At 40.6% G+C, this 267,184-nt stretch overlaps 8 protein-coding genes, 1 long non-coding RNA gene and 1 pseudogene across 20 annotated transcripts in view; 7 read left to right on the top strand and 3 right to left on the bottom strand.

Moving 5' to 3' along the window:
* The window catches only part of LOC145441289 (uncharacterized), a 10,402-nt gene extending 7,002 nt beyond the window's left edge, over nucleotides 1-3,400 (bottom strand). Inside the window, exon 1 of the long non-coding RNA XR_013915790.1 lies at nucleotides 1,476-3,400. This is a non-coding gene — a long non-coding RNA (uncharacterized LOC145441289). The remainder of the gene's footprint in view (nucleotides 1-1,475) is intronic.
* Nucleotides 3,401-6,900: 3,500 nt separating this feature from the next.
* On the top strand, nucleotides 6,901-100,022 carry LOC145441285 (uncharacterized). Of its 4 annotated transcripts, none has more exons than XM_080319105.1 (24): nucleotides 6,901-7,072; nucleotides 14,945-15,058; nucleotides 15,177-15,290; nucleotides 17,560-17,589; nucleotides 17,648-17,765; nucleotides 23,258-23,369; nucleotides 28,412-28,629; nucleotides 28,898-29,079; nucleotides 32,614-32,718; nucleotides 37,358-37,453; nucleotides 39,350-39,457; nucleotides 40,982-41,089; nucleotides 42,847-42,951; nucleotides 43,909-44,028; nucleotides 44,092-44,124; nucleotides 44,187-44,298; nucleotides 44,416-44,524; nucleotides 46,687-46,931; nucleotides 47,611-47,786; nucleotides 48,603-48,741; nucleotides 49,265-49,488; nucleotides 49,784-49,874; nucleotides 99,583-99,857; nucleotides 99,900-100,022. In XM_080319105.1, exons 1-24 carry the CDS (start codon nucleotides 6,997-6,999, stop codon nucleotides 100,001-100,003), a joined length of 3,114 nt encoding a protein of 1,037 aa, XP_080175231.1. In that variant the 5' UTR covers nucleotides 6,901-6,996; the 3' UTR covers nucleotides 100,004-100,022. The 4 variants fall into 4 exon arrangements, with proteins under 4 accessions (XP_080175231.1, XP_080175230.1, XP_080175229.1 ...); XM_080319104.1 differs by lacking the exons at nucleotides 99,583-99,857; nucleotides 99,900-100,022 and adding exons at nucleotides 50,999-51,273; nucleotides 51,316-51,645 and having other exon boundaries at nucleotides 6,903-7,072; XM_080319103.1 differs by lacking the exons at nucleotides 99,583-99,857; nucleotides 99,900-100,022 and adding an exon at nucleotides 50,999-51,645 and having other exon boundaries at nucleotides 6,903-7,072.
* On the bottom strand, nucleotides 73,916-130,531 carry LOC145441286 (ammonium transporter Rh type B-like). 4 transcript variants are annotated; one of them, XM_080319108.1, is made up of 10 exons: nucleotides 130,382-130,434; nucleotides 76,380-76,534; nucleotides 76,131-76,323; nucleotides 75,411-75,561; nucleotides 75,195-75,339; nucleotides 74,971-75,134; nucleotides 74,768-74,905; nucleotides 74,572-74,705; nucleotides 74,316-74,505; nucleotides 73,916-74,240 (listed from the first exon to the last, which is right to left on the bottom strand). In XM_080319108.1, exons 1-10 carry the CDS (start codon nucleotides 130,417-130,419, stop codon nucleotides 74,151-74,153), a joined length of 1,398 nt encoding a protein of 465 aa, XP_080175234.1. In that variant the 5' UTR covers nucleotides 130,420-130,434; the 3' UTR covers nucleotides 73,916-74,150. The 4 variants fall into 4 exon arrangements, with proteins under 4 accessions (XP_080175234.1, XP_080175236.1, XP_080175233.1 ...); XM_080319110.1 differs by lacking the exon at nucleotides 130,382-130,434 and adding an exon at nucleotides 78,363-78,493; XM_080319107.1 differs by lacking the exons at nucleotides 73,916-74,240; nucleotides 74,316-74,505; nucleotides 74,572-74,705; ... (4 more) ...; nucleotides 76,131-76,323; nucleotides 76,380-76,534 and adding exons at nucleotides 110,104-110,411; nucleotides 110,495-110,684; nucleotides 110,751-110,884; ... (4 more) ...; nucleotides 113,396-113,588; nucleotides 113,646-113,800 and having other exon boundaries at nucleotides 130,382-130,531.
* Nucleotides 130,532-130,634: 103 nt separating this feature from the next.
* LOC145441288 (ammonium transporter Rh type B-like) lies at nucleotides 130,635-171,555 on the top strand. Of its 2 annotated transcripts, XR_013915789.1 has the most exons (10): nucleotides 130,635-130,860; nucleotides 132,443-132,623; nucleotides 134,908-135,058; nucleotides 135,118-135,262; nucleotides 135,328-135,497; nucleotides 135,561-135,698; nucleotides 138,609-138,745; nucleotides 138,846-139,038; nucleotides 148,068-148,216; nucleotides 171,439-171,555. XR_013915789.1 is itself a non-coding variant. In XM_080319111.1 (9 exons), exons 1-9 carry the CDS (start codon nucleotides 130,704-130,706, stop codon nucleotides 148,164-148,166), a joined length of 1,371 nt encoding a protein of 456 aa, XP_080175237.1. In that variant the 5' UTR covers nucleotides 130,635-130,703; the 3' UTR covers nucleotides 148,167-148,333. The 2 variants fall into 2 exon arrangements, 1 of the variants encoding a protein (XP_080175237.1); XM_080319111.1 differs by lacking the exon at nucleotides 171,439-171,555 and having other exon boundaries at nucleotides 148,068-148,333.
* LOC145440152 (ammonium transporter Rh type B-like) lies at nucleotides 160,087-171,555 on the top strand (annotated as a pseudogene). Its single transcript, XR_013915443.1, has 7 exons — nucleotides 160,087-160,233; nucleotides 160,293-160,437; nucleotides 160,503-160,672; nucleotides 160,739-160,874; nucleotides 163,591-163,734; nucleotides 163,855-164,037; nucleotides 171,290-171,555. The product of XR_013915443.1 is annotated as an ammonium transporter Rh type B-like (transcript).
* A 2,398-nt stretch (nucleotides 171,556-173,953) lies between these two features.
* On the top strand, nucleotides 173,954-183,993 carry LOC145441291 (uncharacterized). The gene is made up of 11 exons (XM_080319114.1): nucleotides 173,954-174,243; nucleotides 176,481-176,592; nucleotides 177,298-177,434; nucleotides 177,610-177,705; nucleotides 178,131-178,292; nucleotides 179,320-179,367; nucleotides 179,468-179,602; nucleotides 180,222-180,370; nucleotides 182,262-182,305; nucleotides 183,285-183,346; nucleotides 183,427-183,993. The coding sequence occupies exons 1-11, from the start codon at nucleotides 174,072-174,074 to the stop codon at nucleotides 183,678-183,680; spliced, it is 1,371 nt and encodes a 456-aa protein (XP_080175240.1). The 5' UTR covers nucleotides 173,954-174,071; the 3' UTR covers nucleotides 183,681-183,993.
* An 11,429-nt stretch (nucleotides 183,994-195,422) lies between these two features.
* LOC145441292 (alpha-N-acetylglucosaminidase-like) lies at nucleotides 195,423-207,340 on the top strand. The gene is made up of 15 exons (XM_080319115.1): nucleotides 195,423-195,930; nucleotides 196,338-196,429; nucleotides 196,487-196,642; nucleotides 196,706-196,861; nucleotides 197,131-197,302; nucleotides 197,368-197,456; nucleotides 198,470-198,646; nucleotides 198,706-198,934; nucleotides 204,314-204,480; nucleotides 204,534-204,701; nucleotides 204,759-204,897; nucleotides 204,953-205,105; nucleotides 205,164-205,279; nucleotides 205,354-205,502; nucleotides 206,893-207,340. Exons 1-15 carry the CDS (start codon nucleotides 195,703-195,705, stop codon nucleotides 206,967-206,969), a joined length of 2,268 nt encoding a protein of 755 aa, XP_080175241.1. The 5' UTR covers nucleotides 195,423-195,702; the 3' UTR covers nucleotides 206,970-207,340.
* Nucleotides 207,341-217,777: 10,437 nt separating this feature from the next.
* LOC145440154 (uncharacterized) lies at nucleotides 217,778-218,572 on the top strand. Its single transcript, XM_080317736.1, has one exon. The coding sequence runs from the start codon at nucleotides 217,778-217,780 to the stop codon at nucleotides 218,570-218,572; it is 795 nt and encodes a 264-aa protein (XP_080173862.1).
* A 3,726-nt stretch (nucleotides 218,573-222,298) lies between these two features.
* On the top strand, nucleotides 222,299-225,705 carry LOC145441294 (uncharacterized). Of its 3 annotated transcripts, none has more exons than XM_080319118.1 (3): nucleotides 222,299-224,568; nucleotides 225,142-225,206; nucleotides 225,274-225,705. In XM_080319118.1, the coding sequence occupies exon 1, from the start codon at nucleotides 222,670-222,672 to the stop codon at nucleotides 224,149-224,151; it is 1,482 nt and encodes a 493-aa protein (XP_080175244.1). In that variant the 5' UTR covers nucleotides 222,299-222,669; the 3' UTR covers nucleotides 224,152-224,568; nucleotides 225,142-225,206; nucleotides 225,274-225,705. The 3 variants fall into 3 exon arrangements, with proteins under 3 accessions (XP_080175244.1, XP_080175243.1, XP_080175242.1); XM_080319117.1 differs by having other exon boundaries at nucleotides 222,299-224,167; nucleotides 224,435-224,568; nucleotides 225,142-225,705; XM_080319116.1 differs by having other exon boundaries at nucleotides 225,142-225,705.
* Nucleotides 225,706-225,903: 198 nt separating this feature from the next.
* LOC145441295 (protein SPMIP7-like) lies at nucleotides 225,904-229,336 on the bottom strand. 2 transcript variants are annotated; one of them, XM_080319119.1, is made up of 10 exons: nucleotides 229,076-229,334; nucleotides 228,845-229,011; nucleotides 228,635-228,788; nucleotides 228,396-228,568; nucleotides 227,805-227,949; nucleotides 227,449-227,516; nucleotides 227,350-227,391; nucleotides 227,135-227,242; nucleotides 226,487-226,594; nucleotides 225,904-226,427 (listed from the first exon to the last, which is right to left on the bottom strand). In XM_080319119.1, the coding sequence occupies exons 1-10, from the start codon at nucleotides 229,244-229,246 to the stop codon at nucleotides 226,307-226,309; spliced, it is 1,257 nt and encodes a 418-aa protein (XP_080175245.1). In that variant the 5' UTR covers nucleotides 229,247-229,334; the 3' UTR covers nucleotides 225,904-226,306. The 2 variants fall into 2 exon arrangements, with proteins under 2 accessions (XP_080175245.1, XP_080175246.1); XM_080319120.1 differs by lacking the exon at nucleotides 225,904-226,427 and having other exon boundaries at nucleotides 226,525-227,051; nucleotides 227,095-227,242; nucleotides 229,076-229,336.
* Nucleotides 229,337-267,184: the final 37,848 nt, after the last annotated feature.

The following is a 267,184-nucleotide window of genomic DNA, read 5'->3' on the forward strand; positions in this document are numbered from 1 at the left end:
AAATCAAATTTTTCTGCCAACCCCATGAAATTGTTGAGCTGTCTTCAAAGACGTTGCAAAACAAATTTGAGTCAATTCCGACCAGTAGAAGCGGAGTTATGTGAGTTTTTCGAAGATAATCCGCGGATTATCCTTGATCGGTTGATAATCCGCGATTTATCAACGACAAACTCACATAACTCCGCTTCTACTGGTCGGAATTGATTCAAATTTGTTTTGCAACGTCTTTGAAGACAGCTCAACAATTTCATGGGGTTGGCAGAAAAATTTGAATTTTTTTCTTAATTCTCCATACTAAATCAAAAATCTTAATTTGATCTGCGGAGTCCTATACTTGTTAGAATTGAACCAAATTTGGTGTGCAGCGTTTTTTAGGGTAACCTGACAATTTAATCAGTGAATAGCCGGAATCCGAAAAAAGTTATCTTTGAACAGCCCTGTACAGGCACAGTACAGTACAGGCACAGATAAACGTGCTACTGCCGAGAGTCGTTTACAGTCTTTTGTGCCGAAGGCCGTAGGTTTAACCGACCACGCCAACACTAATAATATTATTGTCTTTGACAATATCGCGAGAGAATATGTGTTTCGGGTTAGAACCAAGCACCTTGTCGTGCTACCTTGCTCATTGCCCACTGCCACCAGTCGCAGGCTACTCTGGCAACTGCGAATACAATGCGTGCCGCAGGAAAATACCTTACAGCAGCTATACCGGCCATACGCAAATCCGGGCAGAAAAATGACTTCGTCATCCCACCCCCAAAACATTGGTCTTGGGCCCCCTCAGGGCGATAAGCCAAACTTCCGGGGGCTGTGCCCCCAGACCCTACAGTTAGGTAGATGTTTTCACCTGTACTTGTGAGCACATTAATTCTACTCAGTGTAAGCAGAGAGTTTATCTAGCTTAATCGCGCCAATAGCGAAAATTTTCGATCATTCATGACTGAATCGGTTTACTCGCTGCCGGATATTTGACACAACTTTCAGAGTTCCATGTTAGCCCAGGCGTCATTATGTGTTGGTACGTCGTAGCGCGGTAATGGCTGACGCCGTAATGCCTATTTCTATAAATCATGCGTATTTCTCGGAGAAGGGCACCTATAAGCGAGGCAGTTAGTGACACTAAATCGCGCAAAGCGCGAAAAGAAATTGAAAAATGCTGGGATCAGTTTCAAAAAAATGTACTATGATTTAGGTTCATTAGCCAAATAATTTTGGGCCCTTTTCAAGCTCGGCCCCTCTCCAATTGGGTGGTTTAGGGTGCACCAGTTACGGTCCAGCACAAAATGAATGAATCGAAAACGAATGATCGCGCAAACTGCGCTGTTTAGCGATGAGTCAGCTCGTATCTGTTCTGTACTTATCGCCTTCAAAATTGCATCTTGAAATTAAGGTATGAAATTGTGATATACCTGGCGGACCGGCAGGAATGTCATCGCGGACCGGCACCGGTCCGCGGACCGGCGGTTGAGAACCACTGGTATATATGTAATCGAAATACGGCCGTGAATTGCAAACAAGGTTGAACGACTCCGCATTAGGTTTACTATACGGAATCTTTGTCAAGGGTGTACGAGTTTTGAGTATAGATGTTAAAAGAGTGTACCAGGTTGAAGTACACTGTTTTTGACCATTACGTTTTCTTCTTCTCTGGGACAAATATACGGGCCTCACAGATGCAGTGGGTTGATCGCTATACTGCACAGATATGTTATTTCCAATAACGTAGCTCTGAGTAGCTTATTGCATGGTGTCGTATGCTGCGACATGACCAATCGAGGTTTACTGCCACCCGCGATCGAAAACAGTAACAAAACTATGTTTCTCAATATTAGTTGCAAAGAGCGTACAATGTCAGTACTCGAAATACTCGATTCAGATTAGAGTACTCGAATTATTGTGCTCAGCCCGCACTGATGTACATATGCAAGACTCACTTGCAGGGTCAAGTTACACACCAGAGTATAGAACACAATATAATTGACATTAGGCCTATGCAATGCCAGGATTACCACTAACTGACAAAGAGACAGATAACACATTTAGTGTCCACTTCAACGTGTGACAAGATATCTTGCAAGATTTGGGGTTGACTTTTGTATTCTACGCGAGTACAAACATGGTGCAAATTAATTCATGATTTGTTTAAAAATATTATTGACTAGCTAGTTAAGTGGGATATTCCGATTTCACAAGACTGTCTCAGATGTGATAATTTGAAAATGTTAAATTTAAAAAATGTTCACTTAGAGTAAAATAGCCTATACATTTATCTGTTTCTATATATATTGTGAGAAATCATTGAGATGATCAGTGTTTCAACAAAGATAAATATTTATTACTATTACAAAAATACAAATTAACATATCTAGGTAAAGGTATTGAGCAAATTAACTATTTCTGGCAATCCATTTATGCGTGTATCAAACTGGTAGCCTTCGCATTAAACAGTACGCAGGAAGTAGGGGAGATGTGGTACCGATGGATCAAAAATTGGAAAATGTTCGCTGGCCCCAAAATGTTCAGCCGAAAACAGCAGATCTTTTGCTGGCTCAGCACTTTGATACAAGCTCTACCTATCGCGCACATATACATGAATATCCGTCTTTTCAAAAAATATTTATGGACGTTTAAAATTTGTTGCTCGCACGTGTCATCGGTCCCCACCCGGTGGGTCCAATGACACACGACCCGGGGACCTATGACACATATACCCTAAAATACTCAGATGTGACAACTTTTCTTGCTCAGTATTATAATCTAATCTACAGCAAGCCAAAGAAGAATTTTCGGTCGCAATCGTCAAAAAATAGATTAAATATTGACTCAAATGTTGTCATAAAATCACGTTTCGATTTAGGCTCGGGCTTATAAATTTGAGGGTACATACATATTACCCGAAAATCGACAGTGTGACGTCCAAAGACCTCGTTATAGCGACAAAACATCATATTCAATTATTACATAAAGATTTTCTGTACGTAGTCATGTTTCATTTGTTTCATGATTAGTATGCTTGATTATTTTGCTTGATTTGGCTATTGTATCATCGGTCCCCACCCTACTAATTTTGTACATGAATCGAAAAAAATTCCACTCAAGGAAAGAACTGAAAAAAATAATAGGTTCCATTATATAGCCTGATACAAGCCCTAGACTTCACAATAAAAATGATTGCTGGTTTGTTCGTGTTGAAGGTTACGAAGAAAAATGTATATGTCGATCTAAATTTAGTTTACACCCCCCAAAACAAAAAACATCTGTGAGAGACCCAATAGTTCGCGCACGTCGAATTTTTTTGTATGTGAGGAAAGATGTTACCAGCATGCAATTGTAGAAAAGTTCACGGAGTGTAATCATGGAATTATCATAGAGAATTTTCAAAGTATTTTCGGTCCCAGTGATCCACCGGTACCACATCTCCCCTAGCTCTTGGTTTCATAAAGGTTGCTGACTCATGTTCTAGCGCATTTTAATTACGCGATGGAAATCATTCTGATGAGACAACAAACATGCTAGTTCCTTTTTGAAAAACAGTCACAATATAAGAGCTATGCTTTCGATGTATTATATTTTCGCAACCTTCTTTTCAAACGCGTTTTCTCCCCATTTTGAACGGTTTATCACGGGACCCTAAACACGTGCACGTGCATTGTACTGTGCACCTCGTGACTGCATGGGTCACAGAGACAAATTCCTTCGTGCATCACTTTCGGTTACTTATATGGGTGACGCCCTAAGGATTTCATATGAACAGCCCTAATGTGCATTCGATGTTATACGAGTATATGGAAATGTGGGACTACTGCATCAGCTCTATGTCGAGGATCGTGAGTCCAAGTAGTCCAGTACTAGCTAAGCAGAACCATAGATTTACAACATATAATTGATAGGTGAATGACTAAGAAGACTTATTGCAAGAGGGCAAGTAATGAGGTAGTCATGGTGTTTACAAACTGAAATATATACTCTATTTCTACACTAACGTGATTCCCAATATATGTTCATTTAGAACGTTGAATATCTTGATTTCGTATGATCTTACGCGCATTGAGTCATTTACAGATGCTACGCGGCACGGAAACGGCATCGCAGAGACTAAAAACATCCGACGCAGACCAAATAGCGCATTAAATTGGTCTGTAATCAACTAAAATAAGTCGGCTTGCATGTAATGACGATCAATAGATCGTGATTGGTACATACATACTTAATACTTGGGAATGTGATTTGAAATATTATCGCTTCGATTTCATCGCGGGCCTATATGTTGGTGGCTACATCTTTCTCAGCTTACTTGTTCACTTCAGGTGGGTTCATTTTAATAAGAATTTTCAATTCCAAACACCACAAGACTGCGATGCAATGAAAAGATAAGAAGGCGTCGAAACGACTTGGGTAGCCTTTGAGATCAGACACCCACCCGAGCCTAGGCGATGTAACGAGGCTTGCTTGTAGCACGGCTTAATCGCGCTCTACTGTCCAGTGTCCAGTGTCCAGGCAGCTCGATTGACGGCTTAGCGCAGATAGAAAGTCATAAGACTCAAGCGGGGATGCTATAGATAGAATGGTCCTCAGTCCTCAGTCGTCACTCGTACTCGAAGCGCACATCGGCGTTTCAGCGGCGAAATATTCACTACATGACTTGAGACGTTATACGACGGTAATTCTTGCGAAACCGTTACGTTAGGGTGAATTTTAAACACAATCTAAACGCCTTGTTACGGTAGACGTAAGCCTGCTGTAAGCGAGCTACCGGAGATTCGATAAGGCATCATAAACAATGGGGATTTATAGGGGATAACGTTTCACCCAGCGCTGAAGCGAATCATTTGTTAACGGTGTTTCAATCTCTCCCGCCGCTATAGTTTGTAGCGGTTATTTCGTACAGCATGAAACTATGCGTGCTTACTGCTGGTACTTGCCAAAACACCGTAACTTGCATGTATTCAGGTGTGAAGGTATCTTTTGACAGATATAGTATACAGTAAGAAATATGAGATTTTTATCAATACATATATAAAGCCGCAGCTATAGAAATTTGCAGGAAGATTTACATAAATCATAGGCATATATGGCATCTCGAACTTCCCGACAGCTGGTTCCAGTCGCGTTCGTGCGTTACTTATAGGTAGGACATATCCCAGGATAGCCTGCATAGCCGGAGAAGGGCGCGAGTAACGAGTAGCAATGAAAAAAACATTTTCTCTTTATCGTTTCTGAATGGTAACATTACATATGCATACAATTATGTAAGGTAATTAGTTGGATTATATATTGGAATGCGCAAATTATATTCAGAGAGATTGTGATCAAGCAGTACCTCACTATCGTTGTCGCTTAAACTCCAATCCAATGTACTCATCCAAGTCAGATTGATTAGTGGAGTTATCACGCGAAGACACACACACCCATAAGAACTGACCAATTTCCGGTACACCCGTACAGGGCTGTTCGAAAATAACTTTTTTCCCGGATTCCAGCCATTCACTGATTAAATTGTCAGGTTACCTTAAAAAACGCTGCACACTAAATTTGGTTCAATTCTAACAAGTATAGGACTCCGCAGATCCAATTAAAATTTTTAATTTATTATGGAAAATAAAAAAAAATCAAATTTTTCTGCCAACCCCATGAAATTGTTGAGCTGTCTTCAAAGACGTTGCAAAACAAATTTGAGTCAATTCCGACCAGTAGAAGCGGAGTTATGTGAGTTTTTCGAAGATAATCCGCGGATTATCCTTGATCGGTTGATAATCCGCGATTTATCAACGACAAACTCACATAACTCCGCTTCTACTGGTCGGAATTGATTCAAATTTGTTTTGCAACGTCTTTGAAGACAGCTCAACAATTTCATGGGGTTGGCAGAAAAATTTGAATTTTTTTCTTAATTCTCCATACTAAATCAAAAATCTTAATTTGATCTGCGGAGTCCTATACTTGTTAGAATTGAACCAAATTTGGTGTGCAGCGTTTTTTAGGGTAACCTGACAATTTAATCAGTGAATAGCCGGAATCCTAAAAAAGTTATCTTTGAACAGCCCTGTACAGGCACAGTACCATACACTTTATAGGCTACGAGTTGCTGTTATAAAGATATTTATGGTGTTTGTAGAGATGTCGGCTACCATGGTCATTTACACCAGGTCAATTTTCCTAATTTTTATTCCGTAGCTGCCGACTTGTAGCACGGCTCACTTCTAGGCTTTTATAAGACACCGCTTACACGGATGATATGGCGTGGAGCCCGGATAGACGTCCTACACTTGAGTAAATATTCTGGAGTCGACCTCGGTCTGACTCGTACCCAAAACCCATTGGTGTTGCAGCTGTCTCACCACACATCCATTAAGAATTAACGAATCCCTAATACCCATGTACTGTAAACTTCAGGCTACGAGTACAGATACACTACAGGTAGCCTACCGTGCAGTGTAGTGTAGGCACTAGGCAGGCATACATGAACCTTGCACAAACGTCAAACGTCGAACTGGAACTGAACTGGCTCAACTGACGGCGTAACAGCGACTATAGTGAAAAGGGTTGGTACCGGGAATAAGCTTCAAAATGCAAATATGCCAGGCTGGATGTCGTCCGTTGATCGCCAGTACCGTACAGCTACTTGCCATTACTATACCGCCGTGGTTCGTATCATTCCGTGATCGACTGACAATGACAACTATCTAAAATTACTTCTCCGCTTCGATCGCGTCTATAAAGTGCAACAGTCAGGTAATTCGTGCCAGGAATTTCGTAACGGGTTGGAGGTAAAGAATGGAACGGAACCTTTCGTGAAAATCTTTTAGCTGCAGTTCGAATACAATGGCTTTCCGAGGAAAATGGATGCTGTCTGTCCGTAACCGAATTCAGAACGTCAGCTAGTATGCACGTTAGTTTTGATTGCTGATCGCTCGCTTACTTTAAACTTCAGTCATATCTATATATAGCTCAATTATCTAATACAGACCAATAGAGCGAACTTACGACGGTATCATGAAGTTGTTAATCTTCTTCGCAAGCGTACTCCTCAGCGTGGCACCGATGATCAACGCGCAAGACGCCCTTGAAAGTAAGTAGCACTGTAAGCCAGTAGCATCCTTACTTTTCGCGCAACGGGCCTCACTCTTCAAAAATCTTCAAACTTTTAGGACACGTAATTATATGCGAACATCTTGATTCTTGAGGCATATTTATGGCGCACGGTCAACAATGTTCATCAGTTTCTCGTGGGTTAGCTTAGGGCGGGTCCATGGTTATTAATTTCTTTATTGCAACATGTTGGTATTTCGTGATCTCCAGTAAGGATTGTCGCTACTCAAAAAATATTTGAATCGCTCCCACGTATTAGACCAAACTGGAAGAAAACTACTTCGGTGAGACGCATTAGAAACCCAGTTCGAATTTCTTCATGGGGTGCAACAGTTCCTCTATTAGTTGCATAATCAGCACGAGATTCAGATTGCAAGGACGGGACTATATCCGGCGCCAGTTATTTCGGCGTCTGAACAAATAAATATCGACGTTTTTGGCCATGGGCCATGACTCGGTCATCTTGATGCCGTCAATGCTTCTGGAAGTGCACGCCGCGGAGTCGCATGTTGGCTGAAACAATTTATGAATTGGCAAGGAAATCACTGGCGCCGGAATTCCAGGATGCCGGGATGGGAGTACCTAGTAACACTAAATCGCGAAAATCCCGAAGCACAACTTCAGGTTAAATACGTCTGCTATTCTACTTAATGTTAAATTACAAAACATTTGGGGAAGTCCATGGCGTCCATATGGCCCCTGGCTATAAGCTTATGTTGAGAATCACTGCTATGTGGTAGGTTACCTAATATGGACATCAACTAATAGACAAAGAAGTCCAGTAATGCATGTAAATTTCTCATAATATTAAAATGATGACATGTAAATTCAAAATACTGTGCCAATTATCCTGTGTCGCAGGCCTCGGGTTGGATAATGGACAGAGACCCCTGCTATAAGCCCTGTTGTAAGTTGTAATCTTATAATGGCAAAATCCATTTTTAGACTTATATGGAGAATCAAGTTAAATTCACAAGATGTTAATTTGTTAGTTATCCCGAATCTTGATATGCCGCGCCTTCTGATTATTGCGGGTATACGGTATACCCGCAATTTCGATCGTTTAGCTATTGGGCAGGGCGTGGACAATATGGATATTGAATAATGGACATTTATCAGCATAACCTTGCTTGCCACATCGTGCGGTTTGAATAATCACTATCTATTTCGCATAGCGAACTGATACCGGCAAAGTAACGACGCACTACATGTGTACAATTGTACAGTACATGTATTGTGACGCATTGTATATCATTCTTCAGTAATCAGTCTAGGGCAGTGGTTCCCGACCTTTTTCGGTGTCAGGGCCAAATTTAGAATTTCAGAGTACGGTTGGGGCCGCACGAATACCAGGGCACGAATACCAGGGCAATGAAACGGACCCCAAATAGTCATCAAAATATGAAAACTGGCATTGTTCTGATCAACCGCTTGACGCCCTTGGCCATTGACAATGTCATTGTGTGGCTGCGCTCCCATTGTTCAGAACAATCGACCTTTGGTGGCTATTTTGGAGTAGTTTTATTGCCCTGGCAAGATTTCAATTTGTATTTTTGGAATCAGTGCGAAACTAGCTTTCGATAAAGACCAGACCTATCAAATTATGCGGACGCTTCGGTCGTGAGCTTTAGGACTACCAACTATGCTGCTTTCGGGGCGATTTAGTGAGTCAGGTTTTATCGCCTGGACGCGTGAAGCGCGAAAATTTTCAGTAATTCATGACTGAATCGGTCAATATGATCGAGAATTGCATACATATTGTCAACAATTTTTATCCTCTCACTGCTCGCGTAATCAGTTTTACAGGTAGAGCCGAGGGAGGTGTGTCTGAAAAGGTAGGGCCCCTCAATAATAATTAAACATCTTCGGGCTCATACCCGTCGACAGGAACGAAACAGCACTTCTTCAGCCCCCCCCCCAATAAAATAATAATAAACTTAGGTCTTGGGCTCCCATAGGCTGATAAACCTACTCCTATCACCTTTTTCGCTTTTGCCCCGAAACTAGCGGTACTGTTAAGTGAGCCAGCGCGAAGCGCGAAAATTTCCGATAATTCATGATAAAATCGGTCAATATGATCGGGAATTGTATATATATTGCTATCAATTTCTTGTCCTTGCTGCTCAGGTAATCAGCTACCGGTAGAGCTGAGTGAGGTGTCTTGGAAACTGTAGGGCCCATTATTATGATTCCGTAACATGTTATTTCGCGACCTCCTGTCTGGGCGATTCTATATTTTTTGATATAGCAAACGTAGGCTTCTAAACTAAGAGACGCATACGATTTCAAATTGACATTTCTTCACTCGAATATATAATTTATCTTGGCAAGCCAAGCAAGTGTATTTTATAAATATAAATTTTATTTTTGTCATAACTCGATTTCCTAATATTTTTATGGGCCGCAAGAAGGCTAGCTGGGAGCCGCGGTTGGGAATCACTGGCCTATAGGGCAAGTTTTTGTTGCACTCAAATCGCGAAAGAGTTGCACTTGATTTTGACAAAAGTTGCAATAAAAAGTTGCACTGATAAATATTTTTTGTTGAACTAGTAGGGTATGAGAAACTCGGAAGAAAAATATTTTTTCCCCAAAAAGCCAAACAGCACAGCAATTACCCTCGCTCCCTGAAACAAGTCAAATAACACACCCCAAACCTTCTAGATCTGCAACTGGACCCGATAACAGTGAGATGCCACTAACCCATCATATAGCTCTTTGTTATGCAAATAAATGAGAATAGAATCATACTAGGAATAGTTTATAGAATGTTCTCAAATCACTCCTTTACATTTTCACGTGATATTTGATCAAAGTTGCAGTAAAAATTGGTATGAAAAATAGAAGAATTTGCATAAAGTTCCTCCAAACAGCTTAAAACATCATAGTACATAGATTCTGAGTATCTACTATCGAGAGGTGGTCAAAGTAGTCAAGAAAGCTACTCAAGTAGAAGTAGAAGTAGCGACGCAAAAAATCTACTCAAGTACGAGTAGAAGTACTTCTTCCAAAAGTAACCTGAAACTACTTGAAGTAGAAGTAGAATTGACCGACTTTAAATCTACTCAAGTAAATAAGTAGTTGTGAAAACGATCGTAATTCGTTCACATGGATTATCAAAAGGTGCAAATTGAACTATGCGAAAGGTGCCGTGCTCGATTCATATTGATGTATACCAGTAGGTATCCAATTTTCGACAGCATAAGCATTCGTCCGCATCATGGGATGAAAATGAGAGTATCGATATGGAAATGCGATACTAATCCTCTGTTTTCTCGAACAGCACATTTTAGAAAATATCATGGTATGGCGCCCTCCCTCATATTATAAGACCCGTAGTTTAGTCGTAGAGCAATACGGAGAAGTTGTACTGTGTAAACACGTTGCACGATTGTGTAGCTTCAATTCCGGAAATTAACGGCATTACTACACTTGCTTTTATACTTCAACATGTATGTTATCCCCAAAAAAAGAACTGATATTAATTAGAACTCAGGGTGTATGATACTGGGAATTGAAAGTGAAATATAAATACTACTTCTAAAAGCGGAACATGTATTTCATGTTCTTTGTCCAGAAAGTTCAAAAGGTGGTCATGTGGTATGGTGAAACAGCTCTAATAATAAAAAAAAGTCAGAGTCCACTTTTCCACGCCATGGACATGCTGGATGACGATATGATAAGTAAATGCGAGTTTGCGAAACATCAGTTTCAAACGTTGTGATGAGCCATTATATACTGTGATGAAATATTTCATATGGGTGAAGGGTGACAATGTGGTGTGAACGGAGCCACGCCAACCCGCTACCCAAATTGTATTCAACGATAGCTTCGTGTAATCATACTGATTTCACCGTATGCACTGCGCGCGAATAGCGACGAAAATTCTGAGCTTTACTCAACTTTTATGAAAATTTAATGTTTATACTCCATGAAAACAGCACCGGAAATCCTCGGGCTATATTCCTGAATGGATGATTGAACTACTGCTACTTGACAAAATGAAAATAGCGAAAAGTAAGTAAGAAGATCACAAAATATTATCAAGTAGAAGTAGAAGTAGCGAAAATTAGATCTACCTGAGTGAGTACCAGAAGTAGAGGGAAACTACTTAAGTACTTCGAAAAAGTAGAAGTAGTTCGTTACTGACCACCTCTGCTACTATCTAGGAAGCTGTCGGAAGCTGTAAAAAAATTGACAAAGTTGTAAAAACTTGCCCTAGTAATCACTAATCAGTCACTCGGGGCCCCGAGTCACTAAACATACGATGCGACATGAAAGGGAAAAAAACGCAGCTTCAGTAAGACTTCGATAGGCTCGCTCTGAGAATCACCATCCCCTCTTTCAAACAAATACACCTTCTCCAAATTATATTGTATTTGCACCCAACGCTTCTTAGTCGTCTTTCCGCGATTTACTACAATTCGCTAGCGATTTTCGCGATAGTCTCCGGAGTGTGCATATCTGCGAACTGGAATAATGATTTGCAAACGTCTATCGGGAATGCAGCATTGCAGCCCAAAAAGTCGTTTATAATCAACAAGCAATTGCCGCGATGACAGCAACTCAATGTGATGATAGAGATAGAACCCATTGTACTTACAAACTTGATTAGATGCGCGCTTTCTCGAATCATCTAAGACCGGGCAAGATCAAGTATCCGGATGATTCGATTCAGGTTCAAGCATTAAGTTTCGAGTGACACATATCATGATGTCATAAGAGTAACAATGACTCGAAGGTCTCAAGGTGAATGTTCCCGGATATGTATTACATAGGCTTACCATATTTTGGAAATGTAAAAAGAGGACACTTTTTCAGAAATTTCAGACATGCAAAACTGGAGAAGAATTCTCAAAAACCGGTAAAAAAAAAGGTCATCACTTCCGCTCACAGCTCGTTTTTCTCTCCACATTGCCAGGTGGATGACTCAAAAAAAAAAAAAAAAAAGGTCTTCTTTTCGCTCAGAGCTAAAATCACCGCTTTTCCCTCCGAAATACCCGCCGGATCGTCACTTCTCGGCTAATTTGCGGCATATCGCTCGCAATTTGATCTAAATCTGACCTAAATTCTAAATTTTCAAAAAAGAGGACAAAATCTCAAAAAAGAGGACAAAATCTCAAAAAAGAGGACACTTTCAAAAAAGTCAAAAAAGAGGACAAATCCTCTTAAAAGAGGACGTATGGTAAGCCTAGTATTACATAAGTCATTCGATATGATTTTGTATTTATGGACGACGATTATTTCGCTGAACTTTATCGCCATGGTGAGGGTCGATAACTACTTGAATAGGCTTTTTGAAGCACAGAACTTCAATATTTCAGCAAATAATACGTTCATATTGTTAAATTTATTCCACTGGAAGCTTTTCGACTTGCTCTCTTCAGCAGTGAACGCCAGTAAATGAGGTTAACCAAGTTCGAAATATGGAAATAATTTTGTTGTTGTGACGTAATAATGACAAGTACACAAGTCGCGAACAGCAGTAAACAGCGCACGGTTACGGTACAGCGTAGTGGCGTACAGCACACACAAAATCAGCTGTAAAACAGCCGAATGAAAAAAAAACACTAATGGAAGATTCCCAGCGTGTAGAGATGTTCCTTCTGGCGGCAGAGGATCGGCTTTTGCAGCTTTATAATGGTTGATTCAAGGACCTTTAAATGAAAAAGAGAACGACCACGAGCAACTATGGAAAACTGATTGATATTTTAATGATTTGCACACTCTGGGTGTTTCAATAGGTGCTGTCCGATGGCAGTATTACATGCTGTTACTTGTTCATAATCATGCATGGTAACTAGGGACTGTGATGATGAAGCAGACATGTCATCACCCTGCGAATTCCTAATTTGACGCGTGGGACGTGTTAACGAATTCTTTGTTGTAAGCGTTGAGATGTGCGACCCACCTACCGACTGTCACATCGGCACGTATATTGGTAAATTATGTTACTCTGATCAATCGCAGGAAGCACATCCTTACGTGTTGCTGGTAGTAAAGATTTCGTAGTAAATATGACACAGGGTTCCACTTGTGGGAAACAATGACTCACGGAGGACTTAATCTGTTTTTCAAACCTGTTGCAAGCTGTGCCTATCCACGGGAGATGCAAATAAACTGGGCATCTTCTCGGTCCAAACGGCTTATCTCTGTGGAAATCTTGTATTTTACGTTCAATAGTTACTTTGACAATGTGCTCAGGATAGCCATTAACAAGGAAAATGGATTTGATAGTATTTATTTCACAATCCAGTTTGTCATTACTGCAAATCATCAGGGCGTTCACTCCTGAAGAGAGCCAGTCGAAAAGCTTCCAGTGGAATAAATTTAACAATATGAACGAAATGTTTGCTGCGATAACTACTTGACAGATGTGTCGTTGCCCTGGGCAACATGTTGTTCGCTGCTGAGCTACGGCTAGCTCAGGTTTTGAGGCTCCAACGGTGGTAATATATTATTGTAACTATATTTTTCGTTGATTAAATATTACTCTTGACGTGAAAGCGTATATAATTTTGTTACTCAAAATATAGGCTTGATTCAAATCATTACAATTAAAAATAGACTCAGATTCGCTTAATGTTACTGCGAGGAATTTGATCTCTTTTACAGTCCGCTACTTTTTATGTCGTTCGGTAAAACAACTATTTAATGAATAACTTTCATATTAAGTTAACGTCTGGAGTAGGGACAGAGTCATATAACCATGCCATAAAGGCAAAACTTTATGAGAAGTTCTATTAACTATCAAAACCAGCATGACGAAATTAAAATGATGAGATTTCAATTTTAGATAGACTAACATTAATCCACTATTGATTTGTCACAACAAATAATGAATAAATCAACAGCATTATCAAAATAATATAATTAACAGCAAGGTACAGTATGACCTTCGAGCCTATCATCCAGGGTTGTAATGACTCGAGTCACGATTTTCTGATGACTGGACTTGACTCGAGTCATTTTCTCAAAATAGGGAAGTGACTCGACTTGAACTCGAGTCATTGCACATGACTCAGACAGCCAAGACTGGCATTACATTGCAATTTCCAAGAATAGGGAAGTAACCACACTATTGGGATTATGTCTATTGGTACTGGCACTCGAAACGGCGACCAGAAACTGCTAAAAGTGGTGAAAATTAGTATAATATAAATACGAACGAATCGATGTCACCAAACAGAGTTATAAAAAGTGGGTTTAACAAGACCTTAACTGGAAACTGAGCAGTCAACACAATGGCTTGGACTCGGACTCAAGTCATAATACCATGACTCGAACTCGACCCTCTGCTCGCTGACTTGGACTCGGACTTGACTCGGTGGTGAATTGAAAATGACTCGACTTGACTCGAGTCAAAACTGTAAAAGTGAGATTGACTTGCGACTTTGTTACAACGCTGTATCATCCAGACTTGGACAACTAGATAATTCTAGTTGTGTAATTTCACTATATTAGAGCGAAATGCTAGTAATCTAATTCTAATCTAATTTGTAAAATGTTTCTACGGTCTAATTCTAATTCTAGTTTAATTTGTGAAATGTTGTTATGCTCTAGTTTTAATTCTAATATAGCCTAACAAAGGGAAGCAATTTTGAACGAAAAATTTGTTGACTTTGATTTTGCACTTTTTGCTCCACGCCATATGTCCAAAATATGCAAATTTTCAGGAATTTAGAACTTTTCGATACCATATAAAAATCCATAATTTTACCACATAATAAGCTATATAGCCAAGGGATCAATTGAATAATCAAGAAAAAGGGTACTGGTATCGACCTAGGCCGAAGCTTTCAACCATTTTTGGTTAGGATGCCCAGCCACACACTAACGCTAATTTTATTTGCAGACCAGTGCACATATCTAGCATGTAACAATGGTACATGCACGAATATAGAAGGAATTGAATTTTGCAACTGCACTGGCACAGATCACACTGGCCTGACATGCGAAATTCCGCTAGGTAAGTAACCTAGTATTGTCTATGTATAGTATATATACAGTACAGTGTGAGTGGATAAGAATTGATACCTATCTACAAAATTTTTAATTGCCCTGAATATATCATGTTTGTTCACTAGGTACCTGTCATAGCGGTTGGTGTGAGAATGGAGGTAGTTGCTTTAATTACAACGGAGCTTTAACCTGTGCATGTTTACCTGGTTTCAGTGGACCAAATTGCAGAATACCAGCTAGTAAGTAATGAATGCATGTGAATTTAAACTTTTACTATTTTTTTTTCAATGTCCAGGGCCTAAAACAGTTACGAACCTCTGATCTACAGTAAAACCAACTCGTGGGCCTCTCAGCAAATTGATTTGTTAACCTATTATGACTGATTATGTGTTTGAGCAGTCATATTTGTGGACCTGTGTTCAAGTTTCGGTATGAAATTAAGAAAAGCTGTCACGGACAATTGTTCAATTCAGTTTATTATTCACAATTTTTATCCGATCAATACTCCAGGTTAACGATACAATGAAAAGATAGGAAAGTGTCAAAACGAAGGTGCCCTCCTCCCCTTCATCGCTGTCCTTTCAGCATTTCCCCAGTCCTAGTCAATGAGGTACACAAAGAAAAGGAATGAAAAAGACACTGTTACATCGGGCATTAAGACTAGGTGGATGCTACATTAAAGAGACCATATCTTCTGCTTTCATCATCCGAGTATGTTCATTACATTGTATTGGACATTGTATGTCTTGACCGGAATAAAATAATTGTTACATGTCAACGGCAACCCTCTTTCCCTCATTTTCTCGCTGCATTCCTGGGCATTCGATCAAAACCCGGTTGAGAACCACAGGGATAGTGTATCATATGAGCATTTACAACCCTAACCCATCCCTGACCCTAGCATTGATGGCGTCAAGTGTAACTTTGAACACTTCATAAGTGTTTGCATTGCCATACTGGTGGTCAGTGTCGGGCGCTGGTCAGAATTTGGCCTGCGGGCGGTAAAATGCCCAGGTCTGTTGTGGATCATAGTCAAAGGTTGTCAAAGTAGACAAGAAGGCTACTCAGGTAGAAGTAGAAGTAGCGACGCAAAAAATCTACTCGGGCACGAGTAGAAGTAGTACATTTAAAAGCAGCCTAAAATTACTTGAAGTAGAAGTAGAATTTGCTTACTTTTAGATCTACTCATGTGAGTAAGTAGTTGTGAAAACCGCCATAATACATTCGCATGGACTTTCAAAAGCTGCAAATTGAGCTATGCGGAATGTGCAGAGAGCTTTATTCATATTGATGCATCACAGGAGGTATCAATGTTCGACAGCATAAGCATTCGTCAGCATCATTCGACGCAAATGATAGTATTGCTATCGAAATACGACACTAGTTAATCTCAAACACCCCGTTTTAAAAAATGTCATGGCATGACATGAGCCAACTTTTTCCAGGTTAGGACACACAGTGGACTGTTACATTACGATAATATGTAAATGATAGATTGTAGAACTGTATTTTCAGCGTTATGATGGCCATATTTACTGGGATGAAATATTTCATACCGGCGACAATGCGATGTGAGCGGAGCCATGCATCCCGATACCTAAATTATATTCACCGATACTTTCATGAAAACATTTTTGTTACTCCATATCTACTTTGCGAGAAGCGCTATGAAAATTCTGGGCTTTACGTAACTTCTATGAAAATTAAATGTTGGTACTGTGAGAAAACAGCCCCGAAATTCCTCAATCTTACTTTCCAATTGGAGGATTAAACTACTTTTACTTGACAAACTGAAAATAATGAAAAGTAAGTCAGTAGATCACAAATTATTTTGAAGTAGAATTGGAAGTAGTGGAAAATTAGATTTACTTGAGTAAGTACCACAAGTAGTGGAAAACTGCTTTGAGTCCTTCGAATAAGTAGAAGTACTTCGTTACTGACCACCTCTGATCTTAGTATTCTCCTTTTCTCGCTCTGGAGTCAAACTACAAAATAAAAAACTTGCGTGCTCCCATATGTTGGCACGAATTACAAGAAACAACATTTTTCCGTCAAGCATGACGGACAGTGACTGGAAGCTGGAACAGCATTTCGACGGCAATCCGACAGTTGGCCATACCAATACAAATTGTTTTTATTTAATGAATACTAGTCAGCGCTCAAGATTGCTGGACGATGAACTGGCATATCAACTCCACCATTGACACCTGCCACTATATATTCATTGTACTTTCCCTTTTAATGTTATGTTCTATTACTTTTAATTCAATGCGCGAATTGTGCATGGCTCCTAGTCACACGTCCCAGACTGATTGTCCGATTTTAACGCTACTTATAAGTAGTTTCGTCTGCTTCCTATTTTTTCATGTAAACTCATTCACATGGATATTTGGAATGATGTAATGATCAATAAAATACACAGTGATACTGACCTTGGTAATGTCTTAGGATGCAGTACATTGTGTATACCAGGTTCTGGAAATTCAATAAATTTGCTTGGCTTTACAGACACAACATGCGCTGAATCTGAGGAAGGAGGTAAGTTGGACTTGTTGTTTTAGCATTTTGCTAAATGTCCTACTCAATCTGATCACAGATAAGAACTTTTTTCCGGAGTGCACATTGAAGGAAACACTAACAATGGTCTCGGAATGCATCAACAAAAATTTGCCGTACATTGAAAATGTTACACATCCGGAATTCAAAACTTGCAGGTAACTTGCGTACATGCAATGCCAGTGCTGTATAGGCTGAGCTATATCCGAGACCTTTGTTCGAAGCATACTAGATATACCTTAGCTTTACAGAGTACCAGAGATTGCTCAAAGTTATTCTGCTATAAAACATTTGTGCATCAGTGCAATATGTTGTGCCAGAACTGAGCGCAGAGAAAGTTTGCATGTTTATCATTTGAAGAAACTCAACTTCTGGAAACTAGTCGGGGGTGTTTCTGTTTCGTCTAATGTTGACCACTTCAGAGGGAAAAAATTCATTCATGGAGATTTAGCAACTAATTCTTAGAGGCCTAGTCATTATATATGTTGGCGTAAGCCTAAATGAGATTTGCACAGTCACATAATATGAACATAGGTTTTCACGATGATCACGTGATCACAATCCTTATCTAATACTGGTATATACAATATACATACATATATAGCTACAAATAAAATCACTGGTGTTTGTAAAACTAGTGATCTTATCATAGGTTGAATTATTATCATCGCAATGCTGTTCCATCATCTCACAGCAGTGTTTGAATGACGCATGTTTTATGAACGCCTTGACTCGACTGAAGTCACTGTTCTAAAAGATGTGACTTGATTTGGACTCGTCATATAAGAAATGTGAAATTACGTGTGCCTTACAGACTACAAACTACTGGATTTTCAAAAAGTGCAAGTAGAACTAGAACTAGAACTAGAACTACTCAATTGTTAAAACTCGCAACTATAACTAGAACTACCCGATTTTCAAAATCCGCAGCTACAACTAGAACTAGAACTGGTCAATTTTCAAAATCCGCAACTACGACTATAACTACAACTACTCAATTTTCAAAATCAGCAACTAGAACTAGAACTACTCAAAAAACCGTTAGTTAGTTGACCATTAACCAACTAAATGGGTAGTTTGTATAAGTTTGCCTGAGTAGCTTTCCTGGTAGTCCTACAGATTGCAACACGAATGGTATGCGCACATGTGGTAGACTTTTGTTTTGTGACTCACTGAAAATTAGGGGTTCCCGAAGGCTTGTAGATTAGCATAGGGAAGACCTGGGCATTTTACGGCCCACGGGCCAAATATGGACTATGCGTGGGAAGTGCGGGGAAAATTTTGAAGAAAAATAAAATCTGTCTCAAACAAGGCTGTGGAGTCGGAGTCGGAGTCTGGGTAATTTTCGCTTGATGGAGTCGGAGTCGTGAAAACTATAATAGCTGGAGTCGGAGTCGGTGGGAAAATACTGACTGGAGTCGGAGTCGGAGTTTGTGAGAATGACCCTGACTTCGACTCCGACTTCTCTATCATGAAAACATTTGCTTTCAAAGAATTTTCTTCAGAATTTGAATGTACCACCAATCACTGTTATTAATAACCATACAGATCAGGTGCGGCCAGCCCGTATCACGCAGGCCTAATTTGGCACACGAGAAGGTTAGGTGTGGCCTGCGAGATAATTCTCGAAATTATTTATGACATCAGGTACAATTGCAAGGCCAACCAAAATTTGATTAGCATGACCGCGAAATTTGATGATGACTAAAACAACAGTTCTGGCGCATTGACGTATCCAGGGGCCAGCCACATTTATCCCAGATCTTCGCATATGACCATAAAGTAGAATATTTCATAGCAGATTTATTTGACTTGAAATTTTTCTCGGTACTTCGCATAATTCATTGTCACTAGATTTCTTGCATTCAGTATTTGAGCCCCCTTCCGAAAATTATAAATACATATTATTCACAGAATTGAGTCTAACTATATTTGCAATTAGGAGATAACGTGTCGACAACACGCGACTTCGCTTGTGCACTCGCAACGAGATCGTCGACAAAACATTTTCACAAAATGATAGAGGCATGTTCACTGATACCGTCGATTTTACTATGTCTAAACATCGAATAATCCTGTCCTTGCCAAATGAGCGCAGTGGTATACAGATGCGACCCCCAATGTATGTTAGCAACATATTTATTGATATAATTCAGTCATTAACTTGCAAAAAAATTTCGCACTTCGCGCGACCGGGGCCTGCTTGCGCACTGCACAGTTGCATGATGTATTGTTATCAATTTTAGAGCGTATTAATATAAGTATTGTTTGCAATGTTACCTAATTCGGTTTGGTCCTATCGGACGACTAAAAAAAGATTATCGACATTCCAGTTGCCTGCGCAATGGTTCGTAAATATCATGTGTCCTTTGGCCGAAAAAGTTGCCCACCCCTGATATAGATAAAACTAGACATTACTTGCAAATTACAACTCAGTTTCACAAGAAAATCGCAATATGCGTTTTCGCGATGCAGTCAAAATTGATGCAATTTTTGGAATTATGCCATGATACTGTGACAGAGCAAATGCATCGGCTGGTTTTTTAAATTGTAAAAATGATGTAAATATGACCAAACGATGCTTCCCGCTTGACAAAATTAAAAATATTTGTAGTGTAGCTCAGTGTTGGGATCAAGTCACTACCTTCGAGTCACGAGTCATCTCGAGTCATTGCAGATTTTGACTCGAGTCAAGTCAAGTCAATCGATTTTCGAAGGTGACTCGAGTCAAGTCAAGTCACTCGATTTTTGGAGGTGACTCGAGTCAAGTCAAGTCACGAGTCAAGTCACAATTCAAGTCAAATTGAATTTCGAAGTAAGAGTGATGATTCAAAGTCATAACATTTGCCAGCTGTGAGAAAGACGATTAATTAGCCATTTATCTTGAATAAAATGACGAATATAAAGTTAAATATACATGCAAAATTGCATTGTATCGCACACGCACACGTAGAACAACTAATAAAATACGTGAGTAACTGCATAGTTACATGCTACAGTATGTTATTAATGTTATTATCAGCCAAAATAGAGATTCGAATACGAAGCCTCGAGAAATTCAAACAAATTGATGTGGTGCAATACACTACTCAGCTATACATCTGTGAGAATATAAATGCATGAACTATATTCATTCTATTTAAATCATACAAGATGGTTGGTAAAGGTGACCACTGCGCAATGTAAGCACTGAGCCGTTTAAGAAACAGAGATACGTTGCTATTAATCTACTTATACTACTATACAGCAACGTAAGCTGTGATCATTTCGTTTGCGGCCAATATATTTGTGATGTAACAATGGAGGACCAGTGAAACGTACAATAATTGATGGACTGGCTGCTCTCACAAGTGCCACCGGCGTATCGGTAATAATCTGAATATACACATGATACAGGGATTTGGTCGAGACCGTTTACTTATTGATGACTTGAAATTGACTCGTAAATTTTGCTCCGAGTCACGAGTCAATCCGCATTTCTGAAGCGCCGAGTCAAGCCAAGTCAAGTCATTTTTGCAAAGTGACTCGAGTCAAGTCAAGTCATACGAAAAAGTTGACTCGAGTCTGACTCGAGTCAAGTCATGACTCGAGTCATCCCAACACTGGTGTAGCTTAGCTGTTTGGGTCGAACAAATGATTAAGAAAGACTGCAAGTCCCAATCCTTGAATACTTGATTAAGTACATGTAGACTAGACATAGGCTATGGTCTTTGACTACTTAACTAAATTCCATTTATGACCAATGTCTATTAGTAGTTAGAGTGTGTGTGCTTGTAATCAGGATAGTGTGCAATGACAAAATTAGTAAGTTCAATCTCTTTATTAGTTGCTACCTCATACACAAGAGCTACACTTGGATTTTTATCTACATTTTTATCATACGGGATTGGATATCTGCCATATTTGAATGATTCATACATTTCAGGAAATTAGAGAGTCCATGTTAAAAAAACTTGAAAAAAGGAAGGATATTTAGCAAATCTTTCTTTCATGTTAATTACATAGTGGATAATTCGAGCTGTTCCACAATGAAACAATTTAGCATGCCACCGTTAATCATATGTTTGCATATGTTTAATGGTTGTATGATAGTCATTCAACCGACAATGTGGCATATTATTTTCGAAGTAAATTGGTAATAATGCTGGAGTCGGAGTCGGTACGTTTAAAGACCCAGGAGTCGGAGTCGGTATATTGAAAATGTGTGGAGTCGGAGCCGGAGTCGGTGATAAAATTTACCGACTCCACAGCCCTGGTCTCAAAAGATCCTACTTCATGTTGATTTATGAAATAATTTGGATTTAATTTCGAGATTTTTCCATGTTGAAAACGTTTGTTTCTCTTTTTGCAAGAAAAATGATTATAATAATGCACATCTAATCGAATCATTCAGCGTGCCATGAAAAATCATCTTGCGCGCCACTTTTGGCACGCGTGCCAGGGGTAGCCGATCCCAGGCGTATTCTATATTCATAATAAAGTCGGTATGACATGGGTTAATTTATGTCGGGATTATGACATGAGCACGCATTAATACGGCTGAAGCGGCGAGAAGTCGAATTCGAAAAACCTGCCAGTGAAATTATCAAATCAACAGTACGATTTTATCAATAAGCTACACACCGCTCTGGATATTGACCAAGCTGTAACATCCCATACATTTTGTTGTCTTTTAGAAAGACGTGTCTACGGGTTGGTGTGATTAAAAGGAGTTAAAATGTTTCTTGTTTACCATTGTTTTGAATAATTACGTGGGATAAATATTATATTTGTACTTTGACTCTAAAATTTCAATTCCCTTATATAGTAACACATCCACCCAGAAGCCTGTGTTAACCACGTAATTCATTGCTTTCAATTTATAAATTATTAGAAATACAAACACCGCCGAATATAGTGCAAACTTTTGACTTAGCTAGCCAATCTATTTTCTGCCTGTCATTATCAGAAAATAGTTGCTTATCTGTGACGTAGGGGTTCCCAAGTCATTAAAGGTTTAGAACCGTATAGAACTGGATTTCATTCTTCTAGTCAACACATTAATTATTATTTTATCGGGAATATCAGACATTGAATCGGCATTTCAAAACAACGGAGTTTCGAGTTTGAAATGGGAGAGATTCCGGCCCCAAAAAGTCACCCGCTGGCAACGCCACTATTGGCGGTGATGGCTCAGAGCGAGCAATGGCTGCACAGCGGCATGTCTATTCGCCCAAAACCACGACACGTGTTTTCTAGTTGTTCAGCAACTAATCTTTTTTCAAAATCTGCAACTATAACTAGAACTAGAACTACTCAATTTTCCAAATCCGCAACCACAACTAGAACTACAATTACCCAGGAAATCGTTAGTTACTTAACCATCAACTTACTAAATGTTTAGTTTGTACAAGTCTGCTTACAGACAAATTTTCGAGTCAATGTTAAAGTCGCTGAAATGCCGCACCAGCAGGTTGCACGACACACCCCTATTAGAATAAAGCACCCTAACGGCCTCAGTTGATTCTAGTAATCTATCGTTCTTGTGTAATTATTTGAGAGGATGCACTTGGGAATGACTGACGTGATTTAAGGCTCATTTTTCTAAGGCTATACGTACTTATCGGGCTACACATACCAGTCCATCCATTCAATTCGCTTTCTCATTCAGCTCAAAAGTTGTGCGCACTGTGAACTGTATCTATGATGTCCTAAACTCATGCTCGGATCTTCTTTGTCCTTTCGAGAGCATGTATTGGTATGGAGGCCTCGAAATATACCAGGTGAGTGAGGTAGTGATATGATTTTAATAGGCGTGTTCGAAATTGCTATGTTGACATATTTACTGAGAAACATTGTGGCTTTCCCAAGGATCTGACAGCCTAAAGCTATTGTTGTGCTTTTGCTGCTAGGCAATTGTCATACGAATGAGCGAAGCTGGTCAAATAAGTTTATTGGTTACGTCCAGCATTCGTAACAAGATAATTTTCCGTCAGCGCTGACTAGAAGTAACTCGTGTTGCAATCCTCCAGTAACTTGACCTACATCAATTGTAAAGCAATTGTAAAAAGTTTATGGTCATTGAATAACGGCACTAGTGCCTCCATTGCGTTTATCGTCTCTGATTTGGCTGGGGGCTTAAGAGGGACAATAGTTCTCGTGAATAAACAATACAAGGGTGATAAAAATTCTCAATTTCACATTTTAAATTTTGAATTTAAATTAATTGATATAACATCTAATATATGAAATAGATACACCAATTTAGTTAGACCTACATTTCTGAAAGCAATACTATAAACCTTTTGATGTTCTTATACACACTAGCAACGGGTTCTTGTACCAACCAAAGAAGTTCTGGCTCACTTATAAAGCCATAGATGCAACCGCGAACTGAATTTCGATCAATAATATAGCTGCAATTGAGGATACAGACTACCGACTGACCGGTGCTGGAGCCTGAGCAACGGTATCAATGAGCGCTGGAGCAATTTAACATTTGCCTCTGCTCCAAAGCGCTGGTAGCAACGCTTACAACTTTGACCACCTCTGATTACAACCCGCTAATGGCTCAGCAGAACATTATTACAAAAACATGACATATATGCTGCCTAGCTGTCTTTTCATAAAGCTGTTACTGCAGGGGTCGGCAAACCCCGACAAGCGTGCCATTTGTGGCACGCAAGATGATTTTTCACGGCACGCCAAATGATTTGACGCAAACTATTTATAACCACGTTTTTGCAAAAAAAATGAAACAGAAGTATTCAAAATGTACAAAGCTCGTAGGCCAGTGTTTCTCAATAGGGAGTCCGCGAAGCATTTTCAGGAGGTCCGCGAAACCTCTAAATTTACAAAATGATTGATTATTACAAGGCAGTTTCGCTTCAATACTGCTACAACTTCATGACTCACATCAACAGAATGGCCGTCTGAGATGAAATATCCTACTGTGCAAACTCATTTAAATTGCCAAACTGCCAATAGCCTACTGATAATAAAACATATTGCCATTTAGAGATGTTTTGTTGGGGTTTGTGGTAAAAATAAAAAAGTTGGAATAATAAGGTCTAGCACAGTGGTTCTCAACCTTTTGGGCTTCGCGGACCCCTTTTGGCCGTCACGGACCCTCGCGGACCCCCTCAAGTTTTAGTTCAAATTTAGCTCAATTATGGTGCAACCGTCATCTGTTTGTTTGTTTGTTTTGTGGTATTCCTGGTGTTTGTCGACTACTGTGGTAACTTACATCAGGCCGATATTCTTCATTTTCATTCCGTAACTGCTGACTTATAGCACGGCCCACTTCTAGGCTATAGTAAGTCACCGCTTACGCGGATGAGGTGGCGAGGGGGAGCCTAGACCGTCATCTGTCTTGTGCCAATGTGAATTGTATTGGCTTTTTGTGATAAACAGCAACAAAATGACTTTTCCAGAAAATTACATCATACTATTTATGTAGAAATTGGTCAACCAGTAGTATTTCAAATCTGCAGCTGTATTTCTTGATGTAGGCTACGTAGACCGTGCGTTCGATTTGATATGAACGATGAGTGCCGAAAATCCATTTCCACAAAGATAGATGGAGGCTAATGCAATATTAACGCGCAACGCTTCGCTTCCGACGATACTTTTGGTGTGATCGCAACATTTATGGCACCCAAATGAAGAAACGTGTTAGTAATGAACATATCACGTCCAGCCTAGCCATTTTTGTGTAGCATCTCAATTTGAAGTGATTCTGGAATAGTGGTATGTATATCACAGGATAAAATGGATTTCGTAGCGAGGTTTCAATCCATTCATTGGGGCAAATTAGAGAAAATACTTCAGAAATTTTTATTTCAAACGACTGTTAGCTAATTTGATGAGACCTACTACTTCAAATCGAGAAGATTCACAAACATTACGGAGTCATCCTGATTGACCTTACTATCTCCATATATATATTTTTCCACAAGCCCCAACAAAACGTCTCTAAACCGCAATATGTTTGTTTCAGACGGTTATTGGCAATTAAAATGAATTTGCACAGTAGGATATTTCATGTCTGACGATTATTATAATGATGCGAGTCATGAGGTCTTAGCAGTTGCGTTGCGAAACTGCCTCATGCTTTCTCGAATAAAAAGAAAATTAAAATCAGGTCATCAACCATTTTGAAAATTTTGAGGTCTCGCGGACCCCCTGAAATTGCTTCGCGGACCCCTAGGGGTCCGCGGACCCCCGGTTGAGAACCACTGGTCTAGCAGCCTGACTTCAAATTTTTGCATATTTCCAGTTTTCCGGTGACATACACAACCACTATCCAGAACAACTTCAAGATGAGCTGCTGTGACTAGGATGACTAGGATGGAAGTTATATGTTCAATGAAAAATTTTGGTGATATATGTTGCGATCATGCTCAAAGAGGTCGTTGGTGCCCGTTATTATACCATTCGCCACCACCTATATTTGTAGAAATAAATTTTCGGCACTCGTTGATATCAAATCGAAGAGGCGAATTGTCAAGACACGACCACGTATTTCAGCAGCTACAGAATTCGCTACTGTCTACCCAATTTCCACATAAATAGTGTGATGTTAATTTGTTTCTATTTGGCACTATCAGCCTGCAATTTATATTCGCAAAACACAGATGATGGTTGCACGATAATTGAGCTTGTTTGAGGTATTCATGGTCTTTGTCGACTACTATGGTCATTCAGACCAGGCCAATCTTCTTCATTTTTATTCCGTAGCTGCCGACTTATAGCATGGCTCACTTCCACGCTTTTATAAGGCACCTCTTACATGGATGAGATGGCGAGGAGGATCTTAGATAAACCTTCAACACATGGTTAGGTATTCTATTTTGAAGTCGACCTCGGTCGGCCTCGAACGGGCAATCCAGTGGTGTTGCAGCTGTGGATTATACCACTACGCTATCTCGCTAAATTAAGCTAAATTAGAACTGAAGCTTAGGGGTCCGCAAAGACAAAAAGGTTGAGAACCACTGTCTTAGGCGATCCAAAATAATATCGTAAATCAACAGAAAATATACTCTTTTAGAGCAGATTTTATTTATCTTGAAATTATTTTCCGCGCTTAGCGCGATTTATTGGACCTGCTGCCTTGATTATAATGTGGGAACTTCCAATAAATAAATATATATGTATGTAGAAAATGATTGTAAAAGCTAAGCATACTGTGCAGAAATGCTGAGTCAACCGTATTATCAGTTATGACGGAACGTTACCTAATATCGTAAAACCATTTGGATGCTTTAGTTTATGAGTGTTCACTGTGTTCACTGTGCAGCCTAACGGACCGCAACTTATCGACCGGCATTCCGGCGCTGGGGATTTTCATGCGACAACATGCGACCATACGACACCTGTGCGGTGTATGCGTTGCCAAAATGGTTGGCGGCGATAAAACCTTGAAACCAAATAACCGCCACATGCTGGCCAAAACGTTAGACATTGATTAGTCCACTGTCCAGGCGCCGCCGAAATGATCAGCGCCGAATAGTCCAGTGGCCGCAGCTCGAGCCGCATGTATGAAATTAGACCTGCCAATGAAAATAACGAGCCCGCGTCGAAATTCGGAATCATATTCGTCTCTCAGAAGGAGATATTCCTTCAGTTTCGACTAGTGGCAAGCGATTACAATATATCTGGAGCAACGACAATCTTTACCTAAGGTTACCATATTTTGGGAATCTGAAAAAAAGGACACTTTTCAAAAATTTCCAGACGTAAAATTTACAATACCGGAGTAAAATCAGGAAAAAATGGTAAATTTGTTGCGACTTTGTAATTGCTTGACTAAAAAAAGTCAACTTTCTGGCTCAACTACCGAAACTCCCACCGGACCGTTACTTGAATGCTGATTTCCTATATCTCAGTTGAATTTTAACATACATTTAACTAATATTTTCTAAAAAGAGGACGAATTCTCAAATTGAGAACACTTTTAAAAATGTCAAAAAAGAGGAAAAATCCTCTTAAAAGAAGACGTATTAAAACCCTACTATACCGTGACCTTTGCAGACAAATCCAGCGTCACACCAACCTTAATGTGACACCAAACCGAGTGGGGCACATTTTTCATCATCATAAGACCATAACATTGTGACAACACTGATTGGCCGGCCACTTGTTGGATATGGTACCGAACACAGTGGACTTGGAAACGACCAAATCAACCACAGAAGATCTATGATTGCGCGATTGAAAATAAATTATGAAAATGATACGTATCTGTAAGTGATAGGTCGGGTGCGGTAGCGACCAAAATTTATATCTTTCGCGACCAATAATTCAAGAATCACTGTTGCAACGGATGCCGTTGCCAGCTGCAGAAAAACGGTTGATAGTATTCCTTGCTTGAAACGTAAAATATTAACAAATGACATATTTTGACAGTTTGGCACGCTGCACGCAAAAGGTTACCGGCCCCTGTGTTATTGTATACTACTTGGCTATTCTACACAAACGACACTGTCACGACACCAATGGTTGTTGGTTCGAGTCTCGACTCTGCCATGCTTCTATGTGTCGGAGGTTTATCTGCGCTCCTCATCGCTAACCTCGCTGCCTTAGCAGTGTTTTGAATAGCCGAGAGTGATGGCGAGCCGAGCCAACAAATCGGCAGTAAAAGACCAGGTTGCGGGTGCATAAAAATCGAGAGGGATGGTGTAATATGACGGAAAGACCGTAAACGAAATCTGACATTACTGAAATTAATGTACTGGGCGTAAATGACCTCATAGGCGATGAGCGCCAATGTTGTGTGAATAATAGAAAGCAAAAACAAAAGCTCAGTCTGTAACAATTTTAACAGGCCATCACTGCGCAATTGTACGACTACGACTCACCTTTTATGCACGAGATTTTCGAAATGCTATGTACCAGTCCGATCTTCATCAACGGCACTTTGTGGAAGGATCCGCCTTTTAACATTGGATCGCCTGTGTGCAGCAACGATGTTATAGACAACCTCTATTATGCTTTGTCGAGGTTTGGTGTCAATTCACTTCAAGAAGGATTTAAGACATGCAGGTGAACACTCTCTTTGATCAGTATCGAAGAAATTGTACATTTTGTGCTACGATAGGGTTTGACCCTTGCACTACTTCAGTGGTTCTCAATTAGGGGCGACGATATTTCGGTTTCTGTTGGAGTGCCAAGGATGGCTACTTCGATCACTTCTGGTCCTATGCGAACATTTCAAAAGCACCACTTTTGCTATTGGCAGCATTAACTTGATCCTAGAGTTCTTTCTGGTGCACTAATTTAATCTGAGAAGTTTGATTGAAATTTACTTTAGCGGTCTCGATTCGCTGAGGCAGGAGATTTACGAAGTCGTCAACAAAAGTTGTGATTGGAGAAATTTCACTCAGACCAAATTGTTCAACGCCCGCGGATCTTCAGCACAGTATTGGCAAGAAGTTTTCAGCATCGCCCACCAATTCTTCCTGGAATGGAGAGCTCCCGGTTGTGAGAATACAGGTGTGATATCATTCTCGGTTTGTTGTTACTAGAATTAGTGATGTTGTTAATAGATGGGAATATTCTACAGCAGGGCTACTGAACATTATTGTGCAAAGGCCCAGTTACAAGGGTTAAAAATTGCTTAGTTCTGTTATAATTCTCATGAAATATTTTACTGTGTTACAAAGTTGCGGTGATACATTGTAGGCCAAATGTTTGGAACTTTTTCTTACAACTTCCTGGAGCCTTTCTACATACTCAGAAGTTATGTTGCATGGTATTTTGAGATGTTTGGAGGAATCTTATATTGCAACTTTTGTTCATTTTTTCATGTAACTTTTTGCAACTCTTTTCGATTTTTCATGCATTGTTTTTGATTTTTATGCAAATAACTTTTAGTGGAAATATTTGGCACTGTATGTAAATGGATCGCTTGATTACTTCACTATCATTTAAATTTGGGGTACTTTCTGATTTGACGTATATTCAGGCTAGACCACGGAAAATTATATTTTCACTGGGTCAATTTTTCCAGGCTATTGATTTTGTTAAGTCGATAACATTAGTTTTACTACAGCGCCTTGGATACGGAACTATTCGAGTATCTCATATCCTAATAATCAGTGTTGGGGTGACTCGAGTCAAGTCACTGATTTTTCGTATGACTTGACTTGACTCGAGTCACTTTGCTAAAATGACTTGACTTGACTTGACTCGGCGTATCAGAAATGTGGATTGACTCGTGACTTGGAGCAAAATTCATGAGTCAATTTCGAGTCATCAAATAATCGGTGTCGGTAAAAATTACTGTATCTTCCATATGTTCGGATTGTTCGTGAAAGGCGGGTGTTACCCGTGAGAGCGACCAATGATCGTGTGTTTTACTGATCTTCCATTGTTCTCTCGCAAATAAATTGTCCGCAAACGAAGTGAATGAAGCTTACAGCTTACAGCTTACGTTATCGTAAACTGCCAGTAAAGTAATTTAGTAAGCAAAATATCCATTTCTGTTCTCTGTTCTTACCTTAGCCAAACCTCTTGTTTTATTGAAATTGAATTCGAATATAGTTTGTATACTCCTCAACCATTGGCGCGGGCTCGAATTGTATCATATCAATATATAAATGGGTAATGTATTGCATTTTATCAATTAGTTTCTCTATTTTTGCTGGTAACTATAAACTGAGGCTATGCATTTACTTACGTAGTTAAACAGTTCTACGTATATGTGATCGATACAGCGTCTTCTTACGTGTATATTTAACTCTATATTCGTTCATCGCTTCGGAATCAATGTCAGCTCGATCAGTATTTCAGACGGCTAGCAAGATGCAATGACGTAACCATGCCTCATACTTCAAAAAGGCAACTTGACTTGAATAGTGACTTGACTCGTGACTTGACTTGACTTGACTCGACTTGACTCGAGTCATCTCCAAAAATTGAGTGACTTGATTCGACTCGGGTCACCTTCGAAAATCGATTGACTTGACTTGACTCGAGTCAAAATGTGCAATGACTCGAAATGACTCGTGACTCGAAGGTAGTGACTTGATCCCAACACTGGTAATAATTTCAATGAACTTGTCTATAAATGCATCTTTTAGTGCAACTTCTGTGAAAATTAAATGCAACTTTTTACTGCAACTTTTGTTAAAAATAAGTGCATGTTTCCATGGATTTGACTGCAGCAAAAACTCGCCCTAGTTATAATGATACACACAATCCAGGGAAGCGGTAAGCCAAAGCAGTAAGCGAAATCTATTTATTGTTTTGTTACTCAAATCAACGAGAATGGATTTTTTCCTGTTCAAGTTCAAGTAAATAGTGAGACGGATAGGGTTCTAGAAGTCGCCAGGTTTATGTATCAGTTCCACTGCGGTCGTTGTACCGAATATTTCAATGACTTTTTTCCATCGGAATCAAAAGCGCACAAGTACAACACACGCGCATTCACGTCGTCCAAATATCATATGATCGACCGAAAAGATCATCGCTCTATCAAATTTGCCGGACCTGATGTGTGGAACAGTATCCCGCCGGCCATCCGACAGGCAACGAGCATGTCCACATTCAAATCGAAATACAAGCAGTTACTACTAAATAAATACAGTCCGTCCTCAAGATTACCGGACCACGACTGACCTATCGATCTCGCTTCCCATGACATGTCGCCCTATTTCTTGTCGCTTTCTTTTTCTGTACTATCTTCTTTACTTTTATTCAGTGTGCATTCCTCCTCTTTACATCGCCTAGGGCTAGGCCTAGATGGGTGTCTCATTCCATAGACTACTTCAAGTCGCTTCGACATCTTCCTGTCTTTTCATTGTATCGCATTTTTGTGGTGTGTTGAACCGATAAAAATTGCTGATAAACCAATGATGATGATGATGATGATGATTTACCTCTAAAAACGTCAGAGTTCGAACCGTGGTCCGTCAGTTGAGTAGCCCTGATTTACAGGTTTTTGGTTTCATTCTCATATCCAAGTGAGGGTATCTAATTGCTTGCTTTCGCCTTGGGAGCATGAACGATAACAACTGTCGTATTCACGTAATGATAATTAAACTTGTACATTCCGTTCTAATCCTACACAAGTCACTCTTCAGTGGTAGTAGGGTAATAGCAATTGATGTAATTATCTGAAATGTGTCTATTTTAATCCGACGAACTTTGCTCTAGCTAGAACAGGGGTTAACAACGTTGGCGATATCACCCTCCATTGGGCATAGTGATTCAATTCCGAATTGACTATTAGGCTTCAGGCTGAGTATTCGATGACCACTCATGATGTCCTAACATTGCAACGGACAGTGCGTTTGTATTGAGAATTTTTTGACTGTAAGCCAGGGTTCTTACAGTATATGGGTCTCGACCCGAACATGATTCACAAAGGGTCGAAATTTGGTTGGCGACCGCGCCAGAGCAGTCATTGAATATGTATATGATGTTTGCTGAAAATAATGCAACAGCATGTTTTTTTAAAGCCATGATGTCACAAATGAATATTCGTGACGTCATGGCTTTAAAAAACAATAAAAAACATGTTTTAAATTAGGGCCTTGTTTCAAACATGTTTGTTTTAAATTGATTTTTGTTTTAAAAGCAAACCTAGATGAAGCAAAGGAAAGACACTTTAGAAAAAGCGAGTTGGCGCAGTTAGTTAATGCCACGGTTAACGTAACGAGAGACTATATGGGTTCTAGTCTGGGCAGTACTGTGTTTTGAAGTGGTTATCTGGATTGACATTGACAATTGAAAATATAGGGTAGAAATAGCTCCTTTGACGAAATATATGTACTATTGCTGCTGAACCGACTATTTTGTGGGTTGCAACCATCCCATATCGATATACGTCGGCTATATCGGGTGGTAATTGTCTGTAGGCTCATACAACATGTTTTTGTAAAGTATTTACACAATTATGGCATAATTTGACCACTTAAAAAAAACACATTTTTTTTAAAAGGCCTTTTGTTTTAAACAAAGTATTTTAAAACACCGTTTGTTTTAAATGCATCCCTAGCTTCATCCCTTTTCGATGCAATTCAGGATTATCATGCGAGGCAGGAGGTTGTGGGTATGGTGGAAGCTGCATCAATGGTATTTGTCACTGTCATTCGGGACACACTGGGCAATTTTGTCAATATTTCAATGGTGAGTATTTGCGCCATATGCTGCATGCATTTTAATGAGAATATATATTTCTTGCATATCAATTCAATTCAATTTTTTGCTGCAATTATCATCATTTCAATACACCACAAGACTGCGATACAATGAAAGATAGGAAGGTGCCGAAACGACTTAGAGTAGTCTTCGAAATCAGACACCCACCTGGTCTAGGTCATGTAAAAAAGGAGGCATGCACTCTGGATGAAAAGTAAAAGAAGATTATATATAAGGGCAGGTGACCCTAGCATGTGTCGGATCGATCTGTCAGGTCGTGCTCCGGTAAACTGGAGGATTATCTAGAATTTATTCAGCACAGATTATTTGTATTTCGACTTGAATGTGGACTGGACATGCTCGATGACTGTCGGATAGCCGGCGAAATACTGTTCCATAAATCAGGTCCGGCATATTTGATGGAGCGGTGACCGTCCTCTGTCTGCCATATGGTAGTTCGACGACGTGGACGCGCGTGTGTCGTACTTATGCACTTTTGATACCGAGGTAAAGAAGTTATCGAAGCTATTTGGGGCAGTAGTCGCAGTGGAACTGATACATAAACTTGGCAATTTCTAGTTTCCATATATCATTTATGTTTAGGATGAATCGCCATATTACTGAGACAATCAAAAAGCTTTCAGTGAATAATATTATTTTGAAAATATACTTATATCTGGGTTGTAACCAAGTCACAAAGTTCCGGGTCACAAGTCAATCTTACGTTTGAGGTTTTGACTCGATTCAAGTCAAGTCACGGTCAAGTCGCCACCGAGCAAAGTTCGAGTCCAAGTCATGCAGCAAAGGGTCAAGTCCGAGTCATAGTGTTCAGACTCGAATCCGAGTCTAAATAATAGTGTTCACTGTTCATTATCGAGTTCAAGTCAGATTCAACTCACTATTTTAAAACTCTTGTGTGATATTGAAGTCTTCGTATTCAGAAAATACTCATTTTCTCTTAACGTGCATATTCTCACAAATAAAAGACTCTTTCTAACTATAGTTCCTGATACAGCAGACTCGAATCAAGTCATTCAGAATGTGTTGAACATATGTTTATATGTTCAAATTTACTTATGTTTATATGCGGTATTGGAGTTGTATTTCCGAAAGTGTCTCGGTTAATTCGTAATTGTTATTTTTCACTGTCTTTGTGGAAATTTCAATTACACTGTATGTACACCAGAGTTGGATCAATTACATTAAATCAGTTCAATTACAATTACAATTACTCCCTTACATGTTTCAATTACATCACAATTACTCAATACTAAAAATATCAAATTACAATTACTGTTAAACATGTAATTAACTACAATTACAATTACTGTTAAACATGTAATTGATTCGATAGAGAGGTGTTCTTTGACAAACGTAGCGACGTAATTAGCAACCATCTCAAGCTATTCATGTTTCCTTCATGATGCGTAGAATACCCTTTAATTAAAAAAAAACTCGAACGTATTCGAACTATTCCTGATCATCATCATGAGTACTGAAAACTACAAACACAGAAATATGTTTCAAGCGACTGTTAACAACCAGAAGTAGAGCTGAGTGAGGATAATGAAATGTAATTGGCAAGGCGTCAGCGATAAGGATCGTACTGATAAGATGTGTAAAATTAAAATAAATGCAGAAGGAAAGAACCTCCTGATAACTACGAATTACAACATTTTGGTTCGCATTTACGTTTTCACTTGCTCGAAAACTGTTAGATTGCATTTATGAACATTGGGGTGCGAAAATTTCTGGCCCCAGTAAATTTGGCCAAGATTGGAGGTAAGATTGGGATAACATCTCAACAAATGCGTGATCAAGTTTGATGAAGCCTTGGTTGGAAACTTGAATTTCTTTTTGCAATTGTTGCAGCAAGCCTCGGTACTGGTCAGAGATTTAAAATTAAAACTCTGACCGTTGTGTAGGAAATGGTTCAGCACAGGTTTCAGAAGAGTTTATTTACTGTATTATGAAATATGTAATATTTCGTGCCCCCCTTATCATCATATCACACAATGAAGCCAGAATGTTGGCAATCCTTTCAGATAGTTTGATGGTATGGAAGGTTATGACTGTTGATGAGAGAATTCTCCAATATGAAATTCGGACGATACACAGAGCAATAACTATGAAATGGAGGTGAATCGTGCCAAGCGCGGAAAAAATTCAGTTTACCGGAGGGTCGCCCTCTCTTCAGATGCTTTCACGCCACCCAAGGGGTGCACGCCCCCCCCCAGTTTGAGAACTATATTGTAATTCACAAAGTTTTCTGTTGCTACTGAAGTATGGAAAACAGTTTAGCATGGGTGAATTATCTAGTTATAACGCGGCACGCATAGAACACCGATGTAAATAGACTATTACAGGTGACGACTCTACCAAGGCCTTTAGGCAGGGGTGGGCAAACTTTTCAGCTCGCGGGCCGCATTCAACATCTGAGTCCAGTCGCAGGCCGCACTATAGTAAAATCGTAATTATAAGCGGAAACGTAAGCTTTTATCAGATTATATGAAGCAGGGATATCTAGAAATTAGTTATCCCTGATATGAAGTAACCGAAGACTCGGAGATAATACCTACAGTTGCGTAGCCTGAAATAATTGACGGAGGCAAAATATTTTTGAGTTAACAGAACACTCTCCTAAAAGATGGAGTAATACATGATAAAAATCTATGGTATGGCACCTATCGGGAGATTGAAAAAACTTATGGGGGGGATCCTTGTGCAATTGTTCATAAATTTCACCCACAGAAATAATGCTATGCTATGATATTGATGGCGTGAATATCCAGTAGGTAATTAGTGAATTTGGTCAACAATAGTGTTACCTGCATATAGCATATATGATTTACGTTATCATTGTTACAGTTACCCGTATAGAGCTGATGAACCGGTGTATTCAAACATTTAGGACACGTATTTATTATTCTTGAGCTATATTGAGCCAATTGTTATTACTTACTTTGTTGAATCATACTGTTATTTTGTGACCTCGGTTATAAATTTTCGTCATTTAAAATTTATTGTTATCGCTCACACGTATCCCTACAAACTAAAAAAATCATTGATGAGACACGTATGATTTCCAATTAATAGTTTTCACGGAGCGCAATATTTTCCTCTGCTGGTCGCATTTATACCGCGGGACTCAAATTCCAACAGCATGATCTACCGGGGCGAGTTATTTCGGCGACTTGACAATGGACATATATATCGAAGGTTTTGCCGAACATGCCATGTGATCTTCGGTCAAGGTTCTATGCCCGTCAATCTTCCTGGTATCAAACTTCGTGTTGGCTAAGATAAAACTTTATCTGCCTCAGTGTGTCTTCTAGGCGCCGAAATGCTGGTGTCTAACGGTCACAACTTCAGGCCGCACTCATGAATACAGTCATATTCAAACCGTTACATTATGCTTATTGTAATTTAGGTAGATTTTATCATTTCTCAGGAGGGGTTACCACTATTACAATAATGAACCTATTGACAGTCTAAATTACTCTACTTTATGTCGACTTACGAAAGTTTTCGAACAATTTTTTGACGGTATGGCCCGTTTTCCTCCCCCCGGCTATGACTATAAATATTTATGTATATTGTTGATTTGATGATAACGCAAATGTGTAAGAAACATTATCAAGATTTTATTAGCTGGCCATCCTCAATCAATTGGTCAAAATTAGGGATGAAAGTAGGCTGTGCTGATTCTCAGGATAGGATGGAAATTTAAGTATGTGAGCAACGATCGACTTATAGATATGTTGATTCTGATTTTGATCAAACTTCACAACACACAATGCTGACAGCTGAAGGAATCAACATAATTCACTGTTGTGTCAAACATTTAACACAGAAATTTCTAATCTAAAATCACAATTTCGATCCGAACCAAGGAATTTCCGTTCTGATATTCTTTGATGTTTAACAACCGAAGCATTTCAAAATGCGTAGGCGACGAGGTCGGTCTATTGTGCTAACAATAAAATCATAAAACGCTATATTAAGATTATAAATTAATACCATAACTCAAGATCATGATAAAATATATTTAGAAAATGTTTGATCAAATCGCTCTAATAAAGAAAATTTTTACCGCGCATTTTTATCAATATTTTCATTATGCTTCTCCATGCCTTTGCGGGCCGCACAAAATGCTGTCAATGCCGCATGCGGCCCGCGGGCCGTAGTTTGCCCACCCCTGCCTTAAGGCCTTGTAGCCCCTCGTCGTCATCTTGGTCCGCACCGGATTTTCACTGGTTTGACGAGTAAATGATTGATTATTTGATTGATTATTTTATGTTGTGATTGTAAGGTTTCCATAACAACGTAATTGAAATTGTAATTGAGCAACATTTTTATCAAATTACAATTACAATTACACAAAATAGAAATGGTTCAATTACAATTACAATTACATGAAAAAATGTAATTAATTACATTCAGCTCAATTACAAATTACAATTGATCCAACTCTGATTGTACAATATATTCAATTTGACATCCAAATGAATTGCCCCGTTTTATGTCTGAGTTAACTGACGAAAGGGTAGGTAGTTTGCTCTCGCTCAGTATTTGTAGTTTTGTATGTCATGAATTTCTTCTATCATTATTGTTTGATGTTATTTAGGATCATCATGCCTTTGTCAGAATGAGGGAACTTGCTACATGGGAAAATGTTATTGCCAACATGGATATTCTGGACAATATTGCGAGATGTACATCGGTAGGTATTACGCCCGTTGCATGCATTTTAATCAGGCTGCCTCTATTGATTTTTGGAACATGGTCCATTGGTCATATTTGCACGCACAATCGGACATCCAAGAGCTGACGTATGTATAGTATTATTCATTGGTTCTCAACCTTTCTATCTTGTGGACCGGTAAGACTTTTAAAATAAATTTGGTAAACTGGTGAGATCTTTTAAAAAGCAAAATCTACCCGAACTGCATCTGCGACAAAAGTATGCAACTCGACAGTGGAGATTGGAAACTTCCATTTTAATAAGAAATTTGCTATAATCTTTTTTATATAGACATGTCATAAGTAGTTTTATCGAGGTTTCTGCAAGGTGAATTTGCTATTTTGGCAATCGGGTTCATTTAGAAAGAACAACATCGTACTTTGCTGTCTTCTCAACTCCATTATACTGTCGAATGGCGCTAAATCATACTGACTAATTTCATTGTATTCTACTTGGAAAGTTTTCTTTGCTTTCACATGGTATGATCTTAAGTGAGCTCTAGACTACTTTTAAACACTTTGGTAGACTACAATACTTGCTGCAATGTAAGTCGTAAGTCCAAAGTAGACTACAAACTTCGTGGTTTGTCACGATGCTGCAAATTAACCTCTCAATTCTAAATCAGTGGAAAATTGGATGTTTTATTCCTCTATGGCTTAACTTATGATATATATTTGAAATAGGTTGCGCTGACCGGTATTAAAGTTGACGCAGGCCGGTATCAGTCTGCGAACCGGTGGTTGAGCAGATGAGCACCACTGCTGTACGTCATGCTAGAACGAACCTGTCTGACTATTCAGCGGTCGATTGCAGCCAACATGGTTAATTGGAGGAGTCCTTGAATTTCACTAGTGCCAACAATGCTTTCCTTTTGAGTTCTGATAAACTCAAATTCGAGTACTTTTGAGTCCTGTACAGACCAGTCTTGCAACTCAGTATACCTACAATCTGGCCCGTGGCTTGACATATCAGTGTGACCCGTAAGCATGCCGACTCATGGGCATGGTGTATGAGCATTGAGCAAGACGACACATTTGAAGCATGCGTCACTTGAGAAGTGGAGTTTACAAATCCGGCGTTTCTACTGTCTACCAAGCTACTATCAACTATAACTCGATAAAATGTGGCCCTACTATTCATTGTTTACAGATGTTCAGTTCAAATGGTTATGTCCTAGTAAAAAGTGATCGTTCCGCAAGAAATCGATTAGATATGTGAAATAACCCATCTTGATTACGATTACTTTGTGATTTAGTGGTATAATCCACAGCTGCAACACCAATTGGTTGCGGGTTCGAGTCCGACTGTGGTCGACTCCAGATTCCTACCTAAGTGTTGGAGGTTTATCTAGGCTCCTCCTCCTCCTCGCCACCCTGTCCGTATCAGCGGTGTTTTATAAAATTGATAACATTTATGAAAATTGGTCTGGTATAAATGACGATAGTAGTCGACAAACACCAGGAATACAACAACAACCAACCATCTTCGTCATTTTTTAATGTTATGGATTGTGACTATGATTACTTGAAAATGCTGTTATCATCATGATCAATTACAATTGCGAAATGCGAATGATCACTCCTTGTTTATAGTTACGACCATATATAGCTTTCCGTACTTTCGGTGTGATGGCACACAGGGCCAAATTTATGGAAGGCTGTCAGTTAGTCGTGGTCGTGCTTGTATGACCTTCGCAAAAATATTTCACTGCTATAACCATCGCACAATTTGATCTAACGATCTAAAGTTGAAATGCGTCGCTTCCTTTTTATGAACGAAATGGTTACTTCGTCATTTTAATCGCCCATGATCAGTAATTGTAGTTTACTTAGGTCATGCTTTCCATTTAATTCATTGTTGTTTAATGCCACTTAGGATCTTCGTGTGATTCTGTCTACTGCGGGGCTGGTGGAAGTTGCTACGGCGGTGTTTGTTATTGCTTTGCCGACTACACTGGACAGTTTTGCGAGCATTACATTGGTGGTGGGTATATGCAATCGTTTTGTCAAGTACATTTTGAACAAATTCTGTTGAATCTCGTGAATTTTGCTTTTTTTTTGCGCAGTAACAACGAAAGTTGTCATTTAGCGTGCGAAATATCAAGTGTGCCAAGTTATTTCACGATATGATAAACTCAATATTATGTCTATATCATTTTCATCTGACATATAGCTTATTTCAATAACTTTGTGAGCTGGTATTGATGATAGGACCTTTCATAAAGTAATACAGTGACGTAGGGATCAGATGATCTTTTGACGGCATATGATGACATATTGCATTAATCCATTTAATGTTCATCATTACCACCTCATTATTCGACAGCCACAGTAGCTTGGTGATGACTGTATGCCGCCGTTCTTGCAGACCGGAAGTTGTTAGTTATATTGCCGGTGGTTTTCCTCGCGTGTCGTTCGCAAGTCTGTTTAAATCGGCCGGGTTACGGCATCCGGCTTGCAACTTTTGCCAAATAATGATGCGGATCACTGATCACCAATCCGAAGTCGTGCCGACCGTCCCCCCGCGACCCCCATGCCGGAGAAGCGCAAGAATTTTCTCATCCACTCATCGTTTCGTATTACAATGAGAATCATGTTTTAGGAATGGTAATCAGTAGGGCAAGTTTTTGTTGCACTAAAATCGCGAAAAATTTGCATTTATTTTTAACAAAAATTGCAGTAAAATGTTGCATTTGTGTTGAATTATTACGGTATGAGTTAGTCGAAAGGTTCCGTTGTATAACCTAGTTCCTGCAGAGCTGTCAAATTTGTTACTTTATTGCCATTTAATGCACGGTCTGGCGAAACCGCCAAAAATTACATTTTTACCGGCACATAGCGAGAAAATTAAGCAATGCGGGAATATTTTTCCCCTAAAAGCCAAACAGCATAGCTATTACCCCCTCCCCCTAAAATAAGTCAAATACCACACCACAAATCCCCTAGGTCTGCAAACTTGACCCAAGGCGTTGCAGAGAAACTCACTCTTGGCGACTTTAACAAAATCTATAGCCTGAATAAGGTGACCCAGCGAAAATGTAATTTTCGGCGGTCCCGCCTGGGCGGTCGTGAAATGGGAAACTACCTCAAATTTAGACGACAGCATCAATAAAGCGATCTATTCACATATTGTTCGAACACGGTCGTACGGGGTAGTTGAACTTTTTGCTTGCAAGCCATTGTGTCATAGATAACACAGTGAGATGTAGCTAACCCATCATATAACTTCTTGTTATGCAAATCAAAGAGAATAGAACCATACTAGAAATAGTTTATAGCAAGTTTTTAAATCACTCCTTTACATCTTGACGCAATATTTGATAAAAGTTGCAGTAAAAATCATGAAAAATAGAGAAAAGTTGCAAAAAGTTATTATGTAAAATCTCTCCAAACAGCTTAAAACATCAAAGTACAGATATTCTGAGTATCTACGAAGCTGTAGGAAGCTGTAAAAAAAGTTGCAAAAACTTGTCCTAGTAATCAGCTGTGGACTTCAAATTTTTATCAGGTTCGTCGTGTGGCACTCATGACGACTGTCAACATAATGGAAGTTGCTACGGTGGTACTTGCTATTGTCCTTATGAATATACGGGACCCAACTGCGAACATTCTTTGAGTGAGTATTTACCAGCAAACACCATCGCGGTGCTTTCGGTATTATAGCCATAAGTAATAATTAGTTGATACTGTAGCTCACAAAAAGGCTATCTGGAGCAATCTGCGAGTTAATCAAACAAAACAGCTCGCAACGCTAGTATTAGGCTTTTCCGGGTCTTTGTTTGGTGTAATTAGTTTCTTATTCTGGTCATAATGTAGATAGGTAGTGATCAGAGGTGGTCAAAGTAGTCAAGAAAGCTACTCAAGTAGAAGTAGAAGTAGCGACGAAAAAATCTACTCAAGTACGAGTAGAAGTACTTCTTCCATAAGCCGCCTAAAACTACTTGAAGTAGAAGTAGAATTGACCGACTTTAAATCTACTCAAGTAAGTAAATAGTTTTGAAAACAGTCTTTCGTTCGCGTGGACTGTAAGAATCTGCAAATTGAGCCATGCCGAAGGTGCAGAGAGCTTGATTCGTATTGATGCATCCCAGGAGATATCAATTTTCGACAGAATAAGCATTCTTTCGTATCATGGGATGCAAATTATAGTATTGATATGAAAATGCGATACTAACCCTTTGTTTACTAGAACAACTCGTGTTAGAGAATATCATGGCATGGCGCCCTACCCCATATGATAAGTCCCCGAGTTTAGGCGAAGAGCAATACGGAAAACTTGTATTGGATACGGTTTCAACACTTTGCGCGATTAATATACGTTAATAAAAAATATCGTGGATCATAAAAATTATATTTAATGTAGTTTTATTTTCGGAAAATAGAGGCATTACTACACTTGTTTTTATGCTTCAACATGTATGTTCTGCAGACAGAAGAACTGAAAGTAATTCGAACTCAATGTATGATACTCGGAATTAAAAGTGAAATACAAATACCACTTCTAAAAAGCGGAAAATATATTTCACGTCTTTTTTCCATAAAGCTTCAAAGGTGATCTGTTAAAACAGGTGTAACGTTCAAAAAATCCCGGTTTTCCAGATTAGCAGGACACGTCATGGGCTGCTAGATTACGAAATGATAGGTAATTGCTAGATTGCGAAACGGTATTTTCCAGCGTTATGGTGGGCCATATTTACTGTGATGAAATATTTGATATGGGCGACAATACGACGTGAGCGGAACAAAGCAATCCAGTACCTAAATTATATTCACTGAGACTTTCATGAAAACATATTTGTCACTCCAGAACTACTGTGCGCGAAGCGCTACAAAATTTCTGGGCTTTACTTGATTTTTATGGATATTAAATGTTGGTACTAGGTGAAAACAGCCCCGAAATTCCTCAGGCTCGGGCTATATTGGGGGATTAAACTACTTCTACTTGACAAACTGAAAATAGCGAAAAGTAAGTAAGTAGATCACAAAATATTACGAAGTAGAAAGTAGAGAAAATCAGATCTACTTCAGTAAGTACCAGAAGTAGAGGAAAACTACTTGAGTACTTCAAAAAAGTAGAAGTACTTCGTTACTGACCACCTCTGGTAGTGATGAGTATCTCGGCCATGACAATGACTATAAACCTTACTTAAAACAGAAATTATCTGTATGACCAAGTAAATTTGTCCTATAAACTTGTTGCTAGTGCCTCTTGTTTATTACTAACCAGTAACCTTGCACATCAGTTGGCCAAACGAAGTAAAATAGCTACATGACACGTTGGGTTGGAACCGAAAATAAAATAAAGCAACCCGGTTACTGAGATATACACTAAAACATATTGCTGTGGCGCGGACATAGTTCATTGTGTTTCAGACGTGACGTGTGACTATATGTACTGCGGTAGTGGTGGTAGTTGCTACCAGGGTGTTTGCCATTGCTATCCAGATTACACAGGAGAATACTGTCAACATCACATAGGTGAGTTTTCTCAATTCTCAACAAATGAGATTGCATGCGGACTGCGAAGCTGTCGCTGTAAATGGTATTTTGATAAATTTAATTGTCTCGTGCCATTTGGATAAGTATTGTGGCTACAGTACGAATACCAGCTGTCAGTCTAGCTGAATCTATTGAATATTGAATTGATCACGTCAAGATGCGTCTGCAATTGTTGAATATCGGCCACCGTAACCAATTCTATTCATATATCCATGGCATTAACAATGGAGGTGTCAATTATTTGGAACCGTCGTGGTGTTGGTAAATGTACCGGATTATACCTTTGCGATGGACGATTTTAAAATAATCTCCATGGGTTCAATAAATACTTGGATAGGCTACACATAGTAATCTTGTTATAAACTGAGTGTCGGTAGGAGTGATTAATTGCGACTATATTGTCATGGCTACTGGTATTCAAGGTCATAATTCTCAAAGTGCTTCCCAACCAGAGCGATATGAATGACGGATATGTAGAGACCTGCGCAGGCAAGCAGCAATAGCTGTTTTCCTTTTTCTAACTTCATGCTTGCATGCAGGACGTTCCATTATAACTATGGTTCAAATAAAACTAAGTATGTGAGAACCAACTTTGGTCGGATGAAGTTATTTACATTGACGTTGACGACCAAAATTTCAATAGGGCACCACGGCAATAAGCTCTAACTTTGTACATTATGCTTCTGCGATGAGATACCTTTTGGTTTTTCGCCCCATTATTATAATGCTCAATCAACTAATTCTTCATTTCCATTACTTGAGTCAGCGAATACTTTTGCCAATGGAAAATCAGTCAGCAGACTAGAATGGTTGTGAAACACTGCATGTCCTTATCTGCTATTGTTGAAATACCGTTTATGAGTCTAGCCAGGCTTGTGAGCCTGTGAAGTGTTGGTAGTCATGGAAGAGCATTAAGATTGGAACCTGTCTCTTCAGGCTCTCAGTGCCCTGAAAACTATTGTATGAATGGCGGCTATTGCAGCGTAATCTTTACCGGTACTTACTACTGCACATGTCCTGAAATGAGAAGCGGAGACAGATGCCAAATGTACAATGGTTAGTGAAAATATATTTAAACCTATATTCCATCCTAGGTAATAAACCTTCCCGTTGTTTTAGCATCGGCAGTGTGTCCGCGACCTGGTGATGATGGTAAGTTTCGTGCATTTGACTGCCATTCCGTAGGTTGATATTTTCATCGGCACGTCTTGCAGATATCGAGTTATTCCCTGCGTGTACTTTGAGGACCACGTTTGACCAAACGATGCACTGTTTGGGCACTTTGAATATGAAGATTTTCGGACAAGCAGATCAGTACACTTGCAGGTGAATAAGTTTTGCTATGTTTCTTCTGATAATCTAAAAAGTATTAGTTTCGGGAGGCCCACTCCATTTTCATAAATGATGATACAGTTTTGACTAATGTTATTATTTTGTCTGCAGCGGAGCGATATCCGCAGCCTTGGAATGTCTCGGCGACATGGTGTCCAGATGCTCCGGCCGTTTGTGCACTAGCATATATGACATACCGGGTACTTCCGATATTGTCCAGGTACAGTCCACGTTTTTGTCCCGGCAAATTATTTGTTCAATGATCCTCGTCAATTTCAATTTGAGCTTTCAGACCTTCTGATATGTGTGCCGGACAAGTAAATTTGTGGGAAAATGTCCACTCGAAATCCATGGCCATTCCAATCCAAATATTGAGCTTAATCATTTTTATATGTACTTTCACAAGATGCGTAGCCTACGTCTTATAATTAGGGCAATGCAAAATCTTGCGTCTCGTTGATTTCGAGTATTCGTTCATTAAAGCATCATTCATTTTGATGACATACATACTTACACAGTGCACACTTGCACAGTAAGAAAGGATATCAAAGTTTAAATACTGGTTGGTACCTTTTACTTAACCGCAACGACAATAGCACGGTACCGTAATTTGCCGGGGAAAAGCCTGCACCCATGTGTTGCACGCACCCTGCATTCGCAGTACATGAATAGTTATGTTTTAGTATTCGATGTCATTCGTTTTGCGGTGTCGCTGTTGAACAAGTCATAACTAGGACAAGTTTTTGCAACTTTTGCAACTTTTTTTTACAGCTTCCGGCAGCTTCCTAAATACTCGTAAGATAAGTAGAATGCTGTTTTAAGCTGTTTGAAGGAATCTTATAGTGCAACTTTTTGCAACTTTAGTCCTTATTTTTCATGCAACTTTTTGCAACTTTTTCGATTTGTCATAGAAGTATTTTTGAATTTGTTGAAATACACGGCCAAATTGGACTGAAACACCGTAAATCAGCATCGAAGTAACGCTTTTACGGGTATTTCGGGAGCTGAGCCGGAAAATTGACCTTCTTTTTAGTCAACCGAGCAAAATGTGGTCAAAATGCAACTTCTGCAACTTTTTTCGAAAATAAATGAATAAATGCAACTTTCCACTGATTTAACTGCAACAAATACTTGCCCTAGTCATAACATAACCATCACTAATCATTTACACTTAGCGGCATTGTCTCTAAACGATAGTTAGATACTAGATAGCAGCTAAAGCCTGCGAGGCCCACGGCGCGATAGTTAAGGCCAGCGACGCCTTGCGCACGAGGTCTATTACAGACGATTGCTCAGGCCATCGATTATGTCATGCGCATCAGGCCTGTTGGAGATGCGACTGTAGCGTTTAGGCCAGCGATTACATCTTGCGCACGTTGCGTGTTGTATCTGCGATTGTTCTGGCCTGTCGTTGACGCGATAAATTAGTGAGGATTGCTGCGCGCGCAGCAACCAATGACCTAATTTCGCTCGCGTCCAAACGGCAAACTAACTCAGCGGGAGATCGCTTGCGGGTATGCAGCGCAGACGACTTTCGCTAATTGGCAACACGCATCAGCGCATAACACTGATAATTCGAATTACCAGGCACCATGGCTGAATGTGATGCGTGATTAAAACAAACATGAAAAAAGGTCTGATTTAAACTTTTATTTCGAGAGAGATTTTTCAAGGCTTGTTGTACCCACCCATGCATAATACGCACCTCCCGATTTAGGACAAAAAATCGGTAAAATTTTGCGCATTATACATGTAAAATTACGGTAATTCAAGTCATTCATGTGATGTAGAGTAATGTTTTGTTTCTTATCCGCAATGTGTCATTGTGACAAACCGCCCGTGCCATAAGTTGAAGGTTGCATATCAATTTATATAGTAAGGTTGTCTGTCGTGAACAGCTGTATTTTTCGTTAAAAGGATGGTGTACATAACGAGACTGAAGATGATGGTATATTAGTGTCACTCAAGTATCCCTGCTATCTTATGCCTGTTACATTTTTGCTATCAATTTTCCGTTGCCAAGAAAAATTATGCAATTCAAATCTTTGTTCTTTCACTGGATCAAATCTCTGAAATGGTTGCCGCCTTCTCTATCGTCCATTCGCATCGATTGACTCTGTTTAGTGGAGTTAATAAGCTCAAAATATGAGTCGGATGATGTGTCTGCAAGAACCTGATTATCGTCTCTAGATGAGCGATCGAATCTCAGTCTTTGTAGCAGAAATCGAAGTAATCCCCTCATAAAGTGTGTGGGATAAGACCTTGTCATTATACATCAGGCAGTCCCCTTGTAAATGCTCATGCTCATCCACGCCATCTCTTTTACGGAGAAAAGGCAGGTGCGTATTTTAAAGATCTAATCTAATCCATCAATCCTTCCAGAACGCATTCGCGTTGGTAGCAGATCCAAATGTATTCGAAACTGTCGCGGCGTTCATGTGTACTGCCGATGGTCTGACGCATCTGCATCAATACCTCCAAACCGCGGTGGCAGAAGCTAACGTCACCATGTTGGACGTCGGATTGGGACTGATTTGCCCCGGATTCTCTTTGCGGGACCTCCCGCAAACCCTGGGGCAAGTTATCACGTCGCTCGCGCAGTCTACGGACCTTCAACAGACCTGCAGGTCAGAAGTAGTATCAATTTCGGAGACATATCAAAACTGATTCAAATACTACAAAATAATGATATTAGTAGTACAAAATGTAGATCTAATAAAAATTGGATTTGACCAAGGGGTGCATACTTTCAGCAGTTTATCAGAGCCAATTTGACTTCTTCAAAATTATAGCGGATGCATCTTTGAGAGAGACTCAATATGACAAACGACACTAGAAGTAGGTGCAATTTTCGAAATATATTCAGGTACCGTGATACAGGGGCTGTTTCGTCTGGTTATCGTGAAAATTGTGTCATAAAAGTGATGCAAGCTTATCCCGAAGCTACTTTCTACTTTACAAGTTGGAAAAACCTACTTTAGCGCTCTGAAAAAGTAGAAGTACTTCGTTACTGACCACATCTGGTTTAATTGTACCAAACTATTCCCATCCACACTTGGCTGTTATCAAATTACTTCACAATAGTTTCGTATAACAGTTCAGTAATTTTATCAAGTCGATTCAGTTAAATTGGCATATCGTATGTTTTAGATAAGGTAGTGTATCTCAGCGTAATGAAGGAAATACTGGATGCTACGACTGCAGTATTGATGATATCTGTATGTGGTTGAGCAATGTCTGTAATGTTGCTTCCTTATGTCGCATTGTTTCCTAGTATATGTTTTAAAACTTTCTCTGCTATTTCAGTATCATCCGCGATACAAAGAGCCAGGCGTACCAAGCCATAACTTCGACATGCAACCTTGGACTCTTGGATGGATTGAGCTACGTTCCGGGCTTGTCGGAAATTGTTCCCTACGTAAGAAAAGGAGCTCATGTCGTGATCTCGATACTCAGTAACTACACGGTGCCATTCTGCCGAGGTGAATATGGCTGAGAATAATCAGTATTAGAAAAAATGTTAAAACACCAATCGACGCTATAATGTGATGGTTTTGATAATAAATTAACATCGGTTATAAATATTTCAATTGTAGATATATGCCCTCTTTATATTTGTAGCTCGTCGATTGATAGTGGTGGCCAGGAAAGGTGTACGGTACTAAACTTTTTCGTACTTTGAGTACTGCTACTTTATAGGTTACGAATTTAGGCAGCTTACATTTTTTACATCTTAGGATTTCTCAAGCAGAAAGTAAATGGTTAGTTTTGCATCACATTCGTGAGTGAGATTACTAAGGCAACTGGCTGATGCAGACTCGCTGTATGGCATTAACAGACATGATACTTTTGACAAGTGCGCCTATTTCAATCGCCATTAGTCATTGTATTTTACTGGCGATGTTGAAAACTGGGTCTCTTGCAACGCCACATTCTAATCTACTTATTAAAATTAATTGAATACATCTAGTACCTTTTGTTTTCTACCTTTTATTCAAGTCATTTTGATAGGCTTTAAAAGTTGCTTACTTCACTTATAATTGAGTAGAAATTCATTCCATTAGCAATAATGATCACTGTGACCGCCTCTGTCGTTTGATAATATCACATAGGACATTTAGATCATGTTACCCCAGGTCTTTTAGAGTAGAGAAGCACATATTAGGCTTGGCACGAAATTTTAATACCGTTGACAACCGCCGGCCAGATGGACTCAGCAATGGCTACGTGTCGCATTGGAGACTAGACATACTGCCGTATATTTTATCTGAAGCTTTGTTCATTTTTTTATTATGAAGGTGTTGAGCCGGTAGACTATGGTTGCCCACTGGTCTCCACCGTCAGTAGCCCGTCTGAGATGTTGGATGCGTACAGATGTTCCTTGTTCATGTACAACAAAGCCGTATCAACATGGCTGGAAGATTTGATCAAATGGGGGTGAGATGTTTGCCGCGCACTGAGTTTACGGTGAAGGCTTTTTGCCGGTTTGATATCACATGTAATTGTGCAATGTCGCCTTGAATGCTATTGTTTCGAGTTACAGCCTTTATCACGCCAGACTGTTTAATATGATCAATTCATCCTAATGTAGTGGATTTGGTAATGTTTTTACACTATACTTCCACTTCTACAGACAAAAGTACTTGCTACTTACAAATCCACAAGTATATTACATTGAGTTTTATCATTATTATCAAGCGAATCAACTCATTTTTTATTTAAAAAAATGTGCTCGCACAAAGAAATTAGATTTGCGAACGAATGACTTCTGTAGTATCAATGTCACTTTTAGTAACGTTTGATAACATTTTAACATGCTCCGACTCCAGCCATTGTGTTTCCTCAACTCCAAAGAACATTGCAAAATTTCTGTGACTCCTAGTCCGTCAAGAAATATATAACGAAACTCCAATTCTATAGCACAGATTTAATCGGTTCTAACATTTCGACACATTCACAGGAGCGGATTCTCGCAATTCGCGGAGCGCGATTGGCACGATTTCGCGGTGACGATGGGCTGGCAGCCCAGCTACGGTTCGCGATACGGGGAGCAGGCTTTCTTGGATATGCTCCGCGCCAATTTGATGTGCAGCCAGACGTCAAGCGGGCATTGCTACATGGGAATGGAATTCGTCGACGTGCTGGGATGCATGCATTGTTACCGGCGTGGGGCAGGAATCGGAAGTGAGTCTGGTTTTGAAATTGCGGGATGTTGCGCTATGCTTTATGCTATATTTTCCATTTGCTATTCGGATAGAGTTGGTAGATTCTTAAAATTAGTGAAATGGAAACTACGCTCTAAATATGATGTTTCACTGCTACACCGTGAAATGTCATTTGCAATTGTGAATAGCTACTGCACAGTGAATGTATCATAATTTACACAAGTATTGATATAAACGTGTGTCTGTTGCGAGACGCTTCGCATCAGAGGCATAGTCTCGTAATTTTTCATTTATCCATGCCGTTTTCTCCATAGGCAACGAAATGAGGATGATGCAATGGGCGCAACTTCACCATCAACACATGTTGTTCAGCAAACTGTACGCAACTCTTGCGAAAGAGATCGGGTATGTATCTCGATTAAAGGATTTTTGAGAGATATGTGGACAGTGGAGCGATATTGATTTGGACTTTGATGCGAGCCTATGATTGTGTTGTGTGAACCGGAATTTTTGTTGGTATTGACAACAACACGAGCCCGTGACATGCAGCTGCTAACTGGAAATACCTTGTACTCGGAGTCGGTAAAAGCAGTAATTGAGTCAAATGGAGTGGAAGTAGTTTTGTAGCGTTCCGTTTGTCGGCCCGGGCGGGGCCCCGGTGACTCAGCCGGGCGTTCGAACATGCCGGGTCGGTGCAATTTCAGATTCACTGTGGTGTTAAGTGGGGTCGCATAGGTATTAGGTGTAACATGATCTTCTTGTTGGAAAACAACAGTGACTATTGTGTTTAGACCTGTACGATCTACTGATTTAGTTAGTTGACGGTCAACTGATTAACGTTTTTTTGAGTAGTTTTAGTTCCGGTAGCAAATTTTGAAAAGTGAGTAGCTCTAGTTTCAGTTCTAGTTTCAGAAAGGGAGTAGTTCTAGTATTAGTTCTACTTGCGGATTTTGAAAATTTGGTAGTTCTAGTTCTAGTAATAGCTGCTAGTTTTAAAAATTGAGTAGTTGCAGTTATAGTTGCGCTTTTTGAAAACCGAGTAGTTTGTACAAATCTGATTGCGTCAGTCGGTACGCATGTCTGATGATATTTGGCGACATCGTTGCAGCCAGCGAATTTGAGTTTCTGTCAAATGACATTTCATGGTTTCTAATAGAGGTGGTCCATAACGAAGTACTTCTACTTTTTCGGAGTACTCAAATAAGATTTCCCCACTTGCACTATATTTACTAAAACGGTTATGATTTTACAATACATTTACTTCTACTTAACAGTGTCCACTTTTTTTGGCAAAACAAATAATTTCGTTTTTACTTAGTTGAAAATCTCTACTTGTACTTGTGTGAAAATTTACAACGACGTTACTTTTACTTCTTGAGTACCAACCATGACTACTGTCACGACCTCTTTTTACTAAGTACTTTGATATTGATATTTGATGTTATACAGCAATTAATTTTCTTTGGAATAAGATGATCAAATTCAAACCAGGCAAGGATTAAACGGTTTTTTACTGGCATATTTTTCAGCTCGGACGGATCCGGCTACATGCCAACATCTCCACCTTTCACCGATTTCACCACGGGATATACAAGCCCGCTCTACAGCACAACCCCGAATGCCTACACCAGAAGACCAACGACCCCATTCGGTGAATCCCCGACTACTGCAAGACCTCAGCCCCCTAGCGGTACCACCGCTGTCAACCCACCTAAAATGACCCATCCAGACGTCACCACTGCTATCAATCCACCTAAAATGACGCATCCAGACCGACCAGACGTCACCACTGCTGTCAACCCACCTAAAATGACCCATTCAGACGTCACGACTGCTATCAACCCACCGAAAATGACCCATCCAGATACCACCACCACTCCAACTACCACCATTACTAACCCGCCAACAACTGCGCGTGCAGGACCTCCAACCCCTGTTCCTGGCAAATAATACAATTCCTTACTACCCACTTGCAACCTCATCTAACGCAGATCTGACACTACCATGATATGATAGTCTGCAATGTTTTAAGTCAGGGAACGGTGGATTATTAGTCGATATAATTGTTCAGAGCAATTCGAGAGTACTTTACATAATTTTGTTTACTGCGTCCCAAGTAGCACCATGTATTTGATAATAATAATAATAATAATCCCAATATAATTGATTCCTACTATGGCATATTTTTCCTTGCGTTTGTCGCGGGTCAGCGACAGAAAGCTATATACTCGTTGTAGGTAGGATCAGAAGTGAACTATGCTTTTCTTAGTTTGAGGGGATCAAAAGTCGTTGGTTGTCATTGTAGGCTTTCTTCTTTGCGCTCCAGATTCTCTTTGAGCGTTGAGCAACGAGGCTCGCAGTGATTTGAGCCCAGTCGCTTCGTTCTGGAAGGGTTAGGAATTGCTACGCAGGCAGTAGTGGTCAGAGGGTACAGTTCGAAAGCTGGAGCCAGTTGTTTGAAAAATAGCTCCCACCCTGATGTATTTCACAAGATGCTATGCTTCGTTGAATTCAGAAGATTTCACAGCAACCCGTTCGTCCTTGAACCACGTTTTTTTTTCGTGATGGAGCCGTAGCATTGGTATTTATGAGCGCTGTAGACGGAGGAAATTTATGAGAGCACTGCAGAAATTTCATGTGTACGCCTCCTCCAAAGACCTGATGGCAAGTTGCATTGAACCGGGGTTGGCAACCCCTGGCATGTGGCACGCGAGGTGTTATTTTCATGGCACGCCAAATGATTTCACGCAAACGGCATATTGAGACCATGCTTTTGCAAAAACAGAAGTTTTCAAAATGTACAAAGCGATTCAAAATTATTTCGTAATTCAACATAAAATATAAGTAGTGAAGGTTGAATCGATCGGTACCGTCCAATCCCAGAAGGCCACGTCGCCTTAATTGCCACGCCTACATTGCCACATCATCCACCCATTGCCGCACCTATAGGACGCCCCTTGCCACATCATCCACCCATTGCCGCACCTATAGCACACCTATTGCGACATCATCCAGCCATTGCTGCACCTATAGCACACCTATTGCCACCATCATCATGAATATGCGTACTGAGCTGTTTTTGAGAATATGAATTCTCGTGTAATACACTAAACTTTGAACTAATTTCATAACGTCATCACAGAGGAATCAGCCAACTATCTTGATCTAGGTTGTAGGTTCGAACCCTGTAGTCACCGCATTTCATACGACCCTTTTCATGTCTCCTAACTTTTACTCGGTCTCATTGAAATAGAATTGTATAGTGTACGATTTTATTTCGAAAAAAGAGCATATCAATGATATCGTTGATCGTTATTGCGCCGATTCGCGTGCTGAAATCCTCCAGATCGCTTGGTGTTTTCAGCTGGATTCAGAGGTTGATCATGCTCGATCCCATCGCGAGTATACGTAACGACCATGGATCACTAAACTATAGGCAGTTATATTACTCTATTGGTCAGAGATAACTCATCCGTCCATATTTTTAAACTTGATTTTATGTATACAAGTTACGGTCTCTGCAGCCTCCACATTTTACGACTTATTTTCATTAGACGCGGGCAAGCGATTCTCAAGTTCGGAGCTACGGAAACAAATCACTAGCATGTGCGCGTTCCGGATAGTCTTGTATAATTTTCTAAAGTCGTAACAGCTTAGTAGCATATACGCGAATCCCAAGCGAAAATAATCGAACGAACTATAGCCGCAGGCGTGCGATTCGCAGGACTTTAATTATAGAAACACTTCCGATGCCTGTACGCGAAACCCAGCGTTATAACGATTAGGTCTAATTAGCGCGTTCTGAAGCCGTAAATTTAGTCAACATCATTGGGATAGCCATGATGTAAAGATGGTGATAGAGTGTGACAATAGCACTCGCCAAGGTTAGACAAACATAACCTTAAACTACTCTATACTTCATAAAATATAAAGTTATAAAAGTAAGCAAATTTCTATGAAAACCCGTTAAATAGAAGTAAAATTAACCTTAAAACATAACTACTTACTGAAAAATCGTTACGTAGAAGTGGAGTTAGTCTACGAACATAACCACTTACTTACTTTGAAATCTTTACTTGTACTTGTATTCGAGCAGAATTGCAACCGATGCATTATTGACTTTAATACTATGTACTTTAAATTATCCACACCTATGGGTCGAAATGTTGTTAAGTTACTCATGCTTTAATTTCATGCTGGAACAACTTTAAAACTAACGCAGTTCTATAGCAACTTTTGCCTAAATCTGTTTTCGGTAGCGTGTTCATATACATAGTCTGCTTTAATAACAGAATTACCATGCTAATATGTGACTCCTCACCTTGAAGCTTGGTACGTAGTTGTAGGACATTGTGATTATGCAGCATACCAAATTTCCTCGCGCATTTCATAATGAAGCAACTTTAAAACTAACGCCGCTCTACATCGACTTTTTATATACCTATACATAGTCAATTTTAATAACAGATTTACCGTGTTAAACATTGAATTCCCACCTTTAAAGCTGGTACGTGGTTATAGGACATACCAAATCCAAATCCACCATACCACACCCCATCACACATTTCATGATGGAACAACTTTAAAACGAACGCGGCTCTACATCGACTTTTTGCGTACAACTGTTTTGCGGGAGCGTATAGAACGTACCTATACATAGTCAACTTTAATAACGGAATTACCATGCTTAACATTGAATCCCAACTCTAAACTTGATACGTAGTTGTAGGACATTATGGCAATGCACCATGCTAAATTTCATCACACATCTAATGATGGAACGCCTTTGAAACTATCGCAGTCGAATATCGACTTTTACGCATATCTGTTTTTCGTGAACATAGCATATACCGATACATAGTCAATTTTAGTAACAGAATTAGCATGTTAAACATTAAATTCTCACCTTGAACGTTGGTACGCAGTTGTAGGACATAATAACAATGCACCATAAACAACATGAATTCAGTCTTCACACCACAGAAACACAGCCGCTTGGTTAACATCACAAAACCGCAATTGAACTCAAGATTGCCATACACGGAATCGCTGTTAACGATGTCTGACTGCGGCGTTTCGACGAGTAACGAATTCTCGTATTTAGTATTGATTGTGACACATAGTCAAAACAGCAACAGTTTTCACAACCCGGTACATACATTGAACCAAGTGATGTAAGGTGAAACACTACGTTCGCAGCAAAAAAAAAAAATTTGCAGGGCATGACCACCACCAACATATAGAGTAGTGAGTGAGTAATTAAACTACATACCCCGATTTTACTATATTCCGAGATCCGGATCACGATTCAAGTCTACCTGAGAATCCGAACTACCCTGTGAAGTTGATATATCAAGTTGTGAACCGTGAAAGGGTTGTAATCTCGGTGAAATAGTGTGCGACACATTTTTCCACAAGTCGAATGCATGTAGGCTCATACTAAGACCATTAGGAATTTGCACAATGACAGGTTATTGAAACCGATGCCAAAACTCAGTATAATAGATTGATATTGACCGCGTGTATGTTTGACATATATGCAGCATCTTGGATCGGCGCTGGAGCACTGAATGGCACTGCAGAAGTCATCTACTCTCCTAAGCTTGGACTGATCTGGGCTATTGCGCCACTGTGTTACGGGTTTAGTGTTCAAGTACTTTATCTTTACACGACGTTTTTTGTAAAATGAATACTAATTTTATTGAAAAAATAAAAAATAAAAAAGAGCGAAAAATTACATTATATCCCGGAACGCAACAAGAAAAATCGTATGAATTTGTAAACTACTTGTTCATGACATTATAATAATTCTACTTGTACACTTTTTCACATTTTATAACACTTTAATTAATACTTAACAGTTTCAGTTTTAAATAAAATACGGAATATAAACTAATCGAAAAATTCGGTAACCAATTTCGCGTAGGCTATGCATGCATACAAATGAGGAAAGTTACATCAACGCGTGTTAAAGTAGCTGTATCGAGTTATCGAATGATTTTCTCCTTACATCAAAACAACTAGAATGTATAACTAAATTAAAAAACGTATCTAAATGAGCTCCAGGGCATTGTGATTATGCTGCATACCAAATTTCATCACACATTTCATGATGGAACAACTTTAAAACTAACGCAGTTCTATAGCAACTTTTGCCTAAATCTGTTTTCGGTAGCGTGTACATATACATAGTCAGATTTAATAACAGAATTATCATGCTAATATGTGACTCCTCACCTTGAAACTTGGTACGTAGTTGTAGGACATTGTGATTATGCAGCATACCAAATTTCCTCACGCATTTCATAATGGAACAACTTTAAAACTAACGCGGTTCTACATCGACTTTTTGCGTACATCTGTTTTGCGTGGGGGGCGTATAGCACGTACCTATACATAGTCAACTTTAACAACGGAATTACCATGCTTAACATTGAATCCCAACTCTAAACTTGATTCGTAGTTGTAGGACATTGTGGCAATGCACCATGCTAAATTTCATCGCACATCTAATGATGGATCACCTTTAAAACTAACGCAGTCGAATACCGACTTTTAAGCATATCTGTTTTGCGTGAACATAGCATATACCTATGCATAGTCAATTTTAATAGCAGAATTACCGTGTTAAACATTGAAATAAATAGAAGCCCTATGCAAAAGTCGATATTGCTTTGTGATGATTTTGATGTTGTTCCATACCGATTGGGAAGATAGCACACCTAATTTCGTAACTAACTACAAAATCTCTAGTAACGTAGTAAGACGCATAATGGAATTTACGCAAAATCGGTATTGCTATGCGATAATTTTGATCACTATGTTTTGATAATGACTTGCTTCCGAGAAATAAATAACATTCATTATACGTTAGATGATACTTTTCCTTGATATTCTATCATGTGTATTTAGGACTAATGCGACATCACTATGTTTACGACAGGTCTGATTTGAACACACACTAATTTTGCGCATCACACCACAAACTGCGCAAGCCTTCAAAGTTGATAAGTAAACAAGTATTTGCACTCCATCAGAATACGAAAGTAGCTTTTCGCGTATATGTACCTAATACTAATGTGTTTATGATTTCAGATTGCTTCAACTTCATGAAATTTTCAGTATTAAACAGAAATATAGACCTAGATTACTAACTTTTATTCGTAAATAGCTACTTCTACCTTAATTTAATGGATTTATCTGAGATCATTGCTTTACTTAATCTCTCCAAGATGTGCATTATACATGTACGTCACCATCGAGACCCTCTGGCTATAACTATCTGGCAGTATAATTGCAGCAAATACTCGGGCACTAATTTTAAAGTAGCGTAGGTATCTAAATGAGCTCTGAGTCGCTGTTATTTTGAATCTGACCATGGAGTCAACACCACTATTACCTTCGCTCACTGATGAAAAAGATGAAAGTTATTAAAGAAAGCAGATTTGTATGAAAACTCGTTAAATAGAAGTAAAGGTAGCCTAGAAACATAACAACTTACTGAAAAATCGTTACGTAGAAGTGGGGTTAGTCTACGAACATTACCACTTACTCACTTTGAAATCTCAACTTGTACTTGTATTCGTACTTTACCTTTACACGTCGTCTTTGTATAATAAATACTAATTATATTAAAAATAAATAAAAAGCGCGAAAAATTACATTTTATCCCGGAACGTAGCAAAAAAAAAATCGTATAAACTTTGTAAAGTAGATAGAAAACTACACCATTCCGATGCAGTGAAGACTCTTACACTCAGGATTTTGTGCAGTACATACTAATTTTACATTGCGGAGTATTCCATAAACGTTAATCCAGTGATCCTCCTTCTATTTTCAATCACGATCCGTTTATTATTCTAGGCTTCGAACCCCGTACCCAGTACGTTTTATGGGGATTAATATTTTTAGATTAAATATAGCGTATCGAGACTTCGTGAAACTTACTTGGAAATAGTTATTCCTACCCTAATTTAATAGATTTTTCAGACATCGTAGCAACGGAACTGGGTTGAGCGAGCGGGTAAGGCGTTGGACTTAAGTTTCAATGAACAAGTGTTCTAAGGGACTCATGTTTTAAGATAACCTAAACGCAAAGTGCACGAATTTCCATATTGATCAAATACCACAAACTTTGCTTGCTTTCAGAGTTAGTAACCAAGCGCGTAACAGAATTTACCTAAAAAAGTCAGTACTCCGGAAATTTTGTAAAGTCTAGCTTTTTGGCGTTGGACTTAAGTTCCAATGAACAAGTGTTCACGTAGGTTCGAATCCCACACCCACTACGTGTTACGAGAATTAATAGTTTTAGATTCAAATTTAGCGTATAGAGTACTTTTTCTGCCGTTTCAGCGCATTAGAGACGTTTACACTATGGATTTCGCGAGCTTTACTTTAGTTTTATAAATTAACGTAAAAGTAGTCATTTCCGAGTAAGTAAAGCGTTCGTATTGTAGGTTCAATTCTGCTTAATACTATAATTATCATGGAGTTGAAGCAGTCCAATATCAAAAACACTCGAAAGTATTTGTTGCATATAGCTAAAAACCTAATTGAGTACTCTGAAGAAGTACAAGTAGCACAGTTTGTGGTATTCGTATGACATCGAAATTTAGCTAACCAGAACGTATACTTGAATACTCCGAAATGTACAAGTACTTTACCTTTACACGACGTTTCTGTAAAATGAATACTAATTTTATTAAAAAATAAAAAAGCACGGAAAATTACATTTTATCCCAAACCACCAGAATACTAAAGTAGCTTATCGCGTTTATGTACCTAATACTAAAGTGTTTATGATTTCAGTTCGCTTCAACTTCATGACATTTACAGTATTAAACAGAAGTATAGACTTAGAATGCTAACTTTCTTCGTTAATAGCTACTTCTAGCTTAATTTAAGGGATTTATCTTAGATCATTGCTTTACTTAATCTCTCCAAAATGTGCATTATACACGTACGTCACCATCGAATCCCTCTGGCTATAACTATATGGCAGTATAATTGCGGCAAATACTCGAGAACTAATTTTAAAGTAGCTTTGGTATCTAAATGAGCTCTAGGACATTGTGAATATGCAGCATACAAAATTTAATCACACATTTCATGATGGAACAACTTTAAAACTAACGCAGTCGAATACCGACTTTTACGCATATCTGTTTCGCCTGAAAAGCATATACTTATGCATAGTCAAATTTTATAGCAGAATTACCATGCTAAACATTGAATTCCCACCTTGAAAGTCGGTAGGCGGTTACAGGACATTATACCAATGCACCATACCAAATTCCGTCACACATTTCATGATGGAACAACTTTAAAACTAACGCGGCTCTACATCGACTTTTTGCGTACATCTGTTTTGCGGGAGCGTATAGCACGTACCCATACATAGTCAACTTTACTAACGAAATTACCATGCTTAACATTGAATCCCAACTCGTAACTTGATGCGTAGTTGTAGGACATTATGGCAATGCTCCAGGCTAAATTTCATCACACATCTAATCATGGAACACCTTTAAAATTAACGCGGTGGAATACCGACTTTTACGCATATCTGTTTTGCGTGAACATAGCATAGACCTATACATAGTCAATTTTAATAACAGAATTAGCATGCTAAACATTGAATTCCCACCTTGAAAGTTGGTAGGCGGTTACAGGACATTATACCAATGCACCATACCAAATTCCGTCACACATTTCATGATGGAACAACTTTAAAACTAACGCGGCTCTACATTGACTTTTTGCGTACATCTGTTTTGCGGGAGCGTATAGCACGTACCCATACATAGTCAACTTTACTAGCGAAATTACCATGCTTAACATTGAATCCTAACTCGAAACTTGATACGTAGTTGTAGGACATTATGGCAATGCACCAGGCTAAATTTCATCACACATCTAATCATGGAACACCTTTAAAATTAACGCGGTGGAATACCGACTTTTACGCATATCTGTTTTGCGTGAACATAGCATAGACCTATACATAGTCAATTTTAATAACAGAATTAGCATGCTAAACATTAAATTCTCACCTTGAACGTTGGTACACAGTTGTAGGATATTATAACAATGCGCCATACCGAATTCCATCACACATTTCAGGATGTAACACCTTCAAAACGAACGCAGTTCTTTGTAGACTTTTGCGTACCTATACATATTAGGCTTTAATAACGGAAGTACCATGCTAATAATCAAATCCCCACCCTGAAACTTGTCACGCAGTTGTATGACATTGTGAAAATACACCATACCAAATTTCGTCAGACATTTCATGATGTAACACCTTTAAAACCAACGCAGTTCTATACCGACTTTTGGCCAAATCTGTTTTTCCGTAGCGTAGCACGTACCTATACATAGTCAACTTTAATAACGGGATTACCATGTTAATAATCGACTCCCCAACTTGAAACTCGGTACGCAGTTGTAAGACATTATGAAAAGGCACCTTGTCAAATTTTGTTACGCATTTCATGATTGATCTTTACAAGATTCAGTCTAGAAGTTTAGTGAAAGTGTAAGAGTTTAGCAAAAGCAGTTTTTGATGATAGCACTTGCCAAGGTGATACAAACGTAACTTCAAACTACTTTAAAATATAAAGTCCTAAAAGTAGGTAGTTTCTCCTGAAAAACCGGTAAGTAGAAGTGTAAATCTACAAACATAACCACCTATATTACTTTTTAATCCCTAATTGTACTTGTATTCCAGCAAAATTACGAAGCGTTGAGTATCGAGCGACAGCCTCTATCATACTTGCGGAAAATAGGGATTTAGTACTTGAGTATCAAATTACAGTAAATTGAGTAAACTTGAGAGGTTAGTAGTGATTCTGCTGGAGTTTATATGAAGGGAAGTCCTGATAAAACCTTGATTATTTCAGAAAAGAATAGAGGGCTTCTTTTGATATTTTGATAGTCTCCGTCGTACTGTCGGATGTCATGAAATTGTATACATGCCATCTAGTACTACGTAAAATGTCAAGGCTGGTACTCAATGGTTCTGTTAGTAATTACATGTAATGTGTGGGAATCGAATTGGAGCGTGAAGTATGCTCCTATGGCATAGAGCCCCTCGAAATGAGTCCGCATACCTCGTAAAATTCCACTCCAAGCGCTGCAGCTTAGCTCAAGCGAACAAATATTTCGTACTTTAGGAGTCAAATCATATTTCTGATGATAAATTACCATAGGGAGAATTAATCAGAAAATTTTGTAGAGTAGCCTACCGTAGGCATCGATACATTAAGTGAAATGGGTTTCCTTATCTCAAATTGAAACGGCCAGAATAAATCGAAACAATTTGCATAAACCCGTAGGCTTCTAGACATAGCTCAGGCTGAGATCACAGCCTAATAACGAGGGCTTCGAGTGGGACGTTATAGGAAGCAAGACGAATCATTGTAAAAGTGTTGAAACCTAATTACATCTGTAATTCCGTCATTGAAGTTGACTACGCACACGTACGTGCTACGCTCCTGCAACCAGATTCACGTGGAAGTTGGTATAGAACTGCGTTAGTTTTAAAGGTGTTCCATCATGAAATGTGTGAAGAAATTTGATACGTTCCATTGTCATAATGTACTACACCCGTGAACCTATTTTCAAGTTGCGCATTCAATGTTTAGCATGGTAATTCCGTTATTAAAATTGACTATGCATAGGTACGTGCTACGCTCCCGCAAAAGTCGGTATAGAACTGCGTTAGTTTTGATGTTGTTCAATCATGAAATGCGTAACAAAATTTGACAAGGTGCCTTTTCATAATGTCTTACAACTGCGTACCGAGTTTCAAGTTGGGGAGTCGATTATTAACATGGTAATCCCGTTATTAAAGTTGACTATGTATAGGTACGTGCTACGCTACGGAAAAACAGATTTGGCCAAAAGTCGGTATAGAACTGCGTTGGTTTTAAAGGTGTTACATCATGAAATGTCTGACGAAATTTGGTATGGTGTATTTTCACAATGTCATACAACTGCGTGACAAGTTTCAGGGTGGGGATTTGATTATTAGCATGGTACTTCCGTTATTAAAGCCTAATATGTATAGGTACGTGCTACGCTACCGAACAACAAATTTACGCAAAAGTCTACAAAGAACTGCGTTCGTTTTGAAGGTGTTACATCCTGAAATGTGTGATGGAATTCGGTATGGCGCATTGTTATAATATCCTACAACTGTGTACCAACGTTCAAGGTGAGAATTTAATGTTTAGCATGCTAATTCTGTTATTAAAATTGACTATGTATAGGTCTATGCTATGTTCACGCAAAACAGATATGCGTAAAAGTCGGTATTCCACCGCGTTAATTTTAAAGGTGTTCCATGATTAGATGTGTGATGAAATTTAGCCTGGTGCATTGCCATAATGTCCTACAACTACGTATCAAGTTTCGAGTTAGGATTCAATGTTAAGCATGGTAATTTCGCTAGTAAAGTTGACTATGTATGGGTACGTGCTATACGCTCCCGCAAAACAGATGTACGCAAAAAGTCGATGTAGAGCCGCGTTAGTTTTAAAGTTGTTCCATCATGAAATGTGTGACGGAATTTGGTATGGTGCATTGGTATAATGTCCTGTAACCGCCTACCAACTTTCAAGGTGGGAATTCAATGTTTAGCATGCTAATTCTGTTATTAAAATTGACTATGTATAGGTCTATGCTATGTTCACGCAAAACAGATATGCGTAAAAGTCGGTATTCCACCGCGTTAATTTTAAAGGTGTTCCATGATTAGATGTGTGATGAAATTTAGCCTGGAGCATTGCCATAATGTCCTACAACTACGCATCAAGTTACGAGTTGGGATTCAATGTTAAGCATGGTAATTTCGTTAGTAAAGTTGACTATGTATGGGTACGTGCTATACGCTCCCGCAAAACAGATGTACGCAAAAAGTCGATGTAGAGCCGCGTTAGTTTTAAAGTTGTTCCATCATGAAATGTGTGACGGAATTTGGTATGGTGCATTGGTATAATGTCCTGTAACCGCCTACCGACTTTCAAGGTGGGAATTCAATGTTTAGCATGGTAATTCTGCTATAAAATTTGACTATGCATAAGTATATGCTTTTCAGGCGAAACAGATATGCGTAAAAGTCGGTATTCGACTGCGTTAGTTTTAAAGTTGTTCCATCATGAAATGTGTGATTAAATTTTGTATGCTGCATATTCACAATGTCCTAGAGCTCATTTAGATACCAAAGCTACTTTAAAATTAGTTCTCGAGTATTTGCCGCAATTATACTGCCATATAGTTATAGCCAGAGGGATTCGATGGTGACGTACGTGTATAATGCACATTTTGGAGAGATTAAGTAAAGCAATGATCTAAGATAAATCCCTTAAATTAAGCTAGAAGTAGCTATTAACGAAGAAAGTTAGCATTCTAAGTCTATACTTCTGTTTAATACTGTAAATGTCATGAAGTTGAAACGAACTGAAATCATAAACACTTTAGTATTAGGTACATAAACGCGATAAGCTACTTTAGTATTCTGGTGGTTTGGGATAAAATGTAATTTTCCGTGCTTTTTTATTTTTTAATAAAATTAGTATTCATTTTACAGAAACGTCGTGTAAAGGTAAAGTACTTGTACATTTCGGAGTATTCAAGTATACGTTCTGGTTAGCTAAATTTCGATGTCATACGAATACCACAAACTGTGCTACTTGTACTTCTTCAGAGTACTCAATTAGGTTTTTAGCTATATGCAACAAATACTTTCGAGTGTTTTTGATATTGGACTGCTTCAACTCCATGATAATTATAGTATTAAGCAGAATTGAACCTACAATACGAACGCTTTACTTACTCGGAAATGACTACTTTTACGTTAATTTATAAAACTAAAGTAAAGCTCGCGAAATCCATAGTGTAAACGTCTCTAATGCGCTGAAACGGCAGAAAAAGTACTCTATACGCTAAATTTGAATCTAAAACTATTAATTCTCGTAACACGTAGTGGGTGTGGGATTCGAACCTACGTGAACACTTGTTCATTGGAACTTAAGTCCAACGCCAAAAAGCTAGACTTTACAAAATTTTCGGAGTACTGACTTTTTTAGGTAAATTCTGTTACGCGCTTGGTTACTAACTCTGAAAGCAAGCAAAGTTTGTGGTATTTGATCAATATGGAAATTCGTGCACTTTGCGTTTAGGTTATCTTAAAACATGAGTCCCTTAGAACACTTGTTCATTGAAACTTAAGTCCAACGCCTTACCCGCTCGCTCAACCCAGTTCCGTTGCTACGATGTCTGAAAAATCTATTAAATTAGGGTAGGAATAACTATTTCCAAGTAAGTTTCACGAAGTCTCGATACGCTATATTTAATCTAAAAATATTAATCCCCATAAAACGTACTGGGTACGGGGTTCAAAGCCTAGAATAATAAACGGATCGTGATTGAAAATAGAAGGAGGATCACTGGATTAACGTTTATGGAATACTCCGCAATGTAAAATTAGTATGTACTGCACAAAATCCTGAGTGTAAGAGTCTTCACTGCATCGGAATGGTGTAGTTTTCTATCTACTTTACAAAGTTTATACGATTTTTTTTTTGCTACGTTCCGGGATAAAATGTAATTTTTCGCGCTTTTTATTTATTTTTAATATAATTAGTATTTATTATACAAAGACGACGTGTAAAGGTAAAGTACGAATACAAGTACAAGTTGAGATTTCAAAGTGAGTAAGTGGTAATGTTCGTAGACTAACCCCACTTCTACGTAACGATTTTTCAGTAAGTTGTTATGTTTCTAGGCTACCTTTACTTCTATTTAACGAGTTTTCATACAAATCTGCTTTCTTTAATAACTTTCATCTTTTTCATCAGTGAGCGAAGGTAATAGTGGTGTTGACTCCATGGTCAGATTCAAAATAACAGCGACTCAGAGCTCATTTAGATACCTACGCTACTTTAAAATTAGTGCCCGAGTATTTGCTGCAATTATACTGCCAGATAGTTATAGCCAGAGGGTCTCGATGGTGACGTACATGTATAATGCACATCTTGGAGAGATTAAGTAAAGCAATGATCTCAGATAAATCCATTAAATTAAGGTAGAAGTAGCTATTTACGAATAAAAGTTAGTAATCTAGGTCTATATTTCTGTTTAATACTGAAAATTTCATGAAGTTGAAGCAATCTGAAATCATAAACACATTAGTATTAGGTACATATACGCGAAAAGCTACTTTCGTATTCTGATGGAGTGCAAATACTTGTTTACTTATCAACTTTGAAGGCTTGCGCAGTTTGTGGTGTGATGCGCAAAATTAGTGTGTGTTCAAATCAGACCTGTCGTAAACATAGTGATGTCGCATTAGTCCTAAATACACATGATAGAATATCAAGGAAAAGTATCATCTAACGTATAATGAATGTTATTTATTTCTCGGAAGCAAGTCATTATCAAAACATAGTGATCAAAATTATCGCATAGCAATACCGGTTTTGCGTAAATTCCATTATGCGTCTTACTACGTTACTAGAGATTTTGTAGTTAGTTACGAAATTAGGTGTGCTATCTTCCCAATCGGTATGGAACAACATCAAAATCATCACAAAGCAATATCGACTTTTGCATAGGGCTTCTATTTTTTCTTGCAGGGCAACTTTTTTGTAGCCGAAAGCGGTATTATCTAGCAACAAGGTTTAAATGACTCGCCTCCGGCGTTAATTGACCGTATTAGCCGTATTCTCGTCATGCCAAAATTATGCATGTATTAGTACGAAGCTCAGATGCAGCAAAGTGTGTGAGACTGCCTGTAAAATGGTGCAGCGACTCTAATTTCCCGGCTTATAGCAAACAACGACGCTGAAATTTTACTTCAGACGCAGCAAAGTGTGTGAGACCGCCTGTAAAATTGCGCGAACGCAGCGATGGATGCCAGCAAAGCGGTGTACCTCGAAACATCAACCGATCTGGAGGATTTCAGCACGCGAATCAACGCAATAACGATCAGCGATATCATTGATATGCTCTTTTTCCGATATAAAATGAACTCGTATACTATACAATGCTATTTCAATGAGACTGAGTAAAGTGTTAGGAGATATGAAAAAGCGCTGAATCGTATGAAATGCGGTGACTACAGGGATCGAACCTACAACCTAGAGCAAGATAGTTGACTGATTCCTCTGGGATGACGTTATCAAATCTAGTTCAACGTTTAGTGTATTACGCGAGAATTCATATTTTAAAAAACAGCTCAGTACGCATAATCATAATGATGTAGCAATCTGATGCGGCAAGTGACGTGGCAATGGGTGTCCTATAGGTGCGGCAATGGGCGGATGATGTGGCAATGTAGGCGTGGCAATTAAGGCGACGTGGCCTTCTGTGATTGGACGGTACCGATCGATTCAACCTTCACTACTAATATAGTCTTTTAAAGCAGATTTTACTTATCTTATGGACCCATGACTGTAGCTATCACAATGAGTAGGCAAGTTTATGCTTCAGAACATGTTGACCGGATGTGCAATACGGTACAATGTTCATATCAGCTGTACGCACCTTATAGATTACATTCCTTTTATGATGTCATAGGCAAATGCTTCTCATTATGAAAACGTTGGTAACACTGGTCAACACTATTTTTGTTGACTTTGATCAGACAATTGATTTTGACTAACTTTTGGGCGCTGAATTCAAAAATGACTTCCGTTTTTCTCTATCACGTCAATTTTTTGGGTTAGGCACCAATGTTCCCTCTAATTTCTCACGAGTCTGCGCACACACGACAACTCTCTGCGCAGGCCCTTGGGCGACAGTGCGCAACCAGGTCCCCATAGGCTGATAAAACGAACTTATGGGGGGCTTCGCCCCCCAGACCCCCCTCGGTCACTGCGTTTTTTATCGGTTCTTATCGTTTACATTGGCTGACCGTATGGACGCTGTGTGGCCTAAACGCGCGAAGCGCGAAAAATTTATATTATTCATGATTGAATCGGTCAATATGAACGGGAATTGCATATATATTGCCATCAATTTTTATCCTCTCTCTGCTCACATAATCAGATTTACCGGTAGAGCTGATCGAGTGAGGGGTGTTGGAAAAGGTAGGTCCTCTAAATAATGGTGTCCGGTCAATACCGAGAAAACCATTACCGAGAATGCCATTACCGAGAATGGACACCACCGAGAATGGACATTACCGAGAATGGACACCACCGAGAATGCAATATATGCAATGCAGGCATGTTATGCATATGAACAGGTCGTATGGGTGCATCACGGCGTTGCCACATTCGATATCGATGCTCAGGTAAAAATTTCTTGGCAGCGTCAGTCCCAGTAAGCTATATTCTTGACATTGGCCATTCTCGGTAATGTCCATTCTCGGTGGTGACCATTCTCGGTAATGACCATTCTCGGTAATGTCCATTCTCGGTAATAGCATTTTCGGTAATGTCCATTCTCGGTAATAGTATAGAACCCTAAATAATAATAAAACATCGTCAGGCGTACCCGTCAGTAAAATGACCTCGTTACATGATGCTATTTCGTGAAGATATTGAAATCGCCCAAACGAATACTCAACTAGAAGACGTAGCCTACACGATTTCAGATTGGTATTTTTCTTTACTGGCATTTGTCTTGTTGTGGAACTCGGATCGCCAGGACAGGAACATTCGGCGCCAGCCATTTAGGCGCCTATGGACAAATAAACATATATGTATAATTGTAGGCCTATATGTATCGAAGTTTTCGGTCAGCACAGGGGCAGTCCTTTTCCGCCAAGGTTTTCTCGCTGCTGATCGTTCTGGCGCACTTCTCACAGTCGCATGTTACATGACCTATAACTTTATATGTCTTGGTTCGCCGTGGCGCGGTAATGGCCGACGCCCAAGTGGCAATTTTTATAAATCATGCGTGTTTTTTGTTGGGGAAAGGGTACCCAATAATTAATATAATTGACAAAATTGAAACGCGGCTTGCGCGAAATTTTTTTTTTTTTCAATTCCAAAATAATACACCATGATTTATGTTAATTCACGAAATAATTTTGGGTCCCCTTCGAGCTCGGCCCCTCCCATTGGGGGTTTGTGGAGCGTCAGTTACGGTCCTGAGTAAATCTTACGCAATGTTCATGCCACGCGGAGAAGACTATTCATTAGTTTCTCGCAGATTAACTTCGAGCTAGTCCATTGTTATTTATAACTTTGTTACATCAAGTTATTTCGCCATTTCCAGAAAATGATGGGCTATTGAAATGATATCAGTATCGGCCCAGGGCCGTAACAGCACTTCGTCAGGCCCCCCCCAAAACTTTGGTCTTGGGCCTTCCATAGGGTTATAGACCTAACTTCTGGGGGGCTTCGCCCCCCAGACCCCCCCCTTCCGGCGATACACTGTTTACCACTATATATCATATTCATTGGGAGTATGTTTAGTGAATCAGCTTTTGCCGCCTGAGCGCGCGAAGCGCGGAAAATTTCTAGAATTCATGATTTCATCGGTCAGTATGATCGGGAATTGCATATATTGGTATCAATTTTTATCTTCTCTCTGCTCACGTAACCAGATTTGCCGGTAGAGCTGATTGAGGTGTGTTTGAAAAGGTAGGACCACTCAATAATAATTAAACATCTTCGGGCGTATACCCGTTGGCAGGAACGAAACAGCACCTCGTCAGGCCCCCAAAAACGTGGGTCTTGGGCTCTCATAGGGTGATAAAACGACCCCCCCTCCCCCATCACGTTGTTCGCGTTTGTCACGAAATTATCTGTACTGCATTGTGAGCCAGCGCGAAGCGCGAAAATTTTCGATAATTTATGATAAAATCGGTCAATCAGATCGGCGATTGCATATATATTATGCTATCAATTTATTGTCCTCTCTACTCACGTAATTAGATTTACCGGTAGAGCTGAGTGAAGTGTCTTGAAAACGGGAGGGCCCGTAAATAATGATTAAATATCTTCGGCGGACGGACTCGTTGATATGACTTCGTTACATGATGTATTTCGTGACTTCCAGTCTGCTATATCAAAAAATATAGAATCGCCCAAACGTAGGCTTCTAAACTAAGAGACGCACACGATTTCAAATTGGTATTTCTTCACTGGAATAAAATTTTTCCCAGCGGGATGGTATTTGTCTTGTGAGGTTCAGATTGCAAAGACAGGAACATTCGGTGCCAGTCATTTAGGCGCCTATGGACAATTAAACCTATATGCATTTTGTATAGCCTATATAACGAAGTCTTCGGTCTGCATAAGGGCATAGACCTTTTCGGCCAAGCTTTTCTCGCTGCCGATCGTTCTGGCACACTTCTTGGAGTCGCATGTTATATGGCCTAAAACTTGATTGTATGTCATGGTTGGTCGTGGCGCGGTAATGGCCCAATACCCTACAATATAGAGAAACGGCTACATGAAATCGCGCGCAGCGCGAAAAATTTTGAAAAAATTGCATAAATTTTCAAAAAATACTCTATGATTTATGCTAATTCACGAAATAATTTTGGGCCCCCTTCGAGCTCGGCCCCCCCCCCAATTGGGGGGTTTGGGGTGCGGCAGTTACGGTGCTGAGTATCGCTCACGCGTACGAGACCATACTAAAAGAAAAATATCTTTCGTGAGGCGCACGTAATTGCAAATTCTCATTTCTTCACGGAGCGCAGTATTTACCTATGCGGGCCGCACGTGTGCCTCGGTTTCAGACTTCAGTGGTAAGACTATTCGCCTCTGGTAATGTTTCCTCTAATTTTCCATGAGTCTGCGTGCCTGCTTGGTCCCTTGGACAACAGTGCGCAACGATTAAAAACACATCACTTCGGATTTTTTGTGCGCAGCTCGGATTTTCTGTGCGCAGAGACTGTTTCAGCACTGCGCATTTGCGCACGTGCGCAGCTTAGATGGAACATTGTTAGGCACCCCCACATTGTATCAGAACCCACATAATAGCATTATTTTTCATATTTTGTGTTTATTGTATAAAACGTTTCAAAAACCACAAGCAGTCGAAAGTAAATCAATAGACTTCAAATAAACATTAGCACTGCTTTATTTGGTTGATATACGCTAATAATATCTAATTATGTAGGTTGCCTAGTTTGATATTCGAGCAACAGTCAGCTAACATATGTAAGCTCCTATCTACTCTGGTATCATTTCCCCATCATCTTCAGATGTTGGGGGACATTTTCTCCTTGTCCATCTCTGACTATGTCAAGGTTTTTAGGGAAATTATTTAGATATTATAGCTTTTTTGAATGTCTGCTGTGGGACATAAAGATATGGCAGTGACACATGTGTATCAGGGTTACATGTGCATCCTCATTGTCTAACTACTAGAAAACACAATATCTCAAATCTGACACACATGATCCAATCGTGCTCGTGATATTGCAACAATTCAATGTTTCTGTATTATTCACGAAGACTAACTGAGTGTGCAATTGTTACTGCACCTAGGACGTTGCCATTTTGGAGAATGGCACACTTTAGGATCCGTTTTGAGCTATCTATATACATTTGGCATTCACTTCACTTGAAAATCGGGTTACCCAACTCCTCCGGTAATCCATCGTAACGGTATCATGCCAATGCCAGCATCACGGCAATACACAAAGCAACCGAAAGTAGGCATACGAAAAAAGGCTGTCTCTCCTGATCGAAAGTGAGATACCTTCTCTACCTTGCCAAGTAATCTTTTCTCACTTCATAAGGGATATTAAAAGTTCCGAAGATTTCTATTCCAAGTCCCAAAGCTTATGTCACATCAATAACTCGTGTTGATGGACTACTCTACGTTCTGAATCAACTTCGATTTCAAAATTATCATCATTTGGCCTGCTATCCCTAAGATCTTAATCTCGATCCAAATTATCGAGCGTATAGGAGTTTCAGGTTACACTGGATAAGCTGAATGTGGCATTGGACCTATAGCTGATAGTAAATGTAATGTTTATTTTTCTTCCCATATCCTGCATTTTTGCATCAAATATGTGTGTGGAATATCCTCGGATAATTGCATCCTCTAACCAAAAATGGGTGAAAACATCGGCCTAGATCGATACCTGTACCTTTTCCTTATATAATTCAATCGAGCCCTTGACTATAAAACGTATTATATGGGAAAAGTGTGGATTTTTAGATGATATGGAAAAGTAGGCTACTATGGCTAAATTCGTGAAAATTTGCATATTTTGGGCCTATGGCGCAGAGCAAAAAGCTGACGTCATAGTAGAAAACCAGTGGCATTTTTGGAATCAGCGCCCCAAAATTAGCCTACATCAAGTGCCAAATCAAAGACAACAAATTTTTCGTTCAAAATTGTTGGCCAGTGTAATAGACTTACTGGTTGAACCCAAGCAGTTTGAATGGTACTTCCTGTGAGATGCTTATAAATAGCGCAGTGTTCATAATTGCAAGAGCCGAGCCATGCAGCGGGCCGAGTTCAAGAACCACTGCATTAAATGGTGGTCCGGTAACCTCAAGCACTGGTTATAGTATTTAGCATTCCCAATGCGTTACATCCTGCGCATCCTTATTTCAAAAGGCCAGAGGTGGCCAACCTGAAAATGTACGGTCGCATGCAGCCGTTAAAACAATAGTTATGCGGCCCTCTACACATCCATAAATTACCGTGTAATTTAAAATAACGAATTGGTGCCCAAATCTTTGAGAGATTGTAATTCAACTTGAAAATTTTATTCACGCTAGCCCCGATTCAGGGTGACTTGGGTTTTTCGTTTTTAATATAACGGTGTAATCTGAGCTCCACCGTACAAATGCGTACCGCAGATGATAATGATCCATGCAACTCATAAAGAAATACCAAGTCGAAATCGTGTGCGTCTCGCGCATAAAGGTTTTTTCTGGTACGTTTGGGGGATTCCAATATATATATTTCGATTATGGCTTCAATGCTGATGGGAGTTCAAAAAACAACAACATGCAACAAAGTGATTAATAAAAACCGGTAGATGCATCATCATTAATTTTGTGCCCGAAAATTTCGAAGACCCCCTCCATCCGCTCTACCGGTTAATTCGATCACGTGAGCTAAGAATGCATAAATATTTGACAGTAATATATGAAGCGGTATATTTTCAACTCGGAAATTTTCTCGTGACCATAAAAAGTTTGGTACCATTGCATTCTAGATATCTACATTGATGGTTTCGAAAATAAATCCGCGGTATGAGGATGATATATCACCAAGATATTAGTGATCATGAAAATAACCTGTGGGATTTACAAGGTCACAGTTAATCTGTAAGTACCTAAAATCGACATATGAGAAATTTGAAATGACTTGATCGTGACCCGTGAGTCGAAGTCATGTTTTCGAGACAGTGCTTCACTAAACTCTCTCAGCTCCGCTAAGAAATGACTAGCTATGGCCTGTCTTTACCGGATTCCATTTCTCGTTCTCGATCAAACATTCTATGAATTCGGAGTTACCCACAGCTAGGATTGCATTTTTAAACAAAAAAGGGGTTTTAAAATACTATTGTTTAAGACATGTTTTAAACAGTGTTTTTAAAACAATGCCCTTTTCAAACAATTTTTTTCAAAAGTTGTATAATAATTATGTCATAATTGTGTGAATGTGAATATTTTCGACAAAACATGTAGTCAACGTAGGCCTATACATAATCGAATGGTTAGAACCCTCGAAATCGTCGTCGATTATTGGTACGGAATGGATAACATAACATCGTAGGGTTATATATTTCATCTGAACAAGTCACACACAATGCACAATGCGATAAGACACAGTACGATATCATGAACAGATAGGAGGTTATCGAACGACACGCAGCAGTGGCGATCCTTTACTCTAGCATCCACCTCGGCCTAGAGTGCCCGATGTCACAGTTCTTTTGGATGTTGATCTTTTTTTTTAGCCGTGGCCCTTTCTACTAGTTCTTTCCATTCCTTATGAATGCTTTCGTCGTCGGGTCTTTTTCTGGGATTTTTTGTCGCCGTAGGAACGGCAACGGCAGGGGAAGAGGAGCCAGATAAACCTCCGACGGGAATCGAACCCGGTCCGTCTGCTTGGTGGGCGCTCATCGTAACCACTACACTATCTCTCACTATCTTCCTCTTCTGATAATGACCACCGACCGTAAAATGCTGCATAACCAATTAACCATGTAGTCCTGGTTAAAGATATTCATTGTCCATTACAGTGGTCGGAAGCCTTTTTCGTCAAAGGAGCCTTGTTTCAAACATGTTTGTTTTAAATACTGTGGTGCAGTTTTGTGAACGTATAAAGCTACAGAAGCGTTGTCGTAGAGATACAGCTAGGACTAGGGAAATTAGCCGACAATATAATACAGGCAAATGTTCATTATAATATCGGCACAAGCTTGCCGGATCTGACAATGGTATCTTCCTCGTATCAATCTTCGTCGCAAGTTAGCTTTCAAGAAACCAAAAGTATACCAACATCACTGTTACATCCAAGCGAGCTACGTAAATCTTTTAGCGTACATATGTAATTGATAGGCCGTGGAGTGCATCCATGGCTAGGCTATATGGATAATGTTTCGCGACCGCAACATTTTTCCTCTTGACCCGACTGCATTCAAGGTCGCGACCCACAGTTTGAGAAGCCCTGAACTGGATGACCTTTTGACAGAATGCGTGGCGTAAACGTACACGTGGAATCCAGATTTTGTGGAATCGCCCAAATTCACAAAGGTGTCAAGTTTTAAGTTCGAGTTTTATTCATAAAATTTCATCATTTCAAAAATCACAAGACTGCGATACAATGAAAGATCGGAAGGTGCCGAAACGACTTGGAGTAGTCTTTGAGATCAGACACCAACCTGGGCCTAGGCGATGTAAATAGGAGGCATGCACAATTGTACAGTACACTGAATGAAAGTAAAAGAAGATAATATAAAATCATAGGCGACAAAATCAGGTGGCATGTGACGGAACGTGAGATCGATATGTCAGGTCGGTAAATGTTGAGAGCTGACTAAGATTCATTCAGAAGAAATTGCTTGTATTTCGACTTGAATGTGGACACTGGACATGTTCGAAGACTGTCGGATAGCTGGCGAGATACTGTTCCACGCTTCAGGTCCGTAGATCTTCGCGATTCTCTATAGATGCGTCTTGCTGCAACACCGATCGACTTTGTATATAACCTGTGACTGTGTAACCCTATATTCCTTTCTATCGAGGACACTCTCACCATCTTGCAATCGGCTATTGCTTTCAATATGATTTCATTCAATGCCAGATTAAAACGATTAAGTTTTGCAAGAAAATATAAATACTGTTTTTCTGTAGTATTTGACACTCAATTCCATCTTAGCGAACGGATAAACGGGTGAAACATCTTGCGCAATGACGTGACGTCACGGATCGATCACGATGCCAAAGTTTTTTTGAGGTAAGCACATCTTTGCCCCTGGATATATTTTCGCGATAACAATGATATACCAGTATGACAATTTATTGCGTCCATGTGTTGCTGATATCAAACACTTTGAATCCTAACCGCACCTGCGGTTTATCATTTTCCACGAAGGGCAGTGTATTTCGCTCACAATGCAACCCAGGGTGGATATATTTGTACCGGCATAGGGACTATTTAGTCTCGTAGGCATCACGTGCCTCAACTATAATGGTTAAGGCAAAGTATTAAATATAAAATGAAGTGCAGTGCTCAATTTTATGACATTTCCAAAGCTTCTCTCTCCTTTCCGATGACATTTACCGACGGTCCGGGAGATGATGACGCAGACGATTGCTCTTCGACGGCCTGCAATATAATACGATGAATCTTACTTCGATTCAGTCAAATATGATTGATCTGTTCACGCCTAGAAAGACTTACATCCCAAAATACAGAATCGTCGTAGTAGCTCGACTCGTCGAGGCTATCAAAGATTCCGGGAAGGCACTTCAGCATGAGACCCGTTAGCACTCCGCTGACAATCGCTATCACGAGAGATATTACCATCGCCGAAATCTGGTAACCCGCCTGTTGCTGAGGCGTGCGGTCAGGCAGGAAAAGGACGTCGTAACTGTTCAGAGATGTAAAATGTCAAAACTCGAAATGCGGCAGGCTATAGGTCCATCGCAGTACATACCTTCCCTTGTAGACTTCTCGGGATGCTACCGCGCAGGCAATCGCACTCACGACAGCGCCCAATATCCCGGGCATACCGTGGAGGTTGTGGACGCCACACGTATCGTGAAGCTTGATACTTTTCTGCAGACATGGCTGCGTACAAGGAAGTTACGCGTTATATTAATTTTCGCTTCTTTTATCCCGAATCAACCTACCTGTAGGTATCTGTAACCGAGTGTTGATACGGTTCCGGCAACAACGCCTCCTAGCATTGCCCCGAATGGGTGTAGCATAAGGTTAGCGCTGGCGCCCATAATTACTCCGCCAGCGAGCGTGGCGTTTTGTACGTGTACCTAATACATATACACATGTCGCGATAAGGCTTCTGCATTCCAATACGATAATCCCCGTTTGTTACCATATCGAGTTTATTTTCCTTGTTGACGATTGAAGACAGCGCGAAAGTGGTAACGGTGCTGGCTGACAGGCTCAGAATGGTGTTGATCACCGCACGGTGTCGCTCGTTTTCAAGGGCAGGCCCGGCATTGAAACTAGGCCAATACAGCCACAAAAACACAGTGCCTGCAACAATTACGTTTAGTTTGGCGCTTAGTTAATGAGATGCTCTCTGTCTGCGTATACCTATCATCGCGAATACATCTGAATGATAGACAGAAGTTTCTTTCGGGCTCTGCGTCTGCGATTTTTTGTAGATCATTCTCGACACCGTCAGTCCGAAATAAGCGCCAAACATGTGAATGAAAATGGCTCCGCCCACGTCAATAGCCTGTGATGATTTCGATAGTAATGACAGCTGTGATTTTCATTATACTATATGGCATAGCGTCTATGCATTACCTTGAATATTCCTACCCCGACGTAAATGCTGATGTTGTAGAACACGATCTCCAAAGTCGCCATGATAATGAGTTGCACGGGACTAGTCTTCCCGAGTACAGCTCCGAATGAAATTAGCACAGTCGCAACAGCGAAATCAGCTTCCATGAAACTGCAAATTATTTGCTGATGTAAATATTTCTTCAGACAACAAGAAGCACACGAGCTTGAGTGTAAGCCGCATGAAAGTATTGCGGCACCATGAGTCATTACCGCGAAATAGATTTATGTAAATGCCAAAATATCGCGGTTATGTTACTGAGGTAGCCTACGCTATCCATGTTAATAACGTGTAACCAGCCAGTTTGTCTAGGGGTGCCAGTAACGAAATCCTTCTACTTTTTAGACTATACGTAAGTACTGGTTTTGCCTATACTTCCCTTACTTATTCAATATGTTATTTTTGAGACTGCTTGAACTACACTTACATTTTTTACTTTGGATTTTGTAAATTGGAAAGTAGTTATGGGATATATTTCAATCACTTTCTTGATTGTTATTCTCATAACCACCGGGAGAAATAGCCCCCAATCACGGTACCGCCTTACATAATTCGCATATCGATGCTTCTACTTCTAATCGTAGTTGAGGCGAAATTTACTGCGTCACTTCAACCTCTATTTGAGAAACAACGATGGCTACTTTGACCACCCCTGGTAGTGATATATAGTTGTAGCCTACCTGAAGATATCCAGTCGAATCGTGCTTTCCGATGAACCTATCAACTTGAACCAACCATTCACCAAGGTCGCCCATTCAATGACGTAGCAAGTGAGCAGGAAATTGAATCCGACCGAGCCAAAGCCGTTGTACGCCAGGAAAGTCATCAGAAAGCCGAAACCAACCAGCATCATAACGTGGATGTCCTGGAACACTAATCAAATCGAATAAAGAATCCGAATAATACCGCTAACAAGTTTAGGTTCTTACTTGGATAATACAATTCCAGTTCCGAATGGTGTTCTCCGGTGTCATTTTCAGGTTTCGGGCCCGCCGTTTCCGCATAGTCGACGAATAGCCCGTAGAGTACCAAGAACAGCACTTGAGCGAATATTAAAATAGCGGTTGCCTTGCCTCTTGTATTCCTGCAAAACATGATACACTAAATTGCGCGATTGCCTTGAATGCAATTTAGGGACAGCATGAACTTCGCCAAGAATAAGTGCAGCGAACATTCCCGTTTCGTTGCACAAGTTTAGTGCCGCAAACAGCGTGACAACATTCCCGCAACACGACACCTAAAAGCCTTTTCATACTAGCCAATGCGCTGCTTGAGTTGGATTACGCAACTTTTTGAGATAAATCAACCTTGATGAACTTGTCAACCGCGTTTGACACGCAAGTCAACTCTTCGTAAAACTGAGGTCGTGTTTCCACGTTCGCACACACGCTTCATAGTTTTTCGAGGAAAAGTAAGGCCGCGCCATTTCCGACCGTATACATTGCCGAGCACTTTCGGGTAATTGTAATTTCATCTATATAACATCATTTTGCGACTACTCCACAATTATTTCGTCCTTCACATATGCTCTATATGCAAATGCACGATCAGATGGCCTCGAATTTTAAATGTATTGTTTATACATTCGATGTAAGGTGATTGGAATGCGATGTGGATCGGTTGAGATAAAGGACGCCAGGACGCAAGGACCGTGGGATTTTTCTCCCCGTTTGGATATTTTAAGTTCATGAAATCATATAAAGATACCTAAAAAGCCGATAAGGACTTCTTTATATTAGTTGTAATATGGCAAATAATAGGGTGCAAGTCATTGCGGCGGTTTAAGACATAAGTTAGTGAAGCGAGTGGCGCAGTGTGCTAAGCGACACAGTCACGACACCAATCGTTGCTGGTTCGAGCCCAGACTCTGCCTAGTATCTACGTGTCGGGGGTTTATCTGGGCTCCTCATCGCCGACCTCACTGCATATGCGGTGTCGTACGAAAAGCCCAAATAGATTAAGTGAAATCGAGGCTTCGAAGATCGACAGCACTGACGAGAACACGTGGAAGAGAGAGAGAGTGAGGATCCTATATCGGGGCTCAAATGACCGAATATGAGATAAGTACCAAAAACTGTCCAATAAAGACACAAACAAACAAGACATAAGTTAGGCCTACAGCCTACAGCCTACGGGCCAACATCCTAACTTATGAGGTATTTGATTATAAACGTCGCTTCGATTTGACGTCTCATTAGTAGGGCGACTCTTTTGACCTAACAAATCAACATTTTGACATTTTTCGACCTTAAAAATCCTAATTTTGACATGACGTATGCAAATTAGGCGTTTCCCACATAATGTTAGAATTGTACTACTTATCTTCATTTCTGGTTGTAATTGTCTGCCCTTAGTACGTAGTTTGGCCTGAAAAAAAAAATTTTTTGCTTTAAAAACTGACAATTTATTACATGAACAAACGCGGTCCTGCTTCAGTCGGGATATTGCGGTACGTTGAGCATAACACCATGTCAATCTATTTGTTTCATTTAAATGTTTATGATTCACAATGAGCTGTCAATGAATGAGCCGTCTACAACGGTAGGCCTAAAAAGTATAGGCTACAAGCTGTGTAAAATGTCAAATGATAAGTTCGCCGACAGTGCAATATCGACGATACAAACGAAATGCAGGTTGCAAAAAAGTTTCAACTTTGTAAAGAAATTTGACATTTTTTGACCTAACGCTACAATTTTGACCTAATTTTGACTTTTTTGAGATGTAAAAAAAATCGCCCTACTCATTAGACATTACTGTATTTTCATAATGTCGGTGTCGCGGAAATTATAAAAATTGATTTTGAAATTGATGCACAATCGCAGTGACGCAGTTGATTCGAACACGCTGACAGTATCATATTATTATCGCTATATTTACCGCTGAAACAATATGCAGAGATAAAGCATACTTATGCAGACATTATTTCTCTTTTGGAATTGAACTTGACAGAAACGTAACGTCGCTACCGCCACTTGTCCGTGACTGATTATGCGCTACTAAGGACGAGGTTTGCCTTTTCAATTGCAAAAATGAGAGAAAAAAGAATCGAATTTTTTGATGTTTCGGGAATTTTAGAAAAAGGGCTCATCGAACCGCCCTTTCCTACATTATCGAGGATGAAACACGTTATCCATATTTTCGCTGAAAAAGCTAGGACCCAAGTAAAAATGTGTCACGCAACAAATTGCCGTTCAACTCGAATGAAGATTGCATTATATAGAAACCGTGGTGCCCTAAAAATAGTCACGTTCAACAGCGCCAGTTAATTTATTGCCGAATGTCACGCTATATATTCCTTTGACAAATTTGCAAAGCTGGATATATGCTTGACATGCCAAATAGGTCAATGCAAAAATTGTCAGTTCTCGTTCTTGCTGGTTCAACGTTTTGATTGGTAGGGTTACCAAAAAACGTGGTGCGCCAAGTTGGATTCCTGTCAGTAATAATCATTTGGGGAAATACTAAAATTTACGGTGGCAAATCTCGTCACTTCGCCATGACCAAACATCGTTTTCCAGGCATGCCTGCAGGAAGAGTGATGCTTTTTCACGCGTTTGCGTCGTGAGAAAGGCCTTTGGTAGTGTTTGGATAAATATCTTAATTAATGAAAAGAAATCTGACGATAATTACCTGAAAATTACTCAATTTCATTGAAATGGCCTCGTTAAAACAATGGTGCTATAATTCGCAAATAATATACATTCCACGCTGAATTCGGCGATCATGGCTACTTTTACAGGATAGTGAACTTTATACGACATCGTTGTATTTGCTGATGCAGTAAAACGACTGAACTGTACAGACCTGTGTCTCTCAACTAACTAAGGTATAGTAGCCCCTTATATCAATTTCATGTCGCATTCGTTTTTGACATGCACAATTCGTTCGATGATCGCAAGCTGGCTATGCACCGTATAGCAACGGTAGGCTAACTGTTAACTAAATACGTAGCCTGAATTTCACACTTTCACAGGAAGGAGCCGATTCCGTAAACATAGGAGCATATGGCTCTTAGAGAACCGACTCCAAACTTTACCAAGAGTGATAGAATCCACCGGTCGTTTGGCAAATAGCTTTTCCCATTGAAGAGATTTGCAATAATACTTACAAAAAATGCATACTGTCGCGCATATTCGATTGGTGAATTAGTATAGCTAATTATAACCAAGTGTTTCCTGTGCAGTACACTGACAAATCAAAGTGACGTGACGTGTGCGAATATACTTGAATTTACTCAAGTACGAGACCAGACGCGTACGAATCAACAATTCAACATCGTATTCTCTTGTCGAGCACGATGCTGAAGAATGCGATGCAACCGACCCATAAACGCAGAGGCAGCTGGGCGTGGTGATATAGCCCAGATAACGAAATAAAAACAGCCGCGTTTTTGGATGCCGAGATCTTGGCGTATTCGTGTCACATTACAACTTCTCTCCACTTGCTCGCGAAGCGTGTTCTGGAGAAAGAGGTCGACGGGTTTGTTTGTTACTGTTCGCTGGTTCCTTTACGTGAGAGAGAGAGTTATCCATCATCAATTTAGATTACATATAGTAATCGACCGTTTCGCAACGGGCAGGCGTTGTCCGATGCCTGCTATTTCATTGGAAGCTCGGAACCTACAAAGCGAAAATCTGAAACGAAGCAGGAACCGAATAACTTTTTCGTTTTCGTAGAATTCGCTGTGTCTGTGTCCTTCGTTAAATTTGTACGCTAATTTCGATGGATCGCGATTTAAATTCCCACTCCACAAGCGGATCCATTACGCTCATGTTGACCTAATTAATCCAACTATGATCGCCTCGTAAAGCTGTAATTCGAGGCTTAGCGGGAAAACAATGTCGAATTAAGTCGGAGATATTGAGACTTCACACCATGTGTTCGATATATCCAAATTCAAGTTACAATCGTAATGATAAGTGGGCGTGATTCATTCAACAGTGTTTTTGTAATTATAACACGACTGATATGACTCTCATCAAAAAGAATGCCCAGGTGGAACGTAAACAAAAACTATATCCGATATGGACGTCGTTACGCCACCTGCCACGGTTTGAATGTTTCATCGGAACATCTATACTATATGTATACTTGACGAATCAAACTCTATTCCGTCAAAGGGCAGACGCCAATAAAATTTATATTCTAGTCCTGAGCATATATATATTGATTATATTTGCATTGGAACATCTATATCGGTTGTATTCCAACATAAAGAAATAGAATTAATTTTAGTCGAATATGAAGTATAAAACGAAAATATTTTGGCTCTCCTTTAGGCGAATGATGAGCAATAGCATATTATTGGTGAGGAATATGTTTGAATCAGGAATTCCGATAAAAAGAAATTCACTAGAAAATTTTGACCAAGGCTTGGTGCAATTGACGTATCAGAACAGCAAGTTTGCTGGATGAAATGCATGAAATGAAGTATGCTTATTAGCAACCAGTTTATTGGCCTTTATTCCAAACTACTGTTCGATTTCGCATTCCAGCCGTGCAAATACTGCATCGGGGACATGCATGCGTAGTTGCTTCATTGCTCTAGGTCTGCACCTTGGCCCCAGCAGCATTCTTGTACAGCGTGACGAATATATGGCTTGTCGCGATTGGGTAAATAACTGTGCGCGTGCGCTATATCCTGCTAATGGACCGCAAAGGGCCCCAGTACTTCGTGAGCTGGAGATACAGGAAACCTAGTGCCAGACCTCTTCACCGATGCGCATCAAGAATTCCGGATACCAGATCAGTTTTATCAACAGGTCTGATGTCAAGAAAACGTTTACATCGCGTAGTTTTAAGTCAGGCCTTGAACGTGCAGTAATCACGAACGATTGGAAACAAATATTTATGAAAACCTATATGCTTTAAAATATATTTCAAACCTTTCAGCAAATAATTTTAGCAAATACGTCACTATGGGTATGTGACGCCATTGTAGCAAAATCCCGCCCCATCAAATTCTCTTTCCGGCTACGCCTATTCTGCATGTAAAAATAGCCATCCATAACGAGAATCATCCATATTCTACAGCAGGGGTCTCAAACTCAAATGGGCTCGCGGGCCAATTTCCTGTTTTTTGATAGCGCCGCAGGACGCAGCACCGATAACATAACATAACATCGATAGGTTATATTTTTCATCTAAACAAGTCACACACAATGTACAATGCGATGTCATGAACAGATAGGAGGATGTCGAACGACACGCATCAGTAATAGGGATATTCAATGTATTTCCAAGTAGGCTTTGTTTGGCGGGACCTTACAGACTGTCATTACACACGCATCGTAGAAATGTGATTTAATATATTATGAATTCATGCCTGGCACGAGAAAAATCACATTTTTAAATAATTGAATGAAGTTGTTGTTGTATACTTGTCATAGCATTTTCAAAATAGTTATTTATAGACACCATGCGAGCGCACAAATGCACCATGACATCGTAAAAGCCGTCGTCTTATAGTTTTTCAGCTAGCGGACATCTTACGTCCCACAATTGCAGGTAGCATATCTTCGAATATAACGAAGATTGATCCGCTAGCAGAGCATTGGAGCATCACAGCCTAATCTGGATTTCGGGCATACTACTGATGTTAACTAGGCTACTGATCATTTCATTACTAAAATCAGTTAGATTTGCCTTCGAACATATCAATAACAACTTGAATATAATGACCAGCGACACCTTGCGCACGAGGTCTATTACAGAAGATTGCTCAGGCCAACGATTATGCCATGCGCAGGGCCTGTTGGAGATGTGACTGTAGCGTTTAGGCCAGCGATTACATCTTGTGCACGTGGCGTGTTGTATCTGCGATTGTTCAATGTTCAGGCCAGTCGTTGACGCGATAAATTAGTGAGGATTGCCGCGTGCGCAGCAATCAATGACCTAATTTCACTCGCGTACAAACGGCAAACTAACTCAGCAGGAGATCGCTTGTTGTTGTGCAGCGCAGACGACTCTCGCTAATTGGCAACACGCATCAGCGCATAACACTGATAATACGAATTACCGGGCACGACGGCTGAATGTGATGCGTGATTAAAACAAACATGAAAAAAGGTGTGATTTAAACTTTTATTTCGAGGGAGATTTTTTCAAGGCTTGTTGTACCCACCCATGCATTATACGCACCCCCCGATTTAGGACAAAAAATCGGTAAAGTTTTGCGCATTATACGTGGAAAATTACGGTAATTCAAGTCATTCATGTGATGTAGAGTAACATTGTGTTTCTTATCCGCAATGTGTCATTGCGACAAACCGCCCGCGCCATAAGTTGAAGGTTGCATATCAATTTATATAGTAAGGTTGTCTGTCGTGAACAGCTGTATTTTTCGTTAAAAGGATGGTGTTCATTACGAGACTGAAGATGATGGTAGGTAGTATCGCTCAAGTATCCCTGCTATCTTATGCCTGGTACATTTTTGCTATAAATTTTCCATTGCCAAGAAAAATTATGCAATTCAAATCCTGACAAAAAATATCGGATGCATCCCTCGCCACATTCACCGTACTTGATCTCCATTACTCGATCCAAATAAACAGATAATATCAAGTTATCTACCCCGCATTTATGTGCTTTCAAATACCGATCACGCTGTTATTCTTTGTGATGTTGTGTTGTCATTGTCACCCTCTTGGCCTAAGTGACTTTTTGCCTGCGTTATTTTAATGCAACGGTGAGGCAGTGTTGGGATCAAGTCACTACCTTCGAGTCACGAGTCATTTCGAGTCATTGCACATTTTGACTCGAGTCAAGTCAAGTCAATCGATTTTCAAAGGTGACTCGAGTCAAGTCAAGTCACTCGATTTTTGGAGGTGACTCGAGTCAAGTCAAGTCAAGTCAAATCACGAGTCAAGTCACACTTCAAGTCAAGTTGCCCTTTCGAAGTACGTATGAGGCATGAATACGTCATTGCAATTTGCTAGCTGTCTGAAATACAGTTCGAGTGGTCATTGATTCCGAACCGATGAACGAATATAGAGTTAAATATAAGCGCAAGAAGGTGCTGTATCGGTCACATATGGGTAGAACTGGTAAACTACGTAATTGCAATGCATAGTCTCAGTTTAGGGTTACCAGCCAAAATAGAGAATAGAGAATCGGAATGATAATGATGCAATACATTGTAGCCTACCCAGTTACAAATAGATACGATACTATTGGAGCCTGCGACAATGGTCGAGGACTACATAAACTATATTCGACTTGAATTTCAATAAAACAAGAGGTTTGGTTATGGTAAGAACAGATAACAGAAAGATACATTTTGCTATTCTATTACTTTACTGCTTGAGTTACGACAACATATACTGTAAGCTTCTATCACTTCGTTTGCGGTCAATTTATTTGTGAGAGAACAATCGAGGCTCAGTGAAACGCACGGTCATTAAATGATTGGTCGCTTTCGTGGGTTACACAAGCGTTTCGCGAACAATCCGAACATATGCAAGATACTGTGATTTATATCGACACCGATTACTTGATGACTTGAAATTGACTCGTGAAATTTGCTCCGAGTCACAAGTCAATCCACATTTCTGATACGCCGAGTCAAGTCAAGTCATTTTAGCAAAGTGACTCGAGTCAAGTCAAGTCATGCGAAAAAGGTGACTCGAGTCAAGTCATGACTCGAGTCATCCCAACACTGCGGTGAGGACAATGTGGCGGTATATTTCTTTCTTCTTTCACGAGATCACATCTCTGAAATGGTTGCTGCCTTCTCTATCGACCATTCGCATCGATTTACTCTGTTTAGTGGAGTCCATAAGCTCAAAATATGAGTCTGATAATGTGTCTGCAAAAGCCTGATTATCGCCTATAGATAAGCGATCGAATTTCAGTATTTGTTGCAGAAATCGAAGTAATCCCCTCATAAAGTGTGTGGGATAAGACCTTGTCATTATATATCAGGCAGTCCCTTGGTAAATACTCATCCCCGCCATCTCTTTTACGGAGAAAAGGGAGGTGTATATTTTAAAGATCCAATCTAATCCATCAATCCTTTTAGAACGCATTCGCGTTGGTAGCAGATCCAAATGTTTTCGAAACTGTCGCGGCGTTCATGTGTTCTGCTGACGGCCCGGCGCAGTTGCGCCAATACACCTTCACACCGTGGTGGCAGACGCTAACGTCACCACGTTGGACGTCGGATTGGGAATGATTTGCCCCGGATTCTCTTTGCGGGACCTCCCGCAAACCCTGGGGCAAGTTATCACGTCGCTCGCTAAGTCTACGGGACCTTCAACAGACCTGCAGGTCAGAACTTCGGAGACATATCAAAACTGATTCAAATACTACAAAATAATGATATTAGTTGTACAAAATGGAGATCTAATAAAAACAGGATTTGACCAAGGGGTGCATATTTTCAGCAGTTTATCAGAGCCAGTTTTACTACATCAAAATTATAGCAGATGCATCTTTGAGAGAAACTCAAAATGACTAACGGCACTAGAAGAGGTGCAATTTTCGAAATATATTCAGGTACCGTGATACAGGGGCTGTTTCGTCTAGTTATCGTGAAAATTGTGGTCATAAAAGTGATGCAAACATATCCCAAAACTACTTTCTACTTAACAAGTTGGAAAAACCTATTTTAGTGCTCTGAAAAGTAGAAATACTTCGTTACTGACCACCTCTGGTTTCATTGTACCAGACTATTCCCAACCACACTTGGCTGTGATCAATTACTTCACCATAGTTTTATATAACAGTCGAGTAATTTTATCAGGTCGATTCAGTTGAATTGACATATCGTATGTTTTAGATACGGTAGTGTATCTCCGCGTAATGAAGGCAATACTGGATGCTACGACTGCAGTATTGATGATATCTGTATGTGGTTGAACAATGTCTGTAATGTTGCTTCCTTATGTCGCATTGTTTTCTATAGTATATGTTTTAAAACTTTCTGTGCTATTTCAGTATCATCCGCGATACGAAAAGCCAGGCGTACCAAGCCATAACTTCGACATGCAACCTTGGACTCTTGGATGGATTGAGCTACGTTCCGGGCTTGTCGGAAATTGTTCCCTACGTAAGAAAAGGAGCTCACGTCGTGATCTCGATACTCAGTAACTACACGGTGCCATTCTGCCGAGGTGAATATGGCTGAGAATAATCATTAGTAGAATAAATGTAAAAACAACAATCGATGCTATCATGTGATGGTCTTGATAATAAATTAACATCGGTTACAAATATTTCAATGATACACATAAGCCCTCTTTATATTTTAGGCAAAGATGACTCATATTCATTCAGTGTAGCTCGTCAATTGATAGTGGTGGTCAGGACTAAGGAAAGGTGTACCGTACTAACCTTATTCGTACTTTGAATACTGCTACTTTATCGGTTACGAATTTTGGCAGCTCACACTTTTTACATCTTAGGATTTCTCAAGCAGAAAGTAAATGGTTAGTTTTGCAGCACATTCGTGAGTGAAATTGCTCAGGCAACTGGCCAAGGTATGACATAAGGAGACATAATAATTTTGACAAGTGCGCCTATATTTCTATCGTCATTAGTCATTGTCTTTTACTGGCAATTTTGAAAACTGTGTCTCTTACAACGCCCCATATACTAATCTACTTATCAATATAAATTGGATACATCTATAGGACCTTTTGTTTTCTACTTTTTCTTTAAATCATTTTCATAAGCTTTAGAAGTTGCTTACTTTATTTATTAGGGATGGTGTGAACCTCTGAAAGGTTCAGGTTCGTGTGAACGCGAACCTTGAAAGGTTCTGTGTGAACGCGAACGTGAACCTCATGACGTCACGTGACGTCATATCGCTAATTCCAAGCCTATCTTTCAATGTAGGGATAGCCTATATTAATGTACACGATACCTAGCGACGACTCCGGCCACATAATGCCACAATGCTGAAGTACATATTGACGTTTTAAACGTCGCTAAATGTATCAACTGAGGCAATCAAATGATATAATGCTCCCATAGAATGAATATCATCCGTCGCTTTGCCAACAATTTCGACGAGGACTTGCCAGGGAATATAAGCTTACGCCCTAACGGTCTTGGCCTGACCGGACAATGTAGTCGGCGTCTGAGTATTGCTTCTTTGATATTGAGCAGAGTTTAAAACAGGTTTTTGTACTTGATACCGATATTAGGCTACCCCACAAGTTATACAGCAGTAGCGAACACCTTGCTCACACGGATTTCGTTTTAATGATATACATTAAACATATGAAGTCAAGATTGACCCTGTACGCCTGCTAGATTTGTTACATCAAAAAACGATATCAATTTCATTGATTGGTTGAATAAGCATCATTCGCTAACTACATGTATAGGGTATGTCGCTCGTGATGTTGTGTGATTGTGGGCCAAGCTCACAGCAGAGAGTCACTAAACAATAAACATTCACGAACGGAAAGCTAGTAAAATCTTTGAGATTGTCAAGGTGCATGCTCGTTTTGTGTTGATTACTTATGCTGCCAGCCCCATGCATAAACTGGCCCGCAGTTGAAATGCAATAAATTCGAACCAAAGATGTCATAATGAAGTGAAAATTCTAATATATTAAAAAGGTTCACAGTGCAGAACCTACCAAGGTTCTGTTGTGAACGCGAAGCTCTAAATTTCCGAGGTTGACACACAGAACGCGAACGTGAACCTCACGTTCACACCATCCCTATTATTTATAATTGAGTAGAAATTTATTCCATTACCAATAATGATCACTGTGACCACCTCTGTCGTTTGATAATATCATGTAGGACACTTAGATCATTATATCCCAAGTCTTTTACAGTAGAGAAGCACATATTAGGCTTGGCACGAAATTTTAATACTGTTGAAAACCGCCGGTCAGATGGACTCAGCAATGGCGTGTCGCAATTCCACTGCGTGTCGCATTGGACTCTGGACATACTGCCGTATATTTTATCTGATGCTTTGATCATTTTTATTTATTGTGAAGGTGTTGAGCCGATAGACTATGGTTGCCCGCTGGTCTCCACCGCCAGTAGCCCGTCTGAGATGGTGGATGCGTACAGATGTTCTTTGTTCATGTAGGACAAAGCCGTATCAACGTGGCTGGAACATTTGATCAAATGGGGGTGAGATGTTTGCCGTGCACCGAATTTACGGTGAAGGCTTTTTTGCCAGTTTGAAGTTACATGTAATTGTGCAGTGTCCCATTGAATGGTGTTGCTTTGAGCTACAGCTTTCATCACGCCAGACTGTTTAATGTGGTCAATTCATCCTCATGTAGTGGATGGCTGTTTCCAATGACATTGTGTGATATCTGTGAAGGTCGCAATTGGGTGCGAAGTATACAGTGTGTAGGCTACAATATACATGTTGTAATGAGCGTCATTCATTCTGCTACTTGGCAATATAGATGGATGAATGCCAGAGGTAGTCAGTAACGAAGTACTTGAACTTAGCCTCCTTTTACAACTTATTCAAGTGGTAATGTCTTTATACTACTTCCTCTTCTACAGACAAAACTAATTGCTACTTACAAGTCCACACGTATATTACATTTTAGTTTTATAATTATCATCAAGCGAGTCAACTTATATTTTATTTAGAAAAATTATGCTCGCACAAGAAAATTAAGTTTGCAAACGAATAACTTCTGTAATTTCGATGTCAGCTAGGTAACGTTTGATAACAATTAGTTCGATTTTAAAGTAGTCGGAGTCCGAACATTTTAACTAACTCCGGTTCCCGCCATTGTGTTTCCTCAGCTCCAAAGAACATTGCGAAATTTCTGCGACTCCAAATCCGTCTAGAAATATATACAAAACTCCAATTCTATAGCCCACATTTAACCTATTCCAACATCTCGACACATTGACAGGAGCGGATTCTCGCAGCTCGCGGATCGCGATTGGCACGATTTCGCGGTGACGATGGGCTGGCAGCCCGGCTACGGCCCGCGGCACGGCGAGCAGGCTTTCCTGGATATGCTCCGCGCCAATTTGATGTGCAGCCAGACGTCAAGCGGGCATTGCTACATGGGAATGGAATTCGTCGACGTGCTGGGATGCATGGATTGCTACCGGCGTGGGGCAGGAATCGGAAGTGAGTCAGGTTTTGAAATTGCGGGATGTTGCGCCGTGCTGTATGCTGTGACTTGAATGGAAACTACGCTCTAAATATGATGTTTCGCTGCTGTCACGTAGAAATATCATTTACAATTGTGAATAGCTACTGCACAGTGAAGGTGTCAGAATTTACTTGAGTATTGATATGAACGTGTGTCAGCTGCGAGATGCTTCGCATCAGACGCATTAGTCTCGTAATTTTTCATTTATGCATGCCGTTCTCTCCATAGGCAACGAAATGAGGATGATGCAATGGGCGCGACATCACCATCAACATATGTTGCTCAGCAAACTGTACGCAACTCTTGCGAAAGAAATCGGGTGTGTATCTCGATCAAAGGATTTTTGAGATATATGTGGACAGTGGAGCGATAATTATTTGGACTTGGATGCGAGGCTATGATTGTGTTGTGTGAACCGGAATTTTTTTGGTATTGACAACAATACGAGCCTGTGACATGCAGTTGGTAATAGGGTCCACCAAACACTAGGTGTCGCCAGACTTTGGGTGTTAACCGCCTTTGTTCCGAAGTTTTATTTCATCCTTTAACGGGGTCACTGTCCAAGTAGAGCACGCTGTAGCGCGTTATTTTCAGTCTGGAAAGCAGGCTACAGGTTTCTGACAACGGTATCGCGTACGTAACAACTGCGGTTACCACGCAAAGTCAGGCGACACCTAGTGGTTTGAGGGAAATACCTCGTACTCGGAGTCGGTAAAAGCAGTAATTGAGTCAAATGGAGTGGAAATAGTCCTGTAGCATTCCGTTTATCGGCCAGGGGCTGTGCCGGGCGTTCGAACATGCCAGGTCGGTGCGATTTCAGACTCACTGTGGTGTCAAGTGGGGTCGCATAGCAGTGTTGGGATGACTCGAGTCATGACTTGACTCGAGTCAGACTTGAGTCACCTTTTTCGTATGACTTGACTTGACTCGAGTCACTTTGCTAAAATGACTTGACTTGACTTGACTCGGCGTATCAGAAATGTGGATTGACTCGTGACTCGGAGCAAAATTCACGAGTCAATTTCAAGTCATCAAGTAAAAATCACCTTATCTTGCATCTTGTTCGTCAAACTTTTGTGTAACCCATGAGAGCGACCGACCATTAAATGATCGTGCGTTTTACTGAGCCCCCAATATTCTCCCACAAAGATATTGACCACAAACGAAGTGATCGAAGCTACAGCTTACGTTGTCGTAAACTAGAAGTAAAGTAATTTCATAGCAAAATATATATTTCTGTTCTCTCTGTTCTTACCTTAACCGAACCTCTTGTTTTATTGAAATTGTAATCGAATATAGTTTATATACTCCTCAACCATCGGCGCAGACTCGAATTGTATCATATCAATATGTATAAATGGGTACTGTGCTGCATCTTTTCAATTCGTTTCTCGATTCTATATCTTGGCTGGTAACTATAAAATGAGGCTATGCAATTACTTACGTTGTTCAACAGTTCTATGTTTATGTGAGCGATACAGCCCTTTATTGCATGTATATTCAACTCTATGTTCGTTCATCGGTTCAGAATCAATGACCAATCAATCTGTTATTCAGAGACTTAGCGAAATGCAATGACGTAATCATGCTTCATATTTCTAAAAGGCAACTTGACTTGAATTTTGACTTGACTCGTGACTTGACTTGACTTGACTCGACTTGACTCGAGTCACCTCCAAAAATCGACTGACTTGACTTTACTCGAGTCACCTTCGAAAATCGATTGACTTGACTTGACTCGAGTCAAAATGTGCAATGACTCGAAATGACTCGTGACTCGAAGGTAGTGACTTGATCCCAACACTGTCGCATAGGTGTGATCTTTTTGTTGAAAAACAACAGTGACTATTGTGTTCAGACTTGTACAAACTACTGATTTAGTTAGTCGACGGTCAACTGACTAACGTTGTTTTTTTTTAGTAGTTTTAGTTCCAGTAGCAAATTTTGAAAATTGAGTAGTTCTAGTTCTGGTTCTAGTTGCAGATTTTGAAAAGTGAGTTAGTCTAGTTCAGTGGTGTGGTGTATCAGTCCTTTTTGACCACTAGTGGGTGTTTATCCTGATTGCTCCTGATTACCTTCACGTCGGGGCTATTCCTTTCATTCGTACTAGTTGGGTGTGGCGTCGCTTCTGTTAGTTGTACCTACGTTAACTCTGTATTATTGCCATGTTGTATTCAGATACACTAGCTTACTTTTATGTTAATAAAAGCCTAGGAACCGATCGTATTGAGTTCTATCGAAGGGTACAACAATTTTATTAACATAAATGGTCATCTCAACATGGCGTTCTCTCAAGAAAAGTACATACGTGTGCCAGTTTTGGAAGTGATGCCAAGCTCGGCTGACTCGCAGAAGATATTCAATCATTGGGAGAAGATGTTGGGGAAATTCTTAGTTGCCGCGCAGGCCTCCGCTTCAAACTCAACGGCTCCCAATCGATCCTCTTCTGACCCTCCAGCTGAAGTGAATATTGATAAATTGGCTATTCTATACGGATATATATCGCCGGACGTGTTCGCTCTTGTAGAGCACTTCGCTACGTATGAATCCGCTCTTGAGGCGCTATGCAAGCTCTACAAGAAAAAGAATAACTTGATCTACTCCAGACACCTCTTGGCAACCTCTCGTCAGGATCAAGGAGAAAGCGTCACTGATTTTTCGCTAAAATTGCTAACTCTCGCTAAAGATTGCATGTTCGCTGCTGTAAATTCCGACGAGCATCAGAAGGAAGCAGTTCGCGACGCCTTGATTGCTGGCTTACGCTCGCCTACTATTCGTCTTAGATTATTGGAGCACGATGATATGACATTAGACAAAGCGGTTCAGATAGCCGAATCTCTCGAGCGGGCTCAGCAATTTTCGTCTTCCTACGAACCAATATCGATGCCTGTCCCTGCCGCCGTGAGCGCTGTGGGATCTGAACAGACGACTAAAAGTGATCAAGTCAAAATAACGCCGGAGGGAACCGGCGAAGTTGCACTCGTCACGAAAGCGTACAAGAATTGCCAATATTGCGGAAGTCAACATTACCCTCTGCGCAAGGTCTGTCCCGCGAAAAACGCCGATTGCTATAGATGTGGATATAAAGGCCATTTCGGTAAGGTATGCAAAAGTGGCACTCAAAATAGGAAGATCGTTGCGCCAGCGTATGATTCTGATGAAGCCTCTCATTTGGCTTGTCTAGCCGCCGGTGGAACTGGTGCCGTAACGTTTAATTCCGCTGAAGTGGCGGACCTCGCTTCCCTGTTGATTGGAGTACCGAAATCACTCAGATACTCGGCTATCATTATCAATATAGCAGGATTGACTATAGAGGCGCTGGTCGACTCGGGGGCCTACGAATGCTTTATGAGACGGTCGTTTGCTAATTCGCTTGCACTCCCTCTGCACGGACCGGAATCCACTATTACTCTGGCATCGAAGGACTCCACCTCTAAAGTATTGGGGCACGTTACTTCGTCATTCACAATACAGGATCATAAATACAACGAAACACGTTTCGGAGTCGTACACAACTTGTGCGCGGATGTGATCTTAGGATTGGAGTTCCTGAAAACTCACAAGAACGTCATTTTTAAGTTCAACGGGCCTCGAAGCGACTTGATCATCGGTGATCCTCACTGTTCCGTCGCTGCCGCTAAGATTACAGAGATGCCAAAGATATTCCACTTCGTTGATAAAAATGTCGATCCCATCGCTGTGAAATCAAGAAATTATTGCACTGACGACGCCCAATTCATCAAAGAAGAGGTGTCCAGATTACTGCAAGAAGATGTGATAGAAAAGTCCGTCTCTCCGTGGCGGGCTCAGGTTCTGGTGACGAAAGATGAACGCCATAAAAAGCGGTTAGTTATCGACTATTCTCGAACTATTAATAGATATACGCCCCTGGATGCGTATCCGCTCCCTAGAATCGAGCATATTGTTAATGAAGTCGCTAAAGGAACGGTATATAGCACCATCGATCTGAAATCCGCGTATCATCAGGTGCCTCTTTGCCCTTCCGACCGTCCTTTAACAGCTTTCGAAGCTGACGGTAATTTATACCAATTTCGTCGATTGCCTTTTGGGATAACAAACGGCGTCGCAGCTTTCCAGCGATTCATAGACAATTTTATCCGAAATCATAACCTGCAAGGTACTATTGCTTACCTGGACAATGTTACTATTTATGGCAAAAATAGAAAAGAACACGATAAGAGGTTGGAACGTTTTATGACTTCAGCCAAGGCTGACGGGCTGACTCTGAATGAAAAGAAATGTGCGTTCTCAGTTGAAAAGTTATCGCTCCTGGGGTACCTTATTTCCCATAACAAAATTCAGCCTGACCCTTGCCATTTGAAACCTTTGATGGATATGCCCATCCCTAACAATGCAAAAAGTTTAAAGCGCTGCTTGGGTATGTTTGCCTATTATTCGAAATGGATACCTTCGTTTTCGGAGAAAGTGAAACCATTGACTCGAAACAATGAATTTCCGTTGAAAACCGATGCACTCCAGGCTATCAAATCGTTGAAAAATAGCCTGATAGGTGCTTGCCTAAGTTGTATATATGACGACGAACCTTTCGAGGTTGCCTGTGATGCTTCAGACGTGGCTATCGCAGCCATACTAAGTCAAAGAGGCAGACCTGTAGCGTTTATGTCGCATACTCTTTCCAATTGCGAGTCAAAATACAATATTGTTGAAAAAGAGGCCCTCGCTATTATTGAGGCCATACGAAAATGGGGATACTTGCTTCACCGCAATAAGTTCCGCCTCGTTACCGATCAAAAAGCGTTGTCGTTCATATTCAGCAAAACTCACGCTCGTAAAATCAAAAATGCTAAGTTGTCGGTGTGGAAACTCGAATTGAGCGCCTTCAAGTATGAAATAATTCATCGCCCGGGTACTGAGAATGTTGTTCCGGATACATTTTCTCGTGTCTGCTGCTCGTTGCCAAATTCTGGCTTGTCTCTCCATCAGGTACACGAAGCTCTTGCTCATCCCGGAGTACGACGGTTGAACCATTTTATTAGAGCGAAAAACTTGCCTTTCTCTGTAGATGAAGTCAGAAAGATCTGCGCTAACTGCAAAATATGCTCAGAAATCAAACCGCGATTCTATAAATCCAATGTCCATCACCGTCTCATCAAATCGACTAGACCGTGGGAGAGAATAAGTATTGATTTCAAAGGCCCTGTTGAAGGACCTCGAAAGTATCTGCTCGTAATTATTGACGAATACAGCAGATTTCCATTTGCGTATCCATGCCGAGACATGACTTCAGCTACCGTTGTTAATTGTCTCACTGATTTGTTTTCCTTGTTCGGACTGCCCGAATATGTTCACAGCGATCGTTCAAACTCGTTCTTATCGAAGGAAGTAACGACGTTTCTTACCCGTAAAGGCATAGCAACGAGCAAAACTACTCCGTACCATCCCACTGGAAACTCTCAATGTGAGCGTTTGAATCAAACGCTCTGGAGATCAGTAAAAATGCTCTTAGCCTCACGAAAATTGCCTGAAAGTTCATGGGAAGCTGTGTTGCCTGATGCCCTTCACTCTATCCGTTCGCTTCTGTGCACTACTACTAATTCGTGTCCGCACGACAGATTTTTCAATTTCAGTAGGAGAAGTATGATGGGGGAATCGGTTCCAGATTGGATACTCCAAGGAGGCTCCGTGTTGCTGAGGAACTTCGCAAGGAGAAGCAAAAGTGATCCGCTCGGAATCGAAGTCGATTTGCTCGAGGCTAACTCCAAATATGCCTTGATCCGGCATCCATCTGGAGTGGAATCGACCGTCTCAGTCAAGGACCTCGCACCTTATCCGCCTACTACTGAGCCCTACCCAGTCGATGATGGGGCTGCCGAACCGGACCGTGCAGTGGCCGACGATTCGTCTCTGGTCGAACCTACGGTTGACGTTAGCAACAAAGAAGATTCTTCCGAAACTTTGCAAGAAGTTGTCGCTGATCCTCCGCCCTTGAGAAGATCAACTAGAATCAAACGCGCGCCTGAACGATATGGACAATCGTCTAAATAATTACTTTGCTTTTGTTAGTGGGGGAGATTGTGGTGTATCAGTCCCTTTTGACCACTAGTGGGTGTTTATCCTGATTGCTCCTGATTACCTTCACGTCGGGGCTATTCCTTTCATTCGTACTAGTTGGGTGTGGCGTCGCTTCTGTTAGTTGTACCTACGTTAACTCTGTATTATTGCCATGTTGTATTCAGATACACTAGCTTACTTTTATGTTAATAAAAGCCTAGGAACCGATCGTATTGAGTTCTATCGAAGGGTACAACAAGTGGTTCCCAACCTTTTTCGACTCATCGCCCCCTTTTCAAACTCCACACCGATCATCGCCCCCCAAATATTGGGAACTGAAAAATGGGCATACAGACTGAAATCGCCGGCGAGTTGACTAGGAAAACAGGTCAACTTTTCGGCTCGACTTAGAAATTACACTTTCCCAGCTAAATTTGGTTGAGTTGACTAACAAAAAAGTTGATTTCTCCGACTTGATTCCAAAAAAGACCGTAACAGCACTTTGTCAGACCCTCCCTATACGTGGGTCTTGACCCCCTCCATAGGGCAATAAGAAAAACTTCTGAACCCCTCAGACCCAACTCCCCCGATACCTCTTTACCGTTATTTCTCAGAACAAATTGTTGGACTCTTTAGTTAGACGGCTTAATTCGCGCGAAGTGCGAAAAAATTCTATCATTCATGATTGAATCGGTCAATATGATCAGGAATTGCATATATATTGCTGTCAATTTCTTATTCTCTCTCTGCTCATGTAGGCCTATTCAGATTTCCGGTAAAGCTGAGTCAGGTGTCTTGGAAAATGCAGGGCCCATAGGTAATAATTGAACATATTCGGGCGAACCCGTGGGCAATATATACTCGAACCTGCGCAGTGCTGACACGTTCTCTGCGCAAAGATAATCAAGCTGCACACAAGCAAATCCGAAGTGATGACCTTTTTAGTCGTTACGCACTGTTGTACAAGGGTCTACGCAGTGAGTTAGTGAGTGTGCGCAGACTCGTCAAAATTTGGAGGGAACATTGCCCGTGGGTATAATGACTTCGCTACGTAATGACATTTCGTGGCCTATCTGCGATGTCAAAAGATATTCAAATCGCCCATGCGTACTAAACTAAAAGACGCCCACGATGGTATTTCTGCACTGGCAATTAATTTTTCTTTGCGAAATGGCATTTTTTGTGGGGTTCTGATTGCCAGGACAGGAACATCTGGCGCCAGCCATTTAGGCGCCTATGGACAATAAAATATATATGTATATCGTATATATATCGAAGTCGGTCAACATAAAGGCAGTCCTTTTCTGCCAAGGTTTTCTCGTTCTAGCACACTTCTCGGAGTTGCATGTTACATGGCCTGAAACTCCATATGTCTTGGTGCGTCATGGTGTGATACTGGCTGACGCCGAGATGCCCATTTCTATAACTCATGCGCATTATTTCTTGGAGGAAGGGTATCCAAGGGTATCCAAGCTAGAAACACGTGACCACGAAATGGCGCGCAGGGCGAAAATTTTCCGAATTTATACTCTATAATTAATGTTAATTCACGAAAAAATTGTGGGCCCCCTTCGAGCTCGGACCCCCATCCTAATTGGGGGTTTGGGTGTGGCAGCTACAGTCATGGACGCCATCACACCCATTTCAACGCGCCATCGCCCCCCTATTGCCCTCTTCTTCCGTTTTCACCCCCTATCGCCCCCTTGGCTATTTTCGCCCCCCTGGACCGACAAATCGCCCCCTGGGGGGGCGATATCGCCCACGTTAGGAATCACTGGTCTAGTTCTAGTTTGACATTTGAAAAAAATATTAGTTGCCGAACAACTAGAAAGCTCGTGTCATCGTTTGCGTGAATCGATATACCTGTGTTCTGTTGAAATATGTCTGTTTAGCCCAGGGCTGGCCAACCTTTTCAGCCAAAGGGCCACATTCGATTGACGAATTTTTGCGCGGGCCACTATCCGCGCGAAGCGCGAAAATTTTTTGAAGTTCATAGGTCAATAATATTGTCACTTGATTATATTGCGGGCCTGCTGTATATCGCTGGGCCAAGTTTGCGAGGACTGGGCTAGTCGGCTCATGGAGATATCGATATCGAAAGCTGCGACCAACATGCGTCAATCATTTCGTGCCTAGGTTTCATAGTCGACGGTCTTACTGCCAGTGCAAACGCAAGGTCGCATATGTTGAACGACACTTTGTCACGTAATCGCTAATTTAGTTAGACTCAATCTGATACATTGTAGTTTCTTCAATTTTCACAAAAGGGCAACAATATTAAGAACAAGAAGTCGAGTGACAACATATTGCGCTATGCTTGTAGAAAATTTTTACCTTTGATAAATCTATCGCAAATTATTCTGCTTTATTGTAGTGTACGAAGATATACCAATATATGAATGGTTGATGGATCTGTCAATGAGTCGAAACTGATATTTTAGTCATCACATCTCAAGTGTTGCGGCCAGACTAATCAAATTTTTGGTTGGCCTTGCAAGTTCACAATCTGTGCAATCCATTTTTGATGATATTAGAAATTTCGGAAATTACCTCGCGGGCCACTCAAAACCTTCTCGCGGGCCACATGTGGCCCGCGGGCCACGGGTTGGCCGGCCCTGGTTTAGCCCTTATATTAGCTCACTGTCACTACTAACAGTGGCATAGCCATTTCAAACTCGAAACCCCTTCCTTTTGAAATTTCGATTTTATGGCTGATATTTCCGATAACATGAAAATTTATGTGTTGCCTAGGACAATAAAACCGAGTTCTGTGAGGTGGGCAATTATTTTACTGGGAATGAAAAGAAGGAAATACCTTGGCGGGCTAAGTCAAAATTTTGCGCTATATTCTGCGGTGTGTTAGTTTTTAAATGTTGTTAGTTCTAGGTTTGGTTCTAGTTGCGAGTTTTAAAAAGTGAGTAGTTCTAGTATTAGTTCTACTTGCGGATTTCAAAAACTTGGTAGTTATAGTTACAGTTGCGAGTCTTCAAAATCCAGTAGTTCTAGTCCTAGTTTCAGTTGCCCATTATGAAAACATGCTAGTACAGTTCTAGTTATAGCTGCTAGTTTTAAAAATGGAGTAGTTGTAGTTCTAATTGCACTTTTTGAAAACTGAGTAGTTTGTACAAATCTGACTGTCAGTTGGTACGCATATGTGATGAAATTCGGCGACATCGTTGCAGCCAGCGAATTTGAGTTTCTGTCAAATGAAATTTCATTGTTTCTAATAGAGGTGGTACATAACGAATTACTTCTACTTTTTCGGAGTACTTAAATAGGATCTCCCCACTTGCACTACATTTACTAAAGCGGTTATGATTTTACACTACATTTACTTCGACTTAACAGTCTCCGCTTTTTAGGCAAAACAAATAATTTCGTTTTTGCTTCTTTGAAAATCTCTACTTGTACTTGTGTGGAAATTTACAACGACGTTACTTTTACTTTTCGAGTACCAAGCATGACTACTGTCACGACATCTTTTTACTAGGTACTTTGATATTGATATTGATGTTTGATGTTATACAGCAATTAACTTTCTTTGGAATAAGATGATCCAATTCAATGGTTCCCAACCTTTTTGTCTTCATTCCCCACTTCAGATTTATTCAAAGCCTTCATTCCCCACCAGGACCGTAACAGCTCTTTGTCAGCCACGCCAAAAAAACATTGGTCTTGGGCCCCCAGGACCCCGTCAGCCGCGATGAACTTATACGCTTTTCCCTGCAACTTATCAGCTGCATTGGGTGTACTGTTCAGTACGTCGCCTTACTACGACTAAACGCGCGAGGCGCGAAAAATTTATCTAATTCGTGTTTGAATCGGACAATCTGATCGGGAATTTCGTATATTTAGCTATCAATTTTTCATCCCTCAGCTCACCTAATCAGATTTACCGGTAGAGCTGAGGGAGGTGTGTTGAAAAAGGCAGGACCCCTAAATAAGATTTGAGCATCTTCAGGCGGACCCGTTGGTATATTGACTTCGTTACATTATGCTATTTCGTGACCTCCTATATCTGTTATCTCAAAAGATATGGAATCGCTAAAACTAAAAGGGACACACGATTTCAAATTGGTATTGCTTTACTGGCAAATTATTTTTTTCCTGCGGGATGGCATTTGTCCTGTGGGGTTCAGATCGCTAGCACAGGAGCATTCGGCGCCCAGCCATTTAAAGTCAACCAATTAAATATATATATCGAAGTTTTGGGTCACCACAAGGGCTTTCCTTCTTGGCCAAGGTCTTCTCGCTACTGATCGTTCTGGCACACTTCTCGGAGATGCATGTTTGACCTATAACTCCGACAACGAAGTCTCCATTTCTATCAATTCTACGTAGTTTCGTGGGGGAAGGGTAACCAACAATCAGATATTTGGCAATATTAACTCGCGGACGCAGCGCGAAAATTTTTCGAAAAAGTGGCATAAATTTTAAAAAAATACTTTAATTTATGTTAATTCATATAAGAATTTCGGGCCCCTTCGAGCTCTCCCCCTTCCGAATTGGGGGATTTGGGGTGGGGAAATTACGGTCCTGTTCCCCACTACCCTGCAATTTTGTCGTCACAAAGCAGCTTTTTGCTGGTTTGACTTCACAAGACACACAACTACACCAGTACGCAAAAAAATCGCCTATAACTGCAACATAAAACGAATTGTGAACCGATACCAGTAACGCTCATAATTTCGCGAAAGCGTTATTCCACGTCAAATTAGTCTTGCAGGATGCGTTTGTGACGCCATCATTGGCCATCCAGAGTCAAAAATGAGATTTTGTGAACAACAGGCAATATAATTTTCGATACATACATTCCAGAGCAGTCAACTGGTAGCGGCAATTGCGCATGTGTCTCCGTGAATATGTCGACTGTCCTGTATATAATTTTGAACAAATGCGTCTATTCCCCACCAGAAACCATGGAATTCCCCACCGTTTGGGAACCACTGATCCAATTCAAACCAGGCAATGATTAAACGGTCTTTCACTGGCATATTTTTCAGCACGGACGGATCCGGCTACATGCCAACATCTCCACCTTTCACCGATTTCACCACGGGATATACAAGCCCGTTCTACAGCACAACCCCGAATGCCTACACCAGAAGACCCACGACCCCATTAGGTGAATCCCCGACTACTGCAAGACCTCAGCCCCATAGCGGTACCACCGTTGTCAACCCACCTAAAATGACCCATCCAGACGTCACCACTGCTATCAACCCACCAAAAATGACTCGTCCAGACCGACCAGACGTCACCACTGCTGTCAACCCACCTAAAATGACCCATTCAGACGTCACCACTGCTATAAACCCACCTAAAATGACCCATCCAGATACCACCACCACTCCAACTACCACCATCACCAACCCGCCAACAACTGCGCGTGCAAGACCTCCAACCCCTGTTCCCGGCAAATAATACAATTCCTTACTACCCACTGGCAACCTCATCTACCGCAGATCTGACGCCACCATGATATGATAGTCTGCAACGTTTTAAGTCAGGGAACGGTGGATTATTAGTCGATATAGTTGTTGAGAGCAATTTGAGAGTACCTTGAATAATTTTGTTTACTGCGTCGCAAGTAGCACCATGTATTTGATAATAATAATCCCAATATAATTGAATCATACTATAGTATGGTATCTTTTTCTTTGCGTTCGTCACGGGTCGGAGTGTGAAAGCTATACACTCGGTGTAGGATCAGAAATGAAACGTGCATTTCTTAGTTCCGTGGGACCATAAGTCATTGTAGGCCTTATTCTATGCACTCCATATTTGCTTCAAGCGTTGAGCAACGCGATCACAGTGATATGAGCCCTGTCGCTTTCAAGCAGGGCTTCGGAGCAGCCGTAAATTTGTATTGCTCCAGCTCCGGCTCCGGAGCTTTCTTCTATCATACATCAGCCCCGGCTCCAGCTCCGGAGCAGCATTATTACCACTGCTCCGGCTCCAGCTCCTGCTCCTGCTCTGAAAACTATCGAAGGTGTCTGTCTGTATCAGGGGTGAGCAAGCCGCGGCCTGGGGGCCATATGTGGCCCGCGAGAAGGCTTTGAGTAGCCCGCGAGCTAATTTCACATTATAGGCTATTATCGAAATTCTGTTATATTAGCGAAATTGAATTGCTCAGATTGTGAACTCGCTAGGCCAACCAAAAATATGATTAGTCTGGCCGCGGCACTTGGGATGTTGATGAATGGACTAAAATATCAGTTTCGACGCATTGGCAGATACAGGGTCCAGTCACATTTTTAGTAAATCGTCGTATATTACAATAAACTAAAAAAGCACTTTACTCCGTGCCACAGCATTAAAATTCTGATGCGGCGTTTTAACACTGGCACTGTACTCATTACCATTAGGCCATACAGCTCAATTCAATCTTTAGATATGCGATTATTATTCAACTGTAACTGTAGTAAGGGCAAAATGGGCGGATATAACGACGTAATCAATAGAAATTCGATTTGTACCAAATGGCCAATGGTTTGACGTTCGATATTGGTACACTCGTTACCAGTCCATCCGGTGTCGATCAAGTTTATCGGAATAATATTTTCCCGTTGAAATGAATCGAATAATCGAAATAAACACTGTGCCATGCACATTGCTCCATGCCCATAACGAATTAAACTATGCAGTATGCACATTGCACATTTACAAGTTTACGAAACAGATGATTACAAATTGGAAATCGCGTATTAAATCAGTAGTTTGTCTCCAACATAGAATACTATGGGGTTTTGACCTAATCTTCTGCCATCCCCTATTTAAGCTCGAAAATCCTTACTGGAGTGAATGACAATGATGCGCAGTAATGAATTGCAATTAGCATGCATAATTGCATACTCGCAATAACACTGTCCACTTTCGTGACCCGACTAAACAACTATCACGAAAAAACGAGTATTTGCTTATCCGATTCATAGCAATGATGAGACGGAATTTCTCGGCTCGTGCTCGTCATATCGACATGTGCAACGAAATCACGTTTTTATCATCTCTCCCATTTCGCGTAATGCATAGCGATCATTATTTTCGAACCGTATACAATAAGGTTGTGCTGATGATGAAATTGCGGGTATGCCGAATACCCACAATATTCACAGGCATATGTCGCATACCGAGGTTCGGCACTCATGTATGAAAATTGAACATTGAACATACGACTGCTCTGCTGTTAAACCCCCAGGAACATGGTTAGTCGAAAAATGTAGCGCCAAAGAGAAAAAGATTCTTCATTTCGCGAAGGCATGCTGTTGAATTCGATGTACTCAGCAGATATGGTTGTTGCATATATAATAGCATCTTATGAAAAACGTCGGAGCCGGAGCTACCCCTCAAATAACTGGCTCCGGCTCCGGCTGAATTTTATATAGAGCTCCGGCTCCAGCTCCGGTAAAAATGCACGGCTCCGGGGCTCCGGCTCCGGCTCCAAAGCCCTGCTTCCGAGGAAGATTTAGGAATCGCGAAGCAGGCTGCAGTGGTCAGAGAGTATACAGCTCGAGAGCACTCTCAACACTATGACTCGTAATTTATGATTGGATGGCGATTTAGTAAACTAGGATGGAGAATCGTACTCGCATTCTTCAATTTGCCGTATAGCTGTTCGTGAACTTTTAATTGAGACGAAGCTGGAGACAGTTGTTTGCCAAATGTAGCGCCATCTCCTATGTATTTCATGAGATGCTATACTGAATTCAGTTAATTTCACAGCAACTCGTTTATCCACCAGTTTTTGACTTGATGGAGTCGCAGCAGTAATATTACCGAGCGCTGCTTGAAGTAGATTTAGGTTGCTCTCAGATATTCTATCTCTGCTCGTACTTGAGAATAGAATTCTTTGTGCCGCTTGCGCTTATTCTACTTGAAGAGGTTAATTTGACCACTGTGACTACTTCTGCAAATCGATGTTTGAACTCAAATTAAACGTTGCTTCCAGGCGATGAATATGCAAACCGCCCAAATGACCCGTTTGGTCAATTGAAGAATCGCAAATTATGTATTATTATCAAATCATTTTAACTCACCAATTGCTAAGATAACTTTCAAAGCCAACGTTAGCTTTATCGTTAACGGCGGCTAGGAATATCGCATTTCAGACGAAAATTGGCAGACAACGATTGTGAAATATATGATGATCAATCAGTAAATACGCCATTATCTTCAAATATTGCAGTTTTATCTCAATTGACATATGGATGGCTATATCTCCGAAATTGTGAAATCGCTCACGAATACGTAAAACTTCTAATAAAATACGTAGGTAACTCTATAGCTACATCAGGGGTGTCAAACATACGACCTGCCAAACGATTTCATTCGGCCCGCGAATGAATTCCGAGTATATGTTGAAAATTGCGTGATTTTATCCAACACATTTCTCGAATTTGTATTAAGAAATACTACTAATAAATATTCCTCCAGCATAGCAAATTTCGAGTATGTTCATTGTTCATAGGCCACATATAACAACCCGACAGCGGAGTTGTGATTGTAGTTATCGTCAGGAGAAAATCGCTGACATTAACACCCAATTTCGAGAATGCGAAAAAGTGCATGTATTGAGTTAAGAGTTAATGATATTTGGAATCATTTGACTGGTGCGGCCCGCGAGTGATCTGTATATTTGAATTCGACCCGCGACGTCAGTCGAGTATGACAACTCTGAGCTACATGCTACATTATTTTATTATCAGCCAAAATAAGGATCGATACGAAGCCTCGAGAAGATGAACGAAATTGATATCGTACATGGTACAATACACTAGCCATCTATACACATCCGTGAGGATATAAATGCATAAAATATATTTGTTAGATTTAAATCATACAAGGGGGTTGGTAAAGGTGAGCGCCGTGCAATGTAAGGACAGAGCCGTCCAATTATAGATAACTAACCGTAGGTTAGTTATCTATAGTCCAATAAACAGCGATACGTTGCTGTTGAATTAATCTGCTACTACGACAACAAAAGCTGTGATCATTTCGTATGCGATCAGTGTATTTGTAATGTAACAATGTAGTATTAGTGAAACGTACAATCAGTGAATAACTGGTTGCTCTCAGAAGTTACAACGGCGAAACGTGAATAGTCCGAACATGGACAAAATACATCGATTTATTCGACACCGCTTACTTGATGACTCGAAATTGACTGGTAAATTTTGCTCCGAGTCACGAGTCAATCCACATTTTTGAAGCGCCGAGTCAAGTCAAGTCATTCGAAAAAGTTGACTCGAGTCTGTCTCGAGTCATCCCAACACTGCTTTGCATGTTGTGATCATCGAGATCGAGATTTGAAATTAGCGTGCAAAATTATTGTGAACATATAGGCCTATTACAATAACAAGCAGAAGCTGGTAAATGGTTCTGTGAGAAAAGTCGCTGTGAAGGAATTTTAAAAACGGCATTTGAGCAAAACGCAACTTGCATACTTCAGTGATACATTTGATTAACAGTACTTATGATCGAAGCTTATATGACAAAGCCACATGATCGTTTCTACCAGTTTATTCTTCGCGTTCTTTGATTGATGTTCCATGCAATAAAATACTTTGCATGAGCAAGTCGGGGTATTCTCAATAGTTAGCTTACTTGCTGAATAACTGCATCTGCGGCGCTGTCACTTGTTTTCTTTCGCGTAAGTACGGCTTTCGCCTGTTCTACGGCTCTGTTAGACTCATCTGAGGAAAGGCGTTTGGTAGCGAGAAGCGAAATCGTACATAATCGCTGATGTCTGTTTTATGAGCATCGGCCTGTTAGCTCTTGCCCGCGTTCTGTGCGAGATAAGGCCGTGAATATCGTAAGCCCCGGTAGGGACATGTGCTGATCACAGAAACAATCTATAGTTTTCTATTATCAGTAGAACTCGAGATACGGACTACATTACTGAACAGTTGCTTGAATTGCAACGCCGACAGATGTGGAAAGACAAGTTTAAAAAGGCTTCCTTATTGACTCAATTTTGGGCAAATCATCAGTCGATGGAGCATAGTCTTTCAAATATTTCCGAGCAAGCTACATTAACAGCTCTTTTGTCGTTTCCAATCTTATACCTGTGTAAATCTGACTTTTAAACTCTGCAGATGATCGCAATAGACGTCAACCGTAAGATAACATCCGATATGTAAAGCAGGGGTTCTCAACACGTGGGCCGCATGCGCCCCGCTACATCTTTGGCAGTGACGTGCGGCGAGGTTCATGGCTGGCGAGGCACGCCGCCTCCCCCCCCCCAACACACACACGCACGCACGCAAACGTGTTAACACGCACGCAAGCACGTAAAGCACCTGATAAAGAGACCTAAAAGGTGAATAACAACAGCAGCGGGTATAGAGAGCATTTTCTTTGCCACTGATAGCCGTTGCAATTCCACATTCTATGATACATGAAGGACTGGCCTTATTGTGCTAAATGGGCAAGTTTTGACAAATAATAATTAAGATCTCTTCAAGTAGGCTTTCCTGTATAAATTATTCGAAAAACATCAAAAAAGCATCTCCAGTTACATTTTTTCAGTGAAAAAACACCAGATTTGCCGAATTTCGGAAGAAAATCCACTAGGTCAAGTCAAAATACACCAGATCTAGTGTTTAAGAGTGTCACCACCAACCAAAAACAACAACGTAGGCTTTGTAGGTATATGGCTATGGCTATCACATGCCACAATATAAGGGGTTAAAGGGATCGCAGTCGAACACAGCATATATAGGACACGAACAACGACAATGAAGCCTATGCAAGTAGCTATGACATACCACAATTTAACGTATAGCTATGGATGCAAAATACATAACAGCTACATAAGTACGAAATCGATAGCGCGTTTCAAAATGTTTCGATTGTCCAATTGTTAGCGAAAAGTGCATGAAGCAGATTTGTTTTGTGCCTTATTATTATTATATATTCTTTATTCACAGTAAAACTGGTAGATACACACATAATCCGGGGAGCAACCTGCCCCCAAAGGAAAATGGCGAGATTGGAGTAAATTTTTAAAATTTCAGTAATACATTCAAATTGTTATTCCTATACAATACACGGAGAAGTCAGATTACAGAATTGCAGCAGATGAAGAATTGGCAAGGGTTACAGAGCAGAGGTAGAGATGATTGAAGATGAAGAATCGAAATTACAGAAATTATGCTGTGATTCACAAGCGTAATTTTAGTCCAGTGGTGCATTCAAGGCCTTCCGAAGAATGTGCACAGTGCCCAATAATGTGATCTTTTGGATCATGTCGAATCGAACGTTACCCGGAATTTGTTGGATATGTCTCATGAGTTTTTTGCTCACGACCCCTGTAGCACCAATGACTATCGGTACAATGTTTATTTTGCATCGCCACATTTTCTCACATTCCATTTTGAGGTCTGCGTATTTGGAGTATTTTTCTGATTCTTTTTGCAGTAGGTTGTGATCAGCTGGGACAGCCAGTTCAATGAATAAGCATTCTCTTTTCTTTTTTAGTTTGACGATTATATCCGGGCGGTTGCTCCTGACTATTATTATTATTATTATTATTATTATTGGACTAGTGGCGCTTATAACCGATTATGTCTTTTGCGCCACGTACGAGATGATTGGCGTAAACAATATTTCAAAGATATTTCGCACACGACAGAACAAATTCCACCACCGGGGTAACCAGTTGGGGGGACATGAGAACATTCTCAAGAGAAAATACGATGCCGTAATAGTTGCACGATTCAACTAGAAATCGACGGTGAAAATCAAATCGAGAACAATATAATATAAAATGCGATACTGTTTCTGGAGTGCCGCATGTTCCACAATTGGGGGTATCCGAGCAGTTGATACGGTATAAATGCGAGTTCAGGAGACAATGACCCGTCCTCAGACGGAATAATATACGGTCGTATACTCGAATGGATGCCTGAGGCGGTAATACGAAAATTGATTCAACAAACTGTTTGTAGTGGGAACCTCTGGTATCGGATTGATACTCAATGTTCCACGCCCTTTCGCAGTGATAGCGGACAAGTGCTTTAATGTCTTTCTGAGGAACTGGGTAACGCACAGTTGTTATTTTCTGTATCGCTTTCTTTGCTTGCTCGTCGGCGTATTCGTTTCCAGGTATCCAGGTTTCCAGGTATTTTGTGCCGCATCTAGCCGTTGTTTCTCTACGATGGCATTGTCTGTAATAAAGGCGAAGGTCCCCTTCCTTGGCGATTTTTGATGGCTATGGTGCCCTGACACTGTTAATATTTTGATATCCGGAATCAGTGTGACCATAGCGTTTCATTGATACCAGTTATTAAGAATTCCGAGCTATTTATGATCAATTGCATTGTTGCAGATAGACACCACCCGCCCGTGCCTCACCTGTGCCGCACCTGTCTTTTCCCGGTGTATTTTTGATGACAATGATGTAAATTGATGATGTTGGATCAAAAAATGTTCAAATTGAGTTATTATGAACGTGGATGTGTAACATCAATATAATTATCGACTCATGGAGGGGTTTCTCAATTTTCACTTACTCATCCAGACGGCAGGTGAGGCACTTCCTCACCTGCCTCATTGGACTGCACGTCACTGATCTTTGGTTATGAAAGCAATTATTACTGATATGGTATTGTTACATATTAATATAGCTTCTTAGCTCTCTTATCGTACCGTGGTAAGGTAGGGATGGTGTGAACGTGAGGTTAACGTTCGTGTTTTATGTGTGAACCTTGGAAATTTGGAAGTTCACCTTCACAATCAAACCTTGTTAGGTGCACTGCGAGTCTCTTTCATTACCATTTTCACTTCATTATAACATCTTTGGTTGCGATATTTTGCATTTCAACGGCGGGCCACTCTATATATGGTGCTGGCAGCCCAAATAGAATGATATATAGGCAATATCAAAAATATTAATTGCTTTGTTACAAAAGCTTGCTCGAAATATCCAGCTTTCCGTTTCTGAATATTTAGTGACTCTCTGCTGTGAGTTTGACCCGCAATTACACATCATCAAGAGCGAAATACACTACATGTAGTCAGCAAATGATGCTTGTTCCACCAATCAATGGAATTGAATGAATAGATATCGCTGTCTGATGTAAAAAATCTGTCAGGTGTGCGATGTCAGTCTTGACTTCATATTTTTTAGTATCATAAGAACGAAATCTGTGCGATTGAGGTGTTGGCTATTGCTGCATAACTTGTGAATGGGGTAATATCATTAGCAAGTACAGAAACCTGTTTTACACTCTGCTCAATATCTACGTCACAGTACATTGTCCGATCTGGTCTCGACCTGTGGTTCGCAACCGGTGAGGAATTCCCGACTGGTGGGAAATTCGATGGTTTCTGGGGGGCAATAGACGCATTTGTTAAACATTATACAGAGGATAGTCTACATATTTACAGACATCATGCGCGATTACCGTTACCACTTAAATGCTCTGGGATGTATTATCGAAAATTATTAATTGAAAGTGTCTTCGGAGGACACTTTAATGTCCTCTTTTTAGAATTTGTCCTCTTTTTCTCTGAAAACGATTTAAATGCCACGAAAAATGCGACTCCGACGCAGCGAACCTCAGAGTTTCATGAAAAATCGGGAGCCGAGTCAAAGTGATGACCTTTTTTTAGTCAACACAAAACTGTCGGTCGAATTTTTTTCAAAATCATCAATAACCTTGGAGCTTTCAAAATTTGTAAAAAGTGTCCTTTTTTAGGATCTAAGAATGGCGTAACTTTATTTTAAAGGGTAGAGGAGTTTCGGGAAGTGGGAATGAAGACTCTGAATAAATCTGAAGTGGGGAATGTTGAAAAAAAGGTTGAGAACCAATGGCCTAGACCAGGGGTGGGCAAATGCATGCGCTCCGCCACACCGTGCTCTCCGGCCCGCGAGAGTCTGAAGAAACCTTTAAAAATATTGATAAAATGCGTACTCAAAATTGAATTAATGCAGGGACTTGATTAAAAATTTTATTAGTATATATCATCATGTTAATTCTAAAACAGTGATTCTAAAACTCGGGTGAATGCATCTGAAGGAGGTGCGAAGCTGAGCTCCACTGAAAAATTGTTCGCGATCGGCACGATTCTTATTGACTTCATATTTATTGCTCTGTATTTAGTGTCAATTTCATATTTCAAAATCTCTCATCCACAGTCGTAACGTTCCGTGCCAACAAGCTATCCGTTGTGTTTGCTAGCACCCTGGTTGAGTTTTGTGATGTGATGATAAGGGGGCGCAGAATCAATCACCAACATAAGATGGGGTCGTGCCTTGAAAAGTTTGAGAACCACTGTTTTAAGGTAAATACTTCCGTACTCTATGTTTAATTTCTGGCGCGACAGCCCGATCTCAAGGTCCACGCAGTTTGAAACGTTTCAATAACCAAACATCACATAAATCCTAAACGAGATTGACATAATTCGGATCACGAGTGGGATTTCATATTAGCCACTCAAGTTTTAATTATTTCAGTGATGTTCTTATACAAACGATTCGTTCTCTACATGCGTAGAATTTGGGTATTTATATTTTATCCAGACATCGTATAGAAGCGTGTTTGAACTTTGAAGCTAACATGGTTATGATGCTGTCAGCATTGTGTGTCGTGGAACTGAACTAAAAGTGGAATTAGTAAATCAATGAACAGATCGCTGCTCACAGATATAAATTTCAATCCTGTTAACTAAGAATTGGGAAAACCGACTTTCATCTCTATAGTTTTGACAAATTGGTTAGTGAGGTCGACGAGCCTATCTCGCCACTATGTTTGCAATGTTTGTTTTGTTTTAAATAAGCACATTTATCATCTCCATGCCCTCACTATATAATCAAATACCAATATTCCGTTTTGGTTTATCATCTCAATTTTTAATTTTATATAGTGCGGCCCGCAAATGGATTCAGATGTTGAATGCGGCCTGCGAGCTCAAAAGTTTGCCCACCCCTTGTCTAGACCGTCAAGGCGTGAGCTTATATGCCCTTTCAACTCCTCGTCGAAATTGTTGGCAAAGTGACTAGAGATATTGATTCTATGGAATTATTGTATCATTTGATTGCCCCAGTTGATACATTTGGCGACATTAAGACGCCAATATGTACTTCGGCATGATGACATTATGTACCCCGAGTCCTCGCTAGGTATCGTGTACTATAATGTATATAGAGCCTTTCAAGGGTTCACACCATCCCTTTTGATAACTCATTCTGGTTTCTTGATGTGTTCGAGTTGAGATTCGTACTTTTATGAGAATCGGTGTTCGTCTGATGGAGGAATCCATGGCAAAAATCTTCCGTTTCTCGAGTAAAAAATCGCCCTTGATGATAAGAAACAGGTCGCCAACTCAATCAGCTAACGTGTAGGTTTTATATATTTGCGAATCTTATTCATTGCCTCACCAGTCATAAACCTCATCGCACGTCACTGTTGTAATATCTTCCGCTGGTAACGTCATAACGTATAGTCGCTTATTTCACGATAAACGCACCTTCAATTTCCGCCGGCTATGTACCCCGGGATATTTTACCACGATCACAATGATTTATAAGTATGACAATTTATTTCGTTCAGGTGTTGCTGTGATCAAACATTTTGAATCCTAACCGAACCCGCGGTTTCTCATTTTCCACGTCGATTAGTGTTTTGCAACGTGTGAGGCATATATTTATACAGACATATGGAGGTTTCACGTGTCTCAACTACAATGGTTAAGGTCAACGTTAAGTATATAGCTATAAAGTGAAGTGCGGTGATCAATGTGATGCCATTTCCAAAGCTTCTCTCTCCTTTCCGATGACATTAATGGACGGTCCGGGAGATGATGAAGCAGACGGCTGCTCTTCCACGGCCTGGAATATAACACAAGGAAATAGGAATCACGTTTCGGTTCAATCCAAAATGTCTGACCAGTTCGCGGCAAAAAAAGACTTACTTCCCAAAATACAGAATCGTCGTAGTAGCTCGATTCGTCAAGGCTGTCAAATATTCCGGGCAGGCACTTCAGCATGAGACCGGTTAGCACGCCGCTAACAATCGCAATCGCAAGAGATAATACCATCGCCAAAATCTGGTAACCCGCCTGCTGCTGAGGCGTGCGGTCAGGCAGGAAAAGCACGTCGTAACTGTTCAGAGGTGTAATATGTCAAAACTCGGAATGTGGCACTCTATAGGTCCAGCGCAGTACAAACCTTCCCTGGTAGACTTCTCGGGATGCTACTGCGCAGGCAATCGCACTCACGACAGCGCCCAATATCCCGGGCATACCGTGGAGGTTATGGACGCCGCACGTATCGTGAAGCTTGATACTTTTCTGCAGACATGGCTGCATTCACGGAAATTACGCGTTATATTAATTTTCGCTTCTTTCATTCCGAATAAACCTACTTGTAGGTATCTGTAACCCAGTGTTGATACGGTTCCGGCAACAACGCCTCCTAGCATCGCTCCGAATGGGTGTAGCATAAGGTGAGCGGCGGCGCCCATAATTACTCCGCCAGCGAGTGTGGCGTTTTGCACGTGTACCTAATACATACATATACATGTCACAATGAGGCTTCCACATAGCGATTCTCTAATCACCACTTATTACCATATCGAGTTTATTTTCTTTGTTCACGATTGATGATAGCGCGAAAGTAGTAACGGTACTGGCTGACAAGCTTAGGATGGTGTTGATCACCGCACGGTGTCGCTCGTTTTCCAGGGCAGGACCGGCGTTGAAACTTGGCCAATACAACCACAAGAACACGGTGCCTACAAGAATTACGTTTAGCTTCGTTTTTAGTCGATGAGATGATGGCCCCTGATCACATACCGATCATCGCAAATACATCAGAATGATAGACGGAGGTTTCTTTTGGGCTCTGCGTCTGCGACTTTTTGTAGATCATCCTCGACACAGTCAACCCGAAATATGCGCCGAACATGTGAATAAAAATGGCTCCGCCCACGTCAATGGCCTGCGATCATTTCGAAAGTAAATATGGAGGTGATCTTCAATATACTCTATGACACAGAGTCCATGCGTTACCTTGAATACTGCCACTCCGACGTAGATGCTGATGTTATAGAACACAATTTCCAAAGTCGCCATGATAATGAGTTGGACGGGACTAGTCTTCCCGAGTACAGCTCCGAACGAAATTAGCACAGTCGCAACAGCGAAATCAGCTTCCATGAAACTGCAAAATATTTTCTGGTGTAAATTTTCACACGATGAGTCATAATCGTAAAATTTTGTGTTGTTTGTTAGATTTGAATGGTATATTCATATTGAAATGAACCAGTATATTTTCGGCTGACACTCGTCAGGTGTAATCAAAAAAAACATTGTATATCAACAATCATATCTTAAAATATGACGTCACCCGCATGAATTTCGAATACGAGAACATTTCAATGTACTATTTTTCAGAGATGAGCGGATTTGAAATTTTATGTCCTAATCCAATCCAAATCCGAACCTTCAAATCCTAATCCATAACACTTTCATATTCAAGTCCATTTCCAATCCTAATCCGATTCACACTGGAAATTCAGAAAGAAAAAAACAATTTATGCAATCGAGGGATTTGAAAATTTTCTTTCACAACCAACGATTCACTTGATTCGGGATAACCTAGCATCCATATGTACATTTAATGACTGATCTGAATAAAGTTTGTCGCCATTCGCCGCACGACATCTTTATCTCCCAGAAAATAGTTCAATCCAATCCAAATCCTAATCCGTTCTGAAAAAATGTCTTATCTAAATCCAATCCAAATCCGACAAAATTTCACAAATCCTGTTTTTTCAAATCCTAATCCATGCTCAAGTCTGCTATTTTTAGATGGTACAAGAACTTTTGTTGACACAGCTTTGGCAGGTGTATTTTGATAAAAGTCTACTCCAAGGCACACAAATAAGAGTTCTATATATTTAAGTTCTGTACCCCCAAGAAGTTGTACAAATGAAACTGTAAATGGCCAGTCTCAACGACACGAAATCTGTCGTCTCGATAATCTTTCGCACGATTATCCAGCAGATGTTTGCCAATGGCAGAATTTATGGCCTTTGATTGTTAGATTTGTGTAAATGCCATTATATCGCGGTTATATTACTCTCCGTAGCCTGCATCATCAATTTTGATATTGCGTGTAACGAGAAAGTATGTCTAGTAGTCATGTTCTGTTCGCAGAAGGCTACTCAAGTAGGCTTTGGCAATTTCATGAATTACTCAGTGGTTTTGTTTTAGACTGCTTCCACTTCCACTTCTACTCCGTTAGTGAAACTGGCATAACAGCTGAGCAAAAAAGACCCGTATAACAGTAACTGATTTCATTTTTGAAAACTCATGTGAACCCTCGACCAACTTGACCTTTTGAAACCACTTATGGGTATTTTCAAACCTACCCTTCACGCTTGGACTTCAAGTATTTTTAACAGGTAATTAGATAGAGATTGCCGGAGCTACTCCTACTGAGACTCAACGCCTAAACAGCACTTCGCCAATCCCCAAACGTTGGTCTTGCCCCCAATATAGGGTGATCAACCAAACTTCTGAGGGCTTTTGTCTCGCCGCCTATGTTTTGGCAGCACACTTCACGGGATCTCATGCAGGTTGAATATAATATGTCTTGAGGAGTCGTGGCGCGGTAATGGCCAGGTTTACCGATTCCGGTACAAATGCATCAGAATTTATGTTTATTTACGAATTAATTTTGAGCCCCTTCGATCTCACCCCCATCCGATTGGATGGGAGGATTGGGTGCGGTAGTTACGGCCCTGCTGCTACTTGAGTACCGACGCTGGCTATACTCTTAATATGCTTGGCAGTGACGTCTAGTTGTACCTGAATATGTCCAGTCGGATCGTGCTTTCCTCTGAACCAATCAGTTTGAACCAACCATTCACTAACGTCGCCCATTCTATGACGTAGCAGGTGAGCAAGAAATTGAATCCGACGGAACCAAATCCGTGGTACGCCAGGAAAGTCATCAGAAAGCCGAAACCAACCAGCATCATAACGTGGATGTCTTGGAACACTAAATAAAATCGGATAAAAGATCTGAATAATGCCACTAGCAATTTTAGGTTCTTACTTGGATAATATAATTCGAGTTCGGAATGATGTTCTCCGGTGGCATTTTCCGGTTTCGGACCCGCCGTTTCCGCGTAGTCGACGAACAGTCCGTAGAGTATCACGAAAAGCACTTGAGCGACTATCAAAATAGTGGTTGCCTTGCCTCTTGTGTTCCTGCAAAATATGATGAACTGTAATATCAATGACTTGTAAACAATTTCTGGAAGAGAGGAACTTCGTCAACCATAGCTATTATAAACAGCCCTGTTTCGATACACCAGTCCAGTGACGCAAATACCGTTTCAGCACTACAGCAACACGACTCCGAAACGCCTGTTTATCCCAGCCAATGCGCTGCTTGAGTGGGTTGCGCTTTCGACTAGATAAATCACCATAGAATGAGTTGTCAAGCGCGCTTGCCACGCTAGTCAACTCTTCGTGGAACTGAGGTAATATTACTCCGTTCGCACTAATGCCTCATGGTTTGAACTGAAGCAGTACCGTTTCCGAACGCACATTGCCGAGCATTTTCTGGTGCTTGTAAAGGTGATATCATTCTGCCACCAACAATTGTTCTGTTAGCGACCTTTATTATGATTTGGAAGACTCACGTGTTGATCTTAACGTACATATGCGTGGAGAGCTTGGGTTGCAATACGCATCAGTTGGGATCGGACATTGCAGAACCTGGCTATCCACGTAAGAACCGTGAAATAACAAGATTTAGAGTCCTGGTCATGTATTTTCAGTTCCGTAAATCAGGTCGTTTCCTGCTAGATCGCCTAATAGGAATTATGAACACATAATAGCCTATTAGGATTTAAAGTAATTTCGGTGATGCAACACATCAGTTATAAATATAGTTCAACTTGAACGGCATTCTGGAAGTTTTTATGCATTGGAATGAAGTCTCGGAATCATAAAATTTACGACCTAAAGTGATAAAACAGTTGATTCTTTCACGACGACCATACCATATCATTAGCATTGAATGCTGAAACAATTTCAGAAGAAACCTTACTTACGCAGACATTATCTCTCTTTTCGCATTAAACTTGACAGAAACGTGATGTCGCTACCACCACTTGGCTGAGATTACTATGTGCTACTGCGAACGAGACCTGCCTTTTCAAAGCGAAAAATAAGAAGAAGAAAAAAACAATTAGCTTCTGTTTCTTTCAAGAAAGAGAGTGGCCGAGGCACCCCATCCTAAATTCTTGATAATATCAACACGTCACGGTTCACTATTCAGATCCGAACTTTAGAAATCCGCAGAAAAAAGTAATACCTGCGTAAAATGAGTCACGTAGCGGATTGCCATTTACCTTGAATAAATCAGAAAACATGGCACGAAGAAACCGAGGTACATTAAAAATACAGTTGGGCTCAAGTCTTCTCTTATCGTGGCGTCTAAAACACGCCATATTTTCACGGCTACGTATACGTGGCAATGTGAATATCATAGTGCAAAATCGCGGATGGTTGCACACCTGTTGAAGAATTTAACAGATTTCTGCCAACGATTCCTTCTTAATGAAAGTTTTTGATACGACCTGTATACGTAGCACGGAAGTCCGAAGGGTCGTTCTTGTCAGTATCAATAGTGACTTCATCGCTTAACCATCTCGTCGGTATGGCGATGGACTGGCCACATACAAATGGAAAACCCCGGAAAACTGCCGTAAATTTCCATGCATGATGCACCACCATGCATAATACGCACCCTAAAAATGGTTTGTAGATTCTCTGGGAGAATGCCTGTACCCTAAGCCCATGTATAATACGCACCCAAACCTTAATTCTCAATTATGTCCGCTATTACATGTTACATGCCTAAATGCCGATCATACAAGCGTCTCGTGCTGACGGACTTGCGCGTATGATAAGTTACCAGAGATGTTTATGTTTTGGTATTTGCGTGAATCAACCGGTACGCACGTTGAAGTCTGTCGCGGTCGCGGCGATTCGAAGTCACTCTTGAACCACGTTAACGACATAACCATCGCTAATCATTATATTCCAAACGGCATCATCTCTAAACCATGGAGACATAAGAGCCAAAGCGTGCAAGGCCCGAGACGTGTTCTTGTTCACTGTTCACTATTTACTGTTCACGCCAGAGACTATATCTTGCACACCAGGTAGGGTTGCATTTAACACAAATAGTGGTTTAAAACATTTTGTTTGAAACATGTTTGAAACAGTGTTTTAAACAAAGGCCTTTTAAAAAAAAAAATTATTTTCAAGTTGTATGATTATGTCATAATTGTGTGAATACTTTCCAAAAACATATAGTATGAGCCTACGGACGACGATTGCCACCCAATACAGTCGACGTATACGATATGGGATGGTACGGAATGAATGTTCTGATGATGATGACTGGCGACCGAAAAAATTCTGCATGGCGATCCAGACCCAGGTAAATATATTTTGGTCCGAATATGACAGGGGTTGGAACTTGGAAGCCTATTTCGTCAAAGGAGCTATATTTACATTATATTTCCAATTGTGAATATCTATTGACTATGGCGTCACAATTGACTTTGCGTGAAGTCATGAATTGGAAAAAGGGCCTTGTATTAAACATGTTTGTTCTAAATTGATTTTTATTTTAAACACCGCTCTAACACCAGGCATATTGCTGATGCAATTGTTCATGGGAATAATTATATCGTGCGCACCAGGCCCGTAACTGCGAATCTTCGGGCCAGTGTAAACAGGCCCGTTGCAGATGCGACTGTTCACTGTTCAGGCAAGCGACGATATCATGCGCACCTGGCCTGTTGTAGATGCGATTGTTCAGGCGTTTTGTTGACGTTATACATCGGGCCAGCTGCGATTTCGCGCCCGCATAGCGGTCAATGACCTAAATTTGCTCCGGTGGAAATAGCAAACGAACTCAGCAGGAGATCGCGTGTCGTTGTGCTCAAACGAACCTCGCTAATTATCAATACGCTCCTTGCTAATTGGGCGCAATCAAAAATGATAAATGACTGTAGCCTACCCATGTATGGTGCGCACCCCAGATTTTAGGACGATAAATCATGCAAATTTTGCGCATTATACATGTAAAATTACGGATTACGCCACAATGAATTTCCACGCTGCCATGACGCGAATAGTACAGAACGCTCGAGTTGTATTACATTGTCGATTAGGGCTGGGCAAAAGCGAGTATACCTGAATGATTCGATTCTGAATCACGTATTATGCTTCGAGTCGAGTATTCGAGCATCACTCATTATCTCGCCATAACGGAATCTCATATGTCAACGTTCAAATATGTACCTTTTATACCACCACACATACATAACGCCTGTTATTCCCCACATTAAAGATACGTTGGTATTTTTCATACCGATCATTGCACTTTGTGACAATGTGGGATGATCATAACTTCGGAAATGTGTTATTTCCAGTAACGTTCGTAGCCTTGTACTACATGTTTCGTATGCTGCGACACGGCCAATGAAGGTTTCAAGGCTTCCACGGAAGAAAATAGTATCTAAACCAGGGTTCACCAACACGCAACCCGCGGGCCGCATGCGGAAAACTCAAATCCATCGCTTTGAGAAATAACGTTCTTTTCAAATTATATAATCTTTCAAAATCCGCCTACATTATCCCCCAAGTATTGGAATTAATAATTTTATTGAAATGTTAGATGTTAACCACATATCCAAATAATGAATATTCATCTATTCTGAAACTCAAACATCATGAAGTTTTGATACCCCAAGCGCAGTGTTGCAAAATGTCTTTGCTGCGAGAAGCAAAACTGAGTGATTTTACGCATTAACATTATAACTGATACCAGCTGTCCTATCAGCAAGATGTCAGGAAAATTGGCATGAGCCTCATGCTAAAATTCTTTCTTTAGGTTGCATACTTTTGTAGTGATTATAAATTCTAGCTTGATTCTGATTTTTGAACTTTTTTCTTCCCAATAAATTTGTTTCGAAATATCACCCGTACACATACTGATAAGAGTGAGACACATTGCAGTACACTGTACTTTTGACTATATGTTCAGGTTGGTGATATTTTGACATCTTTTCAACGCTACACTGGTGAATCAATGTGACCATCGTATTTACCTCTTCTTTAAAATGACTGCATAAATAACCTGGCGTTGTACCACTCAGCTAACTAGATCAATTCGTGATATTGCCGTTTTCATGCAAAGTTTCTTGATCCCGAGTAAATAAATCAGCAGTCAGTGCACCTGCACTTCGCATCAATCAGCCTATTTCGTAACCATCGGAGCGATTGCCCAGCTACAAACCGAATCCAATCTTCACCACGAGTTACGAGGAATTCATCCGTCGTCTGGCAAACAGCATTGTACAGTTGAAGAGCTTTGCTACTTATGAAATTGTTATAATGTCGCAACTATTCAATTGGTGCTTTGGTACAGGAAATTATCGCGAGAAATTATGACAAGTATTTCGGTTCGGTATACTGACAAATTAACAACACGTAACATGAATTGCGAGTATATTTGCTGGCGAATACTTCATCTTGCTCAAGTATGACACGCGCATGAATCAGCATCATAATTACTTATTGCGCAATTTTGATAGCGATTCTGAATAAAGTGAAGCAACTAACCCAGGAACGTGGCAATAGCTTTGGTGCATTGACATAGCCAAAAGACAGTGAAATAGGCCATACAGCCCCCTCAGATTTTGCGACAGGTATCTTTGACTTGGAAATTGTCTCTAGTGTTACTTCATTTTTTTGCTTCTATTACGCAGCATTTACACGATTGAGTCCGACTGTATTCACAATTAGGATAGAACAGTATAGCGCTTGGTATCGCTTGAGAGAGTTGGTATGCTCCTACCCAGGAATGTGCAGCCTGCGATTGCGGGACTATCAAGCACACGCATTTTGGCACCAGCATGCTCCGCGCCGGTAGAAATAAAGACCTACAATAGATGGTCGGTGCCGAAAAGCTCCTGTCCTTGTAATATCGGGCCCGCGGTACGAATGTGACCCATTGAAGAAAACATGGCCTGTGAAGAATTACGAATTGCGAAATCTCGGCAGTAGAGCTTTCTCTTTAGTTTGGTGTGGGGCGTGGGAGTGATTCCAATATCTTTTGAGTACCATGATCAAATACCACGTAGGCCTTAATCGGAGACCATGAGTGCCATAAATTTATAAATTTTTGAAAGCAACCCTTCCATGAGTTATAGCAGTAGTAAATCTGATATAAAGTTTACGCTATATGCCGTCAGATAAGGAATCAAAAGAACGAATATCGGCCTGGTGAATGACCATTATAGTCGTAAACACCATGAATACCACAAAAGCAACACTGATTTTACATGAAAGCCTATTTTGCAGTATTGTACAGATAACTTTTACGTTCGCCGTTACCCAATCCTGCTCGTTCGTAAATCCCATCATACCGGACTTGGTACGTTACATAAAGCGCGCGCGCTTGTGTGTGTGTGTGTCGTAGGTATAAAGTTTACTGATGAAAATCTCTGTAGGAGAGAGTTCGCCCCAAAAAGTTGCGTTGGTCACACTAGCACATCGTTTCATGGGTTGATAATGTATCGTTACGGCTCTCCTTATAACAAACACTTCATAGTTTGAACCAAAAAAAATGTTACCCCCATCTCCCCAATTTTTCTGCTTACGCCATTGTTAGAGCCTTGTGTTACTCATCTCATACTATGCAATAAACACAACTAATGTTTTGTATGCCGAAATCTTGGTGCATTCGTATTACATCAAATCTTGTTGTAACTCTTGGTAACTGTAACTTTTTATTTCTGCAAGATAGCATTCTTGCTCATGGGAAAATAGGTCGACGGGTTCGTTTTTTGCGGTTCGCTGGCCCGTTGCATGAGAAGGGGCCATCCATCATCATCAATTTACATTACAGATGGCAATCGACCGTTTCGCAACGTAAAGGCGTTGTTCCATGCCTGCTATTTCATTGGATGCTCAGACACTTCAAAGCAATACTCTGAAACGAAGCAGTTGCCAAACAGATTGAAGTATTCACAGAATCCGCCGTGCCTATGGTTGTATTTGTACGCTACTTTCGATAGATCGCTGTTGAAATTCCAGTTGACAAGCGGATCCATTACGCTCATGTTCTCAAAATTAATCCATATATGACGGCCTCGTAAAGCTATTAATTCGAGGTTTATCAGGAAAACAATCTTGGGCCTAGTCGGAGATGATGAAACATCACACCATGTGTTGAAGATGCCCAATTGCAAGTTACAATCGTAAGGATAAGCGGGTATGATTCATAGAAATTCGACACTGTTTCTTTAATCACAATATGACTTTCACAAGAGGAATGTCCAGATGAGTGTAAACATAAATTTATACGAATGACCTAGATATTGTGATATCTGCGTGACTATTGAGCATGCGGGAAAATGACAACTTCCAGCTGAGCATAGAGCATGCGACGCTTAAGCAAATCTGCAAACTACCAGTAATGCCGACCCGAACTCCTAATTTCAGTCATTACTCAACTTCAGCCCAAACTTCAACCAACATGCTCAAGTGTGATTTAATTGCTATTGCGTCTCATTCTCATGTGTTAACGGGCCTATGGTGAGCTGATGTTACCACGGATTGCATGTTTCATAGGAAGCAGCATCACACCACAAAATCACATTATCTCTCCAAGGATGCTGAACGCCAATAAGATCTATATTCAAGTCCTGAACGAATGGGTTTGGATAGCAAATTTTGATCAGATGTATTACGAATGTAATGTATATTGGTCCTATAAGAAATGAAACAAAACACAACGATGGGCGATTGCATATTATTGAGGAAGGGCATCTATGAATGACAACTTATCCATTTCTATCTAATAATCATAAAAGGAACGCACTTAATATATCTTGGTCAACTTTTATTGCCATTTATATATCAGAACAATATGCTTGCCGATTACATGCGTGAAATGAGGTATACTTGTTCGCCATGAGTTTGTGACGTTTTCCAGACTACTGGTCGTTTTCACATTCCAGCCGCGCATAAAGTGCATCGGGTCATGTTCTGGCCTCGACTTAGCGCCCAGAATTCGCGCACAGCGTGGCGAATGTGGCTTAAAAAGATAAAGAAGTAGGTATATTCTCGCGTGGCGTATCTTGCTATTGTATATCTTGCGGAGTTCTAGTACTGTACGTGCTAGAGATACAGGAAACCTAGTGTCAGATTTCTTCGACGATGCGTATAAACAATTTAAACCCGTGTAGCATCAGTTTCTTCAACAGGCCCGGTGTCACAAGAAAACGTTTCCGGCGCAGTTGGTTTCAAGTCAGGTTTCGACCTTGCAGTAATCAAGAATGAGTGCTGATAAACGCTCCGGAGATACAAATTTATGAATATTTTCAAAGATTTTAACAGGAATTAATCGCGACCATTCGGTTTCATGTCCCTGGCGTAGCCAAAATCGGCACGGTTCGTGTTCCCCCTTCCAATTTTCTACTTGCTGAGTGTGACGCAATATATACTTATTACGTCACAACTGATATGTGACGCCACTTCATGGTTGAAAAATCACGGCCCTCCGAAATGGTCAAGTGGGTCAAGTTTGCAATAAATGTAAACGAGTGCTATAGTCTAGGTGAGCGTAACCCTCAATATACTGCAGATTCACCTAGCTAGATCCACCTATGAAATGACTACAAACAGGACAAACTATGTATACTAATCATAATCATATCCGATTTTCGCAAGAGACGCAAAGGTATAAAGCAGACACCATGCACGCGACACAACATCATGTGTTTAGAACGACATCAGTGACATGGCTTCCAAGCAATGATATCGAATAATTTAGTAGTGAATCATCGTTACTATCAGGGCTGTGGAGTCGGTCAATTTTACTACTGACTCCAACTCCGACTCCGACTCCGACTCCTGAGTCTTTATACCTACCGACTCCGACTTCAACCCCGACTCCAATAGTATTACCAATTTACTTTCATAACAGGGTTGTAACCAAGTCACATGCTTCCGAGTCACGAGTCAATCTGACTTTTGTGGTTTTGACTCGAGTCGAGTCGAGTCATTTTCAATTCATCACCGACTCGAGTCCGAGTCCAAGTCACCGTTTTAGGGGTCAAGTCCGAGTCATAGTGTTATGACTCGAGTCGAGTCCAAGTCACAGTATTGAAGTCATGTTCAACTTATGTTTGCAATCCTGCTTGGGTGATATCGAATTCCTTGCTTGCCAAACATGCCTATTTTGTCCCTATCATAGTCTTGGCACGAGTTTATTTAGTTAGGCAGATAACAGGCAATTCCTGGCCTCATATACCGTTGCCACAGATAGACGAGACAGGCCGCCAATACGATAACGCTACTAATCTAAGAACTTTAAATCAAATATCTGTCTTGTCAGTCTGATATTTCACAAATAAAAGCATTCAGTTTTTATTACGAGCACATCGAGGACCGCTCACAAATAGCTTATAGAGAATAAACGAATTCACGTCTACATACTATCTGATAGAGAACCTACGAATTCACGTCTGGCTAGATACAAGCTGGTAAAGAATCAACAGATAAACGATTATGTAGATGTACAGTTTTGCTTTCACATCATATCAGGTGGTTGACAAGAAAAAAGGTCCACTTTCCTGCTCAGCTTCCGAAATAGTCGCCGGAGCGTTACTTTAGTGCTGATTTACTGTTGTCTTAGTCGAATTTGCCCTACATTTACCAAAACAATTCCCAAAACGAGGACAGAATCTCAAAAAAGAGGCTACTTCTTAAAATTTTTAGATTATCTAAAAGAACTTAAATTTGGCTTAATTCCAACCAGTAGAAAGCAATGCTAAGAGAAAATATTTTGGATTAATTACAAATAGAGACTTTCGAAATATACCAGCTACCTCATGACATTGTTAGATTGTGTAAAAATATGATTCATAGAAAATTTGACTCAATTCCAACTAGAAGAAGCGGAGTTATTAGAGTGGAATATTTTGGATATGAAAAAATAGTCGACTTACTGCTAGTATGTAATTATATTATATGAAATCATTTCTCACCAAAAATACTCCATGTATTTTCAAATCCAAAATTTTCTCCTCTCATTTCATTGATTCCACTTTTTCAAATTAGGCCAGATTCAGTGTTCTTTTTATGCAACGTAGCAATTTTATCAAGTAGCCACCCAGTACAATAAAAAAGAAGGTATTTTTGATCGGCCCTATCGTACAAACATCACACAATATTAGCCATTCATTATTATCACGTGCACAATGCACATACCTAACAAAACGTCAAACGGACGGAGGGTATTGTGTGTTTTCACAGACAGCAGATCAAATCAATGAGTTACACTTGAAAAATACCAAAGTGGAAAGGAGAGTCTCATATATGTTGAGGCGGCATGGCCTTAGAATAATCCACATCCACTGGATACACGTTCCTCTGGCGCATTAGATGCAGGAATTGAAAAGCAATTTTGAACCACACTGAAGAGCATGTAGCTACTTGACCATCTGAGTCATTTCTTTGGCGCTAATTGTCTTTTGCTTTTACGGCGGTGCATATCTGATATCAGACGAGTGCAACGAAAGCAGTGGTGACAAATAGCGATGTCGACAGAATTCTTCACATGCGTTGATCTAACCATTGTGATTCGCAACTTTCTTCACCTTCAAGTCATATAAAATAATCCGAGTCAATGACTCGATTCGAGTCATGCGTAATGACTCGAGTACAAGTCGAGTCAATCAAAATATTGACTCGAGTCGAGTCGAGTCATTTTCCCATTTCAAGAAAATGACTCGAGTCAAGTCGAGTCACAGAAAAATCGTGACTCGAGTCTGACTCGAGTCGAGTCATGACTCGAGTCATTACAACCCTGTTTCATAAACTATGATATAGCTATTAAAGTATGCATTATGCAAACATATGAGTAAGGATGGCATGCAACATTGTTCCATTGTGGCACAGCTCGAATTATTCATGAAAGATTTCCTTTCTAAATATCCTTCGTTTTTCATATTTTATCAGTTTTTATGACATGGACCCTCTTACAACCTAATATGTATGTATCATTAGAACACGACATATAGCCCGTCATGCACAATTGAAATATAGATAAAACAATCGTGTTGCTCTGTGTTGCTCTTATGTAATCGTCAGCAAGTATTACAGAGATACATCGTACTAATTTTCGCAATACAGACTGTACTGATTACAAGCACACCACACTATCATTACTATTAGACATTGGTCATAAACTAAATTTACGAAGTAGTCAAATAGCATATATCTAGTCTACATGCACTTAGTCAAGTAGTCAAGGACTAGGACTTGCACTCTTTCTTAATCATTTTTTGACCCAGTCAGACGATATATTTGCTCAGTCACAATATCATGGTATAATTTCATAAATTGCATCAATTTGTGACTGCATCCTGAAGATGCATTTTGCTTCTTTCTTCTTCCATGCAACAGAATTGTAATTCGCCAATAATGTCCAATTCTCTCTATGTCAGCGGTGGCCAAACTTTTCGACTAAAGGGCAGCATGAGATTTACGAACCATTACGCGGGCAACTTGCATGTTGATGAGCTTTTTTTAGTCGTCCGATAGGAACGAACCGAATTAGGTAACATTGAAAACAAGACTTATGACTACGCTTTAAAATTGATAACAATTATGTCATGAAAACTCCCAGTGGAACTGTACAGTAGGGCTCTTCAAAAATGATTTTTTTTCTCAAATCGTACCGGCTACTTGATAAAATTGTTGGGTTCCCTAATTTAAGCCTACACACAAAATTTGGTTCAATTCCAGCCTGTAAAAGCTTTTCTACAGGAGAAGTAAGTTTATATTTATTATATAAAAATAAATATTAAAAAAATTGAAAATTTTAGGTCCACCCCATGAAAGTGTTAGGCTGTCTATAGAAACGATGCTCATTTTTTTTATACGGCTCCCCGTATCCGCCGGCGTTCGGCAGCCCTCTCTTATGTGTAGGGCTGTCTCGCGCTCGGGGTCTTGATTACACACTTTTTTTAAAGTTTTTTATGTTCTTTTTAAAAATTTTTAACTGCGGTGAATAAATGGTTCAACTTAATAAAATGGTTTCTCACATTCTTTTTAGCTTCTCTATTTTAATACTATTCTCATGTTTTACTAACCCCACTATAACCTCTTTACTCTCCCCACTGTAACCTCGATGGTTTTACTTTAAAAAATTTCGACAGTATTTGTAGGTATCCGTCAGTTTTTGCGATAATTTCGCTGCTGTTTTCATTTTCTGGTACTCTTTTCATTCTGGTAATGAATTTTTCCAGTATCTTTCTTCCAAGTTTTTCCTCTCCTGCTCTTCTATTATCAATATCTAGACTCTAGAGCAGGGGTGGGCAAACTTTTAAGCTGGCGGGCCGCATTCCACATCAGAATACATTCGCGGGCCGCACTATATAAAATTGGGATTATAAACCGAAACAAAACATCGGTATTTCATTATATAGTGAGGACATGGAGATAATATATATGCTTATTTAAAACAAACCAAACATTGCTTTGATGATATCGTACACGCGACAGAAACAGTGGCGAGATTTCATAGACTAGTCGACCTCAATAACCAATTTGTCAAAACTATAGGGATGAAAGTCGGTTGTCCCAATTCTGCTCATGGATTTACTAATTCCAATTTTGGTTCAGTTCCAGAACACACAATGCTGACAGCATCATAACCATGTTAGCTTCAAACACGCTTCTACTATGTGTAGATCAAATATAATTTCCGTGACGCTACTCATACAGACAGCGAATCTGCCTAAGACACGTGCGAATCGTTTTTATAAGCACATCACTGAAATAAATAAAACTGGATGGGCCAATCTGAAATCATACTCGTGATCCGAATGATGTCAATTTCGTTTAGGATTTCTGTGATGTTTAGCAATTGAAACCTCTCAAGCTGCGTGGGCCTTGAGATCGGGCTGTCGCGACAGAAAGTAAAACATAAAAACATAATATAAGAAGTATTTACCTTAGAACAGTAGTTCTCAAACTTTTTAAGACACCCTATGACGGTGAAAGATTTCGCGTCCCTTATCGTCATATCACAAAACGCAATCAGGATACTGGCAAACGTAACGGATAGTTTGATGGCATGGAAGGTTACGACTGTGGAGTGTGGATGAGAGATTTTTAAATATGAAATTTAGACTGAATACAGATCAATAATGTCGGACCGGATGTAAATCGTGCGAAGCGCGAAAAAAACAATCAGTTGAGCTCAGCTTCGCGTCACCTTTCAGATGCTTTCACGCCCCTAAGGGGGCGCGACCCCACTTTGAGAACCAATGCCTTAGAATTATCGTGGTGACTTATACTAAGAAAAGTTTAATCAAGTCATCCCTGCATGAATTCGACTTTTTAGTACGAATTTTATCAATATTTTTTAAAAGTTTCTTTAGACTCTCGCGGGCCGCACAAAACGGTGTTGCGGGCCGTAGTTTGCCCACCCCTGCTCTAGAGCGATTTTAAATTTTATCACAACCTTCTTTAATATGGATATTATCATCCATATTAATTTCGCCGTTTTATGGTTGTAGAATATGTTTTTTCCGTTTATTGTTATTCCGAGCGCCCTTTCAACATGGAGTTTAATTTCGTTTGTATATTTACATTCTGTTAGTATGTGTCTTATGTCATCTTTTTCGTTATTGCAAAAATTTGCAATTAAGATTGAGCGGTTTATTATCTTTGTCATGGGTCAAGTTTCTGCTTTTCCGTTTTGCCCCAAAGATGAATCCTTCGTGGACTACTTTGCAGTTTATAATTATTTCCTCGTTGGTATTACTTTATGTCCCATATGTTTTGATTGCCAAATTTTATTCCAGTTGATTTCGTCTCCGTTTTTTGTTCTAATGTTTGGGCTGTTTTTTTTTCAGTTTCTTGACTTCTTCGTATAGAGTTTTGGGAGAGGCGACTTCCCATTCATTGTTTTTGAGTTTTTTTTTTGTTTTGTTAATTCCAGGTTTTCCACCCAGTTTTTGGGTGTCGGGAATTTATGCGGCTCAGAGTTATTATAGAGCACGGGGTTGTCTATAGAAACGATGATCACCAAATTTGGTTCAATTCTAACCAGTGTAAACGGAGGTATTGCAGTCGAAAAATTTGGATTTGAATAAAATAGTATTTACGGTGAGCACAACTATAATAACTAAACAAAGAATCGGTCACCGTAAATACTATTTTATTCAACTAGAAATTTTTCGACGGCAATAACTCTGCTTCCACTGGTTGGAATTGAACCAAATTTGGTGAGCATCGTTTCTATAGACAGCCTAATACTATCACAGAAAATTAAAAAAAAAATTATCATTTATTTTTATATAATAATTAGAAACTCTCTTCTCCTGTAGCAAAGCGGTTACCTGCTGGAATTAAACCAAATTTTGTGTGTAGGCCTAAATTAGATAACCTAACAATTTTATCAAGTAGCCAGTACGATTTGAGAAACAAGTCATTTTTGAAGAGCCCTACTGTACAACAGTGTGCAGTCATGCGCTGGTCGCGCGAAACCCGAAACATTTTCCAAGGGTGATGAATGAATTCGATCAATAATTCTATTACTTCCATATATTCGGAGTCGACTCTGTATTACAATGGGCTCATTTGGCAAGGGCATGATTATTTGGGGTTTTAGACATAGTAATATCGACGGTTTCAGTGAACATGCCTCAGTCATTTTGTGCAAATATTTCATCGCCAACGATCTCGCTTCGAGCGCACCAGCGTAGTTGCATGTTGGACGACACGTTATCTCCTAATTGCAAGTATAGTTGGACTCAATTCTGTAAATTACGAGTATTTATAATTTCCAGGAGGGGCTCCAATACTAAATGCAAAAAATGTGACAATAAATCGTGCGAAGTGCTAAGAAAAATTTCTAGCCAAATAAATCTGCTGCACATTTTTCTACTTTATGGTCATTGGTCATACACGAAGATCTGCGATGAACGTGGCTGGCCCCAGGTTACACCAATGCATTGAAAATGATGTTTTATTCATCATCAAGTTTCGCGGTCAGGCTAATCAAATTTTGGTTGGCCTCGCAATTTTACCTGGTGTTATATCTAATTTCGAGAAGTAAATCGCACGCCACACAAAACCTTCTAGCGCACCACATTTGGCTTGTGGGGCACGGTTTGGCCGCCCCTGATCTGTATCGTTACTAATAACTACGATTGTTGGCACGTAAAAATCCTATTTATAGTTAATATTAGTAATTTAAAGATACCTTTCATGATAAAGAAATCGGTGTCGAAGTCATCTTCACAAACTCCGACTCCGAATCCAGTCAGTATTTTTTCCACGACTACGACTCCAGCCACCACAGTTTTCACGACTATGACTCCGACACCATCAAGCGAAAATTAGCCAAACTCCGACTCCGACTCCATCGACTTCGACTCCGACTCCACAGCCCTGGTTACTATGCGGTAATTGTGATAAGACGAAAAAATTGATGGTCGCATAGTCGCGTATTGTCGCACGAATTCACAATAATTGAATTTAAAATTACTATAAGATTCCAGTATTTGTCGTGTTCAAAGTTTTACAGGTAACAACATTGCTCTGATACTTTATCTGCATCCGAAATCAAATTAATTTCGACTTCATCCACATCGCAATATGCTATAGGTGCGCTATTTATGGCGTGTTCTATTTGTTGTAGATATACTTGAATACTCAGGTATTGACATATGCGGTATGTATAATTAGGATAGATTTGAGCATGCTGCAATAATTTGTAAGACCAAACTGCGACCCCTTGAAATATGTGATCAAACGAATGAACAGCGAGAAATTCACATTGTCATCTCGAGTATCGCTAAACAGTATCTGGGCATACGACCATACTAGACATCGGACTCGAGTATACACAAATATTTCGACTAAGTTCAAGTCGTTGTCATTTCAGAAGCGCGATTCGTCGACATCGTGCTCGTTGTTTTTACGGCAAATCAAATTGGGAAATAAATTGCCTTCCGATACATTCACGTAGGCTACTTACGATAATAACTCCGAATCGAACACAAACAGCATGTGAAACGTACGTAGTAAGACAATATCGAAGTATACGAAACCACGTTTAATCAAACACTTACATCATGAGAAATGTACACTATAAGACGATGCATCATAAAACTGTTTACGATATAAAATAAGTATAGTGCGACTTCCGCTCAGGCTTCACAGGAAATACGGAAAATGTTTTGCGCCTACTGCGGAGGCAATTTCAAGTTGTCATCAAGCTTTCAAGATCATGTAATCAATGGAATGGATGATATGGATAAGCCAATTCGTCAGAAATTACGAGTAAAGTGGATTTGACTTTGTTGGTGACTGAAAACCTTGATTGCGTCGTTACACAGTTACACAACAACACGGTTGTTGACAAAAACATTATCAGGTATATTGAGTGACTGCTGATGGCAAGAAAACGACTCAAAAAGATATTGATAACAGCAGAAAACATGTTATTAACGTGGTGCTGGTACAGTGGTACATGTATGGCGAAGACGAATTCAACCTAGTGGGCGTGATGGTATATATTTGCTCTCATACACGGAAGCTGGTTCGTTTCATCCTTCAATGATACTCACCAGATAGTCTTGTTGTCTAATTACCATGTTCACGTCGCTTGTTCTTACTCCAAATAAATTAAAATCACGCGCGAATAGTACTATCATTGCGAAGTGGGCCTCTAACCATGTTATATCAACCTGCAAAAGCCGCCACAAGTTGACCTGTATATTTTTATGCAAATTCGACGAACCACAGCATGACGAGCTTTTGAAACTCACACAGCATAGGTACGGATATTGAATCATACTCGATAATTCGTTTCAGCTAAAAAGTTTGATGACACGACTACCGTTACGATTGGTAAGATCCCCGGACTTTTAGTTTGGGTGAGTGCTATAGGTTCACCGTTATTCATGATGTTTTAACTAATACATTGTTATATCGACGAATGCGAAGAAGAGATATTACTAATAAGATCATTATATTATTCAAGAATTCATTGCCGCTTTGTTGTGGGGCTGTGCGATTGATCTATTTCGCATCGAGTGATTGACCTCAAGGTATTTTGTTGCTTTTACGCGAAGCACTCCAGGCGGGTGCTTTTTCAAAGAGAGTAATTCTGAATGAAAGCCATGGTTCTCCACTGATAGTATCTTATAATGCTGTGTGGTCACGCCAGTATGCGCAGCAGCAATTCACATTCAGTTTGATCAAGTGTTTGCAGGAAGAGACGGCAATGCATTTCTGAAGCATTTGAAACCAGAAAAGATCTTTATCTTTATTCTATCCGTAGTTTCTTCGAACACATGTCCAAGGGTGTGGCAGTTAGCATTACGAGGTCTAGGAAAACGCTGGCGAGGCTCGAGGCGGACAATGCTTTGATTTGCCACGCCCGCGATGTCTTAGCGGCACCATAGGCTGCACTACAGTGGAATGAGCGCATTCTGATAGCCGTCAGTCAACCTATAGTAGATTATGCAACAACTGTACATGACCAGTTCGACACGTGAGTAAATTAATCGTAACTAGAACATGGAAATGTAAGTATGAGAAGACTTCGACTCTCAAATTCGACTATAGTCTAAAGTTGTATCTGAATATTTCTAACTTCAGTAAGGGGTAATGTTATTACTACGGGTAGATCCGGAGTTTTATAACTGCCATTTACACAATCACAAATCTTACCTGTTGTGAATTTCAGCCGTCCTTTGCTTCAGTCCCATCGTCGCTTGTTAGTGTCCAGGAAACGAGGTAATGGAGTTAGTATAGTTTATCACTGTTCCATGTATATTATGCGATGCCACTGAATCGGAACACTACATATTCAATATTTGCACGGCACGTTGTTCATGCTGGGATTGGTAGAGTGAGTGTCACGCCTTTATAACGCTAACTGCTGACTTGTCGTCCTATAGGTTCACGTGAATTATGCAGCAACAATACCTATCAGCAGACGTTGATTGCACAATTTACAGGTTGTATATATCGTAGCCTATAGTCGAGAACTATGTTGGCAGAGTCGCGGCTTAGCATATTTTTGTTGGCCATACAAATCATCTTCATCATTTTATACGGCGTGTTCGTCGATTATGACGTCGCTGCCGGACCGAAAACCAACGAAAGCAATCATGAAGACGTGAAGGAGTTCGAGGCGCTGTATCCAAGTAAGTTTCTGCGTTGTTTTCAAATTAGAAATCAGCCATTGTACAATTTTCGACTCTCTTTTCTAAACCCTTCTCAGTGAAGCGAAGTTCCGGCTAAGATATATACTATAACTAACTGTAACTATAACTATAGCTAGAAGTATAATTACGTGGAGGATATTGGCAAATTTATGACGACCCTTCGAGACTACATGTCTACGACATCCCCACCAGTGGTTCCTAAGCTTTTTATAGCGCGACTAAAATCTGAGTTGTTAAGATATTTCGCGACCCACGCCTCGCGCATTGAAATGAATGCATTTTAATGTTAGTATGCTACGTTTTTGCGGTCTATCAAACATAATCTAATAGAAAAATTTATTGATTCAGCTAGGTAGATGTCACATGACATTTAGCAGGGTTGCAACCAGGTCGCAAGGCTCCGAATATCAAGTCAATCTCACTTTTATAGTTTTGACTCGAGTCAAGTCGATTCATTTTCATTTCAGCACCGAGTCAAGTTCGAGTTCAATCCAGCGAGAAGGCTGTCGAGTCCGTGTCATGCTATTATGACTCGAGTCCAAGTCCAAGTCATTGTAATGACTGCTCAGTTTTCAGTTAAAATCTTGTTAAACCCACTTTTTATAACTCTGTTTGGTGATATCAAATGGTTCCTATTTAATATGTACTATTTTCCCTCACGTTTAGCAGTTTATGGTCTCCTTTTTAAGAACCAGTACCAATAGCTGAAATGCCAATAGGGAGGTTACTTTACTATCATTCGAAATTAGAATGAAATGTCGGCCTGAGTCTCGAGTCATGGGCAATGACTCGAGTACAAGTCGAGTCAATACAAAAATTGACTCGAGTCGAGTCATTTCTGTATTTTGAGGAATTGACTCGAGTCAAGTCGAGTCATCAGAAGATCGTGACTCGAGTCATTAAAACTCTTACATTTAGCCTTGCCATTATTTTTTATGCTCCACTCTTTTGTATTGGGATGTGTGCGTAATGCGTGTTGACATGATTCCAACCTTTTTCGACCATTTGCCATACATATTAAAGTATAAACGATATGTAACTATATACGGTGCGGTCGCGACCAATATTTAGACCCTCCGCGACCCATGTTTAAATCGTGACCTGCACTTTAAGAACCCCTGTAAGCCTCTAACCTACTATCACGGCCGACAGATGTTGCCCTCTGAAACTTCAACATACGTTGCAGTCAGGACCGTAACTGCCGCACCCCAAACCCCCCAATTAGGGGGGACTGAGCTCGAAGGGGACCCAAAATTATTTCGTAAATTAGCATATATTATATGGTGTTTTTTTGGAAATTTATGCAATTTTTCACGTTCTCAAATATCTAGATTATTAGGTACCCCCCCCCCCCCTAACCTGGCTTCATACTGATACATTCATTAACGAAGTGGCATGCTTCTAAACTTGATATGGAATACTTAAGTAGACTTCTCTGTTTGCAACAATTGCTCAAGTTGTGTTTATTATACAGCTTCTAATTTTCTGGAGCACTTAATGTACGCGTCATTAGTTATTGTGCGTTGGTCACTGATACACCTGCCCGATATGCCTTTCACAGTGTTTCAAGACGTACACGTCATGATATTTGCTGGATTCGGTTTTCTGATGACCTTCCTGAAACGGTACAGCTACGGCGCAGTCGGATTCAATCTGCTAATCGCCGCTTTCGTCATCCAATGGGCTATTTTGATGAGAGGTTCGCTCCACGCAACGGGGCAAATTCATGTCACAGTAGACACGTAAGTGTAAATACGGTTTGTGTTATTATAGAGATCGTGGGATGGAGCGACGACCCATTGTCCTCGGTTTAGATCAGCCACGCTTGACTTAAATACTTGCTTAAATACAATTGCGTTCGCGAAAGTCCGACTGTCCTATTTTATATGTAAACGTAATTTCGGGATGGTGTGAACCTCTGAAAGGTTCAGGTTCGTGTGAACGCGAACCTTTTTGAAATGTTAGGTGTGAACGCGAACTCGAACCTCATAACGTCACGTGACGTCATATTGCAAATTCCAACCCTACATTTCAGTGAAATGATAGCCAATATAACAGTGATTCACGACCTTTTTCAACTCATCACCCCCTTATCACGCTCGATACAAATTTTCGTCCCCCAACATTTACGGACTCGAAAAAGAGGACACATTTATACGGAAAATTTATTCACCTAACTCTGATCACTGGTGAATTGACTTAAAAAAGGTCAATTTTCCGGGTAGGTGCTCGGAAACCGGCTTGCGCGTCTACTTACCATTAAGTTACCTTTTTTAGTCAGCTTTCGCGTCATATGCTGAATAAACCGTCTTCACGTGATGTTTTGCCTGTTTTAATTAAATATATCTCACAGGACGTTCTCACATTTTCGGACCCCCAGTTCCCTACTTTGGTATTTTCACCCCCTTGTATCTCAAAATCGCCCACGTTGGGAACCACTTGCCTATAATAATGTACCCGGCACCTAGCGAGGACTCGGCCCACATAATGCCACAATGCTGAAGTCCATATTGACGTTTTAAACGTCGCCAAATGTGTCAACTGGGGCAATCAAATGATATCATAATCCCATAAAATCAATAACTTCCGTCGCTTTGCCAACAATTTTGACGAGAACTTGCAACGGAATGTAAGGTTACGCCTTAACGGTCCAGGCAAGACCAGACAATGTATTCGGCATCTGAGTATTGCTACGTCAATATTGAGTAGAGTGTAAAACGGGTTTCTATACTTGCTACCGATATCACCCAATTTACAAGTTATGCAGCAGTAGCCAGCACCCCAATCGCACGGATTTGGTTCATGATACGGTAAACATATAAAATCAAGATTGACCCCGTACGCCTGCTAAATTTTTTGCATCAGACAACGATCTCAATTGCATTGATTGGTTAAATAAGCATCATTCGCTGACTACTGACACCTACATGTGTAGTGTATTTTGCTCTTGATGTTGCGTGATTGCGGGTCAGGCTCACTGCAGAGAGTCACTGAATTTGAATATTCACAAACGGAAAGCTGGATATTTCGTGAAAACTTTTGCAACAAAGCAAGTGAAATTTCTGAGATTCTCAAGTTGCATACTCGTTTAGTGTTGATTTCTTATGATATAAGAGCCATACATTGAGTTGCCCGCAGTTGAGTTGCAATAAATTTCAACCAAATATGTTATAATGAAGTGAAAATAGCAATGCATGAAAAAGGTTCACAGTGCATAACCTACCAAGGTTCGTTTGTGAACATGAGCCTCTAAATTTCGGAGATTCGCACACAGAACGCGAACGTGAACCTCACGTTCACGCCATCCCTAAAGGCCTTTTCGGGAATACGTGGATGAATTTAATGGTTACAAAGGTGTAGAAATGTTGTGGCTAGACGTATGAAATCTTGTATACTACGAAAAAGCATCAATAGAATTTATACGCCTATAAATTGCGGAATAACGTTGAAATAAGTCAAATGCAACACCTCACGCAACGCAATTGCTTACAAATTGATGGCTGTCAAACGCGTCTCATCTATGAATACACGACTATTTAACGGTCCAAATAAGTATCTGGTATCCTGAGCACGACTACCAAACTTTTCATGGCCATGGCAGGAGCCAATATGCCCGCACTCACAACTTTTCAAATCGATCAATCCTTCGGAACCCTTCTGAAAATCAATTCCATGCAACACCTTAGTCCGCGCAAAACTAACCGCAGTCTAATTCGTTGGGTCCGGAGGCTCGCAGAAAACCGGTACTAATGGATGAGATTGCGCGCAGTGTACATGGTATAGTTCAATTTATATGGATATATCAGCATGAAAATGCATTAATACTGGTATATTATCAAATAATAAAACTATATTACCGGCAATAATAACATAAATATCCATTTTAACAAAATTTACTGCAAAATCACGCCGACAATATATGTCGCGGATGAATATCAACTGGGCATTTGAATTCAGTCGTCACTCCATCCTGCGATCTATGTGGTGCTATCATATTCACGTGCACTGATCATCGATTCACTCCAGCATAATGAATGCTGATTTCGCCGCCGGTGCCGTGTTAATCTCGTTTGGAGCCGTGCTTGGCGTGTTGAGCCCCTTTCAATTATTGGTTATGGCATTGCTGGAGGTGGTAGTTTACGCTCTCAATGAATGGGTTCTAGCGGACATTCTTGAGGTACGTGTCGATTCAAACAAAGCGTGTACCCGACTTTAAACTTCGCGCGTTTTTTATAGATCAACGACATTGGCGGGTCTCTAATTATTCATACATTTGGAGCGTACTTCGGCCTGGCGGTCTCGTTAATGCAATGGCGAAAAGGACTGAAAGATAACCCGAAAGAGGGGTCTGTTTACCATTCGGATATCTTCGCCATGATTGGTGAGATCACGATAACGGACTGTACATCGCCCTTACCGATATATTCAGTGGCATAATGTCGACAGGTACTCTTTTCTTGTGGCTCTTCTGGCCAAGTTTTAATGGGGCGTTGGCAGCATCTACTCCGTCCATCGCGCAGAGATGCATTGCCAACACAATATACTCCATCGTGGGTTCAACGATTGCGTCTTTTGCACTATCCTCGATTGTCAACAAAGAAAATAAGCTTGACATGGTATATTATTATAAATAGTAAAATTTTAAATTGACCAATGGCATATGTTTTAATTCGTAATAGGTTCATATACAAAATTCAACTCTTGCTGGTGGTGTGGCGGCTGGCGCGGTGGCCAATCTCTACATATCTCCGATGGGCGCTTTGATGATCGGAACGGCTGCTGGGATTCTCTCTGTCGTTGGCTATAAATATATTACGGTTCGTATCGAATATTGAGACTATCCCCGTTATCCTCAATGTGGTGCAGATTATCATCGACTCGGACGATTTTTGCATATATACACCACCTGGATTGCGCACATAAATGACAGTATTCTCATACTTGGGAACAATACTATTGCGGCATACGTGCAAGACAGAAATGGGTTGTTGTTGTTGTTGTTGTTGCTGCTGTTGTTGTTGTTGTTGTTTATTAAACATAAATAATGGCGCTTATCGCCTGACGGCCTTTTGCGCCACGGCCAATAACATTGTACATGAATAATGGCGGAAACGGAATGAATTGGATGCACTCAGATCATAACAGGCAGTATCAAAAGAACACGAGGGTAGACCAAAAACACGCAACCTGCATTTCGTTTGTATCTTACATGTTTGCACTGTCGGCAAACATCCTTTTTTGTGAAAACAGTGCTAAAAATTTAAAGTTTCTTCTATCAATGAGCTGTTTTTCTGCAAAAAGATTGTTTGATTCATTGCTTCCAAATTGACTAACTACCCATCTTAAGTCGTGAACAACAAATCCCGAGAAGTAATGTTGCAATGCAAGTTGAAAAGTCCAGGCAGTGTGCTCACTGCTCGTGTTTTGCCGGGCAATGTTTTGTTTATTAGTTGATTCATCAAAAGCGTGAGGCCAATTAAAGATTATCTTCGACACAGAGCAGCCCAAATATGTCATGACAATTACCCTACCACATCAGAACGTCATGATTGAAGATAGTGCTTATTTGTCGGCTATGAAGCAGTTAGAGAGCATATGTTTGCCTGCATGCCTTGTTTTAAATATTTATGAAGTTCTTTTCCAAAATTACAAAAAAGATTCGTGGTACACCTGAAAATCTGTCGCGGCACAAGAATGTGCCGCGGTACACAGTTTGGGAATCACTGCTCTATATTATGCAATACCTGGCAGCATTCGTCATATACCTGCGGTGCTGGCGGCCGCTGCAATATATGAAACTTTATCCCCGGTCGATGAGCCTGACATTCGTTTGCTTTGATTGAGTTTATTTGGGAAATGTCACCAGGAATCTGCACTATTCCTGCACGTGCACTTGATGTTAGTCTAGGGTTGCCATACGTCCGGAATTTCCCGTACATGTCCGGAATTTCAATGGAAAATCTGCGTCCGGAAGGAATTTCTAAATTGTCCGCACTTTTCGAAACCACAATCAACAAGTATATGCTGGCGACAAATGGTGTCTAGATTAATTGTTCAAATAGATCGAATTAAATATTCAGTTCGTCGTCATACGTCGGTATATATATCGTGACAATTTAATAGTGCGATGCTATCGACAAAATCAATCAACTGTAGTGTCAAAATAATCGACATTCTTGGTTTTGCTCTATTAACGTAGAATAAGTTTTAATTTCTTTTTTTAAATGTGACGCTGCTGGGGATACCCGAATTTATGCGATTAGGTTGTTTTCCCGGCTAATCGAATTTATTTTGGGGAATCCAAAGTGCCAGACAATACTGGGCCTTTGGTGGTGAATGCCGCAATCATGCACCTCTATATTATGCAATAACTGGCAGCAATTGCCGTATATTTGATGCTGGCAGTAGCGGAATTAGACGAGACTTTATCCTCGGCTCCGCTGATCGTGATCTTCGTTGGGTCGATCTTCGTTGCATGAGTTATTTTTTGGGAAATATCGCCAGAAATGTGCACGATTACTGCACGGTTGAAATCCGCAATCAACAACTATTGCGCGCTTCTTCGAAATCCTTCACGTTATGCTCCGTTGCTCTGTCTATACGATGCGACGATTTCAACACTGCACTGTTATCGACAAATTTCATCGAGTTACAGCGATGCTCTAGCAGCCCGCTTCTCGGTAATATTTGTATTGACAAATACTGTTCGGATTTCCGAGAATACATTGCTGTATCAAAAGACACCTATAAATCGCGTAGGATTCACCGACCCGACATGCACCGCATGTAACAAAGAGGAAAATGTCTCGCACCTTGCAGTGGAATGTATGAAACGCTAGCTGCATAGTGCTTCCTTGCGAAAAGGGTGCACAAAACTTGGCATAATTGACCGCGATTGCAAAATTGATAATAACCGATAAACTCGTCATCTGTGACGTAATTGGATCATGCTATCTGGACGAAAGCTAGCGAATCGTCGATGATGGACCGGCAAACAAAACCTCTACACTGGCATCGCTAAACAATTGTGATTTATCAATAGCAACTACGCCAACAACTCAAGGTTACACCACTTTAATGATCTTCGATATAATACCTTTTCGATGTAATCAATTACACAAATAGCCAAAGTTGTTACCAAGTCGCAAGGTTCCGAGTCAAAAGTCAATTTGACTTTTGTAATTTTGACTCGAGTCAAGTCAAGTGATTTTCAATTCACCACCGAGTCAAGTCCGAGTCCAAGTCATAGTGTTTACTGTTCAGTATTGACCCCATGTCGGATTTAACTCCTGTGAAAATCTTGGGTGCTATCGAAGGCCGCGGATTCATAAATACTTATTTCCCTCACTTTGGACATGTTTACTCAAACAAATAAAAGACAGCTTATGGGCCTATTTTTCAATTATCGGTCCTAATATACAAGACTTGAATAAGTCGTATAGAATGTATAGGTTCATATGACTTGGTCACGTCATGCCCAATGACTCGAGTATAAGTCGAGTCAATTCATAAATTGTCTCGAGTCGACTCAAGTCAGTTTACATTTTTAAGAAAATGACTCGAGTCAAGTCGAGTCGAATAATATTTGCTACTCAATTCGAGTCATTGTCGAATCATTACAACCCTGCAAATAGCCTTCCGTGGATCTATAGCCACTAGACTTGCCCTTCTCTTCTTAGTTATTGCTACTTTTATAAACCATGGGAAGCCAGTATATTTCGTTCCAGCCTGCTTTGGCGAGGGCTATCAAACTCCACGACACATGCGGAGTACATAACCTCCACGGGATGCCCGGGATTCTGTCTGCATTCGTTGCTGTCGTCGTCGCAAGGCTCAGCACCACTTCAACGATACCCGAGCACGAGTGAGTTGATAAACAAGAATTGTCTGAAATCATACATTTAGCATGAGGCGTGCAAGCTATCACATGCGTCTTTCATGAAAACCACTATCAATTCTTTCAGAATTGAAAATATCTACCCCAGAGTAGCAGTGGACGGAGATTTCCAACACCAAGCGAACATGCAAATGGCTGGCGTGGCGGTAACGCTGGGTACTTCGATAGTAGGGGGGATTCTAACAGGACTGATGCTGCGCGCGCCGATCATCACCGCTACGGAAGAGGAATATCTGTTCGATGACAAGAAATATTGGATAGTAAGTAGAGAGAGTCTTGGTACAACGCAGGATTCAAATGATCCATTTTACATCATAATCGTATGTCGCAACATGAAATCGATTTTATTGCACATCTCGCAGCGAACACGTTTGGTTAATCCTTATGGGCTCCTCGACTCAGACAAGTGTAATGATCATCGATCATTGAACAAGGTCTAGGCCAGCGGTTCTCAACCGGGGGTCCGTGAAGCATTCTCAGGGGGTCCGCGAAGCCTCAAAATATTTGATAACCTAATTTGTATTTTTTTAATTCGGAAATTCACGAGGCAGTTTCGCTTCATTACTAAAAAAACTCCAGAGCTCACATCAACAGAATAACCATCTGAGATCAAGTATTCTACTATGCAGACTCATATAAATTACTAAATTGTCAATAGCCTATACTGATACAAACATTTTGCTGTTTAGACATGTTTGTGGGCGATTGTGGAAAAAAAGTTGGATGAGTAAAGTCAATCACGATGACTTATAATGTTTACAAAAATCCATTTTCTGCTGTGATATACATAACCATTTTTCCATAATAACTTCAAGTTGAGCTGCTATATAGAAATGACCAGGCTTGACGTTATACGTTCAATAAATAAATTTGTTTGTCAATTTTGGTGCCACATTTGTAGCGATCATACCCAACTGTGTTGTCGGCAGCGTTACGCGTTAATTTTACATTCACCACCACCTATATTTGTGGAAATGTATTTTCGGCACCAGTTCATATCAAATCGAAGGAGCGGATTTTCAAGAAACGACCACGTAGTTCCAAGAAACGCAGATGCAGTATTCGCTTTGAAATAATAGAAGACAACAAATTTTTTACATGAATAAAGGAATGGTGCGAACCCTGAAAGGTTCAGGTTCGTGTAAACGCGAACCTTTTTGAAAGATTCTATGTGAACGTGAACTTGAATCTGAGACGCCCCCCGAGAGTACGGTTTATCACCCTATGGGGGGGCCCAAGACCAACGTTTGGGGGGGGACGAAGTGCTGTTACGAGCCTGCTTGTGCCTTAACGGTCTAGGCCAGACCTTACAATGTATTCGGCGTCTGACTATTGCTGCATTGATATTGAGCAGAGTGTATACATGTTTCTATACTTGCTACCGATATCACTATACAATCATCAAGTTATACAGTAGCCAACACCCCCATCGCACAGATTCGGTTTTTATGATACAATAAACATATCAAATCAAGAGGGATCCGATACTTCTGGTAGATTGTTTACGTTAGACGACGATGTATCAATTTCATTGATTGGTGTAATGACTAATGCGCATCATTCGCTGACTACCTACATGTGGTGTATTTCGTTCTTGATGTTGTGTGATTGCGGGTAAAGCTCACAGTCGGAGTCTGAGTCACTAAATATCCACTAACGGAAAACTGAGCGAACGTTTGTAACAAAGCAAGTAAAGTTTTTGAGATTGGCAAGGTGCATGCTCGTTTAGCGTTTAATTTTTTTATGCCGCCAGCGCCATGCATAGAGTGGTCCGAAGCTGAAATGCAGGGAATTTTAACCAAAGATGTTATGAAGATGTGAAAAATGTAATATATGAAAAAGGTTCAAAGTGCAGAACCCACCAAGGTTCGTTTGCGAACGTGAACGTCTAAATTTAAGTGATCCACACACAGAACAAGAACGTGAACGTCACGATCACACCATCCCTAATGAAATGTATGATCTTATTTTCAAGAAAAGTCATTTTGTTGCTGTTTATCACTAAGCCTACAGTTATCATTTGCACGAGACAGATGACAATTGCACGATATTTGAGGTAAATTTGAACTAAAATTTATTGGGGGTCCGCGAGGTCCGTGACGGTCCGAAAGGGGTCCGCGAAGACAAAAGGGTTGAGAACCACTGGTCTAGGCATTATCAAGAGCAGCTATACGACAACACACGAATACTATAGATCACAATTGGCGGAACAGTGCACACAATTCGATAACTATTGCAACAAAAGTTGATCGAAACTCCCGCCGGTAAATAGCTGGGCACGTCGTACAGATCTTGAAGGACTGCTTGCATCTCATCATTTATGGCAAAATGACTCGAAGAGTTATCGGCACACAAAACGGATTCAAACACTTTCGAAAAATGACACGAATATGGTAAAGCTTAAAGCATGACGTAGCAATCAGAATTACGAGACATGAAATTCGCATTGTAATAATCACAGCAATAAACATTGAAGTGTACGGTATAACAATTAAGGCTGGGCTAAATCGAGTACATGGACGACTCTATTCCGAGTTCAGCAGTAAGCTTCGATTAGATGGGGCGGCATAACCTTTCGTATGCAGAGTGCCAAAATATGTCAATCTCAAAATATTACCAACTGGCGTGTCAAGCATTTATAGTTTTTTCATATTTATCATTTTAAGCGAGGAATCATACCCACCGCTTACACTCTGGTCAACATGATTTTTATTTTCCTAATAAAATGGTGACATATAATTTGCTTGCGTTGATTGCGAATATGAAGTCGCTTTATTTTATCACGTCAATTTTGTGATTGTGATTTAAAATTTTGCATTTCACCACGATGACAGCCTGCTCTGTCAACTTTTCCTCTCTGTTTAATCATAATTATTTTTTCCATAGTCATTATACACCGGTGTGATGTCATAATAATTTATTGTGAGTAAACCAGGCTAGACACAAACACAAGTTGACAAGACCAGCACGTGTACAGTACATTATGCGAGCTAGTGCGTATATACTAAGGTTACCATAATTTGGAATCGGAAAAGAAGGACACTTTTATGAAATCAGAAAAGTTAGTTGATCAAGACTGAGAACAGTCGATTTTGGTATTTGTGCTGGAAAATTTGTAAAGTTGGCTAAAAAAAATAAAAGATCGTCACTTTCAATCGAATCCTGAATGACCCGCTCGAACTTCCGTATTAGCTATTTAACGTCATTTTTGCCGATTTTCAGTCGAACCTGTCCATTATCCTAGCTGTGAAAGTTGTAAAGGAGGACGAATTTCCAAAAAGAAGGACATTTAGGCGTCCTCCGAGGACATTTTCAAAAACCCGAAAAATGGGGACAGATCCTCCTAAAGGAGGACGTATGGTAAACCTAGTATATACAGGCCTATTTTACCCTCGTTTCTACTAGAGTTGTAATTTTAGCAATTTCAGGATTTCAGCGAAGATCTTTGGTTAGTTTGCATCTTGCCCGATTTGTTTGTTTCAGCCGAATTTCAATTGAATGATATTTTATGCACGGATAAAATAACATTCATTACGCCATGCTGTCGATCACACATCTAGACCAACAACACTTTATATTTGAAGAAACAGTCCCGGATGATGTCCGAATTGGAGATAAAGTAGTCATGTTTACAGATAATTCTCCTACAATAAATATTCAGGATGAAGATAATCCTTGGAGTGCACAGTTTTATGATAAGTCGTCATGTGATCATGTCACATCAATAGGCCAATCCTAAAAACACATAATATCTGTCGAAACAATCCCGGTTGATGTTCGAATTACAGAATAAAGTAGCCCCGTATACAGAGAATTCTACTACAATAGGGATTCGGTATGAAGAGAATCCTTCGATTACGAATCTTTATGACTTTATGACGTCATGCAGTCATATTATATCACTAGTACGATCCTTAAAACACTTTATATTTGACGAAATAGTGGTCAACAAAAGATACATTTGTATGCAAGAGCGGGCAATTTTTACTGTTTTGCATTTCCATGCACTAATGCAGTGTACTCTTGAGACTGCAACTCCATCACACTACAATCTCAAATCCAAAATGAAACGGCTATGAGCAGATTTTTCTTCAAGCCAGCTTTCATATGTGATCCTACCTACTTGATACCTACTGATTTCAGACCATTGATAAACTTCCTCCCCAGTTAACCCACTTGGAAATATAGACTACCAAAAAGGCTACTTAGGAATCCAAGTGTCAAATCCCGAAGGTAATCAAACATAGTTACACCCAATGTTCCCTCTAAGCTGCGCACGTGCGCAAATGCGCAGTGCTGAAGCGGTCTCTGCGCACAAAAAATCCGAAGTGATGTGTTTTCTAAGTCGTTGCGCACTGTTGTCCAAGGGACCACGCAGGCGCGCAAACTCGTGAAAATTTAGAGGGAACATTGCCAGGGGCAAATAGTGTTATCGCTAAAGTCTTACACCAAGGTACAAGTGCGGCCCGCAAAGGTAAATATTGCGCTCCGTGAAGAAATGAGACTTTGCAATCACGAGCGCCTAACGAAAAATGTTTTCTTTTAGTATGGTCTCGTGCGCTTATGCGATACTGATATCATTTCAATAGCGCATTATTTTCTGGGAATGGCGAAATAACATGGTTTAACAAAGTTATAAATAACAATGGGCTAGCTCGAAGTTAATCTGCGAGAAACTAGCGCATAGTCTACTTCGCGTGTCATGAACATTGCGTAAGATTTCCTCAGGACCGTAACTGCCGCACCCAAAATTCTCAATTAGGGGGCGGAGATCGAAGGGAGCCCAAAATTATTTCGTGAATTAACATATATCATGGTGTATTTGTTGGGAATTTTTCAAAATATTTTTCGCGCCGCGCGCGAATTAATTTTTTCAAATATCTTGATTATTGGGTACCCTTCCCACAACAAAAAATACGCGTGGTGAGAAATTGGCACTTGGGCGTCGGCCATTACCTTGCCACGACGCACCAAGACATATGAAGTTATAGGCTATGTGACATGCGACTTCGAGAAGGGCGCCAAAACGATCAGCAGCGAGAAAACCTTGACCGAAAAGGACTGCCCTATATGCTGACCGAAAACTTCGATTCATACATATAAGTTTTATTGTCCATAGGTGCGTAAATGGCTAGCGCTGAATGTTCATGTGCTGGCGATCCGAGTCCCACAACAAGACAAATGCCATGTCGAGGGAAAATTATTTGCCAGTAGAGAAAGACCAATTTTAAATCGTGTTCGTGTTTTAGTTTAGTACGTTTGAGCGATTTCAATGTCTTTTGACATAGCCGATAGGAGGTCAGGAAATAGCATCATGTAACGAAGTCATTATACCAACGGGTGCACCCGAAGATGTTGAATTAATATTTAGAGGACCTACCTTTTCTAACACACCTCACTCGATCAGCTTTACCGGTAAATCTGATTATGTGAGCAGAGAGAGGATAAAAATGGATATCAATAGATATTTGCAATTCCCGATCATATTGACCGATTCAATCATGAATCATATAAAATTTTCGCGCCTCGCGCATTCAGGCGAGACAACCTCCCATCCGCCCCCCGATGTCGATGATAAGTATCGTGAAAAAGCGCAGAGCCCGATAGGGGGTCTGGGGGGCGAAGCCCCCCATAAGTTCGGTTTCTCACCTTATGTGGGGGGCTGGTTGCGCACTATTGTCCAAGGGCCTGCGCAGTGAGTTAACGTGTTTGCGCAGACTCGTGAAAAATTAGAGGGAACATTGGTTACACCCGATTGAATATTACATTGGTAACGCCGGAACTGCGCAGAAAACTGTCTATTATAAAAACGATGACGCCTTTGACCCTAAAGTTCAATTCTCATAAAATAAAATTCACTTATGCTCGAAAGTAATTCATCTATGCCCATTGCCCATACAATATTCCACGTGATTTCAAACTGTGTCGATTCTCACATCGGAAGTCAAAGTTTGGAATGGCCATCTTAATACAAATGTTTTTCAGTAAAATTGTCACTCAAATTTTGCAAGAAGTGTGACGTGATGGGTTATCAACATACTCAAATTAGGTAAACCAACTTAATGGTTTAAAAAAATCATGAAAATTGAAAAATGTAGCCTAGTTTTATCTGAAGCTGGCATCGGTTAGGCTACGCTAGTGGTTCTCGAAGTCGCAAAGGGTATAAATTTTGGTCGCTGCCGCACCAGAGCTATCATTAAATATACGTGAGATTTCGAGGATTCAATGGAAATATAGCAATGGAAATATAGCATTGAAAAGTATATTTGTCGTTGATAAAATAGTACTTTTGGATTTAGGAGGTGAATTTTTTTACTTGAAAAATCTACTGTCACTATACTCGACGCTAATCATTACAATTAATATAATCGAGTCGGATTCGAGCACTCGAAACGTGCACTGCCCTTTAGCAACGCTAAAGGTGAAAACGGCAGACGACTAATGGGACAAACTAATCGGAGATTTGTCAGTTATGCAGAAAATCATTTTGTTCACATTAAGCTATTTGCAGGCCGATATACTTACAGGTCGCACAGGGCGGGATGTTGTATATCCCAAAGATTGATGAGCATATAAAGCAGCACATTCCGAAATTAATCCGCTTGAAAACATGCGCAAACGACCGCATCGAGCTTGCACGCCAGTGTAAACATGTTGCAAAAACAAGTTGATAAGACGATTTCACAGCATATAGTTCGTAGCTGGTCAATGGACACCGGACAGCAATTGAGTGAGGATCCTTCTTGTGCGCAAAGCTATAATTATGAGTGACATGTTCATTGTCATTGTGAGAGGCTGGTCCATGTTTCATTTGAAAGCGTTTTTATCGTGTGCGAAATATCTGTAAAATCTTTTGCACGCTAATCATCACGTGTGTGGTGCAAAAGACCTAATCGGTAGGGCTGTGCAAAATCGAAGCCTACTTGATTCGAGTATCAGTCATTGTGACTTCACAAAAGAATGTACTATGTCAAAGTTCTATGACAGCTACGGATGGGCAAAATCGAGTTTCTATGTGATTAGATTCTGAAGCGCGTATTAGGCTATAGATACCTTACCTACGGATGATAGATACGCAGCACCCGTCGTCACGCTTGCTTGCTCAGAGGGAATTAATGTTCAGCAATCTGAACGCAACATATTTGCCAATCCCATAGTTGACGACCCGAACGTTTAAATTAAATAAAGTTGATCTTATTCGAAAGCTATTGTCGCACTGATTCCGAAATTATACATTAAAATCTGATCAGGACAATGGAACCCCCTCGAAATACACCTCAAAGTCTGAAAATCGGCATTGTTTTGATCAATTGCAAGCACGCAAGGGTCATTGTGCTGCGTCGCTGCGATCGTTTTCAAACAATGCCGATTTTCAGACTTTAAAGGCTATTTCGGGGTGGTTCCATTGCATTGATGAAGTTTTAATGTATATTTTCAGAATCAGCGCGACAGTAGTTTTCAAATAACATCAACTGTATTTAGTTTGAGCTTTCAGGTCGTCAGCTATGGGTCTAGCATTTATGTTGCGTTCAGATTGCTGACTAGTAATTTAATCTGAGCAAGCAAGCGTGACGACGCGTGTTGCATATCTATCCGTAGGTTAGTTATGTATAATTATATAGCGCAGTGATAATTAGGCGTAGTGTCGAGTATCATTCAGTATGACGTCACATCTGTATCAATGATGTGGAAAGTTCAAATGTGTGCCTTTTATGTAACCAAAAACAATATAGTATGATGTTGGTTCTACATCAGATTGAAGATAGTTTGACATAATTTCAACCATACCAGCATATTTTCTAACTTCTTGCGTCCCGTGGACAGCGCAATCAATTCTTTGAAGAACTGATACAACTTGGAGGCGATTTGGACTGAAGTATCGGAGCGAGTAAGGATTGACTCGAGTATTTACTGTGTCTGGACTGTATCAGTCAGCATATACTCACACCGATACTTCAGTCCAACTCGCCTCCGAGTTGTATCAGCTCTGCGAAGAGTTGATTGCGTTGTCCTACCGAGGAATTGCACCTTGTGACAGTGCTGTGATTTAATCACTACTTCAAAGATAACCTATGTCCTTCCCACTGACGTGCGTTGCTTTTCTACATGTTTTGTATCTGCGATACGACCAATCGAGGTTTACAGCATTACAGAGCGGATAATAATATCGGAACTATAATTCCCGTTGATAAATTAACTCTTACCGGCAAGGAACGTAAAATTTCAGTACTCGAGAGACATCACTACTGGGCTCAAATCAATAGAATCATTACTCGATTCAGATTCGAGTACTCGAATCATTATGCGCAGCCCGAACTCTTGATAATGGGCACCCGATTCATATTCGGCGTTATAACCACTGTATTCTCGCATTGGGTATTGTGAGTCAAGTTAGCAACAAAATAATTAACTATACAGAGCAGGAGCCTTATGAATCGACCCAACATCTGAATGAACAATGAAATTGAACATTTTAGCACAGTGGTTCTCAAACTTTCTTCGACACGCGCCCCTGTGTGATAGTGACAAATTTAGCGCCCCCTTATCGTCATATTCCAAAATGCAACCAGAATGCCGTTGATACCAAGGGATTGTTTAAATCATATTTTTGTACAGTTCAGAAATAATAGTTGTTTACTCGACTTTTTGGAATGTATCTGTAATTAGGACGTAATTATTTCAGAGGCCACTATAATTGAAATCGCGATTTCGAAAACAAAGCGTCGGATCAGTCGAAAACATTTCCTAAAAACGCAACAACCACAATTTTGGCTCTTGCATCATCGCAGAAGCCCGCAGTATACGCCGGTATTTACGACTTGCACGGTAGCTCAAATTACTGCTCGCGTCGCATTAGCTGAGTATGAGTAACGATAACAAATTTTATCATCGGTTTCAGACGCGAGATGTTCGGCTACGACAAGTACTAACCTAAGGCTACATTCGGCAGAGTAAAAGTCTTACGACCGTACGATTTTACTACTCCACGTAGGACGTATTAGACGCAGCAAAATATCTGATATAGTTGACTTAACATATAGAATTATTCCCGTCTCTATATTCGCAAACCATCTGTACAGTCGTGATATGGTACATTGATGTGATATGCATCACTCAAAGTAGTTTCAAGAATAATGTGATATATTCGAGCCAAGAACGGATCCTGTTCCAGCAGGTCTTCGCAATGGCCCCATGTGTATATTAAAATCAATAGATCCCTCTGTCGAATGGATCAATATTACATTTCTTTATTTATTCATTCACGAATAATGTTGTTTTTGAACTGAAGGTGGAAGAAGAGGACAAGGATGAAACTGTTAAGCCGCTACGCGACAACATGATCCCTCTAACAGCTGCAGCGAACGGAGCTCAGATAGCCGAAGAATGAAAACATACAGAGGCGCGCTCGTGCATACAATATCAATCTGCGCTAAAAAGGCAGCTTATCTCGTGAAAGTCCAGATCTACTACCGTCATAGACTGACATGCAAAGCCCGATGTCCGTAGGGTTATGCAGCTAACAAATACAACTCAAAATAAATTTTCATACTAACGTACGCGGTAGCACGACTCTATTGATAGATTTCTGTTTGTGAGAACTTGTGGCGGAGGGCGTGGTTTTAGCCGATGCTTAGTCGTTGAGGGTGACAGGAACTTGATATGGTACCAGTCACGAAATCGAGTCTATTCAATAATTATGTGGACACCGTTAGCATCCACTATATATATTACAAAAATAAATAGAGGTACAAATCAGTAGGTCATCAGTAGGTTTTCTGTGAACCTTTTTCATAAATTACAAGTTTCACTTGTCTGGTTGAAATATATTTCATTTCAACTACGGACCAGTCTATGCATGGCGCTGGCAGCATAAAAAATCAACTCAAAACGAGCATGCACCCTGACAATCTCAAAAATTTTACTTGCTTTGTTACAAAAGTTTGCTCGAAATATGTATCTTTCCGTTTGTGAATATTTAGTACCTCTCTGCTGTGAGCTTTTACCCGCAATCACATAACATCAAGAGCGAAATACACTACATAGGTAGTCAGCGAATGATGCTTATTCAGCCAATCAATGAAATTGATATCGTTGACTGATGTAAAAAAATGTAGCAGGCGATACGCAATATTAGCAATATATAGACGATATTATCAATATGACGTCACGTGACGTCATTATGTTCACGTTCGCATTCACACAGAACCTTTCAAAAAGGTTCGCGTTCACACGAACCTGAACCTTTCAGAGGTTCACACCATCCCTAATAATTACCTGGAGGATGTTGACAAATTTATGACGACGCTTCGAGACTACGACATACCTTACCGGTGGTTCCTAATTATTTTATAGCGCGACCAAAATCTGAGTTTTAAAGACATTTCGCTACCCAAGCCTCACGCATTGATATGAATGCATTTCTTATGTTAGTATGCTACGTTTTTACGGTCATGGACGAAACAAAGAAGGTGCAACACGCAACACATTTCTATCAAACATAATCCAACACAAAAATTCATTGATTCAGTTATAGGTAGATGTCACATGACATTCAGCCTTGACATCATTTTTATGCTCTACTCTTTTGTATTGGACTCTATACGTAATGCGTGTTAACATGATTTCCAGTCTTTTTCAACCATTTGCCATACATAATAAAGTATAAACCAGTGGTTCCCACCGTGGGCGATATCGCCACCCAGGGGGAGATTTGGTGGTCTAGGGGGCGAAAATAACGAAGGGGGCGAAAAGGGACGAAGGGGGCGATAGTGGGCGAAAACAACGAAGGGGCGATAGGGCGCGTTGAAACGGCTATATGGTGTCAGGGCCGTAACTGCCCCCCCCCCCCCTTGACATAAATTATAGAGTAATTTTTTAGAAATTCATGCAACTTATTCAAAAAATTTTCGCGCTGCGCGCGATTAAATATTGTCAGGTGTCTTGATTTCGGGGTACCCTTCCCTCAACAAAAATACGCATGATTTATGGAAATGAGTACTTCGGCGTCGGCCATTACTGCGTCACGGCGCACCAAGACATATTAAGTTATAGGCCATGTAGCATACGACTCCGAGAAGTATGCCAGAGCGATCAGCAGCGAGAATACCTTCGCCGAAAAGGCGTATATATATACATATAAGCTTAATTGTCCCTATGGTCCTGAATGGCTGGTGTCGAATGTTCCTGTCCTGGCCAATGTTCCCTCAAATTTTTGACGAGTCTGCGCACGCTCACCAACTTACTGCGCAGACCTTTGGACAACAGTGCGTAAAAAGGTCATCACTTCCGATTATTTATGCGCAACGTGGATCTTCTGTGCGCAGAGACCGTGTCAGCACTGCGCATTTGTGTACGTGCGCAGCTTAGATGGAACATTGGTCCTGGCGATCTGAACCTCACAGGAGAAATGCCATCCGGCAGAGAAAAATTATTTGCCAGTTAAGAAATACCATGTGCGTCTTTTGGTTTGGTACGTTTTGGCGATTTCCATATATTTTGACATAGCAGATATAGGGGGTCACGAAAAAGCATAATGCAACGAAATCAATATAACAACGGGTCCGCACGAAGACGTTTAATGATTATTTAGGGGTCCTACCTTTTCCAACACACCACACTCAGCTCAACCGGTAAGGATAAAAAATTGATAGCAATATATATGCAATTCCCGACCATATTGACCGATTCAAACATGAATTATATAAATTTGTTGCGCTTCGCGCGTTTAGGCGAAATGCGGTGACTCGCCAAACAGTACATGAAATAGGGTATAACTGATATGTAGCGACAAAACGCCCACTGGCTGAGGGGGGTCTGGGGTTTGGTTTATAAGCCTATGGGGACGCAAGACCCCATATTAGTCATCTCGCCGGTATGATTCCAGTTTGCATACCCAATTTTCGGTTCCCAATATTTGGGGGGGGGCGATGATCGGTGTGGAGCCTCAAAAGGGGGGGATGAGTCGAAAAAGGTTGGGAATCACTGGTATAAACGATCGGTTGCTATAGTGCGATCGCGACCAGATTATAGACCCGACGCGACCCATGTTTAGATCGGGACCTCCACTTTAAGAACCCCCATAAATCTCTACCCTACCATCACGGCCGTCTATTGTTGCCCTTGGAGACTTTAAAATATGTTGCAGTCAAGCATTGTGGAGCCTTCTTCTCGTCATTCCCGAAGAAACGAAATTTATACACCAACGTCCTCACTCCCACTTCTTCTACAATGCGCCTTTTCGTCTGGATTGAATTTCACGGCATGATGTAGGAAAAATTGTGACTTCCCATTTCCATACCCACACGCACCCTCCATGCGTTTAATTTCGTTCCTTTCCGTCATCCTCCTCTAAACGCGCTGACCAAAAAATTCGTGGTTTAATACTGCTAACTATAGATCACATTCTTGAAGTGATACATTCAATAACGACGTAGACCTATTTCTAAGCTTGATTTGAAATACTTATGTCTCTGTTTGCAACAATTGCTCGAGCTGTGTTTGTTATACAGTTTCTCTCCAACATTTTCTGTAGCCGTTTCACTATCCGTCAACTTGGCGAAAAATTAGGCATCAAGGCTATCAGCGGAAGTTCAATGTCCACCGCAGTTTTAAAGATGGTGAAAGTTATTCTAGCGCACGGGTCGCCAACTCCAAACGGGTCGCATGCCACTTTGCAAATTCTATGAATGCCGCGGGCCGCATGGATTCAATGGAGTTAAAAATAGGCCACACAGTTTAGCAATCACGTTTTCAAAACTTTACGTCAGTACAACGCTGTGCTCTCTAAATCTAACATTGGCGACGGGCATAGTAACACAAAAGAAATAATACTGTACCTATACGTAAGAAATACAAATACAACAAAATGATATCATGGTCATCACTTTCATTGTATTTTGAGCTATGAGCTGCGCAAGATACCTGACCATTGTTTTCAACGACCAATGAATCGATATTGGGGAGCGAGACACGATACCTGCTGGAAAACTATCACCTAGTAAAGCTGGATCTTTTGAGCATCCCAAGTCGTTTTCCATGTGTCTCGGTCTTGGCAGTGTCAGGACCATTGAACATCAGACAAACTATGCTGGATGCTATGCAGCATAATGTGTTTTTCTTTACACCTTTTTTTCTGCGTAATCAATAAGGACTTTGAAGTATGATATCCAGCATAACCTGTGCTTACCTTACACCTATATTTTCTGCAACATCATTAAGGACTTTGACAACACTTACAAGTGAATTCAATTTGCTCTAAGCATCTGATAAGTGCCAAGCATATCCGGCTGATTCAGCTGATCCTTAGAGCATTCAAAACGTCACCTATATACTACAGCTTGAGCCCAATAAGATCACATAAAGTATAATGTCATTGTTACGCTTTATATTTGTATTCACTGATGATGGATCCCTTTTGAAACGACGAATTCGTTCGCCACTTTTGTAAGCGCCTTTGCTTTCCCTCGATGAAAACACGACTTGTAGCCTACAGCCGTTTCCTTCACAATAAAGCGGTCATGCTGTAGAAGATTTTGTGAAGCAGCTGTTGTTTGTTCATCATGTATTTCGTACCTCAGCGTGTCCTGAATAAATCTTAAATCATCATCTGTCAACCTACCAACAATGCGCTTTTAGAATCCCCGCCGGTGGCAGACTGCTTGAACATGAACACCTATTCAGCAAGCTGCTACTGTCGTGATCATTGAAGCATGGCCGATTAACCAATCAAGAGCCGGGGTTATGTGATTACCAGTCTTCTCGCCGTTCTATGGTCGGTGGCACGCCCATTCTCGGACAGCTACTTTCAAACGGCTTTCCTGCAGGGTTGTAACCAAGTCACATGGTTCCGAGTCACGAGTCAATCTTACTTTTATGGTATTGACTCGAGTCAAGTCGAGTCATTTCAATTCATCACCGAGTCGAGTCCGAGTCCAAGTCATCGTTCAAAGGGACAAGTCCGAGTCATAGTGTTATGACTCGAATCCGAGTCCAAGTCACTGCATTGAAGTCATGTTCAACTCATGTTTTCAATCCTGAATTAGCTTTTAGATTATAGAGAAGCAACGAATTCACGTCTACATACTATCTGATATTGAACCAACGAAGTCACATCTAAATACCAGCTGATAGAGAATCAACAGATACATATTTATGTTGAGGTACAGTTTTTCTTTCACATTATCAGGTGGTTGAGAAAAAAGGTCAGCTTTCCTGGTCAGCTCCCGAAAGAGCCGCCGGAGCGTTACTACTATGAGAGAAGTTTTGGATTAATTACAAATACAGATTTTCGAATTATACCGGCTACCTCATGATATCGGTATATTGTGTAAAAATATGATTCATAGCAAAATCGGCTCAATTCCATCTAGAAAAAGCGAATTCATTAGAGTGGAATATTTTGGATATGAAAAAATAGTCGGCTTACTACTAGTATGTAATTATATTATATGAAAGAATTTCACACTAAAAACACTCCATTTATTTTCAAAAACAAATTTTTCTCCTCTCATATCATTGATTCAACTTTTTAAAATCAAGCCAGATTCAGTGTTCTTTTTATGCAACATAACAATTTTATCAAGTAGCCCCCTAGTAAAATAAAAAAGAAGTTACTTTTGAACAGCCCTATTGTACAAACATTAACACAACATCAGCCATTCATTATTACTCACGTGCACAATGCACATACCTAACGAAACGTCAAATGGACGGGGGTATTGTGTGTTTTCACAGACAGCAGATCAAATCATTGAGTTACACTTCAAAAATGCTAAAGTGGAAAGCAGATCCTCATATATGTTATAGCGGCATGGCCTTGGAATAAATCCGAATCTAATGAATTCACGTTCCACTGGTGCACTAGATACAGGAATTGACAAGCATTTTTGAACCACATTGAAGAGCATTAGATACACATTCTTTCTAGTCTCTCAAAAATGCAAAGAATCATCGCCTTCAAATCTAGACATGAGCTTATCAGTCTCTTCCAAGTACTTCACCATCTGAGTCATTTTATTGGCCCTAATTGAACTTCGCTTCGATTGTTTGTATAATTGAAACGTCTTGAGTACTTTGATTGCGGAGGATCTATTACCTCTTCGTCACAGGATGATTTTGTACAATGCATTGCTACTATATGTACCATTGTCTGTTGTTTTTACGGCGGCATATCCGATATCAGACGAGTGCAACGAAAACAGCGGTGACAAATAGCGATGTCGGCAGAATTCATCAGATGCGTGGATCTAGCCATTACGATTGGCAAATTTCTTCATCTTCAAGTCATATAAAATAAGCCGAGTCAATGACTTGGGTCGAGTCATGCGTAATGACTCGAGTACAAGTCGAGTCAATCCAAATATTGACTCGAGTCGAGTCGAGTCATTTTCCCATTTCAAGAAAATGACTCGAGTCAAGTCCAGTCACAAAAAAATCGTGACTCGAGTCATTACAACCCTGCTTACCTGCGAGCTTCTTTTAGGCTCATTGTTTTCTTTTATCAATAATAATCTATAGAATGTAGGGCGGGGCAAAAACGAGTTCCTGAGTGATTCGACTCTGAGTCACGTAATATGCTTCGAGTCGAGTAATCGAGTATCACTCATTATGACGTCATAACAGAATGTAATATGTCGAAGTTCAAATATGTACCTTTTATGCGACCACAAAGAATATAATGCCTGTTATCCATCACATTGGAGATACTTTGTTTTTTTTCCGACCATACCGATTTCATTGCACTTGGTGACAATGTTGTGGGATGATCATGACTTCGGAAATGTGTCATTTCCAGTACCGTTCGTAGCTTTGTACCATGTGTTTCGTAAGCTACGATAAGACCAATCAAGGTTTCAAGGCTTCAACAGTGAAAATTAGTATCGAAACTCTAATTCACGTAGATAAATTGACTTTCAGTGGCGAGGGGCGTATAGTTTAAGTATACTCGAAAAAATTGTTTTTGGCTAATCGACTCCAATCATTGAAATTAATACTCGATTCAGATTCGAGTACTCGAATCAGTGTGCCCAGCCCTAAGAATGAGACACTATCACGGAGCATTTTTAAGATTTTTTTAATTATGGACAACCCTATAATGCTGATCAGACATGGGGTGATTACTTCACGAATGTAATCGATTGCGATTACGATTACTTGTGAATCCCGTGATTACGATTACGATTACGATTACAGCAAAGTCAGGAAGTAGTCGATTACGATTACCATTGCATTTCAAAAGTAATCACGATTACTCACGATTACATTTGTTTTGCTTCTTAGAACTAATCTCAGAAGAGATATTGGAAGACAATATAAGGCTTGCGATGAAAAGGTCTAATGAGATAACAACTTTCTTTATAAATCATACGTCTTTTGCTTGTTACGTCATAATGTACCCATTGCCCAACTCTACGCAGGACTATTCGTTGCACCCAACGATTTGCATTCTTGCCAGGTCCGTAACTGCCACACCCCAAACTTCCCAATAGGACCGGGAGCGAGCTCTAAGGGGACTCAAAAGTGTTTCGGAAATCAACATAAATGATTATAGAGTTTTTTCAAGAGAGTTAATTACCTTGAAAATTTTCTTCGAGCTTCGGGATTTAATGTCTCTAAATAGCTTGATTTTGAAATGCTTACCTCTCCCGCTCAAGAAAAAAAGCAAGCATAATTTATAGGAATAGGTATTTCGGTGGCGGTTATTGCTCCGCCCCGACACACCAAAAGACGTATGCAATTTCGGCCAACATGCAGCTCCACAAAGTGTGCAACCAAAGAATACCTTTGTGACAAAACTTTTGGTATGTGTCCGTTGTCAGTTGCCGCGCTCTGTGGGCGTGACGAATAGTCCGGTCCTTCCAATCTGAGCCACAACAATGCAAATGCCACCCGGGGCACTCGCAGAGGAATGAAGACATGACAATTTGTGTGTGCGTCTCACGAAAGTTTTTTTTAGTCTGCTACGCTTGGGCAACTACAGTATCTTTTGATTAAATATAAAAGACGGTAACGAATCAACAATACATAAAATAAAGTGATTATCACAACATACTAGATGCTATAATTATGAATTACGTGCCCCCAGCTCTACCGGTAAATCTGAATGAATAGCAATATAATGCAATCACCAATATTATTAATGAAATTCAGTCATCAACTTGAAAACTGACCACCCTATGGGGCCCCAATACCCAGGATTGTAATGACTCAAGTCATGACTCGACTCGAGTCGCGATGTTTTGGTGACTAGACTTGACTCGAGTCATTTTTCAAATGCGTAAATTGACTCGACTCGAGTCAATTTTTGTATTGACTCGACTTGTACTCGAGTCATTTTGCATGACTCGAACCAAGTCATATGACTCGAGACTAGAACGGCCAAGACAGACATTCCACGTAACTTCGAAGAATAGTAAAGTTACCACATTATTTGTACTTCGTCTATCAGTCCTGATACTTGGAAATAGGGCCATAAACTGTGAAAACTGATGAAAATCACTATATTATGAATACGAGCCATTCTATATCACTCGAGCAGAGTTGAAAAAAAGGGGGTTGAACCGGATTGATCGAAAAACTGATCTGTGAACATAACGACTTGGCATCGTACACGAGTCAAACACTATGACTCGGACTCGTCCCTATACTAGCTGACTTGGACTCGGACTTGACTCGGGGGTGAATTGAAAATGACTCGACTTGACTCGAGTCAAAACTATAAAAGTGCGATTGACTCATGACTCGGAATATTGTGACTTGGTTACAACTAGCGTTGGGACCCCGGGAAATCCCGATCCCAGGATCCCGGGATTTGAAGCAATCACGATCCCGGGATTAGCCCCAATGAAATCCCGGGATTTGTGAACAGCAATTACCAGGGCTTACGTAGCGTCATGTGTCATTTTTTGGTAATAAAGCATTGTCAAAAACTAGACAGGTTGTCTAAAACATTGTTTCTTAACCTTACGTCCCTACAGCGCCCCTTTACGAAAATGGCCTACGTCTGGCGCCCCCGCCCATATTTTAAGGATATTTCGCCAACAAATTACGAAACCGTATAAGTGATGATACTCTGTATCAGTGGTTCCTAACCAATTTGAATGTCGGAGCCGCATTTCAAACTTCATAGTATTCTAGCATTGGTAGACGCAGATTGGCAAGTGCTATGCATTGAAATAAATTGAAAATGCATAACATTACTCAACATACTATTTTGATTTTTGTTGTTATGTGATAACTCTTCATACATTCCAGCACTTGATACACAAGTTCGCGGAGGATTATTCTATGAAAAATATTGGACTTATTGCAATTTATACTTGACTATGAGCCGTTATTTTAATGTTAGTGAAATTGTGTCGTAATTAGAGCCCGACCGATATTGGATTTCTGAGCCGATACCGATAAGACCGATACTCAGTACCTCCACCGATAACCCCAATATATTCAGCCGATATTCAAAAGATATGGAATTTAGCTCAAGGCCCATATCTAACACCTCAGAGCATTTATTTCAACAACTTTACAGCCATTGATATGCTTGAACATGAAATAAATGATCAAGTAACTATAAAAATATATCAAAAGCACCAATCCAGCAGTTGCAGATTACAGTTCACGAAGCACAATTTCTCGGCCCTTTCTCCAAGGAGTGAACTTCTGTGGTCTTCCATAGATGATGTATGTAGTACTAAACACAGTGAGCAGTCTTTCACTTGGTACCATAGGTAGGGGCACAGCAAGAATTGGAAATCTTTCTTCATTTCGGTTTCACCGCTCCCTTGTAGGGGATCTTTCCTTCAATGGTTTCACCAAATATTGATTTTTATATTGATATTCTTCTCGCAATGCACCTGGATCCTTCAGCACATCATTAACAAATAGCTGAAGAGAATGTGCATAACAACTCAAATTTTCCACGTCTGCAACTGCTCCACCCATCCCCCTTGGGCCTTGACCATGACCAGCAGTTCAACAATCCATCGATCACTATTTTACGCTCTTTTGTCAGAATTGGCCAATGTCATCATGGAATCAAAAATGTTCGTATCAATTATTGACTTTACTCCACGTTTGCTTGATTTTCTTGCCCTCTATGCTCGCATATTTCCCATCATGGTGGCCCCGCAGCCGCAGGCCTCAGTCAGACGACTTCATACATTACTGGTATAATTAGCTCTGTTGGTACCGAACCGAGAAATGTTTCGACGCGACGATTTTCTCTGTCATTACGAGGGTCAGTCCAGCATGATTGGAGTTCTCATTACTCTTACTGATTGAAATCTTCTGCAGACAAATATTCAACTATCCATCCAGCTGCTCCGTCTTTGGTGATCGATTACTGCAGGGCGATTCCCACGAAGTCAGTGGGGCATAACGGTGGTTAGTTATCTATAATATATAGAGAGGTCTACGAGCAGCAGAACTCAAGATATGTCGTTGTCTGACGGGTATTCCTCCGTGCGTTTGACGCTATAGTCTGCGAGAATTCTGTTTCTCTGTTTTCAGAAGCGGCCTTGGACGGCTTTAGAGATATTTAATATTCCTCATTTCAGCATTCATATACAAAAATTGCCTATAACTATATATAGAAACAAACAACAACGGTCGTCCATTATATTTTGTGGCATATTTAGAGGTCACTCAGAGCCGCAAGAAGGCTACCTTGGAGCCGCGGTTGGGAATCATTATTACAAGGAATAAAGGTTATTTATGTAGCTTGCATTATGCGTATTTTACTAGTTTGCCAATCCCGGGAAATCCCGGGATTGAGAAGCGAAAATCCCGGGAAATCCCGATCCCGGGATTTCAAATTCGATCCCGAAGTCCCAACCCTAGTTACAACCCTTCCAATACCAACGTTGGGAGTGGGTGACGAATTGCTGTTTTGGTCCTGATTGTGCCTACAACCCACGCTAACATGGTGTATAAGCGGATGGCCATGGCGACAGGTATAAATCTCGAGTGAAGAATTATGAAATAACGATTGGCGGCCGTTTCAAGTAGAGTCATATGAGAATAAGATAAAGTGAACTTAAAATTCAACCTTACGCTTAATACAGATACTGAAAGCTGCCGTTACGAGAAACAGCAAAGAACGGGTCGGTTATGATATATATCAGCAGCTGTTTATTTTACCCATCCTAATATTTTATTTGAGTACAAAATTGCAAATCTTTGTCCGGTGTACGTACAATACATACGTATACTACATAGATAGGCCCACTGCTCACCAAACAGCAACGGTCAAACTGCGTTTAACTAAGCATAACCAAACATAAATACATAAGTTACTATTTGAAACTAGGCAGAGTGGTGATTATTATCTTGCTGCGAGGTAGTGGCGTCTGGAGTGTATTGATAACCTGATATACAGCATGGCTTACACTGTTTTAACAATAGCACAACAATGACCATCGAATATATATTTACTACGTGTGGATAGGCTACTTCTTACGCAAGGACGAGCAAAGCTAATACTTCTGACGTAATAATGAGCAGTGGCATAACATCTCTTCCTTGTTCACGAATGTTCGGTAATGTCATATTCATTGTACGAATAAAAAGTAATCATTCTTTCACAAAGAAATCGATTAGATATGTGAAAGTAGTCGATAACGATTACGATTACTTTGGATTTTTTCGAATGTAATCGATTGCGATTACGATTACTTGGAAATGCTGTAATCGTCGTAATCGATTACGATTGGGGATTACTAATCGCGATTACCCCATGTCTGATGCTGATTCATGTCAACTAATTATTCCATCATGGAATGCTATTATCTTCGCCGAAGCCGTATCAGCTAGTGAAGAATAGTGATGTTGGGCAACTAACAACAACAACAACAACAATACTTTTAAAGTGCCATCAATTTCACCATTCAAAATGCTTACGAAATCTTAAATCAGGTCGCGGGCCGCAAAATATGACCTGGCGGGCCGCGTGTTGGTGACCCCTGTTCTAGCGTGAGAATCGCACTTCTTGTAGGCGTCATTGGTTATTGTGCATTGGTCACTGATATACCGGCCTGATATGCCTTTCACAGTGTTTCAAGACGTACACGTCATGATATTTGCTGGGTTCAGTTTTCTAATGACCTTCCTAAAACGGTACAGCTACGGCGCAGTCGGATTCAACCTGTTAATCGCCGCTTTCGTCATCCAATGGGCTATTTGGAAGAGAGGTTCGCTCCACGCAACGGGGCAAATTCATGTCACCGTAGACACGTAAGTGTAAATACGGTTTGTGCTATAGTGCTATCATATTGACGTGCGCTGAACAGTGAACATCGATTCACTCTTGCATAATGAATGCTGATTTCGCCGCCGGTACTGTGTTAATCTCGTTTGGAGCCGTGCTTGGCATGTTGAGCCCCTTCCAATTATCGGCTATGGCATTGCTGGAGGCCGTAGTTTACGCTCTCAGTGAATGGGTTCTAGCGGACATTCTTGAGGTACGTGTCGATCCAAGCAAAGCCTGTACTCGGCTTCAAACATCGCGCGTTTTCGATAGATCAACGACATTGGCAAGACTCTAATTATTCATACATTCGGCGCGTATTGCGGCCTGGCGGTCTTGTTAATGCAATGGCGAAAAGGGCTGACGGAAAACCCGAAAGAGGGATCTGTGTACCATTCGGATATTTTCGCAATGATTGGTAAGATCATGCAAATGGACTGTTCATCGCCGTTCCCGATATATTCAGTGGTGTTATGTTGACAGGTACTCTTTTCTTGTGGCTCTTTTGGCCAAGTTTTAACGGGGCGTTGGCGGCATCTACTCCGTCCATCGCTCAGAGATGTATTGCCAACACAATGTACTCCATCGTGGGATCAACGATGGCCTCTTTCGCCCTATCCTCGATTGTCAACAAGGAAAATAAGCTTGAAATGGTAGATTCTTATGAATAGCTGTATGTTCTATTTTAAAATGATATATAATGCTTCAATGCGCAATAGGTTCATATACAGAATGCAACTCTTGCTGGTGGCGTAGCGGCTGGCGCGGTGGCCAATCTCTACATATCTCCGATGGGCTTTGATGATCGGAACGGCTGCTGGGATTCTCTCTGTCGTTGGCTACAAATATATTACTGTTTGTATCCAAATCCGAAACTATTTTTGTCATCCTCGATGTAATGCGGATTATAATTGTCGCGCTCTTTTCGCATATAAACACCGCTTAGATTCCGCACATAAACGACATTCTATTCATGCTTAGGCATGGGCACAATACTATTGCGGCACCAGTGCAGGAAGGAATTGGGTGATTACGATCGTAATTGATAGTGTCAAAAGCAATCGCTTTGGTTTTCTTGTACCGTCACGATAACACTTTGATGATTTTGAATAACTTTTTCTGTGATGCTATCGATGATGCCCTCATTTGGGCAATTAGTCCCTTCGGTGAACTGGAAATGAGAGGCGATACTCCACTCTTGGTCGCGGAGGGTGAAATCTCGCAACCTTTACTCTATATTATGCAATGACTGGCAGCATTTGCAATACACTTGCGGTCCAGCGGCCGATAATAGGAAACTTTATCCCCGGGTCGCTAAACCTGACCTTCGTTTGCGTTGGCTGAGCTATTCTGGGAAATATAGCCTGAAATATACACCATCCCTCCACAGTGCGAAGCCGCGATCAACAAATATTACGTAACTTTCAATACTGGAGACAAAGGGGTTCCTAGAAGAATTGTTCAAGTGGATCGAATTATATAACCAGTTCGTCGTCACATGGTGATTCTGGTATATCCTCAGTTGCCGGTATATAGATCGTGACAATTTTAGTAACGAGGTGTTATTGATAAAATCCATCGAGTTCCAGCTATTCTGCGAGATTTCTCTGTGATCACGATGGCAATGATTGTACTGTCAAAAGCAATAATAATCGTCATTCTTGGCTTCACTCTATATTCGCGAGGATGAAATTTTAATTTAATTTAATTTTAATCACATGTCCTTTAATATTATCTTCGTTTACTTTTCATTCAGTGTACATGCCTCCTTTTTATATCGCCTAGGCCAGGTTGGTATCGGATTTCGAAGACTAATCCAAGTCGTTTCGACACCTTCCTATCTTTCATTAAATCGCAGTCTTGTGGTGTGTTGAAATGATGAAATTATTAGCAATGAATTGAATTGAATTGAATAATTTTGGCTGTAATTTTTTTTAACGTGACGCTGCCGAGGATGCCCGCATTTGTGCGATTACCCCTGCTAGTCGAATTTCTTTGGGGAATACAAAGTGACAGGCGACACTAGGCCTCAAGGGGCAAATACATCTCTTGATTATTACGCAATAACTGGCAGCAATTGTCATTTACTTGATGCTGGCAGCTGCGGAATTTTATGAAACTTTGTCCTCGGCTCCGCTGATCCTAATCTTCGTTGGCTTGATCTTCGTTGTCTAACTTGTTTTGAGAAATATCACCAGATATGTGCAATGTGCACGATTCCGGCTGGGTTGAAAGCCGCAATCAACAAGAATTACGCCCTTATTAAAAATCCTTCACGTTGTGGTCAGTTGCACTGTGTATACCGCGACGATTTTTAACAGTGCGATGTTATCGACAAAATTCGCCGAGTTACAGCGATGCAAAATGCGTGCTTCTCGGTAATATAGATACAAAACATTTAACCAATACTGTTCAGATTTCCGAGAGTACATTGCGGTCTCAAAAGGCAACTATAAATCGGGTAGAATTCTTGGATTCACCGACATGCACCACATGTAACAAAGAGGGAAATGTCTCGCATTTTGAAATGGCATGCATGAAACGCTAGCTACAAATGACATCATCGAGAAAAGCGGTCACAAAATTTGACATAATTGACTGCGACATTGATATTAACTCATAAGCTAGTCATCTGTAACGTGATTGGATTTGCCATCTCAACAAAGCTAGCAATTCGTATTGGATGGTGAATGGTGATGTACGTGTGGTGACCTGGCAAACATGACCTCTACACTGGCATAGCTAAACAATTGATATTCATCAATTGCCATTACGCCAACAACTGAAGTTCACACCACATAAAAGATCATCCCTTTAATGCCTTCTCGTCCTGATCAAATACACAAATAGTTTTCCGTGGATTTATAGCAGGGGTCGCCAACTCAAACCAGGTTGCGAGCCGCATTAATTCAATATCGAGATAAAATAGACCATACATTTTGACAACCACGTTTTAGAACTTTGCGACAGTACAACGCTGTGCTCTCTAAAATGGGCGATGGGCATATTTACTACAAAAGAAGGAATATTTTATTGAGGAAATGCAAACACAGCTAAAATATCGTGATCATCGATTTCAGTTTACTTTGAACTCGGAACCGCGCACGAACTGGCAACGCTTTTCAGCGACTAAGTAATCGATATCGAGGCTCGCGAGACACGGTTCTTAGCTGCTTGTAAAGCGTCATCTTGTGGGTAGCCCTAAGCGGTTTTCTAAGCGTCACGGTCTTAGCAGTGTTTGAGCCGTTGCACGTCAAGGTAATATGCCAAATGCCCATTGCCCATTCATATCAGCTGATTCTCCCTCTGCCTGGAACCTAGCTGGAATGCTGTTTCCATCGCCAAAGCCATTTCAACTAGTGAGGAATAGTGATTTTGGGCGCAGGAGAATATTTTGTTTTGAACCCACAGCAACAATATCTTGAAACTGAAGTTAATTTCAGCATTCTAACAGGATAGCGTTCTTCCGCAATGTCTAATCAGATCGCGGGACGCAAAATATGACTTCGCGGGCGCGTGTTGGTTATTGCTGCTTTGATAAACCACGAAAAGCCAGTTTTTTTCATTCTAGCCGACTTTGACGAGGGCTATCAAACTCCACGACACGTGCGGAGTCCATAACCTCCACGGCATGCCTGGGATTCTATCTGCATTCGTCGCTGTCGCCGTCGCAAGACTGAGCAGTGAGCACGACTTCAACGATACCCGAGCACGAGTGAGTTGGTACTTGATCGACAATATTTTTCACAAATTATACGTTTAGCAATTAGCATCAGGCTATCACATGCGCCTTTCAAGCCAACCATGCAATATCAATGTATTAAGAATTGAAAAGATCTACCCCAGCGTAGCGGTGGACGGAGATTGCCAACACCAAGCAAACATGCAAATGGCTGGTGTGGCGGTGACGCTCGGTACGTCGATAGTAGGGGGAATTCTGACAGGACTGTTGCTTCGCGCGCCAATTATCGCTGCGACGAAAGAGGAGTATTTGTTCGGCGACAAGAAATATTGGATAGTAAGTAGAAAGAGTCCCGGTGCAACGCAGGATTCAAATGATTCATTGTACATTGCAATCGCATGGCACAACATGAAATTGATGTTATTACAGTTCTCGCGGCGAAAATGTTAATCATGACGGTCTTCTCGAATCAGACAGGAGTAACGATATGACCATTGATTAATCACGAGGCAATATTATAAGCAACTACAACAGACAAATGCTTTACGATCACAATGAACGGAACAGTCAGCACAATTCGACCGCTATTGCAACAACAAGTCGACCAATACTTCCCGCCTGCCGCGGTTACACTAACATTAATTCAATAGCTGGTACAGAACTTGAATGATTGCTTTCATCACATCATTCATTGCAAAAAGACTCGAAGAGTTATCGGCACACTAACTAAACAGATTGAAGCACACTCAATGAAACCAATATGGTAAAGTATTTGACGTAACAATCAGAATTGCGAACTATGAAATACGCATTCTAATAGTCGCAGCAACAAACATTGAAGTTGAAGTATACGGTATAAACTTTGACTACATGCTGATCTAATCAGTTTTCTGAGGTATAATAATTAGAGCTGAGCTAAATCAAGTATCTGGACCTGGACGACTCGATTTCCGAAATTCGAGTCGATGCTATATAGCAGTGGTCGGGAACCTATGGCTCGCGAACCATGTATGGCTCTTTTGGGTGTTAGGCATGGCTATTTTCCAAATATAAATTTTGTACTGAATTGATCAATATTGTAGCGACTTGTTGGTAAATTTTCATCACGGCGAGAATAATTTTTATCGTCGCAGACTAATCATGACTTTGAGAGGTAAAACAATGCTGTCATTAGGTCTAGGCCCTAGGGCAGGGGTGGGCAAACTTTTGAGCTCGCGGGCCGCATTCAACATCTGAATCCATTCGCGGGCCGCGCTATATAAAATTGGGATTACAAACCAAAACGCAATATTGGTATTTGATTATATAGTGAGGATATGGAGATACTTATTTTAGCAAACCAAGCATTGCTTTGATGATATCGTACATGCTTAAGGAACAGTGGCGAGATTTCATAGGCTGGTCGACCTCACTAACCAATTTGTCAAAACTATAGAGATGAGAGTCGGTGGTCCTGATTCTTAGACCAGGATTGAAATTTAAATCTGTCAGCAGCGATCTGTTCATAGATTTGCTAATTCCAATTTGGTTCAGTTCCAGGACACACAATGCTGACAGCATCATAACCATGTTAGCTTCAAACACGCTTCTACTGTGTGTGTATAAAATATAAATACTCTAATTCTACGCATACAGAGAACGAATCTACCTAAGACACGCGCGAATCGTTTTTTATAAGCACATCACTGAAATAATAGAAACTGGAGTGGCCAATCTGAAATCACACTCGTGATCCGAATTATGTCAATCTCGTTTAGGATTTCTGTGATTTTTAGCAGTTGAAACCTTTTAAACTGCGCAGGCTTTAATATCGGTCTGTCGCGCCAGACATTAAATATAAAAAATAACATAGGAAGTATTTACCTCAGAGCAGTGGTTCTCAAACTTTGCAAATAACACCCCCTTATGATAGTGAAAGATTTCGCGTCTCTCCTTATCACCATATCACAAAACGCACCCAGGATGCTAGCAAACCTAACGGGTAGTTTGATGGCACGGAAGGCTACGACTGTGGATGAGAGATTTTTAAATATGAAATTCAGACTAAATGCAGAGCACTAATTGCGAATTTGTTGTAAATCGCGCGGAGCGCGAAAAATTTTTTCACTTGATCTCAGCTTCGCGCCCCTCTTCAGATGCCTTCACGCCCTCAAGGGGGGCTCGCCCAAGTTTGAGAACCACGTCCTTAAAATTATCATGGTGAAATATACAAAAAACTTTAATCAAGTTCCTGCTTTAATTCGATTTTTAGTACGCATTTTAGCAATATTTTTAATAAGTTTCTTTAGACTCTCGCGGGCCGCACAGAACGGTGTTGCGGCCCGCATGCGGCCCGCGGGCCGTAGTTCGCCCACCCCTGCCCTAGGGGCACGTCGAACCCCCTATCGGCAGAATCCTCAACGTCAAGTTACTGTCGCTCCGGCGACCAATATCGCTCGCGAATTCGATGTACCCGGCTCGAAATCTTGGATTGCACGATACGTTGATTGATCAAAGAGAATGGCAGACATGGCGACGCCCAAATGCAACGCAGTTTTCAATACACATTGTCTTCCTGATCTACGGCACGAAATAAGCTGCCGTAGACGCCACATTCACCATTACAAACTCGATACAAGCAACGTCATAGCCATCCATGCTACGCTCTTGATCAGTGATTCCCAACCGCGGCCCCCAGCTAGCCTTCTTCCGGCCCCCACAAAAATATTGAGAAATCGATTTATGAAAAAATTTGCTTGGCTTGGAGTCTGGAGTTTTCAATTAGGATTGCAGGAAAGTTGTGATTAGACTGCTAAGATTAAGTCACTGCTGTTTCAATGCAATGTGCCCTAACTTTCCAGTTGAATGGGCAGTAAATATATAGATATAGGTATTGACAGGACCGTAACTGCCGCACCCCAAGCCCCCAATTGGAGGGAGCGAGCTCGAAGGGGGCCCAAAATTATTTAGTGAATTAGCATAAATTATAGAGTATTTTATGACATTTTATGCAACTTTTTCAAAGATTTTTCGCGCTGGGCGCGATTTCAAGTTTCCAAGTACCTTAATTATTCGGTACTCTTCGACAAAGATAAAATACGCAAAGATTTATAGAAGTAGGCATATCGGCGTTGACCATTACCGCGCCACGACGCACGAAGACATATAAAGTTTTAGGCCATGTAACATGCGATTCCAAGAAGCGTGCCAGAACGATCGGCAGCGAGAAACCCTTGGCCGAAAAAGACTGCCCTTACGCTGACCGAAAACTTCGTTATGTATATTGAAAATACATATTGGTGTAATTGACCATAGACGCCTAAATGACTGGCGCCGAATGTTCCTGTCTTGGCAATCTGAACGCCACGAGACAAATAGGCTACCATCCCGCAGGGAAAAATTATATGCCAGTGAAGAACTACCAATTTGAAATCGTGTGCATCTTTTAGTTTAGTATGTTCGGGCGATTCTACATTTCTTGATATAGCAGACTGGAGGTCACGAAATAACAAATAACATCATGTAGCGAAGTCGTACCAACGGGTTCGCCCGTCCGAATATGTTTAACAGTTTCCAAGACACCTCACTCAGCTCTACCGGTATATCTGATTACGTGAGCAGAGAGGACAAGTAATTGATAGCAATATATATGCAATTGCCGATCTTATTGACCTATTTTATTTTGAATTATCGAAAATTTTCGCGATCCATGCTGGCTCACTAAACGGGGATCCTGATTTCGCGGCAGAAGCGAACAAAGGCATGGGGGGTCGGTTTATCACCCTATGGGAGCTCAAGACCTAAGTGTTTTGGGGGGCCTGACGAAGTGCTGTTTCGTTCCTGCCAACAGGTATACGCCCGAAGATGTTTAATTATTATTGAGTGGTCCTACCTTTTCAAACACATCACTCACTCGGCTCAACACATCACTCCCTCGGCACAACACATCACTCACTCGGCTCAACCGGTCAATCTGATTACGTGAGCAGAGAGAGGATAAAAATTGATACATATATAGATGCAATTCCCGATTATATTGACCGATTCAATCATGAATTTTATAAATTTTTCGCGCTTCGCGCGATTAGTCGAGAGAAGCTGCGTAAAACGGACACTCGATTTAGATGATAAATAGCGGTAAATAGCCATCTAGCCTGAGGAGATCTGGGGGTGTCGAAGTTCTGTTTATCACCCTATGGGGGGCCCAAGAGAAACGTTTTTTTGGGGGGGGCTGACAAAGTGCTGTTACGGCCCTTGGTATTGATAACTAATTTACGGATAGATGTGCATGTGCAACAAGTGACTCACGATTGAATACGCCGAGATGCGTACTGCTTAGCCGGCAAAAAGCAGCATAATTTGTAGTCCTACAGCTCGCGACCCAAGCGTCCTTATAATTTGATATGTCGGTGTTTATCGAAAGCAAGTGTCGCACTGATTTCAAAAATACGAGTTGAAATCTCGCCAGGGCAATGAAACTACTCCGAAATAGCCAGCAAAGGTTGATTGTTCTGAACAACGGGAGCGCGGCAACACAATGGCCAATGGCGTCAAGCGAATGATCGGAACAATGCCAATTTACGTATTTTGGTGACTATTTTGGGCTCCTTTCATTGCCTTGGTATTCGTGCGGCCCCGGCCGTACTCTGAAATTCTAAATTTGGCCCTGCCACCGAAAAAGGTTGGGAACCACTGCTCTTGATAGTAGTACTGGCGATATAATGTAGCCGTGTAGCGCAATGTTATATGTTACTTGTTACCGCTAAATACTTTGAGTATTGAGAAGTCGATTAGTATTAAGTTTTTCGGAATGGTTACAGCTACATTCTATTAATATCGGTTATAACAAATTCTAAGCTATTTACGATGAATTGCGTTATCAATGGTGAGGCTTGGCCCATCTGTGCCTTACCTCTCGTTTCGCGAGTTATTTTCGAACAAAACATATGCAAATTGTGTGATTTTGGAACAAAAATGTTCAAAATCGTGTCATTCATGAACATCTTTAGAAAATACCACTAGTAGCCTAATTGAAGGTTTTATAATTTTTGTTCACCCATCCTGACGACAGGTGAGGTAGCCTACTGCTGCCTTCCTTGCCTCCCCTGACCCCAAGTCATTGATGAATCACACAGCTTAGAGTAGAGGGGGGGCATATATATCCTGCTGTTGTGACCATGTTTGGTTCCACCTACGCATGTGATCACTGATCATGGGTTCTCGCATTGAAAAAAAGCATCACGACGCACCTACGTTATCGTAACTTAAGTTTCGCACGCAAGGCAACCAGCATGATTAGTACGAGCTTTTACAGAGAAAATGTGGCGCACACGGTGAATCCCATGTAGTGAGTTTGAATTAGTGCTACAGTGACGTCACGAATTTTCAATTGTGACGTAACTGTTGACTGGCATGTATGGCTCTTTGGGAGTAAAAATGGAAAAAATAGGGTCAATATGGCTCTTCTGGCAAAAAAGGTTCCCGATCACTGCTATATAGTATTCGACAATCGCACATCATCCAAAATAATTTCGAATTTCTGGATCATGACTATTTCGTAGCGCATTGTGGCCGTTATTGAGGGTGACTTGACAGAAACACCACGTCATGAACAATCCTAGCCTTGTGTAACACGTTTTTCCGTGCTGAGATACTGTCAATTAATATTTCGAGGCTAAAGGTAAAAACGACAGACGACATATACAAAACAAAGCGTAAGTAAATCAGTTTGTTCACATAAACCTATTGACTGGCCGACATACTTACAGGTCGTACAAGGATATATAGAACTATCCCCGAGGTCGTCTATATCCCAAAGATTGTTGAGCGTATAAAGCAGCACATTCCGAAATTAATCCGCTCCGAAACATGCGCAAACGATAACAGGGAACTTGCACGCCGGTGTGAACATGTTCCAAAAAATGTTTATACGACGATTTCACGGCATAAAGTTCGTAGCTGGTCAGCAATTGAGTGAGAATCCTTGTGTGCAAAACTATAATTATGAGCGGCATGTTCATTGTCATTGCGAGAGGCAGATCATTGTTTTTTTGGATAGTGCTGGAAACTTCTCAGTTCACCAATCCCAGTTTATGCCATCCAAAAGATCTGCCATTTAGTTCACTTTGTTTTGTCGCCTGTCGTTTTTACTTTTAGTGTTTTTATTATTATATCGTCAACACCACAGTACACGGTATACTTCAAGTTTGGTTCTATCGTTACAATGCGAACACGGTGTTTTTTACGTTTGATACGTCATACTTTGCTATATTTGATTTCATTTTGAATATGTTTGAATCCGTTTTGTATGCTTTATAACTAGAGCAGGGCAAACTCGAGTACCACTCCTTATGACGTAACAACCGTAAGGCTGATGTGTATCTGTGATGTTTCGTATCTGCAGTACGACCAATCGAGGTTTACAGCATTGCAGAGCGGATAACAGTATCGAAACTATAATTATCGTTGATAAATGAAGTCTTAGCTGCTGGAGTGTAAAATTTCAGTACTCGAAATAATCACATCTCACTACTGGGCTCGAATCAATAGAATTATTACTCGATTCAAATTCTAGTACTCCAATCACTGTGCCCAGCCCTACCTCTCGATAATGCGCACCCAATTCGTTTTCGGATATATAACCACTGTATTCTCGCAATGGGTATTGTGAATAATTTAAGCTGTAAAATAATTAACCACATCAGCCTTACGAATCGAGCCAATATCTGAATGAACAATGAATATTTTAGCATTAGAATACTAGTAAAGGCTACCTCGTGGCATTCCGTTTCAACATCTCAAAGAATTATAGCTTCATGGTATACGACTTGAAACATTATACACCATTAAAAATCATATTTTTATACAGTTCAGGCATAATAGTTGTTTACTCGACTTTTTGGAATGTAATTATTTCAGAGGCCACTAATTAAAATCGCCATTTCGAAAAAAAATGTCCGATCAGTCGAAAACATTTCGTCAAAACGCAGCAACCGCAATTTGGATTTTGTGTCATCGCGGAAGCCCGCAGTGTACGGCGGTATTTACGACTTGAACGGTAGCTCAAATTCGCTGCTCGCGCCTCAACGCAGTCGCGTCGCATTATCTGCGTAACGATAACAATTTTTATCACCAGTTTCAAGCGCGAGGGTTCGGTCACCAGTAGTATCCGAAGGATATATTCGGCAGAGTAAAATACGTTCTCGCCCAAATTTGAGATATATTTCCTCGAAAATGACTGTCTATACGATAACATCTCGCAACAGTACGATTTTATTGCTCCACGAAGGACTCATAGACGCGGCAAAATATTTTATATATAGTTGACTTCATGTAATCATCCCCGTCTCTATTCGCACAGCTCTTGTACAGTCGTGATATGGTGCATTGTTGTGATATGCGTCACTCAAAGAGGTTTCAATAAGAAATAAATAGATGATATATTCGAGTCTTTAGTCACAAGAATGTATCCTGTTCCAGCAGATCTTCGCAATGGCCCCGTGCGTATATTAAAATCAATAGATCCCTCTTCCGAATGGATCAATAGTGCATTTATTTATTTCATTCATTTTTTTATTCATTCACGAATAATGTTGTTTTTGAACTGAAGGTGGAAGAAGAGGACAAAGATGAAACTGTTAAGCCGCTCCGCGACAACATGATCCCTCTAACATCTGCAGCAAACGGAACTCAGATAGCCGAGGAATGAAAACAGACAGAGGCATACGCTCGTGCATAATACCAATCTGCGCTAAAAAGGCAGCTTCTCGTGAAAGTCCAGATCTACTACCATCATAGACTGACATGCAAAGCCCGATATCCGTAGGGTTATGCAGCTAACAAATACAACTCAAAATAAATTTTCATACTAATGTACGCGGTAGCAGGACTCTATTGATAGATTTCTGTTTGTGATAACTTGGGACGGAGGGCATGGTTTTAGCCGATGCTTTGTCGTTGACTTAATATGTTACCGGTAGCTTCCATTGCTATATAAATCAAAAATATAACTTGAGGTACAAATCAGCAGGTTACATTTATGCCGGGTGTAGAGTTAGGGATGGGGATTACATCAGAGGCTTTTTTGGCTCAATTCCTGTGATGCGCCCAATCTGGCATTTTGCAATGTTAGAATGGCCAGGAAGGAGAATAGACTCTGCCAGAGTGCTAAGAATACTGTTCTATGTGCTGATCGCGTAGTAGTGGTACTTCTCACTTTTACAAACACCATGATCTCGATTCTAAACGCAATGCTCGGTGCCATTACACGTACAGTATTAGCACAGTTTTTATGGAGTAATTACATTGCAGTACAAAATCACTGCCCGACTTGTGTAACGGACACTATAGCTAGATATGAACGTAAACGGTGATAGTGATAGGTATTTTAGTATCACAGTTATTTTACGTGACAAAATCTCTCTAAAAGGCATCAACAGCAAACTGATCTTTTGCCGCAGGCAAGATTTAGCAGATATAGTAACAACTGCTTGAACGTAATCTTAATATGGGAGAAGCTTCGGAAGGTGCAATCACTCACTCCCCTGCGTAAATCAGACTGCTCGACCATAGTGCGATTATATGTGCTCAAGCTCATTCACCACGTCGAAGTAAATCTGTGACGACGTGTAATTCTTACATTTACGTTGCCCCAGTACTACGACCCAACAAATACTAAGTTTATTCATATCAGACTCCAGAAGTTGCCCACTCGTGGGCGTGGGTCGGTAGTTATAGTCAGGGCATGGTATATGGAATGGAATAAAATTTCGGTGTGGAATATGGAAATGTGTACAAGCATGATATGGAAAATTATAAGTATGGAATGGAAATTTTATTCCATACATTCCATACTTTGGCAATTTTGCGAGAACCATGACAATGATTCAACTTTTGATTCGATCGCAATCCTCAGACAGTTTATGTTCTTGTTCAATGTTCATATATAAAAGTGCGACTCGAACTAGCCCACCCCGGTCGACATTTATTTGAATACAAAAAGTTGCGCAACTCGCATATGAACTAAGTAATATTAATGATAATTATTCCAAACTGATTATCGATTAATATTCGACCGCTGTCGCGTTACAACTTACATTTCACCTATCGTAATTTCCACTCCGTAAACTACCAAGGGCCGTTTTAAAGTCGTAGACAGTGTGATGGTAGCAGTTACATGAATATATATAACAATTTATTGAGCTTGGAGTCATTTCCTGCGATTTGCTCGGATGATCATCACGCGACATCTATTTGACATAAGCATCGTTGTGATTCGAAATATGTGGCTTATCTTGCAGATACGGCCCGCCAGCATATGCCGGTCTCCAACACGAATTGCAACTTCATTAAATCTAATTATCTGGTGTTGGCTGATGAGTAGGCTATGGCCGACACCTTGGCGGAGGAATAGGACATTTGATCCGCTGTCGTGAACCCCTAATGATTTTATCGATGTAAAATTGTATTCGTATATATTATATTACAATGGGACAATACCATTGTTTTATGAAATTTTGTAGATGGGGTCACTGGGTCTCCACTCTACATTACTGCTAGCAATACGCTGCCACACTAGTTTCACATGTCCTGAGCTTTTGTTGTGATTCGCACATAATCCAGCATATATTTTTCTTGCCGTTGCAATGATTAGGCAACCTGCATCGCTGACATATGACACAATGACATTTGGAGTGGAATTGGTGCTTCAGGGCTGTTTAAACGGATAATTTCATACATATAATTAGAACATTAACGCCAAAAAATTCCGTCACATCAAAAACATAGAACATAATCTGAGAGGTTGGGAAACTGCGAAAGTGTGGAAAAGTAGTTAATATGGTATGGAATAGTGTTGCTATGGTATGGAGTATATGGAGTATTCCCATTCCATACAATACCATGCCCTGGTTATAGTTGATATAGAATATACGCGATGCAACTAGCGACATATTAGGAGAGCGGCAAGGTTCCATATCATATATGTCAGTCATTTCTAGTACTCGTCGACCTCGTGTTTACGCTGCTCAAGGTCTATCGACATATTTGGAAAATTTCGAAATAATTTGCGTGTTATGAAAATACCACTTTAAAACATTGGTTGAAATACGTTTCGCTATAAATGCAACCCTATTTGCCGAGTTCTTAAGTTCTTCGTCCGTCTACTACATCAACAAGCGTGCTTTCCAACTGCGTACGCACACACAATACACATTTTACAATCAAGGACGATTTGTACGTAGAGGCCTGTTATTTGGTCCTCGAGACTCGCTTGTTCTCGTCATGGGTTATTACGCTACATATAAATTCGCATTCCCGCAACGACTTTGTTTGACCATGTCAAACATTTCTACGTAAATAGAGAGCTCGATTGAAAATTTCGACAAGCCACTATGTCGATGAAGAGAAAGCAAAGGCATTTTTCAAGCGCATCGACCATGTACTCGGTTGGAAATGTTATACGTAGTTTGTCTTTTCCGAATGCTGTAGTGTGGAGCTTTGCCATGATAGGCCTGATACGATCTGAAAGTACTGTGAACATCTCCAAGCAAGGCAGTCCAGCAGGTAATTCAGCTATTGCGCTAACCAAAATTATTTTGTGTATCATGTAACCTATAGCTGCATACCGTTACTTAGTATCGCGTAAATGAGTTCCAGCGTATCAATTCCTTTCCAGAATGCATTTGAGATTATACGAGTTTGGTGACAGTTATATGAGTGAATGAGCCATGAAATGATGCCCGTTGTATTTTCGGAATCACGTCGTACGACCTCGATAAGTGTCATGCGGTCACTTCTTATCTTTCACATCGCTTCTCTGCTGCTGGTGCAGACTGCAGACAACTATTCGCATTACCCAAAGAGTAGGGATGGTGCGAACCCCTGAAAGGCTCAGGTTCGTGTGAACGCGAACCTTTTTTAAAGGTTCTGTGTGAACGCGAACGTGAACCTTATGACGTCACGTGACATCACATTGCTAATTCCAGCCATACATGTCAGTGAAGTGATATATTAATGTACAGTACACATATATACTAGGCTTACCATATTTTGGAAATCTAAAAAGAGGACACTTTTTCAGAAATTTGAGACTTGCAAAACCGGAGAAGAATTCTCAAAAATCCGTGAATTTTTCCCACTTTGTTATCGGTTGACTAAAAAAAAGGTCAACTTTTCGCTCAGAGCTCAAATCACCGTCAACTCAGAGCTCAAAATACCGTTTTTCTCTCCACATTGCTAGGTGGATGACTAAAAAAAAATGGTCAACTTTTCGCTCAGAGCTCAAATCACCGTTTTTCACTCCGAAATACTCGCCGGAGCGTCACTTCTGTGCTAATTTACGGCATATCACTCGCATTTTGCTCTAAATGTGGCCTAAATTTTCAAAAAAGATTACAAAATCTCAAAAAAGAGGACAAAAGGGCGTCCTCCGAGGACACTTTCAAAAAAGTCAAAAAAGAGGACAAATCCTCTTAAAAGAGGACGTATGGTAACCCTATTTATATACCATATCGACGACTCAATTCACATTATGCCACAATACTGAAGTACATGCTGACTTTTTGAACTCCAAAAGATGTATCCACTGGAGCAATCAAATGCTATATTAATCGCAAAGAATCAACATCGTCTGTCGCTTTGCCAACAATTTTGACGAGAACTTGCAAGGGAATGTGAAGCTACGCCTTAACGGTCGGGGCCAAACCGAACAACGTATTCGGCGTCGGACTATTGCGAATGCGACATTGATATTGCGCAGATGGATCCCGAACGCCTGCTTGATTTTTACATTAGACAACGACGTATTTATTGTATCAATTTCAATGATTGGTTGAATAATCATCATTCGCTGACTATACTTACACGTAGTACATTTCGTTCTTGATGTTATGTAATTGCTGGTCACGCTCACAGCAGGGAGTCACTAAATATTCACAACCGGAAAGTTGAATATTTCGAGCAAACCGTTGCAACATAGCGAGTAAAGCTTCAGGGATTGGCAAGATGTGTGCTTATTGCTCGTTTAGTGTTGATTATTTTATGCGGCCAGCGCTTTGTATATAGTGGTCTGAAATTGAAATGCAAATAATTTGAACCATAGATGTAATAATAACGTGATAAATTTAAATACATGAAAAAGGTTCACAGTGCCAGAACCTACCAAGGTTCGTTTGTGAACGTGAACCTCTCGATTTCTGAGGTTCCCACACAGAGAGAGATATGATATTCTCTTTCGCCTGCGCCATCGAGATGCTTTTGACGACGGAGTTGCGATACGGCCGTGAGATCATCTACTCTGCGCCCCCAGCATTTTCTCCTCCGTGCTATCCGTGATTGCTGAGCGCCTAGCAGGATAGCTGCGGATACCAATTTTCGAGCCTTTGGTATGACCCGGCCGGGGATCGAACCCACGACCTACCGATAGAGAAGCCGTACGCACAACCATTTCACTATCTCGCTCGTTCACACCATCCCTACCAAAGAGCTCTATTGCGCAATACTGATTATCGAAAAGGCCTATCAACTATGAAGATTTATTGAGTCTTCAACCTCAATGTATAATATATTTATATATCTGTCTGTCTGTTTGCGTCAATATATCTGCGTATCGAGGAATATTGCCAAAGGGTGGTGAACTGAACATACAGCACTACGAATTAGAATTGTATATATGTATATTGTATATATGTATATTGTATATATGTAAGAATTAAATAAATTTGCTTGAGTTTGTGTCCACGTAATTAATTGGCCAAACCACTGTGTTCTAATAAACCAACATTCCTTTCATTCTCCATCAGGGATGATACACAACGTGCTATGTGAGGTACAGGATCTCGAACTCACCATAAAATGGAACGTTACTGATTTCGATCACACGCTGAAATTGAGGAGATACAACGTCGGGTTTTGGTAAGCGAGAAAGGTCAAAATGATCTCAGTAGAAATGAAGATATTGGAGATGTAAACATTATTTATTTATTTCCATCTGCTGCGCAGGCCTCTTATCTATATCGCCTAGGCCCTGGTGGGCGTCTGATTCAAAGACCATTCCAAGTCGTTTCGACACCTTTCTATCTTTTCATTGTATTGCAGTCTCGTGGTATTTTGAAATGAGGAAATGAAACGGATACTGATATTTGCCAAGTCATGATCGACGAATATATATATGCTCAATGCTCATTGCTCATGGTCTTATAGCAATCTACCTGCACTCAATTCGTACGACTTGAGTCGTCGTCACTAGAAATAGACAGCAATTATCCGTGTGACAATAGTGGCATCGAGTCAATCTGTTGTCTTACCCTTCGATACTTCAATCATTTGTCGTCGGATTTTTCTATCGAGGCTTCTAAAGTCGCATGTCGCGATCTAGTAAAGTAAACTGGAGGACGCTTGGCTTATATCTCATGTGCGACAAGATCATTCATGTTGAAATGTCCGGTGACTAATCTCTAATGTCTAATGCTGAAAATACTATATTGATGTCCCCTCGAAAGCTTCATTTTATTCCTCTCGCAGGTCTATAGCACCGAAGGCCCATATCTTATACTACGGTCGTTAAATTGAATTGAATTGAAATGCATTAAGTATAATCTGGATTTTTCCTGTCGACAGTACTCTTACCGAGTGCGGCGCAGACAGTATCCAAAAAATTAAATGCTATGACGATGAGGAGAGAACAAAACGGACCAAGAGATTAAAGAAATCCACATGCAGAGCAAACATTGCTCAACTATTTACATGGAACATGTGTGAGTAAATCGTATTTCAATTTGATAATGTTATCGATAAGTCGTTCTTAGAGTTGTAGTTGGAACTAGTGAGTACTCATTTATATGTAACTTATAATTTACAAATTAAATGTTGTCGGGAGAGTTCGGAAAACACAAAACCAACATATCCACCTTGAATGGAAATTATTTTTAGACAAATTCATCGTGACCGCTGTTTATCGAAATGTCACGTCTGATAGAATACTTCGAATTTCAAACAGCACCGTGTGCCAACCTATAAGCCGCGAGAGTAAGTACTGCTTTCCTTGTCTTGCTTCAATCGCTATGACTATCTGCACAACCGACATGCGTATTCGAGCGCTAGGAACCATTACCATTGTTGATTTATGTGGTTATATTGGCGTTCAAACAACGACAGTATCTCGTATCGCATCAAAGAGATTGTCGCACAAACAGGCACACATGCAGAAATCGCGATCTCTATCATGCATCTATATATGTTCCATAGGCTTCCTGTGAAAAGATGTATATCTATTATGATCTTGCGATGATGCGCATGCCAAACACTAACGAGAGCTTTATTGGATTGCACTATGACTATCGTCCCGCTGCATGCAATAGCCATGCATTTTGTCAGCAAGCGGAAGGCCGAAAATCATTTGATGCCATCAATATATTTTATATGTATGTTTTAATGAGACCGCCATTCTGCAGCCACACTGAGCGCTCCGCTGATATCCACGAGATCCACTAAGTCTTCAATCACAATCGAGCTGGAGTTACCGCAGAATTTGAAAAGAAGTCTCAACATAACTGAATATCAAGGAGAATTTGGTTTAACCGACGTAACGTATTATTACCGCCTAACACCAAAAGGTGCGCATTTTTATTACATTCCATTTGACCTTCTTTTTTATAATTATAAATACCTTGTATATTTCATATGCGTTATGTTTGTGTGGTATCTCCATGCCTATACGATAGTGATCTGTGAGTAATAGCGTTTCATTTAGAACAAATATTGTTTAAAACGCTTTTATGCCGTAAAGTGTAAATATTTTCGAAAAAACATGTAGTAGAAGCCTACGGACGATTTGCACCCAACATAGTCGACGTATACGATATAGAATTGTTACAACCCTTCAAATCGTCGTCGGTTCAACATTTATAGCACGTAGATATAGATCATTGTTATACGGAATGGGTGTTCTGATGATGATGACTGACGAACGTAAAAATGCTGCACAACGATGTAGCCTAGTTCAGGCTTAAGATAATTTTGATCAATTTATGATAGGAGTCGGAAGCCTATTTCGTTAAAAGAGCCATATTTGCTCTAGATTTTCAATGGTCAATGTCAATCCACTATGACGTGACTATGAAAGATTCGCGACGTCATGGTTAAAATAACAAAAACAAAAAATATGTTTTAAACAGGGGCCACATTGGTATCTGGGACCCTATCCATAATTATATTCTCTGGTCCTACGGTACTAATTATTTACTCACAGGATGGTATTGAATATTGATTGAAACAATGCAAACAGGAAGGTAAAAATTCATAGATCAAACTCAACCATTTTCTGAAGTAATTATGCCAATTTGGACTTAGCATGTGGTATATTTTCATGAACGTTTCACTTTAACTATTGATTCGAGGGTGGAAGAGGGTAAGGCTGTCATATTCTTAGTAAAAAGTACTGATCAAGCTACGAACCGGCTCCGGCCCAAAATGAGAAAATCCGGCCAGATATCCAATCCGGTTCCGGTCCATGCTCCGCCCTAATTATAGCCCCTATGACATACTGGATATCTGGGCGGTTCACGCGACCCCTGCTGGGAACTACAAAGTTTGTTATTACGATCCTCTAACGCTAACCTGTTTGTTTGTTTACCTAAACAGGACGGCCGCGTGATAAAATGGAATCGTGGAATCACGTCGGAAGGAAAGGTGAGCACTGGGCACGAGCAATTTGCCTATAGCTTGATTATTTGGAAGAAGGAGGGATCTGCAGGACATAACACATGTATTTCTCGTGATATTTGCACAGTGTCACTGAATAACTACGAAACTTACGAGGATATTCGACCGAATGAGGACTATGACGTTCAAGGATGGTACACGATAAATATATTGAAGAATGACGCAAGTGACGTAGCCACTACAACAGAAAAAACAAAACCAGGTAAAATATGCTTTATGTGCTGTAAATTTGCTGGAAGATCGGGTCTAACGAAATGGGGGTTCATTTGACTTCGCTGCAAATCAATTTAATGCAATGTAAATATTTTTTTATAATTGAATTATATTTGATTACCTAATTTTTAAATTATGAATATGCCTTCCGTATATCCTTTCATTTTAGTGAGAAACAGGTGGAGTCGTCTGACTTCAATTGCTTATTTCATAACCATTGTGCAATCAATATGATGCATATATGATGCATGAAGAGATCTCACGAGAGAGTAGAAACGAACAAATATGCTCCCCAATGATTTGCGATTACCTGGATCAAATTCAGGTTTACTAATTATATTACTTTATTATGACTCTCAATCTGGCATCCACCTCGACCTAGTGCCCGTTGTCACAGTTTTTTTAATGTTAATCTCTATGCCGCGACTCTTTCTTGCTCTTTCCATTCCTGATGAGTTCGTTGTTTCATCGGGTCTTTTTTCTGGGCTTATTGTAAGAACAGCGACGCGGGTGAAGAAGAGCCCAGATAAATCTTCGACGCGGAATCGAATCCGCACCATCCACGCACGCCATTTTCACCAACTAAATCTAGTATATTTGTTCAACAGATTATTTTCCTCAATGGGCGCAGATTGCATTGGTGTGCGGGATTTCTGCTGCGATCATCTGGACTATGGCTGCAGCAATATTGGTTAAAGAATATCAAAAACAGAAACGAAGAATAAACAGTGAATGCAGCAAACCTAACGACCAGTTTGTAAGTTTTGTGATAACACTGTTGCCATTGTGAAATTAACTTCGACTATATGATAAGTCATGTAGCACACGGACTATATAGGGCAGGGGTTCTCAAAGGGTGGGCCACAGAGCATTTTGAGGTGGGCCACAGAGCTATTTAGAAAATTTCAGAATTAATGTAAGTTCAGTTATATTTCTTATGTTATTCGCTAAAAATACATTCGTATTATCTAATTATACGTAGGCTAGGCTACATAAAGCTTTTCATCCGACTCTGATTAGACGTAGTGGCACGTCTGAAGTCAGCTTGTACTAATCGAAAACGTTAGGGAGAAACGGTGGCTTTTTCTACTGGCTATGACAACCTACAGCTAACAGCAACTAAAATAAATTCAAGCGTATAATAGGCCGAACTGGAAGATAATGCTGAAGTAACCAAGTATTCCAGCAGTGTCATATGTCGTTTGCCGTTGAAAGGGGTATGCAATGAAGTGCAATTGATGTACAGATTTACTGTACTTCGGCAGGCCGTATTATTGCAAGCTAAAAATAGCCATGATTGCAAATTATTAGCAACTTCTGGCGGAGGTATACTGCACCACCGCAACGAATCGTAATGGATTGAGGATTTAACGGAGCGCATTAATCATGGAAGTCGGTTTAAAATGTCCGGCCTGGAAATTATTGTACATAATGAAAGAGTCACAGGAATTGATTGTATCATTGGATTGAATATTCTGACATCGCAACTTCAGTTGTTTTGGTACAAGACATACAAAGTAGCCTACATCATGCATACTGAAAAATCTTTCTCCACTTCTCTGTATAGTAGGTACCCCATTCACCAATGAATTGTTCGATGCTGGCCCAGAATGATTATAATATTCCCCACAATAGTATCACTCAAGTCCTAATCGCACAGTGCGGGGATCTCATCGTTGTGTCTCGCGAAGAGAATGGAGCAGCGGACGAAAATAATCTACTTAAGAGTTTTAGCATATGATCTATACCAGGGCCGTAACTGCCGCACCCACACCCCCAATTGGGGGAGCTCGAAGGGGCGCAAGATTATTTCGTTGGTCGTTTATTGGAGGATATTTATTCAACTTGAAATTTTTTTTCGCGCGTCGCGCGATTTCATATCCCGGGAGATCGAGATTTAAATATCATCAGTTAGAGAAAAATGCACATATTTTAGAGAAATAGGCATATCGGCGCTGTCCATGACCACGCATTAAACAGGATTATGACTGTAAGATATCAGGTGGGCCACAGCACAATTTTAAACCGGAAAATGGGCCACGGCCAAGACAGGGCTGAGAACCCCTGATATAGGGATATTGATTACCAAGATACCAATAGTGTCCATGTCATACCCATCTTTAACTAATATCCCCAACCTGTGTTGTCATCAGTGTCCGCTACGCGACAATGTATTCGTGTCGTCATGCTAATGATAAAATTGAACGCCCCCCGCCAAAAAAAATCTATATGCGTCCCACCCACATTTGACTACCGGCTGTTACTATGCGCCCATCCTAATAACTCGGTGGCACTTTAGCATGGCGAATATATACTATTAGCCTGCAGCGCTATCTGAATTTTAACAATATCTAGTGGATATACGCAAAGGGTTACCATATTTTAATACTTTTTTTAGAAAAGAGAACAAATTCCCCAAAAAGAGGCCATTTAGTCGTCGTCCGAGGACACTTTCAATTTATTGAAAAAAGAGGACGTATGGCATTCCTATATATGCACAAGTAGCATAACAACAATACTATGTGGAGGATTTAATTGGGACTTTAATCGCGACCCATTAAAATGTGAATCAATATTTACCGTATACCAACACTGGCTCTGGCGCGATTATTTATTACCCACCAGCATCCGTATTATCTATATTGCAGATGCAATTATTGGATGAAGTCAAACAGGCGAATACTGACTTATGGTATGTATAACGTACAGTGTATAGCCTATCTATATCAGTAACTCCTAAGTATAGGGCTGGGTACAATGATTTGAGTAGGCTCGAATCTGAATCGAATATTAATTCTTATGATTCGAGTCTAGTAGTAAAAGGCGGTTTTTCGAGTACTGAATTTATACACTCCCCGCCACTGATTAATATAGCTAATTTATCAACGAGAATTATTGTTTCGATACTATTTTCCACTGTGGAAGCCTTGAATAGGCCTACTTGATCGTCCGCATCGCAGCATACAAAACAGATAGTAGAAAGCTACGAAGGTTACTGGTGCCTGTTTTGGCCATCTGCAGCCATAAACGTCAACTGCACAATAAGACATACCTACACATAGTTGATTGCAAGGTAGATTACTCAGGATTAGATATTAGAAAACTAGATCGAATGGTGCAATACTGAGCACCCTCGATCTTCGCTTTCGACTTAATTTTTTCGATATGAAATCATACACGAGTAAGATGCATACAGGGTATTCTGCTCTGCTAAGAACCCCGAGACCGCGCAAGGTTGGAGTCAGAAAAAACTTGGGGTGGGGAGGGTTTTGGAAATATTCTATGAGTTCAGGGGAACGATAAAATGATGGTTTCAATCAGGCCACCTTGTCAGTCAGCTCCCCCCCCCCAAAAAAAAAAAAATAATAATAATGGTCGTGTGTCCCCATAGATTGGTCAATATATCTTACATAGTCGTTTCGTCCAGCAGATCTCCCATTTTATCACTAGCCTTTATACATACGATTCACTGAGACACACACACCCTTTCTACAGCGAACTATAATGCCGGTTCTTCGTGATTTCGCGAGCGAGGCAGATAAGGTATAGGGTTCGCATCGACACAAGAGAATGCGTGTCTTGTATATCACATTGGCTACTGTGTGTCTTGGGTCGACGAAAATCATAGAACCGATGATTATGATTGCGATTATAAATTACTTCTGTTTCAGCTTCATACATGAGGAGTGGGAAGATGACCGGCCTATGGATATCCCACGTCTCTCTTTTACAGGTAGACAAACGATATTGATTGGATTGAATTATTTCTCGCCATACTGCCATCATCATCACCCTTTCAATTCCCGTATTCAGGTATTGTCTTTGAGAATACGACATCAGATGAGTTTGGCTCCAGTCCCACAGTGAGTGACCAAGAATACTCGAATGAACACCAAGATACTCACGACTGCATCGACACACCGTATTCTCACAACGATGGCTATGAAGAAAAATCTGCACTCGCGGCATACGTAGGCGTAGCTGAATCACCTGCGACCTTACTAGACGTGACTGAGTTACCTGCGGATGGGTACTTGATAAAATCGAATGTACGAACACATGAATAACGATACTTTGCCATAACGCTATTAAGCATGCCGCGTGTCGTTACAACGCGACAATATCACAATCTTCTGTAGGCACGCACAGGAGCACGTTGTATTTTATTTCTTGATACTCACGGTACATAATCTATGCACTATTATGCTGTCTATCCTTTCTACACCCGCTACGTGGTAATATGTTTGCATTTGAGAATACGGCCTGCAAGTAGGCACTACCTCATTAGACACATTCTAACTGAAATGTGCTCGGATGACACGATATTACGGTGAAGTCAAGCAGCACTGTGAATGTTATTATTACATCTCATACACTTCGTTACTGTGTATCTTTGATCGAATTCGGTCTCATCGCTGGATCCACGTCGTGTCTCAGGCAGTTCAATAGAATGTCAGCCTCAACCATAGTCGTGGTCTCTAAATACGAGGGCTGATGTAGCTATATTATGGTAGCGTTACCATACGTCCTCTTTTAAGAGGATTTGTCAGCATTTTACCACGATCAGTGGGGTCCCAGATTACGAGAGATTGATGTCAAAGATAAAAGTGTTTGAAGTTAAAATCACGCAACCATTAAAAAACATACTAGACCCGAGAAAGCCTGCACGTGCATCAATTAAGTAGCGAAGTAAAACTTACGGAGAGGTCATCCATTTATTCACATGTATAACTGACACTCCGCACAGCAGTGATTCTGAAGCTGTACAATGTTTATCTCGTCATTCATGTAACTTTGTGAGTTTGAAAGCTCCTGCAAACCTAATCAACGACAAACACTTATGTCAGGTTTTGATCGTCGATTTCATTGGTCCCGAGCCCCGAACCGTGATTCATATTTGATTAGTGTTCCGATATTTTGGAATCCGGAAAGGGGGACACTTTTTAAAAATCATATAAGTTAGTTTACCGCAATTGAAAACAGCTGAATCAGAAATATTTACCTGAAATCTTTTGTGCAGACCAATAAAAAACAACTTGCATCAGAACTTATGAAAAAATAAAATTCCGGCTACGCTGCGTTCATACCCGATGGCAGCACACAAGCTAGTCTCTCACAAGCCGTGTAAGATCACCTGTAAAAATTTCTAGATTTAGCAAAATCGACATATCTATTCACTTGATTGGTGTTACCAAGTTAACCCACTTCTCTGTTGTGTTATCTTGTTTCACTATTCACCTCCTTGTTGTTTTGTTTCTTTTCTGATGAGATGAATTTGATATATAATGTGGTCGTTTGACGGGATGGTACATTTACAATCACATTCTCTTATATGTTAAATCTTGCAAAATGATGATCCATCTTATTCCGGGTTGAAGATTCCTAAGGCAGTGTGCAATATGGAAATCGTGCCCCGAATTCAAAATATGTTCTATTGTGAGCTTCTGTAACTGTAACACCCCATACCATAACAGCTGCATAAACTCCGAGCAAAGTAAAATCGCTGCAATGAAGTATTGGCGAATCCCCATTTTTTTCAGTTATAAATGTAAATATGTTCAATGTGCAAGGGATGCGTTACAGAAAAAGTTGCGAGAATGCGTATTTCGGGTATAAGGCCCGGGAAACTGACCGTCTATTCTGAACAACCCGACTTTACACGGCTGGTGAAATTTTGGCTACGTAGTATTTACCGATGCTTCTTAAAATAAACACACTATATAAACCTGCGTCATCACTAACTAAAAAGCCTGACGAGACGGTGGCTGCATATTAAATATAACTACTACGTAGCCTGCACTTCGCAGCAATCAAATCATCCGATTTCATTACGCTCTGAGCTCATGGTCCTCAGCAGTCGTGTTACGATGAGTTTGCCGGTCGTTTGGCAGACAGTAATATTTCCCCGCTGAAGAGCTTGGCCGTGTGATACATCGTCGCACAACGCGCATATTCTATCGGTGTTATTGCATAGTGTTTCATATGCAGTTCACTGATGAATCGAATTGAGCTAACGTTGGTCACGAATATATTTGCAAGCGAATACTTGATGTTGCTCAAGCATGGGGGGTATATGAATCAACATGACAATTTCTTGGCGAACAATTTAAAAAACGAAACTGAAAGAATATCAAACAACCGGTGCATAGATGTGGGAGGATTTCAAGATATCTCTGCAAGAACCTAACAACTTGGAGTATTTACAGAATTCCCTGCATCTCTTGCTGAGTTTGTTCGCTACTTTCAATGGATGACAACTTGAATTTTCACTTGACATTTGGATGCATTTCGCGCATGCCTTTCCAATTAATCCAGCTATGATCGCTTGGAAAAGCAATTAAATCGAGGTTTAGCCGAACCAAGCCGAAGATATCAGAACTTCGCACCATGCTGCGTTCGAAATGTCCAATTCCAAGTTATAATCGTGTGGATAAGTCAGCATAATTCATAAAGAATCGAAATTCTTTTTTTAAATATGCGACTGTGAAGTAGGACTCTTTTCCAAACAAATCCGCATTCGACTGACTCGCTGATTAAATGTTAAGGTAGCCTAAAAACGCTGCAGGCCTCTTTCAAATTTGGCTCAATTCTAAACAGTTAGGGGCCGTGCAAAATCTAGGGCACCAACTTTCGAAAATAATAGTATAATAGCGTTCCAGTAATGCATGAAAAGAAAGTGATGCTTCACGTGATTCCATCTTAGGATAGGCCTGTGACAGAGTTTGGATCAGGGCTATCTAGTCTAGATATCCCTGGTTTGGATAAAGACATCTGCTATTTAATGAAAACAACATGACACTGAAACTATAGTCACTTTCATTGAGATAGCATAGTAAAGCGATATCGCTCTATTTCGTAAATGAAATACTTTCCATTCCACCCTGAATTCGGGAAAACAACAGGTCAATTACATTAAATAAGTACTTCGCGACTTCCGCTCGGGCTGTGCAGAGAATATGAAAAATGTTTTGCAGATTCCGCCAAAGCACTTTCTATAGTTGTCATCTGAGTGTCTGGATCTTCAGATCACAGCAATGGATAATATAGATAAGCGAACTCGTCTGGCCGTTAAGCCGCAAGCGCTCAGTGCAGCACCGGAGAAGGATAGCTAGTCAGGAATTCGCAGTAAAGTGGATTTAACTGTGTTGAGGATTAAGGCCTTGATTGCATCGTGACACAACATACATAATAGCAAGTTGACAAAAAACATTGTGAAATATTCTATGTGATTCAGTGACTGCTGCTGATACGAAACATACCAACACAAATAAGATATTGGTTGCGACAGAAGAAATATGCTATATCATGCGTATTTGGTACATGAATAGCGTGGACAAATTGAACCGAATCAAAGTTTTGCAACATACTTGCTCTCGAAAAAGGTCTTCGTATCTATTTATTAAATCCCCGAACAATAAGGTATTTCCCAAGTTTGCCTGTTTCACAGTATACAGTGTCGTGTGAAATTTACTCTTGTTAGGACAGAATATTGATAAGAAAAACACGTAATCGCGAAAACGATATTCCCGAAATAAATTTATATTATGCCGTATGGACCCGTGCACTACATATAAGAATAACAGAATACATATAAATTTTACGATTGTTAGAGTTAAGAAAAATCTGATCCAATGCCGAGTCGCGCATGAAGCTTCAAGTATCAATAATTATGACAATACTTTGTTGCGCCGATAGCAGACGATATATATCAGTGGTCGGGAACCTATGGCTCGCGAGCCATATATGGCTCTTTTGGGTATAAGATATGGCTCTTTGCCAAATATTTATTTTTGTACTGAATTGATCAATATTGCAGCGACTTGTTGGTAAATTTTCATCACGGCCGGAATAATTATTCTCGTGACAGTATAAACATGTCTTTGAGAGGTAAAGACAATGCCGTCTTCATGTTTAGGGGCTCAGTCCCCCTATTTTCAAAATCATAAAATTTAAGTTGCTGTCACGCCGGCGGTTAATATCACTCGCGAATTCTATGTAGGCCTACTCGACTCGAAATCTTGAATTGTGCGACACGTTGATTAATCAAAGAGCATAGCAGACATGATGACGCCCATTTCAAAACGTAGTTTTCAAATACACATTGTCTTCGTGATCTACGGCGCGAAATGAACTGCCGTGGACGTGACATTCACAATTACAAACTCGAATTACGAACAACGCCATAGCTATCCACGTTCTTGATTAGTAAGTAGCTCTTTAGTACCGGCGATAAAATGTACGAGTGCAGCGCAACGTTATGCTACCGCCGAATACCTTGACAATCGAGAAGTCGAGAAGTATTTCAATTTTCGGAATCAGTGTGACAGTTACATTCGAATAATATCTGTTATAATAAATTCGAAGCTACTGACGATGAATTGCGTTATCAATGGTGAGGCTAGGCCCGTCTGTGCCTTACCTCTCGTTTCGAGCTTTATATTCGTACAATACAGACTCGTTTTACAGAGGAAATATGACGCACACGAGGAGTCCCATGTAGTGAGTTCGAATTACTGCTGCCATGACGTGACGAATTTTCAATTGTGACGTAACAGTTGATTGGCAAGTATGGCTCATTGGGAGTCGAGAAGGAAAAAAATAGGGCCAATATGGCTCTTCGGACAAAAAAGGTTCCCGACCACTGATATATATAAACGTAAGACCTTGATAGTTTTCACACCCTATTTAACGTCCACTGGTATGAATATAACTTTATTAGTTACACGAGCTATGACCTATGCCTATGACGTCATAAAGTACACAGAGGTGGTCAGTAACGAAGTACTTCTAATTTTTGGAAGTACTCAAGTAGTTTTCCTCTACTTCTCTGGTACGTACTCAAGTAGATCTGATTTCCTCTACTTCTACTTCTACTTTGAAATATTTTGTTATCTACTTACTTACTTTTCGCTATTTTCAGTTTGTCAAGTAGAAGTAGTTTACTCCCCCAATACGAAAGATAGCCTGAGGAATTTCGGGGGTGTTTTCACGAAGAATCAACCTTTAATATTCATAAAATTCAAGTAACGCCCAGAAATTCTGCTGCGCTTCGCGCACAGTAGTTGGGCAGTGACAAATATGTTTTCACGAAAGTATCAGTGAATATAATTTAGGTACCGGATTGCTTGGTTCCGCTCACACCGCATTGTCGCCCATTTCAAATATTTCATCACAGTAAATATGGCCCACCATAACGTTTTGAACTAACGTTTCGCAATCTAGCAATTACCTAACATATCGTAATCTAGTAGCTCATGACGTGTCCTGCGAATCTGAAAAATCCGGCTTTTTTGAACGTTACACCTGTTTTAGCAGATCACATTTGAAGCTTTATGGACAAAAAACATGACATTTATTTTCCGCTTTTTAGAAGTGGTATTTGTATTACTCTTTCAATTTCTAGTATCATGCTTTGAGTTCTAATTACTTTCAGTTCTTTTTTCTGCAGAACATACATGTTGAAGCATAAAAGCAAGTGTAGTAATGCCTCTATTTTCCGAAAATATAGCTACACTAAATATAAATTTTACGATCCACAATATTTGTTATTAACGTATACTAAGTGTTGAAACCGTATCCGATACAACTTCTCCGTAGGCCTATTTCTCTGCGCCTAAACTTGGGGCCTTATAATATGGGGTAGGGCGCCATGCCATGATGTTCTCTAAAACGGGGTCTTCTAGTAAACAAAGGGTTAGTATCGCATTTTCATATTAATACTATAATTTGCATCCCATGATGCGAAAGAATGCTTATTATATTGAAAATTGATACCTCCTGGGATGCATCAATACGAATTAAGCTCTGTGCACCCTCCGCAAATCTCAATTTTCAGCTTTGTACAGTCCATGCGAACGAATTGAGACTGTTTTCAAAACTACTTACTTACTTGAGTAGATTTAAAGTCAGTCAATTCTACTTCTACTTCAAGTAGTTTTAGGTGGCTTATGGAAGAAGTACTTCTACTCGTACTTGAGTAGATTTTTACGTCGCTACTTCTACTTCTACTTGAGTAGCTTTCTTGGCTACTTTGACCACCTCTGAAAGTACACGACTTTGGAATCTGGAAAGTTCTTACCCACTATGATGTCACAATATGTATTTGTTCAAATTCAAAATCTTTTTGCGTTGCTCTTTTTGCGTTACTCTCGCTTTAACACTTGATGAAGGAGCAGAGCTTCGAAAGCTCGCGTAACTAATAAAGTTATATTCATACCAGTGGACGTTAAATATGGTGTGAAAGCTGTCAAGGTCTTACGTTAATAATTATGATGTCATAACGATGACTTTAATGTCCAAATACGTACGAAGTAAATAATGCCTGTTTACGCTTATTTATGTACATATTATTTGAAATTTATTTACAGTAATATCTCACTGCGACATGAAACAATATTGCACGTTGGTCACTTCCTTCTGTGCAGAAACGTCCTTGTCATGAATGTGGGTAGCCTTCTGCTGCATGAATTGATTGACATCTACTTGGCATCGAGCTTCCAAGGATCCCGCATTGGCAAGAAATTATCGCCGTCACAAAATTTTTGTTCATAAAATAATGATTGCCGGCGAAATACTGTTTCGCAGTCGTGGTCCGTCATACTTGATAGAACGACGCGTTGCGTTGTAATTGGTGCTGAACATATGGTAATAGGACGGCGCAGGGAGTGCGCGTGTTTTGCTTATATGCGCTTTTGGTTCCAAAGTGAAGAAGTTGAATCTTGAGGGGTAGTGACCGCAATGGACATGATACATAAACTTGGAAATTTATAGTCTCCTCACATCTTTTATGTTTAGAACACCATACCTTTAGAGTCGCAAATTTTGATTCATTCCTGCAGGCCGCTTTTTGGGGCTCTTGCAATGATATGGAGGACCTGATATTGTAGTGGCCAGAGTGTACTCTTACTGGCAGCACCACAGCAAAAATATCGTTATAGCTTTGGTTGAATAAATAAAGATTTGTAATGTCTCAGCAGGTCCCGAAGCAGCACGCAGAGTCTAACAGAGGCAGTAGAACAGACACTATTCCCGTGAAAATTTCGATTTATATGACTCTTCCAGGACATTTCGAGTCCACTAAACTAAGACCCCGAGGTATTTGACATTTTCCGCGTTGGTAATAGGTTGACCAGTGATGACTGCGGTTATAGTGTGAAAGAACTCCACATGTTGTAGATTTACGAAACCATAACAGTTGTTTGAACGGGGCTTTATTTTCCACCGCACCTTCAGGCGTACATAGGTAAACAGATACAAGTTTTATTACGTGTGTCGCTGTGGCCCGCTGCTTTATGGCTCATCCTTTCCCACTTCGAGTACTTCGCAGAATGCACATATAGCTCAATATGTTGAGTGACGCGGTGGCGGCCGCCTGATTTGCTTGTTGTTGTTTGGTTTGTATATCGTTTATTTATCAGCGTTATCTTATCAAGATTACCAGTGATTTTGTATAGTTATCATAATAAGATATTCATCCACTTGGTCATCCTGTGTGGTACCAGTTGAGAAGGGTTACCTAAAGTCCGCTTACTTTAATGCCAGTCTTTTTGGAGACGACAACTTGTTAGGGCGGAGCATGAGGAGCTGGTTCGGATATCCGACCGGATTTTCTCATTTTTGACCGGAGCTGGTTCGGAGCCGGATCAGTACAATTTACTAAGAATATGACAGCTTTTTACCCCCTTCCACCCTCGAATCAATAGTAAAAGTCAAACGTTTATGAAAATATACCACATGCCAAGTCCAAGTTGGCATAATTAGGCTACTTCAGAAATGGGTTAGAAGGAAATGAATAAATGAAAAGTAAAAGAAGAGTATAGAATATAGATAATAGCAAGCGACAAAAATGAGGTGGCCATATTTCACGGAAGGCGAGATTGATAGGTCAGGTCGTGGTCCGGTAGTCTTGAGGACGGACTAATAGTATTTATTTAGTAGAAATTTCTTGTTGTTTGACTTGAATGTGGGCATCCACTTTGACCTTGTCCGATGTAACAGTGTACAATCTTTATTTTGCTTTTCTAAGCTTCATAGCTCTTTTCATTCTCTTACTTGAATTTTTCCATGATTGGGTATTTCTTTGTGAGCACAGCGACGTAGAGGAGCGCAGATAAAACTACGACGCTCTGGAAAGCGCTACTGCCGAAAATCGACGACCGCCGCCGTCGTCGATCGAGGTGGAATTTCCGCTACACCAACCTACCCAGTCTAATATTGAATGAGGAGGTTTCAAATATATTATGAACCGATAGAAGTGCTGACCCTTGCGGTCCACGGTGCACCACAGGTAATCAACTGGGAGAGGATGCTAAGATTGAAACCATTTGTTGGGTGTGAGGTAGGCCTGAGCTTTTCATGAGCTCTACTCGTATTCCCCGACCCACGATATCCACCTATCGGTACATTTGGGTTTCTTACTTATGTACGGGCATAAATTTCCACGATGGAAAGATTGTGTAGGTACATAATAGCCTATACGCTCTAATTTAAAACATGAATATCAAATTTTCTTTTCTTCGTCCTTCCATAGGTTCTCATTACTGCATATGTCATCTCACGTTGAACGTGGCGTAGGGCATCGTCTGTTTCCTGATCATCAGAACACTCTTTCCTTTTGGCGATCTTGCGTATGGCCGAGTTCGCGATCCATTTGGGTCCGAGTCTGCGAACGTGGTGACGTTTATAATTTCTTGCTACCCACGTTGCCTGTTAAGAGAGAAAGGTGGAGGATCAGCTAGCGTGTATTTATTGCTTCCTGTCAGGGTTCCCATTGTCATCATGTTGATCACCGTCAGCAGGTCGGGGTTTTGCCTTGGTTGCTGAGTTGTTTTCTCCCAGATTTCTAAAGTCTATAGAAGAGCTGGTTTGGACACCTTACATTTGAGGAAAAGGTGTTCGTAGGTTTCGATGTGCGTTTCGCAGAGGGGGCAATTGCTATTTGGTACCGCTAGTCTGGCGTGAAGTCGGAAGCTGGTCGGCAGAATTCGGTGAGCGATGTTCCAATTCATCTCCTTTTGATGTTGTATCTCGCCAAGTTCTCTTTTATGTTGTCTTGCCATCGTTACGTTGTAGGCTACATCCATTTCGCTTGCTTCGGATGGATGTCCTGTATCTCGATCATCTTTTCGCATATTTTAGTCCAATATGTTCGAGGGGCTGTAAAGTATGAAGTGTGTTATTTTTATCGCACGTTTTCAATACCTCTTCAGGGTTAGGGTCAGCTGAAGGTCAAGTCTCTTATACCATTCGCTCTTTGGTTTTGTTCCTTGCTTTCTCGGGTACTGGATCGCATACTTGATATATATCACTTCCGTCACACGATATTGGGACAGCCACCACGCCTAGCCCCCCCCCCCCCCCCCACTTTTTGTTCCTTCTTCTGGATGATCTTCGCGTAGTCCATCTCTCTCTCTCTCTCTCTCTCTCTCTCTCTCTCTCTCTCTCTCTCTCTCTCTCTCTCTCTCTCTCTCTCTCTCTCTCTCTCTCTGTCTCTCTCTGTCTCTCTCTCTCTCACACACACACTCTGGACCGAATAGGAAGGCGGTGATGTGATTCTTCAGACGGGTTCTGATAGAGCTTGGCATTTGGGTCGTCAGTGCGATATATGTAAAAATTGGAAGCACATTAGATTGGATTATTTGTATTTTCTCGTGCCTTATTTTGAGATTCATGTGTTGAAAGTCTTTCAGAAGTAGTGATGGTTTTCCCATGGCTGCATCCCATTGTGGTGGTCTGATTAGACTGCTTTTCGTCATGGTGTTTCGAAGGATGACTAGTTCTTCAGCTCACGCGATTGCCTTCGTAGCTTTCCGTCGTGTTGAATTCTCAAAACTCATTCCTTTATTCTTGTCCCTGTTGATCGTCAGCGAGCTTGCTCTCCCGAAGTCTGCAATGATTTGGATCGCTACATCACAATTTTCCTCCCTGTCCAAAGTCGTGATGTCGTCCGCATATGCAGGTGTGATTATGCTCTCTTTGTATCCCATCACCCTGTGTCCCTTCAAGGATGGATTCAGCTTCTGCAAGATATATTAAGTAGTGATTGTGAACAAGTACATGAAGATCGGGTCTCCGTGCTTGATCCCGCAGTCGATTTGGATCAGGTTTCCCGACTCAACCTCCAATGGATATCCTTGCCTCGCTTCTGTCATATATCGTTCTGAAAAAACTTCGAAAGATGTTACCAAACTCTGCTGTCTCCAGCATCTTTTGCAGGAACTCGTGATCAACGGATAATACATTTATGATTACGCGGTCCATTCAAAATCACAGCACCGTCAAGATCATCACAGTCGTTTCCAGTGAACTCTAGTCACTCATGCGGAACTACTTTGTTTGCGCGGAGCAGCGAGCAGCACTGAGCAGGGATTGTTGCAAATCCTGCAATGCGCGGAACAGTGGTTCGCAAAACTAAGCGAAACGTACCAGTTCCTGATCTTAACTATTGAATTTGTAGTTATACGGTATGCTTAGACCAGGGGTGGCGAACCATGGCCCACGAGAAGGATTTGAGTGACCCGTGCGGTGATTTCCGATACAAAGAAGTATTCATTGAAGACGCAATTATTTATGAACTTGCAACGTTGCAAGGAGCAAGGTCAACCTAAATTTTCAATAGCCTGACTCGAAATTAAGGATGTTGATGACTAAAAAGCAACAAATGTGACCTACAATATACATACAATATATCATGCATGATACCGATATTATTGATCAAATTCATTCGTCAACTTCGAAATATTTTCACTTAATATCACTCGGATATAAGATGAATGTTAGAATGTACAGTACAATACATGATTCTTCATGACATGAATGTCAGTGATTTTTGTGCGTATAGTAAAATAGGTCTTGTACTATCCGTTTCCCAATCTAGCTAGAGACAAAAAGCCATCAATACTGAAATGGCCTGTTCAGTGGCTTGGATAACGTCTTTTGGGGTTTGGCGAAAAACGTTGGCCACCCCTGGCCTAGACAGACAGAATTTGGTCAATAGGGACCAATAATATGCAAAACACCATCGATTTTAGAATCAAAATTATAGTTGGGGCCTTGGGGGGCTAGTATTTGATTGATTGCTTCCCTCGGGTGGATCAGAATAGGGTTTGTTCATTCTATTTTACATACGGCGTGCATGTGCTAACAGATATAATAGAATTTGTCAGTTTGAGTGAGTCATGGATTAACCTGCAAATAAATCTGGTTTGATTTGAGCCAGTCACCGTAATCGCTAAATAGCAATGGTATAAATCTGGGCCGCAACTCCATCGTAGCTATTTTTCGAATTGAGTCAACGAAAAATTGCTGGCCGATTCATTATAACTCAGGGTCATGGTTAACATTGCTGAAGTCTGACTTATTGGGATGAATTTATCTGGTAAATTGCTCTTGTGTATTTTGGGTTTTGGAAAATGGGTAGACCTATGTCCAATTAGTCAGCAATCCAGTGCCTCTAAGTATAGGCTAGGCTACATATAGCCGTTTGAATTTTGTCTCGATTCACCAACCAATCGAGCAAGAAATCCCACCAACCCATTAGGCCCATCTAACAGCTGGCAACTCACTGACAACTTTGAAGAAAACGAGAGAAAATGTCATGGTATTATGTTGTGTTTGCTCGAGGTAGCATAGGCTATCGCATCGCTAAATAACCATTGATAGGCTAACGGCTAAGAGTCTCACTAATGTCATGACTTTCAACTTTGAAATCTAAGTTTCATTTAAAGTGGTTGTTACTATGAAAGAGTTACTGTGATATAACTCTTGACGCGCCATGAAAAACCTCTCGTGCCTAGAGTTGCAGTCATTGCAGACCCCTGAGATATAACGCTTTATAATTCACTCTGACGTGAGTTAATCTTGAAATGGCCTGTTATCGCTATCTGTACGCCCCATACCATATTGTCTCCATTCATGTATCTGTGACAGAATATCATGCTGGGAATTGGTAGTGGACAACGTCATCCATGAATTATTCCACCCGGGTATCCAACAGATCATGATGATTGTTTGCTCGATAGGCATATCACATTCTTCCAATACGTCAACAAAAATTATTCGTATTCAGAGCATTGACCAAAATTGTTAAGAATGAAGTTAGTGTTAGCAGTAATCTGCATGTGCAAGTTATTCTGCTATTGCTTTGCGAATATCGAACAATATCCGCATCTGATGCACAATATAAAGACTACAACATCTGAAGAAGACCAAACATTGGCTGTTCGAGATCTCATCAAGCGAGTGGTCGGCATGCGTAGTAATGATTTCAAAGTCCAAGTCGGCCTTCCTGTGCCAGATACTGGGAAAGATATTGTTCTGGTATGAATGTGTTTTTTACACCATAAATACTGGTGTGAAAAACTTCGTTCCGAGACGTTTTTGTTATCATTATTTGCTCCGATCAACACTTAATTGTATGCAATTGTATAGTCTATTAATTGTGACTAGTATCCAGAACATTACAGTAGTGTCTGTCAAGTGTGACTCATCATGCAATCTTGTGCTTGGCATTTAAGGGTGTGCCACAATGGCAGGATTATTATTAAAATTTCTATTTCAAATGTAGGCCTACAGCATGAATCTGCTGTATGTGAAGTAAACGTGCAGTTTGGATCAGCTAGAAAACCCATTTACTGTGTTGACTAGCAACGATAAGATGCGCAATCGTGTATCCAGTTACTAGTAGAAAATTTGTCTTTTTCCTCCGCTCACCCTTGTCATTCAAGGTCGAAGCCAAGAATGGGAAAGTTACAATAACGGGAACCAGTGGGGTAGCTGTGGCGTTCGGTTTCAACCATTATCTCAAGTACTATTGCAAGTAAGTTTGTCAACAGTATTCATATTGAAGATCTGCTCACGCTGTTTTTGCGATCAGAAAACAGATGTCGTGGTCTGGTGATAATCTTGCAGATATTCCCAACTCGCTTCCAAACACTAACGGGACACTGACTTTGAATGCAGGCGTGAAGTTCCGGTATTATCAGAATGTATGTACCGTGAGTTACTCTTTCGTATGGTGGAATTGGACAAGGTAACGTTTACAAAGGTTGGATATGCGGACTTCTTCTCGATCAACATCGATTGATGTTTGCAGATGGGAGAGAGAAATTGATTGGATGGCCATGAATGGAATAAACCTACCTTTGGCGTTCAATGGGCAGGAAGCTCTGTATCGCAGAGTATTCAAAATGCTGCAATGCACCGATGCTGACTTGAACGAATTCTTTGCTGGGCCAGCGTTTCTCGCCTGGTAAGTCTTGATAACTTGCGAGAGATCAGGCCAAAGCACAGTTGTTGATACTTAGTACAAGTAGAGGTAATTCTGTAATTGTCAATTCAAAGTAGTTAGGCTGCAAAATCTCTTAAAGTAAAAACGGTAATAGTCTCAAAATGGATTCACCTCTGGGATGAAGTAGAAAAACCCACTGGAGTAGGCTGGCTTGTAAAAATTGATATAGCTTACGTAGTTAGGAAAAACCTCTAGACACCTCGTGACATTGCTGTGAAATGCATTTTCAGGGGTAGGATGGGGAACTTGCGGAGATGGGGAGGTCCGCTTCCGCAGTCGTGGATTGATAATCAACTTGCGTTGCAGCATAAAATTCTTCAGCGCATGAGATCCGTCGGAATGTTGCCTGTACTGCCTGCTTTCTCTGGCTTCATTCCAGCTTCTATCACCAAACTATACAAGGTTTGTATTCTATGATCTACTTTTAATTTTTCTATTCAATGCCGAGAAAACCATTCATTTCATAGGTGAATTATACCAGGGCACCTGCCTGGTCGAACTTCAATTGCACCGATTCTTGCACGTATTTTCTCGATCCTAATGACCCTCTATTCAAGTGAGTAGCTGGTTAGACGTTTTAAAATTTTCTCTATTCTTCGCTGATCGATTTGATTCGAGTGTGGATCAGGGTTTGAAGTTTCCAGCCACTGATAACATCATATGGGTTGGGGTTATAGCTATAGCAAAGGGTTATATACCCAAATGGACTCACCACTCACGATAATGTATCTAGAGGGCTATATAATTATAATCAATTACTATGCTTGGTTTGGCGTCGGAACAGCTCACTCTTGTATTGTATACCGGTAGTAGTAGTACTAGAGTTTCAAGCAGACAATAAACTGATTGAGATGGCCATTGGCCAGTCTTCTATTTCACAGCTTTGTATAATTCACTACTAGTAACAAGTCCTGTAATATAAGTCTGCCTTGCATTCTCTGCATTGCAATTACCAGATTCGGGATGATTACAATTTAGTGTTTTAAATTTGAAAAATCAGTATGTGAATGATTGTAAATGTGGTTGTTCTGACCAATAGCATGATTTTCAGATACATCAATTCAATTTGTCTAAGCAATTATTAAATTTATCAAATCTTGAGTCATTAGATTGTAATCAGCAATTCGATCCGTTTCGCTCAGGCGTATACATACAGTAGATATAGATGTATTTCTATGTATCCCTGGTTCCGCTGTATGGTCGCCATCCATAGGTTAGGATTTTGTGCTTTCTATCAGAACATCTTCCAGTATGTCCAATGTCCAGTGTCCACGTCCCCATTGTTTCACCCTCAACTCCAAATTCCAGAAATTGCTGATTGCTGGGTCATTTTTTATGGCACAACTCATTTTCCTGTACCTTGTGTTTCATTAGCATTACTTGCTTTTTGCAACATCCACTTCCATTTTGATAACTATCTATGGGCCAAGCGTGTTCGGTTGATAGACTTTTCCATGTTATTTCGTCTTGTTATCTTGCATCACAATCTTCAGGTGTGTTGAACTGACAAAGATACTACTCGATTGAACTGATCCTTACACAATGACAATCCCAATATTTTTTTTTCAGAGTAATTGGTCAATTATTCATTGAGGAACAGATCCTGGAATATAACGGCACTGATCACATATACAGCGCCGATATGTTTAACGAAATGACACCGAAATCCAGTGATCCTGACTATATCAAGTCAACCTCGGCCGGCATGTATAGAGCGTTAACATCGGCCGACGAAGACGCTATCTGGTGGGATGTGGAAGAACAGTATTCCCACGACGTGATTATTAGATTCGTAACGTATTTAGGATGATGCAAGGATGGCTGTTTCAAGAGGGATTTTGGGGTCCTGACCAGGAGAAAGCCCTTCTGACCGGTGTCCCACAAGGAAGGATGCTTGTGCTCGATCTCTTCTCAGAATCAAAGGAAGAATTCACTCCAACTCACTCCTACTATGGCCAGCCGTTTATTTGGTGCATGCTTCATAACTTCGGCGGCAATACCGGGTTTTATGGAAAAATTGAGTCCGTGAATAATGTAAGTGATTGATGATTATTTCGTGAGAATCTATGGACGCCTCTATTAGTTGACCGAAAGACCAGTTTTGTGTTGACTATTGCACTCTGATTCTGCGGTCCTTCACATACGTTTGAAGCATAGGCGCAGGTGTACTGGGTATGCCGCACATATCTAGTAAATTTTTTTGGTTTTGGCAGTGGCGTATCCAGGGGGGGTTTTAGGGGGTCGGAACCCCCCCCCTTTTCAAAATTCTAAAAATTGATGTAAAATATAGCCTCTAGTATTTGCTAATTTATTAGTTTAACATACCGGTATTCGTTTTTACTTATGAGAAGGCGAATATGGCGTGTTAATGTTATTTAAGGGGACTAAAACCCCTACCAAATCTTGGAATCATGTGCCGAATTAGTCGAAAGGATAAAATAGGTCATTATATTTCGCTTGTTCCATACGAATTTTGCGCTTGTTCAGCTACATTTCAGGTGTGGCAGTTGCTGACGTTCTCAACTTTCTTCCCTCGATTTCTCTCTCGCCTTGCCAAAACGAGAGACGCATTTTAGGAAAATCTAATCTAATTGGCCGACGCGACACGTAATTGCAAAGACGAAGTTGTCGGCAATCAACATCGCCCTCGAATTCGCTGCACCTGCTCGCCTTGAAATCCTAATTAAGAATTGCACGGCTATTCTCAAATCCACATTGTCTTCGCGATTATTGGCGAGAAATGGTCTACGATTGACATTCACATTTCAAAATATAAGCCTAGCAATCCACATTCCCGATTGTTAGGTAGCTTGCTGGCGTCCAAATACAGGCCTGTGTTGTCGCTGAACGGGAGAATTGAGTAGGCCTAGTAGTAAAGTTAACCTAATTATATCGGCTGACAAGTTTCTCTGTCGATCAAGTTGTTATCCCAGTGTGTACTCTGTATTAATTGACTGACTTGCGTACTTGCAATTAAGGTCTAATTACCTTCGCGCGTACTACACGCTCAGCCGTATGGCTAGTAAAGCCATCGAAAAGCACACATTCGTGTACGACGTACACTGTTCACACCACACCTCTCTGTGGCGATTGCGATCGCCCTTGTTTATGCTACCGCCTTATTCCGCGCTTGTTCGTCCGCTGCGATACTACCGACCGTGCGCATAATATCGTCAAAACCAGGGCTGTGGAGTCGGTGGAGTCGGAGTCTGGGTAATTTTGGCTTGATGGAGTCGGAGTTGGAGTCGTGAACACTATAATAGCTGGAGTCGGAGTCGTGGGGAAAATACTGACTGGAGTCGGAGTTTGTGAGAATGACCTTGACTTCGACTCCGACTCCAACTTCTCTATCATGAAGACGTTTGCTTTCAAAGAATTTTTAATAGAATTTTTATGCACCACGAATCACTGTTACTAATAACCATACAGATCAGGTGCGGCCAGCCCCGGATACGCAGGCCAAATTTGGCACACGAGAAGGTTAGGTGTGGCCTGCGAGGTAATTCACGAAATTATTTATGACATCAGGTACAATTGCAAGGCCAACCAAAATTTGATTAGCATGACCGCGAAATTTGATGATGACTAAAACAACAGTTCTGACGCATTGACGTATCCAGGGGCCAGCTACATTTATCCCAGATCTTCGAACATGACCATAAAGTAGAATATTTCATAGCAGATTTATTTCACTTGCAATTTTTCTCGATACTTCTCATGATTCATTGTCACTAGATTTCTTGCATTCAGTATTTGAGCCCCCTTCTGAAAATTATAAATACATATTATTCACAGAATTGAGTCTAACTACATTTGCAATTAGGAGATAACGTGTCATCCAACATGCGGCTTCGTTTGTGCACTCGCAGCGAGATCGTCGACAAAACATTTGCACAAAATGATAGAGGCATGTTCACTGATACCGTCGATTTGCTATGTCTAAACGTCGAATAATCCTGTCCTTGCCAAATGAGCCCAGTGGTATACAGATGTGACCCCCAATGTATGTTAGCAACATATTTATTGATATAATTCAGTCGTTATATTGCAAAAAAAGGGCCTGATTGCGCACTGCACAGTTGCATGATATATTGTTATCAATTTAGAGCGTATTAATATATACCTAAGTCTTGTTTGCAATGTTACCTAATTCGGTTCGCTCCTATCGGACGACTAAAAAAAGGTTATCAACATTCCAGTTGCCCCCGCAATGGTTCGTAAATCTCATGTGTCCCTTTGGCCGAAAACGTTGCCCACCCCTGATATAGATAAAATTAGATATTACTTGCAAATTACAACTCAGTTGCACAGGGGAAGAAAATCGCAATATGCGTTTTCGCGATGCAGTCAAAATTGATGCAATTTTTGGAATACTGTGGCAGAGCAAATGCGTCGGCTGGTTTTGTAAAATTGTAAAAATGATGTAAATTTGACCAAACGATGCTTCCCACTTGACAAAATTAAAAATATTTGTAGTGTAGCTTAGCTGTTTGGGTCGAACAAATGATTAAGAAAGATTGCAAGTCCCAGTCCTTGAATACTTGATTAAGTACATGTAGACTAGACATAAGCTATGGTCTTTGACTACTTAACTAAATTCCATTTATGACCAATGTCTATTCATAGTAAGAGTGTGTATGATTGTAATCGGTATAGTGTGCAATGACAACATTAGTAGGTTCAATCTCTTTATTAGTTGCTGACTCATACACAAGAGCTACACTTGGATTTTTTATCTACATTTTTATTATACAGGATTGGATATCTGCCATATTTGAATGATTCATACATTTCAGGATATTGAAGAGTCCATGTTATAAAAACTTGAAAAAGGAAGGATATTTAGCAAATCTTTCTTTGATGGTAATTGCATAGTGGATAATTCGAGCTGTGCCACTATACAACAATTTAGCATGCCATCGTTAATCATATGTTTACATATGTTTAATGGTTGTATGATAGTCATTCAACCGACAATGTGTCATATAATTTTCGAAGTAAATTGTTAATAATGCTGGAGTCGGAGTCGGTAGGTTTAAAGACTCAGGAGTCGGAGTCGGCGTCGGTATACTGAAAATGTGTGGAGTCGGAGCCGGAGTCGGTGGTAAAATTTACCGACTCCACAGCCCTGGTCAAAACCCAGCAAAATCGCGCATCTCTGGCCGGAACTAGGCGCTTGAAGACGGGTGGCGTTTGCTGGCTCATGACCAGGCCGTGTTATTTTTGGCATTTCAGGAGCCAGATGACGAAACAGCCAAAAATACGATTTGAAAATGCCAAAAATAACACGGCCTGCCAAATAGTGTATTTCGTTCATGGTGTTGTGTTAACAGGGCCACGTTACAAGCGAGAAGAGCGTTTGTGAAAGGCAGGTTTCTTAATCTGGGTACAGCCCACCCATTAGGGGTGAAAGCATGGTGTCCTAAATGGTGTGGGCACAGCGAGATTGAACGGCTGACTGCATTTGGTTTACGTCATACTTTCCATTTGTCCAAAGGAAATTTTACGACCATTTTTGACCGGCTTGTCGAGCGCTAAATTTGATAAAACGGGTATCAATGAGAAGCTGCCGCAGTACTGATTATTGAAATATAAATTATATTCTGCTCATGGAACTGGAACCCCAAAATAAACCACGATTTTTGCATTGTGATCGAGTTGAATATCGTGACGCAACAAAACTGTCTGGCTATTTCTGAGCTGCATAGTCTCGTTTTGCCAGACAGTCTTGTTGTGTCAATGTTCTTAAACAAGCTAACTTTCCCAGGACTCTTCCATGTTAGTTGGTAATATTAAAGCCACCTGAAGTGACAAAACTCCTCCGAAAAATATATCGGTAGACTGAAGGAGAAATGATAGTCGGGCTACTAAATAGAATGTGTTGAGAGACAACACAGGAAACCACTGGAAAAGGATCTGGAAGAATATTCTTTCCGCGATGAGATCGATGGCATTGGCGAAGTGATCTCTTTTCATGATGCATGGAAGCCGGTTCGGCCCTCCAAAGATTTTGAAGCTGTGAAAACTTTTTGTGGATGACTGGCAACATTCTTTCCCTCAACTACTACTGTTGAAGCCGATATTTCCCAGAGTCGCTGGGCGAGAGATGAATTTAGGAGAAACTTAGTTGACCTGAGTTTGGCAGCACTGTTACAGTGCAAACGATTTAAGTCTATTCAACAGCTGTAACAATCAGCTGTTGAACGTGTTGGTTAAGCTTTTTTATTTTGCTTATTGGCACCGATTCCGATGGGTACTGCACATTTTGTGGTTTCGTTTGATAATATTAACCTATGAAAACGTTAGGTTTTTTTTTCTTTTTATTGTTTGTTGGCACTGATTATACGTGGATGCTGCACATTTTGTTGTCTTTTGACAAACTAGCCCAAATAAAGCGTTTTTGTGATTAATTCGAAGCTGAAACTATCTATTTAGAGGACGATGCCAAAAATAAAAATTGAAAAATGAGGTAGTTTTGGCATATGCCAAAAATAACACGGCCTGCTCATGACTAAATGTGAGCAATTACGAATTTCTTTCCATCATACCGTAAAAGAAACGCGATTTTCAGGCAATGTCTGTATCGTATTCGTACATCTCCCACTCACCGCAAATCTCTTTTTATTATTAAACTATATAATATCGTAAATATTGGCCATGACGTGGAGACGAGTAATTGTAATGATGACATGATGACATAATAGCCCCCCCCCTCTATTCGCGCTCTGGATACGCGCCTGGGTTTTGGGTTGTGGTACACCCACAATTCCTTATGCATTTATCGGTCGAATGTGAATTCTGTGATTTAGAAATTTCACAAGGTATTTCCGTTTACATACTGATGCTTATGTGAGCAAATCAGTAACACTTTGATCGAACGTAATCCAAGGTAATCTGATGTGCAAATGAAATTGCATCTGAGTTTCTCTTAAGGTTGTTTTAGTATACGTGCGCAAGTGGAGCTTATACATTAATGCGTAAGAGCGTACGTTCATCAACAAAACAAAGCTAATCTGATTCTTGTATTCTAGGAGTTCCCCATATACTTAACCCCAATAAGTGGATGCTTCTTTGGCAAATTTGCCAAAATTTCAAACCTTTTTTCAACCCCTTTTTTTATTCGGCTGGGTACCCGTTTGCTTGACAGTGTCATAATTTTGTTACCTATACCAGTCAGGGGCCACTAACTCAGGGGTCGCATGTAGCCTACCAGGAAATATTCTGGACGAAAACAGGTTATGCGAACGATGGACTGAGTGACCCAGCAGTGTATGTGCGAGGCTTGTTTACTGACATAATAGCCAAACAGTAATGAGTTGATCTACCTACGCATTAAAAGCAGCTGTGGAATTATGCTACAAGTAGTAGAGCTAGAAGACGTCCACTTGAAGCAACTCTGCGCTTACATATCAGGGCCCTGCCGCTGCTCTCGCCTATCCGACCTCCACTATGGTTGGGACTGGAATGACCCCGGAAGGAATCTTCCAGAATTACTTCATTTACGACTTGATGACTGACATCGGATACTTCACGGTTCCTACGAATCTCACTCAATGGGTGACCGATTACGTCAAGCGAAGGTAGATGTCGAGACATAATTGTTATCTTTTCATCGAGTATCGTGAACTTTCAGATACGGTACAGACTCGCGTGATATAACGTCAGCTTGGCTTCAACTTGCCGCCACTGCGTATAATGACACTGCCGCTGGTTATCCGACAAAAAGAATGATACGAGGCCCTATTGTTGACCGCCCTACCACCAACCTGCCTTCCTCTCCGAGATGGTTCGACCAAAAACAGTGAGATTTTCTGTCTTTTTTATACCTCATCCGCGCTGTAACTTGGCATCTGCGTAGACTTCTGTTGGTATGGGACAAGTTAATCGCGTCTTTGAAAGATCTACCGGACCTTCCTACAGCACGACACGATATCGTCGATATAACGAGACAAGTCTTACAGTATTACCATTTTCAAGCTCAATACAGCTTGGTCACGGTACGGTAATATCGTTGTGCATCTAGTTCGTCAATTCTTCCTATTTCTACTTTAGGCTCTGAACAAATCTGATTACGAGACCGCTAGCAGTGCCGCCGCGTTGATGTTAGCTGTGTTGGATGACATGGAAGAGATTTTGCAGTCTGACGAACACTTCTTGATGGGCAGATGGATAGACGATGCCCGGGCCTTCGGTGCAGACGATGAAGTAGGCAATTTTAAAATCGATTTTCTGGATAGTTTCTTACTAGAATTATTACTGACAGGGGAAAGACTTCTTCGAATTCAATGCGAGAAATCAAGTTACTCTTTGGGGACCGACAGGCAATATTTTGGATTACGCCAGTAAGCAATGGGCTGGACTGATAGCGTATTATTATAGGTAAGGTTTTGATAATTTATGCTTGTGTCTTTCATGCCAAAATTGCTGTTGCTTTCAATTCTTCTTCCATTCAGGCCCCGTTGGTCGTTTTTTATTGATCACGTTTTGGAATGCATAAGATACGGTAAGCATTTCAATCACGGTCAATTTACAAGTGACATTTTGGCTGAAGTCGAAACACCGTTCGTCAATGACAGGACGACATTGCCGAAGGATCCTATTGGTAAGTGTGAGAATTGATCAACTGTTCAGGCAGTATGCTATGCGATGCTATGGTATGCGAACTGCTATTTGCATAACTAGTCATGAAATCGCCAAAAAATGCATAAAGTCCATTCTAATTCCGCAATCATAGCTGCCTTACAGTGAGTGCTCCAGATCCATTGTTGGTAATTACATTGCTATATTAACATTGTGCTCAGTTCCGTGCTGTGGGCTGGCTGTCACCACGGGAGCCCATGGATAACATATTGCAGAATGTTGCTGTTTCAATGTTTGTTTATGGGAGATATAAACATATATGCGCCATAGAATAGTATAATCATATTGAAATGAACCCGAATATGTTCGGCTGACACTCGTCACGGGTAATCGTCAGCAATTAGTAGAGTATTGGAAAGAACATTGCCGACTTGGACGACTAGAAAATTTTCGGCTTTTCTGAGTTAGATTAGAATTAGAATTAGAGCTTCACAGCTTTTTCCAAATTAGATTAGAATTAGAATTAAAGCTAAACAGCTTTTTTCCAAATTAGATGAGAATTAGAATTAGAGCTACACAGTTTTTTCCAAATTAGATTAGAATTAGAATTACTGAATTCGCTAAAACTTGGAAATTGAATGAAATTGTGAATAGAAAATGAATACAGTTCATATCAAATCACAGTGCATGCCCATAACTATTACTTCTTTTGTGGTAACCATGAGCATTGACCATGTTACTCAACACGGCATTGTACTGAAGTAAAGTTTTATAAACTAGAATGTTGTTCAAAGACTACAAGCTACCATGCTAGTAGGCCATTATTCGTCACAATAACTACTATGACTGTTCGGTGTAAGTAAGGCGATGGCAGCTTGTCACAGGATTTTCCTGCGAGAGGGATATTCTTGTTATCTCTCTGCAAAATGCCTGGGTCAAAGGGGCATTTTCAGGAAAACAATGATTTAGATTAGAATTAGAGCATAAGAACATTTCACAAATTAGATTAGAATTAGAACATGGCAACATTTCACAAATTACATTAAAATTACGTTACTGGCATTTCGCTCTAATTTAGTGAAATTAGTCCAGGTCCAAGTCTGGAACAGTCAGTCGTATCACATATTAGAATTCATATATATAAGAATATACTATTCAATTGTATATTGAAGTTCTGTACCTCCAAGAAGCTCTTCTCTTCATATACGCGCCCCTACCAGAGATGAGAAGATTACCAAATTATGTAACACGTCTATACTACGAATAAAATCCCGGTACTGTAAAGAATGCTGGTCAGATGGTGATGACTACCCGAACAATTCACTCTATTATTATATTGTTATTGTAGTGATTATTTGTTGCCGCTGGTCTGCGGTAAATGCCATGATTATTTCATAAGTTTTGTCAAATAGGTGATACCAGAACGATCGCGACTAATATATACAAACGATGGAGGAATGTGATTATATACGACGGAACTTATTCGTGAGAAGCAAAAGCCGGGGAAGCTATGTAGCGAAATCTCTTGATCTGTTTGGTAGAACCCATCTCCAATCGGTCACTTTTACGATCTTGATCATTGCGTTTGTGCATTATAATCCTACTATGCATCTTTATACTTGTATTTTGAGTGTAGCAAAAATTGCAGTATTGATAAATATTATACTAATATGACTGTTTCCTTCTCGTAAATAGTCGTATACGAGGGGTGTTGCTGGAATGTTAATGAATAAATGATGATAGTGACTTCGCCGCATTTCATATTTTTCATCAACATATTTCTGTCAAATGAATTTCTTACCCATCATGTGATGACCATTTCCCTGTAATACAGATACCACTGTTGATAGTGATCAGCAACGCGTCGAAATTGCTCACTTCATAAGCTTACGAAATTCTCTCATTATTGCAATTGGTAGTTCGATAATATTTTGTACGTGCATGGTTCGAGGCAAGCTTCGTCTAGTGCTGTCGTTGAATTTAGAAGAGTTTTTTGGCTTGTAAATGGCAGTATTACTAACGCGACGGTTGTGCAGTGTACACCGGTGGTTCTTAACCTTTTTCCTCCAGCGCCCCCTTTCAAAAATTATCGTTATTACGGGCGCCCCCCACCCCCAAATTGTAAGGACTGTAATACAGACAATAGGTAAGAGGGAGGCCCGTAACAGCACTTCGTCAGCCCCCTAAAAACGATTTTCTTGCGCATCCATAGCGCGATAAACCAAACTTCCGGGGGCTTCGCCTCCAAGGACCCCGTCCCGTCGCGTGATTTTGATAGTCAGCAAAGTTTTGTACATTGCATGAATGAATAGGTGGTTATTGCATGTGAGCTTTTTTTTTGGAAAATGAAGGCCACGTTATAATGATTAAACATTCGGGCGTGCCCGTAGGTACAACTAACTCGTTACATGTAGTTATTTTATTACCTCTTGTCCGTTATATTGTCAGAAGATATTGAAACGTATGAAACTGAAGTAAGCAAAGCACACGATTTAAAATTGGTATTTTTTCACTGGCAAATATTTTTTCTCTCATGGATGCTATTTTTCCTCTGGGGTGCACACTGCGACGACATGATAATTCGGCACGAGCGGTTGAAGCATCTATGGACAATTAGGCTTAACTACATCGAAGTTTACGGTCAACATAAGGGCATTTCCTCTTCGGCTAAGGTTTTCTCGCTGACTATCTTTTTGGCACACTGCTCGGAGTCCCATATTGGTCGGAACTTCGTATGTTATCGTGCATCGTGGCGTGGTAATGGCCGACGCCGAAATGCCTATTTCTATTTTCTATAATTATATGCGTATTTTTTCGTGGGCGAGTGGCCAAAACATGTGTAATTTATGTTTATTCACGGAAATAATTTAGGGCACCCTTCGAGATCATCCCCCTAATTTGGGGGTTTGGGTTGCAGCAGTTTCGGCTTTGGTAAGAGATCAAAGTCCAGTCGGTCTCTTCGGGACTTTAGTATTGGAAATATTTCGCGCTTTAATCGCGCTCGAGGACCACTCGACTATAATTAACAATATAATAATGGTATGTGGTATATTCAGGGTCAAATCAGGGTTGTTATAACAACAATCGGGTACGGTGTCATACCCTGTGGTTCGAACCATCCCGAATTCGCATCTGCGATTGGCAATACGGAGAAATTAATGGTTGGATTTTGTTTTAGTGCTTTGTGTGACTAAGTAAGTCAACTGAGAATAGGATGCATAATTGCATATATCTGCTGACATTGAATTTAGTATACTGTACCCAGTTAATAATCTTAACATGAATGTATTCCAAACAAAGCAACTCATATTATATGACGGTAATGTGAAGTTGTGGACTACAACACTAGATGGTATCATCCTTTATGATACGATGAAGAAATGTTCTGACGATTTAATCGTGTATCTCTCCAATACAAGTAGATTTAGTTATTCATTTCGTGCACATAGCTTCAAACATATTTTATGGGGGCTCTCACTCTCAAAAGTGCTATACAGTGCTTCCGTCTTCGATTTCCACACGCTGTTCGCTGCTGGATATAATACCTAGTTCGAAATATTTTGTTGACAATAACCCTAGCAAGCGTAACGGCAGTGATTTAATGGGAAATTGGCAATTTTAAAGTACGCGCAATTCACTTTACATGAATTATAACAACCCACCACATTTATGAAAACATATGTTGCAAACATCGTCGGGATTTCACATGTCTTGTGGACTGTTAATTTGCTCTGTATACTCATTAAGGATATGTCCTACTGCTAGATCATCTACTGCGGAGCCATTTTTCTTCAGCGCCCCCCATATCGCCCCCTGAGCGTTTCCGCCCCCTTCAAATTCGCCAGGGGGCGCTGTAAGCAAGTTTAAGAACCACTGGTGTACACGTACAGTAGGGCTGTTCAAAAATAACTTTTTTTCCTGAATCTTGCTGGTTACTTGATTAAATCGTTAGGTTGCCTTAAAAAACGACGCACACCAAATTTGAATTCATTCCGACAAATATTCGCGGTTTACGTAGAGTTTGAAAATTTTGGATTTGCCCATAAACGCAAAAAAAAAAATTCTCAAATTTTTTTGCCAACCCCATGAAATTGTTGGGCTGTCTTCAAAAACCATGCAAAACAAATTTGACTCAATTCCAAGCCGTAGAAGCGGAGTTATTCCAGTTTTTCGGTGATAATTCTTGGATTATCCACCAATCAAGGATAATCCCAGAATTATCGAATAAAAACTGAAATAACTCCGCTTCTACGGCTTGGAATTGAGTCAAATTTGTTTTGCATAGTTTTTGAAGACAGCCCAACAATTTCATGGGGTTGGCAGAAAAATTTGAAAAAAAAATAATTTTGCGTTTTTGGGCAAATCCAAAATTTTCAAACTCTACGTAACCCGCGAATATTTGTCGGAATGAATTCAAATTTGGTATGCGTCGTTTTTTAAGGCAACCTAACGATTTAATCAAGTAACCAGCAAGATTCAGGAAAAAAAGTGATTTTTGAACAGCCCTAACGTACAGTGTATACGTATTTCGTTGCCATGCTTTCGATCGAGCGAAAACTCATAATTTGTTCGGGAAGTCGACGTTCGTTCTGACACGAACTACAATTGGTACATCGATAATATTCTACACGAGTATGGTTCGAGTCAAGCTTCTCTACGGCAGACCTGGGCAATGTGCGGCTCGCGAAAAGTTACCTGGAATTCTGAACATAAAACCTACTTTAAAATGTTGATCCGTGGACTAGAATCTTGGGATGTATAAACTGCGCCGGAGATTCGTTCACTATGAAGCCTATGTAATAATGTGCCGCAATTACGTAGCCTACGTACGTCATACGAGTTAAATTAGAGTCAATTCCATATAGTTTCGTTCAAGCTAGGGTTGCATGTGAAACAAATGGTTGTTTAAGACATGTTAATAATAATATTATTATTATTATAAGACATGTTTTAAACAGTGTTTCAAACAAAAAGGCCTTTAAAAAAATTGTCTTTTTTTCAAGTTGTATTATTGTGTAAATGCATTCCGAAAAACATGTATGAGCCTGCGGACGGATTACCACCCGATATAGCAGACGTATACCGTATGGGTTGGTTGAAACCATCGATTCTCGGTACGGGATGAATGTTCTGATGATGACCGCCGACCGTAAAATGCTGCATGACGATGTAGTCTTGGTTTAAAGATGTCGATTATCTAGGCCGATATTTGAAACTTTCCCGATTAGGCCGATATTTTATATATAAAAAAAATGAAAAACTATTGGAAATTCAATGCTCCGTGTTTTCAATCGCAGAAAATCGACGACGCAAAGGGCGATACCACGTGACAGATTTACCCTTGCAGGACGAGTTTAACAGGGGGAGCATTAGGGCTGTTCAAAAATAGCCTCTTTTTTTCTCGGATTCCAGCCATTCACTGATAAATTTTCAGGTTATACTAAATAACGCTGCACACCAAATTTAGTTCAATTATAACAAGTATCTATAGGACTCCGCATATCCAATTAAAATTTTTAATTTATTGCGGAAAATTAAAATTTTTCTGCCAACCCCATGAAATTGTGGAGCTGTCTTCAAAGACGATATGCAGAACAAATTTCACTCAATTCCAACCAGTAAGCGGAGTTATTTCAGTTTTTCGTTGATAATCCTCAGATTATCCACCAATCAAGCAGTTCTGTTCTGGTTCAATTCTTCAAGTACCAGTATATATTACCAGTGGTTCCCAACCTTTTTCGGTGTCATGGCCAAATTAAGAATTTCAGAGTACGGTTGGAGCCGCACGAATACACTCATTAAGTATTATAGCAAAAATTATAAAGTAAGGTTAACCATGCGTCCTGCTTTAAGAGGAGTTGTCCTCTTTTTTGACTTTTTTTTAAAGTGTCCTCGTGGGACGCCCAAATGTCCTTTTTTGAGATTTTGTCCTCTTTTTCGATAATGTTGGTTAAATATATAGGGCAAAATCGATTGAGATACAGTAAATATCACTGAAGTAACGCTCCGGCGGGTATTTCGGGAGATGAGCCGGAAATTTGACAATTTTTTTTAATCAACCGACCACGTAGTGGGGAAAATTTACCATTTTTTCAGGATTTTCCACCAGTTTTTCAAGTCTGAAAATTTCGAAAAAGTGTCCTCTTTTCAGATTTCCAAAATATGGTAACCCTATTATAAAGCATCAAAGCACGTATACCAACTTGGCCAAATGACTGATTAACCTATTGCAGCTTTAAGGAATTTGTGACTGCTTTAGATCAATAAAAAGTTCACAAAATCGAGGAGAACTGGACAGCTGCTGCTGGGTTTTGCCTTAACCATAGATTTCTAACATACGGATACGGATTGATGCGCAGCACATGACACACGTCGAGAGGCCTACTGATGAGCCCGGTAAAAGCAGCATAATTGGTTGTCCTATAACTGGCGATCCGAGCGTCCATATTTAATATGTCTAATATGTCTGGTCTTAATCCAGTGGTTGCCAACTTATGGTACGCGCGTACCACTAGTGGTAGCCTACGCCAGTGGTTCCCAACCGGGGCGGAATTCCCCCCTTGGGGGGAATTTTGCAATTTTTAGGGAGGAATTTCACTTTAGAATCGGATTTCCTAAATTGTTACATGTCCGAACTGTCATGTAGTCAACCAGTTGTATTCGAACGTATGCTCCTTATGGTTTGTTTTGTTTGCTGAAAGTATGTTCAAATGCTATTTGAAATCTCTTTTTCACTTACAAATCCCCCCCCCCTCCATTTTTTTAAATTAGTTCAGATGTGCTGCAGTTCGCAAGACAATTTTGTAGGCCAGCGACGGCCTCTCAATCAAATATATCCTAAGCGAGCAAATGTTGTGCCGTATCTATCACAAGGCTTCTAGTGAAAGTATTTATCTTATATTTTCAAGTCAACATTTTCAGACAGTGACAAAATATTCCAACGTCATCGATTCAAGTCAAAGAGATCGCTAGCCTTGCTTTATTTTCAGTGAACAGCTACCCGATCGAAAAAAGACATGGTAAACTTCGTGCAATGTTGCCGAAACGTAATGGGTGTCCTAAATTTCAATGAGCTACAGCAGGGAATCTGATCACTTGTATGTTATATATCAAGGCTGTAACCAAATCACGAGGCTTTCATAGTTTTGACTCGAGTCAAGTCGAGTCATTTTCAATTCATCATTGAGTCAAGTCCGAGTCCAAGTCACCGAGCAGAGGGTCGAGTCCGAGTCATGGTATTATGTCTCGAGTCCGAGTCCAAGTCACACTCCAGTCAACACTGTTTGGTGATATTGAATGATTTGGATTTATGATATACTAATTTTCCTCACTTTGAGCAGTTTCTTGTCGCATTTTCAAATACCAGGATCAATGGACGAAATTCCAATAGGGTGGTCACTTTACTGTTCTTCGAAATTACAATGAAATGTCGGTCTTCGCCGTCTTATAGTCTGGAATCATATGGCTTGGATCGAGTCATGCACAAAGACTCGAGTCCAAGTCGAGTCAATACCCAGATTGTCACGAGTCGAGTCGAGTCGCTTCCATATTTTGAGAAAATGACTTGAGTCAAATCGAGTCATCAGAAAATGGTGACTCGAGTCAGACTCTATAGTCTGGTCAACCCTCCTATATATGAAAGTACCAATATTATTGGCCAAATGCATACGCAAACATGAGAAAAAATCGCGAGACCAGTGAATTTATGCATAGTGATTTTTCACAACAGGTATATTAGCGATTGGTGCATGGTAAGCCGAAAACACAAATGGAAGTGTGGGGCTCTGCTGAGTCAAGCCTTCCAGAATTTGTTTGATTGGGACCAAGACCATTGTTTTTGGAAGTCTACAAAGTGTTATTACAGCACTGCTAGAAACAAACATCGGTACCGCCTGTCTTATTCTCTCAGTCAACAGGTGTTTGCGCGGTAAAAATGACCTTTTTTAATCATCGGGCAGATTTATCCTAAGGGGGGAATTTTGGCTTAAATTTCGGCCAAGGGAGGCACGAGATGAGAAAGGTTGGGAACCACTGGCCTACGCGAAGGTCTTGCAGGTGGGGTGGTAGGGGAGACCGGGGACAAATGTAACTAGGGGCAAATGTAACAATCGACCTCACCGCTAGTAGGATGGAGAAATCAGCTTGATATTTTAAGTGCGCATGCAGTAGTTATCTCTCCTATTATACCTGGAGTTACGTTGAGCTACGATGCCAAACCCCGGAATAATTTGCAAAAAACGAAATTTTTGACCCTCGGGTAAAGTTTTTCTGGTCTGGAATAATTTGTCTGGACGAATAGTACCTCAAGTAGTTACAACGTAATATGTGTAGCTGGAACAATGTTACTATAGTCTACCGTGGTGATGGAAAGAATAGGACTTGCATCGCCGGGAAGGTACCATACTGAGACACTAATCATGGTCGAGCGTGTCAGGGGCAATCGTAACACTTTTGCCCCGTTACAATATGTTATCAATTCTGAATGTCTTTGTTCATATGTTGGTATTACCATTCATCTACTGCAGAATAATCTTGCAACAGCCAGAAGTTCACCAGAACAGATACTGCCTTGCGATATCAATTCTAACATGATCATCTGTCGAAACAGCCATACAATAGTGGTGATGTGAATCTGACGGTTCGGTTATTTTCGTTATTCAACCACCCTTTCTCATGTTGATCGACTTTTGGTGTGTCTAACTTCAATAGGCATGTCTTAATTCTCGTCCTCTGACTTTGATCATGGTCCACTTACATTTTGATATTTGATGTGAACAATTTATGTTAATTTTATACAGCACAGATAAATGTCATTATAGCTTTGACGCCACACAATGTTGCGTCCTCGTTTTACTATACTATCATCGGCCCATTCAACCAAGATATGTTAGCCAGGTCGGTTTCGCACCTTCGCAGGTGACCGAATGACCAACCCATTATGCCCGCTGAAAAACAGAACCTTGGTAGAAGAGGCCGAATATGTGTAGGGAGATGATGGAATGAATGTGTCTCTTGTACACTTTAAGCTTGAACAAGACACGAAGGGTGATATTGCATTCAGATGCCATAAATGCGATGGGGCGTAGCCTGGAAGCGTTCAAACGTCTCTTCCTTTAGTTTCATGCAATGTTACAATTTGTGCTTACGTTTTCGTTGTTCATTCAGTTTGTGTTTAGTTATAAATAACACTGTTACAATTGCCCCGCAAGGGTGGTACAATTGCCCCTGGGTACGGGGCGATTGTAACATTTGAGCAGCGATTTTTGCGACGCAAAATTTCCATGATTGATTGTTGATTGAGTGCCAATTTAGTTTTCATATCAACTATCGAGTTGTTGGCTTCTTTATATAAAACTTTGGAAGTGAAATTTCCACGAGAAGAACACGTAATGTTGGAAAATACGAAAAGTGTTACAATTGTCCCCGGTCTCCCCTACGCGAGTAGATTCTTTTTTTTTTCTAGACCGAAGGGAGGTACGTATTACATCAGGTGGGGTAGATTTTGAGTTTTTTGAAGTCGTCATGGGTAGGGGCAATCCCACCAATGACGGCGTACGGGGAAGAGATCTAGTCGTAAAGCATTGGGATTCTTACGTAATCAAATTATGTTTTAATATATTTGACCACAAGAAATTCCAAATGGATCCACTACAGAAATCATAAACTGCGCCTTAAAATGGGCAGTTCATTTTCTGTTTCGCTGCCTTCGGCTGCTCAACACGGTGGAAACATTTTTGACCGTCTTCGGCGCGCGTAACTCATGTAGGTGGTACGCGAGCACTGCATGAAATCTCGAAATGGTAGTTGGATGGAAAAAGGTTGGGAACCACTGTCTTTTTAATCGAAAGCAAGTGTCGCACCATAGCAATTTACAACACGTATAGCTACGTTGTAAATTGCTATGGTCGCAGTGATTCAGAAAATACAAATTTAAACATGGCCAAGGCAATGAAAAGAACCCAAAATGGTCATTAAAATATGAAAATTTGCATAGTTCCGAACAATCGCTCGGCGCCATTGGCCATTGTTCTGATGGTCATTGTGTTGCAACTTTCCCATTGTTCAGAACGATCAACCTTCGGCGGCTATTTCGGAGTAGTTTTATTGCCCTGGCCAGATTTCAATTCGTGTTTTCGGAATCAGAGCGGTACTAGCTTTCAATAAATACCGGGCATATAACCTAGCTTTCAATAAATACCGGGCATATCAAATCATTCGGACGCTTGGGTCGCGAGCTATATGATTACCGATTACACCATGCTTTTAGCCGGCTCAGCAGTACGCCTCTCGATGTATTCAACCGTGAGTCACGTGTTGTATCTATCCGTAGATTAATTATCAATACCTATAATAGCTACTCGTCGTTCAACTGGAAATATAGGGCACATTGTAGGCTATTGAAACAGTAGTGACGTAACTTTAGCACTCTATACTCACAACTTTCCTGCAATCCCAATTAAAAACTCCAGAATCCAAGCCAAGCCAGAGTATTTTATAAATATAAATTTTATTTTATATCATATAAATCTATATCTCAATATTTTTGTGGGGGCCGCAGGAGAGCTAGCTGGGGGCCGCGGTTGGGAATCACTGGTCTATACTGATAGACGGAATATCAATAATGTAGCAACACATGCAGCATTCATTTTTGTCGTTTACTTTTATGTTATCCTTTCTTTTATCCAGTATGAATGCCTCTTATATTTACATGCTGTGGGCTATGGTGGGTGTCTGATTAAAAGACTACTCCAAGTAATTTCGGCATCCTCCTATACCTTTTTCATTATATCGCAATCTTGTGGTGTATTAATTTGATAAAAAATGATAAAAGGATGATAATGATGATGATGAAATGATGACGAAGTTACAATAAAATGCCTGACTTGGCCGTCCTGGTCCGATTCAATACACAAATTGACTCAAGTCAAGTCGAGTCATTTTTCGAATTTGAAAATATGACTCGAGTCAAGTCGACTTGAGGCGGAATCAAAAGCGCCCAAGTACGACACACGCGCGGCCACGTCGTCTATCATACAATCGACCGAACAGATCCTCGCTCTATCAAATAGGCCTTTGCCGGACCTGACGTGTGGAACAGTATCCCACCAGCCATCCAAGTCATTCAAGGCCATTCCACATTCAAGTCGAAATACAAGCAATTTCAACTGAATGAATACTATTCAGCCCTCAAGATTACCGGACCACGACCTGACCTATCAACCTCGCTTCCGTGACATGCCACCCCATTTTGTCGCTTGCTTTTACTATCTTCTTTCACTTTCCATTCAGTGTGCAATGTGCATGTATGGCATGTTTACATTCTATATAGTGCATGCCTCCTCTTTCCATCGCCTAGGCTCGATCTAGGCCAGGGGTGGGCAATTATTTTCCTTCGCAGGCCAAATGAAAAGTAAAAAATACGTTGGCGGGCCGAGTGAAAAATTTTCGATGTATTCTCCAGCGTATTTTAATTTTATTCCTAAATTACATTGTTATTAAATGCTGCTCTGTGAAGGTGTTGATGTTAGGTAATGAGGAAGTGACGGTTGAATGAAAAAATATTCAAGTCAAAGAGATCGCTAGCCTTGCTTTATTTTCAGTGAACAGCTACCCGATCGAAAAAAGACATGGTGTAGCTGCACATAATACACCTACAAACTATATCCAAGCGATCGCGACTCGTAAATGTACTACGCTTATTCCTGACGCGTTACCGTTCAAATATTAACATTCTGATACATTCGTACCGCTCTGACTTGCACGCTCAAAAGGTGCCAGTCAGAGAGCATGTTCATTTTTTTGTTGTTGTGATTACAGATTGAGTGTAGCTATACTTGTCTGGCGTTCTCAGTATCGAAATGAGAGTTACGTAGTTAGTTAACTACTCAGTAGGTTCCACCATCTTGGCGACGACGGGTTTTCGACGCTGTACACACATTGTCGCATCCTGGCGTTAGGACCACCAAGAATTTGGTAAGCGCCAAATATGTGTGGAAGGGTCTTGCGAAAGACGTGAACCAGTGGAGCAGGTCTTGTATCGCCTGCCAACGGTCGAAGGTCACTCAACACACGAAAACTGCTCTTGAAACATTTCGTGTTCCAGAAAAGCGCTTCAGTCATCTGAACATCGACCTCGTAGGCCCCTTGCCTCACTCGCGGGGATACACGTATCTCCTTACAATAGTCGATAGGTTCACCAGGTGGCCCGAAGCCATACCGATTTCTGACATTTCCGCCGCCGGATGTGCCCGCGCACTGCTGTATAATTGGGTGGCGAGATTTGGCGTTCCGGCAGATATGTCATCTGACCGAGGGCCTCAGTTCACTTCCAGACTATGGGACGCAGTTTGTGAACTTCTCGGCACCAAACTACACAGGACCACTTCGTACCATCCTCAAGCCAACGGACTGGTGGAACGCTTCCACCGTTCTATGAAGGCTGCCTTGCGTGCTCGATGCACGCATCCAGGCTGGGTAGACGAGCTACCGTGGGTCTTACTTGGACTTCGAACCACACCAAAAGCGGACCTAGGGTCCACTTCGGCGGAACTTGTGTACGGTGAGACGATAGCAGTGCCAGCAGATTTCATGGCCACGCCTGAGACCATTACAAACTACAATCCACTGCTTAACCGCCTTCGAGAAACTGCTGGAAGTTTGCGCCCAACCCCTACCTCTTCTCATGGAAACACATCAGCTCGTGTGGCTTCAGACTTATCAAATAGTAAATTCGTTTTCGTGCGAAGAGGCGCACATGGGCACCCGCTGACAAGACCATATGACGGACCATACGAAGTAATCTCCCCAGGAGAGAAGGTTTTCAGACTGAAGATTGGCTTGCGCGATGAACTCGTTTCGGCAGACAGACTCAAGCCAGCCTACATGGACAAAGAACATCCATTCATGGTGGCACAACCACCTACAAGAGGTAGACCGCCTTTGCTTGATCCTTCAATGTCATCTCCAGATCCTGCGCAGCGAGCACCGGAAAGCTTCCAACGTGAACAGGACGACATGACGTCTACGCGCAACAAGCAGATGAAGACTCGCTTCGGAAGAATGATTAACGTGCCCCCTCGATTTCGAGCTTGAAAAGGCTAGTCACGATCTGGTGGAGGGTGGTGTAGCTGCACATAATACACCTACAAACTATATCCAAGCGATCGCGACTCGTAAATGTACTACGCTTATTCCTGACGCGTTACCGTTCAAATATTAACATTCTGATACATTCGTACCGCTCTGACTTGCACGCTCAAAAGGTGCCAGTCAGAGAGCATGTTCATTTTTTTGTTGTTGTGATTACAGATTGAGTGTAGCTATACTTGTCTGGCGTTCTCAGTATCGAAATGAGAGTTACGTAGTTAGTTAACTACTCAGTAGGAAACGAGTTCCTACAATGGTAAACTTCGTGCAATGTTGCCGAAACGTAATGGGTGTCCTAAATTTCAATGAGCTACAGCAGAGAATCTGATCACTTGTATGTTATATATCAAGGCTGTAACCAAATCATGAGGCTTTCATAGTTTTGACTCGAGTCAAGTCGAGTCATTTTCAATTCATCATTGAGTCAAGTCCGAGTCCAAGTCATCGAGCAGAGGTTCGAGTCCGAGTCATGGGATAATGACTCGAGTCCGAGTCCAAGTCATTGTGTTGACTGCTCAGTTTCCAGTTAAAGTCTTGTTAAACCCACTGTTAGAACCCTATTCGGTGATATCGAATGGTTCGCATTTATAATATACTAATTTTCCTCACTTTTAATAGTTTCTGGTCGCATTTTCAAGTACCAGTACCAATAGACGAAGCCCCAATAGGCTGGTTGCTTTGCTATTCTTCGAAATTACAATGAAATGTCGATCTTGGCCGTCTGAGTCTCGAGTCATGCGCAATGACTCGAGTCCAAGTCGAGTCAATACACATATTGACTCGAGTCGAGTCATTTCCATATTTTGAGAAAATGACTCGAGTCAAGTCGAGTCATCAGAAAATCGTGACTCGAGTCTGACTCGAGTCATACAACCCTGCAATATATTAAAAAGTTCAACCAGAATACTAGCAATCCCAATGGATAGTTTGATGGCATGGAAGGTTATATGGCTGTTGATGAGAGAATTCTGAAATATCAAATTCGGACAATACACATGTCCATAACTATAAGCTGGGGTGAATCGCGCGAGGCGCAAAAACAATTTGCATTTAACTACGGCTTCGTGCCTCCTTCTGATGCTGATGCCCCCCAGTTCGAGAACCACTGCACCAAAATGTATATGTAATAGTAGCCTGCACACTGCACAGCTTATTATCTTGCCTTCCGAGCAGAGTGCAGCTTAAATAGCCTTTATGTTAAGCGAAGCTTGCAGTTTGTTTGAACTTCGCCCTTCCTTGACCGAGTGTTGCGTGGTTTTGTCATAAGACCGACTTTATTTAAAATCCTTCATCTCGGCAACATGCTGGGCAAAAACTAAAAGGACGGGCTTACCCCTGACTCCAACATACAAATATATTTAGTGCTAAAGTCTAAACCTTCCTTGAATTTCAGTTTTCGGCTTTCTTTTTTTTTGGCATGCCCGTTATTCCTTTATGGGTGATAGATATGATGATTGATGAGTCACATAGGAATCGCCAGCACTGATCGGCTTGTTTTACGAATTAGGGATTTGGAAACGTATCACATAACAATTTGAAACACATACCGCATAATCTATAATGCGTAATGTGACAATGGCAACGAAGAAGGTTTGAACTAAACTATGTGGAAAGAGTGATTTCTTGTGACTTTAATTGCTACTCAGACTTATTAATAAACATGCTTCTAGGTAAACGAATTTCCTGTTCAGTAGATAACCAGATACAGCCTATGGTTTTAGTCATTCAAAAAGCAAGTTTTATGTTTTGAATTCAAAGCAACCTTTCGCGGGCCGCATTTGGCCCGCGGGCCGCACTTTGCCCAGGTCTGCCCTGGGCTAAGGTGGGTGTCTGACTCCAAAGACTACTCCAATTCGATTCTACACCTTCCAATCTTTTCATTGTATCGCAATTTTTCATTGTATCGCGACTGATAAATATTGGTAATAAACCGAACTGAACTGAACTGCGCGTTTGTAAATACAATATGGTGATACCTTCGTTTGGGTTGCCACTTTAACCTTTAGAAGATATTCCTGATTTTATATGGTGCATGGAAAACTGAATAAAACTGAATTCAGTTTTCCATGATATATTCAGTTTTCCATGATATGGTGTGAAAATATCTTCAATGTTGTTAATCTTGTTATGTGATGCAGCTGATGCAGATGCTGACGACGTTCGAGGTTCGATAGTGATATTATATAGATTACAAACCTACGTAGGTAATTAATCTATATTTATATGCACATGATAAATTCACCTTGGTCCGAAGAAGTGATAAGTAAGTGCATCAAACTTAGTTGAATATAATCGAACCAATAAACTAGACAATATAAGGGAAGTTGTTAACTTTCTCATGCTCAGCTCGACATGTTCCTTAATCCTTAGGTGATACTCGTGATAGAGATAAGACACGAGTAAAACGTAATGTGATTGAGTCACGTTCACGTCAGCACAACAAGTTTTGGCACTTCTTCGATAGTAGCCATTAGTAGGTAGACATCGAAAAGCGTTTACCATGATCACCAATAAATGTTTCCCATGAACACGAATAAAAATTTACCGGTAAACGTCAAAATGAATTGTTTTTTTTTGCGTCTTTGGAGAGACGGATATTAGGGTCTGGTGGGGGGGATTTGGGAAAGAGGGATATTAGGCCTTGGGAGGGGATGTTAGGCTTCGGGGAAATTAAGGTTATGGGAAGGGCGATATTAGGATTTGGTAAAGAGGGATATTAAGCGTTGAGAAAAGGGGTTGCGGGAGGGAGATATTAGGTTGGAGTTAGGGGGATATTAGGGTTGGAGGTGGGTTAGGTTCAGCGTTGGGGTTAGATTACCCCTAACCGGTGTTTAACTTACCTCCAATCTCCCTTTCACCCAACCCTAAATCCCCTCTCCCACAGCCCTAATATACCCTAACCCCAACATCCCCCTCCCACAACCCTAATATCCCCCCTCCCACAACCCTAATATACCCCTAACCCCAACCCTAATATCCCCCTCCCGCAACCCTAATATCACCCTCCTGCAACCCTAATATCCCCCTAACCCCAACCCTAATATCCCCCCTCCCGCAACCCTAATATCCCTCGTCCCGCAACCCTAATATCCCCCCTCCCACAACCCTAATATCCCCCTAACCCCAACCCTAATATCCCCCTCCCACCCTAATACTCCAACCCTAATCTTGGGATACCCTAAACCCAACTTTGACCCTAACCCACTCCAAACGCAAAAACAATACATTTTGACGTTTATAAATTTTTGTTCGTGTTCATGGAAAACATTCATTGGTGATCATGGTGAACACTTTTCGATGTCTACCTACTATCGAAGAAGTGCCCAAGTTTTCCCTTTCCACCCTGGTTACTGGCCCCACTGAAATCTCGGTACCCTGATAATATTGATTCATCGGGCTGATATATATATCGATCGGGTATATCATGTGAGCAGCGATGATTCTTCATGTTGAAGTAATTTAATAAAAAATATAACATAACGAGCACAGGACACTGATTCCATTCCATACAGGCCTACTGGAATCTCGGTACGTTTTGTCTAATATAACAGGTGAGCAGCGATGACTTTCCAAGTTGAAGTAATTTGAGAAAAAATAATAAAAAATGAAACGTAGTGTGAGCACAGGACACCGAATCCATACAGGCCTTTCCACAGTATACTATGTTGAGGTAGAGTGACTCCTGTTTGGAATCGGTGTCCTGTGCTCACACTACGTTTGATTTTTTAAATATTTTTTATTAAATTACTTCAACTTGGAGAATCATCGCTGCTCACCTGATATATCAGGCAAAACGTACCGAGATTCCAGTAGGGGAGTGACTTATCTAGAACTTGGAAGAAGATTTTCCTGGTTGGAGGAAAACGAATTTTTCAGTCACCGATACTTTTCACTTGATACTGTCTGTATCACAAATCTTCTTGTGGACTTATCCTCTGATTACGACACATTGTAATTTTTTCATTGTTTTTATAATAGGCTCAGAATTGTATTTGATCGGCATCTTATCGTACACTAAGAATTGTGAATGTTTGACATCCGTAATGGACTTTCATCTCCCACCTGCTGCAGTTGCCATATTGCAGACGTCGTACAAAGACTCAATATTTCAGTGCGGCCTATCCCACACACAACGTAGAAAGCTGTGGAAAAAGTACAAACGCAAGAAAAGGAGAATAATAGATCATTTTGCAGTTGCAAGCCTGCAAGCTGCCACGTCGTGCGATTCTGATTCGGAAGACATTGAATCTGATCTGCCTCGAAGACCGTTGACAAATTCCGTTGTCATACGATATCTCCGTCAAAAATATTTTGAGGCGAGGAGTCAGTGTGTGAAGCCGGGAATTCTGAAAAATGTACCGCTTCCTACAGACCATGACCAAAATCCCGCCCCTCTGAATTCCGTCGATTGCCAATCAACTGAAACTGCCTTAGATGTTGAGAATATTGAAGAAAGTGGAACCCGGTCAAAAAATGAGACCCGAGAAATAAATGACCTTCTTGCACAGCTAGATGAAGAGGTCGAAAAGTGGCACAATCCGTCCCCACCTCCTAATTATAAAGAGCCACTCGACAACGCTATTATTGCTACTGGATTACCGGAAATATCGATGAGAAATGTTCTTGAACAACTCGATATTGAAGATAATCGGCCTTTGTGTTCCTTCTTTTCAAAAACCGGCGCGTGCAGATTTGGAAATCAATGCAGCAAAAAGCACTGTGAAATCAGCGATTCCGACACGTTACTCTTTCCGAACATGTTCAAAACGTTCCTTTTCGACCTCGAAGATCGTTTGAAAATAGCCGGCGATACTCACGATCTCTCGCTGGAACATTCCGATCAAGATTTGTACGATGAATTCAAAGAATTTTATGACGACGCCAGGCCCGAATTTCAGGGGATCGGCGAAATCTCCAATATGTTTGTGTGCAAGAACAGATGCCATCATTTACGCGGTAACGTTTACGTACAATACCGTTCAAAAGATGATGCTAAACGCTGTCTGGACAAAATGTGCGGCCGTTACTACGGCGGTAAACCTTTGCTCTCTAAGTATGTTAATATCTCTTCTTGGGCGGAAACTATTTGCGGAATCGATAACAGAGGCGGTAAATGTGTCAGGGGTGGTCAATGCAATTATCTTCATGTATTTAATATACCCAATTCTCATATACATCATTATTCTAGGCATAACGAAACAAGTAGGAGCCGACACAGATCTTCAAGAGATATATCGTATGAAATTAATCGCCGAGAATGCGATATAAGCTCCAGTGATCGATCTCGTACTGGTAGATTGAAACGTAAAAAAAGACGCAAACGTTCAAGGTCCCGTAGTCATTCTCCATTTCTGCGGCAATCCGACAAATCCCCACTGTCTGACGCAAGCCTACATGCAAAGCGTTCGAGTAATGTACAATCACCGAAAGATCAGTTTCGTAAAGCATCTAAAAAGAATTCGAAGGACAAAGAAAAGATGAAAAAATCGAAGAAAAAGAAGAAACACGAAAAAAGCAGGGACTAGTTTGGAGACCCTAAAGATATCCTTTTGTAATGAATTACTCCTTAGTGATCATGTTGGATATTCTTGTTTCATATGACACTGTTTAGTTATGTAGTCTGTTTCATTTGTGAAATGGGATTCTAGAAACGGATGTGGCGTTAGCTTTTAATTGGAATAATGAAACAATGTGAATGTTGTAGAGTTTTAGAATCCCACTTCCAAGTATGTTCGGTCAATTCCCATTTACTAGCAGTGTTTTATGGTTACTTCAATCGATGTGTGATTCCTTAACGTATGATGTTACAGTTACTGATGCAGCCCTAGAATACATTCACTACAAGGTATGTGTGCTGTACACCATAATTTCCAAACAATGCAACTTTTTTTCAGAGAATATCAAGTAACTGACTATGACTTTCATCGTGTATTGATGACAAGGTGTGATTTAGTTGGAGATGAACGATTCCCATATCTGCTGTACGAGTGCTATAACTAGGGCTGGGCATAATGATTCGAGTCGAGTAGTAAAAGACAATTTTTTTTGAGTAGCCTACTGAAATTATACGTTCCTCAGAACTGAAAGTTAATTCATCAACGAGTATAATAGTTTCGATACTATTTTCCACTGCCTTGAAACCTTGTTTGACCGTATCGCAGCATGCGAAACATACTACAAAACTACAAACAATACTGGAAATAACACATTTCTGAAGTCATGATCATCCCACAATATTGTCACAAAGTGCAATGAAATCGGTATGGTCGAAAAATACCAAAGTATCATTAATGTGATGGATAACAGTATCAGTCACATTCCACAATAACAAGCATCGTATTCTTTGTGGTGGCATGAAAGGTACATATTTGAACTTTGACATATTACATTCTGTTACGACGTCATAATGAGTGATACTCGACTCGAAGCAGAACACGTGATTCAGAATCGAATCACTGAGATACTCGATTTTGCCCAGCCCTGGCTATAACTAGGGTACTACAAACGTGTTGCAGCAAACATCAAGACAAGCACTTGGTGAGTGCAGCAAAGATTGTGAATCTGTAGGTGTCAGTCAAAGGTAAGGCCTGAGGACATTTACCTGCATGTCATGTTGTTCCAATGCTGAATGCATCTTATTATTGCAGATGAGTACACATCATGCGGGGAATTCGAAAGCCAGTACTAAGATAGGCCTAGTCTTATATAGACCTGATGGAATGTAGAGTCTGCGCATCAATCACATGACAGAAGAGACATCCAGGGTATCATTGTCATCAATCTGTCACAGATAAGTTTCAAGTAACTGCTATCAATTGCAGTCACTACTCTGCTTTGACTTTGATCATGGGCATAGCTAGGATAATAGTTGCCTTGCAATGGAGGAATGTGATATAGTTATTATGACTCGAAACAATCATCTCACAATGTCATACATCTTTAGCAGTGTTTTGAGGGGGATGCTCGTGCTTTTGTCTGTAGTTACGTCCGTAGGCCATGCATCTAGCATTGCAATTTTCGTAAGATAATCTCTTGAATGGAAATACTTTTTCAATGGATTAAAGCCGCAATACCATATATAGCATGAGTATGTGAGTAAAAGCTAGGGGGGTTTCAGAAAAGTTTTGGAATTGGAATGAGCTGGTTCGTATTATAACATATCTAAAGACAGATGTGGCAGACACAATATCGTGCAACTTTCCATGCACTATCACGTTCAAGCCTTGAAAAGCTCCAGCCCAAGACATGCCAAAAGCTGTAAATAAACACAAGTCACATTTAGAAAGTGGAACATTGTATTCAATATCCATGATTAGATGATTCAAAAACAATGATGCAATGCAACATAATGATAGCAAAGCTAACGTATAATTTCTCTCGGCATACAAATCAAATGTCATGAACTTCCAATTGGCTTCTTCGAACTTAATAGCTTCTAGGAAACAATGTCTATTAATGAGCCATCACTTCACTAGCAACACACCACAATAATGCCAGAAAGAAATATTTCTAAAAATTCCCTGCAAGCTCAAACATGTAAAAACATTATCCGTAACGAGCAGACTTATAAGATAAAACAGAACGGAAAATTCAATCATCTTGCAGATATGCATTTGAGTACGTATCGGAACAGATTTTCATAGATGCGTTCCGTTCACGGTTGAAAACAACCAGCCGACTTCACATCACCGGGATATCTTCGATTAAATTGAACGGATTTTTCGGAGGAACAGTTGTGACCATTCTTGACATTGGCCCTTTCTTGGCCCAAGGTGAAGGATTAGCGGGTGTCGGTAGAGGCCTATAAAACATACCACCGGATCTTTGACATTGAAGTCAGATCACAGTAAAAATAATTACCTGTGCACGTATGCTGTTGACGGAGGTTCCGGTGCTGGATACTGACTATGCGCAGGGTGAACTCCAACCCAATGAGTGCTGCCGGCGTATCCGGGAATGTTTGGTCGTCTAACAGTGTATGTAATTGATTTATTAGAAGAGGTAACCCATATATTCAAGACATGGTAAGAGGCAGTAATGACTAGTACTCAAGTAGAAGTAGTCTGAAATCGTGACAACCTAAGTAAGTAGTGCAGCGTTTCGATGACTCGAGTCAACGCTTAACTGAATAACTTGGTCATTGTCCTAACTGGTTCGACTTGTCCGTATGGAATATGTGGATTGTGGAATTACAGACAAACTTCATTACTTAGGAGACAAATTTCTTTTCAAGTCATGAAGTCTTCTACTTTGCAAAGCATTCTGGATGCCTCAGCTGCAATAGAAGTGACCACATCATCAATACCAATCCTTCAATTCCTATATTCCATTACTGTTACACGTTTCAGAAATAGGTTGCATCTGCATAATAAATCAAGATGAAAATATCCGGTGACTCGAAAGCAGGAAATTTGAGTTCACTTGGCTCAAATTTTTCAGTGACTCGAAATGTTTGACTTGATCCTAACTGTTCGTAGCGTGTATGTTTTTGGATGTTGTATCACAAACCTTGCTGTTTCCGTGTACCAAGGTTGGGGCGTTCTCAATCGTGTAAAAGGACGGTATTCCTCCTCAGGGTTGTCTTTGTCTTCAAAATTATCAGCGCCAATACTTCCTCTATGATACAAATTTGTATTTATAATAATGCTGGCTCGTGAAAATAATTTTGAGATGCCTGATATTATCAACTTTAACCGATAATATGGATCTGCTCATCTACTCACCCATAGTTGGGGATATGATCACTCTTTCTGTAATGGCTTGTGCTGCAAAACAAATGCAATAGGTGATATCTGTTCCAAGCCTTGACAAGAGTTACTTACTAGTCGACATCTTTAGTGCGTAAATAACTGTTGCGTGCTTGGAACCAATCCCATGACCTCCCTATTCGCTGTTAAAATAAAATATGACAGTGCATAATCTGTTCTGAAGATAAGTGTTTGATCATGTCACACAATGTGGTGACATCTAGCAGCTTAATGTTTTCGTGGGCTAATCAATGAAAACGTTTCAAAGTGTTAATGAAAAAAGGAGTAGGTGATGATAAGACTAAGAATGACTCTAGAAACCCTGCATATCATATTGCTAACCGAGCATCAGCTGCCTTGTTAATAGTTATGAAATGTAGTCCTGCATGTTTCACCTTTGAATATACTGAAAAATATGCTGATAGGAGTACCTGGCACTGTTCTGTCACCGGTCGATATCGCTTTGCCCAATCTGTGAACCTTTGAGATATTGGATCCGCCATTCTCTCCATAGTGCTTGGTCGTGGTTTGATTTTTGGGGGTAGCTTGCTGTCCCAGTTCACAAATTCGTATGAGCTGAAATTGAAAGTAGGGTTTGAATCTTCCTGTATAAGTGGATGGAAGTATGGGTGGCGAAAATCTCTACTTGTTCTAGTTTTTGAAGCAAGTTTACCGATGTTATATTGATGGGCATTTCAAGTTGCAAGCAGTTCAGTCCGGATGTACTGGTGTTCCGGAGATAGAAGTATAAATTAGTGTGAAGTAAAGTATGTATTTCATATTTGAATCAAAACTGCTTTCAAGAAGAACTAGAAAACAGGGCCAGCAAAGTGTCCGAATAGGAATTATGTTGTTGAGCCTGCAGGTGCTGCAATTGAGATATCTACTTTGCAATCTTAAGTCACAAAATATACCAAGTGCACGACCATCAACAGCCCAGCATTTGACGGTTTAGTCAATTGTAGAGGTGTATAGTATAGCCTATTGTACAATTCACTCCGACAAAAGTAATACTGACATACTTCTGAGTTTCACTGGTGAACATGAATTTCCGTGCCGCCTTATCCTTCCAACTTTGATCTGAGAAATTGAACGTTCCGATCGCCAGGTTGTTGCGTTCTTTACTGGGTTGTGGAATCACTTTGGAATCACTTGTCCATCCTCCGCATTCTGATCTCAATTTGATATCTGACACCTGTCAATACATTTAATGTAAATGTCTACAGACATTGGAGTAGCCAGTTTCACATCTCATACAAACCTTTCTGGCGCTCCATGTTCCCTCTCTGTCTTGGGGTGTAAGTTCTTCGAATAATGGGTCTTTAGGTGGTGTTTGAGGTCTTCCACTGTCGGGTGGTTTTGTGGATGGTGTGCCATGCTGCACTTTATCACTGACCTGTACCATGGATGGTATCCTGAAACAGGCCTAAATAAGCAAAGAATCGGTAACAGCTGCGATTGTTGAGCTTACTTTGCGACATTTGTCTCCAAGTCTCTATCTGCGCCAGCGCTGACAAATCCTGATGCTGGATCAATGATAGGATGATTGTCACGATGTGGAGCAAGAGAATAGCCATGGTGAGGTGCAAGTGCATGCTTGTTCCATTTGATGAATGCTGGGCTGTCGCGATATCTCGCCTGTAATGGTTTACGATTTTTAGCAACACTGCATGATGTAAAGCGAAAATTTTGACTATCGAACCTGAAAGCTTGGAAAATCGTAATGCCCTTCCGGGCCTTTGATACTCGGAAATTTGGTATGCCTCAAAGTGCGATGAAATTCCATCAATTCCATAAAATTACCACGAGCATTCTCGTCAGACTTCAGAATCGTCGACATAGGGGGATGAGAGTGAAGTGCAGTTTCCGCCATCTTTGCAAACACGTCGATAATCCCCCTTCTACAGCAGGTATAGTTGCATTCGTGGTAATCGCGAATGTCAACATATTACCGACAGCTTCGGTGGCGTTCCCATGACAAGTTTTCCGCTTCAACGATTTTCACAGGAGCGGGTGAAACCCGAGATGGTTTCTTACAAAAGCCGTGTTGCGAGACAACACATGATTATATCTGATATAAATACGAAAGAGTCCGATAATCAGGCACTAATCAAAACCTTCATTGGATAGTATCATATTCCTGATATGTTCAGCAATGTGAACAACTATCAGCGACAATCCACCAAACACCCGCGCGCATTAAAGGTCAACTGCATCTTATAGACAACTTCGCCTAATCATGTTCAGAATTTTTTTTCATACCGAAATTGCCGACTTTCCGTATTTCAAACTAATCGGAAATTGCCGTAATTTGGACTGAAAGTCCCAATATTGGTATGTTTACAGAAAAAGCGAAATGTTCATTGTGACGTCATGTAGTTGACATCTCTTCTGGCCGCTGCGGATGTATGCTATAGGGCTGGTGCTGGTGCTTCTGCAGTAGCAGGGCGATTACATTAGTTAGTTATCGCGGAGGTTTCGCTTGTAATGGATTCACCAAGTGAGTGCGATTACTCAGATGACGAATGTAAGTATGCTTTTTGCCCTTGCTTACGAAAGTAATGTTTAAACTGAACAGTGAACACGTATCAAGTGTTGATGAGCTCAATCCCGTATCAGTGGAACTCCTTGCTGCTCCGAAAACGAGGGGTCGTTTGAGTATGATTATTGATGAATAACCTAAGGAGGTTAGTAATATATAGTATATGATCAGCCTAGCTTGTTCAGCTGAAGCCGCTTGTCTATACCAAATGAAATACACCGGTATGTGTAATTTGGTGAAGTACCCTACCTCTTTTCAGTTATTAATCTTGGTATTATCAATTACAGGATAGAGGATGGCGGTTATTGCCAACTTATGCAAACTATTAGTGGGATAGCAACTAACGAATTATTAGTGCATCACAGCATTACCATGATTTCAATCAGTAGCTCAATCAGAGAGATGTCTCACTATAGATGTCAACAGGAATATTGTCATATAATTATACCATCTAGCTCGATGCATGAGCAAATGAGTCTCATTCACATGAAACGTTGAGTCGGGTGCCAAGTAATTACCCGTCAGTAACACAACAATTATGCTTTTCAGGAAGCTGAGAAAAACTGTATACGGAAGTTTCGTTTGCTGGCCATTGGGATTCTGCAACACAAACCAACGAGAAATCCTGTCTGTACATCCGATCAAAATTCACATTTAGTATTTTCAACGGATTTCAATTTTGCAATGCTTCGCTAAGGAATAATTGTATTGAAAATAATAAATGCAACATAGCCAATCCATCAACAGTACTACTGTGTCAGGGAGAGAAATATAGTTTTGTGTCCAACAATAGCTTCTTTTGTCCAGCAATGGCTTCAACTAATTTTCACGATGCCGCTAGTTGAATGAGGAAGCCATCGCAATAAACTTGGTCGACTCCGCCGTATCTGGTCTTGCTTGAATACATGCGTCAACTTCTTCATTGCAGGTATCTAAAGCATGTGTAAAAACATTGCAGAGTTTTATAATAAAGTCGAATCAAGGGCAGTATACCAAATGCTGTTCCGAAGTATCATAAAAATGAAGGATTGCCAACTGCATCCTACCTAACTTTTAGACTGCTATGGTGATAGTGATACGTTTTCATCTTTTACTGAGCTGTCGATATCTTGAGAGATTTAGTCACTGATATCTGACAGTCTTCATTCAGTAACTTAAGTAACTAATATGATTATATGACTACACATGTACACAAACAGAAGTTTATTTTCAAAAGTAATAGAACTCTTCCATTAAAATGAGGTCTGCGACATAACCATTATAGATCATGAAGTCAGCAGGTTACAGACTCCTATTTACTAATGCCTTTATACATCTTTTTTCTTGATTGATTTTCAAGTGGCTATATTTCAGACTACGTACACTTCTACTCAAAGTTTTTCAAGGCATACTTATTTCAGTTATTTGCCTATATACAGTCCATCTTCAAGATTACCAGACCACGACTGATCTATCGATCTCGCTTCCCATGACATGCCGCCCTAGTTCTTGTCGCTTTCTTTTTCTATACTATCTTCTTTACTTTCATTCAGTGTGCATGCCTCCTCTTTACATCGCCTAGGCCAAGGTGGGTGTCAGATTCCATAGACTACTCCTTGTCGCTTAGACATCTTCCTGTCTTTTCATTGTATCGCATTTTTTGTGGTGTATTGAACTGATGAAATTGCTTATAAACCAATGATGAAGATGATGATGATTGCACATTAGGGTTGTCCAAAATTTGGAAAATCTTAAAAATACCCCGTGATTGTGTCTCATTCCATAGATTATTGATAAAAAATAACAATGAGCCCAAAAGAAGCTCACGGGAACGCCGTTAAGATTTCGACCAAATCGTTTTAAAGTAGCTGCCCAAGAATGGGCGTGCCACCGACCATAGAACGGCGAGAAGACTAGTAATCAAATAACCACGGCTCCTGATTGGCTAATTGGCTATGCTTCAATGATCACCACAGCAACAACTTGCTGATTATGTGCTCAAGGAGTCTGCTACCGGTGGGGATTCTGAAATCCCGTTGTTGGTAGGTTGGCAGATGATGATTTAAGATTAATTTAGGACATGTTAAGGTACGAAATACATTATGAACAATCAACAGCTGCTTCACAAAAACTTCTACAGCATGACTGCTTTGCTGTGAAGGAAACGGCTGTAGCCTACATGCCGTGTTTTCACCGAGGGAAAGCAAAGGCGCTTATGCAAGCGGTAAACGAATTCCCCGTTTGGAAAGGATCCATCATCAGTGAACACAAATATAAAGCTTATCAATGACACGATACCGTAATTTGTGTGATCTTATTAGGCTCAAGCTGTAATATATAGGTGACGTTTTGAATGATATTGGAATCGGCTGAATCAGCGGGTTATGCTTGGCGCTCATCAGATGCTTACAGTAAATTGAATTCACTTGTAAGTGTTGCTAAAGTCCCTAATGATAACGCACACTCGCACAGGCTATGCCAAATGTGGTATGTCAAAGTCCCTATTGATCCCGCAGAAAATAGGTGTAAAGATAATCACAGACTATACTGCATAGTATCCAGCATAGTTTGGACATGATATCCAGCATTGTGCTTACTTTACACCTCTTTTCTGCAGCATCATTAAGGACTTTGACAACACTTACATGTGAATTCAATTTGCTGTAAGTATAACTGCCAAGCACAACCGGCTGATTCAGTCAATCCCTAGAGCATTCAAAATATCAACTATATACTACAACTTGAGTCCAATAAGCTCACACAAAGTATAGTGTCATGGTCAAGCTTTATATTTGTATTCACTGATGATGGATCCCTTCTGAAACGGGGAATTCGTTCACTACTTGCATAAGCGTCTTTGCTTTCCCTCAATGAAAACACGGCATGTAGGCTACAGCCGTTTCCTTCACAGCAAAGCAGTCATGCTGTAGAAGTTTATGTGAAGCAGCTGTTGATTGTTCATCATGTATTTCGTACCTTAACATGTCCTGAATTAATCTTAAATCATCATCTGCCAACCTACCAACAACGCGATTTCAGAATCCCCACCGGTAGCAGACTCCTTGAGCACATAATCAGCAAGTTGTTGCTGTGGTGATCATTGAAGCATAGCCAATTAGCCAATCAGGAGCCGTGGTTATTTGATTACTAGTCTTCTCGCCGTTCTAAGGTCGGTGGCACGCCCATTCTTGGGCAGCTACTTTAAAACGCTTTGGCCGAAATCTTAACGGCTTTCCCGTGAGCTTCTTTTGGGCTCATTGTTATTTTTTATCAATAATCTATGGAATGAGACACAATCACGGGGTATTTTTAAGATTTTCCAAATTTTGGACAACCCTATTGCACATGCACATGAGTGTAAACAATAACTACTTTGATGACTACCGTACCACAGTCAATACTACTATAAACGGTTAGTTACACTCTTACAATACTAGCTAACACAGTACATTTTCACTTACCGATTTTGGACACTTTGCATAGCTTTAGAAGTGCGTTCCTCTGCCATTACCACAATTTCACTGGTGCATGAAAATAAAGTATGAACGGCACTACTGCAGTACGTCGGCACTACGTGTGAGAGTTTCCGTGGTCAGTAGTCAACTTTATTGCGCGTTGCGTATCTCGGGTACGTCATTGAAAATGTCTCTGCCTTTGGTTGTCTATAAGTCCGCACTTTTGGTCTTAGCGGCGTCCGGTTGCCTGACGGTATACGGATGGATTTTGGCAGCGATGTAAAGACATTGTAGGCACGGCATATTGCGTATTGGAGCAACCATACGCGACATAACATCTGACTCTATGAATCACCTCCTTCACAGCCTTCATGATCTCACTCAATGACTTAAATCCACAGCAAATCTAAGCAACGAATCCCACCTAACAGCCAACAGGAATAACAAGGATTTTTGTTGTGTCAACTACTTGACGTCATTTCACGGCTGGATGATTTCGGGTCCGTTTTTCGGAATTTCGATTTGTAATTCAAATTACTTGAAAACTATCACGTAATTTTCATTTTCATTATTTTTTTCTTATTCCTAACCACATAATCTACGAAATAAGCAAAAGTCTTTTCGAACATGCAGTTGACCTTTAACCTTCAGATTATAATATAAACAAGAACATGTAAAATAGGAGACATGCGGTGTAGCAATTTATAACGTAGCTACGTTGTAAACTGCTATGCTCTTGCAGGCACACTAGAAAAATTATATAACGCTCACGGCACACTCACAAGTAAGTAGAACAATCGGATAACCGCAAAATAATGACCCGTTGCGGCTCTGCGATTGTTCGGATAAAGCCGATATTTCAGACTTCGAGGGCGGATTCTAGGTGGATCAGTGCCTGACAGAGGTGGTCAGCAACGAAGTACTTCTACTTTTTCGAAGTACTCAAGTAGACTTGCTCTACTTCTAGTACTTACTCAAGTATATCTGATTTTCACTACTTCTACTTCGTATTATTTTGTGATCTACTTACTGACATTTCAATATTTTCAGTTTGTCAAGTAGAAGTAGTTTAATCCTCCCATCAGGAAGATAGCCTGAGTAATTTGGGGGCTGTTTTCACGGAGTATCAACATCTAATTTTCCTAAAAGTTGAGTAAAGCCCAGAATTTTTGTCGCGCTTCGCGCTCATGTAGGACATACAGAACGCGCAAACCACAATTCTACCCAACACAGCTCTACAAAACATGTCTGACGCACGCGGTTTCAAATTAGGGCGAATTAAATTCCTCTGCGTAACGCAGTTGTACTACTGTCTACTCAGATTGCAAGAACGGGACTATTCCGTGCAGACAACGGAACATATCTCGAAAGGTTTGGCCATCCAACATCGGTAATTTTTAGACCGAGGTTTTGTCGCCGCTTATGTTTTTGACACCGCATTTTATCAGCGGTTTGTTTGCCAAATCTTGACGTCTTCATGTGCCCCCACGCAGAAAGGGGTTGGTCTCGAAATGAATGAGTCTCATAGGCCTGAACTCGCTCGTTTCACACCCCTACACTAGTTCATCCCAACGGTCTTCGACCATGTTTTCCAGAAAAAGACAGTCGGACAAATCTTATCATGAATTCTCAAGCGTGAGTAGTTATCTAGATCGGTCGCATGCGGCCATTGTTTCTTATGGGCCCGCTCGCACGCGGCTGGGAAACTCGTGTTGGCACGCGGCTCCTTATGTCTTATGGGCCCGCTCGCACGCGGCTATTGCGTCTTATGGCCCCTCTCACACGGTAACTCTTTTCAGTATAGGAATCGCTCGCATACGGCTGGAAAACTGGGGGTGGCAAGCAGCTCTTTTGTCTTATGGCGGCGGTGGCATGCGGCTATTGTGTCTTGTGGTCGAACGGTAACCCTTTTCAGCATAGGGATAGCTCGCACGCGGCTTCGTTGTTGGTATGTTGTACTTCGTGTTGAATATGTATCAAGTAAATAGTCATGTGATTGGTCCTTAGGTAATGTGTATATTCCAAATTACGGCGAGTACGACAATGATATATCGGTATTCTTATGGACGCGGCGATGATTCGTACTATCGAGTATAGACATCCGCACGGTAACCCTTTTCAGCATAGGGATAGCTCGCACGCGGCTTCGTTGTTGGCATGTCGTACTTCGTGTTGAATATGTATCAAGTAAATAGTCATGTGATTGGTCCTTAGGTAATGTGTATATTCCAAATTACGGCGAGTACGACAATGATATATCGTTATTCTTATGGACGCGGCGATGATTCGTACTTTCGAGTATAGACATCTCTCGCGCGGTGTTGAATATGTACGAGTCACCAACAATAACCGCGCGGACGGAAACGTGGCTTGTTGTGCAATAGGATTACACAGTGCGTGCGACCTATATTTCGAATGACCTGCGCGCTGAATTGTTTCCCGGCCAGCCGCTACTATCGATTATTACACTATTCCATTCAGTGCGAAATAGTTTGCTAAATCTAGGAATCACTTCCAAGGTAATATTTTGGTAATTAGTTTACCGCAGAGCCGGCGTAGACGGCGATTCGAATATCAACAATAACCGCGTTCACAAACTAACACTTCAAAAATGTGTGAAATAGTTTGCAAAACCCCGCAATCGCTGACAAGATAACACATCAGGCATAGCCATCTCTCGTGATGTGGATTTACAGAGGTAGGAATCACGCACAAGTAATATTTTGGTAATTAGTTTGTCACGGAGCTGGCGTAGACGGCGATTCGGTTACCAACAATCAGTAAGTCGCGAAACTGGATTTCACTGGTAAGATTTAATAAGTAACGAATAACAGAGCCATCGCAGACGGTGATTCGAAAACCAACAATTTGACACTTTCTGGTGGTCGCTATATGTTTTGACACTCCGGAATAGTGGTGGACTTTAGTTGCGTGATAAGAATATTCAAGCAATGTATCAATTTGTCAACTTGAAATGAAACTCACTACACAACTCAAGTTGATTCGTATCTGAATGTTTTAATTCATTTGAGAAATTCAATTTGAGAAATCCTTTTAACGCGTTTTTGTTGAATCGAACGTAACCTGAATATTACTGACGCCGACTTTCAGCCGCATCGAATTATTCGCACATTCCGCGCCACTGTTTTCACACCTATAGAATCAACACCAACTATAATTCTACAAGAATCAAGAATCACAAGTATGTGCATTATACAGTTATTGTCTTTATTAACTTGAAATCAAACACTTAACAAAAACACGCAACTAATCATTTGGCAACTCTAGCATTACCAAAAAATTCCAGTATTGTTGATTGAAAATCCTTGAGTCATTATTATCAAAAATGTTATAGTACCGCATCGGAATCCATTCGCGGGATGTACTAAAGGTAAATCCAGATAATCCAAAATGAAATATTTGGACTTTGACAAACATGACTACCAACTTTGATCCAGTCACATTTCAAGATCATACTTTTAAACATTCCTTGAAACTTACAACTCTATTCACGACTGAGTTTTCCGTTTATCAAATAGAGTTTCAGTAAATACTATCGCTATATTTTAATGTGTTACTACACACAATTGAGTCAATCAATGAAATAGCACCTGTTGTAAATATTTCTAACTTGACAACCACTTGTGCATACCGCGATCGAGTTGCGACGCGATGAATTAAATCGGAATATTTCAATCTACTTTGTCGAGACCTTGAACAAGCTATCTGGTTATTTTTTGTTGCAATTGAGTTAACGGAAATAGTATTACGTCTCGACATTTTAACATCTTGCCATACTCCAAAGAGACAACAAGGAAAACCTTGTCAAGTAAATCCGTTACCCGACCAACTCAAGCAGTTAGCCAAACATACACGAGTCCATACAAACACTAAAACCTAAAATCCATAACAAGTTCGGATGTATTCGTATCCCTACGCATCTTTTTTAATCAACTTGAAAAGTCGTTACTATTCTGTAGGATAGAGGGATTACTACGCGGTATATTCTGCAAGACAAACTAATTACTGCTCGGTATATTTTGTGAGACAAAAGTAATTACTCTTTGGTACAGGGGACTTGAGCTTAACATAATATGTTTGAGTATACGAGATTTGAAAGTCTGATCGACGTAGTTGCGACTTCATTTCTTACAATCGAACGCTGGTGTTACATTGAAAATTATCATGCTGTAAACATAAGGATTGACACATCGATTTAACATATGTAATAGTTGATCATGACTTGATTATTAAATTATTCGCGTTAATTAGACCCGGCGTTGTGTTGAAAGTTATGACAGCAACAAACTTTTCAGTACCAATGTTATTAACATATTAAGCTGTAAAACTATGCGTGTCTGAAATGTTCTTGAATGGAAAATTATTCCACCTTGGTACATATCACCCTGCGTATCGCGGATATCAGAAAATATTTTACAAATGTAATTGTCCCCACTAACCAAGACTAAAGATGAAACAACAATTTCCTTTGTTAAACAATAACCGGTACAATACTTTATCATCGTAATCAGCAGTGAGAATTGAAACACTTTCGCACATTATCTGGTGTCAAGATATCACACTAGGTGAATTGACATACCGCCGCTTGCATAATACCTAATCCGTTCACACCATTTCACATACTTTGATCATTACAAAAGTTAATTGGAATATGTTTGCTAGATGCATTCAATTCAGTTAGAAATGTCTGGTGCACAACAATCGTAATATCAAAAAAGTACTTGCTACACTGTTATTTGCTAAACGTGTTTTGCATTGTTGTTCATTTGTAGTATTGATTGTTCTTGAACCCTCAAATAATAATTCCCGACATGAAACCAAGCCACTGAAAGTCGTTACCATCACGAAGAAACAATGTGTGCGATGTTTGTCAAATGTATCCTACCTGGCCACCAGAAAACAATTTTCACTCACTCGAAATGAAACCAATGTGATGGTCTCCATTCGATATTTTGTTTGTGTCAAATACTTTACAATGATCACATTTGAGTGGTTGAGGTTTACATCATCAAGCTGTTATTTGTAAATCAAGATTTCGGTAAACTTGAAAATGTATCGTTTAACTAACCAACATTTAGTGATTGTTGAACATACGACTTCGAAATACTGCGTTGATCGTAATTTCCATCATCGTGATAATCGAAGTACATTTCTTTCGAATTCGTAACAACCGGCGTTTCTACGACATGATAAATTTTTGACAAGTTATGCTTAGAAGATTGGTTGTATATCGCGAAAAAAAAATATACCACTCATATTGATACTGTTACTCCATTGATCGATATTTTCAAACGAGTAAAATTTATTACTTGAGTTTCTCCGCTTAATGTAAATGAAAACTCAGCCGTCTTTTAACATCACAAAGACATTGATAAAAAGTAGGCAATCAAACACAACACTTTGTACGACACTAATTATTGTTCCACACATCTCATTTCATACTAAGTGTATACGAAAGATATTCACGACACATGAAAATATTCGCTCATGCTACGAACATACGCAATGATTGGTGGTGCTTTCAAACTGTTTCGATATCACAAGAACTTTATTGTCTGAATGGGTGGGTGTTCATGTATCTTAATAATCAAATAGTTCAACACAGAACTAGTACTAACAGAAACATCAGAGAGTTGTTTACACAAAAGTTTGTATGTGTACAGTATGCGAATACCATGTGTAAGTCCAGCACAATTGCAGTATCCATCCGAGTTTAGTCAACACAAATTTATTACAACGGAGCCACGTAAACTTTCGTGAAAGAAAAGCATACTCACTTCCAGAGGGTTATGTCAACACCATAGCAGTAAATCAGCTACTCCAACAACAAAGTACATATGTTTCTAGCCACGATCCTTACACCTTTCACATAGATCAATCTATACTTTGCTAACGAAAAGTGCTGAGTCATCACATGATCGCCCTCACAACAAAACAACTAGTAGATATTATCATTCAAAATATTCCTAACCCTTTACACACCAGTGACAAATCATACAACGAATATGTTTTGTGGGTCGAATTGTTGTTCAGTGTCAAGTCTACCTGTTGAAACGTACATTAAAACAGCGCAATTCAATTAAAACCACGAATCTATTTTCATTTCCTCACAAACTGTCACATACAGAAAAATAAATTTTATTCCGCCAAAACATACTTGTAACCAATCGCTTTCAATAAACACACAACACCATAAAAGTATTTACTTTCTACAACATAGACATTCCGATGTAGTCAAGAAATATTTTTATTAATCAAATCATCGACTTCTGTTTACGGCGTTAGTGTGTGCATGTCATACATGTGGGATCCGTATTAAAATGGACACGACACGACTGAATGTAAGGAGATAGAAGTCTATCGCATAGATTTACATGTGGTCTTCGCTACGGTTTCAAAAAACGAATCATCTCTTTTGCATTGATCGAGACCGAACAAGTTAGTTAATGGCCATGATTGTGTTTGTCATATGCGAATGATAGGGTTACTGTCAAATCTACATACAACAACCTTCTGGCACTCATAATAGCAATTTCATTCTCTCCCTTCGTAATTGTAGACTCACGACAAGTATATTGTACAACTCGACAGCTACGTTTAACAACACCAACGACACTAAACATACGATACCTACCCAAGTAAAATTACCATTTTCACCTGGAGGTCAGTCGTTACCTGAGTAAAAATACCATTATTCTTTGGAGATTTATCGTTTAATCAGAGTAACAAAACATTTTCACTTGGGGGTCTATCGTTTCCAAGAGTAACAAGCCCCCTTTCCTTTGGAAATCTATTTTTTCCCTGGGTAACAAACCTTTATCACTTGGAAATATATTTTTTTCCCTGAGCAACAAACCTTTTTCACTTGGGAATATATTTTTTCTCTGGATAACAAACCTTTTTCACTTGGAAATATATTTTTTCTCTGGGTAACAAACCTTTTTCACTTGGAAATATATTTTTTACCTGAGTACCAAACCTTTTTCACTTGGAAATATATTTTTATCCTACAGCAACAAACCATTTTCACATGGAAAACTACTTTTACCTAGAGTAACTAATCATTTTCTTTTGGAAATATATTTTCTCCCTGGGTAACAAACCCGTTTCGTTTGGAAAACTATCATTTACCTGAGTACCAATACCGTTTGCACTTGGAAATCTATCTTTTCTCTGGGTAACAATACCATTTTCGTTTTGAAAACTGACAACCACACCCGACAATTTGATATTTTTGTATATTGTTACAACGGGCAGTGACAAAATATACACCAACAACGACTCCGATACATTTGTGCAATCGCATATTTACTTGTGTTGGTGCATCCCATCAACATCATCGGTTACCCACATGCAATGTGCTCTTGTATATCGAAATGTATGTTTGGGAAATTGGACAATAGGTTTCGATAGGTCTGTGATGTCCGGGTTCGTGCTTTCGATTTTCCAGAGTCAAAATGTCTGAATAAAACACCTCCTCGACGATGGTTGGTATGTGGATAACGGTGTTCGGAAAACGGTTGGATTTATGTCACCCATCGCGATAACAATTCCAGGTCGAGTTTTCCCCGCATGTTTACTATATTGTGTCTTTATTAATCAATGTATGTCTCAACATTCAGTTTGAAATCGGAAACTCTGATAAAGTACGTAACCGGATCCGGATATCAACTCTGAATCGATAAACCAATGAAAAATATTCAAAGTAAACATGTTACACCTGTGTTTCCACGAAAAAATACCATCCAGACATACGTCGCGCTTGTTTGCCCACACCAGTATACGTGTAAATGGAGGTGTGTGACATTGCATGCAATGTGTTGGTATACAAACATCGATCCACAGACATTATCATAGCCGGTAGTTTTGATGTAGATCGAATGTTACCCGATAACAATACCAATAAGCCACATTGCAATGACTCTGAGTCAATCTGAAGCATGACATACAGACACACAAACATGGAGCCGTAACATGGGTTATTCGCACGACGGTGAAAGTGAGCTATACAGCATATACCAATAGAGCGTTCACAGTCGAATATGCGAACCACGCACAATCACATACCCTGGTTTTTGTTGGATATGTACGAAACCGATAAATCGATAAATTTCTTTTCCCTGAACATCAATAATACAATCGCCATTCAAATACATCGCTCGAATATGAGGTTCGTCTGGTGTAAAATCCATACCAAATAACACCAAAGTGTGCTTTCCGTGTTTTATTATTTCCACCGACGCTTCTTTTCTGTGTCGTAACACTATGGTGCGGGGAGTTGAAAAACGGTGGATTGTGAAACGGATTGACATGACCAACAGAATCGATGTCAATAGACTTGTGACGATGTCGTTTCAAAATGTTACCGATCTCATGTGGCGACGACCGTTTCGAAATGTCACCGGACGAACTAGACCCTTATGATGATGTGTTTGATGATTGCGTGTGAAATCACGAGGTAGTGTTCTATTGTGGTGTACGGTTGCTGTCTTCACAGAAACACACCTTATTGGATCACAGTATCAGTCCGAGATTTTCGCGATATTTATCTGGAGTCGTTATGTGGGAGTAGCGACATCCATGCATCGTGATTTAGTGAAAGACTGATCGCAATCATTTCGAGCACCCGTACTTCGATAGTTCACATTGGTCAAACGCTGAAGTCTCAGCAGAAAACTTCGGTGTCGACAACACGACGGATATTGACCAATGTATCCAATTGGTCTGGGTGGTCCGTCTGCAGATAGGGTCATGACTATCTTGTAATGTTACAACACGATAACACCATCGAATAAATCAGTGAACGGTGTCGAAATATCGATGTCATAGCGCGGACTCAGAGTCATTGCAATGTGGCTTATTGGTATTGTTATCGGGTGTGCTTGATGACATTCGATCTACATCAAAACTACCGGCTATGATAATGTCTGTGGATCGATGTTTGTATACCAACACATTGCATGCAATGTCACACACCTCCATTTACACGTATACTGGTGTGGGCAAACAAGCGCGACGTATGTCTGGATGGTATTTTTTCGTGGAAACACAGGGTGTAACATGTTTACTTTGAATATTGTTCATTGGTTTATCGATTCAGAGTTGATATCCGGATCCGGTTACGTACTTTATCAGAGTTTCCGATTTCAAACTGAATGTTGAGACATACATTGATCAATAAAGACACAATATAGTAAACATGCGGGAAAAACTCGACCTGGAATTGTTATCGCGATGGGTGACATAAATCCAACCGTTTTCCGAACACCGTTATCCACATACCAACCATCGTCGAGGAGGTGTTTTATTCAGACATTTTGACTCTGGAAAATCGAAAGCACGAACCCGGACATCACAGACCTATCGAAACCTATTGTCCAATTTCCCAAACATACATTTCGATATACAAGAGCACATTGCATGTGGGTAACCGATGATGTTGATGGGATGCACCAACACAAGTAAATATGCGATTGCACAAATGTATCGGAGTCGTTGTTGGTGTATATTTTGTCACTGCCCGTTGTAACAATATACAAAAATATCAAATTGTCGGGTGTGGTTGTCAGTTTTCAAAACGAAAATGGTATTGTTACCCAGAGAAAAGATAGATTTCCAAGTGCAAACGGTATTGGTACTCAGGTAAATGATAGTTTTCCAAACGAAACGGGTTTGTTACCCAGGGAGAAAATATATTTCCAAAAGAAAATGATTAGTTACTCTAGGTAAAAGTAGTTTTCCATGTGAAAATGGTTTGTTGCTGTAGGATAAAAATATATTTCCAAGTGAAAAAGGTTTGGTACTCAGGTAAAAAATATATTTCCAAGTGAAAAAGGTTTGTTACCCAGAGAAAAAATATATTTCCAAGTGAAAAAGGTTTGTTATCCAGAGAAAAAATATATTCCCAAGTGAAAAAGGTTTGTTGCTCAGGGAAAAAAATATATTTCCAAGTGATAAAGGTTTGTTACCCAGGGAAAAAATAGATTTCCAAAGGAAAGGGGGCTTGTTACTCTTGGAAACGATAGACCCCCAAGTGAAAATGTTTTGTTACTCTGATTAAACGATAAATCTCCAAAGAATAATGGTATTTTTACTCAGGTAACGACTGACCTCCAGGTGAAAATGGTAATTTTACTTGGGTAGGTATCGTATGTTTAGTGTCGTTGGTGTTGTTAAACGTAGCTGTCGAGTTGTACAATATACTTGTCGTGAGTCTACAATTACGAAGGGAGAGAATGAAATTGCTATTATGAGTGCCAGAAGGTTGTTGTATGTAGATTTGACAGTAACCCTATCATTCGCATATGACAAACACAATCATGGCCATTAACTAACTTGTTCGGTCTCGATCAATGCAAAAGAGATGATTCGTTTTTTTAAACCGTAGCGAAGACCACATGTAAATCTATGCGATAGACTTCTATCTCCTTACATTCAGTCGTGTCGTGTCCATTTTAATACGGATCCCACATGTATGACATGCACACACTAACGCCGTAAACAGAAGTCGATGATTTGATTAATAAAAATATTTCTTGACTACATCGGAATGTCTATGTTGTAGAAAGTAAATACTTTTATGGTGTTGTGTGTTTAATGAAAGCGATTGGTTACAAGTATGTTTTGGCGGAATAAAATTTATTTTTCTGTATGTGACAGTTTGTGAGGAAATGAAAATAGATTCGTGGTTTTAATTGAATTGCGCTGTTTTAATGTACGTTTCAACAGGTAGACTTGACACTGAACAACAATTCGACCCACAAAACATATTCGTTGTATGATTTGTCACTGGTGTGTAAAGGGTTAGGAATATTTTGAATGATAATATCTACTAGTTGTTTTGTTGTGAGGGCGATCATGTGATGACTCAGCACTTTTCGTTAGCAAAGTATAGATTGATCTATGTGAAAGGTGTAAGGATCGTGGCTAGAAACATATGTACTTTGTTGTTGGAGTAGCTGATTTACTGCTATGGTGTTGACATAACCCTCTGGAAGTGAGTATGCTTTTCTTTCACGAAAGTTTACGTGGCTCCGTTGTAATAAATTTGTGTTGACTAAACTCGGATGGATACTGCAATTGTGCTGGACTTACACATGGTATTCGCATACTGTACACATACAAACTTTTGTGTAAACAACTCTCTGATGTTTCTGTTAGTACTAGTTCTGTGTTGAACTATTTGATTATTAAGATACATGAACACCCATTCAGACAATAAAGTTCTTGTGATATCGAAACAGTTTGAAAGCACCACCAATCATTGCGTATGTTCGTAGCATGAGCGAATATTTTCATGTGTCGTGAATATCTTTCGTATACACTTAGTATGAAATGAGATGTGTGGAACAATAATTAGTGTCGTACAAAGTGTTGTGTTTGATTGCCTACTTTTTATCAATGTCTTTGTGATGTTAAAAGACGGCTGAGTTTTCATTTACATTAAGCGGAGAAACTCAAGTAATAAATTTTACTCGTTTGAAAATATCGATCAATGGAGTAACAGTATCAATATGAGTGGTATATTTTTTTTTCGCGATATACAACCAATCTTCTAAGCATAACTTGTCAAAAATTTATCATGTCGTAGAAACGCCGGTTGTTACGAATTCGAAAGAAATGTACTTCGATTATCACGATGATGGAAATTACGATCAACGCAGTATTTCGAAGTCGTATGTTCAACAATCACTAAATGTTGGTTAGTTAAACGATACATTTTCAAGTTTACCGAAATCTTGATTTACAAATAACAGCTTGATGATGTAAACCTCAACCACTCAAATGTGATCATTGTAAAGTATTTGACACAAACAAAATATCGAATGGAGACCATCACATTGGTTTCATTTCGAGTGAGTGAAAATTGTTTTCTGGTGGCCAGGTAGGATACATTTGACAAACATCGCACACATTGTTTCTTCGTGATGGTAACGACTTTCAGTGGCTTGGTTTCATGTCGGGAATTATTATTTGAGGGTTCAAGAACAATCAATACTACAAATGAACAACAATGCAAAACACGTTTAGCAAATAACAGTGTAGCAAGTACTTTTTTGATATTACGATTGTTGTGCACCAGACATTTCTAACTGAATTGAATGCATCTAGCAAACATATTCCAATTAACTTTTGTAATGATCAAAGTATGTGAAATGGTGTGAACGGATTAGGTATTATGCAAGCGGCGGTATGTCAATTCACCTAGTGTGATATCTTGACACCAGATAATGTGCGAAAGTGTTTCAATTCTCACTGCTGATTACGATGATAAAGTATTGTACCGGTTATTGTTTAACAAAGGAAATTGTTGTTTCATCTTTAGTCTTGGTTAGTGGGGACAATTACATTTGTAAAATATTTTCTGATATCCGCGATACGCAGGGTGATATGTACCAAGGTGGAATAATTTTCCATTCAAGAACATTTCAGACACGCATAGTTTTACAGCTTAATATGTTAATAACATTGGTACTGAAAAGTTTGTTGCTGTCATAACTTTCAACACAACGCCGGGTCTAATTAACGCGAATAATTTAATAATCAAGTCATGATCAACTATTACATATGTTAAATCGATGTGTCAATCCTTATGTTTACAGCATGATAATTTTCAATGTAACACCAGCGTTCGATTGTAAGAAATGAAGTCGCAACTACGTCGATCAGACTTTCAAATCTCGTATACTCAAACATATTATGTTAAGCTCAAGTCCCCTGTACCAAAGAGTAATTACTTTTGTCTCACAAAATATACCGAGCAGTAATTAGTTTGTCTTGCAGAATATACCGCGTAGTAATCCCTCTATCCTACAGAATAGTAACGACTTTTCAAGTTGATTAAAAAAGATGCGTAGGGATACGAATACATCCGAACTTGTTATGGATTTTAGGTTTTAGTGTTTGTATGGACTCGTGTATGTTTGGCTAACTGCTTGAGTTGGTCGGGTAACGGATTTACTTGACAAGGTTTTCCTTGTTGTCTCTTTGGAGTATGGCAAGATGTTAAAATGTCGAGACGTAATACTATTTCCGTTAACTCAATTGCAACAAAAAATAACCAGATAGCTTGTTCAAGGTCTCGACAAAGTAGATTGAAATATTCCGATTTAATTCATCGCGTCGCAACTCGATCGCGGTATGCACAAGTGGTTGTCAAGTTAGAAATATTTACAACAGGTGCTATTTCATTGATTGACTCAATTGTGTGTAGTAACACATTAAAATATAGCGATAGTATTTACTGAAACTCTATTTGATAAACGGAAAACTCAGTCGTGAATAGAGTTGTAAGTTTCAAGGAATGTTTAAAAGTATGATCTTGAAATGTGACTGGATCAAAGTTGGTAGTCATGTTTGTCAAAGTCCAAATATTTCATTTTGGATTATCTGGATTTACCTTTAGTACATCCCGCGAATGGATTCCGATGCGGTACTATAACATTTTTGATAATAATGACTCAAGGATTTTCAATCAACAATACTGGAATTTTTTGGTAATGCTAGAGTTGCCAAATGATTAGTTGCGTGTTTTTGTTAAGTGTTTGATTTCAAGTTAATAAAGACAATAACTGTATAATGCACATACTTGTGATTCTTGATTCTTGTAGAATTATAGTTGGTGTTGATTCTATAGGTGTGAAAACAGTGGCGCGGAATGTGCGAATAATTCGATGCGGCTGAAAGTCGGCGTCAGTAATATTCAGGTTACGTTCGATTCAACAAAAACGCGTTAAAAGGATTTCTCAAATTGAATTTCTCAAATGAATTAAAACATTCAGATACGAATCAACTTGAGTTGTGTAGTGAGTTTCATTTCAAGTTGACAAATTGATACATTGCTTGAATATTCTTATCACGCAACTAAAGTCCACCACTATTCCGGAGTGTCAAAACATATAGCGACCACCAGAAAGTGTCAAATTGTTGGTTTTCGAATCACCGTCTGCGATGGCTCTGTTATTCGTTACTTATTAAATCTTACCAGTGAAATCCAGTTTCGCGACTTACTGATTGTTGGTAACCGAATCGCCGTCTACGCCAGCTCCGTGACAAACTAATTACCAAAATATTACTTGTGCGTGATTCCTACCTCTGTAAATCCACATCACGAGAGATGGCTATGCCTGATGTGTTATCTTGTCAGCGATTGCGGGGTTTTGCAAACTATTTCACACATTTTTGAAGTGTTAGTTTGTGAACGCGGTTATTGTTGATATTCGAATCGCCGTCTACGCCGGCTCTGCGGTAAACTAATTACCAAAATATTACCTTGGAAGTGATTCCTAGATTTAGCAAACTATTTCGCACTGAATGGAATAGTGTAATAATCGATAGTAGCGGCTGGCCGGGAAACAATTCAGCGCGCAGGTCATTCGAAATATAGGTCGCACGCACTGTGTAATCCTATTGCACAACAAGCCACGTTTCCGTCCGCGCGGTTATTGTTGGTGACTCGTACATATTCAACACCGCGCGAGAGATGTCTATACTCGAAAGTACGAATCATCGCCGCGTCCATAAGAATAACGATATATCATTGTCGTACTCGCCGTAATTTGGAATATACACATTACCTAAGGACCAATCACATGACTATTTACTTGATACATATTCAACACGAAGTACGACATGCCAACAACGAAGCCGCGTGCGAGCTATCCCTATGCTGAAAAGGGTTACCGTGCGGATGTCTATACTCGATAGTACGAATCATCGCCGCGTCCATAAGAATACCGATATATCATTGTCGTACTCGCCGTAATTTGGAATATACACATTACCTAAGGACCAATCACATGACTATTTACTTGATACATATTCAACACGAAGTACAACATACCAACAACGAAGCCGCGTGCGAGCTATCCCTATGCTGAAAAGGGTTACCGTTCGACCACAAGACACAATAGCCGCATGCCACCGCCGCCATAAGACAAAAGAGCCGCTTGCCACCCCCAGTTTCCAGCCGCATGCGAGCGATCCCTATACTGAAAAGAGTTACCGTGTGAGAGGGGCCATAAGACGCAATAGCCGCGTGCGAGCGGGCCCATAAGACATAAGGAGCCGCGTGCCAACACGAGTTTCCCAGCCGCGTGCGAGCGGGCCCATAAGAAACAATGGCCGCATGCGACCGATCTACATAACTACTAGCGTGTCTCGCTTATTGGCTATACGATATGTAGAAACGATCGCAGGATTTTTTGCAATAAATTCAATAAATATTACATATAGCTCAGCTGGCACCGTGTAGAGAGTGTAGACCCCAAACCATACCCTTTGCGGTTCATACTGTAATAACCCTTGAAGGGGTAAATATTTGCGTTACAGTAACTTGCAAATATGAGTCTGTAATGATGGAATTTAGGCTACTACTATCCTCGTGCCTCGCGCAAATCGAACAGTTATTACGAAAATATGACGATTGTTTAGCGAAAGAAAGCCGAAAGTCAATTTGACGTCATTTTGTCCAGAGAGAGAGAGAGAGAGAGAGTCTTTATTTTTCATCAAACCAAAATACATAACACACGGCAGTGGTGGTGGTACAGAAAATATGCATGCACAGTATTCGGTATTAGATAGGAATGATCGATAAGACCGTGAGGGTCATCTAGTCTGATCACACCAGCATCAAACAGGTACACTTGACTCTAAACAGTCTGGCTGTAAAAAAAGTTACAGTAGTTAAAAAAAATAAAATAGAAGAAAAATTTCCAGCCTGTCGCGGGCTCAGATGATGTACTGTATGTCTGGTCTGCCAATATAATATAGAGATTGTAGAGATCTTTATACTGCCACTACACCAGCTTCAAACCAGGCTTTTGGTTACATAATAATTAGAGTGCGGGAATATTAATTCACTACGGCTCGTGAGGGCTACGATCAGTGGTGCGTCGTATTAAGTTTTACAATTGCGTCGCCAAGCTACAAAAGTTACACTGATATTCAATTCGGTCCGTGGACATATTAGCATGCGACTCAATAGCAAGCGACACTTGAGCATGCGACACTTGAGCATAGCGACTTTTGGTCATGGCGACTCGTGGGCATGTAGACATATCAGCACAGGGCAGTGGCGGCTCGTGACAATATCGGGTGGTGGGGCAAGGGCCGCAAGCGACTTGTTATCAATATGACGTCACAGTAGCGTTTTTCAACGTTCATGATGGCCACATGAATTTCCCGTAAACAATGATTTTTAACGTAGGTGCCGCGAGAGGTTTGCCGGTGGCGTGACTTGAAGTGCGGTAACAAATGTTTTATTCATTGTTTTTTATTCAAATGATTATTTTACAAAATGTACGCGAACTAAGAATCGTTCCCATGCCACGAATCAATCATCAGGTTATCCTTAGTAGCATGCGTTATGATTTCGTGGTAGAGATTACGCAAGCGCCGAGTAAGACTATACCAAAAATACACAGACCAACTACCTACAAAGAGCATTCGCATGACACCTTGTGGTGTTTTAATCGTTCCATGCTCAGCAATTCTGTAAAGTGCTGCAGCGCCTCCGACCCGATTTGTATATGGATTCTCGTCCCGAAAGCGAGTCAAATCGATTTGCCCTCGTCCGAAAGTGTTTGGTACACGATCCTGATGCGTTACGACCAGGGGATAGGCAATCAAAGCGGTGGCACCCATAAACGTAAAACATTATAAAAAGCCAGCTGTTATCCATGGAAGATTAATTACGAGTCTGCCTGCCATCATTCAAGCAGGAATCAAAGCATTGTGTTAAATTGAAATGCGAGCACATATCGCATTAAACAATTTCATGAATAAATTATTTCATCTTGATGAATTTTTCACTTTTTTTCCATAGCCATAACAAAATATATCGGTAAATTAACTGTCAGTGTGCCTCGAGTAATAAGGATGAAAACCACTCACTTTTCCTTAGCCATAGACATGGTTGAGTTACCTGGGCTCACTTGATTGAAATTATTCGGAAAGAACATGATGTGTACAGTCGTCCGCCCACCAGCATTAATTTATGTCTTGTATAAGTATTGTGCGCGACGTGATTTCTTATTAGCAAAATGTTCAATAACGAGTTTATTGAAATCTGGAATTCCCAGAACCACGTCGTTGTGAATCGAGAGAACAGCCAACGCATTAAGCCTATCTTGGCCCATCCTGTTTCTGAGAAAGGTCTTGATACGTTTCAATGTGCTGAAACTGCGCTCGGATTCCGCGGATGAAATCGGGGTGGTCAAAATGATATTCAGAAAGCTAGTTACTGTAGCAAAGTTGATCGAAAGCGAATTTTCAACTAGGAATTTTGAAAGTTCACTAGTGGTTTTAATTTCCGAAAAGGATGTGTTAGAATACAAACAAGTCAACTCGCTCTCCAACCGAGCAATGTCGATCATCGGGTAATAACGAGGCACGCTGCGCAGTAGTCCAGAAGGAAAATGAATTTTGTAGGAAGGGAAATTTCTCGGATTTAACAGGGCGAAAGTAACCAACTGGTCACTATTCAGACGATGTTGGATTTGGGACATCAGTATATCGCAACATTCGTAAGCCACAACAAGCAGGTTTTGCACACTTATCCCACGACGTAAAAGCGCTGTGTCACCAGCGAAGTGTACATTCGCCCGGATATGCGAAATTGCCTCACAAAAATGTGCAATACACAATTGCGCAGTAGTACCATCGGCCATACGCGACTGAAAAGTGCTGTACAGTGTATCGACGTGCATGAAGATGTCACAAAAAAGCTTCAAAAAGAACAAAAATTCTTCGTCTTCCAGGAGTCGTTTAAGCCCCGCCGCTTCACGTATGGAAGTATCATCCCAGACAGGAGAGCTCTCAATCACTGAGAAGCATTCCAGAAGCTCCACCCTACTCTCTGACACTCGTTGCACAACTCGGGATTGGAAGTTCCACCGTGTTGATACGCATCTAGGTAACCGGTGCTTGCATATGTCGCGCAATAGATCAGATCGCTTTGGCGAAATAGAGAAAAAGGAGGAGAACCCTGAAAGATTTGCAAAGAATATCTTGACAGAAGATATTCCTAAGCACATTTTTTTCACTACAAGATTGAGCTGATGCGCGTAGCAATGCAAAAAATGCGCATGCGGGTAAACTTCTTTCATTAAAACTTGTACGCTATGTCGCGATCCGCTCATGACTGCTGCGCCGTCGTAGGTTTGCGCAATAAGTTTCGACTCAACTGAATAGGGCTGTAATGTTTTTTTTAATACGTAAGAAATTCCGACAGCAGTGCGATCGTCAACAGCCACAAAGCTGTGGAATCGTTCGACTGGCATACCAAATTTCGTGAACCGAAAAATCACGACTAGTTGTGACAAACACGTAATGTCAGTTGTTTCGTCAGACTGAATAGATAGAAATTCAGCGTCAACAATCTCGGTAAACAAATGCTGTAGATAGATGTGATATATCGAATCAAGCACATCATTTTGAATAGTCTTTGAGGTACCCTTAGCTACTGTCGCGGTGTCGAGATGTTCGCGCAAAATGCTATCAATGGAAGCCGTGTATTTAATTAGATCCAAAAATACCCCCCTATTGAGAGAGCATTCCTTCTCATCGTGGCCTCGAAGGGGCAATTCATGAACTCCAATAAATTTAATGGCATCAATCACCCGAGAGAGAACATGCCTATTCTTATCTACAAGCTCATTGTGCTTGCAGACTGATACGCGATAACTTTCATTGAGCTGCGACATTACATTTACTCTGCCAAACAATTTATATTTAACTGCACTAGCCATGTGCACTTGGGATTTTTGGTGCGTTTTCAGACGCTCTGACAAATGCTTCAGATCGCGATAACCAATTTTGTTCCAACAAGAGCCACTGCTTCCGGTACCGGCACTGTCGAATAAAAGACAGTAAAAGCAAAACAAGGCGTTTTTATCCTCGCCATAAGTAAGCCATTCATTTTTATCGAAATGCGCTGAAGAAAAGGCACGAGTGCGCTTTCCTCCGGCGTACGATTGGATCAATGGGCAATTTCTAGGCTGATACGGACCTAGTCGCTTTACGGTAATCTTAGCGTTGGCGGCCACACCTCAAAATTCAATATAACCGGTATTATCCGAAAGCTATTATTATACTGATTCCGAATATATAATTTTTATCTGGTTCCGGGCACTGGAACCCCCCCAAAAACGTCCTCAAAGATGAAAATTCCCATTGTTTCAGACAATCAAAAATCTTATAAACAATGCGCGATTGAGTGCGCGAGCCCATTGTGTCGCCACAAATAGTCCACTCAGACTTATGAAGTGTTCCCAGCGATACTTGGCATAATCCACACCGCTGCGCAAGCTGTTGATCGCGTCGGCATTTAAATTTACGGGTTTTCCTTACAGTGCATTCATCTATTTCGCCGGCAATCCCACAGTCGTCGAGCATGTCCACATTGTCCAGTGTCTCAATTCAAGTTAAAATACAAGCCGATTTTAGTGAAGTTATTTCGCCTTACAGTGCATTCATCTACGGACGGAGTAGAACAGTGGACGAGTATTTCGCCAGCAATCCCACAGTCGTCGAGCATGTCCACATTGTCCAGTGTCTTGTAGTGTTTTGGCATTGTGGGTAGGAGTCACATGACCGCGGTGTGCGCGTATGCATGGGACTGGTAGTGAAGCGGGTGATAGAGTAAGAGCGGAGTGAATAAAGGATCGGAATAAGACTGCATATACGTGTGATATCGGACACCGGGTAGGATACTACATTTGGCGACGAGGATAACGTGTTCTGAGACAATGGCGGATGAGAATAATCACGAGGATGTTGCAGGAAACTTGGCCGGGGCAGGTAGTACTGTCGAATACAGCGCTAGCCCCATGCCAAAATTTGAGATGAGTGGAGATCCCACTGAGATTGCCACCAGCTGGAAAAGGTGGAAAAGGGGATTTGGCCTGTACATATCAGTGAAACGCATCACAGCCGATGAAAGGAAAGTCTCCGAATTGCTGCACACAGGTGGCTTCGATTTGCAGGACCTATATTATTCACTAGTCCCAGAGACTGAGGTTAAAACCTATGCCGAGGTGATTGAAAAACTTGACGAGTATTTGTTACCGAAAGGCAATGCTGCTTTCGAAAGATACCTCTTCAGGCAAGTGGAACAAAATCCACAACAAACTATCCATCAGTATGTTTGTAGACTGAAGCAAAAAGCTAAGTCTTGCAATTTTAAAGATGAAGACGAAGCAATATGTGATCAGGTATTGGAAAAGTGTACGGATAGTTCCCTGAAAAGGAAACTGCTTGAGAAAAGTACTGCATTAAAACTACCCGATTTATTGCAAATATCTGTAGCGCATGAAGCAGTTACTAGGCACCTTATGACCATGAGTCAGCAAGAAGAGTGTGCTGCTGTAAGTGATGACCGTCACAGTCACACAGGCTCCAGGAGAGGGCGAAAAATGACTCGGTCAAGGCGTAGCAGTGACAGAAAGAGAGTTGATACTTCCGTGCGTTGTTATCGCTGTGACGAAACCGGTCATATCTTGACTGACGTGTCTTGTCCGGCCAGGAAGAAGAACTGCGGTCGCTGTGGGAAAAAGGGTCATTTTGAAAAGCGCTGCAGATCCAGACGACCGGCATACCGAGTTAAAGAAACGTTCTCTTCAGACGGATCTAGTAACTCGTCAGAGGATCAGGAGGACACAATATGCAATGTGCACAAGGTTCAGAGGAGTAATTCAAAAACTGCCTACTCTACTGAGGGTGGGTGTAAGGATACTAGCAATGGATTTATTGACTTGACATTGGGAGGAGTTAAATTACAAAGACTCATGATTGACAGTGGCTCAGGTGTCAACACAGTGGATAAACCCACCTGGAAATACTTGATATCCAAAGGCTTCAGACACAAGGTGGTTAAGAAAGATGGCAATTTGTTTGCTTATGGACAGGACATACCATTGAGTGTATGGCGTGTATTCCATGTCCGTGTCAAGTGTAAAGAAACGACGAGATCATGCAAATGTAAGTTTTACGTGATTAATAAACGTGCAAAGCCGCTGTTAGGGAAAAGAGCTGCGGAAGCATTAAATCTGCTGCGAGTTGGACCTCCAACAGATGAGGTAGCTGGAGAAGTTGTACTACAGCAAAAGGACGTTCGTGAGAAAATGTTGAAACAATTCCCGGCTGTGTTCAATGGTATTGGCAAGCTGAAGAATTATCAGATGCACCTGCACATAGATGGTGATGTCAGACCAGTAGCCCAATCTTGCTGGCCTATTCCATATGGCTATCGAGACTTGGTTGCAAAAAAACTGGACGAGTTGCAGGAACACGGGATAATTGAACCCGTACCGAATAGTCCGACGACTTGGGTATCTCCTTTGCATGTTGTCCCAAAAGCAAATGGGGATGTTCGCCTTTGTGTGGACATGAGGATGGCCAACAAGGCAATTGTGCGAGAGCGTCACCCAATTCCAACTGTGGAAGACGTACTTAATGAGCTGTCTGGGGCAAAATTCTTTTCTAAGATTGATCTCAAATGGGGATTTCACCAGATAGAACTCGATGAGGAGTCGAGAGAGATCACAACATTTGTGACCCACGAAGGACTTTTTCGCTATAAAAGGCTCATGTTTGGTATAAGCAGTGCACCTGAGAAGTACAACAAGATTGTGACTGATATGTTGAGAGACTGTTTTGGGGTAAAAAGCATAGCTGATGATTTAATTGTTTTTGGGGCTAGCAAAGAGCAACATGACAAGAACCTGATAGGAGTCCTGAAGAGACTTGAGGATGTGGGACTGACTGTTAATGCTGATAAATGCACGTTCGGTTTTCGAAAACTCACATTTTTCGGACACGACCTTAGCGCAGATGGAGTTTCTCCCAGTGCAGAGAAAGTGGAGGCGATTAGGAGTGCTAAACATCCTCGGACGGCAGCTGAGGTACGCTCGTTTTTGGGATCGGTTCAGTACTCTTCCAAGTTTTTACCCGATTTCTCACAAACTGCTGAGCCTCTGAGGATGCTTACAAGAAAAGGTGCTACCTTCGTGTGGGGGAAGAGTCAGAAAAAATCATTCGAGTTACTGAAAGACATGATTACAAAACCAATGACACTGGGATATTTTCGCAATGACTGCCAAACCAGAATAATAACAGATGCTGGTCCGGCTGGGTTAGGTGGCGTTTTGACACAGCTCCAAGATGGACACTGGAGAGTCATTTCATATGCGTCACGTTGTTTGAGCGAAGTGGAACGCAGATATTCCCAGACAGAAAAGGAGGCTCTGGCAATTGTTTGGGGATGCGAAAGATTCAACCTATATGTGTATGGGAGGAAATTCGAAATTGAAACAGATCATAAGCCTCTCGAGTTCATTTATGGGGCTAAGTCGAAGCCTTCCGCTCGAATTGAAAGATGGGTGCTCCGATTGCAGGGGTATGACTACAAAGTTGTATATCGACCGGGAAAAGGGAATATTGCCGATGCATTGTCACGATTGAATCCGACTAAGCAGAGTGACGATAGTGGATCAAGACAGGATTGGGTACGCGCAGTCATCAAGGCATCCATAACAGGCACCTTGTCAATAAAGGAGATTGAGGATGAATCCGGAAAAGATGAGGAACTACTTACGTTAAAAGAGTTCATCAAGTCTGGAAATTGGAAAACTTGCAAGATGCCAGGATATCTCGGGGTTTTTGAGGAACTGTGCGTTTCTGGGAACTTAATATTACGAGGAAATCGCATAATCATACCGAGAAGTCTGCGGCCGCAGATACTGAAAATTGCTCATGAGGGGCACCAAGGAATAGTTAAAACAAAGAATCTCTTGCGCACGAAAGTTTGGTGGCCAAAACTTGATAAAGATGCGGAGAGAATGTGCAGAGCCTGTTATGGCTGTCAAGCAGTTTGTGGATATGCGAAACCTGAACCTATGGAAAGAACTGCTCTACCAACTGGACCATGGCAAGATCTCGCCGCAGATATCCTTGGCCCTATGCCGACTGGAGAGTCTCTCTTTGTAGTAGTCGATTACTACAGCCGGTTCTTTGAAGTCGTCATCTTGAAGACAACTACTTCTTCGAAAATCATCAATGCACGATTCGGACTTCCAGTGTCTTTGAAGACTGATAATGGTAGCCAATTTACATCGGAGGAGTTTGAAGACTTCCTTCGTGAATATGGTATACAACATAGAACGTCTCCACCACTCTGGCCACAAGCAAATGGGGAGGTAGAAATCCAGAATAAATCCCTTGGCAAGGCAATGAAAGTGGCGCATGCCGAAGGAAAGAGGTGGCAGGAGGAGCTGTTCAAATTCTTGCTGGCATATCGAGCTACCCCGCAATCAACGACAGGAGTGAGTCCTGCCCAGCTCATGTTTGGAAGGCAAATTCGCAACAAGCTTCCACAGCTTTTGGGGGAAGCCAAACAAACGGATGAGGAAATCCGTGACAGAGATTGGCAACGTAAAATGAAAGGGAAAATCGAAGCTGATGCAAAACGTGGAGCTGTGAAGTGTAACATATTGCCTGGAGACAAAGTTCTACTAAAGAATGACAAGCAAGGAAAGCTGGAACCGAGATTTCGAATTTCACCTTACACTGTGAAAACACGATGCGGTCAAGAGCTGACTTTGGAATCTAGCGATGGAGTTCGATGCCAAAGAAATAGTTCCTTTGTAAAGCCTCTTGTGCAGTTGGAAGAAGATGTAGAGAACGGTTCAGCAAATGATTCTGGAATGAATGACTCTGTGAACGAAGGAACTCCTAGTAATAACATGCCTGCAACAGAACAGCCTCCGGTGCCGGTACAGCCATCTCGGGCGATGCTGAAGAGACATCCGAGAAGGCCTATCAAGTACAAAGACTACGTTTGCGGCAGTGTTTGGTATAGGAGGGGACACAAGTATGGGTAGCTGATTTGTGTTTGTATTCGCCATTTATGCACATCATTGTAGGGAACTGAGGTGAGCCTAGCGCCCTCGGGTAAAGACCGTGAAGGTCTGTAGATCTTTCATATTGTTTTGGTCTTGTATTGTATCGTTTCGTTCATATTGCTTTCCTTGAAGAAGGAAAGAGAATGTAGTGTCTTGGCATTGTGGGTAGGAGTCACATGACCGCGGTGTGCGCGTATGCATGGGACTGGTAGTGAAGCGGGTGATAGAGTAAGAGCGGAGTGAATAAAGGATCGGAATAAGACTGCATATACGTGTGATATCGGACACCGGATAGGATACTACATGTCTCAATTCAAGTTAAAATACAAGCCGATTTTAGTGAAGTTATTTCGCCTTACAGTGCATTCATCTACGGACGGAGTAGAACAGTGGACGAGTATTTCGCCGGCAATCCCACAGTCGTCGAGCATGTCCAGTGTCTCAATTCAAGTTAAAATACAAGCCGATTTTACCGAAGTTATTTCGCCTTACAGTGCATTCATCTACGGACGGAGTAGAACAGTGGATGAGTATTTCGCCGGCAATCCCACAGTCGTCGAGCATGTCCAGTGTCTCAATTCAAGTTGAAATACAAGCCGATTTTACTGAAGTTATTTCGCCTATTCTCAGTTCCGGGAAAGGGGTGTTTTAAAATCGGTAGATACCAGAGATGACATACACAGTTACTACTATTGCCAGCTGTTTTCCTGGGGTGAAAATCCAAGTAGCTACGACTAGCGATCATGACCAACTGCCCGTTTACGCATCGCAACTGTTTTATACTCAAGGTGTTCAGATACAAGGCGTATGCTTAAACTACTTCCATTTCTAAACTATACTCGAAATGAATGGTTTATTTGAATTATTCCACGCCAGAATAATCAACAATTATTCACGATTTTCATTCGCACTTGATCCGGATTTTCATTCGCACCATCTTCCTCAATGTATCTAAAATGGCTGTAGCTGACATCCTGCAACAATACAATGTAAAAATAACAGAAAATACGGTACTATTGTTATTGTTATGTACACCGAAACAGATCAGGCAAAATAAAATAGATGTCATTCTGGAAGTGTTTGAAGGAAGCCTGTCAGCTATCGCCTCCATCTGGGCTGCTACTCTTGCGTATAGTTAACCGTGCGATAACTTATCACTCTTTTTGAGCAACGGTCGCAGCGGTTCCATCGCTGTCGCCAAGTCTCTGTTGAAGATCTCATCGTCGAATTTGCATGGCGAGATCAAGCTTACAATTTCAGCACAGTATTGTTGGAACTATTGTCCAGTTTGTTGCCTGCATTCCTCAAACTTATGTCGTCTGGTTCAAACGTTCTCAGCGGCGTCGGCGATACTATATTAACAGCTTTCAATGTCTCCGTTTGACTTGCTTATGGGGTGATCGGTAGCTTGCAAGTACAGAATCCCGTTTACACTCTGCTAAATACCAATGTAGGAAGAGTCAGACGCTGAATGCATTGTCCGGCCTCGCCAATACCGTTTAGGCGTAATCCCTTCCAAGTATTCGTCGAAATTGATGACAAAGCGACGGAAGACGGGTTTTCATGGGAGGGCTATCCGAGGTTCCGTCACGACCGCAGACGCTACAGGGCCAAATGAGGTAGCGCTGAATTCGTCTCAGAACCACGCGTTCATCGATTTTCGATTGTCTTGAACAATGGGAATTTTCATCTTTGAGGACGTTTTTGGGGGGGTTCCAGTGCCCGGAACCAGATAAAAAATATACATTCGGAATCAGTATAATAATAGCTTTCGGATAATACCGGTTATATTGAATTTTGAGGTGTGGCCGCCAACGCTAAGATTACCCGCTTTACCTCTAATTTTTGCTCTAAAGGCAGCTGGCTAAACGGCGTACGGAGCAAAGATTCAACACGATTCATGTTCGCACTTGACCTGACTACTTATCTGCAGAAATGGAAATGACTATAAATCGAGAGATTGCGTATGCCTAACTGGAAAGGTCAACGAGTTCGGACACATACGCAATTGTTATCTCATAGATTGGACAAGGAAATGTCATATTGAATCCAAAGCATCATTCTGAAGAACTACGGATAGCAGCCTCGGAAATTCGGTCCCGGTACAGCTTGGGAGATTCTGGCCTTGAGGCTGGAGACTGTCACACGACACATACGGCTTACGGTCTATAGCAGGGGTCGCCAACTCAAAATAGGTCGCGGGCCACTTTTCCAAATTCCTGGAGGCCGCGGGCCGCATGACATCAATATCGATATAAAAGTAGGCAACACAGTTCAACAACCACGTCTGATAACTCTACGTTATTACAACGCTGTGCTTTCTAACATTGGCGACGGTTATAGTCACCACAAAAGAACTAATATTTTATTGAACAAACACAAATACAACAAAAAGTATCATGATCATCAATGTCATTATATTTTGGACTATGAGCTGTACACGATACCTGACAATGACAACACTCTTTAGCCGCTAAAACAGGGGTGGCCAACATTTTTGTAATTCACGGCCGCATTTCGCGTACTCATGTAGCCTGCGGCCGCATACCGGTGGTTAGTCGTGATAAACTAGCTGGGACCAAATACCCACGTTATCATGTCCATGTCCATTGCCGGTACACTCCGAACTAATCTATATGCACATATCGGCTTACTATGCGCACCAAATCGTTAGTAGTTATGTTGTAAAGAGCCACAGAGAACCAATCTGCAGTCGCGCCAAGCGCGAAAAATTTTTCATGTTCATGAGTGAATTTCGTCAATAAATATTAGTATAGTTTCACATATTACTATAAAATATTTATCCTTTCTCGGCCAATGTGATCAGATTCCCAGATACAGCTGATGCAGGGGGTATCTGCGAAAACTTAGGGTTGTTATTACAAGTGTCGACAGCCGCATAATTTTCCTTCTACTGCTGCAGATTGGCCACCCATGGATTGAAGAATCAATATTGGGGTTAGCTACACGGTAGGCCTACTTGCTAGACAACTATCTCCTCGTAAAGCATGGTCTTTTGGAGCGCCCGAAGTCGTTTTGCAGGCGTCTCGGTCTTGGCAGTGGTGGGCCATTGCACGTCAAGGCAATATGCCCATTCGTACCAGCAAATTCTTCATCCATGGAATGATATTACCATGCCGAAGCCGTATCAACTAGTGAGTAATAGTGATAGTGGGCACATAGAATGGCTCACTTTGAAAAACAACAACATTATGTTTCAACTGAAATCAATTTTAGCGTTTCAACATGATTTACTAAGCGTTTTTCTGAATTTTTTTCAAATCAGGTCGCGGGCCGCAAAATAGGACCTCGCGGGCCGCGTGTTGGAGACCCCTGGTCTATAGTGTCTATATGTCTGCTGCAAAATCGCCTTCGGAAAATATATTACCGAATAAATACGTGGATGAAAGCCGAAAACTTGGTACACTGTTACATGAAATCATCGAGAAGTATAGCCTCATGACCGTTTTCGGTATGGTACACTGTCAAAATTAATACGAACAGATCAACGCCGAATTTTGCGTAATATTTACTGAGGAATCGGCTGATCAAGCGATCAGCTGTTAGCCGCCATCGAAAACGAAACAGCTATCGCGCTTGACAGGGGTTGTAATTGTGAGCAAATGGCCCGAAGGCCACCATTCCACGGTGAAATTGACATTGGAGAATATAAAATAAAACTAAATATTTGAATGCAAACCGAGGATGTTAGTAAACTGTTTCATGATATCATCATCTCATCACCTATCTCAGTATGGAACACAGATACACCGGCTTTTGCGTGAAATCCGCAATGCGTTAGGTAGGCTAAGTGTCAGATCAGCGCACATCTCTACCATACTCGAACTTAATAACGAAATTGCTGCCCTAATCATTGAGTGTCAACCTTGAGACTTGGCACAGCGTTCGATACTAAAATCAAGACATACCATGTAAAAGTTCATGACGGATCTAGCTAAGGAGCATCGTTAAAATCAATGGAGACCAATACCGGCTTTGCGTGAAATATGTTTGCGATACATGACCGATCAGCACACACTCGACTTTGGAAACGGAATTACTACCCTAAACTTTGAGTAGAAACCCTGAAACTTAGGACAGTGTTAAATACCACCATCACGACATGACATACCAAGTTTCAAGAATTATCATGGTGTGAAACACCATCAAAATCGACCTGTACCAGCAACGGTCGACTCAACGCATATCACGGTATCCGAGTTCAGATATAGATACGATTGTTACATCACACCTTAGGGGCGAGCAAGCATATTTGCCCCGGTTGCTCGGCCATTTTACGAATAGGAGAGAGTAAAGCAACGTTTCTTAATTGTGCGCAGCTTTGAGAGAATAGATAGTGAAAGCTTGTTATGAGCGCTACCGGGGCAAGCCCCGGCTAGGCATTCACAAAGCGAAAACACAGAAGAGAATTCGATTTTCGCGGAGACTTCGCTATGTATGGGCATTTGCAAGCGAAAGCACAAGAAGAACGCGGGTTTCGCTGTGATCTCGATATATATTGAGCGCTGTGCGTCTATAAATGGTTAAATTGTTATTGAACAGAATTTTAGGTGGGGCAATGCCCCAGTTGCCCTATAGGACGAGCCGCCACTGGCACAGGGACATATTAACATGAGGACATATTAGCATGGGGACACATAAGTATAGGGACACACGAGCATGGCGATACACGTGAGCATAGGGACACATCAACATGGTGACAATTTAATAAGTGCCACTTGAGCATGGTGACACATATGAGCATGCGATACATGAGCCTTGACGACACATGAGCATGGGTACACAAGAACATGGGCACACATGCGCATATGGACACATGGGCATGGGGACATAAGAGCAAAGGGGCACATGAGCATGGGATCATGTACGCATGCGACACGTGGATATGCAGACACTTGAGCATGCGACACTTGAGCATGCGACACTTGGGCATGTGGTCATGCTACACTTGGGCATGCCCACGGATTGTTCAAAATATTGAAAGCAAATCAAAATGGTCTTCAACCGCAGCACGCCGTGATCGATTTTGAAATAGCTTCCAAGAATGCACTGGAAGGCGAGTTCCCTGGGATCAAAGTTGATGGTTGCTACTTTCATTTATGCCAGTCCATCTGGCGGAGTGTTCAGAGGTTCGGCATCAGTGAACAGTATACCTGCAACAACGACGTCCGCAAATACGTTAAAATGCTTTGTGCTCCAGCATTTCTACCTCTTGACGAAGTGGTCGCTGGATACGAAGAACTGAATTTAAAGATACAAGAAGCAGAACTACCAGAAGGGTTGAGTCATCTTTATCAATACTTTGAAGATTGCTATATTGGCCGACAAAACGTCGGAACTGCTGATAGAAGTAAAGCCAAATTTGTCGCATGCCCAAGTGTCGCATGCCCAAGTGACGCATGCTCAAGTGTCGCATGCGCAAGTGTCCGCGTGCTCATTTGTCACCATGCTAATATGTCACCATGATAATATGTCACCATGCGCAAGTGTTAACATGCTGAAGTGTCCCAGTCGTTATGTGCCCCAATGCTCACGTGTTACCATGCCCATATGTAACCATGTTCATTAGTCCCAATGCTAATGTGTAACCATGCTCAAGCGTCGCACGCTAAACTGTCCCCATGCCCATGTGTCCCCTTGCTCATATTTCAACATGCTCATATGTCCCCATGCGCATGTGTCCCCATGCTCATGTGTCCCTATGCTCATGTGTTGCCATGCTAATGTGTCCTTGCTGTAGCGTCGCATGCTCAACTGTCGTTTTGCATTGTGTCGCATGCTCATATGTCGGGCAACCATTAAATTCCCTATTAGGTTTATTTGAATTATTCCACGTCAGAAAAGTTAACAATTAATCACGGTTTTCATTCGCACTTGATCCGGATTTTCATTCGCACCATTCGCACTACCTTCGTCATTCGCACTACCTTCGTCATTCGCACTCGATCCGGATTTTCATTCGCACTATTCGCACCACCTTCGTCATTCGCACTGCAATTTTTTCATTCGCACAAGTGCGAACCCTCACACAGGTTGAAAAGCACTGCTCCAGTCGCTTATGCAAAAACAATCCTGAATACCGCTTCAGCGAAGCTGCAAAATGGGTCGTTGGCATTCCATGTTTACATTCTATAATTTGGGAATCAGTGCCCTATAGTGTCGGTATAGAATGTAATGTCGGTGAGCGAAATCGATATGTCAAATGGTGATTTGGCATCTCAAGTGAAGTAGAGCAAAATATACTTGAAGAGTGCGATATCTAGTTGGTGTGCATGAGCAATCCGGACATTTGCAGGACTTCGGTTAATACATTGGTTGCGCATAGCAACGAACGAGTGAACGACTGGTCTGGTCTCCGTTTGTATCACTGAGCTATTCTTTGACCTTCGCTGATGAGATGCGTCGCTCACAGCTATCCGCGCGCGATAATTTCCTAGGCTCATTCGACATAAAGAGCCTTTTCACCAACGTACCACTAAATGAGACGTTGAATATTTGCGCTGATGCTCTATATAACGGTAAGCTAATACCCCCTCCTTTCTCGAGAGCTACCTTCATGGAATTGATGAGAAACGCTGTGTGTTCTGTTGAATTTAGTTTCAACAATATCATGTTCCGACAATCTGATGGTGTAGCAATGGGATCACCATTGGGTCCTATTCTAGCCAATATATTTGTAGGATTTCATGAAGATAAGCTCTTCTCTTCTTCTATTAAACCGCCCTTATCATACCATCGCTATGTCGATGACACGTTCGTGATATTCGATAATGAATCTGACTGTGATACTTTCCTGGGAAATTTAAACAAACTACATCCAGCATTGCAATTCACGTCGGAAAAAGAAATTAACAATCGCCTGGCATTCCTTGACGTTCTTGTGGAGAAACGGGATGGAAAATTCCTTACCTCCGTTTATAGGAAGCCCACATTTTCGGGTCATTACCTTCGATGGAGCTCTTTCAGCCCAAAAAGTCGTAAAATCAATTTAATCGGCACCTTGGTTCACCGGGCGTTGATGATTTGTTCCGAGGTCAAATTGAATAATGAACTTGACTACATCCGTAAAATTTTCATTGACAACGGATACCCAGAGTATGTTATTAAGCGGACAATAAGTAAAAAGTTAAGTCATTGGAATGATACCAAACCAGAAGAAACCCCCGAAGTAATTTCTCGTGAAAATAGGGATGTGTACATTCATCTTCCTTGGATTGGCCCGGTTTCTTATCGATTTGAGACACAGATAACTTCAGCAGTCTACCGCTGTTATCCAGCGGTGAAAACCAATGTTGTTTTTACCACGATACCAATGTTTCCTGCAACCCGAAAGGACGTTCTCCCGGCTATAAAACAAAGCAACGTAATTTATGAATTCAAGTGCCACTGCGATTGTCGGTACGTAGGGAGAACTTCCAAACGGTTGCAGGACCGTATCAAAGAACACATTCCACCATCTGTCAAATCTTATATCTCAAATTCGCAGCTTAACAATCCGCTTGTTCTTGAACATAACCAGGCCATGGGTCAAAAATCTTCCATAGGCAAACATTTACTAGAAAATCATACGTGTGCTGCTAACTATCACGAGGACATGTTCTCTATATTGGCTAAGGGTCGCAATTTATTTCATTTGTCTGTTCTTGAGTCCACCATCATCACTATGAGCAAACCTAGTCTATGCCAACAGAAAGAATTTGTGTATCATTTGAAAATCGCGCATTAACTTGTTTTGCTTCGCTATCTCCATGCCAACGCTTCAGTTCTCTCGTTTTCCTAACTTTGTATATTTGCTGTGTGACGTCATAATTAGCGATATATATTGTTGCTGAACATAGTTATTCGAATCCTCGCATTATTGCTGACGATATTCCCCTGACGAGGGTCAGCCGAAAAGCTTCGGGAATAAAATGAATATTTTATTCAAATGTGTCATGAAGTTCTGTACTCCTAAGCGTCTCTGAGCTATATCAGTGTTAGCAAGCTCACTCCTCCGTTCCAATAGTCTGTTTCTATAGCTTAGTGGTCTCAATCTCCTTTGTAGAGAGAGATTTTATTGGTTCGTCAACTGGAACATTAACAACAAATAAATTCTCACAAACACGCACACAGTAATATAAGTGTGTACTGTGTAGCACTGTACCAACGCTAAGTTATCGGTATAACTTCACAGACTGTCGCAAACGGATGCCGACGATATGATCCTCATATCAAGCCAGCCATCCAGGCGGAGGTTATAACCATATAAACACTCGAGTAACAAGTTAACTAGCATGATGGTATACGAGATGATGAAAATAAAATCAGATCGGTGGATTATTTCAAGAATGCAAAGGCTATAGGAAAATTCATATAGTCAAGGGTTGTAGATTATACGTTGAAATGAATTTGAGACACGTGTGTGCACTCTTCTGGGAGCTGCAAGTTGGTTACTTCCATCAAGCTGTTGACTTTCAAATGTATGATTTCAATATCGGGTTGTAGATTATACGTTGAAATGAATTTGAGACACGTGTGTGCACTCTTCTGGGAGCTGCAAGTTGGTTACTTCCATCAAGCTGTTGACTTTCAAATGTATGATTTCAATATCCTAGTATTTCTTGTCGGCAGTGGCATTATGTTGTAAAATGTTATCATGTAAAATCGTATCATCGCACTGGTATGAAGTCGAGAAGATTCTCTTGTTATAACTTCGCCCCATGTTCTCATAACTTCATGTAGTCTACTTATCAATATTGCTCCTTCATTTTCTCAGCCACACTGCATATGTTGACAATCAGGCTACACCTATTCAACAATCACAATCAAGTAAAAAGTTGAGTCGTCAGTTCAATCTCAATTCAATTTTCCTTAAAACAAAAAAGAATCAAGTGTAGTAAAACATCGGCATTGAATCGATAGAAATATTGTTCCAGTCAAGTCAAGCATTATGAAACGGTGTGATATTTGAATCTCATGCTAAACCATTCAATACTAGTCCATCCTCAATATTACCGGACCACGACCTGACCTATCGATCTCGCCTTCCATGACATGCCACCCCATTTCTTGTCGTTGCTTTTTTCTATACTGTCTTCTTTTACTTTCCATTCAGTGTGCACTGTGCATGCCTCCTCTTTACATCGCCTAGATCGTCGGTTCCCTACGTGGGCGATTTTGCGGTCTAGAGGGGCGATGACACCTTAAAACGGCTCACGAAAATTTAACTGTATAATGTAATTTCGAGGTAGAGCCGAAAAGTTGACCTTTTTTTTAGTCAACTCACTGGGGATTACAGTTTGTATACCCATTTTTCGGTTCCCAATATTTGAGGGCGATGAGTCGAAAAAGATTGGGAACCACTGGCCTAGGCCAAGGTGGGTGCCTGATTCCATCAGGGTTGTAATGACTCGAGTCATTTTCTCAAAATACGGAAATGACTCGACTCGAGTCAATCTGTGTATTGACTCGACTTGGACTCGAGTCACTGCGCATGACTCGAACCAAGTCATATGACTCGATACTCAGACGGCCAAGACCGACATTTCATCGTAATTTCGAAGAATAGTAAAGTAAACACCCTATTGTGATTTCGTCTATTAGTACTGGTACTCGAAAATGCGACCAGAAACAGTTAAAAGTGAGTAAAATCAGTATAATATAAATGCGAGCCATTCGATATCATCAAACGGAGTTACAAAAGTGGGTTTAACAAGATTGCAACTGGAAACTAAGCAGTCAACACAATGACTTGGACTCGGGTCATAATACCATGACTCGGACTCGAACCTCTGCTGGATGACTTGGACTTGACTCGGTGGTGAATTGAAAATGACTCGACTTGACTCGAGTCAAAACTATAAAAGTGAGATTGACTTGTGACTTGGAGCCTTTTGACTTGGTCATCATCATCA

The sequence above is a fragment of the Botryllus schlosseri genome, chromosome 6 (assembly GCF_051294905.1).
Source record: "Botryllus schlosseri isolate E-star chromosome 6, Bs_hap1, whole genome shotgun sequence".
NCBI lineage: Eukaryota > Metazoa > Chordata > Ascidiacea > Stolidobranchia > Styelidae > Botryllus > Botryllus schlosseri.

Coding starts and splice junctions, on each gene's coding strand:
- LOC145441285 (XM_080319103.1), top strand. CDS start 6,997: ATGAAGTTGTTAATCTTCTTCGCAAGCGTACTCCTCAGCGTGGCACCG. Junction 15,059..15,176: donor GACATGCGAAATTCCGCTAG/GTAAGTAACCTA, acceptor TTTGTTCACTAG/GTACCTGTCATAGCGGTTGG. Junction 32,719..37,357: donor ATTTTGTCAATATTTCAATG/GTGAGTATTTGC, acceptor GATGTTATTTAG/GATCATCATGCCTTTGTCAG.
- LOC145441286 (XM_080319107.1), bottom strand. CDS start 130,419: ATGGGACTGAAGCAAAGGACGGCTGAAATTCACAACAG. Junction 111,316..111,376: donor TGATGTATTTGCGATGATCG/GTATGTGATCAG, acceptor TAATTCTTGTAG/GCACCGTGTTCTTGTGGTTG. Junction 111,085..111,151: donor AAGAAAATAAACTCGATATG/GTAATAAGTGGT, acceptor TGTATGTATTAG/GTACACGTGCAAAACGCCAC.
- LOC145441288 (XM_080319111.1), top strand. CDS start 130,704: ATGTTGGCAGAGTCGCGGCTTAGCATATTTTTGTTGGCCATACAAATC. Junction 130,861..132,442: donor GTTCGAGGCGCTGTATCCAA/GTAAGTTTCTGC, acceptor TGCCTTTCACAG/TGTTTCAAGACGTACACGTC. Junction 135,263..135,327: donor GGATATCTTCGCCATGATTG/GTGAGATCACGA, acceptor TAATGTCGACAG/GTACTCTTTTCTTGTGGCTC.
- LOC145441291 (XM_080319114.1), top strand. CDS start 174,072: ATGTCGATGAAGAGAAAGCAAAGGCATTTTTCAAGCGCATCGACCATG. Junction 177,706..178,130: donor CCAACCTATAAGCCGCGAGA/GTAAGTACTGCT, acceptor GCCATTCTGCAG/CCACACTGAGCGCTCCGCTG. Junction 178,293..179,319: donor TTACCGCCTAACACCAAAAG/GTGCGCATTTTT, acceptor TTACCTAAACAG/GACGGCCGCGTGATAAAATG.
- LOC145441292 (XM_080319115.1), top strand. CDS start 195,703: ATGAAGTTAGTGTTAGCAGTAATCTGCATGTGCAAGTTATTCTGCTAT. Junction 196,643..196,705: donor GTATGGTGGAATTGGACAAG/GTAACGTTTACA, acceptor TGATGTTTGCAG/ATGGGAGAGAGAAATTGATT. Junction 205,503..206,892: donor ATTGCCGAAGGATCCTATTG/GTAAGTGTGAGA, acceptor TTTGTCAAATAG/GTGATACCAGAACGATCGCG.
- LOC145440154 (XM_080317736.1), top strand. CDS start 217,778: ATGTCATCTGACCGAGGGCCTCAGTTCACTTCCAGACTATGGGACGCA.
- LOC145441294 (XM_080319116.1), top strand. CDS start 222,670: ATGGACTTTCATCTCCCACCTGCTGCAGTTGCCATATTGCAGACGTCG.
- LOC145441295 (XM_080319119.1), bottom strand. CDS start 229,246: ATGGCGGAAACTGCACTTCACTCTCATCCCCCTATGTCGACGATTCTG. Junction 228,789..228,844: donor TTGGAGACAAATGTCGCAAA/GTAAGCTCAACA, acceptor GGCCTGTTTCAG/GATACCATCCATGGTACAGG. Junction 227,392..227,448: donor CGCACTAAAGATGTCGACTA/GTAAGTAACTCT, acceptor TTTGTTTTGCAG/CACAAGCCATTACAGAAAGA.